Here is a 288,358-nt window from a genome sequence, read left to right as displayed (position 1 = left end):
ATTTCAGAGAGTCCATGAAGACACCCTTGAATCTTGGAGAGACCCACACATCATACTTGGCATTTCTGTGTTGACCGAAAATTCTCAGAGGGACCATAGTTCTTAGACCCAGAACGTCTGGCTCATTCTCTTAACAAAGAATCCAAGTTGGGTCTAGATCAGTAGTTCCATAGTGGAGGCAACCAAATCTTAGCATTAATGTTAAAAAATGAATAATATTAAAAAGTGCAACATTCAACAATTGGTAAAATCAATTAATATAAAGCCACATGATATAATATTATGCAGTCATTGATGTGATTTTATGAAGAGCTAAGAGCATAGGAAAATGACTACCATATGTTTTTAAGTATAAAAAGTAGGATGCAACATTATATGCACAGTTTGAGCCCAGATATTTAAATATATAAAGAATAGGAAGGAAATGTGTTCCAGTATGCTAACTGGTAGGTGTTAGATTTCTAGATGATGTGATAAACAAAACAATAAGAAAAAGGAAAAAAAAGAAAGAACTACTTTTTTTTATTGATTTCATAGGGGAAGGGAGAAGGAAAGAGAGATAGAAAAATCAATGATGAAAGAGAATCATTGATCAGCTGCCTCCTGCCTGCCCCCCTTATAGGGATCAAGCCCACAACCAGGAATCAAACCCAGGACCCTTCAGTCCACAGCCCAATGCTCTATCCACTGAGCCAAACCAGTTAGGGCAGAACTTCTACTTTTTTTAAAAGTCTATACTAAAATAAGGGGAGGCCAGCCAGTGTGGTCAGTGGTTGGGCGTCAACCCATGTGGTCAGGGTTCAATTCCTGGTCAGGGCATATGCCCAATTTCAGGCTCAACCCCCTGTAGGGGGCATGCAGGAGGCAGCCAAGCAATGATTCTCTCTCATCATTGATGTTTTTATCTTTCTCTCCCTCTCCCTTCCTCTCTGAAATCAATAAGAATACATTTTAAAATAATTAAGTATAGGTCTACCATATGACACAGAAATTCTACTTCAGGGTATATATTCAAAAGAATTCGAAATCTTGAAGCAATACCTACACACCTATGTTCATCTCAGCATTATTCCTAAGAGCCAAAAGGTGGAAGCAACCCAAATGTCAGTCAACAGATAAATAGATAAAGAAAGTGCAGTATACACATACAATGGAATATTATGCAGCCTTTAAAATGATGGAAATCCTGTCACATGCTACAATATGAATGACCTTCAAGGACATTTTGCTAAGCAAAATAGGCCAGTCACAAAAGAACAAATATGGTATGATTCCATTCATTTGAAGTATCTAAAGCAGTCAACATCACAGAAAGAGAAAGTAGAAAGGTGGTTGCCAAAGGCTTGAGGGGTGGGAGAAGTAGAATTAGAGTTTAGTGGGTATAGAATTTTGGTATTGCAAGATGAAAAGTTCTAGGGATATGTTGCACTAAATGTGAATATACTTAACACTACTAAAAGTACACTTAAAAATGGTAAATTTATTGCCATGTGTTTTTCACCACAATAAAAATGTTTGCTTAATAGTAACTCTTTATCAAGGGCTTTTGGCATTTCAAAAGCATATGTATTTTTAGAATTCACTGTTAGGAACATTAAAAAATACAGGCAAACATGCTACTTTGCTTGTTCATCTAACAAATATGATTTTAATGTGCTAAGAATCTCAAATGAAATTTTAATTAACTACAAACTGAATTCATTACATAATGACAAATTATGATTTTTTTTTGTTTCTCTTGGACAAGTTTCTCTTTAAATTTTTATTTTTTATTTTTTTAATATATTTCTTTTATTGATTTCAGAGAGGAAGGGAGATGGAGAGAGAGAGAGAAACATCAATGATGAGAGAGAATCATTGATGGGCTGCCTCCTGCACGCCCCCCACTGGGGATGGAGCCCGCAACCCAGGCATGTGCCCTTGGCTGGAATTGAACCTGGGACCCTTCAGTTTGCAGGCCAATGCTCTATCCACTGAGCTAAACTGGCTAGGGATCTTTTTAAATTTTTAATTGTGATCTAAAAAACCATAACACAAGATTTACCATCTTAACCTTTTGGAAGTATACAGTCTAATCATATTAAATAGATTCACATTGATATACAACAATGTACAAATATCTCCAAACCTGGCTGGCATGGTTCAGTGGTTGAGCATCGACCTAAGAACTAGGAGCTCACGGTTCGATTCCCAGTCAGAACACATGCAAGAGGCAGCTGATCAATGACTCTCTCTCATCATTCATGTTTCTATCTCTCTCCCTCTCCCTCTCCCTTCCTCTCTGAAATCAGATCTCGATCTAGCCAGTTTGGCTCAATATATAGAGCACCAACCTGAGGACCAAAGAGTCCTGGGTTCAATTCTGATCAAGGGCATGTTCCTCAGTTGCAGGCTCCTCCCCAGCTCGGGCCCTGGTCAGGGTGCATGCAGGAGGCAACCAATCAATGTTTCTCTCACATTGATATTTCTCTCTGTCTTTTCCTCACTCTTTAATTCTCTCTGAAAAATCAATGGAAAAATACACTCAGGTGAGGATTTAAAAAAAAGATCTACAGAAATATTTTATCTTGCAAAACTAAAATTCGACATCCATTAAACAAATTCTCATTTCTCTCTTGCCCTAGCCCCAGGCTACCACCATCCTACTTTCTATTTCCATGAATTTAACTACTCTAGATAACTTATATAAATGGAATCACAAAATATTTGCATAAATGAAAAAATATATTTTTAAATATATTTTATTGATTTTTTACAGAGAGGAAGGGAGAGGGATAGATAGTTAGAAACATCGATAAGAGAGAAACATTGATCAGCTGCCTCTTGCACACTCCCCACTGGGGATGTGCCTACAACCAAGGTACATGCCCTTGACCGGAATCAAACCTGGGACCCTTGAGTCCACAGGCTGATGCTCTATCCACTGAGCCAAACCGGTTAGGGCACAAAATATATTTTTAAATATGGGGAATGTTGCTTTGCATCAACTTCTAAGGTACTCACATCTTTAGCATTCTGAGAGATACCAAAACAAAATACCATTCAAAGGCCAGAAAATAACCAAGCTTATCACATCCCGAAAATTTTCTAGAGGTTAATTTGTCTCTCTGTGCCTCAATTTCCTCATTTATAAATTGGGGATAATAATAATACATTCTTATTATAGAGTTGGGCCTGTGGACTGAAGGGCCCCAGGCTTGGTTTTGGTTAAGGGCACAAACCTCAGTTGCAGGTTCAATCCCTGGCCCCATTCAGGGCACCTGCAGGAGGCAACCAATCGATGTGTCTCTCTCAGATTGATTGATGTTTCTCTCTCTCTATCTCTCCCCCTCCCTTCCACTTTCTCTAAAAATCAATGGAAAAATATCCTCTGATGAGGATTAACAAATCATAATAATGCATTCTTCAAAACATTGTGGTGAGAATTACATGTGTTAATACATGTAAAGCATTTGAAACAGTGGCTGGCACATGGTAAGCACTCAATAGGAATTCAATATCATTATTTGTACATGTATTTATACATGTGGCTCCTGGTGTCTGGTGACTAGGTTTGCATGTATTCTATCAGCATTGTGAATATACCAGGATAAAGACACATGGCCACTCTCAAGGAGCTCATAGTCTGAAAACGTATATGTTCTGCACAAAACTCAGAACATGGTAGAAACTTGTCAATTGTTATTGTTTAAAAGGAGGCCCGATGTACGAAATTCATGCAAGAGTAGGCCTTCCTTTCCCCAGCTGCTGGCACCAGCTTCCCTCCGTCACCCAGGACCCAGGCTTTCCTCACAGCCCCAGCTTCGTCCAGAAGGACATCTAGAAGGTCGTCCAGAAGGACATCTGGCCCAATTAGCATATTATGCTTTTATTATTATAAATAGGGCATTGTTCAATCGATAAAATTAAGAAAATAAAATATATAAAAGAATAACTTCTACAACTGAAAACTAGCAGAATGGCTATAGCCTAACACAATAACTATTTCCAGACTATAATCTCACCAAGATGTAGCCATTAATATTCTTTTGTAAACATAATTAAAAGCAGTAGCTTTATTTTCACTGGGCAAGAATTTAACAAAACCTTACCTCTGATTTTGAAACACTAGTAGGCACCCAGGAACTTATAATACTGCTACCGGATTTCCCTGTCCTAGAGACAAATTGAAAATGTAAAATTATTGTAATAGCAATAAGAGTGGTCTTTCTCTTCTTAATGAAATTCTAAAGAGCTACAGTCTCCGGTAATGCAAACAAGCATTTCTGCCTTGGCAGATTCATCACACAAACTCAGCCAACCATAGCTGAACAAGGATTGCAGCCAACAATGCTGCCACCTGCTGTATGGAAGTGAAATTGTTCTTCTCAAAGGGAAAGAATTTAAAAAATCAGTGGCATGACAAATTGGTGCTGCTGGGTTTAGGTAAATAACTCTATCCTGCCAGTGGCTCAGCACATTATTGAAGTAAGTTACTCTTTTACCTACCTACACTCACCTACTTGTTGGCTAACTCACCCCTTCGTTCACTAACTTGCCCCATTATAAAACAATTTGGCTTTTTGTTTTCTTTCATTTACTGGAGATGAATTACTTAATGTTGAAACACTGTCTGTAGTGTCGGGATTTATAATGATGAGCCCTGTGGCCTCATGTCTCAAGATAGCCGGTATACAAGGCACCGAGGATAACAAGTGCATAGCAAATTTTTTCTACTGGGAATATAAATATGCACACATCACATATATCCTCTCAAGTCTTACATCTGTACACACCCAGGCATACTGACTAAAAGCGCATTTTTTTAAAGTAGGCACACACAAAGAATTAGCTAAATACAAACATGTCCATACTCTCTACTGCATCCAAAGTGTACACATCTTGACCTAAGCACAATTAAGCAAAAGAGAGATGAACCCAGATTTCAGAAAACATGTGACATAATCAAAGTTGGATCTTCAGCAACCTGTTCACTTCCTGGAGATATATTTTCCCTTTTCTCTTGCTTTCTACAATCACAACATTTTGTTGAGCCTTAGATGCCCAATTTTTCCTTTTTAGATGCAATATTGCGAAATCTGGGACCTCTCAGATGCAAAACCTTTCCTGGTTCCTCCTTGGCCACCACCCACCACCACCCCATATGAACTTACTCTTCCGGTTTTCTACTCTTGAGTACTCTGGTTAAGTACTTCTGGCAAATCACACAAACCAAAAGCCATGTTGCTGTGGCTAATTATTTAATATATTAACTATCCTCGAGTGTTTGCATGTTGACATACAGTAGACTCCTAGTGACCCATAACATAATTAAAATCATGAATAACTGACAAAATTTTAGGCACCATGAATATTGACAGGGCAGGTAGGGGGGATATTTAGATGGTTCAGATGAGGAAAAACTTTCCATGACAGCCTTTAATAATAGTATTGAGATAGCAGCCAGCTGCTCTGCCTGCATCTAGGGGTTCCTATGATGCACACGTGCACGCACACACACCTCTTTCTGCTGTATACCCACACATAGATACACACCTACACCTCTACATCTCTACAAAGATCTCCTCCTGTCCAAGGAGAGAAAATGCCATCTATCTGTAAACATAAGCATCCTAAGTGTCTCTGGACACCATTCACTGAAGAGAAGAAGAGGAGAGGAGAGGAGAGGAGAGGAGAGGAGAGGAGAGGAGAGGAGAGGAGAGGAGAGGAGAGGAGAGGAGAGGAGAGGAGAGGAGAGGAGAGGAGAGGAGAGAAGAGAAGAGAAGAGAAGAGAAGAGAAGAGAAGAGAAGAGAAGAGAAGAGAAGAGAAGAGAAGAGAAGAGAAGAGAAGAGAAGAGAAGAGAAGAGAAGGGAAGAGAAGAGAAGGGAAGAGAAAAGAGAAGAGGACCCAGAGGCTGAGTTCACTTGCTCTTTCCATGACACCGGAGCCACCTTACACCCACACAGTGGCTCGGGGAGTGAAATGGGGGGACTTCAGGGGAAACATAGATCATTGTTGGCATGAAATATCAGGTGAGTGCCTTCATCATTTTGGGTTAATGTTCCATAGCTTTTTCCCTGAGGTTCCATGCAGAAAGCCGCAGGTCGTCCCAATATGTCAACAACTTATCCCATCCAGCTGAAGCAGCCCCTGTCAGGAAGGAAATCCAAACTTGAATAGGAAAACTATGTAGAAGGTCCCTTGTCAGATGGTTTTTCCTTACAGCCATGGAGAAGTCAATTAAATGGTATCTCCTATCAAACTTTTATGATAGTGTGTCCTTTCAAAATTTGCCTTCCTAAATTCAGAGACTGATTTATTGGCATTTTCATGCTTAATATTTTCCCCTGATAAGTAACCACTTGCTCAACAATCTGGGACAGATAAGGATAGGATCCCTATGAGATTTGCTATGCGGTTAAAATATAGTTGTGTGCTCTAGCCCTGGCCAGTTTGGCTCAGTGGATAGAGCATCGGCCTGCGGACTGAAGGGTCCCAGGTTTGATTCCGGTCAAGAGCATGTACCTTGGTTGCAGGCACATCCCCAGTAGGAGGTGTACAGGAGGCAGATGATCAATGTTTCTCTCTCATCGATGTTTCTAACTCTCTATCCCTTCCTTTCTGTAAAAAAAAATCAATTAAATATATATTTTTTTAAAAAGTTGTGTGCTCTAATCTTTAACTGTGGAGTCTCTGGTGCTGCAGAAGAGAGCATCACCAGCAGACAGAAATATTCAGACAACAGCAGCATGAAAATGTAAATGTAAAATATAAAATCCAAGGGTTGGATCTGGGCAACAATCTGTTAACATTTACTTGCTGTTCACACTCTCTTTGGTTTTGTCGCTGAGCTCAATGAGAGCAGGAGAGTCTACATGAGCACTTATAATGTGTGGCATTTATTATACATTGGCATATTGACTTCAAAACACTTGGACTTGGTGTGATAACCTATTTCTCCAGACCCCACCAGGCTAAATGTAAAATTCCAGAATCCCACCGCACAGTCATGGTAAATGGTTGACACATAGCACCCACCAGAGAAATCACTACCCACTGATAACATCTCTCCTTCGGGGGTGCCCCGTATTTTTTAATTCAGTCTTGACTACAAAATATAAGTGAAGCCAAAGGCTACAAAACGTAATTAGCAGTATAATGAGAAAACTTGAAAAGAATTGGAAGACTGTTGAACGGGAGATTTGAGAAGACAGAGTATTCAACTAGACACTCCATCTTGTTAGAATTGAGGAAAAGCTTGGTGAACATTTACATACAACATATCATAAAATTGAAGTTAAATGTAGATTAGTCGGTATCGTGTCAGCATAAAGTTGAATTTCTAAGAATGTTTACTAAGAACGGCAAAGAACTTTTCTGTGATATTAAAAGATTTGTTTTAATAGTCCCAAGGACTGCTGACTTACAATTCATGAATGTTTCTTATAGGAAACCACATTTATCAAAAGATTTGCTGTAATAAACTGATAGATTACTAAGGTTGTAACCTACTTTTATCACAGAAGGCTTATTTTTTAACCACCTACTTTGTGACAATTTACTCAATTTCTATGATCTCACTGTTTTTCTGTTTATATAAGTAAATCGACATGACCTGTTACTCAAAAAACATTGTCTTCTCCTTCAGCCTCTTTGCCCTGCAGTCCTTTTTGAAAAAAAATCTTTGTATTCTAAAACGTTTTATCTCAAAATTTGAACTTGAATTATTTCTATTTTTTAATTTTTATTATTTTTTTCAGCCTGGCCAATATTACTGCTTTGGTAATATTTCCTGTAGTCTTCAAACTAGTGAAAAAAATATCATTCAACCTAAAAGACTGGATAAATCAAGAAATATTTGTTGAGCCAGAACCGGTTTGGCTCAGTGGATAGAGCGTCGGCCTGCCGACTAAAAGGTCCCAGGTTCGATTCCGGTCAAGGGCATGTACCTGGGTTGCGGGCACATCCCCTGTAGGAGATGTGCAGGAGGCAGCTGATCGATGTTTCTCTCTCATCAATGTTTCTAACTATCTCTCTCCCTTCCTCTCTGTAAAAAATCAATAAAATATATTTTTTTTAAAAAAAGAAATATTTGTTGAGCACTGAAAATATAGGGTCTGAACATTTGTAATGATAAAAAATAGTTTTTAAGGTCTATATTCCACATGTCAATAGTTAATTGAATCATGCTCTTCAGTTCATGACCCACTTTTTTAGTTTATGTTTACTTTTACTTTCATCCCCACATAGCAAACATTCTAAAGTACTTGATGTGTGCCTTCTGGCTGAATGTAATCCAGTAAAAACATATTATTGTTGTGTGTGTATTTATAGAGATAGCATTGTGTGTCAGGTCCCAATGCTTCTTCCTTTCTTCACTCAGCACCTGGCTGTTGTTGGGTTTTTTTAGTTGTTTTTTTTAATATTCACCCAAGGATATTTTCTTTGATTTTTTTAGAGAAAAGAAGTGGAAGAGAGAGAGAGAGAGAGAGAGAGAGAGAGAGAGAGATGAGAGAAACATCAATCGGTTGCCTCCCGTACTCACCCCGACTCACCCCGACTGGGGATTGAATCCACAACCTTTTGGTGTACGGGACAATGCTCAACCAACTGAGCCATGCTGCCAGGTTCAGCACCTGATTTTAAATTCTATCCATGTTGCTATGTATATACAGGGTGTCCCCAAAAAATGTATACACACTTTGAATAATTATTAATCCAATGATTTAAATCTGTGAAGAAAGAAACATCAATTGAGCTATCAACTGTTAAAGTATGTATATGTTTTTTGGGACTGTGTGTGTGTGTGTGTGTGTGTGTGTGTGTGTGTGTGTGTGTAAAATCTCTTTTATATATATCATATATTTAAAAAAAACAAGCAAAACTTTAAAGTGAGTGTTTAGTCTTCTGCCCATCTAGCCAAAAATCCCAGGGTAAAGCTGGATGTAGTTAATGTCATCAGAAAATAGTTCCACTCCTTCTCTTATAGCCAGCTCCATCCACAGGTTCCAGGTGGTAATTTCTGGTAACTGCAGGATAATGTCTACCTAAGTCTAAGTTCAACCAAAGAAAACAAAAGAGTATTTCTTTTCTTTAGTTCCTGTATAAATCCTGGGATTAACTATAATTTGACCAACTTGAGATCATTGAGCCAATCACTGTGGCCGGGGAATAAAGTTTGCCAATTGGCCACACAGAGGTCATATATTCTCACTGACCAATCACTGGATCAGGAACTGCGCATAACTGTCAAGCCTTGGTTACACATTCTACTCCTAAAGTGGGGTGGATCCAACGCAAACCATGTGGCCTGAGAATAAAGGTTTGTACTCCTGGAAGCAGAAAAAAAAAATTTAAGGTATTATCGTCATTTTTTTAAAGGTGGGAGGAGATGAAAGCATCCAAACCAACTAAACAATTATCCACTAAAATTGGGTTGTGGGTATAAAGATGAAATTTCTTTTAAGCTGAATAATGCCATTCAAAGCCACAGTTTGACAATCACCATGAGGTTTCTGGGGTTAATGCTTTATTCCGTAATTATCATAATCACCATTTTAGTAATTACCATAATCATATAGAATAGATTACTTTATGATACATGGTCTCGTTTCATTTTTACTTTAAACCTTGTCATACACTAATTTTTGATCCCTCACAGAAATGGACAATCATATTCTCCTCTCCTTTAAAATATTGGTTTTTTGGAGCTTGCTTTGGCAGCACATATACTAAAATAGTCATTTTGGGCTCAAAGTTAGAAGAAAAAAATCTGAATCACTTCTAACACCATAATCAAAGGTGTATTAGGGGCATTTAAAACCTACCTATGAAAGTAAAATTATGTGTAGATAGAAAATATATGGCAGAATATTTTGGGGTAAGAACGGCATCTAAATAATTACACCAAAAAGAGGGTTGATTTTCAATAAAGCACATCATGGACAAAGTTTGCAGATAGAGAAAAGATTGGGAAAAGGTATTTGCAATGTCTAAAGCTGACAAGGGAATATTTTCTAGGATATACAAAGAGCTATGACTCAACAAGAAAACATCTTAACACTAATAAAACCCATGGGCAAGTAGGAAAAGGCAGTTCACAAAGAGGAAACTGGCCCAGTCAGGGCTGGATTCCCAGTCAGGGCACATGCCGGGGTTTCGGGCTTGATCCCAGTAGGGGGCGTGCAGGAGGTAGCCCAACAATGATTCTCTCTCACCATCGATGTTTCTCGCTCTCCCTCTCCCTTCCTCTCTCTGAAATCAATAAAAATATTTTTTTAAAGAACAGGAAACTCTGAAAGGCCAACCAGTGTATGAAGAGACATTAGCAATCAGAGACATGCAATCTAGAAAAGTAATGGACCACTTTGCCATCATTAGACAAACGAAAACCTGAATGCTGGGGAGGCACAGGTTGGTGGTCATGTGGGATGCAAGTACCAGTACGCCCTGCTAGTGAAGGCATAGACCAGAGTAGCTATTTGAATGAACAGTTAGGAGGTACTTTGTTAGTTTAAATATTTATCCTATGATCTAACAAGTATTTTGGGGGGAAATACATGCCCAAATAAAATTTCAAGCCCATAAGGGGATATGTATGAGGACTTTTTTGCACTGCTGTTTAGGGAGGTAGCATATCAATTGGGGTACAATCAGGAGAGAGAACCCATGCAATAATTTGAGTAGGAAATGGAACATAAAGAAGGATAAGTTACCCATGGACATGTGCAATAGGGTGGTGAAGACCTGGACAGGGATAGGGACTAGGAGAAGGGGGGTAAACTCGGGGGTGGGCGGGAGGGAAGGATGAGATGAGAGATATCTGTAATACTATCAACAATAAAAATATTTTTTTTATTTTTTTAAATATATTTTATTGATTTTTTACAGAGAAGGAGGGAGAGGGATAGAGAGTCAGAAACATCAATGAGAGAGAAACATCGATCAGCCGCCTCCTGCACACTCCCCACTGGGTATGTGCCCGCAACCAAGGTACATGCCCTTGACTGGAATCGAACCTGGGACCCTTGAGTCCGCAGGCCAATGCTCTATCCACTGAGCCAAACCAGTCAGGGCAATATATATATATATTTTTTAAAAGAAAGTTCAGGCCCTAACCGGTTTGGCTCAGTGGATAGAGCATCAGCCTGTGGACTCAAGAGTCCCAGGTTTGATTCTGGTCAAGGGCATGTACCTTGGTTGCAGGCACATACCCAGTAGGGAGTGTGCAGGAGACAGCTGATCGAAGTTTCTCTGTCATCGATGTTTCTAACTCTCTATCCCTCTCCCTTCCACTCTGTAAAAAATCAATAAAATATATCTTAAAAAAAGAAGGTTCCGTTATAACAGGGTATTGGAGTAAGGTGGTATTGGTTAGGGAGAAGGAAAGAGAACTCTAACATAGGCAGGAATAGCAGGTATAAGGAGTAGCCATGCCCCTGGCACTGAGATAGATTGCCCAAGGGATGATGGTCTTGCCCTCCTCCAGGGTTAGGGATAGACCTTGTTGAAGAGGGCACAGCTGTGGCTCACTCTGGTGCCACGCGTGTAACTTGCTGGAAATCCACCCTCCAGAGTTTGCCAGAAACTCTCCCTCTCGGTGTGCTGGGGGTGTCTCACTGGAAACCTTGCACCCAAAAACTGCATGAAGGGGGTGCTAGTGAATCCCGTGGGTGTGGCTGAGTGTGGGCACTGCAGGAGAGGAGGCATGCTGTATAAAACTACCTGACGGTAGCAGGCAGTCCTGAGAAGCTGCTGGCCTCGGGGTGCTGCCCACTGCCATGTGCTAACTGCAGAAACCCGGCATCGGAGAAGCTGCCTGTGCCCGGAAGCCTGATGACAGATCACATCAGAGCCAGGAAAGAAACCCCTCTACCCCGAAATGTCTCTCCATCTGCCTCGACTGACAAAGCTTAGCATCACGTCAGCTGGAAAAGAAAACTCTTACAAGGGCCCAAATTCATTATTTCAGAGCTGGCGGTACATTGGGAACAGTCGTGGATCAGGAGTGAGAAGTGATCTGAGTGTCACTGGGAAAGTGGGTACACACTCCACACGAAGCCTGCTGACGGAAGGGCTATCAAGCAAGGAGATGGAGGGCATTACCCAACCCCAGCTTTCCCCTGGGATTCTTCGGCCACTGGAGCTAATAAAGTCTCCCTTCTGTTTAAGTCGGTTTGAGATGGGTTCTGTGTTATCTACAACCTAACCTACCACTTAGAATCAAGTTAGAGCCTTGCCAGTGTGGCTCGGTAGTTGAGCATCCACCCAGGAACCAGGAGGTCACTGGTTTGATGCCTGGTCAGAGCATAGGGCCTATGCCATAGGCCCAGGTTGCTGGCTCGATCCCCAGTAGGGGGCGTGCAGGAGATAGCTATAGATGATGTTCCTCTCTCATCAATGTTTCTATCTCTCCATCCCTTCCTCTCTCTCTAAAAAAATCAATAAAAAATGTATTAAAAAAAAAAAAAAGACTCAAGTAAGAGGCTTGATTTACCAATCTTTCCAAACAAGATACTTCGTATTGAGAATGACTGAGCAGCGAGGGGGGACTGAGCCCTCCCTTGCTGTGCATTCTGACCTAACATATCACCGTACCCCTTCATTCACCATGCATGGGTTTAAGGCAGAGTTTTTCCAGATTTGGATTTAGGAGTATCTAAGCCCTTCACCTTGGAGAAAAGCTAAATATTCACTTTTAAGTTTTTTCTTGGTTTTTAAACTTCTCTTCCTGTTCTCTATCTCCCCTCCCTTTTTTGAAAATCAAGAGTAAAAGAGCCTCTGCCAAGAAGGACATTAAATAAAAGGAAACAGAAAAAGGCAAAGAGAGGGAAATCAAAGGGGAAAATTCCATGCATCCAGCAAAGGCTTCATTAGGCTCACAACAAAGACAAGTTCAATTTCTTTCTTACTGACATTAACGAGTTTGATGTCAGTCCAACATAAAAGCCAGGCAAATCTGCTCACTCTAACTGGGGTCCCAGGATCTCTGCAGCTGCTTGCAAATTGCTTAATTCTACAAAAGGTCATCTTTCTTGATTGGTTTTCATTCCTTTCTATGTCCAACCAATCAAGTGCTGGCCAAGCAGATGGCTCCAAGCGGGTCCTGATCGGCCAGGTCAGCAGCTGCAGCCTCAACCCCGGAACTCATCCTCCCTCCCCATCATGAAAATCTTCCAGCAGCCACTCTCTAGCTAGAAACTATAGGCACCCAGCTGATATTTCTTGAGTAAATAAGCGTTACTGAACAAACTCTATGCATAGCACTATGGCAGAGGCTGGGAGTGAAACAAAGAAATGTAACTCAAGGAGCAAGTGAAAACAGCTTACACAGCTTGAGTCTAAGTCAGTAGCAGGACTGAGATGGAAACTCCCATCCTTATACCCAGAGTTCTACATTCTATTAACATGGTGTCTGTCTGGGGTGGGAAAGAGACAGAAAGAAAGAAAGAAAGAAAGAAAGAAAGAAAGAAAGAAAGAAAGAAAGAAAGAAAGAAAGAAAGAAAGAAGGAAGGAAGGAAGGAAGGAAGGAAGGAAGGAAGGAAGGAAGGAAGGAAGGAAGGAAGGAAGGAAGGAAGAAGAAAGAAAGAAAGAAAGAAAGAAAGAAAGAAAGAAAGAAAGAAAGAAAGAAAGAAAGAAAAGGAAGGAGGGAGGCAGGGAGGAAGGAAGGAATCAAGGAAAGAGATAGAAAGAAAGAAGGGGAAGGGAGGAAGAATTAAGAATAGGATAACTTGTTGGTTTGCTTCCATGTGGCAGACATTAAACCAGACCTCTCATGTAATATTTTATCTTATTCCTTACAACAACCTAAAAGGTAGCCATGATTGACTATATTTACTGATAAGGATTCCAAAATTCAAAAGGGTTAAGAATTATAAGACTTACAGGTGGCAGAGCTAGAATTAAAACATTTCCATCACCCTAGCTGGTTTGGCTCAGTGGATAGTGTGTCAGCCCACAGACTGAAGGGTCCCGGGTTCAATTCCAGTCAAGAGCACATACCTCATACCACGGTTCCAGGCTCAATCCCCAGCCCTGGTTGGGGCATGTGTGAGAGGCAACCAATCTATGTGTCTCTCTCACATTGATGTTTCTCTCTCTATCTCTCTGTCTCTCCCCTTCCCTCCTACTCTCTCTAAAAATCAATGGAAAAAATATCCTTGGATGAGGATTAACAAAAAATTTTAAAAAAGTAAAACACTTCCATTCAATTTGAAAATCCATACCCCATCAATGCTGGGTAAGAGCACCTCTCTTCCCATTCAAGTGCACCGGAGGCCTGGCTGTTGCATTCGCTTTACAATAAAGACCTGACATCATGTCCATTCTCTACTACATCATTTTAAATTTTAGGAATGTTGATGCAAGTGAGATTTAATCAGAGAGAAATAGATCTTCATTTAGGATCTACTTTATTCTGGACATGCATTCAGTAATTCAACAAACATTGACTAAGAGCCAGGCGTTCTGCTAGGTCCTAAAGATGTAAAGACCATTAAAGCATGGCTCATTCCCTCACGGAGCAATCAACAACTAAAAAATAGTGTGCTTACTGCCCTTTAGTTTAGAAGTCCGTACAGGCTGCCAAGGGAGCTTAGAGAGAGGGAAATTAGCCTAAACTAGGTAAAACAGTCAGGAGGTATTTCTTGGAAGAAATGATGTATGAACTGAGTCCAGATGAAGTGGGGGAGTGAGGGATTGGGAAAGTGTTCCAGGCAGAGGGAACAGTGGGTGCTGAAGCTCAGAGACAATAGAGTGCATGCCAAGAAAGTTAGCCTTCAGTATAGTTTGGGGAACTGTCAAGGGAAGATGGATTTGGATGATGTGACAGCCAAGAGCTTTGGGGTTTACTGTGAGTGACACAGGAAACCACAGAAGGAGTTAATCAGGGAACAAGCAGAGTCACATTTGCATATGAGAGGCCACTTGGTGATCACTCACTGTGAAGAAGTGTCTGAAGGGAGCCATACCTGAAAGTGAGCATTGTTTAGGGATTGGATTCATTTCCAGGCTCCAACACTCCTAGCCATGGGAGTTTAAGAAATGTACTTGCCTGGCCAGCATGGCTCAGTGGTTGAGCGTCGACCTATGAACCAGGAGGTTACAGTTCAATTCTGAGAGCAGAGCACATGCCTGGGTTACAGGCTCAGTCCTCAGTGTGGGGCGTGCAGGAGGCAGCACATCAATGATGCTCATCATGGATGTTTCTATCTCTCTCCCTTTTCCTTCCTCTCTGAAATCAATAAAAATATTTTTTAAATAAATATGCTTAATCTCTCTAGGCCTATTTCCTCCACATGGGGATAGAAATACAACAGGGCCAGGGAGACCCTATCCATGTGAAATGTAGCACATGGAAATTCCTAATGCAGAATCCGACACACCAATGAAACCTATTATTGCTCATTTGCATATTTGTCAGATTTTGTCATATTAATAAGTAAACCCTAGATCATTTGTTTCTCGGTGGTGTTACTTTGCCCAGTTCTCCTGTTCTAGACTCCACGTGTGTTCTCGACCCAAGTCAGTGGAGAAGTTCCTGAGACACCCTGTAGCTCATAGCAGAGAGCAGAGTGTGAGGTTTTCACATTGAAAGCAAGGACAGTTCCAGCTTCTCTCTGTGGGTTTCATGCACCCACACTCCCCCGGCCAACTCAGGTGAGAAGGGCAAAACCAAAGCCAGGCGAGTGGGCATGTGAACACTGCTCAGGGAAACACAAACAGGATGGGGAAAGAATAGATCATTTGAACAAATAATACATTCTGTCATCTATTATAATGCAGATATAATATAGGATGAAGCTCTAATCAAAGGCAAAAGTCAGGGGACACTCAGAAGGCAACCTGCCCTCACCAAGAGGGTAAAGGTTTTTTCAGACTCTGGAAACTTAATTACTTTTGTAGCATCCACACGATTGTTATCTCTGATCAATTCCGACAATAATCAGTGTATTGGTTTGCTTTGGCTACTGTAACCAAATCCCGAAACCCAGCTGACTTAAACATGAATGCATCATCTCACACTTCAGGAGGCTGTAAGTTCAAAATCAAGGTGTCAGCAGAGTTGGTTCCTTCTGAAGACTGAGGGAAGGGCCTGTTCCTGGCCTCTCCTTGGCTCATAGACGGCCAGACACCTCATTCTTACATGGGCTTCTCCCTATATGCATGACTGTGCCCAAATTCCTTTTTTTTTTTTAATTAAATCTTTATTGTTCAGATTATTACATTTGTTCCTCTTTTTTTCCCCCCATAACTCCCCTCCTCCCAGCTCCCGCCCCACCCTCCGCCCTCACTCCCCACCCACTGTCCTCTTCCATAGGTGCACCATTTTTGTCCAGTCTCTTCCCGCATCTCCCACACCCCTTTCCCCCCCAAGAATAGTCAGTCCATTCCCTTTCTATGTCCCTGATTCTATTATGATCACCAGATTATTTATTCACTTGATTCTTGGATTCACTTGTTGATAGATGCATATTTGTTGTTCATAATTTGTATCTTTACCTTTTTTTTTCTTCTTCCTCTTCTCAAAGGATACCTTTCAGCATTTCATATAATATTGGTTTGGTGGTGATGAACTCCTTTAGCTTTTCCTTATCTGTGAAGCTCTTTATCTGACCTTCCGTTCTGAATGATAGCTTTGCTGGATAAAGTAATCTTGGCTGTAGGTTCTTGGTATTCATCACTTTGAATATTTCTTGCCATTCCCTTCTGGCCTGCAAAGTTTCTGTTGAGAAATCAGCTGACAGTCGTATGGGTATTCCCTTGTAGGTAACTGGGTTTCTTTCTCTTGCTGCTTTTAAGATTCTCTCTTTGTCTTTTGCTCTTGGCATTTTAATTATGATGTGTCTTGGTGTGGTCCTCTTTGGATTCCTTTTGTTTGGGGTTCTCTGCGCTTCCTGGACCTGTAAGTCTATTTCTTTCACCAGGTGGGGGAAGTTTTCTGTCATTATTTCTTTAAATAGGTTTTCAATATCTTGCTCTCTCTCATCCTCTGGCACCCCTATAATTCTGATGTTGGTGCGCTTGAAGCTGTCCCAGAGGCTCCTTACACTATCTTCATATTTTCGGATTCTTTTTTCATTTTGCTTTTCCAGTTGGGTGTTTTTTGCTTCTTCGCATTTCGAATCTTTGACTTGATTCTTGCGCTCCTCTGGTCTGCTGTTGGGTGTCTGTATAATATTCTTTATTTCAGTCAGTGTATGCTTAATTTCTAGTTGTTTCTTTATCACAACATCGAGGGTCTCATTAGATTTCTTGAGGATCTCACTACATTTATCGGCGGTCTCACCAGTCTTTTCGAGGGCCTTACTAAGTTTATCGGCAGCTTCTAGACAGTTCTTAAGAGACCTTAAAAGTGTGGTTCTGAACTCAATATCCTCCATTGACAGTTTTGTCCTGTTTCTTTGTCTCCGCATTTTTTATGCTTTCTTGGTGCACCCCCTAGTGGTCTTTGTCCGCAGTCTTGTTGCCTTTAAGCCTTGATTGATGTCGGCAATACTGGGGTGATTTGACCTCCAGGCTAACTGGCTATGAGAGTCTGCTGTGTCTGTAGTGGGAGGGCTTCTGTGCTGGATCTCTAGGGCAGTGCTAATCTAGCCTTTGCCTGAGGCTATCCAGCAAATGGCGCTGCGCAGGGCTTGGGCGGGGCGGGTCCCCGGGGATCTACAGGGCTGGCGGAACAAGCAGTTATGGCGACTCTCAGTTCCTTCCCCAGGGGCTCTGCCTCTCAGAGCCCCAGCAATGGCTGCAAACCTCGGAGAGAAAGCTGCCTTCGAGTTCCGACCGAAGCCAGACAGTCCCGTTTCTCCCGTTTGAGTCTCGGTCCCCAGAGACTCGCCCGGATCTGGAGCTCAGAGTCTGAAACTCCCTCCCGATTGAAAACAACAACCGCGCCCTCCGCCGCCAGCCCGCTCCGCGCGCACACTCCGCACCTGAGTATTTCACTTCAGCACTGCGCCTCCTCTGAGTCTGGGTATGATATTCTCTTTCCTCCTAGTTGTAGAATTTCCACTCAGCCAGCCTTCCCGTGGTTCTGGGTGATGTCCGTTCTGTCCTTTAGTTATATCTCTGAAGTGGTTGTTTGAGGCAGCGATCTCCGGCGTTAACCTATGCCGCCATCTTGGTTTCTCCCAAATTCCTTTTTATTAAGGACTTAATAAAAGGTGACCACTCACACACACAAAAAAAAGACCTGGTTCAGTGGATAGAGCATTGGCCCACAGACTGAAGGGTCTTGGGTTCAATTCCAGTCAAAGGCATATACTTGGTTGCAGGCTCGATCCCTTGCCCAGTTTGGGGGGGGGGGGGGACATGCAGGAGGCAACCAATCAATGTGTCTCTCTCACATAGATGTTTCTCTCTTGCTGTCTCTCCCCCTCCCTTCCACTCTCTCTAAAAAATCAATTGGAAAATATCCTCAGGTGAGGATTAACAACAAAAAGGTGACCACGCTACTCCAGTATGACAACATCTTACCTAATTATATCTGCAAGAACCCCATTTTCAAATAAGGTCACATTCTGAGGTACTAGAGGTGGTACTTCAATATATGAATTTAGGGGAATATAATTCAGCTCATAAGAGAAAACAATAAAATGCTTTCAAGATCTGGCTTGTTTTCAAGAAACTGCAAGGAATTAGAGAATTGCTCTCCCAACCTACAGGCTTACCTGTTTAGAAAGAAACTCTAAGTAATGGATTTTAGCAGCTTAGGAAGGAGAGCTATGAACTAAGTCCCCCTTAGCACACTGACCCAGGAACTGACAACCCTGGCCACTGCTATGACCAGTGCACAGAATGCTATTCAAATGGACTGGCTCTGTAGGGACACATTTTACTTAATCTATGAGATTTAAGTAATTTTATATATAAAGAATATTATTTTAGCTCTATGTATCTTAAAGATTGTATTAGGAAGTTTATTTTTAAAAAAGTTTTAAAAAATCTCTTTCAGATATCCTTTAGATTTCCTTGTTTCCAAAATTGATAGGCATACGTCATTTTATTGTGCTTTGCTCTACTGCATTTTGCATATATTGTATTTTTTAAAAATTGAAAGTTTGTGGCAACCTTATGTCAACCAAGTCAACTGGCACCATTTTTCCAAAGTATTTGCTTACTTCTTGTCTCTGTGTCACATTTTGGTAATTCTCTCAACATTTCAAATGTTTTCATTATTTATTATATTTGTTATGATGATCTGTGACCAGTGATCCTTGATGTTATTATTATAATAGTTTTGAGGCACCACAAAATATGCCCAGATAAGACAATAAATTTAATTGATAAAATGTAAGAAAATAAAGCTTATTTTAATATAAATCTAATATATATAGCCAATAAATATGAATTGAGGCCATGATGTTTGCTAGTTACAGTGCTAATTCAAAAAGGCACATCTTGTCCTCAGCAAGTGATACGTTTTTTAATGTATCTTAAACTATTTATGACAAAATATCTTTGTTGTCAAAAGTTCTAAATTGGCATCATATCATTGAAGACTGAATTTACATCAAAACATGTGTTCAAATCACCCTATGTTAAGCCATCAAAGTTTAGGCAAAAAATGTCTTTACTACCTAAACCTGGATTCATTTATTTTGCATTAACATATGAAAGGGTTTAACATGTGGATATTTTGTTTTTAATTGACAAGAGGAGAGGAGAGGACATTTGAGAGCACTTCTCTGCAAATAACACATTTGGGCACGGATAGCATTTATTCCCATTTAATGAAGACGAAAACCAGCAGATAACTACCACTCAATTTCCTCTTTTTAACCTACATTTTAGGCTGGAGACATCAATGTGTCACCAAAACATTTGATAAGCAGAAGATGACTTAAACTGATAAAGACCTACTTGAAGAGAATTTGCAGAAATAGTTTCAATTCTATTAATTTGTCACATTTAAAATCTGTGTTCCTTACACTGCCTTTCTTCAATCAATGACGCATTATAGGGATATATTAAATAATAACTGACAGAGAGTAAAAATCAAAAGCGTATAGAGATTACTATGGTAGGTACTGGTATCAACTGAGTGATGACCCCTTTGCCACTCATTCACAAGCCACTCATTCAAAACAGACTCAAATCTCACATTGTTCCCTTCTTACCAAAAAATATTGTATCTGTGTGTTCATAGTAATTGAAATCTGCTGCTGTTGCCTTTAGTGATGCGGTCAACCTGGAACACCTTTGCAAACTAAGCACCTGGGAGCATTTAGTAGGTGGTAGCTCTCACTGTCAGCCACTCAATAAGTGTTTTGAACACACCCCATCTCCTAAGAGATCATGCATTCCATCCATTCTAAAATCTAAATGTGATACTATTGCTCTTGCTTAAAACCTATCATGAGCTCCCCAGAGATTTGAAGATGAAATCCAAATCCCTTTGCAAGAAATATACAACACCCCACACAACCACAGCACAGGCATCCATCCTTGCTTTTTGTAGATACCATCCTCTTGTGCACTTCTCTCCATTTGCCGGGATGTGTCCCTCACTCCCTGCTGGGATGTTCCCCCTGCTTTTCCACTTAGCTAACACCTTCATATCCTTCTAAAAGTTCCAAGTTCATTCTTCCCAGGAATCTTTGAGACCAAATGACTGCCTTTCCTCCACCCCCAGACATGCTTCATTTTCTGAAAATTCATTCACAACACCACTCTAATTCTTGCCTTAACACTTTAAGGAGTGAGGGATGCCTTTCTCACCTTCCGCTCACCCCTACTTAATTACAGAGTGATGTGGGAACAACCAGACCCAGAATCTCAAAGTCTGAGAACCACAGAAATTGTCCTTCCTGCTTGTCAGTGAAGGGTCAGCCGTAGCTTTGATCTTTGTCTCTAGGGTCTAGGTCAAAGGAACAGTATCCTTGGCAGAAAGAGAGAAGCAGGAGAGCTGAGGAAACATTCTGATGGCTCCTAATGCTCCCACTGGGAACTGGCACACTGCCCTTTCCCATCATATTGCCAAATCAAATCATTGGGCTAAGACTGGGATGGGTGAGCTGCGGAAGTACCCTCCTCTGAAGTCAGGCACAGTAAATCTCCTGACAACAGGCAGAGATGTCTCCTCTTGCAGGGAAAGAGAGAGAAAATAATCAGGAACAGTAATGCCATCTGCTACAGCAACTGGTTTTCCTTTTCAATCTTCACTAATAGAAATTAAGTCTGGATAACTCTAGGAATGTGGTGGCATAGGTAAACACCTGTACTCGCTGCCTCCCACAACCACATCAAAATACAGAACAACCATCATTCTGAATCACTGGAAAGCTGGCTGGATGGGAGTCCTACAACTAGAGAGGTAAAGAAGAAAGCACACTGACTGGTAGGGTGCAGAGGTGTGGAATGGGCTGGCCCGGCACCCACATGGGCCGCTTTTTTTAATCAGGGAAAAGATCATCTCTGCAGAGGCCACCTGGAGGAGCAAGGGGTCCCAGACCCACACCTCTTAAAAAGCTGGCACCATGAACTTAACTTACAAGGTCCTGCTTCCTCTGAGCTCCAACGCCAGGGTGAGGGTCTGGGGAACACATACACATATGAGGAGGAACTGGATTGTCTAGCATCAGGGCAGGAACTCAGGGGTGGCTTTCTCCCAGCCAGAGGTGCTCACAGGGATCATTGTTCCTATGCTGGGACTGACTGGCAGCCATTTCTGTTTGCTCCACCCTGGTGATTCCCTAAAGCCTCACCTCATCCAATTTACAACCCCACCCAAGCTGTGTGAAGCAGCTTTTGCATATGAATGGCCTGTCCTGGCTCAGGCTAAAATCTGTCAAACAAGTTGCAGGTGGGTCAGGGAGCCCTAAACCTATCAATAAAAGGCCCAAGATCAGGAACCAGCACCAGCTGGCCTTGCTTCATAGCTGGGCCTCGTCTGGGCATTTCCAAACCCAATACAAAGAGGAGGAATCTGCAGATCTCTCTGTAGCTCCTGCTGGGTGGCCCCAGGCAGTGGCTGACTTTGCACCTCTCTGGAGACCCAAGAGCCAATGTACCCAGTGGTAAGTGTCAGACCATACCAGTTAACAACTCTACACCTCCATAAGTGACACGCTCAAGGGGCAGACTCAGTGAGCACCAAAGCCCCACTGAAGCAAGTCCTTCTCCATAAGGGTGTCTCCTGCATAGCAGCTCTCCTACTGTAGTCACAGCTGGTCCTGACAGCTAATTGGCCTGGAGGTCAATTCCTCCCAGTGACACCAACAGTAATCAAGTCTCAACTACAACAAGACTGTGCTCAGAACCCACAAAGGGGTGAATCTAGAACTTCCAGCTCAGGTGACTGGGAAGACTGAGCCACTTGGCCCTATAGGACACCTACTACACAAGGCCACTCTAACAACTCGAGATTTAGCAGCTACCCAATACATAGAAACACAGGGAAGCAGCCAAAATGCGGAGACAAAGAAACATGTCACAAATGAAAGAAATGGAAGAAAGAAAACTACTGGGTATAAAGTTCAAAACCACAGTTATAAGGTTACTCAAGAATCTGCTGGAAACCTCAAAAAAAAAATGGAAAAGGACCAGTCGGAAATTAAGCATACAATGACTGAAATAAAGAATAATATACAAGGATTCAACAGTAGAGGATTCTGTGACTCAAATCAATGATTTGAAATATAAGGAAGCAAAAAACACCCAACCAGAAGAGCAAAAAGAAACAAGAATCCAAAAATATGAAGATAGGGTAAGGAGACAACTTCAAGCATACCAACATTTGCATTATGGTGTGCCAGAAGAAGAGAGAGAGCAAGGTATTGAAAACCTATTTGAAGAAATAATGACAGAAAACTTCCCCTACCTGATGAAAGAAATAGACTTATAAGTCCAGGAAGCACAGAGAGTCCCAAACAAGAGGAACCCAAAGAGGACCACACCAAGACACATCATAATTAAAATGCCAAGGGCTAACCACAAAGAGAGAATCTTAAAAGCAGCAAGAGAAAAGCAGTTAGTTACCTACAAGGGAATGCCTAGCTGATTTCTCAACAGAAACTATTCAGGCTAGAGGGAGTGGCAAGAAATATTCAAAGCGATGAATAGTGAGGACCTACAACCAAGATTACTCTATCCAGCAAAGCTATCATTTAGAATTGAAGGTCAGATAAAGAGCTTCACAGACAAGAAAAACCTAAAAGAGTTCATCACCACCAAACCACTATTATATGAAATGCTGAAGGGTATTCTTTAAGAAGAGGAAAAAGATAAAAAAAAAATATGAACAATAAAATGGCAACAAATACATACCTATCAACAATTGAATCTAAAAATCAAAATAAATGAATAAGAGATCTAATGAACAGAATAAACTGGTGAATAAAATAGAATCAGAGGCATGGAAATAGAACAGACTGATGATTACCAGAGGAAAGGGGTTGGGGGCAAGAAGAGATTATACAAACATCTTATATGCAATTATGCATTACACATGGACACAGACAATAGGGTGGTAAAGGCCTGGGGCAGGGCAGGAACTAGCTGGAGGGGAACAATGGGGGAAAAAGAGGGACATCTATAATAATCTCAAAAATAAAGATTTTTTTAAAAAGAAAAAGAAAGAATTAAGTCCATGTTTGCTGTGCCGTGTGATGAGGCAGAGTCCATCAACACACACAGGTTGTATGTGCGATTCTTGGTAAGGGCACAAACCTAGGTTTTGGGTTCAATCTCTGATCAGAGCACTTGCAGGAGGCAAATGATCAATGGTTCTCTCACATCAATGTTTCTCTCTTTCTCCATTCCTCTCTCTCTAAAAATCAATAAAAATATATACTTGGGTGAGGATTTTTTAAAAAAAAAAAAAAAGCTGTAGTACATATGTATACATTAGAATATTACTCAACCATGAAAAAAAGGAAATCTTACCATGAATGGACATAGAGGGTATTGTGTTAAGTGAAGTAAGTCATGCAGAGAAAGACAAATACTATATGATTTCACTTATATGTGAAGTCTAAGGAGCAAAATAAATGGAAAAACAAACAAACATAGAAACAGACTCATAGATACAGAGATGGACTTATCATCTTTTTCTGTTCCCAATCCCTCTTCAAAACAGTCAGCTCTATTTTATTTCATAGGATTATACTCCCTGCTTCTCCCAACTTACTGTGTAAAAGATTTTTGTTCTCTTCTAGCTCCTTCTTTACAGTTATAAAAAACAACAACAACAACAACAAACACACACATACAAGCCCTTCTCCTATTCTTGCTACACAAAAATATAAACAGAGCAGTGACAAAAATGGCCAAATGGCTAAGGCTCAATGAGCCCCTGAAGTCCCCATCGTCATAATCTGCCTTTCTCAGCAGATATGTGGAAGCTCCAAAATACCTGTGTGAAAACAGATTCTCCCACCCTCTTCAACCTCTCACTTCACCAATCTTCTAACAACCTAAAACATAAAAATAGTTAGATTTGGTGTGAAGCTAATAAAACGCAAGCTTCAAAACACACACACACACCCTAAAAACATAAGCTTCAGGGTTATATTATTCTCCTATGCTGCTGTAACAAAGTACCACAAACTTGGTATCTTAAAACAACACATATTTATCTCTCACAGTTCTGGAGACCACAAAACTGAAATCAGCATCCCTGGGCCCAAATCAAGGTGTCTGCAGGGCCCTACTCCCTCCAAAGGGTCTAGGGGGGCGTGTGCCCCTTACCTCTCCCGTTTCTGGTGACTCCCAGCATCCCCGATCTGTAGCTATGTCACTTGGTCATTACCCATCCCACATGGTCATTACCCATCCTCTCTGCCTGTGTCAGATCTCCCTTGGCCTCCCTTCTCTGAAAGCACCTGTGACTGCATTTTGGACCAACCCAGATCAGCCAGGATGATCTCCTCATCTCAAGATTCCATTTGAAAGACAAAGGGATATGGCAGTTCCATACACTCATAACTCCTTCCTTTCCCCAAACCCAAATGTCATGAACATCGAAATGAAAAACATTGTGCTCGCTTCAGCAGCGCATATACTAAAATTGTAACAACACAGAGAAGATTAGCATGGCCCCGGCGCAAGGATGGCACGCAAATTCGTGAAGCGTTCCATATTTTAAAAAAGAAAAAAATCAACAAATAACCAAAAACACTGATTCCTGCCATGTTAGGGTACTGCACTTGCAAGAAGACAGCAATCAGGGGGCTTTGAGCAAGTGCCAGCAAATGTCAAGTTAGAGAAAATGCAGCCTCGTGCTTTCTGATGCTGTCCACCAGGTGGCGTGTGCTCAGCTTTAAAAAAAAAAAAAATCAGAAATGATTTTGGATAAGTGACTTGTATTTCCTTCCAAGTCATATAGAAACTTTGCTTTCCAGGAATGTGAGGCTAAGCTCAAGAAAAGGGAGATCGAACTCAGGTCTAGTATTATTGAAGTATGCTTTTGGCCAGACTTCTGCCTTCTATTTTCTCTCTGGAACTGTCACTGTTGAATGGGAAGCAGAGGTGCTCCCAAACCCTTCCTGATCAATAACTGGCTGTTAATGGTGATTGCCAGAGGGAAAGGGGGTGGAAGGATGGAGGAGAAGGTAAAGTGGGGATAAATGGTGATGGAAGGAGACTTGATTGGGGATGGTGAACACACAATATAATTATACAGATGATGTATTATAGAACTGTACACCTGAAATCTATATAATTTTATTAACCAATGTCACCCTAATAAATTCAATAAATAAATAAATGGCTGTTAGGCTTTTCAGTGATAAGTCACCTGTTTTCTTCATGTCCTTAAGTGTTGGTGGAGGAAACTGCTGTCGACACTAAGAGGTAAAAGTTTACTGCTCTTGCCCTAACCAGTTTGGCGCATTGGGTAGAGCATCGGCCTGCAGACTGAAGGGTCCTAAGTTCAATTCTGACCAAGGGCACATGCCCAGGTTGTGAGTTCGATCTCCAGTAGGGGGTGTGCAGGAGGCAGCCAATCAATGATTCTCATCATTGATGTTTCTATCTCTCTCTCCCTCTACCTTCCTCTCTAAAATCAATAAAAAAAAATTTTTTTTAAAGTTTACTGCTCTTATGAATCTGAAATACGCATGCTTGAAACAGAGGGCTTGCCCAAAACCTTGACTTACACCTAGACTTACACCTTGCCATGTTAAAGTAGCATTAAGGTGCTTAATAATTTAGAAACTATGAAGGGACATTGAAGTCAGAAGTCTTTAATTTCCATCCTGGGTCCAACTCTTAAAACTGTGAACCTCTGGTCAAGTCACAACATGTAAGAGTATAAGAGCCTATTTCAATAGCCACAAAACGATGAGATTATTGATAATTGTTTGGGTAACTAAGTGAGAAAATGTATGTGAAATCTTAAGGCCTGAGATGCTCAGCATCACTCATCCTTAGTCACGTGTAAATCAAAATCACAATGAGATTCCACTGGACACCCATTAGAAAGGCTATTGTCAAAATAAAGAACAAATGTAGGTGAGGATGTGAGAATGTTGGGACCTTTGTGCATTGCTGGTGGGAATGGAAAATCGTGCAGCCACTGTGGAAAACACTTGGACAGTTCCTCAAAAAGCTAAAGTAGAGTTATCATCTGATCCAGCAATTTCACTCCTAGATTCAACTGGAGCTGGAAGATCTACTTCTTAGGTTGCTTATTCACCTCACCTGGCTGTTAGAAGGCCTCAGCTCCTTGCTGGATTTTGGCAGGGAGCCTCAGATCTTTGCCATTTGGGTATCTCTATAGCAGTGGTCCTCAACCTTGGCTGCACATTAGAATCACCTGGGGATCTTTTTAAAATCCTGAGTTCTGGGCCTCCTCCTCTGGAAATTCTGTTTCCTTGTTATGGGGTAGGGCCACAACATTAGTAACAAAGACACAGAATTTCCGGAGGAAGAGGCCCAGAAATCAGGATTTTAAAAAGATCCCCAGGTGATTCTAATGTGCAGCTCTATAGGGTTGCTGGAGCATCTTCACTATGATTCTGACACCAATTCTGACGTTTGGGTTCTTTTCCCACACCAGGCACTTCTCTGACTCCAGTTGGGTGTCCTACCACTCAACTCAATTCAAACATTATCTACCTGGAGATGGCATCAGATCCCACAGGGCAAGGGCTCAGTCCCACAAGATGCCAATCACATTCTGGGTAGACACCTGTGCTTCTGACCATCTGGCAATAAATCAGAGGTCCCCACTTCCCGATCATGACAAAAGATAATAACGGATATGAATCAACAGGGGGGAAAAGATATATAGGATGGGGCATGTGGGGAGGGGAGCAGGGTTTCCATGCTTCTCTGGGTGTTCCACTCTGCCTATGCTGCCACATGCTCACCAACCCAGAAACTCCCTAACCCTTGAACATCTGGGGTTTTTTGAGGCTTCATTGCAGAGGCATGGTTGATTAAATCATTGGTGGCTATTGGTGACTGAACTCAATTTGGTGGCCTGTTGTATTTTTACTGGAAAGGGGACTAGGCCCTTGGTGGGTCTGTGGGAAGCTGCCTATTGTCTTCACTAGCAGAGAGGTGTGGACAAGGAGCCCCGAATGCTGGTGACCCTGGAGCCCTGGCAAAGGTCAGAGCTATGCACCCACTGTTTAGTGAAGACAATGGTAACTGAAGCAACTTCCCCACCAGATAGTCATGTAAATCCTTACTGATAAGACAGTCTGCCTGTTACTGGAAATTGCCTGCCTATGGGCTCTAGGTGTATCTCAAACTGAATAAAAGGATGGCAAGGCCTGAGCCCAAGCAGAGTCCTTCCTCTTGTTTTCAGCTCCCGCCTGGCCCCCCAATTTCCAAATCATTATTTCTTGTCTTGTTTCTGTCATTTGTGTGTGTCCCCTTCTCCAGAGCCTGAACCCTGAACCACGCGGGACATGGGACACTCACAGGGGTCTGCCTAGAGCTGGGCCCGTAGTATGAGTTCTTGACTTCATGCGGGAAAGATTTCACAATACAAGTCTAGGTGAATTTTAGAGGAGATGTATGAAAACAGGGGACAGTAAAACCAGAAAGCACTGGGCAAATGAGCCTAGGCTGGTCTGCTTTGACTCACTAAGAGGTCAAAGAAAAGGGGGCGAAGAAACTAAGATGGCGGCATAGATAAACACCGGGAAATTGCTGCCTCCCACAACAACTTCAAAAAAAACAACATAAAGACAAAACGGACATCATCCAGAACTACAGGAAGGCTGGCTGAGTGGAAATTCTACAACTAGAAGGAAAGAAAAGCACGCTGAGAGCCAGAGGAGCTGCGGAAGTAAAGTGCAGAGGTACGGAGGCTCACACAGGTGGAAAGGGGCTGGCACCTGAGTACGTGGCTGTCTTTTTGAATCGGGAGGGAGTCACAAGCTCCCGACTACTCTGAACTCCGGTTCCGGTCCCGGGAAGTCTCTGGGGACCCAGGACTCATACGGGGAGAAACTGGACTGTCTGGCAGCGGGCAGAACTCGGAACTTGAGGTCGGCTTTCCCTCAGAGGTGCAGCAATTACCCGGACACTGAGAAGCGGGGCCCCTTAGGGCAGGGCTGAGAATCCGCCATAGCGGCTTGCTCCGCCCTTTGATTCCCTGAGACCCCGCCCCACCCAGGCTGCAGCAGAGGCGTTTGCAGATGAATGCCCCGGCCCTTTGCAACCTGAAAATTACCTAACTGCAGCTGGGCCAGACAGACCCAGAACTTCCAAGAGAAGGCCCAAGGCCCCACAGCGGCTTGCATTGCTTCACAGCTGGGCCTCATCTGGGCACCTCCAAACTCCAAAAAAGGAAGGGGAATCTGCAGTTCTCTTTGTAGCTACTGCTGTGTAACCTCAGGCAGAGGCTAAATTAGCACCTCCTTAGATCCAAGAGCCAGTGTACCCAGTGGTCAGAGGGGGACCATCCAGATTACAACTCCTCAGATCCATAAGGGACACACTCAGGGGGCAGACTCAGTGAGCACCAAAACCCCACTGAAGCAAGTCTTGCCCCAGAAGGGTGTCTTCAGCACAGAAGTTCTCCCACTGCAGACACAGCTGATTCTCACTGCCAATTGGCCTGGAGGTCAATTCCTCCCAGTGATCCTACAACAATCAAGGCATAACTACAATAAGACTGTGCAAAAAGCCCACAAGGGGGTACACCAAGAGTGTCCACCTCAGGTAACTGGGGAGGCTGAGCCACTGGGCCCTACAGGACACCTAGCACACAAAACCACTCTACCAACACAGGGAAGCATAAAAAATGCGGAGACAAAAAAACAGGTCACAAATGACAGAAATGGAGAAAAGCAAACGACTGGATATAGAGTTCAAGGCCATATTTATAAGGTTTTTCAAGAATTTTATGGAAACCGCCAACAAATTTAGTGAGATCCTCGATAAATCTAGTGAGACTCTCGAGGATATGAAAAAGGACCAACTAGAAATTAAGCATACACTGACTGAAATAAAGAATAATATACAGAGATCCAATAGCAGAAAAGAGGATCCCAAGAATCAAGTCAAAGATTTGAAATACAAAGAAACAAAAAAGACCCAACCTAAAAAGAAAAAAGATTCCAAAAATATGAAGATAGTGTAAGGAGCCTCTGGGACAACTTCAAGCGTACCAACATCAGAATTATAGGGGTACCAGAAGAAGAGAGAGGGCAAGATATTGAAAACCTATTTGAAGAAATAATGACAGAAAACTTCCTCTACCTGGTCAAAGAAATAGACTTACAAGTCCAGGAAGCGCAGAGAACCCCAAACAAAAGGAACCCAAAGAGGACCACACCAAGACACATCATAATTAAAATGCCAAGAGCAAAAGACAAAGAGAGAATCTTAAAAGCAGCAAGAGAAAGACAGTCAGTTACCTATAAGGGAGTACCCATACGACTGTCAGCTGATTTCTCAACAGAAACCATGCAAGCCAGAAGAGAGTGGCAAGAAATATTCAAAGTGATGAATGCCAAGAACCTACAACCAAGATTACTTTATCCAGCAAAGCTATCATTCAGAATAGAAGGTCAGATAAAGAGCTTCACAGATAAGAAAACGCTAAAGGAGTTCATCACCACCAAACCAGCATTATATGAAATGCTGAAAGGTATTCTTTAAGAAGAGCAAGAAGAAAAAGGAACTCTTACCATTTGTCACAGCATGGATGGAACTGGAGAGTGGATAAATACCTCAGGATCTCACTCATTTGTGAAATATAATGAACAACACAAACTGATGAACAAGGACTGATCCAGAGACAGAGAGGCATTGATTGGACTGTCAGGCCTTGGAGGGAAGGTAGGGGAGAGTGGGGGTAAGGGGGAAAGACCAACCAAAGGACTTATATGCAAGCATATAGGCCTAACCAATGGACACGGACAACGGGGGGGGGGGGGAGTGAGGGCATGAGCGGGGGGTGGGGGGGTAGAGGGTAACGTGGGGATAAGGACACATATGTAATATCTTAATCAATAAAAAATATTAAAAAAATGGAAAAAAAAAGAAAAGGGGGCCTTTGGGACAGGTTCAGGGGGTGTCTGGGGTGAACTGCTGCTGCCCATTGCCACCCTGGTTGCAAGCCTCATGAGGTCCCTTAGAGTTTAGGAGATGCATGCCTGTGGGGAAAGAAGAGGGGGAAGCACAGGTGTGCTCCTGGGAAGGAGAGCATGCACTGGGTCCTTACTCTTGAGGCTTTTCTCTCTCTTGCAGGTGGGAATTAGGGAAGGTCTCAAGGGAGGGTTTCAGTGGAATATTCATCAGTTTTCTAGGTGTTCTCCTTCAGGATCGTGGTCTCTACTGACAGGTCAGTGTCAGGGCAGGGGGTCCTTAGTCACGGCAGCTGACCCTGGTGTTGCCCTCCTGGTTTTTCTGCTCTTCTTGGTCTAGAGCTGAAATATAACTGAGGCCTAGATGTTGTTTCTAGGCAGGTGGCCTTCTCTGTCAGCTTGTTCAGCTCTCTGCCTCAGTTTCCCCATTCCACTTGTCCTGACTTACTGGCCTGTCTTAGTATCAGGTTGAAGAAGAAAAAGAACCAAGGGAGGCTGAGGAGTTTTGGCTTCAGGATTAGGCAACTTGAAGAAAGGGAGCAGCATCCCTAATGAGACAGAAAGCAGAGCAGGTGTGGGGATGTTACCAGAGAATCAAATTCCTCCCTCACTCATGGGAGTACCACTGAAATAAGAATTTTCAGAAGCCCCCACGGGAAGTTGCGTGGAGTTACATTTCTTGGGTTCCAAGGTCCCATTCCCCTTAAGCCAGTCCTGAAAAAGGTACAGTTGGTGTTCCAGGAAAGCCAAAAGCAAGGCCAGTGTCCAGAACTTCTGTTCCATGTTGCAACTGGGTATAGTTCAGCATCCAAGCTAATTAAAATCCACTAGTCCATTGTGGGAGCCCCACATGGTCACGTGGGTGCAGGGAGAGCATCCCCCTGCAACAGGAGTCCCAAGAGGGCTGTGTGTGTGTGTGTGTGTGTGTGTGTGTGTGTGTGTGTGTGAGAGAGAGAGAGAGAGAGAGAGAGAGAGAGAGAGAGAAAGAGAGAGAGAGAGAGAGAGAGAGAGAGAGAGAGAGAGAGAAAGAGAGAGAGAGGCCTTCCTTTGTTTGGAAGCTTACATATTCAGGTTTCACTCTGGCAGTGGCCATGCCCATCACTAATTTGTTTCCAAGTGTGACAGACAGATAGGTACCTTTCCAGGTCACTCAGACCTCACTGGGCATGTGTCTAAACTGCCTTTGTCCAGTCCTTCCGCCCACTGTTCAGCAGGAGCAGACTTGTAGAGTGTTAAATTAGCAAAGCTGTAGAAATGGTATGCCTATATTGTCTGGTCTTCCCTTTCCTTCTTTCCTGTTAAATAACTAGAAGTCCAGCATGCAAAATCGCACGCCCCCTCTCACCCACTCGGCCTCGCCGTGCTTGCAGCCCCACCCACCCACCCCACGCTGGTCTTTGGTCGTTACAGCGTTAGGGCCACAGGCCTTTTATAATATAGATAACCAGGTTATTACATCAGCATCAGGGCTAAGAAAGAAATCAGGTTGGTTTGGAGTGCATTGGGTTTGAGTGCTTGTAGGATAAATACTGGTACTAATACTAAAGCCCTTCATTGGTGGGGCTCATTGGACAGAGACTAATTTGTTAAAAGAAAACTGAATTATAACCTTTGTGTAAAATATGTTTGTATTGCTTTTGTTTATTTTCTTAGTATTATTTTAGCTGTGTTTGATTTTGATTTTTACTGTCTCCTATTTGAACTGCCTTACCGAATCTTCTTTTGTAAACATACCTTATAGTTGTTTGGATCAAAGTGGTTATTTCCAAATGTTTAGAGGTACTAGATGACATTTTCTTCATATTTGTTAAATGTCCCTTTTCTAATTGGTTAACCAATGATTTATTCACATAATGAAATACTTGCAACCATTTAAAATGATTTGTATTTACAAATATTTAATGAATGGGGAAATAGTTATGAAATATTCCTAAGTTAAAAAGAGCCGGTTACAAAGTAGCACATACAATGATTCTAATTTTCATAAAAACATGTGGGAATCTTTATACAGAGGGGAAAAAAATGGAGGGTAAAACAGCAGAATATCATTCTATCTCTGGCTGTTGAGATTTTGGAATAATTTTTTATTTCCTTATTGTGCCTTAATGCATTTGCCAAATTGAAAACAATGTTTAATCTACTAGAGCTTAAAAATTAATATTGTTCTCAAATGTTTTGTCTTATAAACTTATTCTATACCTGCAGTGGCAAATCTTAAAACTGAAAATGAAATCACCAAATCAGCAGAAGTTATCTATGGATTGTGGGAATAAGAGTACTCTGGTATTTTTTACATATTTTGGGGGGTTTTTTTGCATTTTTCCCAGAGTGGAACTGTTTCTAATTAGAAACAGGGTTTTAGAAGGAAATACATTTCTCTTCGTTCTGTGTCCCAGGAAAGTTAGCTGTCAGGACAACACCTCCTGTTAGTCATTTGCACCTCGGTGTGAATTTGACACCTCACCCTCAGAGGCATTTAGGTTCCCATTATGCTCTCTAATGAGGAGGAAGTCTGAGTTCTGTAAAGTTCAGGTGTCTTGTGGCTTAGCCCACCTACTGCCCCACTAGACTTTCATAAAGAACATCCGGTCTGTTCTCAGAGGAGATCGCCTCTTCCTGATCTGTCCCTCTCCTGGCAGGGACTGATGGGATGGCTTTGTGTTTATGGTTTTCTCCTTTCACCACATTTCCTCATATTCTGGATCTGCAGTGTTCAGGGTGAGATTGCCTGGCTGGCAGCGCATGTTGGCTGCAAGGAGCTACTTATAAGAAAAACCAGAGCATCCTCCAGTGGCTGGAGAGGTGAATTCCTCCTAGGTTTCTATTTCTTTCTCCCAGCCCCAAGCCTTTTCTTTTTTCTCTTTTCTCCCACTTCATCTACTCTGACAAAAAAGCCCAGATTGTCTGAGGGAACCCAATTTCAAGTATCTTGTCCCATGATCCCCTAACGTGCACTCATGTTTTTGTCATGCATTCTGATTCTTGGGCCAGAAAATATAGTCACCACAGATGAACTCCTCAAATTATCCCTTATATTTCTCTCACTTTCTTTGTGCCTCCTTACATGTCAAGTAAGACATTATAAACCCACACATAAATATGAACAAAAATAAAGGCATGAATGAACAAATAGGAGGGGTTAGTGTATACCCTACACACTGTGGAGGAATAACAATGGCTATTTGCTGAGAACTTACTTGGAACTGATGCTGTGGAAGTGACTCACATGCTTTTATCTCATCCAATCTTCACGGCAAATCAAATCACAGAATTGATGAGCAGGTTGAGATTTAAGTAACTTGTCCAGATCACTCAGGGAGAAAGCCAGGAGTCTGTAAAAGGCTTTCTATGTTTCACCATTCCACTTGAAAATCACCCCTTCAATTTGCACTGCACTTTAAAGGGTATGTGTTTGTGGTCTATGAGCCTCACAACAGCCTTGTGACGGCAATAGGGCCTGATGGAGATATTCATTTCCTGGCTACAGGTGAGCAACTAAGGCCCAATGAGACTGAGTGATTTGCCATAAGCTGTGAAAAAAAGTCTAAGCCCTAACCAGTTTGGCTCAGTGGATAGAGCATCAGCCTGCAGACTGAAGGGTCCCAGGTTCGATTCCAGTCAAGGGCATGTACCTTGGTTGCGGGCACATCCCCAGTGCGGGGCGTGCAGGAGGCAGCTGATCGATGTTTCTCTCTCATCGATGTTTCTAACTCTCTATCTCTCTCCCTTCCTCTCTGTAAAATATATTTTTTTTAAAAAAAAAGAATAGCACCAGGTGTTAGACCTTTGGAGTTATAGCAGACCTTGGTTTAGCAAACTCGGTACATACAGTGGGGCCTTGACTTACGAGTTTTTCGAGATACAAGCCTTCTCTCGGCCGATTTTTTGCTTTGAGTTGTGAGCTAAAATTCAGGTTACGAGCCAGCTTCAGATACCCCACCGCTAGTTGGCGCAGCGAACGTCACAGTGAACGCCACAACATCAGCCCAGCATCACGTGACTCACTCGTTCACTTTAAGATTTGACATACAAGTAATTTGAGTTACAAGCTCCATCACGGAATGAATTAAACTCGTAAGTGAAGGCCCCACTGTACTTGAGTCCTGGCTAGGAAAGAATACAGAGGTAAGACTCAAACTATAAGAGAAAGTTTATTTAGAAAGTCACAGAGGTAGAAGAAGTGAGTGGTACAAGAAATGGGCTCAGGAAACAAGTTACAGAGGCAAAAGAGTGCTCTTGGAGCTTAGGAGAGGAGAGATAGAGATAGAGATAGAGAGAGAGAGAGATAGAGATAGAGATAGAGATAGAGATAGAGATAGAGATAGAGAGATAGAGATAGAGATGATAGAGATAGAGGTTATAGAAATGGTAGAGATAGAGATAGAGGTAGAGAGAGAGAGAGAGAGAGAGATGATAGAGATAAGGAAAACATGCCTAGGGGAAAGGAGAGGGGGATGGAGACGGGAGAGGCTCAGGTTTGTTCCCAGAAGAGAGCGTGCACTGGGTCCTCTGCCCTACAGGCTTTTAAGAGAAGGGAGGTCACCCTGGCCGGTTTGGCTCAGTGGATAGAGCGTCCGCAGGTCCCCGGGGAGGCTCTCAATAGAATATTCATCAGCTTTCCAGGTATGTTCTTTCAGCAGGCGGGCATTAGTCAATGCAGTTGGTCCTGAAGTCAGCTTGGCATTGCTTGTCTGGTTTTGCTGCTTTCTGGGCCTGGAGCTGAAAGACAACTGAGGCCTAGATGTTATCCCTGGGGATTAATGCTTAAGGGAGTGGTGGTGCAAGGGCTTGTATGGGAGTAGCATGAGAACACTCTCTGGCCGCGTGTTCCTCCTCTAAGGGAGTGTACTGCATGACCAGCAACATGTCAGGAGAGGAAAGGCCAGGGGAGGGTCCAAGCCACATGACCAGCCATGTGCTAGGGGAGGAAAGGTTGCCCTTGGGACAAGGTCCTTGCTTTCCCAGTTTCACCCTGGTGGCCTTCCATACCTGGTCTACAGTCCTTATCTGAACTTGTCTGTCTAACTGCCTCCCACAGACTCAGTGAGAAGTAAAAGTCACAGTGACAGAAGTGAGACAAGGCGGGGCTGCTTTTAGCTCACTATAAAGTCAGAGAAAAGCGGGCCTTGGAGACAGGTTCAGGGGTTAGCCCAGGACCAGCTGCCACTGGCCATTGCTCCCCTGGTTGCAAGTCTCGTAGGGACTCTTAGAGTTTAGGAGATGAACTCCTGAGAGGGAAGAAAGGCATGGGTGTGCTGGCGGCTGGGAGGTGGGAGGGCCTGTGTCCTTTATTTATTCCTGCTTCCCTGTGCCCTGAAGTTCCCTCAGTAGACAAGCCTTCTGTTCCATCATTGGGAAGAAGTCCTAGATGCCAGCTGAACTTGGAGGAAATGACTCATTGTGAATAGCTGAGTTTTCTAGATAGGGAAAGGCTAGCTTTCTTATCACCAATTTCCACTCCTTCCTCTTCCCTTCAACCCTCGTCCTCTCCTCTGCCCCCCTTAGTTGCTTTCAAACCATCTGGGATAGTCTCTATATTACTGGTTTTAAATATGAGCTACAGAGCATCCTCTCTATACACATGGCTACTATTGCCCTGGGGCAAGTTCCCTAGCAAAACATACTACAGAAGTTACAGAGAACCGGTTGAGGAGACGTGGAGGAAAATTAGGTCCATGTTTTCAAGAGCACATGGGAGGCACCAAGGTTTCACTAACCTCCTTCAACAGTTCATCCACCACAATATATTGCAAAGTTTCTTGTCTTCCTAGGAAGAAAAGAGCTGAATTTACCCTGTGTGTGACAACACAAAAATATCATGATAAACCTAATAACTAATATTGATTTAGTGCTCACCAGGTGCCAGACACTGTTCTAATTGCTTCACATATATAAATTCCTTCATCAATATAAACTCATTTACTCAACAATTTTACAATGCTCCAAAACAGCCATGCCCAAGGGGCTATTGAAGTATTTGGGGGCTACTTGTCTCTACATGTTTTAGTACATGGATTTTTCCCTTTTCCTATACCTCCCATTGCTATTAAGTTGCTAAATATCACCACTCTCAAATTTTATTTGCTTCCTTTAATTTCATACAGGTTTAGAAGGATAAACCAATCATGTTGGAATAATATCCAGAGAAAGTTGAATATGCTTTGATAAGGGTATATAAGGAAAATATATTTACAATGTGCATGTGGTACCCAGATAGAAATAGAGTCAATATATTTATTTCATTCATTTTAGGTACCAGAACCTTTATGTTTAATGTTTTATGTTGAAATAATTTCAAATTTACAGAAAAGTTGCAAGAATAATCCAAGAAAATTACCCTCCACCAACCTCTCACTAACTGCAGCTGGAAGTATCCCAGTGAGGTCATAGATATAATTTCTCATTTAATCTGTCATACATTTAATCTCCTAATCATTCCTCCTCCTAATGATAATTAAGATTTGATAAATTAATTTTTGGTACCTATATTGAGCCTGGAATCAGAAATATAGAAAAGCCCTCCCTGACTAGGTGGTTCAGTTGGATAGGCCATCCCATGCACCAAAATGTTGTCCATTCAATTCGCAGTCAGGGCACTACCTAGGTTTCGGGTTCCACTCCTGGTTGAGGCACGTACAGGAGGCAACCAACTGATATCTCCCCACACTGGGGATCAAGCCCACACTTGAACTGTGGAATTGAGCTGTGACCACTGAGCCATGCTGGCTGGGCTGTAGACAACACTTTCTTTCACGCATCCCAGCACTGGACTAAACTGAACTGAAGGCTCCAAACTGAAAGATCCACCTTGAACCAGATTTCAAAACCTCCATTTATCTGACCTCCCTCTTCCCCTTGAGAGCCCCTGTCAGACTCTGTCCAGCAGCATTCTCCCTTATTACAGTTAAGCAATAAATCAAACCTCAACTTATCTACAGGTTGTTGTGGTGATATTTATAACCTGGCAGCTGAGTAGTGAAGGCTCCATGGAGATCTAGTTGAGACCAAGGTGTTCCTTCCACCAAAGTCCCAGACCCTGGACTTGGAAACAGCACATCCCTGGAGCCTCCTACTAGACAGCATGCTGACGGCGATGGTGGGGTAAGTAGGTCCCACATTGGGTACAACTCTGAGTTCTTTTTTTTTTAATATATATTTTTTTTTATTGATTTCAGAGAGGAAGGGAGAGGGAGAGACAGAAACATCAGTGATGAGAGAGAATCATTGATTGGCTGCCTCCTATATGCCCCACACTGGGGCTTGAGCCCACAACCCAGGCATATGTCCTGACTGGAATTGAACCCGGGACCCTTCAGTCCGCAGCCCAACACTCTATCCACTGAGCCAAACCAGCCATGGCTGAGTCCTTTTTTTTTTTGAGCATCCAAAATGCTCAGTTTATTTTGTCTCCTGAGAGTAAGAAACCATTTTAAGGAATCCTTTGGTCATGTGATTTAATATTAAAAAACTTTTCTTTTGGTGGAAATCTACTTTGTTACTTACAACACTAGTATTTGTCTCTGTCATTATTTTGTCTGCATCTTTTACAGGAAACCTCACAGAGAAAGGATGGGCATAAGCCCCCAAGTACACTCATTTATCAAACAAGCCCTGGAGACATAGCTGTTTGTAATCTGTGGACAAACTTTGTCTTGAATCACTCATCAAGCCCTTTTGAGAACTTTCCTGAGTCTTATCTTGTTTTGTACATGAGAGTCTAGTTCTGGAAGAGATTTCCTCTCCAAACCTTCTCTGCTTTACTGGCACTATAGGCCTTGCTGGGGTTTATAACTGGATGGCAGAGCTGTTGGGTTGTCACCCAAAATATAAGGTACAAATGTAACATCATAGACCTACTGCCCCTAGACTCTGATGGGCTTGTCTTGGTCTAAAACTAAGTCTGCACTCCCTCTGGGCCGGGTTTCTGCTACTTTCATGTATATATGCTATAACTCAAATTTGAATACTTATCTTTTAAAATGACATAACATCAAAAAAGATCATTTAGAATTATAATGGCTACTCTGTGGAACGTTTGATGTAAACAAAATTGATTATTTAAGAGGCACATTAGAATTTAAAGAATCAAACTCCACTTTTTTATTGGTATGAAAGAAATTCAGATACAAGATTGCTTTCTTTCTTTTTTTGGAAGGGGTTTAGAACTTGCTTATTTATTAAAAAAAAAAAAAAATTAAAATACATCTCCTAAGGAAGCGAAATTGCATTCTTAAGAGATTCCTAGGCCAACACAAAAAGAAAATGTGAACAACTTAAAATAATTTTTTTTCAATCTCTAGAAATCATAACTCCAAACTTTACAGCCTTTATCCTGCAATTCCTCTTCCCAAAATCTGTTCTTCAACTTTCCTCTGTCTCTTCCTCTGATCTGGTCTCCTTCCCTCCTGGCTGGCCAGAAACCCTCAAAGCTCAATTACCCCTTGAAATTAAACTTCTCTTTGAACAAGGAAATGTTCTTTTGGTTGATTTTAAGCTTTTGTCTTGCTCTAAGAGCCATTGTCCAAAACCTTAGAAAGCTTACACAGGATAGACAAATTTGCCTAGGGGAAAAAAACATTACTTGATATCAGGTGTTTACAGCCTGGAGAATTCTACCCTATCTCTCAAGTGATGAGGCATTTGTTTTACTGGCCTTGTTATTAGTCTGTTATTAAAGAGCTTTGCAAAGTCCTGCCACACTCAGCTACTTCACGTCCATGTCACCCAACATTCAGGAGAGATGGAGAGAAAAAAAGGGAATTCTAAAACTAAAGTTAGCAAAATTATTGAAGACTCTCAAACTTCCATGGCCTCAAGTATTGCCATTGGCTTTATGATGATGAGATAACTACTTCTGGTTCATGAAATTATCCCGGTAGTGGTACAGAACAGGAGCGGGCTTAGACCTGACATTCGTCTCTGATAGGGAATAGGTACTCTTTTAGGGGAAGAATGTTGTGCGTACATCTCTGCAGACCTCTCTGGAATCTTTAATGTTACTAAAACGATCTAAGAAGCAAATAAAAAAAATCAGAAAATTAGGTAATTTGTCTAATGACACCAAATCGGATTTGGAAGGAATCTTCACCTCAGTGATCTGACCTATTGTCTTTTTTACGTATATTTTTATTGATTTCAGAGAGGAAGGGAGAGGGAGAGAGAGAGAGAAAAACATCAATGAAAAGAGAAAATCATTGATTGGCTGCTTCCTACATGCCCCCCACTAGGGATAGAGCCCGCAACCTGGGCATGTGCCCTTGACTGGAATTGAACCAGGACCTTCAGTCTACAGGCTGATGCTCTCTACCACTGAGCCAAACCAGCAAAGGCTGACCTATTGTCTTGATTTATGTGGGCCCTCTCGGCTGTCAGTGAGAAGAGAACGGCAAACTCTGAACACGATCCTTCTCTTAGTATGTTTGTCTATGTTGCAATGCTGCAGGTGGGTGGTCTCCAGAGTCCTAAATGCTAAAGAACAACAGCTGTCCCTTCAAATAATTCAACAAATAATTATCACACCAAAAGAGCAGGAATATCTGATTTTGTGGAAGTTGAAGCAAACACCTTCAGTATCTTGAAGGCTGAACCAACCATTCCCAGAAACTTGATACAGGATGTGATGTCTCAAATACAGTGGGGCCTTGACTTACGAGTTTAATTCGTTCAGAGACGGAGCTCGATAAGGAGCTCGTTAAGGAGCTCGTTAACTCAAATTACTCTATCAACTCAATGCAAAAAATCGGCGGAGAGACACTGGTATCTCAAAAAACTCGTTAGTCGGGACACTCGTATGTTAAGGCCCCACTGTAGTTGCGAAGATCACACTGATCACACACCCAGACACTAAGGGCTTATCTTCAGGCCTGGATGAAAAAGGGCCACAAGGGAGGATGAAAACAGTTTGCTGTCTTCATTAGCATGGCTTTACTATTCCATTGTCCTCATTAGCATAATTTTGCTACCCCAGGAGACTCTCCTCCAGAAGATTAAAAGTTGCAAATAACTTTATAGTTCATCCTAGGAACTTATCAAAAGACCCAGCAACTCAGGAAAGCATCAGTGTAAGAGTTTATATTCCAAGATGCTTTAGACACCTCACTTTGCTGTTCACAGATCCTAAACTCTTATATTATGATAATTACCCAATTCCAATCAAGTCCTTGCATTGAAAGACCCACCTTAAACCAGACTTCAAAATCACAATAATTCAGGCTCTGCGTTTTTTTTCTCTGAGATGCTATGTGTCGAGTTAGCATTCTCCCTTCCTCTAATGAGCAATAAACTCAATGTTGTGTTACCAAGTGGTTACTTGGGTAGTATTTGGGAAGCCAGCAATCTACAAGGACAAAGAGGAAATAATAAAGACAATAAAGAAAAAAGGCAGATTACAATAAAATAATGGCAAGAACACTGAAAGCAAAACAAAACACTTCTCATCAACAAAAATAAATGCTGGAAGACAATGAGCTAATATCTTTGATGCACCGAGGAAACATCATTGGGAACCTACATTTCTAAAGTCAGGCAAAAATATCATTTCCAAGACAGGGAAAATTGGAAACTTTTAGACATGCAAGCACTTGGAAATTTCATACCAATAGTCCCTTACAAAAAGAACTACTAAATAAATGAACTTGAAAGGAAAGAACAGGGTAAAGAATCAAGAGTATGCAAAAAAAAAAAATTGTTAAAATGTACTGATATGTCTAAATAAATATTGAGTGTTTTTAAAAACTTAAAATATCAATTATTTTTGTGTGTTTTCAAAAACCAGCTGGCACTCCAGTTAAAGATAGCATATTTTTTAAAAGCATGCAATTCTGCTTCCTCCTGCAACCCCACAAAAATGACAGTCGAAAGATTTTTTTAAAAAACATTAAACCTACCAGAATGAAAGGATAGGAAATATTCCAGTAGCAACAAAATGTTGACAAATGTTGACGATCAATCTGATTTGTTCCACAGAGCACCCAGAAGGCCAGGGAACTGGCAACAGTAGGTATCTCTGGAAGTGTGAAGATGAGCTGCAAACATAGACTTGATTGGACGTCTGTTTGCATGAAACTCCACAGACCTCCTGTCACTGCACCTGCTCCTTCCCTCCCCAGCATAAGCTTCAAGGCTCATTCTCTGAAGAAGTAAAACAGAGAGTCTCTTGATTGGGGGGATAGCAAGCACATTTGAACATGGTGGTAGCCTACTAAAACGGAGGATGCCCACGGAACAGGGCTTCCAAAGGTAAAGGGAATTCCCAGCATGAGGGTAAGAGAACACTCCAGGGTAACAGCTCTGCATTAGTCTAGACTGGAGACCCACCAGTCCAGATGGGAATCAGGCGGAAGGCTCCCCAAAAGATTTATGGGAAAAATTATACTGAGAAGCCCAGCCAGTGTGGCTCAGTGGTTGAATGTCAACCTATGAGCCAGGAGGTCATGGTTCGATTCCAGGTCAGGCAGGGCACATGCCCAGGTTTGCAGGCTTGATCTCCAGTGTGGGGTGTGCAGGAGGCAGATGACCAATGATTCTCTCTCATCATTGATGTTTCTATCTCTCCCTCTCCCTTCTGTTCTGAAATCAATAAAAAATTTAAAAACTGTTAATAATAATCTAAAAAAAAAGAAACCTGTGAATTTTGTGTATCTAATAATAGAGCCTGGTATCCCAAACAAAAATTTACCGAATTAGATGGAGAATTTAAGAAGCCCACAAACATGTGAAAGATTTTAATTCCTCTCTCAAAAGCTGGTAAAACAAGACCAAAAATTAAGAATTTAGAATATTTTAAAGCCTTATATAGAAGAGAAATAAAGATAGAAATTTGAATCCCAAAACAGAGATTGAATATTCTCTTCAAGCATGTGTGAGGTATTTCCTAAAATTGGCCGCATTCGAAGCCACTAGGGAAATCTGAACCAATTTTATAGAGCTGACGTTTATAATTACTTCATACTGATTGTAGAAAATTTGAGAAATGTAGACAGTTTAAAGCACAAGATAAAAACCATATGCAGTCCCACTCTGACCAGAGTTTACCTCTTTTAATATTTGACATATTTCCTTAAGTCTTTTTCAAAATGTGTATTTATATGCTTTTTCTTTCCTTTTTTAAAAATAAGGAAAGATTTTAGTATATTCCTTTGTATCCTGTTTTATTTGCAAATAATAATTTTGGCTTATTTCTTGTCTAGGTACACTCGCTCTAGAATTCATTTTCATTACAAAGTCAGGCTAATGGGAAGAATATGTGCTACCTGCCACAATGTGTGGTTCTAGGAAGAAAATTAACCATCACCGTGGTAAGATGTGTTCACCCCCAGGTACATCAGGGAGAAAGTGGCCACTGAATGCACTGTGGAGAAGGAAGGTATTATCCCGGCTTAAAGCAAAAACCAGATTCTCACTCGAAGCAAAGGGCCCACTTGCCTTCCTCCCCAAACAAGAGGGGAGCGGGGATCCCCATTAACACCAGCCCAGCACCTGAGAAGACAGCACCCAAAACACTAGCGGGAACCTAGGGAGCCGAAGTGCTAAATAGGGGCCAAGAAAGAAGCTACTAAAGAAGGACAGGGACTCGGGGCACGCAGATATAGAATAAGTCAGTATCTCTACCGGACGCCTCAAAGGACACTGTGTCTTTCTCTCTCTGTGTCCTTCCCTCACTACACTCCCATCACCAAATAAAGTCACATCTGTTGGGCCTCTGCTACTTGATCGTTTAGGTGAAAGAGCTGAGAAAAGACTGGCCTCGGGATACTCTGGGCCTGTGGGTACTTTGGGGTACTCTTTCTGCGCCCCTTTTCCTCGGGGAGTGGGGGAGGATTAGAAAGCAGCAGGGGCACCCCCAGGGAATTGCATCTCCCCCCTCCAGCACTCACTCTGGGTCCTGCCACTGGGGTCATGTCCTCTAGGAGGAGGGAAATTAAGTCCCTGCTGGAACCTCTTCTTTAGCACAGAATTACCTGGGGATCCTGTCACTTTGGCCAGTATCTTCTCTGGCCCAGAGATCAAGCCTGATCTGCCAGCCCTGCTGCCAATGTCAGTCCAGATTTCAGCTGCAGCGGATGCCGTTTCTCATCGGAAACCAGGTTCCGCCTGACCTTATCCACGTCCTGCCTTCCTCCGGCCAGACAGTTCTCCCTGGTCCGCTTGGCTCTCAGCAGCCTCACCTGGTAACATTCATTACCGTCCCACCTCCAGCATCGCACGTGCTAGGCCTGGGGAAAGGCAGCAAGGTCTTCCTTAAAGTGTCTCCCTTCTCAGAGCTGGTCTGTGCGGAATCGATGGACACAGACAACAGTGAGATGAAAGCCTGGCGTGCGCTGGGAACCGGGTGGAGGGAGGCCTGGGGGGAGAAGGGGACATCTCCACAATGAAGGTCAAGCATATGTAAACAGGAAAACAGTCTCGGAGCTGACAGGTGCTTACAGCAGAGGAGGGAGGGAAGGTAAGAAGTTGGCATCACTAAGAGGCAGCACAGGTGAGGCCTCAGCAGGGCGCTCGCTCCTAGCTGAGCTGGGGAAGGGCCCCTGGGAAACCGCTGCGCCTCCCCCTGTGCTGCGCTGCGGCCCCGGCCCCGGCGCAGGAGGCTTGAGAAAGCCACCAAGGACTTGAACTTGGGAGCCAGACGGCCAGGATTTGCAGCTCAGCTCTGGCCCTGACTGGGGTGTGACCTGGGCAAATTCCTAAGCCTCTCCGAGCCTCCGCCTCAGCCTCCTCCTCCCTAGAATGGGGGCAGTCGGGCGGCTTACCCGATAGACCTGGGGGGAGCATACAAGGAGCTGGGATTTGTGAAGCCCGTGGCGGGTAGAGCACACGATTGAGTCCCTGACTGTGATGTATGGGCGGCGTGTTCTCAGAATGAGGAAGGTACAGGTGAGTGTCTACGCGATTAATGAAGGCTGCCCGGGCAGGAGCGTGTGTGTGTTTAAGCCACCATCTGGGCCGACTTGCATAATGTCATCTTTAAGCAAAATGCCTTGTAATTGGCGCAGCTCCGAAAACACACATGCACACGGGCGAGCAGGCATGCGGGGCGGAGCTGCTCGCTGCGTGGCGTGGTCCGGGTGGGTCTGTAAACACGAGCGCGCGGGGTGGGGTGCGGGCCAGCCCGCGCTGCGTGTCCCCCTCCGACCGCTGGGCGTGCGACTGCGTCCCTGTGTGTCACCAGCGCACACTGGTGTGAGCCTGCTCCGACGCGCGGGCCATGGCTTAAAAATAGCTGCTCCTCGCTCCAGCGGTCGTGCCGAGGCGGCCGAGGCGACGGCAACAGCAGGAGAGTCATGGCCCAGGGGCCGCGGGCGCCTGCGATCGGCCTCCGGGACTGAGACCCCCGCTGCTCAGAGAGGTAGAAGGGCGCCTGCAAGGGGAGTGGGGTGGGGGTCGCCTTCCCAGTGAGGCTGTGGGGGAGGGAAGGGGCGGGAGAGGGGGCCTGGGAGCCGCGCAGGCTGCGCCCTCCCGGGCTCCCTCCCGCACCCTCCGCGCCAGGCTGTCTGGGTTGCAAGGGCTGGGCGACAGCCATGAACCTGTTACAACAGCCAGCGGGAGTTGGGGGGATGGGGAGATGGGGGAGGGCGCAGACGGGGCCCCTGGAAGCCTGCAGATGGGATTGCAGAGTGCAGAGGGGTGTACCTGGGACAGGATGGGGCTTCTCCGTTCCCCACCCCCCAGGAGAAAGGGAGTCCCCCGGAGGGGCTTCTTGTTACCACGCAGCATCCCACAGGCAGCAGGGTCTGCTTCCCGGGCGGGTTTGGAGTAAAGGCATGGGCTCCTTAGGCCTGAGGAGACAGGTAGATGGTGGTGGTGGTGGTGGTGGTGGTGGTGGTGGCGGAGGCTATAGGGCTGTGTTTCTGTGCTCTGACTCACACACTGGAAAAATGTCTCCCTGCACACCCCCTATCCAGTCGCCCCTCACCACTCCTTATCCTAATGCTGCCGCTTCTTCCGCCCTGTAAGTGCGTGGTCTCTGCTGGCCCAGGGGAAAGATGAGAGCGTGTGGGATGGGGACACAGCCAGTGGGCAGGACAGAGGTGGCCTGTGCTGCTGGACCTCCTGCTGAAGGCTCTGGGGCTGAAGACAGGAAGAGGGTGGGAGAGGGAGCCTTCACACCCACCTTCCTGCCTTTTCAGACACACACACACACACACACACACACACACACACACACGCAGGCTGCCGTGGGAAAGGAGGGGTAGGGAGGGCTCCTACCACAGCCCCCGCTCTGCCAGAAGGTCCCAAGTGTCCAAGGCTGGCCCTGCCCAGCATTGCAGCTCAGCCTATGGTCCCCCTTTCAAAGGGCCAACTGTCCAGAGCGAGTCAGAGGCAGGGCCTACGAGCCCTAGGGCCCAGCAGGATCTCTCATTCTTCCCTTTCCTCCCCCTTTTCCAGTCTCCCACCCTCATCCCCCCCCCCCCCCCCCCAACACACACACTCTAGTCCTGCTTCAGCTCAGAAATTCTCACATTAGAGATGAGGTTTAACCTTGGATGCTGATCAAAGGAGGGTGGTTTGATTGTTGTGCACGTAGATTGGCGTCTTCTCCCATCGGCTCCTGCATTCAGCAGGTATTCTTCAAACTTACACTCCCCTTTATTGCTATTCCCACTCACCCCATGCCCCCAGCATACACTTCCCATCGCAGGCTTATCTGAGTCAGTGGTCAGTCAGGCTTATTTCTGAGTCATGGGGTAAAGCAGCCCATCTCTGGGCACGGGAGGAGAGTCGGAGGCTTGACATATGTCAGGGCCCCAGCTGCCGCTGTCTTCCTGCTGATTCTCCCTGGATGGAGAGAGCCACCCTCACCTCCCATCCCAGCCTCTCTGGCTGTAGCCCCAGGCAGATGAACCCGGATTCAGGCTGGCAAGAGCTCCAGCGTGGGCACTGCCACCCAAACACCAGATGTTTGTGTGTGTATGTGTATGTATATGTGGGGGCAGTGGGGGTGGGGCGCTGGAGCAGAAACGGGCAGCTGGGCAGCTCCCTCTCCCTGTAAACAAGGACATGTGACTCTCCCACCTCCTTGTGTGGCTGAACCAAAAGAGCAGAGAGATGGGCGGGCGGCGCTGCCGCAGCTGAAGGAGAAGAAAACCCCGGAGCCCTGCCAGGACCGGACTTCCCTCCCCTCCCTGGAGAATCCGCTCCCCAGGGCCCAGCCCTGTTGGCAGGAAGGAAAGCGGCTGCTCGGGACTCACTCAGGTGTGTTTCCCATCCCTTCCTCTTCCAGCAACAGCTACCTGGAGACTGAGCCGGCACCACTGCAGCCTCCCGGGCAGCGCTGCGGTTTCTGCCACCTCTAAGATGTGCCCTGGGAACTGGCTCTGGGCCTCCATGACTTTCATGGCCCGCTTCTCCCGGAGTAGCTCCAGGTCTCCTGTCCGCACCAGAGGGGCCTTGGAGGAGATGCCCGCTGTTCAACATCCCTTCCTCAATGTCTTCGAGTTAGAGAGGCTTCTCTACACAGGCAAGACGGCCTGTAACCACGCCGACGAGGTCTGGCCAGGCCTCTACCTCGGAGACCAGTATGTACCCAGCAAACCGGGGCCAGGGCCGTGTGTGTGTGTGTGTGTGTGTGTGTGTGTGTGTGTGAAGAAAGGGTGCAGACAGGCAGTGAGTTGCATTGTGGGTTCCAGGTTGAGGTTTAAGAGGTCGGAATGTATGGATATGGAGTGGAGGCTCCAGGGTTCGGGGGTGGGCAGGATTATTGATCTACCCAACTCTGGTCAGAAAGACTGTCATTTATTTAGCAAAATTTTTATTTTATTTTTGTTTGTTTGTTTTTGTTTTTAATGCTTATTCTAGTAGTGAGGGTATTTTTTCCATTGATTTTTTAAAAAATATATTTTTATTGATTTCAGAGAAGAAAGTTAGAGATGAAGGGAGAAGGATAGAGAAATAGAAACATCAATGATGAGAGAGAATCATTGATTGGTTGCTTCCTGCACGCCCCACACTGGGGATGGAGCTCACAACCTGAGCATGTGCTCTGACCGGGAATCGAACCATGACTTCCTGGTTCATAGGTCGATGCTCAACCACTGAGCCATGCCGGTTGGGCTCCATTGATTTTTTTTTAGAGAAAGTGGAAGGAAGGGATGGAGGGGGAGAGAGAGAGAAACATCAATGTGAGAGAGGCACATGGATTGGTTGCCTCCCACACATGCCGCAACCCAAGAGTAGGGATTGGACCTACACAACACAGATAGTGCCCTTGACCGGAATCGAACCTGTGACCCTCTGGTGCACAGGCCAATGCTCTACCCCTAAGCCATGCCGGCCAGGGTGCAAGATTTATTATTGGAGGCTCTGTACTGGATATAACAGATGACGTATCTACCTTCCACCTATTGTGCTGCGATGTGGGGCTGTGGAGGGAAGAGCATCAGAGGAAAAGCAGTCCGCTCCTCTCTCCAGGGCTCTGTAGTATACAAGGAGCTTTCACATGCACTTTCTCTCTTAATCTTCACGACAGCCTTGTGAGGTAGGTACCACTATCCCCAGATTACAGATGAGGAAACTGAAGCTCAGAGACATTGTGACTGGCCCAAGGTCACAAGGTCGTAAGTAGCAGAGCCAGGACTTGGAGGTTTAAGTTCAGTGCTCTTTCTACTTGAGGAGTTTGCACTGGACGGGGCCTCTGCCCTAAGATAATGGCCATGTTGCCTGAGAGGCGTCTGCCACAAAGCGGAGCGGTATGGGCCGTATGAACACCTAAAGGTGACGTCATAAAGCCGGGTAAATGTGAGCATGAAATAATTGGCAAGAGAAGATTCTGGTTGTCAAAGAGAAATTAAAGTAACAGGGGAGCCAGGTGTGGGAGAAAGGGTCAGAGTCATATCATCTCAAGGTTAGGGGGGATGTTAAAAGGGAGCTGGTCCAAACTGATGTCCCATCTGATGTCCCAGTCCCCTCTGTTGCATCCATGCCCACACATTGACCTCCTCTCTTGCTTCAATACCCCAGTGACAGGAGAATTACTCTCTCCCAGGGTCTTCACACCTTCCTTCAGCGAGATTCTGCTGTTAGTATGGACTTCTTGCCTGGAGTTCAGATCCAGTAAAACCTACCTCCAGATCAAGTAAAATCCCCCATGCTCAAAGCTCTCCTCAATGTTTTATTATGGCTATTGTTTACCCACCCCCTAGTCTCTTCTTCTCCAGGCAAAACCTCCCCCGGGGAAGACTCCAGGTCATTGCTTATCTTGGTTCCTCCCTGCTGGGCCATCAGTAAGCAGAGTGGAGGCCTCGGGCCAATGACATTAGCTCCACAGTACACAGACAAGGGACTCTCGCCCCACAGCCTGGCTTCCCCACCCTTCCTCTAACCTCTACTCAATGCAGGGACATAGCTAACAACCACCGTGAGCTGCGGCGCCTGGGCATCACCCATGTCCTCAACGCCTCACACAGCAGGTGGCGAGGCACACACGAAGCCTACGAGGGGCTGGGCATCCGCTACCTGGGTGTCGAGGCCCATGACTCGCCAGCCTTTGACATGAGCATCCACTTCCAGACAGCTGCCGACTTCATCCACCGGGCGCTGAGCCTGCCTGGAGGTAGGAGGGAGAGCAGGGCGGGAAGGGACCCTGGACGTTGAGTTGGGGGAAAGCCCGAGGGTTCTGGTGTGGGGAGAGAAAGAGTTTAATGACATGACAAAATTCCCAGGATTTGCTATTAGGGAAAACATGCTGTCAGCCATTTAAGAAAAGAATATATGGTTGCCCTCGCTGGCTTGGCTCAGTGGATAGTGTCTGCCTGTGGACGGAAAGGTCCCAGGTTGGATTCCAGCCAAGGGCACACCCCCAGGTTGCGGGCTCAATCCCCAGTAAGGAGCATGCAGGAGGCAGCTGATCAATGATTCTCATCATTGATGTTTCTACCTCTCTCTCCCTCTCTCTTTCTGAAATCAATAAAATACATGTTTTTAAAAAAATAAAATAAAATAAAAAACACATGGTCTTTGCTTCGGCAGCACATATACTAAAATTGGAAGATACAGAGAAGATTAGCATGGCCCTTGGGCAAGGATGACATGCAAAGTTGTGAAGCGTTCCATATTTGAAATAATAATAATAAAATAAAAAATACATGAAATAATGTAAAGACATAAAAATGAAGAAGGAATGAATCCAAAATGTTCAAAGAGTGGCACCTGGGTGGTAGGATTATAGGTGATATATTTCCATCTTTTGTTCCTTTATATATTTCTCAATTTTCCAATTATTTCTACTTTGAGCATGTCTTGCTTGAGTGGTCAGAAAAAAAAGTGTATGTAAATAAAAATATATCAAACACCCCCCCCCCAAAAAAAAAATGGTTGATAGAAACAGCAAGATGGAAGGTGGGGGAGACGGAGGAGTGGCCACGTCAGACTCAGGGTGTGTCCCATGATGAGCTCAGCAAACATCAGCTGAGGTCTGCTCTGCACAGAGCTCGGGTTTGCATTATTTATGAGAGTCTCTCCCTTGAGCCCCCTCTGGGTTTATGGATGCTGACCTGCTGCCTGTTCTCCATATCATTCGGTCTAGAGAATTTGCTGGGGAATCTGCATTCTTTTTTAAAATATGTTTTTATTGATTTCAGAGAGAGGAAGGGAGAGGGAGAGAGACATCAATAATGAGAGAGAATCATTGATCAGCTGCCTTCTGCATGCCTCCCACTGGGGATTGAGCCCGAAACCCGGGCATGTGCCCTAACTGGGAATCGAACCATGACCTTCTGGTTCATAGGTTGATGCTTAACCACTGGGCCTCACTGGCCAGGCAGGATCTGCATTCTTACCACCCCTCATCTGCACCTCACCCTGTCTCCATGCACCTCTGTCACATCTTCCTCCTCTCTCTCTGCATAGCCCTCTCTCTAGCCCCCTCCAACCCACCGCAAACAGTGCCACAGCCGCCTCTGTGTCTCTCCTCACAGGGAAGATCCTGGTGCACTGTGCCGTGGGAGTGAGCCGATCCGCCACGCTGGTGCTGGCCTACCTCATGCTGTACCACCACCTCACCCTCGTGGAGGCCATCAAGAAAGTCAAGGACCACCGAGGCATCATCCCCAACCGGGGCTTCTTGAGACAGCTCCTGGCCCTGGACCGCAGGCTGCGGCAGGGTCTGGAGGCCTGAGGGGTGGGGAAGGGAGTTCAGGCCAGGCGCGTGGGTCCCTGGCTCCCAGCTGGAGAGAGGAGGCCCAGTGACAGGTATGGGGAGGCCCAGGGAACCCATCCTCTCCTATAGGCAGGAGAGAGAGAGGGCTGGAGCGTGGTCCCACCATTGCTGTGTGTCTAGATGGGATGGGGAGTGAGGGTCGGGGTGTGATGGACACCCAGGAGGGAGCTGACCAGGGAAGGAAGCAGTTAGGCTGTTGGCAGAAGTCAGTCCTGGGATTCAGACCCCATTGGATTCCACACAGGGCGCCCCCGGTGTGACTCAGAGCCCCTTCCCCTCTTTGTGCCCAGGTGTTCCCCTTTCTCCATTGTCAAAACAAAAGGGTCCTCTCTGGCCTGCGCTGGTGCAGGGAATCTGAATGTGATGGCGGAGGGCCTCGTGGAGATGGTAGTGTGGAGACAGCCGGTGAAGAGGTGGCATGAAAAACTGTGAAGCCCGAGGGGAAAACCCACAGACTTGTTACTCTAAGCGCAGGAAGAGGAGGTGTGGGAGGGTTGGCACTGTGCCCACGGGTGCTGACTGTGGCCCAGAACCACAGAGGTGCATGACTGGGAGCCTTTAGATGATCGCTCGCTTACTGTGTCCAGGTGTCTGGAGGAAAAATAAAGATGGTGGACAAGAAGAGAGCCTCCTGAAGTCATTGACAGCTTGTTTGTGTTCTGTGCCTCTCCCCTGAGAACCCAGCCTTGCTGGGGCAGCAACAGTTCTTGACTCCCTCATATTGGTCACCAGACGACCCCCCCCACACACCCCCCCCACACACACACACACACCCGCTAGCCTTTAAGCCTCCACCCCCAGTTCTTAGGGGAGGTTTCTCCCAAGTCCAATTTCACACTTCTGCTTAGTGAAATTTTGAACTGTTATTTCCAGCTGTGTCCACACAGGGGCAGCAGAGGACCAAAAACTTCAGGTTTGAGACCATTTTTACGTAGCAGCTCACACAGACACCCTTCATCTCCACGTTTAGAATACTCTGTTCACAAGCTCGAGTGTGTAGGAAATATAACTTTATTTTCAGAAGTCAACCTGGTTTCTATAGCAGGTCCCCACTATGATAGGATAGCAGGATATGATCTTAAACCAATCCCAGCCTAAATCCTTCCTTCAGATTTTTTGTTTTCCTGTTGCCAAGGAACAGGAGGAGGGGGGAGGAGACGTGATGTAATTGCTTCCTCTTCTCATCTTTCTAGGTTTGCCTAAGAGAAGTTAGAACTTAATTCTAACTTCTAGCAGAAGTTAGTAGTGCAGCTACTAAAGTACATTTGACTGGACAACCAGAGAGAAAAGTATGGTCTCTCTGTTATCCCAAGGGCCAAACTGCCAGCTACCACCTCCCTCCTTTTTAAAAAAAGGCGTGTTCCCAGAACAGAATATCTGCCTAAATGGGAGAAAGGGATGGGGTGGGAGAAGGGGGGGAAATATAGCAAAAACCGTCACAATATATCTAACGTGTATATCCTACCCCAAAGTATAGAAACTCAGAACCTTAAAGCAGGGTGGTGCCTTCATAGCGGTTCCATTTCCACTCTCCAACGAGACAGACAGAAATCGTCTTTTCCGTGTCTTTGATAATAGTCATCCAGCATTTGTTTGGATGTCTCCGATGGTAAGGCGCAACCACCTCATTTCCACATCATTTTACCAGCTCTGAACATTAGGAAGCGCTAACACAACACCCGCGGCACACACAGTCGGAGGCCGGAGGACCTGAGAGCTCCCGGCTGGAGCACATGGCCAGTGGGGCCTTTGCGTGTCACCACCTCTTCCCCACCTGGTTACAGGCAGTAGTTCTGTCGGCCTCCACGGGGTTGCTATTGGTATTTAATTAGCTACGAGACAGGAAGCTCCACGCACAGTCAGCATTTAACACATGTTCTTCCTCTCACTCTGTCTCTCCCGTCAGCCCTTCCGTGGTTTGATGCCACCTCTCATGGCTCTCCTGTGTCCTCCCACCTCCAACCTGATGGCTCTGGTTGTTTCCCAGAGTCTTTTCAAGTCTCAAGGTTCCTCCTCAGCTTGCCCATGTTGGCAGTTCTAATTGTGGCAACAAGACATGGTTGCAATGCTTCAAGCTAGACCTACAGGAGGCCAGCAAGATCTATCAGCTGGGCCTCAAGTGCTGGTTACTCTTGAGGGACAAACTTAGCAAGGTATAGAGTGAGGCCTCTGTTCAGAATGTTGTTGCTAATTAAAATGCATTGGTTCCCTGTTCAGACCATGAGTTAGAGGACTTAAGTATAACCAAAAAGAACCCCCAAAGCACTGTCGGGCCTTGGAGGGAAGGTAGGGGAGGGTGGGGGTAAGGGGGAAAGATCAACCAAAGGACTTATATGCAAGTATATAGGCCTAACCAATGGACATGGACAACGGGGGGGGGGGGGGTGTAGGGGGTAACGTGGGGATAAGGACACATATGTAATACCTTAATCAATAAAAAATATATTTTTAAAAAAATAAAATAAATAAAAAGACAAAAAAAAAAAGAACCCCCAAAGCACTCAGGCTCTTAGAGGGACTGTTACCATGATCTGGCTGGTATAGATGACAAACCTCCTTTGTTCTAGTTTAGTAAGTATGTTTACTCTTCATGTAAACTACAGCAGTCATAACCCTATTTGTGCAGTCTGTGCCTCAGCTCATCCCCTGTTTCCTTCTGGTTGAATCACTTGAGAACTTAATTCTCACTTCTAGCAGAAGTTAGTAGTGTAGCTACTAAAGTACATTTGACCAGAAAACAAACTCCCAGGTTCTCCTCACAGAGCAGATGATCCATGTTTACTACGTACAAGGCCATATTGCAGCTGTGCCCAGGTACTCTTCTGCCTTTATAGGAACTAACTCATTGAATCCTTATAAAAACCATGTGAGGTCAGTGTCATGGTCATTGCTCTGGAACAGAGAAATTGAGGTGACGTCATTTTCCCCAGGACACACAGTCAGTGGAAGAGCCGGGACGCCAGCCTGGGTGCTCTGGCTCCACAACAGTGTGTGTGACCGCGTCACGCTGCAATGCCCTGCCTCACTCTAACTCCACCATTTAAGGTTGTCTGTGTGCGTGTGTGTGTGTGTGTGTGTGTGTGTGTGTGTGTGTGTGTGTATTGGTGACCTATGCGGTTCAAGGGACAGAAGAAGGGTCCACAGCCTAATAATCACACAGAATCAGTCTTATCCTCCCAGGGGGCTGATGGTGACACCTGTCACAGGTGGGTCTCACTCCCCCTGCCGAAACCGAGGTTAAATGTCCAGTCTTCCTCATCCTGTTCTTGAGGGCCGTGGACTGCTTAAACCCAGGCAGAGGACTTGACATTGAACAGAAATAAACGTGCTCTTGGATGCGGCCTATGTTTCCAGCCAGCTGAGCCTCGCCCTTCGGGAGCTGTGGCCCGTGTCAAGGTTGTCATCCTGCCCCGTTCTCCTCCGCTGGGGCCTCCAGCCTCAGCCTCAGACCCTTGTGGCAGGCCCTTGGGGGACTTTGCTGCCTCTGGGGAGAGGGAGGAAGCTTTGCCTTAGGTCAGTCCCCTCTGTAACGAATCCCAGCTGAGAAGTTCCACAGGGAACTACCTGTGATGGAGAGATCACAGTGGAACCAGAGAGGCAGCAAAGAACGTGCTGGCAAGAGAGAGGGCTGGGCAAGGTTGCACCCCAGGGCCCCTCCCCCACCCCTAGAAACCATCCCTTAAAACAAGGGTGGGGAAGGTCAGGCCCATGGGCCAGATAAGGCCCACTGAATCATTTGGTCTGGCCGTCTAGGTGAGGAGACAGAAGAAAGCTAGGTAGCCAGGGATGGGGCCATGAGGGAGTGGGTGGAAATTACTAAGGCAACCCAGCTGGGTGGGGAAAGAAGGGCCCCTGTAGTAGATGTGAACTTTATAATATATAGATGTTACTAGGATAGGAATCTTACAGATAACCAATCACAAGGCAGTGAGGTATATAACCACTCCCAAGGATGTTACTAAGGCAGAATGCTTAGAAAGGACCAATTAGGAGCTAGCAAGCTATGTATCCACCCCTATGCAAAACAGCATGTGCTTCCTCTCTCTCCCCCACTTTAACCCACCCACCCCCGCGTGTGAAATGGGTTCCTGACACTCCTGTGGGGGGGTATGCGTTCCCCTGCACCCACGTGGCTTATGGCTGTTTGACCAAATACAGCAGGCTAATTTTTAAGTTGATAATTCTGTACGGCCCTCAAATGATGTTATAAATATCCAAATGGCCCTTGGCAGAAATTTTAAAGGTTCCCCACCCCTGAAAGAAAAGGAAGGGTGACCGAGGAGCAGTGGGCCAGGTGATCAGGAAAGATAAACCCTTGATCAGAGGTCTCTGTCCTCGGATAGAAGGAGCAAAAGAGCCAAGGGCTCAGGGAAGAGCCCTGCTCACAGCCTCATCCCCGGAATTGGTCAAGACGTGGCCCCAGGGGGTAAAAGGGGGTTTGTGGGTGTCATTAAATTACAACCTTGTGATGGAGAGATCACACTGGATTAGAAGGTGGGTCCGATCACGGGAATCCTTTAATGCAGAGAAACTTTTCAAATTGTGGGGAGAGATCTGACATCTGAGGTGAGGATGGACCCCACTGCTGGCTTTGAGGAATGCAGGTGGCCTCTGAAAGCTGGGAAAGACAAGAACCTGGATTCTTCCTGGGCCCTCCTGACAGGGCTGATTGTAGCCCAGTGAGAACCACGCCAGGCCTCTGATCTACAAGACTGCAGGTCAATAAACTGGCACTGGATAAGCCATTAAGTGTGTGATGATCTGTTACTCTTAGGAGCAGAAATAGAATATTAGGGTCTAGTTATTAGTTACAAGAAATATTAATCATGCTCTGTTCACCGTGATTGTTTTGTGCTCATTAAAGAAAGCACGTTCGAACCTGGCAGGGAGTTGTATGCTCCAGGACCTGGGAGCTATCCTAGAAATGCCAACCATCCTCCACATCTGAGAGCTACCTATTGTCAGGGAAAGATTAACAACTTTGTTGCCCAAACAATGGAGTCCCGCCCCAGCCCACATTGCCTGTGATCTGTAACCATTACACTCATTTTTATTCCTTTTGCTTACTTCCCCATGCCTGTAGTACCCGTGTTGCATACCCATTCTTTTTGTTTGTTTTGTTAATCCTCACTCATAGATATTTTTTTCCATTGATTTTTAGACAGAGTGGAAGGGATGGGGAGAGACAGAGAGAAACATGGGTGTGAGAGAGGCACTCCGATTGGTTGCCTCCTCTACATGCCCCAACCTCGGGGACAGATCGAGCCTGCCCTTGATCGGAATTTTATTATTATTATTATTATTAGTTAAGGTATTACAAATGTGTCCTCATCCCCCCCATAAACCCCCAACCTCCCCCTTCCCCCACCCCCTGCCCCGCACACTCATGCTCCCATCCCCCTGTTGTCCATGTCCATTGGTTTGGCTTATATACATGTATACAAGTCCTTCGGTTGATCTCTTCCCCTTACCCCCGCCCTCCCCTACTTTCCTTCTGGGGATTGATAGCCTGATCGCTGTTTCTCAGTCTTTGGGTCTGTCCCTTTTCATCAGTCTATGTTGTTCTCTATAATCCACAAATGAGTGAGATCATGTGGTATTTATCTTTCTCTGACTGGCTTATTTCACTTAGCATAATGCTCTCCAGTTCCATCCATGCTGTTGCAAAAGGCAAGAGTTCCTTTTTTTTTTTTTTACCGCAGCATAGTATTCCATTGTGTAGATGTACCACAGTTTTCTAATCCATTCATCTGCTGATGGGCACTTAGGCTGTTTCCAAATCTTAGCTATGGTGAATTGTGCTGCTATGAACATAGGGGTGCATATATCCTTTCTGATTGGCATTTCTGGTTTCTTGGGATATATTCCTAGTAGTGGGATCACTGGGTCAAATGGGAGTTCCATTTTTAGTTTTTTGAGGTAGCTCCATACTGTTCTCCACAGTGGCTGCACCAGTCTGCATTCCCACCAGCAGTGCAGAAGAGTTCCTTTTTCTCCACATCCTCTCCAACACTTGTTGTTTGTTCGGAATTGAACCTTTGATGCTCCAACCACTGAGCAAAACAGCTAGGACTGTAGACCCATTCTTACTCCTTTTGCCTACTTCCCCATGGAATATTTGTCCTACCCCATATAAGCTATTGGCTTATGGGGATTGCAGAGCAGATTTTCTTGGATGACCTGCTGCTCTCCCATACTGCCAGCATTATTGGAATAAACGCTCATATATGATTCAACCCTGTCTCTGCTTAATTGTCTCAAGTAGTGACAGGCAGCCTGGATCCACTGGTTGTCCAGTTACACTGCAACAGGAAACTCATAGCAGCCCCTTGACTCACATGAAGATTTTCCCCTGTGAACATCCAGTCATGCCCTAACCGGTTTGGCTCAGTGGATAGAACATCGGCCTGCAGACTCAAAGGCCCCAGGTTCGATTCCGGTCAAGGGCATGTACCTTGGTTGCGGGCACATCCCCAGTGGGGAGTGCGCAGGAGGCAGCTGATCGATGTTTCTCTCTCATCAATGTTTCTAACTCTCTGTCCCTCTCCCTTCCACTCTGTAAAAAATCAATAAAATATATTTAAAAAAACAAACAAACAAAACATCCAGTCACTGGTGAAAAATGCAGGAACTAATCTCTAACACACACACAGGGAGGAAGGTCATTCAACAAGGGTGAAAACTAGCACCTGGCAGCAAACCCCACCAGCCAAGGGTGCTTCATGTTCTGTGCAATGTTTTCAGTAACTGGGAAATGTTACCCAAAATGTGGGTTTCCGGGTCCCCTTACAAAGCTGAAAGGCACCAGGAGCCCTCGGTTGCATGTGACAGTGTCAGTACGGGCTGTCCCATTCTGAGGAGAGAAAGCCTGCTCTCAGCTCATCACTACCCACCGCTACTTGTTCTCTCACACGGAACCTGCTTTACTTCTTTAAGATCATTTGCCACAACCCTTGGTGGTAAGCCACCCCCTACCACTGTGTCCTAATGTCCTGCCCAGATATGTTAAGATACTCCTCACCCTGAGGAGCCCTGAGTAATCCACCTTCCCTCATCTCCCAATCCCCCACCTGCTCCTAGACATTCTGGAATGTTCTGTTTGTGGGCAGTGGTCACCGGCCTTACAAACGGCCTGGGGTTGTTCCTCTGATTGAGCAGACACTGAAGTCGTCTGCCAGATCCCCATTCAGCGTCTGGAGCCGGGGGGAAGGGGGCTGGTACAGCTGTTCTCCGAGGAAGGAACCTCAGAGGCGGAGGTGAGTGGAAAGAGGCCCAGCCTTGCCTTAGGAAGCGGGGAGGGGATCCTGTAGGAGCTGGCTTCCGATGGCCCGCAGACTGGAAGAAAGGAGCTCCTGTTCCCCCCAGGCAGCTTAGCCTGGGGCAGTTTGCATTTTTTAGAATTCCGAGATTAACTGGGGAAGAGAAAAATCGGAGGGGACAGGTCTCTCCCTTCTGGTCCCTGGAGTTCACTCAAACTAGGTCAGGGCTGGGCTAGTCCACATTCTCCATCTATAACCATGACTGAGCCTGAGCTCTTGATCCCAGGTGAGGACAACAGTAGCCATGAAGAGGTCAAGGATGATAAAAATATTAACCTGGGGAGGGAGACAGAGTGTGATCCAAGAACCTGCATGTCCCCCAACCCCAGGGCCAGAGTACTAGGCTAAGTTGTACTGACAACTCAAAAATACTCCTTCTTGCCCGGGAGGCGTGGCTCAGTGGTTGAGCGTCAACCTATGAGCCTAGAGGTCACGGGTTCTATTCCCGGTTAGGGCTTATGCCCTGTTGCAGGCTTGATCCCCAGTGTGGGGCATGCAGGAGGCAGCCGATCAGTGATTCTCTCTCACCATTGATGTTTCTATCTCTCTCTCCCTCTCCCTTCCTGTCTGAAATAAATAAACTCAATAAATATATATTTTTAAAAAATACTCCTTCTTGCCTCCACCGTGGCACTTCGGCCCCAGTCCAGGGATGGGGCGGGGACCCTCACTTGAATTAGGAAAAAGGAGAGGTATGTCACAAGACCAGGAAAGGGGTGAAAGGAAGTGAGGTGAGGCAGGACACCCAGCTTCACTCCATTTTCCTGCCAATGCATGCCAGGAACCACAGCTCCCAGCTGCCAAGCAAGATGAGACGGTGACCAGCCCAGCTCAGGGCACACAGGTGAATGATCACAGCCTCCAACACACCAGGGCTGGAAGGAATCCAGGAGAACTTCTCATTCGGTGATTTTCTGATCGTGCTTCACGGGGCTCCAGTATTGCAAACTAGCTTTCCCTGGGGCCACTGATGTGGAGGGGAACAGGGAGAGAAACCCCACCCCCATGGGATTCCAACAGAGCAGCTCTATTTTTACGTCTTTTATACATGCAGCTTCTGTTCTTCAGTATTATTTAATAAAACAGATTCTGCCCCTCCCCCCCAAAAAAAGAAAAAGGTTTGAAAACCATCAATCTTATCTAATCATTTAGTTTATAAATGAGAAAACTGAGCCCCAAAGAGGTAAATAACTGGAAGTCACAGAGCAGGTGCCAACACCAGGGCTCAGTCATGGAGAGCTGGCTCAGAGTCTGCCAGATTTCATTCTCCACTTCTTCCTGTTATTCATAAAACTGCCCTGAGCTTCAGCTAGGCTCACGACTGTCCGGCTGGAGACCTCGCCCCCCAGTCCCCTTTGCAGATAGATGTGCCATGAGACTAAGCCCTCACCGATGGAATTGGGACAAAAGTAATGCTCAAATTCTTACAAATAAAATGCTGTCCTCCACTTCTTCATACCCTCCCTTGGGGTCAGAACATAGATATATAGTATACCTGGTAAGCCAGCTTCTGCTACATAAACAAGAAACACATCTTAGCACAGGGACAAGCAGCAAGAAAAAAGAAGCTTGGTCTCTGGTGGCTTCATCAAGCAGAACCACATCCTTTCTTTGGAAAATTCATGACACGGAAACAAACTAGATTGCCTGAGTCTCTGCACTTTTCTGTCTCTTTGTTATAGTAGCTGTTATCATTTATCTATTGTTAAATAGTAAATTACCCCAAAACTCGGTAGCTTAAAACAACAAACATTTGTTGTCTCAGAATTTCTTTTTTTTTTTTATTGCTTAAAGTAATACAAAGGGTATTACATATGTGTCCATTTTTGTCCCCCCTGCCCTAGACAGTCCCCTAGCCTCCCCTATCCCCCAGTGCCTTATGTCCATTGGTTATGCTTATATGCATGCATACAAGTCCTTTGGTTGATCTCTTACCCCCCTACCTCCTGTCCCCCAACCCTCCCCGGCCTTCCCGCTGCAGTTTGACAATCTGGTTGAGGCAGCTCTGCCTCTGTATCTATTATTGTTCAAAAGTTTATAATGGTCTCTATTATCCATGAATGAGTGAGATCATGTGCTATTTTTCCTTCATTGACTGGCTTATTTCACTTAGCATAATGCTCTCCAGTTCCATCCATGCCGTTGCAAATGGTAAGAGTTCCTTCCTTTTTAGAGCAGCATAGTATTCCATCGTGTAGATGTACCACAGTTTTCTAATCCATTCATCTACTGATGGGCACTTAGGCTGTTTCCAGATCTTAGCTATGCTGAATTGTGCTGCTATGAACATAGGGGTGCATATATCCTTTCTGACTGGTGTTTCTGGTTTCTTGGGATATATTCCTAGAAGAGGGATCACAGGGTCAAATGGGAGTTCCATTTTCAGTTTTTTGAGGAAACTCCATACTGTCTTCCATAGTGGCTGCACCAGTCTGCATTCCCACCAGCAGTGCACAAGTGTTCCTTTTTCTCCACATCCTCTCCAGCACCTGTCGTTTGTTGATTTGTTGATGATAGCCAGTCTGACAGGTGTGAGATGGTACCTCATTGTTGTTTTGATTTGCATCTCTCGGATGATTAGTTGTTGTCTCAGAATTTCTGTGATCAGGAATTCAGGAGCAGCTCAACTGTGTGTTTGTGATTGGCCCTGAGTACCCTCTTTGGAGCTCTCAGCAATCCATAGTGGCTCCCTCTGCTGGGGCTGGGTGCCTTTGGAAAGGACTAAAATGTGCACCAGCGTCTGCTTTTCCTAGCCCCGGGCCAGATTAGATCAGGCAAAGACTCAAAGCCTCCAGAGACCCACTTCTGCCTGCAGTCCCATTGACATTCATATTTTATTAGCCTCAGTTTATCGACCACAGGATGGGGTGAGAGGTCTTCCAACAGGGTGGGGCAACTGCCTTCCCCCCCAGGAAAAAACTGGATAACAAAGGTTTACTGGAGAAAGATGTTCTCTACAGTGTGAGGGAATGACTCAGCACAGGAACCCAGAGCCCCTAAACCTGGCTTCTGCTCACAGAGCTCCAGTCCACTCTGCCCTCCCTCTGATGGAGCCCAAGGTGAGTGGCCGCACACAAAACTTTGTGTGTTGGCCCTTTAAGAGGGTGCCTGCATTTCCAGCCATCGCTTGCAGGCAGACAGTGACCCTGCTACTTTTCACAGCCAGATGTTCTGTGGGCACCTTTTTCACTACTGGTGCTCTCTGCTGGGGGGTCCAGCTTGGGGATTAGACCCCAGAGTTCTCAGTGGCAACCCCCCAGTGGCAACCCCCTACAACCCCCCATAACTTCAGTTTCTGTCTGTGGGATCCACCAGCCCTTTCCCACCTCTGCCCTTCCTACCAGTCTCTATGTGGTCTCCACTTTCCCTTCTTGGTTATCAGGGTTCTCTCCAGCTAGTCTTCAGTTGATTTTTCAGGGTGTTTTTTCTGTATTTTAGTTACATTTCCAGTTTGCTCCTGGGAGAGTATCAGTGTAGCTTCCACTTACTCTGCTGCCATTGTGGAATCTCTGCAAGGACACGTAAGAGTAAACGGTTTGCACTTCTCCTCCCCGACCAGAGGGTAAATAGCTTAAATCACCACTCTCAGGGAGACAGATATCAGAAATCCAATTAAGTGCCATTTGCCAACCACACCCAAGGATAGACAAATTAAGAGAATAAGTCTCACTTTGGTACATCAGCATAAAGCTGATGAGTATTCTATTGATCTGCCCCTAAGACCTCCGCTAAACGCCCAGCCTTTAAAACCCCTGAAAATGAATGTCTCAGCATGCTCTCCCTCCAGGGAGCTTGCCTATGCCATTCCTTTCCCACCCCTGCTCCACATATCCCCTAACCTCTAAGGGACCCCACAAGGCTTGCAACCAGGGGAGCAATGGGCAGCAGCAGCTCATCCTGGGCTAACCCCCTGAACAAGGCCTGTTTTTCTTTTCTCTGATTTCCAGAGTCAAAGCAGCCCAGCCAAGGCTCTCCTGTTGCTTTTTCTATGCCCTTCCTTGTTTCATTGCCTTAAGTATGTTTTGCTGGGGTCAATAAATTCTTGCTTGCCTTTCTACACTTTGATTCTTGATTGAAATTTTTCCTTCAAGAAGACAAGAATGACCGAAACCGGTTTGGCTCAGTGGATAGAGCGTCGGCCTGCGAACTGAAAGGTCCCAGGTTCGATTCCGGTCAAGGGCATGTACCTGGGTTGCGGACACATCCCCAGTGGGGGATGTGCAGGAGGCGGCTGATCGATGTTTCTCTCTCATCGATGTTTCTGACTCTCTATCTCTCTCCCTTCCTCTCTGTAAAAAAAATCAATAATAAAAAAAAAAAAGAAGACAAGAATGGAGGTCTCCTCATCTCCTCTTCTCCCTGGTAACATCTTTTTGGTTTAAACCATATACCCCACTAGAGGCCCAATTCATGAAATTCGTGCAAGGGGCTCGGCCCTCGCAGTTGCAGTGGCTTGCCTCGGCCCTTGCAGCCATGGCTTCTTCTGGAAGGTTGTCTGGAAGGACGTCCTGAAGGTCATTCGGCTGTCCGGTCTAATTAGCAAATTACGCTTTTATTATTATAGATGAGTTTGGGGCCATTGTCTCTCTCAACTGGCCTCTTCGCTTGGAGTGTATCTTCAACAAATCCCACGTTGTTTTACTTTCATTTTTGTTGACCTTATAAAATCTTTTCTGCATTGATGAGAAAAACCGAGGTCCCAGCTGGTAACCCCAGTCGGTAACAATTGGAGAGAGAGAGTGGCCAAGAAGGAAAGTGCAGGGAATTTTTATGACCCAGTCTCCAAAGTCAAGCACTATCACCTCTACTTCATTCTACTAGTTGAAGAGTCGACAAGTCCAGCCCAATCTCAAAGGAATGGGAACCAGGCTCCACCTCTAGAAGGGAGTATCAAAGAATTTGGGGGCTTATTTTTAAATCCACCACAGGATCTCAGCCTGCAGCCTAATTAATACACTAGATGCACCGGCCCTGGTTAAGTGCTGCCTCAGAGCCATGATGCTTCATGCTGCAGTTTAATAACAATAATAATGAGCATTTTGGGGGGACTTTTTATGTATCAGGCACATGCCAAATATGTTTCAAACACTTTGTTCATTGTATGACCCTCAGTGGTATGATCTACTGGCCCTAATTTCTAGGTGAGGAAACTGAGGGTTAATGTAGTAAGACCATGCCAGATCCCAGAGGCCTCACTCTCAACCACTGCACTCGTGTTGGGGAAAGAGCATATTTTGTGGAGATATACGAAGTGTGGTTGGAATTCTGTCACGTGAATTTCATGATTTTTAGTAAGGCTTAACCTTCCTGGGATTAAGAAAATAATAATACCCTGAGGGTTGTGGTGAGGAATAAATGGAAATGTGTGAAGCACTGAGCACAGGTGTTGGCATGCAACGAAGGTCCAATAATAGAGGGCTCTCTCCTCTCCTCTGCTTTATTCTTGAATCTCCACTTTCATACATGAGATGATTCAGATCTGGCCTAGTGTAATGACTTCATTCCACCGATGAAAAAATATAGCAGGTCTTGCAGAATTCCTGGAACCAGGTTAGCCTGAACCCCATGGCTTCTGTTGCTTTACAACCTTCTGGTTTGTAGGAGGAGCTTCAGGGGATGCTTGAGAGACTCGGGGAAAGCCCAGGCATCATTCCAAAACTGACTCAGCCTCTGGAGAGAGAAAGGAGGATCGGCCTCCTCAGTCACACCAACGCCTTTTTCTCCTGTTGGACTTCCATGTGAGTGGAAGCTGGGGGAGGGGTGGGGAAATTGTTACTTCACTTTCTTTTTTTTTTCTTTTTTCTTTTTAAAATATATTTTATTGATTTTTTACAGAGAGGAATAGAGAGTTAGAAACATCGATCAGCTGCCTCCTGCACACTTTCTACTGGGTGTGTGCCCGCAACCAAGGTACATGCCCTTGACCGGAATCGAACCTGGGACCCTTGAGTCCCCAACTTTCCTTGTTGGCCACTCTCTCTCTCCAATTGTTACTCTATCCACTGAGCTAAACCAGTTAGGGCACTTCACTTTCTTGGAGAACACAGACCAGAATCTGGGGGACATTCCTGGGTAGGTTATGAATACTTTTGGCCAAGAGTGGCATCAGTCCCCTAAAAGCATCCTGGTACTGAGACCAAACCTTTTAAGAATGAAATGAGTGAAGGGCCTCATTTGCTCAAATATACAATAAACAACCCTAAACTCCCTCAAAGAATTGTGTGTTTCTCTCATGAAAACTGGTTTCTTAAGAAATAACACTGTTTTGGCCCTAACCGGTTTGGCTCAGTGAATAGAGCGTCGGCCTGCGGACTGAAAGGTCCCAGGTTCGATTCCGGTCAAGGGCATGTACCTTGGTTTCGGGCACATCCCCAGTAGGAGGTGTGCAGGAGGCAGCTGATCGATGTTTCTCTCTCATCAATTCTAACTCTCTATCCCTCTCCCTTCCTCTCTGTAAAAAAATCAATAAAATATATATTTTTTTAAAAATAACACTGTTTTGGAAAATGTTGTGACAATTTGTCTAACTTTGAAGTATGACACGTTTATTTGCATTTAATTATCACTTTTTACAACTGACCGTGGTTAAGCATGCTCTTCTGCATTTTCGGGCTGCATCTGGAGGCCATGAAAGAGAGAAGAGAGCCTCTTCTAAAGGTAAACTGGTATGCTTACGATGTCTATGCTCCTCCACAGAATTAGCCATCTCTCCCCAAAGTGTTTCTCTAGTCTACTACTTACAGGGCCTTAAATGAGGGGGTTTATGGGCTGAATAAGAGAATGCTGGGATGGGGCAGTGGGAAAGAAGAGAATCCCTGACTTCTTAGAAGTTTTCCATGGAAGAATTAGAAACACAGTTCTACTTCAGATTTTTCAAGTGGCTTTTTTTTTTGTACAGAGATGAAGGGAGAGGGATAGAGAGCCAGAAACATCCATGCGAGAGAAACATCGATCAGCTGCCTCCTGCACACCTCCTACTGGGGATGTACCCGCAACCAAGGTACATGCCCTTGACCAGAATCGAACCTGGGACCCTTCAGTCCGCAGGCTGATGCTCTATCCACTGAGCCAAACCGGTCAGGGCTCAAGTGGCTTTGAATATAATTCATCATCTTCTTTACTGTTTCCGTTTCTTCCTCATTAGATAACCAGCTGTGTCTTCCTGATTCACAAGAAGCTGGTCTATGATGCATCACCTGGTTGGGGTGGGGGTGGGGTGAGTCATCTAAATTGTATTGACATGATGTGAGAAATCAACTTGTTTTGTGATAGAGACTTTCAATCTAGGAAAATGCAGGGACCAAACCAACCTTTTCAAAAATGCCAAGGTCAAAGCCCTTCCTCCAGCCTACATCTCCCAGTCTAAGCTGTCATGAGGCATTGCCTCGTGGCCACAATAACCAGAAGGATTGAGAGTGGTAGACTGGAAAGGTATGCATCAGGTTTTCTAAATTAGAGTCCTTAAGTGTCTCAGAAGACCTTACTGAAAGCTTATAATATCAGGCTTCAGACTTGAATTGTTATAGGGCAGTGATGGCGAACCTTTTGAGTTCGGCGTGTCAGCATTTTGAAAAACCCTAACTTAACTCTGGTGCCTTGTCACATATAGAAATTTTTTGATATTTGCAACCATAGTAAAACTAAGACTTATATTTTTGATATTTATTTTATATATTTAAATGCCATTTAGCAAAGAAAAATCAACCAAAAAAATGAGTTTGCGTGTCACCTCTGACACGCGTGTCATAGGTTTGCCATCACTGTTATAGGGGCTCTCCCTCCCGGAAGCACGCCCAGGCCTTTCTCTTCTCTCTTCCTTTACCCCGAGGCACGTTACTATTATCTTCCTCACTCACAAGCTCCAACGGCCCTTCCTTTACCTCTAACTTGTTTCCTACAGCCATTTCTTCTACAAATTACTTCTTCCTCTGTGATTTTATAAATAGAGGACCGGTGCACATGCACCCGTGGGGTCTCTCGGCCTGGCCTGTGGGGATCAGGCTGAAACCGGCTCTCCGACATCCCCCAAGGGGTCCTGGATTGTGAGAGGGCAGTTCTTGGGTGATGCACCCCAGAATTGGGCTCCCACCTCTCTGGTTTTGGGGTGTGTCACCCGAGAACCACAGCTGCCAAGTCACTGCACCTCAGCAGCTCCTGTGTCGAGCATCTGCCCCCTGGTGGTCATTGCACATCATAGCTACCGGTTGGACAGTCTGACGGTTGCTTAGGCTTTTATATATATAGATGTTCTCTTATAGTTTGTAAAAAAACACACATGAATTGTTATAGAGCATTCTGATGACTGCACTCATGCAGGTGCCACTGCAATATTCACTGTCCTGCGTGACCAGCTCAGTCTGCATGAGAACTCCCATGGTTCCCACCTTCATCTTCCCACATCAGCTCCTTAGTCTAGGTGGGGAGGTGACATTCCTCACTCCTGACAATTTTCCTTCCTCGATGCACCTCGCAATTAGGCTCACCTATAGACACCTTTCCCCTGAGTCAATGAATATAAAGAACTATTGGATAAGTAACAATGACGTTTTTTAATTGCTTTCACTTCACCTAGAATATGGCTTAAATTAAATGTTATACACATGCATGCACATACATACATTCATTCCAAAAATATTTATTGAACCAGACACTGGAACCACCACAAAAATGATTCATGCCCTTGAAAATTCTGTTGTAAGGAAGGCTCATGAAGGGATCAAATTCAGGAAGTCACATCATTATCCTTAAAATTCTATAACATACTACATTGTACATGAAAAGTGCTGAAAGAGATGGAGACAGGGAAGAAATGAGAATGGTGGGCCACGTAGAGATGAATTTTTAGCTGAATCTTACAAAATGTCAGGCACAGAAAGAAAAAGAGCGCATTCCAAACATAAGCCATGCCATGTACAAAATCCGTCAAGAAAGAATATACTGTATTCGAGGAACAACAGCAAAAGCTTCATGGCTGATGAATAGTGTGTGGGAAAGGAGAGCGCCAGGAAACAGGCAAGGCCAGACTGAAGTGATTTGAGTGCCATACTCTAAAGTTCGACTGTATCCTGTGGACACCAGGGACCAATAAAAGTTATTAAGCTCAAGAAATAAATGGTTAGATTTATGTTTTAGAAAGGTAACTCTGCGGCCAGCAGAGAGGATGGATTTCAGAGTAAGATCACAGCATTATTTCTCTCAGCAAAATTGTATGAGAATTTTTGGGGACAAGGGATGTTAAATAAATATTTCTGGGGTTCAACCTTTAACTACTGAATCAAAATCTCTGGGCTGCCGGCCTGGGAGCCTGCATATATAACATCTCTAATATCACGGGCCCTACAAGTCTGAGCCATAGAGTCATAGAGGCCACTTAGAAAGGTTTCACAATTGTCCAATTCAAAGATGAAATTAGGGAGATCTGCACAGGCTGCCCTTCCAGGCTAGCTAATAATTTTTTTAAGGCAATTATATAATTAAGTGCTAAACGTTTGTTGCAGCGTGCTATGTTATCTTGGCCAAGTCATTTGCTACCTTGACACCAGGCATTTATATGACAAAGCACTGATATGCAAATCGTGTTGGAGTGTCACAAATTCCCAGGAGATAAAGTATTTATCACTTTCAACTAAAGGGTTGCAGGAAGATTAGATTAAGCCATTCTTATTTGTTTGCTTGCTTATTTACTGTCTCCTGTAATTCCCAGGTGAGTAGAAACCTTGTTGACACTGATGGGTCTCTGGTGCAAAGGTGCCAACCCAAAGAAAAAGTAAAAACATTCTGAGAAAAGACAAATAGAAGGCGTAGGAAACGCTGCAATGTCTGGTGAAAGAAAGCACATTGGACAGGGAATTAGGAGATTCCGTCTTTTTCCATGTAGTACTTACTATTCATTCAACACCTTCACGGTGCTGGATGCTGAAGATTTTACCCCTAATGCATTGCCAATGTCCATTCCAGGGTTTGATCCCGCTACTCAGGATTAAGGGGCCCTGACAAGTTTACATTGTGGATGAAAAAAGGGGTGCTGTGATAGATCATAAGTTCCTAACTGGGTCATGGTGGGTGGTCAAGACCCAGGCATATAACTTTTTAGTAAAAGGTTTATCTTGGCTTACCTCTGCCCATTGTTTCTGTGGATTTAGGTTCACAAACCTTTGAAATGCTTATTTTCAGACCCCTCCTTCAAGATACAACTTCCCAGGAGAGAGCATATAATCTTAACTATCTTCTAATCCACCACCCACCTTGCTTTCTCCCACCTCCATGTAACCTCCCTTATGTCACCTCAACTTCAAATGCACAAAAGAAACTGTAAAACTGTTACTCTCTGCAGCAGTTTAGATCTGGCTTCCTGGCAATTGTCGTCAGTTTAGGCTCAAATACACTCTTATGAAAATTCCCTACAGGTTTGTACACTTCTTACGTGGACATCATTAAGCTTAAACTTCAAGCCTGAATTCCTTAGTAAAATGAGGGACTGGCCAAAAAGGAGATGATTCCAGATTTCACTTTGTCATTCATTTTCTTTACCTTCTGGCTTCAGTTTCCCCTTTTACCGTGAACAAAGGAACGTGCTGGCCGCCAAATCCTTGCCCTCGGAGCAGAAATGTAACCGCTCCTCCAAGAACTGGCTCCTCAAAGAGCGATAGAAACCGTAATCGATCCGGAGGCGGAAAACAATGTGGCCCTAACTGTTCGGTGTCTCCCCGGCCCCCGGCGGGGGAGGCTGGTCCCGCCAGCTCCGGGCCAACTCGCGGCGGCGCACGCTCCTCTTTCCACTTAAGTTTTCCCGGGGCCGGGAAGGTGATGGGGGTGGGTGGTGGTGGGGGGGCGCCCCACCTTGCGAAGACGCTCCGCCCTGGGAGGGGGCGGGCCTGCAAAGAATACCCGGGGCCCAGAGGAAGACTCCCATTGGCCGGAGGGCGGGTGACGGGAGGGGGCGGGGCTTCCCAGGGTATATATGGGAGGGGGTGTGCACAACCTGTGTCAATTTCGGAGTCTCTGGCCGCGCTTGTCCTCCCCGTGGTGCGACCTGAGCCGTCTCCCTTAAGGCTTTCCCCGCAACGGGCAGAGAGCCTCTGCCGCCTGGGTACCCCTATCCTGCTCGGTGGCGCCCCACATCTCCCCCACCCCCGGGGCCCTTCCTGCATTTCCTCGACGGTGCGTGGATTCGGGAGACTTTCTGTTTGTTTTCTCCTCTTTCCTCTTTGTTGCTCTAAAACCGGCCTCTCCGAAGCCCCTCACTCCGAAGGGAGCTCGACTTCTGGAGAAAGGCGGCTGCGGCGGACTCACCGGCCCCACCTGCGGACCGGCGAGGGCCAGCGAGCCGGTGCGCCCTCCCGCCTGCCTCCCCCGCCGCCTGCGTTCGTCCGTTCGTCCGCCTGGGAAGCCCGCCGCGCGTTCATTGATGCACCCATTCCAGTGGTGTAACGGTGAGTCCGGGGGCGAGGAGGGGGCGCGGGGCTCCCCGGGGACGAGGAGGAGGCGCCAGACTTAAGATCTGAGGCTCGCTCTGCCTCTCGAGCCAAGTTTCTCTTGAAATGGGGCGGGCGAGAAGGCGTCCTGGAGCCCAACTCTGCTCCGCACAGCGCGGAAATGGAAAAACAACCAAACAAACCAACGCAAAGCCCCGACCTCGCTGGCGGGCGGGGAAGGGTCTCCGAAGGGGCGGCGGCGGCGGGGGCGTGGGAGCCGAGGGGTTCGCGGCCTTTGTGTGGCGGCTTCGCTCTCCTACCCCTTCCCCTGCCTTTGTGCGCTCCCAGTCTGTTCTTTGTTGTGATTGTCGGAGGAGCCTGAAATCCGCGCTCCGGCTCGGATCTCCTAGACTAGAGGGAGCTCAAGTTCCCGGGCTGAAACTTTGCAGGCTATTTGAAATGTGCACACAATGCTGCGTGCGGGCCCGGCCGGGGGTGGCTTCCTCGGTGTCTTTGTTGGCTTCGCACTGGCTGCGATGGGGCTCTGTGCCCGGATTAAAGAGCGTGGCTTTATGGAGTTGATAACGCTTCGCAGATACGTATCTCGGAGCTCGGTTACCCCGGGGTGCAGGCTAATCTGGTCCCAGGAGCCTCATGGTGGAGCTTTCACCGCCAGACCCAACCACCCCATTCACTAGCCACCCTCCCAACCCCCGGGTGATGCTAAATTTATCTCATCTGAGGCTTCCTTTGCGGTTCAGGAGATAACAGGTTGGCGTGGGTCTGATTCCTCACCCAAGCTAATTGAACTGGGGGCCTTTCTCAGGGATCCGTTCAAAACCTTGAATACTAATACTCTCTAATGGTCCTGGGATCTTGACCACCTACTTGTAACGCTTGTAGAGTTGGGGTAGGGGGAGAGCTAGTCTTATCTCTGAGTGTGGCAAACTGGCTAGTAAGGAAAAATTCATTCTGCAAGCAGACTCCTTCTTGCCAGGTCTTGGATTAATTATTTCAAGAGGCTTTTGTTTTAAGGCAAGGTTTGGGCAGCATGTGTAAGAATGCCCTCCCCCACCCCCTTCCTCTTGCAAGTAGTATCTAATTTCCTGACAGTGAACCAAGCTCTGTGATAGGCGGGCATTGCGGGAGAGGGGGCGGAAGACGGGGGTGAGGCCGAACTGTGTATCCCGGCATCTGGGAAAGATTCCCTCGGCTGGGAAGGAGGCATTTCCCAGTCTCTGGTCTTTCTTGGCCAGCCCTTCTCTTGACGTCATTCCCACTCCCAGCCCACGGAGATGAAACATTCTGATGTCAGGGCTTGCATAGGTCGGCTGAGACAATGGGGAAGAGACTTCAGGAGAAGAACCCGGGTGTGTGTGTGTGGGGGGGGGGAGGTTGTCAGGCACACTGGCCTTTCTTCTGGTCAGCCCTCTTTCAGAGAGGTTCTTAGGTCAGCAGAGGACATGCTGCTTTCTCTGTTCACTTCTTAGTGACTGAGAGATCCTGTTCTTTGACTCCAATGAGGAAGCAGTCCCTCTCCCCACCGTTTTGTGAAAAACCTCTGAATCCCCTCTTTCCTGGGGTTGGTGTTCTGCCCAACTTTTAGAGGAAAACTTCACCATTCAAACAAATGGACCATCTCTTGGCTATGAAGCTCTTCTCACCTACACCCCTATCCCATAAGAGTCCTAAGCTCAGTGACTCAATCCTGGGTTATCAGACAAGAGAAGATGATGAAGATGGACTGCTGAGGCCAAAGTGCCTGCAGAGTGCATACACAAATCCTCTACAATAGCTACTGTCACCCCACTGCGAGCTCCCAGAATAGGAAACCAAATGCGGTTCTTTGGAACCCCAAAGACACCAGGATCCAACCTATAAAAGAATGCATAGAGAGTCAAGGCAGATTGGCGGTTAGGTCCTCTTATAGCATCAGATAGTGTTGGGGGCAGGGAGGGATGGAGTTGCTCTTGTTGGGAGGAGGGCCTCATTGATATTGTGGACACAGTTTCTTGAAGGGAAGCCCTAAGACCCTTTTCCAGAATAGACTCAGTCCACCATGATGTCTTCAAGAAAATTTGATTTCCTTTGGCCCATCGAGCAAATATTTGAGTGGAGGGGTGGTGAAAACTTTCTAAATCCTGCTGGAGACTAGAAGCAAGGGCTTATTGTTGGGTATAGCAAAGTTTAGTAGCTAATTATTTCATTGTTTTCAGCTTAATAAAAAAATCTTTCAGGATAAGAATTACTTCTTGTTTACCCACAATGTGTAGGTCATTGCGTAAATCAGGCCTTCAACAATACTTGTTCATTGACTGGTCATCCATTCAGCTGAGGGCAGTTTCTAGGCAATTTTCCCAAACATCGGTCTACTTACTTCAGAGTGTGAGTTTCTGCCAAGGTGCCAGGGTTTGAGAAAATTAGGAGTTATTTATCTGTTAACTAGTTTTTGAGAACCAGCCAAACACTAGACTAGGCACTGGAAAATATCCAAATTGCTTTCCTCAGACCTCAGAGCATTCAGGTTGTTAAGGACTTTCATCTCTGATCTTAGGATTATAGTTGCACCTCCTCTGTGCTTCGTTTTGTATGGTGAAAACCTTTTTGTCTGGCCTTTGCTGGTTTGACTCAGTGTGTTGGCTCTCAGACTGAAGGGTCTCAGGTTTGATTCCCAGTCAAGGGCACATACCTTCGTTGCAGGAAGGCAACCAATCAATGTTTCTCTCTGTCTCTCTCCCTCCCTTCCACTGTATCTCTCTTTAAAAAAAAGAAAGAAAGAAATCAATGGGAAACATATCCTTGCATGAGGATTAACAAAAACAAAACAAAAAACACCTTTGTGGCTTTCTTCTTCCCTAGAAGGTAAAACCATCTACTCATTTTTTTTCCTTGATTTTTATCTTCAGTTTTTATCATGGTACTTGTCATATAATCAATGCTTAATGTATGTTTGAATTAAGTTGATGCTAGGAACAACTGGGCAATGTAAGACAATTACTAAGTATTCAAGAGCCAGAACATGTGATAGAGCTGTGAGCACACAGAATTCTGGGAAGAGAGGGTCACTGGAATATCACAAAGACCAAGTCTGGTGGATTTTAGGAAGACAGGGAGTTTCAGGCAGATAAAGCTGATGAACAAAGGCATGGAGGCAGTGAGCACAAAGTTGGGCAAGAAGTAGTGAGGAGACAGGCCCACATGGGGTGGTGCTGGAGAACATTGGTGGGAAGGTTAAGAGGGGACCCAGTGCACACATGGTTAGGAGGAATTTAAGCCAGTCATGAGTTTGGGAAATTCATGATAGAAACAGAGTAGGAGGATATGAGAGCCATGTGGGCTAAATTAGAGGAGAGACTAGACATCAATTAGGTGACTGGATAGGGACTTGGAATAGAATTGGGCCTAACGTCTGTTTGGAATAGGGACTTGGCAATAAAATTGGGCACAAAATAGGAAAGAGGTTTGGAGGGAGGCTCATTATATGGTCACTGGATCGATCTAGGGCAGGGGTGGGCAAACTTTTTGACTCGAGGGCCACAATGGGTTCTTAAACTGGACGGGAGGGCCGGAACAAAAGCATGGATGGAGTGTTTGTGTGAACTAATATAAATTCAAAGTAAACAACATTACATAAAAGGGTACGGTCTTTTTTTTCAATAGTTTTATTCATTTCAAACGGGCCGTATCCGACCCGTGGGCTGTAGTTTGCCCACGGCTGATCTGGGGGATGAAGAGAGGTATGAGAAGTACATCAAAGATGACTTCATCTTTCAAGCCAGACTTCTGCTGAACTGTAGCTCTGGTAATTATAATGCAGAATTCTGAAGTATATATTAATGGGTTCTGGCTCGTAACCAAAATGTCAGGAAAGTTCCTAAAACCGATGTTGAGGGCTCGAGTACAGAGGACTTTGGAGCCAGGCCTTGTTAACTGTTGGAATATAGACAGTTCAATGATTGAGTCTTTTTAAAATTAAACTGGTAGCATGAGAATATGCCTGGGATGTAGCAGATATATGGTAAATTCTCATTTGCTTGTCTCACCACATTCTGAAACAAAAATGTTATGCTTATCTTTTGGATCACTGTGGTATTTTTGCCTGCAAGCATGAATAAACACTCAACCAGCTTATTGCTTATATCCTATCTTTTTTTTTCTCTTTTTCCTTATGGTTAAACATTACAGGCAATGTACTGTCAGAACCAGTAGCCCCAAGATAGAGAATGGCTCCAGCACTGGCTAATCTAGCAACTCAACTGATAAAATCTTTCCTCCTCTTTGTTTCCCCTGCCACAGGCTTTATATTGAACTGCTCTCTTTCCAGCTATAACTTGGCTGCCACCAGGACAGGTGTTTTGAGCAGACATGACCAAAGAGAGAGAGAGAGAGAGAGAGAGAGAGAGAGAGAGAGAGAGAGAGAGAGAAAGCTTCCCTTTTTCAGCAGACATTTCTCTGTGTTTCATTGGCCAGAATCTTGTCACACACCTACCTCAACACAAAACCCTGGCAAGGGGAAGATGACTATCACAGTTGGTGGACCAACCAGGATACCCCTGAGGTCATGTGAGAAGGGAAGCAGCTAGTGTGCTTCCCGCGCTGAATGCGTAGGGCTGAGGACCTTGTTAGTGTGTAGATTCTGATTCATTTCTTCTGGGGTGGGTCCAATACGCTGCATTTCAAATAAGCTCCAGGGAATATCATTGCTACTACGAGACTGCACAGTGAGGCTTTGAGTAGAAACCGGGACAGTAGACAGTAAGAGTAAACTGCAACCCCCACCCACTTTCTGGAACTCAGCCTTGGAATGAATAATTTCTATTCTGGTCCTATTGCAGCTTGTCTCCTGGAGCAGGTGGCTTCATAATGACAAATGACCTTTGGGGTTGCACTTTGCAATTTACAAAGCATATTTCTTTTTAAAAAATATATATTTTTATTGATTTCAGAGATGAGGGGAGAGGGAAGAGAGAGATAGAAACATCAATGATGAGAGAGAATCATTGATCAGCTGCCTCCTGCATGCCTCCCACTGGGGATCAAGCCTGCAACCCAGGCATATGTGCCCTTGACTGGAATCAAACCCACAACCCTTAAATCCACAGGCCGACGCTCTATCCACTGAGCCAAGCCAGCTAGGGCTACAAAGCATATTTCTTAATGCTGGTTCTCTATGTATATATATATTTTTTTTGTCCTCTCTGTATTTTCCTTGTTTTCACATAACAGAGTGAAGCTTAGTGAAGTAACCTCATAAAAGGTCACATAGCTAGGAAGAAACGGAGTTTAGAGCCCAAATATACATTCCCTCACCTAAGGTTCTTCATTTTGCTGCTGCACCGTACGGGCTCTAACTGAAAGAAGTATTTCCATTTTTCTGCCCATTGCCTGAAATCTTGACACCCCGCCTCCGCCCCACCTCCCAAGATGGGGAATGCAGCTTTAAGTACTGTGTGTAGTAGTCCATTTCATAGATTGGTTACTTGACCCATGATCACATAGCTAGTCTTAGAACTAGAACATGAACTTAAGCCCCGGAATCAGAGGTTTAGGAGCCCAGAGTCTGCCAGTTCTCTTTCCGTCTTCGCTGACACAGAGTACATCAGCCCCAGAGGTACATTTCCCACTAGAATAATATTATTTTTCCTCCCCCTTTCCCTGCAGGGTGTTTCTGCGGCCTGGGACTGGTTAGTACTAACAAGTCCTGCTCAATGCCACCCATCAGTTTCCAAGACCTTCCTCTGAACATCTACATGGTCATCTTTGGTACAGGCATCTTTGTCTTCATGCTCAGCCTCATCTTCTGCTGTTACTTCATCAGGTGAGTGACTCACTGGCTGACCTGGAATGGGGGAGTCGGGGAGGAGGCAGCCAGGGGTAGGGTGAGCTGAGCGAGGCTCACAACGGTCACTAGCCTCCAGCGGGTGTCCTGTTTGAAAGACAGGACTTAGCCAGTCCTTTACTGGGCCCCCGAGGCCTAGTGTTTCTGTTTACATCAGCCTATCAAGTTGCCCCAGAGCATATAAGGTCACTATGGGTTGGGCTGCATCCTGCCTCTTGGCCAGTTATGCTAAGGTTGTCAGGCTTACTGTCTGACAAAGTAATGTCATTGATGGTCCTTTAACTGTCTCTCGCCCCACTCACACCCGCTGGGTAGCTGGGGATAAGTAGGCATGAGTTACACCAGTGGCACGTACCTCTGTCCTCCTGGGAAATCTTTCTATGTCCAGCAGATGCTAATATTAGCCAGCTGGTGTCTGGAGATCTGCTTGTTTATTCTGCCTTGGAGCCCTTATTTTTGAGAGTGAAAAAACTAAAAGCCTCCCTTAGTGCACAGGGACCCAGGGAAGGACTGGAGTTTCTCCGGGAACTGTGGCTATTTCCTACCAAAAATGTGGGACATAACCGGAATTTAGACTGGAAATTAGAGCCATTTCTAACAAGAGCACTCTTTTGGTGTTAATCATTCTTTGCTATATATTGGGGAGTGCTGAGCGCCTCTGACTAGCAGAACATGCTAGAGCCATTGTGATAACTAACCCCCACAAATGCTTGAGTAGATGTCAGCTGGAGTCTAGGCTAGTGTCTGATCAAATCATCTAAGAAGATGAAATTAAGACAGAGGAAAAGGAGATCTGGTTCCCTACTGAGGCGTCCTGGTGGATTTGAGTCCTTCACCCAGAAGGAGGCTAGAGAAGGTGCTTGTCCTATTCTTCAGGCTGGAAGATCTCTCTCTAAGAGGAGGAAGTGCCTGCAGGCCTGCTCCCCAGTGCTCTCGGTTCTTTCTCAGAACTTTAAAAAGTCCCTACAACTAGAATTTTCCACTGAAGCCACTATCTTCTGTAAATACTTTTGTTTTTTTCCTCTTGTACAATTGTGTCTAGAATTTGCATCTCACTATTAAGTGGGGGGTGAGGATAGGTTTCTGGTATTGCCCCATTCCCTCGCCTTTCCCCAAGCCTGAGTTTTGTTCCTCAAACTTCCATCTGCCTGACCACCAGCCAGTCCCATCCTCTCATCTCGAGCAAATGTGCAGTTCCCAGAGGCTGAAGGGGACACATTCCAATACCAAAGATTTGTGTATGATGCTGGAGGAGTCTGTAAAGCCAACTCCACTTGGTCCCTTTACACACACACACACACACACACACACACACACACACACACAAGCTCACATATGCCAAGCTGCAAAGGTGACCAAGTGAAGAAATCCTAGAAAATCACTGTGGGCCACTAATGGGTGTAACCTTAGATTTTTAGCTATTCTTTACCAAGTGCCACCTGCATGCCAGACATCATGGTTAGCATTTTGTAAAATACTTAGCTCACTTAATCCTCAGAACATCCCTGCAGTTTAGGTATGAGTCCACTTTATAAATGGCTGATTCTTACTCCTTGACTATGACGTGGAGGGGAACTGTGGCTGTGGCCACCTCTTTACAGCTAAAGATTGGGTGTCTGCAGAAGGAGAGGCTGGGAGCTGGGGATGGCTGATTAATTTTTGTTTGGCTGGCCTGAAGGAACAGAGCAACAGAACCGCACGGTGCCAAAAGCTTTCCTGTGGCAGGGCTGCTCGGCACCACCTGTCCCTTCTGCCGTCATCTGCCCCTGCACCACCCCACTCTGCTCTGCAGCCCGCTCCGAGCCAGCCCACCCCACAGTCTCATGGTTCCAGAGGCTCACTGGTGTGTGGCAGCCTGTGGGCGTCTATATATAGAAAGACACACAAGTGCAGAAGCCACTTCCTCTCCCTGCTTCTTGGTTTCCTCCTCAGCCAAAATAGGCCCATGACCCCTGCTCGTGACCTGGTGAGCTCATTGGCCAACACCAGCCTCCACTCCCAGCTCCCCCACACTCATTCTCCCCCAGCCCCCAAAGGGCTGATCTCTCCCCTCCACAGGATGGAGGGGCCAGTGAAGTACACACAGGCAGGAAAGGAACAATTATTTTCAGGACCTGGCTGCATTGTTTGTTCCAAAAGGGAAAAGAAGCAAAGGGAGAGCTCACTGGCAGTGGCTGGAAATGGTGTCATTGAAATCAGCGTATTTTTAGCTACTTTGCTCACCCAACAGCTGAAAGGGCCACCTGTCCAATGTTGTTGGCACCGTATCCCCTGCTGGGATGGCCCGGCATCTTTGTTTTCTTGTTTTGTTTCCTTTTGCAACCTGTTTGGCCCCATTTCATCACACTCTAAAGCTTCCTGATCCAGAAATCTGCATGCAGGGTGCAGGTGCAGCTTTAAGCCCCTCAGTGTTCTGAGCGTCCTGTGCTCCGAGAGGCAGGCTTCTGGAGTTTCCTCGGATAAGACCATTAAAAGGAGGGCACCCCAGGCATCAGCCCGTACAGCGCGGCGCACACGACATAATAGCCATGTTGCATTGAGGCTCACAATTATGTGTGGCATCCCCTCATTCTCTGGCTAAGAAGCAGGCTCCTCACCGCTTCCCTAGTCACTCTGCTCCTACCTGCTCAGAGTGGCTGTCTCCCTCAGAAGGTAGCTGTAAGCACACCCGACTGAACATTCCTTCTTTCCCCCGTGTCTGTCGGCTGGCAGGTATGTAAGCTTTGGATGCATCCTTCCCACCCTTCTCACTGGGACGCGGGGACAGAGATGCCTGTGAACATATGAAAGTGCAAAGTGAAGGATGGGGCAGTGGGAGCCCTGAGGAGGCCTTTATCCAACCCTCCACTTTAGGAACCCTCCGGAGAGGGGAGAGAAAGGGGACAGATGTGCTGCCCAGGCCTCAGCCCAGTGGCAGGAGCCACTTGGATTGGAGTTTGTTCTTTAGAGGATCCAGGCACCTATGGCCTGGCCAGGCCCCCGACTATGGAGTGCTCACCTAATTGGTGAAACAGGCCACATTTTGTGTTAAAGAGCTCGGGCTCTGTAATCAGATAGACTTTCATTCAAATGCTGCCAACTGGCTCTGAAGTTTGAGCAAGTTACTTCTCTGGACTTCCTTTCCCCTCATCTGTGGACAGGGAAGCCTGTCCCTCTAAAGCTGCTTGGAGTCGATGGGCACGTACTTGAATATGGTAGTGCGGGGATCGGTGCACAGCAAGTCCCCGGTAAGGGTGTGCCGTTGCCTTTAGTAACGCGTGCCAGGTTTTGGCTCCTGAGAGAGGCAGCATGCAGGCCACCAGCTTGAAACAAAAAGGAGCAAACAAAGAAGGGCTCGCCTGTGTTTTCCTGGCACCGTGAGGGGAGAGTGCTCTGTTTCCAGAATACTGTGTTCTCCGGGCAGAACGTCCCGCAGGGCCAACAGACACTTCTTTATCCTGCTCCCCTAGGTTCATGGAAATAGCCCTTTTAAGACTATCTAATTTCTCTACATTCGGTAATTGTTAATCTATAGGGTTTGGGAGCCTGCAGGAATTTACCTCCTGAGAAAAGCAGGAAGAGGGAACCCCCAAGTCAGTGGCACTTGCAGAAAATGTTGAGGCTGTTGAGCCTGAGTCCTTAATTCACTCGGGGTGACCCACATAGGTCCAAACCCTACTCCATGGCATCTATAGGTGAGCCACCCCTGTGAGGAGCACCTGTCCCCACCCCCAGAAGAAGCCAGGCAGCCAGCCTGCCCGCCTGCCTCTCCTACTTTGAATGGCTCTGTTGGTGCCATAGTGACCGCTTCTCTCCTTTTCTTTTTCTCCAGCAAACTGCGGAACCAGGCACAGAGTGAACGATATGGATATAAGGAGGTAACGCACTGCATCTTTCCCTGAGACTTCCTCCTCTGCTCCTTGTCCTGCTAGAGACAGAAGAGGAGAAGCTTGAGCTGTCCTGGCCTGGAATCCCCCTCAGCCTCCCCTCTGGCCTTCTCCAGGGTTAAATCCTTTCACTGTCCTTGGCCTAGGCAGTGCCCAGAGCATCCCCTTAATAGGAGGGAGGGAGGAGGGAGGGAGGGAGTGAGGAGGGAGGGAGAAGGGGAGGAGGATCCTGTGCAGAGCTGGGGACTTTCCTCATTGGTTGATACCACCTGGCCCCGTGATTGGCTTCTTTGGACACCATGCTGCCTCCTTTGTTCCCAGGTGGTGCTTAAAGGGGATGCCAAGAAGTCACAATTATATGGGGTGAGTGTGTTGGGAAGCCAAGTGGGAGGGGCCCCGTGGGTAAAGCACAGGGCACCTTCAGCTTTCAGCCTGGGCCCGTTCGGGAACCTCTGAAAAGAAGGTCCTTTTACCCTTGTATATTCACTCTGCCCTGGCAGACTATGGATCTAACTAGTGTGTCCATGCCTGTGGTTCCTCCCTGTCCCCCCTTCACTCTGCCCACACCCAACAAATCCTGGGTTCCCCTGCACACTGACTCTTTAGGAATAGGCCATTCCTACCCCTTTCCCACCTGTGCCTGGAGGTCACCTAACTCACCGCCCAAAGCTTCCTTCCTAACCAGGACCTCCTGCACACAGTGTTTGTGGTTGTGTGGAGAAGGGAGCATCCCAGATATCACCAGACACAAGATTACTGAGAAATGAACCCATTTTGTCCCTGTTTTTAAATATATTTTTATTTTATTTTATTTTATTTTTTTTCAAATATATATTTTATTGATTTTTTTACAGAGAGGAAGGGAGAGAGAGAGTTAGAAACATCGATGAGAGAGAATCATCGATCAGCTGCCTCCTGCACATCTCCTATTGGGGATATGCCCGCAACCCAGGTACATGCCCTTGACCGGAATCGAACCTGGGACCTCTCAGTCCGCAGGCCGACGCTCTATCCACTGAGCCAAACCGGTTTCGGCTAAATATATTTTTATTGATTTCAAAGAGGAAGGGAGAGAGAGATAGAAGCATTAATGATGAGAATCACTGATCAGCTGCCTCCTGCGTGCCCCCTACTGGGGATCAAGCCTGCCCTTGACCAGAATCGAACCCGGGGCCCTTCAGTCCAAAGGTCGACACTCTATCCACTAAGCCAAACCAACTAGGGCTGCCCCTGTTTTTTATATCTCAACAAGTTCAGATGTTTCCCAAGCCCTCTTCTAGAAGAGTAATTCAGTTGAGATTGAGGGGATTCATATATATGGACAGAAGGCTGGATTTAAAGAAGGTAACTGACCACATACCCTCACCTTACCTCTCGTTATTGAGACATGTCCCCTTGCTAAATGTGCTAGGCTAGAACGCATTAAAAACCATTCTTCTAGAATAGCACTGTCCAACGGAAACCTGTGAAACTGTGGGGTGGCAATAATGTGTGTTCAGGGTGGGGAGTGGGGTTCTTGCCCGATCTCACACTGCCCCTGCCCCCTTGCTCTCCACAGCAGACCTGTGCAGTCTGTCTGGAAGACTTCAAGGGGAAGGATGAGCTAGGTGTGCTCCCATGCCAGCATGCTTTTCATCGGAAGTAAGTGTCTACAGTGGGGATGTGTGCCCGGGGGTGCCTTTTAAAAGAAATAAACAGGAAATGTCTTCTAGAACCTCCGATCCCTACCTCCTCCCACTTCCCCCTTGTCAGCAATCTCCTACAACCTGTCTGGACAGCAGGCAAAAGGGAGAGGTTCGATTGCAGTAAGGATAGGATGGTCTGGGTCTGAGAAACAGCTGGACTCTGATAGCCGGCCAGAGCAGGTTGCGGTATCTCACGTCTTCTGTTGCCCACAGGTGTCTGGTGAAGTGGCTAGAAGTACGCTGCGTCTGCCCCATGTGTAACAAGCCCATTGCTGGCCCCTCCGAGGCCACTCAGAGCATCGGAATCCTATTGGATGAGCTGGTGTGAGGGCTGCCTTTACATCAAGGCCTGGAGAAGACGTCTTGCCTCATGGGTGCCTGGTCCCTCTGCACAGCTGCAGTGAACAAGACTGTTGGGTGATAATGGTCATGCCTACCTGAAGGGGAGGTAGTTCAGGGCTGGTCTCCCACCATCAGTGAGAAGCCAGACTTGCCCCTCCTTCCTGCCTCCTGAAGTCTTCTTCTCTGCTACTCAGTACTGAAAGCATCGCCCATCAAGACCATTGTATCCTGGTACTGGATGATTTCCCTGCCTGACCCTGCTCTGGGGGAAGAATCACCCTTGAAGCATACAGTAGAGATAGAGACCGTATGACCACAAAGCCCTAGAAGGGATGAGATGGGCTCTGTCCTCCCTTGTCCCCCACTCCTTCCATCAGAAGGTTAGAAGGGAAGGAAGAAAAGATCAAGGAACCAAGTGCCTCCAGTGGAAGTGAGGGAGGCTCTGTAGGAAATTAGGAAGAGCAGGGACATATCAAAGCAAAGTCAATGTTTACATGGGACTTATGGGAACAAAGGCTGGCTGGCCAGCCTGGCTACAGGGTGACGGAGGGCCATCCCTCCCCCTGCTAGGGTCTGCGGTGCTATCCATTCGCTCTCTTCCTCCGTCAATCTCGGAGCTTCCTAGTCCACGTTGGAGTCTGAGTGCCCCTCCAGAGGAAGGGCTTGTTCTACACTCACACAGATTTCCAGGGGCTTTTTCTAAAGGAGCAAAGGGGGCCTGGGGAGGGGGGTATCTGAAGGTGAAGGTAGCAACAGACACCTCCTTCCCCTTGTAAATAGTATTTTTATACTTCATCCTCACCATCTCAGGATTTATATATGGAATGGAGGGGGTGGGGGGGAGGGTTCTGTTCCTCCCCAGAGTGGGTGAGGGTGGGAGAAGGTATGTATTTAAAGAAAATTAAATTTAATAACAAGTTTCTCTAACCTTTTGGCTGTGGTTGTGGCCTGTGTCTGTTGGCTTTTTTCCACCAATAAGGAACAAAGCTCTGTAACTGCTGCTTCTCACTTCCCCACATTCAAATCAAACACACGCACACGCACACGCACACACACAGTTTCCTAACCCTTAAAAAGAAAAATTGGCGATAGATTACTGCCTGTACAGCACAGGTTGGGACTAATGTCAATGTACTTTATGACCTGAATAAGCCAGGCTCATTGGATTTCTAGAACATTTTTAAAGAAAGTTGGTGTATGCCACCATACCATTCTGCCAACTAAGACGTAGTAGAATTCTACTTGTATTTAAAGCTGTTGTGCTCTTAAGGCAACCAAAAAGGTCTAGGTTGCTACCATGGGGGCTTGATCTCTTTTCCCTTATACTTTTTTCTTACCGTTAGCTGACAATCACTGACCTACCTTACCCTATGCCACATCTGGAAATAGGACTTAACATTCGATGCCCCTGTGCGCACTCAGATCTTGGACCCCATATCTTGCCATTTTGCTCTCTGTGTCCCAAGGGGGTGATGTGTCAATAATGGATATGCAAGATGGATTGAGAGTGGCAGGAACAATTGGGCTGTGGTCACCCTGCTTGGTGAAAGACATTAGTGCCAATGGTCATCCCAGGGGGCAAGCCCTGGGTATTGTGTACAGGAGAAGCATTTGGAGTGTGGGTCACGGGCATGCAAGAGATGCCCATGTGCCCAGAGGGGCCAGGCCCAGGAGTAGGTGACACCCTCACCACTGCAATTGTACTATGAGGCTCTTGGCACAGTCGGTGCTCAAGCTGGACAGATCTGAGGTGCAGCTGGGGCATCTCAGTGGGGGACCTTTGCCTGAGGATGTGCCTGTTTTTGCCATTTCACACCTTCAGGGGTAATTCTATCTTCCTTAATGCCTCTATACGCCCTGCCTGCTGCTGCCAACCCTATGAGGCCTGGTCTTTCCTTCATCGGGGCACCACTTCTCCCTCTAGTCCTGCCAGCTTGCTTTAGTGTAGGAATAAAATGCATTTCCTATGCAAAGCAAAGCCAAGCCCTCTCTCTAGCTCCTGCTGCAGGCGGGGAAGCCAGTGGTCTGCAGGCTGGCTTCATCTACATGCTCCTCCCTCACCATTTCCCCTTCCTCTCAAGGGAAATCCAGGTTTGGCAGGTTGTCATTAAAATGTTGGCACTAAAATGTCTGAGAACTCAAATAGCATTGTCCTGGAATCAAAATGACAGTGTAAAGATGCCTTGTATTACTCTCAGTGCTTCAATACAGCTAGGTAGGATGGGACTCCAGAGAGGGGGAAACTAGATATGTTTTGCCTGGTCAAATGTAAATTATTAGTAGCCAATCACAAGTGAAATAGTCCCAAATTTAGAGTCATTAGTGTGGTCTTGTTACTCAGGTCAGCATTCCTAGGTCTGCTGCCGTCTGTGCCAGGCACTGTGAGGGAACAGTCCTTACCTTGGGAAAGGGTGCAATCACAGTACTTTGGGTCAGCAAGTTTGTTGTGGTAGAGAGACCCTTAACTCAGTGTGGAAACCCAGGACAGTAGGGGTTTCTGCAGGAAGAGGATACCTGAGCTGAGTCTTGAGAGTGATATGGACAAAAGTATCCCAGGATTCAACGGCCTCTTGTGTGCCAGAGAGTGCAAACAATTCAGTGTGGAGTTGCGCAGGGTGTCCTGTGTGCTGCCAGGAACCTCAGACTTGATAGACGGAGACTCCTAAAGTTTCTTTAGATCAGTCTTCTAAAAGACCTGGGCACCATCTGGGAGCTAAGCCTATATTTTTCTTTGCACGAAATATTCATGGGCATCTACACTACACCTGGTACTGTTCCCATCACTGAAAAGGAGTTTGCATTGCAAACGTGTTTCAAAGGGGAACAGAACTGAAGGAAGCTAGCTGATAATCATGTGTACCAGATAATGAGCACCTAGCCACCAAGTTCTTTCACAAAAATACAATTTGCTTTCCTTTCTGTGTGTACCCCTCTGAGTTCAAGATAGAATGTGGACAAAAGCAAATGAATGGCTTACTCATAATTACACAGATAAGCATCAGCACCAAGGCACAAATCCAGATTGTACAGATCTAAGTTCAGTGTTAGCTTCGACAAACATAGCTTTGGAGGCAGGTTGTGTTCCTTGAAGATAAAGTAACAGGTTCTATAAGTCCTGGGCTGATGCAGTCATAAAGGACAAAGCCCCAGATAATCATCAAATGATTTTTTTGCTTGCCATTATCTAGGACCATGGATTTGTTTTTGTTTTTTTTTAACTCCACAGTGGGTTGTGTCTTTTAAAGAAACTTAAATGGATCAACCATTTACAAAGTTGGTGATTAAAGTGAAGGTGAGAAGCTCAAAGCAGAATTTGCAAATCACTGACTTTGATAGATTGGGACAATGGGTGTCTTGAAGAATTGGCCCCTCTGTTCCCCCTTCTCTCCCTCCCATCAATCTTTCCATTTCAATTCAAAGTCACCCATTTCTCATCTGGCCTTTTTCCATTCTCACTAGGGCCTGTTAGGTCTCCCCAACTTTGCAATGATTGACCCCCCTAAGCTAAACCCAACCTCTGCCCTCCATTCTATCACCCTCTTCTGTCTGGGTGTCATAATATCTTTGATGACCTTGATCATATCCCTCACTCACAGGTGAATCTTCTGTTAAAACCAGGACAAACTGATGACCAGTCGTGCAGGCTTATACAACAAATGTCACTCATGAAAACAAGTTAAACTTGTTTTCCATGCCTCAGACCATCAACAGCACTGGATCCTCTCTATTTTTTTTGAAAACATGCCCATTTGATTCTTCCTGTGATAAACTGGCAAACTATATAGACAGGACGTGAGCAAAGGTCACCTTTGGGCCTTGGCATGGCTTCTGATTCTGTGTCTATGTAACAGTCTCAAAAACAAACTAGGGCATGTGCTCTGTAGATGAAGGGGAACTCCACAGCTCCAGGAGGCACAAGGATACATTTTGATGGGTCTTGTTTGCAGAAAAATAGACAAGCTATAAAAAGTTCCTGGAGTATTTTAAATCTGGATGATTAAGGACCAAGAACTTGGTGGTGGTCTTAATATTATGTTGTAAGCATGAATCTCCACTGCAAACTCAGACTTCCAGAAATGCATTGGTTTCTAACCTTTAAATTGCCCTTGACCTTTGAGCCACCCACTTTCTCCCCATCTGCAGTGCTCTTTCCTCTCAGAATAATTCACGAGTCTCAGTGACACAGATCAACCCTTCCTTCTGTATATGCTCTAACCACTTGGCTGCCTGTTCTCTGAATCCCCAAAGACTCTGCATCTATCATCCTGCCCAGTTTGCTGTGTGAGAAGCTGGTATAGGTGTCAAGGGCCCAGGCGGTCCAGGTCTCACACGGTTGTCTCTACTGATACCATCTCAGAATGCTACCTGGGAGCTAAGTTGCAGGTGCCTACTATCCTTGGGACCCGCCACCTTTATTCTTCTCAGGTTGAAGAGTTGTAGTGTGAACCACCTGCATTCTACATTAAACATTTTGTTATATTTTATCCTATATCATCCATCTAGCTTTAATTAACTTTTTTTAATCCTCACCTGAGGATATGTTTTTTTATTGATTTTTAGAGAGACCTGGATGGAAGAAACATTGATCAGTTACCTCCCGTACCTTCCCCAAGTGGGGATTGAACCCAAAACCTGGGTATATGCCCTGACTGGGAATCGAACCCGCCAACTTTTCGTGTAGGGGATGATGCGCCAACCAACTGAACTGCACCAGCCAGGGCTAGTCAGTGTATTTTTCAATGCATTTCAAAGCAGGCTTCAGATACCAGTACACGCCTTGTATTAAATTTTACGGCTAACATCTTGTTTTGCAAGTGAACTGAGAACAATGAGAAATCTGCCTTGAATATGAAGATATCCATTTTCTGATAACTTGCTGATAAATTCTGAAAAGTAGCTATGACTTCAGGGCGATTTTAGAAAGAACTCAGTTCTATGGCCATAGCACCCTGAACACATCCTATCTCATCTGATCTTGTCAGCCAAGCAGGGTTGGGCCTGGTTAGTATTTGGATGGGAGAAAGAACTCAAATATGAAATCATTTTACATTTAAAATGTGGTGATGGTGCTAAAGGGTTCTTCACTGCCCCTGGTAACTTTTCACTTTGCTAAATGATGTGTTGTGTGTCAAGGGGGAGGGGGCGTGCATCATCAACAGTGTAGGACACCTACCCTTACTACACATATTAACCATGGAATATTGCTTGCACAATTAGCCATGGAATATTTCTGCTTTGGACTTTTTCCACACCCTAAATTCAGCAAGCTAGAATTATCTTTTAAAAACCACTTTAAGCAACCTTTTTGAAAGGAAAAATGCCTACAGAAGGAAATCTGCAATTCTTTGTGGCTAGAATGCAATGTCCTCAACTTAATTATTCTGCAAAGAAGCAAATTTTTCCTTTATTATATGTTGAGAATATGGCAAAGCCAGCAATCCAGCAAATTCATTACAGGTTTGTGAGGTTAAAAACACATATATTCAGGGTGAGAAACAGGCATCCTGCTGTGTGTGATCTGGCAATTGTAAGCCCTGAATTGTGTAATTGCCTTAAATGTGCCAGGCGGGTTTCATTATTTAAAAGAATTATGTTGCCCAGCGGGCGTGGCTCAGTGATTGAGTGTTGACCTATGAACCAGGAGGTCATGGTTTGATTCCCAGTCGGGGCACAAGCCCCGGTTTCGGGCTTGATCCCCAGTGTGAGGAGTGCAGGAGGCAGCCAATCAATGATTCTCTCCCATCATTGATGTTTCTATCTCTTCCTCTCTGAAATCAATGAAATATATTAAAAAATAAAAAAGAATTCTATGTTGAGTCTTTAAATAAGATCTTAGGACTTTTTTACTTTTTTATTTAAATTCGTGTTTCTTAAAGTGAGACGTACCTATAGAATACAACAGAAGTAATTTCTTTAAAGTCTGACTTAAAAAGAGAAATGCATGCCGTTAGCACAGATGAAGAAAGAGCAGTTTTGAGTGATTTCTGTTCATAGTTACTGGTTTGTAAAAGGGGCAAAGCTCAGTATTGAGAAAAGGTTGACTGGCCAGTCAGTATGAACTGCGGCTGTTTTAGGATATCATGGGTACTTTCCCTTCTGCTCCTCATTGTGAGGTTAATTTGTATAGTGGAATAAACAAAACTAGCATTGGAATTCAAAGAATGGGATTTAAGTCCAGCTCTGCCTCTAATTAGCTGCCCCCCCCCCCCCCCCCCCGCTTTGTTCCTTAATCTCTCTGCGCTTCACTGTTCTCCTCTGTAAAGTGGAAATATAGTGACTGCTTCAGAGTGTGGTTAAAAAGAGTACATCAAAGAATGTTTTGAAAAGATTCAAAGTGATACTCAAATATAAGCTATTTTTGTTTCTAGAGTCATAGGGATTAGCCCTCCCCCTGAATAAGGGGGCTAAATGAAAAGTTGATAAGAAAGCTTGTGTATTTCCCCCTAACCATCCTAATACAGCAACCTTTATTGAACATACATTGTCACCGGTGCTGCACTCAGACATTGATTTGCTTTGCTTCGTTGGTCATAGCTGAAAACCCCTGAATATGCCATTTGTATGGAAGTCTGATATGGATAATTGCCCTTACAGTCAAATAGCCATCGTGCCAATGAACAAAAACCAAGATGTTCCCTTTCCCAAGACAGTTACGGTCTAACTGGATAGAGAGATACTAAACAAACACAATGTATATACGTGCCAACCAGGAAATAGTATGCAGTACCCACTTAATTAAACTGGGGGTGCGGGGGTGGGAGGGGGCGAGATAGGCAAGAAAGGCCTTTCTGAGCAAGAGGCATTTAAACTGAGACCAGAATGACAAGAGTTGGGGAAAGACCAGATAAAAGAGCATATGTGAGAACTTTGAGGCAAAATGGAGCTTGGATTGTTGGAAAGCAGCTCCAGTGCGGCCAGAGCTAAGTGATACAGGGGCAAGATGGGGTTGCAGGGACCCAAGGGTCAGGTGAGGTGGAGCCCAGTAGTGACAGTAAGGAGTTTTAATTATGATAATGGGATTTAAGCAGGGAAATGACATTATGTGAGTTAAGGTTTTACTTTTAAAAAATATTTTTTAAATTAATTTTAGAGAGGGAGAGAGAGATAGAAACATCAGTGATAAGACTCATTGAATGGCTGCCCCCTTCACGCCCCCTACTGGGGATCTAGCTCACAACCTGGGCATGTGCCCTTGACTGGAATCTAACCTGGGACCCTTCAGCAGCAGACCGATGCTCTATCAACTGAGCCAAACCAGCCAGGGCACAAGTTAAGTTTTTAATAGAGATGGGATGGTGGACAAGAAGGGAAGGCTATTGGATTGGTCAAATGGAGAGGAATTGGAGTGAGATGGTAACAGTGGCAGCAAATAAAATTGATGAATTCAAGATATTTTTTAGAGTCTGGCTGATGTGGCTCAGTGGTTGAGCATCGACCTATGAGCCAGGAGGTCATGGTTGGATTCCCAGTCAGGGCATATGCCCGGGTTGCAGTTGAGAGCTCAATCCCCAGTGTGGAGCATGCAAGAGGCAGCTGATCAATGATTCTCTCTCATCATTAATGCTTCTATCTCTCCTTCTCCCTTCCTCTCTGAAATCAGTAAAAATATATTTTAAAAAAAATTTTAGAGAGAACATCAATAGAACTTGTTAATAGGTTGCAGGTGGGGAGGGAGGAAACAGCAAGAATGACAGTCATATTTCTGGCGAAATGAGTGGGTAGATGGAATGAAAATATAGAACGAAAAGCTTTGGAAGCTTTCAGAAGATTCAAATTTCAGTTCAGAAATATAAAATTTACTCATAAGACATACAAAAGAAGACACTAGATAGGAATTGGAATGTGTGATTCTGAAGCTCAGCCATGAGTCTGGGCGAGAGGTCCACAGCGGGAGTTGAACACCTTATAGGCTGTGGGGAGCATGAGAGCACCCCCAGAGTCAAGGTTGGCAATGAGAAAAGGGTCAATGGCAAGTCCTGAGGGGCTACAACCTTTCAAGCGCAGGAAAAAGCAGAGGAGAAGGAGTGACAGAGAGGTCAAAGGAGGACCAGGAGGGGCGAGCTCACCACAAGCAAGAGAAGAAGGTTTTAGGGAGAGAAAGATCAAGGGTCAGATGTTCCTTAGAGATCAAATTAGAGGGATACGAAAGTGTCCACTGAATTTAGCAATGAGGGGGCTATTGGTGATCTGGACAAGAGCAGTTTTGCTGATTGGTGGGGTGAAGGCAGAGTTGAGTGTGTTGAAAATGGAATGAGAGCCTGGTGGTGTGGACCCATGAATCAGAGAGTCAGGATTCAATTCCCGGTCAGGGCACATGCCTGGTTTTCAGGCTCAATCCCAAGTGGCGGCGGGGGGGAGGGGGGGGGGCGGGGGCATGCAGGAGGCAACTGATCAATGTTTCTCCCTCATCATTGATGTTTCTCTCTCTTCCTTCCTGTCTCTGAAATCAATAAAAATATATTATTTTGAAAAAGAAAAGGGAATGAGAAAAAAAAAAGCCATTCATAAAAGACTCAAAAGTAACAAAAATAAATGAATCTAATTCTGTATAAAGTTGGCCACAAAGCCATAAAAAGGTTTTTTTCAAGTGACTTGAAACCTAGCATTTGATTGTAATTATTTTCCAGATACATCCTAAAGACAAAAAAGAACAGCCAAGAAATCTTAAGTTGTTTTTTATCTTAATACCTTTATGTGTATATTTAGGTCAAAGTAAGTAACTAATAATATTAATATTATTATTAGGAAATAATATTTTCAGTGAAAAAGAAGAGCTATATGTCTCATATTTTAAAAGTAGAAGCCTGGAATCTTCCATGTGAATTGTGAATATCAATATGAATTCATGATTTATTTTCTCTTTCTAAATAACATATTTCCTAGATGTGTCTGCTGAGCCCGGAAGCCTAAAAGTAATAAAAACTCTGAAGCAATGGCATCCCACTGTTTGGACTGTAGCCTTTAAATAGCATTTTCCCTTAGAAGGAACTAGGGCTCTTTGGGAAAATGGCTGATTCAATTTTGTCATTCTAGAAAGCAAGGAAGAAATCCAGGCTACTGAGTCATGTCAAAATGATACAGGAGCCAAATGAAACTAGATCATCAACTTACACCATACACAAAAACAAACTCAAAATGGCTAAAGGACTTAAATGTAAGACGGGAAACCATAAAAATCCTACAAGAATCCATAGGCAGCAAAATAGCAGACATATGTCATAGCAATAGCTTTACTGACACAGCTCCTAGGGCAATGGAGACTAAGGAGAAAATAAACAAATGGGACTACATCAAAATAAAAAGCTTCTGCACAGCAAAAGAAGCCATCAACAAAACAACAAGAAAGCCCACTGCATGGGAGAACATATTTGCCAATGCTATTTCAGATAAGGGTTTAATCTCCAAAATTTACAGAGAACTCATACAACTTAAGAAAAGGAAGGTAAACAATCCAATCAAAAAATGGGCAAAGGACCTAAATAGACGCTTTTTGAAAGAGGACATTCAGAAAGCCAAGAGACATATGAAAACATGCTCAAAGTCACTAATCATCGGAAAGATGCAAATCAAAACAATAACGAGATACCATCTCACACCTGTCAGAATGGCTATCATCAACAAATCAACAAACACCAAGTGCTGGCAAGGATGTGGAGAAAAAAGAACCCTCGTGCACTGCTGGTGGGAATGCAGACTGGTGCAGCCACTGTGGAAGACAGTATGGAGTTTCCTCAGAAAATTAAAAATGAAACTCCCATTTGACCTAGTAATTCCACTTCTAGGACTATATCCCAAGAAACCAGAAACACCAATCAGAAAGCATATATGCACCCCTATGTTCATAGCAGCACAATTCACCATAGCTAAGATTTTGAAACAACCTTAGTGTCCATCAGCAGATGAGTGAATTAAAAAAATGTGGTACATCTACACAATGGAATACTACATTGCTATAAAAAAGAAGGAACTTTTACCATTTGCAACAGCATGGATGGAATTGGAGAGCATTATGCTAAGCAAAATAAGCCAGTCAGAGAAAGATAAATATCACATGATCTCACTCATATGTGGGATATAATGATCAACATAAACTGATGAACAAAAATAGATCCAGAAACAAATGGCAGGTGAGGTGGGGGAGTTAGAGAGCAACCAAAGGACTTGTATGCATACATATTAGCATAACCAATGGACACAGATACTTGGCAGTGGGGGCTTGCCTGGGGTGGGAATGACTGGAGGGAGGGGGGTCAATTGGGGAAAAAGGAGACATATGTAAAACTTTAGACAATAAAAATAAAATAAAAATAAAATAAAAAATGTGAAAAATTATACAGGAGCCAAAATGAAAAGACTCCTATTGAGTTGCACATGTGTGAGGGCAGGGAATATGTGAAAAACCTCTGTACCCTCCACTAAATTTTGTTCTAAAAAATAAAATGTATGCCTGCCTGGTGTGGCTCAGTGATTGAGCATCAACCTATGAACCAGGAGGTCACAGTTTGATTCCTAGTCAGAGCACATGCAGGCTTGATCCCAAATAGGGGGTGTGCTGGAGACATTCAATTAATGATTCTCTCTCTCATCACTGATGTTTCTATCTCTCTCTCCCTTTCCCTTCCTTTCTCTGAAATCAATAAAAACATACTTAAAAAAATAAAGTTTATTAAAAAATATATTTTTTAGACTCCCTCTTGGAAAAAGATAGGACAATTTGAATATAAAAAGAATAATGACAAGGAAATAAAAGTCATCAAAACTATAAAATTCTTTTTTTTCCATCATAAAATGTATTTTTTATTGTTGACTAGAGGCTCGGTTGCACAAATTCATGCATGGGTGAGGTCTGGCCCACCCACCCCATCAGGCTGGGCCAGCGGGGGGGAGGGGCCGCAGGTGATTGGCTGGCCCCACCCCTGATCGGGGTGTTGGGGGCCAATCGGGGGCCAGGCTGGCTGGGGTGGGAGGCAACCAGGGCCCGGATCAGGCAGGTTGGCTGCCCCAGTGCACATCATAGTCACTGGTCATTCTGGTCATTCCACTGTTCTGGTCGCTGGGCTTTTATATATATACTAGAGGCCCGGTGCACAAAAATTTGTGCCCTTGGGGGGGGCCCTCAGCCTGGCCTGTGCCCTCTCGCAGTCTGGGACCCCTCGGGGGGTGACTACCTGCTGGCTTAGGCCTGCTCCCCAGGGGATTGGGCCTAAGCTGGCAATCAGACATCCCTCTGGCAGTCCAAGAGCCCTCGGGAGATGTCCATTTGCCAGCGGGGAGCAGGCCTAAACTGCAGTCTGGCATTCTTAGTGCTGCTGAGGAGGCGGGAGAGGCTCCCACCACCACCACCGCTGTGCTGGCAGCCGTCAGCCTGGCTTATGCCTGAGCAGAGCTCCTCCTGTGGGAGCGCACTGACCACCAGGGGGCAGCTCCTGCATTGAGCATCTGCCCCCTGGTGGTCAGTGTGCATCATAGTGACCAGTCATTCCCAGTCTTTCTGCTGTTAAGGTCAGTTTGCATATTACCCTTTTACTATATAGGATAGAGGCCTGGTGCATGGGTGGGGGCCGGCTGGTTTTCCCTGAGGGGTGTCCTGGATCAGGGTGGGGGTTCTGCTGGGGTGTCTGGCCAGCCTGTGTGAGGGGGTGATGGCTGTTTGTAGGCTGGTCACACCCCCTTCAGTGTGGGGGTCCCCACTGGGGTGCCTGGCCAGCCTGGGTGAGGGGCTGATGGCTGTTTGAAGGCTGGCCACATCCCCTTTTGGTGGGGGGTCCCCACTGGGGTGCCTGGCCAGTCTGGGTGAGGGGCTGAGGACCATTTTCAGGCTGGCCAAGCCCCCCGGTGATGGAAGCTCCCAGCCTCTCCTTTTTTTCTTTTATTTTTTTTATTCTGGGATTTATTTACCTTCTATAATTGAAACTTTATAGCCTTGAGTGGAGCTCAGAGCCAGCCGCGGCAGGCGGGAAGCTTGGCTTCCTCCATCACTGGAGCAACCAAGCCTCCTGCTCGCTCCAGCTCCGTGACTGCTGACCGCCATCTTGGTTGGGTTAATTTGCATATAGTTGCTCTGATTGGCTGGTGGGAATGGCTTAAGGCAAAGCAAAGGTACGGTTAATTTGCATGTTTGTCTTTTATTAGTGTAGATAGACTAGAGGCCAGGTGGAGTCCAGCTGGCCCACCCCAATCAGGGCCAATAGGGCTGGGCCAGCAGGGGGGGAGGGGATGCAAGAGGTTGGCCGGCCAACTCCACCCCCTGGTTGAACTCCTGGTTGAGGGGACAATTTGCATATTAGGCTTTTATTATATAGGATAGTATTACAGATATCTCCCATTTTCCCCCTACTGCCCCCTCCTCCCAGCCTCTACCCACCCTCTAGGTCCTCACTACCCTCTTGCTCATGTCCATGGGCTGTGTGTATAACTATATAAGTTCTTTGGATTATCTCCTCTCATCCCCCCAACCCCACATCAAGGTATGTCAGTCCGTTCCATGCCTCCATGCTTCTGGTCTTATTTGGTTGGTCAATTCATTTTGTTCATTAGACTCCACAAATAAGTGAGATCATGTGATATTTGTCTTTCTCAGAAACTATAAGTACTTTTTGAGATCTAAGAACAACAAGAAATAGGTATTCATTGAAGGCTGCTAGGGCACTAAATTCATTATTTTAAAACTTGGTGAGGGGAAGGATCAAGCACTTATCCTGTTTTTCCTGTAAAAACTGTATTTCAGGGTGATCAAATAACTAGTTGTTGAGGGAAGGTTCTATTTAAAGCAGAGTTCCAGGTAAAACATGCATAGGAAAATAACAGAATTACAAAATTGCCATTTCGTAACCCTTAATGAACTACAAGAATTAAGCAATGATCACCTATAGCTGCGAAGTCACCAGGGGGAAAATTGATGGGTAAGTTTATATCAGATAACCCTCTTATCATCAATAAAAGTGGGACATTCCGTGCCTCCTGTGTTACAGTCAGAAGTACCCAGCCCCACCCCTATGCAAGATGGGTCCTGAATTTAATGCTGCCTCCGGATCTAAACAGCTATTTACAGGAAATGGGGCACATAGAGGAACAAATTCAGTGACATCACGAAGAAGCATTCTGCCAAGTCCAGAGTTTCAGTCCTTTTGCAGCACAAATGACCTTGTTTCTTCAATGGCATTAAAGAAAAAGGGGCAGAGGGCTCTTATAAAGTTTTAAAAGCTTACAAGATATAACCAGGTGCAAAATTTCCATAATAAAAAACAACTTAGTGAATGAACAACTGAGGACAACATATGTGGGTTTACTGTTTTGTTTTTCATTTGAAGACACTTTGGTGAGCAGAGCAATAGGGTGGTTCCTGAGAAGGAATATGGCAACAGAAGGAACATTTTAATGACGGAACACAGTGAGCATTTTGAGGCACTAATGGGAATAATTGAGTAGAGAGCATAAAAGGGGAATGCCATTGGAATGAGGTCCTCAAGGCAAAACACGGGAGCAGGATCCACACTCCCTGTGGAAGGAACAGTTTTGGGGGAAGATGTACTTAACTCATATACTACCTTAATAAAAAAAAAAAAAAAAACTTGTGGTAAATTAAGCTCATGGCACAGACATGAAAAGGAAACTAGGTGAGCTTAGAATTTTAGGGAGAGAAAGGCATATTGGCAATGCAGGGAACTAAATACCACAGAGAAAGCCAACTCATTACAGTCAAATTTTAAACTTGCTATGACTTAAAAAAAAATTTAAATATATATTGTTGATAGTATTACAGATATCTCCCATTTCCCCCCCTTTCCACTCTCTCGCCAGCCCCTCCCTCCTCCCCCAGGTCTTCATTATCCTATTGTCCCTGTCCATGGGCTATGCATATCTATATCTATCTATCTATCTATCTATCTATCTATCAGACGATCGGGCACGTTCAGGGTGGTATGGCTGTAGACCTATCTATCTATCTATCTATCTATCTATCTATCTATCTATATCTATATCTATATCTATATCTATATCTATATCTATCTATATAAAATAGAGAAATATGCTAATTAACCAGAATGCTGTAACCGAACAGGAAGAGGTTGCGCACAGCATCGGGGCGGGGCAGCAGGGGCCTCCACATGCCTGCGCCAGGGGAGGTCCTGATCAGCAGGCTGCAGGGCCTGGGGAGCGAGGCAGGGCCAGACCAGCAGGCTCCAGGGTCCAGGGAGCAAGGCAGGGCCGGACCAGCAGGCCGCGGGGTGCGGGGAGTGAAGCAGGGCTGGACCGGCAGTGGCTGTAGGGGCTGCTGTGCTGTGGGCCAAGGTCAGGGCTCATGCAGGAGGCAACCAATCAATGTGTCCCTCTCACGTTGATGTTTCTCTTTGTCTTTCCCTCTCTCTTCCATGCTCTCTAAAAATCAATGGGAAAATATCCCTAGGCGACTGGAGGGTGGGCGGTGCTGCGCAATTTCCAATTGTGCGCTGGGCTCCTAGTATATATATAAAAGCCTAAGTGACTGGCCAACTGTTCGACTGTCCAACCGGTAGCTATGACGCTCACTGACCACCAGGGAGCAGATGATCAACACAGGAGTGAAACCACAGGCATGGAAACATGAAACAGACTGATAAATCTCAGAGGGAAGTGGAGAGAGGGGAGGGCGGGAAGAGATTAACAAAAGATCTTATATGCATACTAGAGGCCTGGTGCATGAATTCGTGCACTGGTGGGGTCCCTCAGCCTGGCCTGCTCCCTCTTGAAATCTGGGACCTCTTGGGGGATGTTGGAGAACCAGTTTCAGCCCTATCCCTGCAGGCCAGGCCAAGGGACCCCACCAGTGCATGAATCCGTGCACCAGGCCTCTAGTAAGTATATAAGTTCTTTGGTTTATCTCTTCTCATACCCCCAATACCACATCGGGGTATGTCAGTCTGTTCCATGCCTCCCTGCTTTGGGTCTTATTTTGTTGGTCAATTAATTTTGTTTATTAGACTCCACAAATAAGTGAGATCATGTGATATTTGTCTTTCTCAGTTGCTATGACATTTTTTATTTTGACTGATATTGTATGTTTGTGAGATTCTTTTGTTGATAACTCTCTTTACACCATTTCAAATGATTTGGAGTCATTAAGGACCATGGGTGGTATTCTACACATCTTATAAACATGTGAACCTTCAAAATAAATTAGTGTGCTCTTTAGCTGAAACCAGTCTTCATGATCAATGTTTAAAATGTTGCTGTTTCATATGCAAACGAATGTAGTGGTTGCCTCATTCACCACAGGAATTTAAGGGCTGTAAATATTGTACTATCATTTTTCCATTTGGCCTGTAATCAGAAAAGTAGCTCTGCTGCAAGCAGTAATTATCTTACAGTGTGTTTCAAAATCCTGTTATTAACCACATTTAGACCATCTGAACCTTGAAAGACTAGTTGGCATGCTGTCATGCTGTAATCACATCAGTTGTTATTCTTATTAGGATAAAGGAGAGCAAGCACTTCTCTTTTTTAAAGTTTCTTTTTTTCTGGTGTTAACACTCACCCAAGGATTTTTTTCCATAGATTTTTAGACAGAGTGGAAGGGAGGGGAAGAGAACTCACACACACACACACACACACACACACACACACACACATACACACAGAAATATTGATGTGAGAGGGACACATCCATTGGTAGCCTCCCGCACCTGCCCCAACCTGGGCCAGGGATTGGTTCATGCTCTTGACCAGAATCAACCCCGGGACCCTTCTGTCCGCAGGCTGATGCTCTAACCACTGAACCAAACCAGCTAGGGCAAAGCACTTCTTTTTTTACTTCCTCTCACTTTTGCTTTTCCTTACGAAGAGGTTTTCAGCCTAAATCATTAATCATATGGTCTTTGGGAAACGAAGAGGCATGGCTAAATGTTTAGCCACAAAATCTCTGGAATTTATTGCATTCTTCCATTTCTCTGTAAAGGAAATACTTTACAATTTAATCTCATTATACATAATCACACTCAGACATCATTTTACTGAAGTACATATACTCACTCGCCTATATGCTTTGTAAAGAGGTGTGGCCATTCTTTTCTTTCCATTCCTTTTGTTTGGCTCGGCCCTTCCATCTCCCTCCTCCTCTTCTCCTCTGCATCGGTACCCAAGGTCATCTACACTGAGAACCTGGGATAGTCCCCCATATTTTCTCCCAACTTAAGTGCTCTTAGGCCTACACATATGTATGTATCTACATATGCAGTCATTCATTGTTTCAAAGCATTGTCTTATAAACAGGGGACCACAGCCTCTCTTGCATCTGCCATTCATCAGGGAACAGCCCTTGTGGAAACCCCTCCTAGTCCTCTCGTTTCGTTCCACTTCTTTTAATAAATGGCTGGAGAGTTTCCCCGTGTGGATGTGCCGAGGATGAGCCTTCACTTTGATTGGGTTCTTGCCCTATGAACAGCGAACCTTCTTGTTTATCCTGGTGGACTTGAACCCCTATCCTTAAATATGGATATTCATATTTGATCAATTCTCAGGAGTACAGCTGCCACTAAATGCATTTATTCTTTTAAGAGATGTTGTCGTGGTGCTTTCCAAAAACTGGAGGAAGAGCAAGTCAAGGAGAGAAAGGATAAAATGCTTCCTCCCTGAATTTAAATTGTGTAGATTGAATGAGGGGACAGTGCAGGGTGAAGACCATCTGAGCTGACATTATTAGTTCTTCTCCTACAAACTGCGGACTCCCCTAGGTCACTCCTGGGCCTCTCTGGAGGGGGACTTTCACGGGGTCTGGGAAAAGATAGTTATTTTCCTGTGATGTGCTTATTGTAGATATTTTTCTTTCTTTTTTAAAAAATATATTTTATTGATTTTTTTACAGAGAGAAAGGGAGAGGGATAGAGAGTTAGAAACATCGATGAGAGAGAAACACCGATCAGCTGCCTACTGCACACTCCCACTTGGGATGTGCCCGCAACCAAGGTACACGCCCTTGACCGGAATCGAACCTGTGACCCTTGAGTCCGCAGGCCGACGCTCTATCCGCTGAGCCAAACCGGTTAGGGCTCTTTCTTTTTTAAAAATATATTTTTATTGATTTCAGAGAGAAAGGGAGAGGGGGAGAGAGAGATAGAAACATCAATGATGAGAGAGAATCATTGATTGGCTGCCTCCTACACGCCTCACACTCGGAATCAAGCCTGCAACCGGGGCATGTGCCCTGACCCGGGAATCAAACTGTGACCTCCTGGTTCATGGGTCAATGCTCAACCACTGAGCCACGCCAATCCAGCCTTGTTGGTATTTTTCAAAGAATCAAATCAATATTTTACAAGTTTGTTAGTTTTAATACAGAAAATACCTGAATATCTCACATAAAGCCAAGTTCTTTGAAGTCCTCAATACGTTCTTAAAATAGTTTTTGAATTGAGATTTAATTCATATACCATAGGATTCAACATTTTAAAGTACAAAATTCAGCAGGTTTAGCATATTTACAAGGTTGAGTAGCCATCACCACCAGTTAATACCAGAACACTCATCACCCTAAATGGAAAGTCCATACCTACCCAATTCTCCTTTGTCCCCATCCCCTGCCAACCACTAATCTACTTCCGACTCTACTGATTTATCTATTTTGGACATTTCATATAAATGGGATCTCTTGTGTCTGGCTTATTTCATTTACCCTAATGTCTTTAAAGTTTAGCCATATTATAACATATATCAGGACATTATTTCTTTTTATGGATGAATAATAGTCCATTGTATCTATATGGCCCATTTTGTTTGTCCATTCATTAGCTGATAGACTTTTATGTGGTTTCCACTGTGGGTTGTTATGAATAATGCTGCTATGAACATTTGTGCCCAAGTTTTTGTATGAATACATGTTTTTAGTTCTCTTGGTTATATCCCTAGGAATAGAATTGCTGGGTCATATGTTTAACTCTATGTTACTCTATTTTTAACTTTTTGAGAAACTGTCAAACTGTTTCCCACAGCAGCTGCACCATTTTACATTTGAACCACCAGTGTGTAAGCATTCCAATTTCTCCACATCCCTGCCAAAATTTATTTTCAGTGTTCTTGATTCTAGCCATCCTTGTGAGTATGATTCAGTAATTTTTAAGCGTGTTATAGATTCTGAGACTAAAATTGCTGGGGTCCAGCCCCAGCAGGTCCAGGGGTTCCCAAAGGCGTAGTCCGAGTCGGCGAAGAAGGAATGACATGGAGGCAGCGTTCAGTTGATCAGCAGCCTAGCCAGGATCTCTAGCCAGGATCTCCAGCCAAGTTCTGGTCTGGATCTCCAGAGAGGTTCTGCTTAGGATCTCCTGCCAGGGTCTGTGTCCATGTTCTCTTGCTAGGTTTCCAGGTTCTCCAGCCAGGTTCTGTAGCCATGTTCCCTCGCTAGGTTCTCCAGCCAGGTTCTGTCCAGGTTCTCCAGCCAGGTTCAGATACCAGGTTCTAGTCAGGTTCTCTTGCCAATTTCTGTAGTCAGGTTCAGTCCAGGATCTTTTGCCATGTTCTCTCGCTAGGTTCTGTCTCTAGGTTCTGAGGCCAGTTTCTGTCCAGGATCTTTTGCCATGTTCTCTCCAGCGAAGTTCTTCTGTCTCTAGAGAATGTTCTGTGTAGGTTCTGTGCCTAGGTTCTGTCTCTCCTGGTTCCGTATTCTAAGTTCTGTCTCTTGCTGTCTTATTACATCTGTATTTATACCAGTTGATTCAATCCTATCAATCTCTATTACAAAGGTTAGGGCGTTTCTTATCTCCATTCCAGGGAGTAAAGATTATGTAGCTTAAGCATGATTGTTCATAGTTAAAGTGATTAATTACCCACCTGGCACTTAGTTAAGAGGTTTTATTCCCTCCCTAACTTCAGGGGAAAATCCCTACCTGGGGAAACAACCTTTCTCAGAGAGGAGACCTTGGTTAAAACACAGTGCCAAGAAGGTGAGCAAACATATTAAGAACAGTATGCCATATGTGCCAGGTCCCTTGAAACAGCAAGCATGGACCGGCTCCCGGCATAAAATGTTTGAGAGTTGTTTTCCTAACAAATAGCTTTAAAAACATTTAAGAAAACAGTAAAAAAAAAAGTTCAAACCAAGTTCATAGATACAGAGGGCAGATTGGTGGTTGCCAGAGGTAGGGATGAGGGGGACAGACAAATGGGTAAAGATAATAAAAAGGTACAAATGCCCAATTATAAAACAAATATGTCTCAGGCATATAATGTACAGCCTGGTGAATATAGTTAATAATATTGCATTGTATATTTAAAAGTTCTTATCATAAGAAAAAGAAATTTGCAACTGTGTGGTGAAGGATATTAATTAGACTTACTGTGGTGAACATTTTGCAATATACACATATATTGCATCACTATGTTGTACACCTGAAACTAATATAATGCAAAAAACCTTAAACATAATAACCAACAATAACTCCACAATGTTGTGCAATACCAGGGAAATCAAGTTTGCCTGGGAGAGATCCAAGTTCTACCTTTGTACCAGCACAATTATTCATAGTGTCTCCTTTAACTCTCAACATGCCCTGTTTAGATGGCAAATTATATAAACACCTTAGTTATGAATCTATGTTCACATGTCCCCAATTGATGTAAATATATCTTTTTACAATTCATTTATTGAATATGAGATCCAACATTGCATTTGATTAAGTGAGGTGTCTTCAAAAACTTTTAATCTAAATCAGTTCTTCCTCTGCTCCGGTTCTTTCATGCTAGTTATTTATTGATGAAACCGGGTAATTTGTGGAATTTCCCACATCCTTACCTTGGCTGATTATATTTTCTTGGTATCGTTTAATTTGTTTCTTTGTCCTCCATATTTCTTCCCATTGGGTAATTAGAACTAGATGTTCGATTAGATTTAGGTTCAAATTTGTGCAAGAATATTTCATAGATGGTGTGCACTTCCTATTGCATTGCATTAGGAGGCCCATGGTATCTGGTGGTCTCACTTTTTGTGATAAATCAGTGGGTTCGGGTTTTGTTACCTCAATACAGCCAGCATAAAGTTTCCCATCAACATTCTACCCCATAATTGTAACAACTATAGATGATTGTTGCCTCCTCTCAGTGCTTCATTAGGAGTTGTGATTACTGACTTTCCAATTCTATCAGGCCTGTTGCATTTGTTACCTTTATAAACAACCTGGGCATCTTGAAATATATAGCAGAATAAATGCTTGATCCCCCCTCCCCCACTCTAATTTACCATTTTTAAAAATAAAGAGTTGGTATTTAGCTGATCCAAAGGTGAATGATGAGGGATTCTTTTTTCTTTTTGAGTATTACTATGAACTCATGGATTTTGCCTATAGTTGATATATTTCTTTTTTAAAAATATATTTTTTATTGATTTCAGAGAAGAAGGAAGAGGGAGAGAGAGATAGAAACATCAATGATGAGAGAGAATTATTGATCAGCTACCTCCTGCACACCCTGTACCCTGACCAGGAATCGAACTGTGACCTCCTGGTTCATAGGTTGATGCTCAACCACTGAGCCATGCCGGCCAGGCTATAGTTGATATATATCTATCCAATAGTCATTATTCTTTTTTAAATCCAAATTGTTCCACCTTTGGCCAAATAGTGTCCCATAATCTTTGATCTTGGGGTCTTTTGACATAACCTCAGTAGTGTTTGATAGCTACCTGGCTTTCTGGCATAATAAAATGCCATGCCATCCTTGCCCCAGTCCTGAAATCAATAGTTGCCTAAAGAAGTCCTGGTTCCTCTTAGTGGACAATGGCATTAAATTATGAATTTAAACACAAGGGTTGCTCACAATCATTAGATTGTCATTGCTTCTTGGCTTTTTCAGTGAACACAACTAGGATATATGTATTTTGTAGAAAGATAAAATTTAATCATAAATTCATACTGTAATTGCCAATTCAAAATTTTGATTACAGAACTTATACCTACCTATACTGATTTGATATTTGTGTCTCTTTTATCTCTTACTGAAGACCTTGGTTTCCAACAATATTGATATTTATTTGCTATTTTATATACATGTATGTAAAATGTACATAATGCATAAAGTAGCATCTAAATAACAATACTAGCATTATTACTAACAAATATTATACCTACATGCAGTTTGGTCTGTTTGCTATTCTTTTTTGTCCTTAGGATATGTCACCATAAGGATATATAGTGAATAATGAGTTTTAAAGTCAGCTTCTTATTGTTCTGTGCAGTTATAGGAGTAACCCCATGAATGCAGGGTGGAAAAAGGTAAGTTTACAGTTATCAGTCTGAAAAACACAGATTTTGTTCTTATATTTTTATTTATTATTGTATTATTTTCCATATAAACAACTGTAAACCTACTTTTGCCCCACTCTGTACTTTGACTAATGGCTTTTTTTTTCTTTTTAAAAATTATGTAAAACATGCACACGATTCCAACAAACTATAAAACACAGTATATAAAGTCTAGCTTCCATTCCCATTTCTTTCACCCTCTCTTATGTGTGACCATTTTTACGAGTCTGTAATTTATACTTTCCTTGCTTCTTCTTTAAAATGTAAGCAAATGCACACATCTTTCTAAGAAGAAAGGCAACATATACTGGTGCATGGTCTCAGCCTTGCTTTTTCACTTAATTTGTAGGAGAGTTCCACGGCCTTCCACAGAGATGGTCTTCATTCCTTTGTCCAGCTGCACAGAACTGCATTGTGTGGGTATACGGTGGTCTATTCAACCAGTCCTCTGTGGATGGCCATGTGGGGGTCACAATTGCGTGACTTAAACTGTGCCAGGCGCTGAGGGTAAGTGCAGGGTGTCTGGCCTCAGAAAACTGAGTGTTGGGGGAGACCTCTGCAATACAAGTACTTTCCTCATAAGGGAGTGAGATCTTGGATCCACTTAGCACTAGGGACTCCTGGAACAGGGAAGACAGGCTCCCACACAGGACGGATGCAATAACTGTCTGTGGGTTGGCATCTTGCTGGTCCTTAGTACGGGAGAACCCCCTTGGGAGGAAATGATTTTTATCTCTATTTGAAATTGCTTAGAAAATCACGAGTGCCACCGTTTGGTCAGAAAAGGCAAGACCAAATGAAAGAGGCAGAGAAGGGCCCCTAACCACGAGATTCCCCCGAAAAGAGATGTAACTTAATACAGAAGCTGTGGTTTAACTACAGGCGCTAACATCTGTGCAGTATATCTTAACACTGAGCAGAGTGCTCTAAGCAGTTTGCATATTTATTTAACTCCTTTATTTCTCATAACAAGCTTAAGTAGGGGCTAAATAAAAGTTAAAAAAAGAAAAGGGGACATCTGTAATACTTTCAACAATAAAGCAACAATGCTAAAAAATCAATGCCAAAAATATAAAATAAAGAGAGAAGTAGTGACTATTATTTACCCGAATTTTACAGGTAAAAAAATTAAGGCACAGAGAGGTTAGCGAACTTTTGCCCGAGGTCACACAGCGAGGGAGGGAGGGAACAAGGAAGGAAACATTGGATACTTGCAAGCAGTCCCCTCTCCAAGGATGCTGAAATCTCTCCGCAGCCTCTCCCCTCGCTGGGGGAGAAGAACCTACTCGTGACATCTCCCTCCCGCCCTTCCTCCCCCCGATCCCCCCAGGAAAATGCTTTGGGGCTTTCTATGCACTTCTGGGAGCTCGGAGGCTGGAGGAATCCCAAAGCCAGAAGGCGACTTGCTGGGTGCACCGCCAAGGCTGAGCCGGCCCGCCCGTCTGCGAGGCGGCTGCCGCGCCCCACCCCCACTCCCTGCCCCACGAGCCGGCTCTCCGACCCTCCCGGTGTCCGACGCCCATCTCTCTGCGCTCGGGCCTAGGCACCAATGAAGTTTGCTATCCCGGGCTCCTCCTATAAAAATATATGAAGCCGCGTACGAACTTCCAAAGTTGTTTAGGTACGGGGACCGGCCTTCTACTCTCAGAGAACCCATTGCAGGGGAAAGAAGCACGGCAGACGCCCTGTGAGAATGGCTGGGACGAAAGGGTTGTGGCTCCCTTCCTCATTCAAAACCGGATTAAGGCTAGCTGCATGCAGGGCGCAGCTGCTCGCCCGCCCGCCATCTGCCAACAGCCGCCGCCAGCCGCCCAGCCCCAGCCCCGCAGCCGGCAGCACCTGGCGCCCACTCGCGGCGAGGGTGCCCCCACCTGGACCAGACCACGCGCCTACAGCCCCCCCTAATAACTGCAACCAGAAGTCACGGCTCATTCTATAGACTTGTTTGGGCAACATTAGCTGCTCTAGAGACAACTCTGGGTTATAATGATCCTTCAAGTTCATGTCAGACGGGTCATGTGCCAGAGCGTAACAAGGTTCATGGGCGGCACATCTCACACAGCAGCGTGAACACCCAATCATCACGCTTATGAACTCCGAAAGGATCGGGGTAGGGTTTTGGTTAAGGAACCTCGGATACAGCCCACTGAGTTTACAGAAAGGGTGACCTACATAGTCCGCATGTACTCAGTGTAGACACACAAGATAATGTATATTTTTAAAATATCGCCGACACCCTGTGATTTTATTCTTTTGTTTCTACCTTAACAAATGAAAACAGGAAAAAATTAGAGAGCGGATCATTCTCTATGCAAATTTCTCGCACTAGCCCCACCCTTTATAAAACCCGACTCCGTATTGCTTTACGACAGAATGTCGTGAAATAACGAAGCATTGACGTAGCATTGGAGGAAGCTAGCCTTGTGCTTTACGGCAACGACGTTAGGTACATTCGCGTCCGGATAGGCTCAAGAGGTGCAGGGCAGGCTGCAGGTGTGCAAGGGCTGCAGGTATCGGCATCCGTTTCCGTATCTAGCTTTAGGGTTTGTTTTTGTCTGCTTGTTTTTGAGTCTTCAGGAAGGCGAGAGTAACCCCCCCACTTCTCTGCTGAGAGTCGGAGATTCTGTTACTGGCCCCGGAGAGGTCGCTCTCCCTTCCCTGCGTCGTTTCCTTGACGCACACTTGACTCTTGGGCTGGTTAGACTCGCCCTCCCTTCGCCTAGATGCCTCGTCGTTTGATTTGGTTTTAGTTCTGTTCTTTGGGAGAAGTCCAGCTTCCGGTGCCTCCTGAGCGGATCCCCCTCTCGCCTCCATCTTCGTGCCCCGGGGAGCCCGGCCCCTCGCTCGCCGCGGTCGGGAATGGAGCGGGAGGGCTCTCCGCAGCCTCCACCGCGGGAGGGCTCTTCCCCGCCCGGAGAGCGCCCTGCTTCTGACCTCGGACAGGCCCTGTCCCAGATCCTGCACCGCCTGACCGGCCCGGAGTCCCGACGGGGCAGCGCCAGGAATGCAGCTCTCCAGGACCTCAGCGCTCTCCTGGAGGCCACGGGGTGCGATCGGTTATTTGCGGGGAGTGACACGCCGCTCGGCGGAGCGCCCGGGACGCTGGGGGCGGTGACAGCCGCCCTGGAGAAGCATGCAGCGCCCCGCAAGGAGGAAGGCGGAGCGGATGGGTGCTCTGCGGTGGCCGAGAAGGCGGCGGCGGTTGGGCTGCTGTTCACTAAGCTGCTGAGGAGAGTGGAGTCGGCCAAGGAGTCCCCGGGTTGCCTCGCGTGGAAGAGAGGCCTGCGCCACCTGGCTGGACCCATCTATGTGTTTGCCATCACACACAGTCTGCAGCAGCCGTGGACCAGGCCGGGGGCTCGGGAGGTTGCAAGAGAGGTGCTGGCCTTACTGCTGCGCGTTACTGAGTGTGGTTCTGTGGCAGGCTTCCTCCACGGGGAACACGAAGGCGAGAAAGGGAGGTTTGCTGAGATACTGGGGCTTCTCCAGCCCGATTTGAATAAGTAAGTACCTACCCCTGCAGAAAGGGCCAAGGGGGGAACTGCAGGCTGTTTGAGAATGTGAGAGCGCAAAGGCGGTTAAGGCCCAGAAAGGTTGGGTCTCTATGAATGACATAAGTTGCCCTGGCCGGTTTGGCTCAGTGGGTAGAGCGTCGGCCTGCGGACTGAGGGGTCCCGGGTTCGATTCCCGGTCAAGGGCATGTACCTTGGTTGCGGGCACGTCCCCAGTGGGGGGTGTGCAGGAGGCAGCTGATTGATGTTTCTCTCTCATCGATGTTTCTGACTCTCTATCTCCCTCCCTTCCTCTCTGTAAAAAAATCAATAAAATGTATAAATGACATAAGCAGCTAGTGGTAAATTTGACATTAGCATGCAAGTCTTCAGACTCCACTTTCAAGTGTTCTTGTCGGTTCTCCTGACGACTACCCTGGAAATGGGAAGTTCTGTCTCATTTATTTAGATTGAACTTTCTGAAATAAGACGGAGGTGGGAGCGTGGAGAGGATTTAAACTTGTAGTTTGAACGTAGGGATCTTGAAAGTCATCACTAGTAGATAGGGAGGGATAGTTATTAGATATGGAAGCAGTGTTTGGGATGAAAAATATAGGCTTTAGATTGCTATTAAAGTATTTTTTTAAAAAATAATCTTTATTCTGTCTTTCTCTTTTTTAACACTTGTTTTTTTAAACACTTTATAGAGAGGAAGGGAGAGGGATAGAGAATTATAAATAATGAGAGAGAAACCTCCATCAGCTGCCTCCTGCACGCCCCCAACTGGGGATCAAGCCTGCAACCAAGGTACATGCCCTTGACCGGCATTGAACCCGGGATCCTTCAGTCCAGGGCCGATGCTCTGTCCATTGAGCCAAACCGGTTAGGGCTAGATAAAGTATCATGTTGTGAGTTTCCACTTGCTACTTTGTGTGTTAGTATTTGTGATGAGTGGACATTTGTTCCTGTCCAAGATGACCATGGAGACATTTGATTTAGCCAAAAGGTTCTTGAAATGTGGTCTTTTCCAAAACGTCCACAAGACATTTGGTTCATGCTAGCTCATCTCCCTAACCCCATGTGTTAGGACCAGCAAGGCCGTCTAGTGGAGAAGGGTTATTATTGGCAATACAGGCACAACACAATTATTGGACCAATAAAATGTGATAGTATTTTATGTATGAATCCTGCAAACCAGGAGTATAAATAAATGTTGTGGGTTCTTTGGGCCCAGGGACATTTGCTAAGTGTGGACATTGTTGACAGGACCAAATGTCGGGCTGCTTGGCATGGACCAAAGATGCTCATGGATGTTTGGACCTAATGTGCTGCAAGGGTATCGTAGCACTGCAGTAATAGAAAACTGTGTGCACAGCTGTCATTGTACTAGGAACTTGGAATTAAAAGGCTTAGTTTTGAGGCTGGTGGTGCTTCCTTTTATTGCTTCTGAGTAGGACCAGGTCAAATAATCTCTTGGATCCTCAGTTTTATTATTTGTAACATAAAGGTAATACTGCCTGTTACAGTTATTTTGAAGATTAGTTGAGTAATGTGTGTAAACTCATTACTTGCTGTTCAGATTTACAAACTGCTGTTCAAATTTTGATTCCCTTATAATAATAATAGTAACAACAACAGCAACAAGAATCTGAAGACAGCCCTGACCGGTTTGGCTCAGTGGATAGGGCGTCGGCCTGTGGACTGAAAGATCCCAGGTTCGATTCCGGTCAAGGGCATCCCCAGTAGGAGGTGTGCAGGAGGCAGCTGATTGATGTTTTTTCTCCCATCGATATTTCTAACTCTCTATCCCTCTCCCTTCCTCTCTGTAAAAAAAAAATCAATAAAATATATTAAAAAAAAAGAATCTGAAGACATTTTTATTAGTTATCTCTCCCTTCTCAACATATCCTCACTGTAGCCACTTATCACCATTGCCACAGATCCTTTGCATTGCTGTGCTTATGAATGGCTTCTTCTCATTGGATAAGCTTTAGACTCAGAGCTCTGGGTAAATGTTAAATGTATGTAGTGTAAGTTCTGTAAGTTATTTTGATTTAAGTCTTAAAATGTATGTATGAACATCAGGCGTTACCTTATGTGGGATGTATTTTTTTCATTGACAAGGGCATATTCTGTTTAGCTTAATTTTCTTTGCTAGTTAACACCATGCCACTGTACTTAATTTGGCTTCACATTCCCACTTAGGGAATCCTGGAAGAATAACCCTGCCACCAAACATGTTTTCTCCTGGACTCTGCAACAGGTCACTAGACCCTGGCTGAACCAACATCTAGAAAGGATACTTCCCCCATCCTTGCTCATCTCAGATGACTATCAAATTGAGAACAAAGTCCTGGGTGTCCATTGCCTCCATCACATTGTGCTTAATGTGGTAAGCAGCCTCTGCTCTGATGGACAGACTGAGTCATATGGCTGTTCCCCATCCATGATGTCACTAGTTTATTTTGCCTACTAGTATGTTTGTATCTTATTAACTAACTTTCTATTATTACAGTTATGTGACTAAATTCACTTATTTATGTTTTTTCTCTTTATATTCATTCCATCTGCCAACCTAGTAGAGGTTATATCTCATAGGTAATATATATAAGAAACATGGGCTATTATTGTGCATATAGGCCACTTTCAAACTGAAAGATTTGAGTAATTAACAGTTGACTTTCAAGGATCAAAAAACTGGCAGGGGTTATATTCAGATGTGCAAGCTATAACTCGAGGAAGTTTGTATATTTCTTTCTTAACTGTGTGTCATAGAGCTTTTAAAATACACACAGAAGTAGAGAGAGTGGTATAATGGATCCCATATACCCATAATTCAATTTTTTAAATTATCAACATTTGCCTGCCGTGGCTAACTTTTCTTTTAATTGGGTGATTTGTCTGATTGCAGCCAGCTGCTGATTTGCTCCAGTATAACAGGGCCCAGGTCCTATACCATGCCCTTTTCAACCATCTGTACACACCGGAGCACCACCTCATTCAGGTAATTGTAAGATTTGTTGGTAACTGAGTCTAAGTTCTCAAATTTGAGTGGCAGGTGGCATTATGTGAATAAGAATAGTTGAGAGACATTTTCTTGGAGAGTGAGGATGATAACTAAAAGCCATTGCTAAGCTGAAAATATGAAGGCAGCAGTGACTGGTGAAAAAATCTCCATACCAAGCCACCATCCACATCCTTGAGTACCCACAGAAAAGCCAGTGTTTTTTCTTTATCTGGGTCAATTACATATCACTTGGCAACTTTATGTCTGAAAAAGTTCTATTTTTATTAATTTAAGTGTCTTTTGTGCTGACTTATTATAAACACACACACACACTTGAAATCCCTTGTATGTTGGATGTGTTAGTGTCATTTATTCTTTCCTCCAATAGAAACTGAATACCTACTGTGTGCCAGTAACCATTGTAGGTTCCAAGAGTGAATGAATCAGACAGGATTTCTTAGAGCCAGAGACCCTTTGGGAGATGTTTATGTGAATATAAATGTTTATACATATGTCTACTGCAAGGGTCCTCAAACTACGGCCCGCGGGCCACATGCAAATACAAATATTGTATTTGTTCCCGTTTTGTTTTTTTACTTCGAAATAAGATATGTGCAGTGTGCATAGGAATTTGTTCATAGTTCTTTTTTAAACTATAGTCCGGCCCTCCAGTGGTCTGAGGGACAATGAACTGGCCCCCTGTTTTAAAAGTTTGAGGACCCCTGGTCTACAGTATAAAGTGATAATCTATTAAAGGAGGTTTGTATAAAGTGCAGTGGGTGTCCAGCAATAAGCAGCTAGCCAGGTTTGGTGCTGGTTTTAGGAGGATTCCAGAGGAGGTGGTATTTGCTTATGAAGGATAAATAGGAGTTTTGATGGGGAGGAGGAGGAGAATATTCTCACAACAGAAGGAACAAGTTATAAACAAGTTACATAAAATTAGAGGTCGGCATAACCATATTTCTTTTTTTTTTTTAATTTGTTTTTATTGATTTTTAGAGAGAGAGGAAGGGAGAGAGATAGAGAGATAGAAGCATCAATGAGAGGAAACATCATCGATCAACTGCCTCCTGCATGCCCCCTACTGGGGATTGAGCCTGCAACCCGGGCATGTACCCTGACTGGGAATTGAACTGATGACCTGTTGGTTCCTGGGTCAACATTCAAATGCTGAGCCACACAGGCTGGCACCATGTTTCTTATTTTATGCCTACCCACACTTAACCCCTCACTTTGCCACCTTTCTTTTTTAAATATTATTCTAGGCCAGTGATGGCGAACTTATGACACGCGTGTCAGAGGTGACACGCGAACTCATTTTTTTGGTTGATTTTTCTTTGTTAAATGGCATTTAAATATATAAAGTAAATATCAAAAATATAAGTCTTTGTTTTACTATGGTTGCAAATATCAAAAAATTTCTGTATGTGACACGGCACCGAGTTAAGTTAGGGTTTTTCAAAATGCTGACACGAGCTCAGAAGGTTCGCCATCACTGTTCTAGGCATTGAAAATCCAGGTACTTTACAACTAGAAAAGTTAGGACTCTTGAGATGGTGTTCGAGAGGAAAAAAACACTACCAAAAAACTACAAGAAAACCAAAGAGCCAGAAGAGATAGAAGGGATTGCCTAAACACTGAATCCTCAGATACAGTGGTCCAATTGGACACAAATGAGGACCATCTTAGATTCTATTTAGAAGCAGTTTTGTTTTAAGTACATGTAAGTATTACTTAGACTTAGTAATACAGTGACAATAGACTCAGACTCCTAAAATTTGGGTTAAAGTCCCAGCTGCCTTCCCATTTGATAGCTTAGCAAAGAACAGTCCTGAGGAGAAAGCATTAACTTATTTGGGACTGTCAGATAGAGATAATGTAAAAAAAAAAGAGATTAAAAAATATAAAGTAATATACACTGAATGTATTGTAACGAGTATGTTTTAGAGTTTTATGACATTACATTAATAGATTATTAACGTTGCTAGAAACCTCAGAGAGGGTTGTGAATGCGAATGGATGGCCACAGCTCCTGCCCATTGCTCTCTGCTAGGCTGTGTTGCTGTGTCTGCTGGATCTGTTTCCAGTCCTGGAGAAAGGCCTGCACTGGCAGGGAGGTGCAGCTCGACCCACCACACACTGTGATGAGGTCCTGCAGCTGATCCTGACCCACATGGAGCCAGAGCACCGCATTCTCCTACGCAGGACCTACGCGAGAAATCTGCCAGCTTTTGTGAAGAGGTGAGTGCTCGGGCTGCTGGCTGGCCATCCTCCAGACTTCATTCCTCTGCTGTCACATTTTCTCTTTGTTTGTAGGCTGGGGATCCTGACCGTCCGGCACTGGAAGAGGCTAGAACGAGTCATCCTTGGCTATCTGGAGGTTTATGATGGGCCAGAGGAGGAGGCGAGATTGAAGACATTGGAAACCCTAAAACTTCTCATGCAGTATACTTGGCCCAGGTATACCAGCCAGCAGACATGTGTGGTGAGAGGGGCAAAACTCAGATTTTCTCTTCAGAACTTGACCAGATGTCCATGCAGTGCAGAGTGTTAAGGCTATGCCACGGATACCTCCCATACCTATTGAACTGAGAAAAATGTCATTTAAAAGATAAACTGTACCCATTGTTGCTTCAGGTGTACATCTCTCTAGATTAATAGGCACATTAAATTTAAAAGGCCATGTAGAAGTGCTTCAATAAAGACAGGCCTAGCTTTGTTCATATTAATGTTTTTGACATCCAGTTGGGACCAGAGCACTTCATAGCACAATACTGAACAGTGATCAGGAGAATACCAGGTTAGAATCTGATTGCTTAGAAAGCATTGCAACTCTGGCTTGAAGTAGGTATTGGGAACAGTAAACTGGTATTCAAACATTTTAAGTCAACAGAAGGCTTTCTTTTCTTTTTTTTAAAATCCTCGCCCAAGACTGTTTTTGATTTGAGAGAGAGAGGAAGAGAGAGAGAGAAAGAAAGAGAGAGAGATAAATATGAGAGAGAAACATGGATTGATTTCTCCTGTATGGGCCCAGACTGGGGATTGAATCCAAAATCTAGGTGTATGCCCTGACCGGAAATCAAACCCACAACTTTTTGGTGTATGGGACAACACTCCAACTGAGCCAGGGCAACAAAAGGCTTTCTTGCATGAAATAACAAAGTTTAATTCATCTGGAGTCCAGTGCCTCAACTACATACATCTCTATTCTGAACCATATTATCTCATTTCTTTATAATGTACCCAAGTGTTTCCCTGAGTCACATTTGGAACCAGGTTGCATTTGTTCACTCTTCCTCCCCACTGAGTTATAGGCTCCAGGAGGATGAAGACCACTTTGGTATACTGAGCGTATCAGAGTTTACACAATACCCGGTGTTAGGTGCACGAATATCTAAAGAATGTAATAGATGGACAAATGACACTGAATCATATTCATACTGTCAGGCCTTTAAAGAGCAGAGACCAAGATTCAAAGTAGAGAGATTGGCAAGCAAACTTAAGGGTCAGAAAGTGAATGTGATGTATTGTGGAGGGGGGGGGCTTGGGAAACAGCAGATTACATATTGAATGATGACAGGTAGAAGGCTAAGCAATACACAGATTATAGGAAAACATTTCATTTTTTAGATTAAGGCAGGGGATGCAAACTTTTCCATCATATTTCTGCCCATAATCGTTTATTATGCATATTTTCACACTATGTTAAAATTACTTTCCAGCTGCCATGAAAGCTTTTTAGTTTTTATTGTGGGAAAAAACATACACACAAACATATACTATTTTTAAATGTACAGTTCATTAGGTACATTTCCAATTTTGTGCAACCATCACAATTTTCTTAGAAAGGCTAATAAGCATAAGTGAATAGGGCGGGTTTCACTGGTTGATAGAAAATTCAGATTGACACTTAAGCCCCAGAAGCCAAGCTTATTTCCTCTTTTTAACTTTCTAGCCTGAGACTGCATAAAAGTTAAAAGATAATGGGCTACTTCCTGTTCTCTGGCCGAAAGTGTGGGACCCTGGTAAGGGGAAATCCCAGTTCTCCCTCTTCAGGAGCGGCTGTTTCCTTAGAGTGGAGGCAGGCTTCCAAAGGGGAACAGGCCAGGGTGTGTGTGTGGGCGCTGCTTAGAAAACAGTGGGGCCTGAGGAAATCGAGTCTGGTTTCTGGTTCTGCTTCCAGCTCTTTGTCATTTGACTTTAGTTCCTTCATTTGTGGAGTCTCCAGTTTAACATCCTGATTTAGAGTATGAACAGTTTTTCTTCTCGATTCCAGAGTTTCCTGTAGACTTGTGGTCTTACTGAAGGCTCTCTTGAAACTGATATGTGATGTAGCAAGGGATTCAAGCCTTACACCGGAGACTGTTAAGGGTGCTTTATTAGAGGAGGCCACAGACTGCCTGCTTCTCCTGGACCGCTGCTCTCAAGGACAAGTGAAGGTAAGGGACAGTATGCCACGTGGTTTCAGTTAGGCCTCATTATCCTTAAATCCCGTTTGCTATTCATGTGTCTGGCCAAGTCTGTAAATGAATGTGGAGGGTTCAGGTCTCCATTTCTGGAGCCCTCTAACCTTCTATATATAGACTTTGAGCAAAGGTATTCAGAACTGTTCAGCTCAAAAGGCAGAAGGATTAGAAAATATCTCTGGGGTCTTCTTTCCTGTAACATTTCTCGAGAGCCAAAGCAGAGCACCGCCTAAGCCGTGTTTCTTCTATCCTAATTTCTTCCTTGGTTTCATCGTCCCCAGCATTAATGAACATATTCCCCTCGCCCACCCCCCACCCGGAAAAAAGAAAATACCTCTGGGCCTAGGACAGAAAATGGGCAAAAGGATCATGATCAAGTGTTTATAAATTCTGTTCCAGTTAAAAAAAACAGGTCCAGCCACGTGTGGCTTAGCAGATGAGCAACGACCCAGGAACCAAGAGGTCACCAGTTTGATTCCTGGCCCCGAATCTGGTTTACTGAACACTTGCATTTGTGTTCCACACCCTGTACAACAGCAACTTTGCAGAGGGCCCTCTCGCGCTCCAGGACCCCTCAGGGGATGTCGGAGAGCCAGTTTCAGCCCAATCCCTGCAGGCCAGGCTGAGGGACCCCACTCATTCCACAGACACCCTTCAAGCCACAGTGCAACCCCAGGTGCAGCCGATCATGGAGGGACAGCAGGAGGTTGGCTCCAGGGTGTGTCCAGCCTGTCTTGCCCAGTCCCGCCCCACCAGCCACCTTCTAATTAATTTCCTTTCAATGTGCATGAATCCATGCACCAAGTCACTAGTAGCATATAATAGCTATGTGTGTTTATATATATTTAATAAACTATTGCCTCATTTCTTACTCCATTAGAAGTCTTTATTTGAAAAGGTGTAAGGCAGCATGAAGAAATTCATATCCTAAAAATACTTAGAGATAGCATAGTTTCTTGTTTTATTAGTTTATTCAGATTAAGATTCATCTTTGCTCTTTAATTTCAGGCAGTTTTCAAGTCCTAGATCCCATTTAATTCATCTCAGCTGGTATTAAGCTGCTGCTTCATGAGCCATTTCCAAACATGCCAACAATTCTTAGTTATACTTGTTCTGTGAACTGTCCCCTAGTGTCATCTATTCTTTCCTTCTTTGAGTATGAAACCAAGAAAGAAGAACCAAGGTAAAAGGAAAAAAAAATTACCCCCTCGCCCCCCCCCGCAAAAAAATCAAAACTTGTTTGGTTTCATGTTTCAGGGTCTCCTGGCTAAAATTCCCCAAAGCTGCAAAGACAGCAAGGTGGTGGAGTGTGTCAGAAAGGTGCAGCTGGTTTCTGAAGGCGCTCCTTACAGTGGAACTAAAAACTTTGCAGTACTTTCCTAAAGAGAAGAGGATTTTCTTTTTGTATAAATGGAATTATTTAAAGAAAAAGGTATTTTTGTACTGGACAATATAATTTAGATCTTTTTCCTTCTTGTCTTTTACTTCTAATAGAAGTAGGCACCCTGACCAGTTTGGCTCAGTGGATAGAGCGTCGGCCTGCGGACTGAAGGGTCCCAGGTTCGATTCCAGTCAAGGGCATGTACCTTGGTTGCGGGCACATCCCCAGTAGGGGGTGTGTAGGAGGCAACTGATCGATGTTTCTCTCTCATTGATGTTTCTGGCTCTCTATCCCTCTCCCTTCCTCTCTGTAAAAAATCAATAAAATATATATTTAAAAAAAAAAAAAAGAAGTAGGCAAAGAACAAGAAAAAACTGAAGTCTGGACATTTCTGAATAAAGTTTTTTTGGGGGGGCACCTAAGGTGGCTACCATTTATAAACTAGAGGCCCGGTGCATGAAAATTCATGCACTGGAGGTGTGGGGGAGTGTCCCTCAGCCCGGCCTGCCCCCCTCACAGTCTGGGAGCCCTCAGGGGGCAGGTATCGATGCCCCCATCACACCTCTGCTGCTCCAACTGCCAGCAGCGCAGGCCTCGGCTGGCCCTGGGCAGCTAGGGGAGCAGCCGGCCCCGCCCCCGCTCTGGGCACTGCCTCAGCATGTTGTAAGGGTGTGATGGTCAATTTGCATATTGCCTCTTTATTATATATTTACAATCATAAACTCATCTGTCAAGCTATCACCTCAACACATTCCAAAGCTATAAAAATACTCTGTTTATAACTTTAAGGATTTCCTCCGCTCTCCCCCAGAGTTCTTGCTCTACAGAAGTGGCATAAACATAAAAAACACGAATACTGTGTTACATACAAAACAAAGAGTGAAAACGAGGCATGCATGTGATGGCGATAGGATAAAGCTCAAAGTGTGCAGTCCCGTTAAAAACGTGTGAGCGTGACTCCCGTGGCTGTGGCCTTGGCCTCAGGCTCTGTCCCCGGCTCGTACTCAACCTCCACATAGGCTCGCTTTCCCCGCGAGGGCCCTTTCCAGGGTGTTCTGCCTTTGTGTTTGGCGTCAAGGGCCTTCTCTTCTTCCTCACTGGAGGATTTCTCACCCTCGTCTCCATCGCTGCTGGCATCCAGCTTGTCCATATCCTAGCATGGGGAGTAAAGAAGTAAGAGCAGGGAAGACGCTAGTAGACTCATTCCCCAAACGCCACTGTCCTCTCAATTTTGAACAAACTAGAGCAGCTGTGGGCAAAGTACGGCCCGCGGGCCGGATCCGCCCGTTTGAAATGAATAAAACTATTGAAAAAAAAGACCGTACCCTTTTATGTAATGATGTTTACTTTGAATTTATATTAGTTCACACAAACACTCCATCCATGCTTTTGTTCCGGCCCTCCGGTCCAGTTTAAGAACCCATTGTGGCCCTCGAGTCAAAAAGTTTGCCCACCCCTGAACTAGAGGATTTATCTGCCTCTGTGTGTTTGGAAACCCTTCTTCCTGTCACCCATAAATCTCACCTCAAAGTCACTTATGTCACTCTCATCCACCTCATCAGCTTCCACAAACTCTCTTTTTCCCACATCCTAAAATAAAACATAACTGTTAGGTCAAAATACATGATGAAAATTCAACCTAGACAACTAGTTTTATGTAGTGGTTCTCAACCTTCTGGCCCTTTAAATACAGTTCCTCATGTTGTGACCCAACCATAAAATTATTTTCATTGCTACTTCATAACTGTCATTTTGCTACTGTTATGAATCGTAATGTAAATATCTGATATGCAGGATGGTCTTAGGCAACCACTGTGAAAGGGTCATTCGACCCCCAAAGGGGTTGTGACCCACAGGTTGAGAACCGCTGTTTTATAGTCTTTGATAAGTAAATGCATAAATAACAACCAGAATCAGTATTTACTTGCTAGGCAACCCAAGTCTACCTATTTCCAAGTTTAATACTTCTGAAATCAGTATTTAATATTTACAAACATTCAACTAAAATTATTAATTTCAAATAATCAAAAACTAGTTTAGTAATAGAAAAAGTATGCTTCTGTACCTATGTGAGTTAGTATACTGTGTAGCTTACCATCTACTTGCTAAATCTGCCCTTCTAAAAATAGTATGTTAATAGTAAGATTAAATCCCTGTAACTTTCAGTAGGTTCCTTAATGGTGTATTCTTACAGATGATGAAGGTTCTTCCTTTGTCTTTCACAGGAAAAATATTAGAAAGCCCATCAGTAAAATTAAAATTGTCAATGCACATTTGGTTAGCTGAACCTGGAGAACACAGAAGCCACTGCTGAACCAGAATTAACCTCACGATAGAAAACTAAGATCATTTCATTACTTTTGGTTAAGAGGCTGAAAATGACAGCCTGTCTCTCAAAATAGATCTAGTCCTATAGATTACTGCTGGACAAAACAAAAATACAAACAAGGCTTACTTCCTCATCATCTTCATCTTCTTGTTCCTCAGCATCTGAAGAGTCGCTCCCTGCCTCCTGCTGTTCCAGGGCCTTGTCGAAGGCATGAATGGGGAAGTTGTAGATGTCGCCATACTGAAGAACACACAGATTGGCTTTAACGATATTTGAATCTCACACTTAAAGTCCACTGTCCAACAAGCGTACTTTTTCCTCAGTGAAATGAGAATATTTAATTTGATGAGTAATATTTCTATCTTATTTTCAAGTCTAGAGCTGGCAGTGTCTTTAAAAAGCCCATTTTAACATTTAAATAATCAGTGGTTAATACCAAACTGGTAACTTCTATGAAGGATGGAAGAAAAATCACTTAAAACTTAGTAGTCTATAAAACCCAAGGAGTAGGACAGATGTAAAATTTTGCTGATAAAGGGGAATAAAGAAAATTTTTTTATTCATACTGTCTCTATAAATGACATTAAATCTTTAAAAGAGGAGAATAGACAGGAGGATCAGAACGATGGTTTTTGCACAGAGATCTGGAATTGCTGCGTTTGGGAACAGGAGTTGGGAATAATGGCAAAAGCGAGAGAGGTCTCGTACCGAATGGAGTATCAAGAACCACCAAAGCATCTTATGTGCTGGCATCAATGAACTTAAATGAAGAAGCCAGGACCCATATGTTATTTGTTCCAGGAATAAAATCATGGTGAACATCTAGCACCTTTAAAAATAAGACCCATTTCTCACTAGTCCCACATTTCCTAGCATGACAGTACCACCTAAAACAAAATCCGTACCCCAAGCTCCTAGCTTTCTCACCGTATCTTGTTTAAGTCTCTCCAGCAATTCCTTTTCAATGGCATTATCCAGCTGGGCAGCTATTAATGCCTTTTCCTGTAAGAAAAGAGCAAACCCATTTACCTCACTAGTATTCATTTTCTAGCCTGTACAAGAAGAAGAAACTATTAAGTTTTTATAAGAAAGAAGATGTAATCACTTCTCCCTCTTGCTATTATGGGGCTTCTGCCTCTCCAACAAGATGTATTTCTTTACCTCTCAACCCTTCTTGGTAACCTTTCAATGTAAAAAATTCCTAGAGTTTTTATAAATAGCATTTTAAATTCTAAAAAAGCCTTTGATTGATATACAAAGCAGGTAGATCTACATACATTTAAGTGTCTTAGAAAATAAGCAATCCTGAAGCAGACTCACAGAAAAGGGAACAGAGACCCTCATTCATTTACGTTTTCTAACACCATAGTAGACCCCTTGATACAAAAAAGAAAAAAAAATCTCTTCCTTCAATGATCTCTCACAGGAAATGATACATGGCATCAACCTGTACCACTTACAACCAAAACATACAAATCTCATCTCAACCCTAGCCTAAGATTGTGCATTAATTAGTGAAAATCATAGAGGATTTCAAAGTGTTACACACTGAAGCTGTGTTAGCATGAAGAACAGTGTCAGATAAATCACAATGCAGGAGACTGGGGCACATGGGTTAGTTAAAAGTCTACTGTGGTGGTCTACATCATTCTCTAAAGTAGGTGCTTACACCTCAAAGAGTGATCCAGTGAGATGTAGGAAGAAAATACTCAGAACTTAAATGTTACAAATATTTTTTATGCATACTGACATTGGTGACTTGATCTGTCCACAGAGCAAATAGTTGTGTCAGATACAGTGAACTAGATAAAACAAATAGCTATATGTCCGATAGAGTGAACATTTGCCAACCTTTTTTAAAATGACAAATGGCTGTCCGTATTATGTAATGTAGTAGGAGTTTTAAGAAATATATTTATCTGTTCTTTCAAGAGAAAGGGAATATTTTACCAGTGAGTTTAAAGAAAAAGAATTGTGGACAGACCACCTTAAAAAGAAAAGGACTGCCAAAACCGGTTTGGCCTACGGACTGAGAGGTCCCGGGTTCGATTCCGGTCAAGGGCATGTACCTGGGTTGCGGGCACATCCCCGGTGGGGGATGTGCAAGAGGCAGCTGATCAATGTTTCTCTCTCATTGATGTTTCTAACTCTCTATCTCTCTCCCTTCCTCTCTGTGAAAAATCAATAAAATATATTTAAAAAAAAAGAAAGAAAGAAAGAAAAGGATTACATCTATGTGATATTGCTGAAAACATGTCTCCTACAAAAATTTCAGTCCCACAATTTAAAAATCTGGAGACATAATTTCCCAAACCATTAAAAAATCATCTGCATTTTCCAGAGAGCTTCAAAATTATTTGGCATAAACGGAAAAATTTAATTTCTTCTGAAAGACTTGCATGAACACCTGTTTAACAATTGGGGGTGGAGAATGAAAATAAAGAGCAAACAATCACAATGCACTTCCCTAAGCATCCCTGCCATACCTATCAATTATGAGAGCCCATAAGGACAAATTTATACTCAGCTAAGAACCAGGCCATCACAAACAATTACTTATACCTATGAGTGCAAGTATGCATGTATAACACTTATAAATGATATAATGGGAGCATATGCTAAAAATTTTATTGATGGGGTAAGTGATCAAAAAAGCTTGAAGACCAATGATAAAATGCATTTGAGATACAGAACTCCATGGATTAATGGAAACAAAAGCATCAACATTATTAAAGTTATTTCTTGACAGAACTTGACAAATAATCAGGTAAATGTCTATTGCTAGAAAGGAAGTAAGTAAAGCAAATACCTAGAATGAATGGTTGGACTTGTTGGGAAAAGCTAATTCCTGGGTCTTGAAAAGCCTAAGAAAATTCAGCTCGACCAAAGTATCAGCGAGGTGGAGAGGCTGATTGCTCTCTGTGACAAAGCTGGAGTTTCCCGACTAGATTTTCCATGGACAGCAGGCCATTAACATCGCTAGTCATTACTTTGGTAACAAAGCTGCTCAGTTTATTTCTAAGAAATAATTCCAGTCTGTTCCTTACTAACAATTTCAAAATAATAATGAAAAACACACACCTCAATTTAGTGGCCTAATATGATCTGATGTCACAGGAATCTAATTAAAGCGATTTAAAAAATTCCATCTAATGTGAATGAGCGTTCTTATATTTCACTGCAAAACTACTAGTGTGTTTGATTAGAATGCTCTAACCCTGCTGAGGGCAATATGTAAGATCAGACATACCAAAATTCTGAATTCTGAAACATCTGACCTCCAGAATTTCAGGCAAGGAGCTGTGTCTCTCTAAGGGATTCTATATGTCTTCCCCATCACATATATCCCCAAGTGCCCACATTTTAACCTGCCCTGAAAGTCATAATCTTAGAATATAGAATATCAGATATCTTATGCAACCTTTACTGTTATCCATTAGTGTTATCCAGGGCTTGAAAAGTTTACAGACAATGGTGACTGAATCTTTTTCTACCTATATAGCCCTACCCTCAACGAAAATACAGACACTATGAATATCAGAACAATACGTTACCTCTCTTCTTTTTTCTCTCCGCTCCACCTTCTTACTCAAAGGAACAAGTTTCCTCCTACGGGAAATAAAACACGTTATCAGAAAACTCAAGTACATGTGCTACGTGTTCCTTTAAAAAATGAGAAGAAAAGGATTGGAATTCATTTTGTAGGATTCAGATCAATACAGCAAGATTATATACTTAAAATTTTCTAGATAAATCTAATGCTATAAAAAAAATCAAACATTTTTGTATCTACTTTAATGCGGCTGTTTTTGTTTCCTTGAGGTGTTCTGAGACTTCTAAGGACATTCACTATGCCAACAATACTTCAGTGAACTAAAAGGACTTTGTTGTAGAAGAATGACAGCTTTAATATTCTCCATTAAGTCTGGATTTCATGTCTCTTTTAAAAATGAGTTTGCATTGTACTCAAAGTAAAGTTCTTACATTCCTGTTCATTCACATTTTTAGGTCATTTTAAAATCCCCCAACAGGGGGATGGGAGCATGAGTGTGCGGGGCGAGAAGGGAGGTTGGGGGTTAATGGGGGGGATGAGGACACATTTGTAATACCTTAACTAATAATAATAAATAAATTAAAAAAAAATAAAATAAAATCCCCCCCATTTTAAGGTTCCTGCAGGGAGTTATAAACAGAATGTTCTGAAGCTGGTTTTCAGACAGAGAGGGGATAATCAAGTTGTACTATACTGTTTTTAAATTCCTGCAAAATCGAAGGGCACGCCTTTAACCTGAGGTGAAGCTTATTCTTAGCATACCACAAAAGGCTACCCCGTTGAATTTTATTGTAATATAACAGTATTACTAGAGGTTTCACAACACTGTTTCATATGACCCATGAAAAAATTGATGTAAAAATAAATAAATGATCTAAATACTTACTGTCGCTTTAGTGTAAGTTTTCGAATTCGAATTAGGTACTGGGTGATCTTGGTGAACCTCTGCTTACACTTGTGTCGAATGAAACGGGGCCAGTAAATGAGATTTTCATCTATTTGCTCCAGTGCCTTCTCATAGTTTTTGTGAAGCCGGACCTATCAAACAGATGAAGGAAGCTGAGCCCAGCGGGTGTGGCTCAATGGTTGAGCATCAGCCTATGAACCAGGAGATCATGGTTTGATTCCTAGTCAGGGCATGTGCTTGGGTTGTGGCTGGATCCCCATAGCGGGTGTGCAGGAGGCAGCCAAATCAACGATTCTTTCTCATCATTGATGTTTCCATCTCTCTCTTCCTCTTCCTGAAATCAATAAAAATATATTTAAAAAAGAAAAGAAAAAGGAAGCTTGAAGGGCAAAGATAAATGATTAGGTCTTCACTGTTAACAGCACTATGGGACCTAATAAGGATGGTTTCAAAGTTTAATCTAGAGATGATCATGGAAGAGGGAAAAATGTGACATTTTTGCTCTTGAGCAATGGTCATTGTAAAATTATGTTCCAAGTCTTACCCGTTCCCAGAGCCGCCTAGGAAAAGCTGCTCGTTCTATCACCTTCATGTACAGGAAGCACTGTCCTGCGGGATGAAGTAAATACCTTTAATATTATCTAGAGACTAAAGAACATCCTTTGAAAAGCTGCTGAGTGGTTCTCATGAAAGGTGAACCTGGGCCTTACCTTTCTCTTCTTTGATAGTGGCATACTGACTGTTTGCCAGGGGACAGGACGACCGGTTACACAGGCCAGTCAGGCTGTACTCATTTCTGCAAAAGCCCTGTGTCTTGGTTCTAGAATTCGAGGAACAGCAAGCATTACAAGATGGGTTACCAAGAGGGTAAATAAAGGAATCTTTGTCCAAGCTGCAAATCTAGACTCACCTTATCTTGAAGGAACAAAATTGCTTGTTTCCTAGTGTATCCCAGATAACCTGCAAGACAAAGTATAAATCCATTTCAACTGCTCTGACCCAGTAAGTGGCATATTAATCCAATAAACAATGCCCTAGGGCAGTGCCCTGCTTTATTGAGGAAAGAACTCTGTGAGGAATGAGGAAAAAATGCTTTGTAAAATAGTCTGACTTTTTTCTTTACACATATAACAGATTCTTATAGAAAAAGTAAATACAAATTAGCAATAACCATAACCCATTACCCAGATATTTCATTATTATTTTGTAAATATTTTCAACTTTTTCTGTATGTGTATACATTCCAAGAACTAGTATGCCTATATGTATGTTTTCAACAAAATGAGATCATATTATATATTTTGTAACTTTCCTTTTCTACTCAAAATGTTCACTATCCAGTGCAAAAGGCTACACAGTCTAGACTTTTGGAAATATGTACAATTTTTCATTGAGGGCAAGAAAAACATCCTATTGTTATCCTCTGCTAATGTGTGGTTTTTTGGTTTTGATACTTTTATTTATTTATATTTTTTACTGATTTTTAGAGAGAAAGAGGGAGAGAACATCAATTTGTTTTCCCACTTACTGATACACTCACTGGTTGATTCTTATATGTGCTCTGACCAGGGATTGAACTGGTAACCTTGGAATATCAGGACGATGCTCTAACCCAGCGGTCGCCAACCGATGGTCCGTGAGGTCCAAAAGGTCAGCGACTGCTGCAACCAACCGAGCTACCTGGCCTGGACTAAGGTGTTCTTTATTCATTCAGCATTTATTGTGTACTAATTTATGTAAGGCACCGACATCCCCAAATCCTGACAAACAGGAGGCACTCAAGTACTTGTTGAATGAAGGACGGTCTAGTCCTTAAAGGGTGTTACCTATCTAGTTAGGGAGAAAGACACATACACAATGCAGCAATCCGAGTACCAAAGAGGTGTAGACTGTATGAGAGCCTCTGAGCGAGCTGCCCCGAGGAACTGGGAGAGGCTTTAAAGTAGCTAAAGGGAAAAACTCAAACATAAAAGAAGGGAGCAAACGTTTCTGGAATTTTGTAGGATGCGTTTGGCAGGGGATGGAAGGAAACAGGTTAGAGGAAATGAAACTAGAGAAGTAGCAGCTCAATCAGGCTAGTGGCTTTAAATATCTCTAAATTATGATTCCGCAATTTTTATTTCCTGGTCAAACTTCTCTCCTGAGCACCAGACTCGTATATACAGCCAGCTGCTACCTGACATCTCGGCTTGGCGGTCTAAAAGGCATCGGACACATGAACATGTCCACATGGAGCTCTCGATTCCATTCTCTCTCAAAAGAATACTGTGCTCCTCCCCCAGCCTTCCCCTCTCCAGAAATAAAACCACCACTCAACTGTTGTTCAAATCAAAATATCCTTGATCTCTCTTTTCTTTTTCATTTAACCCCTCGCCAAGTCTTTTCTATTAAACCTCACATTTATCCATTTCTTTTCATATCCGCCATGACTGCCTTAATTGAAGCTTCCTTCGTGATATTCTAGTCCCCTTGCTTCCATCCTTTCTCTCCTTCAAAAACCTTTCACACAACTAGAGAACTTCACACAACTGTAAACCAGATGTCATTTCCCATGAAAGCCCCTAAGAACACTTCTTACAAGACTTCACATGCTCTTGGTGTCCTTGAATATATTCCTTCTCTCTTACCTCCAGATGTTTGTACTTGACGCTCCCACTGCCTGACTGACTGCTTTTAGCTCAGCCCCTCCGTGGCGGGCCATTCTCATCCTCTAGATCTCAGCTCAAAGGTCTTCTATTCACGGACACCTTCCCTATCTGACCTGGTCCCTCCCAACTGCTCTCTACGTCATCACCTCTGGTCTTTCAAAGCCCTGGGAGGCCCCGCAATGGTTCTTTTTTGTTCACTCGTCTCCCCGACAGAGGGCTCCGGGGAAGCAGGTCGTCTGCCTGGCTGATTAACGCCCACACCTCTAGGAATGACCACCATCCTGGCACACCGCAAGCGCGCAGGTATTTCTCCTACACGTTACTCAAGGAATGAATCTAGGATGCTTCCAAAACCGTAACTTGGGCAGACAGTGGGACACACGTAAAGAAAAACCCACACCCAGCAAAAGCAGACTGAAAAGTAGGGTGCACATGCATGAAAAGGATCCTTAAAGTGGATGCCGAGACTTCGCCGTATCGGCCCCCCACCCCCCACCCGCCCCCCAAGTCCCCCAGGCCCAGACGCACAGCCCGTCATTGCTGGGCACAGGGGCTGCAACCGCCGACCCTCTGGACTGAGGGGGGGTGTTCTGGCCCCCTAACCCCGCTGGGGCCACGGGCTGGAGGTCCAGGGCAGACACGTGAGAGCCCCACGCCCGGAAACCGGAAGCCTCGCTTCCGAAGCCACACGAGACAGGGGGCGAGCTGAGTATGCGCCTCTGAGTCGAGACACGCAGACACCCTGCGAGACACCCAGACACCCTGCGTAAACCCCGGGTGGCAGAGCACAGGAGACTCACATCATCGGACTGCATGGTGCCGGCAATTCAGCGTGCGGAGCTGGCCAGATCCCCGGAAGCACTCATGCTTCTTCCGGCGACTCACTTCCGGAACGCCTTAGTCTCACCTACCGCGAGAGCTCCGCCGTCTCAGACTGGCGCACAGCGCCGCCTGGCGGTGGGACGTGCGCGCGCCTTCCCGGCCCCCGCTCGATCCGCCGTCACTGCGCGCTCACGTCGCGCGGGGCTTGCCCGGGCTCGCTGGGGGCGCAGGCGCGGCTCGTGGCGCGGAGCAGCCCGCGGAGGAGGCGCCCAGTCCGGGAGCGCGGAGCCGAGAGCGGCCGGCGCGCCCTGGTCCCCGGCCTCCCGGTGCCTGGCCCTGCAGGCGGGTCAGGGCTACTTTGCTTTCACTCCTTCGCCCAGTGAGTGGGTCTCTAAGTCGGTCCTGGTAACTAGAGACCGTCGCGCCCGCAGACACTTGTTTGGTGGGCATGGGGTCCAGGTTTTAGAAATTCAAACATATTTTCGAAGGACTAACAACTTTTTTCAGCTTTATATTTTGACGGAGGCGGGGAGGGCAAACACCTTTACTAGTTCATATCGTTTTTCAAAAGAAAGGCCATTTTAATACCAAACGAGTAAGAGAGGCGCAATCTCAGAATAAGCATGGGCCCCGGCTTTGCATGTCACATACAGCAGTTCAATGTGTGGTAAGTGATTGTGCTGCAGGCAGGTGAAACCTCTGAATTAGGACCACCCTGCTAGACAGCATGGTTTCATCACGGATTTTTGGAGCCCAGCGTAGGTTATAAAAACCAACTGGCATTACCGAAATATCTTTGGGCAAGTCACTTAACCTTTATCAAACTTTTTCATGTGAATAATGGGGGTATGTGTTAAACCCATGGTTTACATTGATTCATAAAAAAAGTCGTGCCCGGCCGGTTTGCTCAGTGGTTGAGCTTTGACCAGGAGACCACCGTTGGATTCCTGGTCAGGGCACCTGCCCCGGTTGTGGGGTCGAACCCAGTAGGGGGCGTACAGGAGGCAGCCGGTCAATGGTTCTCTCTCATCATTATATTTCTATCACTCTCCCTCGCCCTTCCCCTCTGAAATCAATAAAAATATATATTTTTTAAAAAGTTAAGCATCTTTTCACATACTCATTGGCTCGTCACTTCTTTGTGAAGTGCTGTATAAGTCTTTGGCCCCTTCCTTCCCCCTTCTTCTTTTTTAATATTCTTTTTTTCTTATTTTTTAAATATATATTTTTTATTGATTTTAGAGAGGAAGGGAGAGAGATAGAAACATCAATGATGAGAATCCTTGATTGGCTGCCTCCTGCGCCCCCTACTGGGGGGGATCGAGCTGGGCATGTGCCCTTGGCTGGTATCAGGCCGGTGCTCTATCCACTGAGCCAAACCGGCCTGGGCTCCTTCCCCCTTCTTCCTGGATTCTTCTTTTATTGCATAGTAGGACTCCTTGATGTATTCTGGATACGCACTCTTTGTTAGACAAATATATTGCAAATATCCAACTTATCAATGTTGTCCGTTGTATTTGGGGTTTTCAGGAAGTTGATGCCATGACGATCAACCCATTTTTACAGAGAGGACAATTGAGGAACTTGGCACCAGAGCTCTGTGGGACCAGGGCAGCAGTCACGCTCCGGTTCCTGCCGGCGAGTCCAGCGCTTGCAGTGCCTCCTCGGATGTTGACCCTGGGAGCCTCCCTTGCCCTGAGTCAGTCCCAGCCCTCCCCGGGTCTCGCATTGCTTCCCCAGCGTTATCACCTCGTACTAGACCAGGGCAACGTCACTGTCGTTGGGTTATCTGGATTTGGAACTCAGTAGCTTCAAGTCAGTTTTACTTCCCGAGTAAACAACACCCAAACGATCATCCTGCTCCGGCTACCCAACACTGGTCCCTGACTACCGGCGCTCAGGCCTCTGCTCTGCTTAGCAGATTCTCAGTTTCCCTCCGCAGGTGGCTTTGCATACGCTGCAGTCTTCCTCGAGTTGGAGAAGAAAGTGCTTCCGACTTGGGACTTGCTTTAGAACAGCGGTTCTCAACCTGTGGGTCGAGACCCCTTTGGGGTTCGAACGACCCTTTCACAGGGGTCGCCTAAGACCATTGGAAAACACATACATAATTACATATTGTTTTTGTGATTAATCACTATGCTTTAATTATGTTCAATTTGTAACAATGAAAATACATCCTGCATATCAGATATTTACATTATGATTCATAACAGTAGCAAAATTACAGTGATGAAGTAGCAACGAAAACAATTTTATGGTTGGGGGTCACCACAACATGAGGAACTGTATTAAAGGGTCGCGGCATTAGGAAGGTTGAGAACCACTGTTCTAGAAGAAGGTCTCCGGGGCCTCCCAGGAACTTTGGGGAAAGGCTGTGCGGCAGGGCCCGCCTGGAACCGAGGTCCCACTTGCTTTTAAAGAGGAGGCGTCTGTGAAAACCTGGATCCTGGATCGCTGGGCCTGACCGCGCGGAGAGGTATCTCGCCTTCCCCAAATCTCCTCTCCGAGTCTTCGCCACAGCTCCAGGGGTGCGAACTGAAAGTGGGAAACCCGGGTGCGCAGAGCGAGCCTCCGGCACCAAGAAGAGGTGAGTGTGCGCATCGCTCTGGCTCCCGTGAAAGCCTGGTGGGGGCAGGGTCTTGGTGCCCACGGAGGCTGGGGCGCAGACCGCGGGACTCACGGCAAAAGGAGACCTCTTTGTGCCCAGAGGGAGAGGAAGAGGAAGACGGAGTTGTGTGCTGTTTTTGGAAACCTTGGGCAGCGCTTTCCAGGGACACTGCCCGAGATTGAAACCTCTCTGTCTGCCGAGAAAGTCCGGGTGGGAGGCAGGTGACACGCAGGAGCCCCGCTGGAGCCCAGGGGGGCAAATGGTTCCAACTCCTGGGGAGGAAGGCTTTCTGGTACCTCCCGTCTGCCAGGATCTTCCCAGTCCCACCAACGCCAGAACCTAACTCTGCCAGCGTGTACGGTGAATTGCTGCCCCCTCTCCCCAGGTCTTCCCTGAGAGTCACTTGTTGCTGGGAGTGTGTGCTGAGGCTGCGATTCCCACTGCCCAGCGGTGCAGAGCACAGTGCATTTAATGGAGAAGGTGCCCTGGGAGAGCCCCCAGCACAGCAGGCTTTGGGTACCAATACCTAAGCCATTTCCCGGGTATTTTTGTATGCAGTTCTTGTCCTCAGAACAGACCTCATTTTGTGTAAGATTGAGAAATAGCACGTGTGATTTTAAGACAGTTTCTGGGGATCTTTTAAGGAGTCTTTAATATATAGCGAATACCATGCAAAAGGACTTTTTCTTAAGACCATGGCTTCAACAGGCCGCTCCCTACTCACTGCACCAGCTCCCAAAATAGCTGGGGAGAATGTTCTGTGAGTTGTGGCTTGGATTGTTAATTTCATTTGTGGAATGCATTCAGTACCCTAGGGCTGGGCACAGTTTTGTGTATGGCAAGTTGGTTTTCAGGACCTCATTCCCTTATACGTCCTTCCTTCTCTCAAACTGGGACACCCCAGGAGCTGTGACCCATCTTGGGCTTGCTAGTGACTTCACACTACAAGTAGGAGGTTGTTTCTCCGTGGTCCACCGTGGTCTCTCAGATGGAGGGCTTCAGCTGGCGTCTGGCCACCTGCATTGAATGAGCAGCCCAGGTATTTGCACACCAGAGTGGCAGAGCCACCATCTAGTCAGCACCCTTGCCTCAGTTTTACAACTTTCCGCTCTGTCTGCAAGCCAGAGGCAATGTCTAGCATCAGAGCATCACTCAGGTCCGTTCAGTGTCTGAAATTGCTGTAGTAACTCTTCATTTGCTGGCTTCCTGCTAGATGGCAGTGTCTAATAGTGAATTAAATACACAATCTCAACTGTTACCGTTATTATGGCTCATCTTTTATTCTTCAATTTTAAAACGTAGTATGTTTTCAAGTTTTATCTTACAAACAGAACATTTCTGAAAAAAATTCAAACTGGTTAAATTTAGGAAATTAAAAAAAGTTTGGGAAGCAATATAATATTATTGATATGTAGGCATTTTTAAAACACATTTAAATGCTTCCTAAATTTGAAATCTAAAGAGTTGATTTCAGCAAGAAATGCAATACCTAATTCAATTAACAGCATTCTGCAATGAGCGTTTGTTATAATTCCTGAACATGAGTTTTAAAAATTAAAAACAACTTTTATATACAATGTTTTTTCAGATATTTATTTCTTTGATAATGCAATTTGTGTTTTCAAAAGTTAATGTTGAATTACTAAAAAGGAGAACGGAGATCAAGTAATCCTAAACTTGTGCTATAGAAGTATTTATTGTTTTATATTTCCAGAAATCTTAGTTTATGTTGACACAAATTGTCTTGGTTGGTGTTTCTTTAATTGATCAATCTTTCTTCCTTGGAGAGTTTTGCTCCTGGACACCATTTATGGGATCAGAGAGCTTAATTTCAGGACGAAACCTGAGATCATCTGGGCCAGCCCTTTGTCTGTAGGCGTGTGAAGTGTTAGCCTTGTTAGGTCAGTGTTATTTAATCGGGTCCTCATTCATGATTACTTCAACGATCAAAGCAGATGAGAGCTTTTGATTCAGATGGGCCAAATAGGACAGTTGTAACAGGTAACCATAAGCCCTTATTGGAGAAAGAACAGCAACAAGAAGACCTTCGAAGGACAAAGATGAGAAAGAGCCCTGTTCTTGAGGCGCTGGCTCAGTTCTTCCTGATATGGAATCTTCAGTCTGTGCCCCTGTGACTTTAAAAAACCTAGGCCTCCTGAGTCCTTCTCTTTGGAGCTTTATGTCAGTCATTTTGTTTTGTTTGGGAGTATATTTTTATTTAGTTTCTATATGAAATAGATTCACTAATTGAGGGTGTATTAGCACTACGTGATTTGAGTGCTTTGCTGTGTGTCTAGAATTTAAGAATGACATCACCTTCAGTTCCGTAATAGAAATGTGAAGGTGTTTGGGCTACAACTTCTGTCCCCCCATTAATCACCTGTTTTGTTTGAGTCGTCACCTGGCTGCCAGTACCCCTTTCTCTCTCATTATTCTCTAGTTGTCTTGCCTGAAATGTGTACTTGGCTGAAGAGGATGACCTTGCCAGATGGAAATCTGCAACTCAAAACACTGTTTACATAAAAATGAGTGCTCAGCAAAATATGAAGTCCATTAAAAAAGAGTGAGGAACACATGAACACAAATAAATGGTGATAAAGAAAATTGGGTGAAAGTGGAAATTGTGGAACCATCACACGTTTGTCAGGTGCCCAAGGGACAGTTGCAGCACCAAGGAAGTCTGCAAAGGAACAAAGTCGTCTTTTTAATGTTCGACAATTAATCTGATAGGCACCCAGTAAAGCAGCTTTAATAGTGTCCTAAAATCCCTCAGCTTCCTGCATCTGTCTACTGCTGTAGTAGAAACAAGCACACGAGGATATGGATCTAGATCTCCTGGAATTGGTATTGGGGAGGAGTAAGGCTTCCCAAAGTGTGCAGCCTTGAAAGTCTTGGAGAATGGCTAAGGTAGTGAAAGAGGTATGGATGTAGGTAGAGACCAGAGCACACAACTGGAAACTACATTCCAAGAATAGCAGGAACAAAGGGCATGTGTGGTGGGGAAAGGAAAGGAAGTTAGAGAAGGGAAGAGGGGTCCAGGGAGTGTTGTTTTCTTTGTTTCAAACTATAAGGGAAAGTTTATTTAGAAACTTACAGAGGCAAAAGAAGAGGCCCTGGGGGTTTGGGAGAAAGAAAGGTAAAGGTGAGGAGCCTGGGGAAAGAAGAGGGGGAAGGGAAAGATCTGCTGGGTGGGGAGCTTGCCTGTGTTATTTCCTAAACTGATGAGATTTATTCAAGATGTATCTTGAAATCTTGGGGAAGCCATTGAAGGATTTTAATCAGAGGAGAGAGAGCCAATCTACACTACAGAAACAACTCCAGCTAAATGGAGAGTGCAAGGGGTCAGAGTGGTGGGAACATCAGTTACCAGGCTTTCGGAGTAACCAAGTAGGAATAAATGAGGAGTGTTAATGATGACAAGTAGAGTTGAAGGGCAGTAGTTACAAAGTGCCTGGAGAGTTGTCCAAAGGCCCTTAGACCTTTCCATCAAGCCTACCGCATCACCTGTCTTCTCCCGACGGCCACCATCCCAGGGGTGCTCTGAGGATTTATGCATCATAAATGAAAACATATTTTGGGAGAGTCAAAGCTACTTAAGAAATTATACTTTAGTGTGAATAATTTAAGTCTGGGAGTTAGATACATTCCTTCTAAAGACCACCTGGTAGAACCTTATGCTCAGTTAAGACAGTCTCTTCTTATCACAAGGACTCAGCAGTTACTAGAGGAGAGAGATCAAAGGAGTCTCCTCAGAGCTCTGCCTCCTGCTCTACCTCGTTCCTTTGCCAGACATAGAAACTGCCTGGGGGTGGTTTCTCATCTTAACACCCAGGGGCACAGGACAGAAATCGTCTCTCAGTCCCATTCTGAGACCCTTAACCTACACCTTGGACTAGCCCACATGGCTGAAATTTGAAGCTGGCATCCTCACGTTGCGAATTCACTTTAAGATATTCAGTTGCTCTCTTCTGTGCATTTTAATTCAAAATAAAGTGGAGAAATGTAGAATTATTTTAGGGTGAAAGTGTTGCTGGTTTGGATGGAATAGCACGTGTAAGATAGGAGTAGTCACACTCAGCTCCAGCTCCCTCTCTGGGCAGCAGATGGGCAGCCCCAGGCAGTGCACACCAGCTGCACACACAGTGCATGTCAGGAGCTTAGCTCCAGGTCAAGAGGGTTGGTGACTGAGAACCGTTCACATGTTGTCTACCATGGGTGACTGTCTGAGCAAACACACATCGTTCCATCTGGAAAGGCGTGCTCCGGGGCACCCTCTTGGAGGACTCAGATTCACCCCGCGTGCAGTGAGGAGACAGAAGGGAGCTCTCCTCTCGGGGTCCCATTGCATTGGAGCTTGCTGGCCTTCACGGTGCTCTTTGCAAGCCCATCTGTCTCACCAGTTGGGGGATGGCTGACTTGATGACAAGCTCCTGGGGAATTAATACCATAAATTAGATTGATATGCCTCAAGGCCTGGTTCATGGCTGCATGCTGTCAATCATAATTCCATCTACACTAGCTGGCTGTGTTCTTTAGAAGTGGGCATTTAACCACAGCTTGGTCCCTGAGACCCTGCTGTATTTTCGGATTTGGGTATATAACCGCAATTGAGGGTCTTTGGATGGAAGGGACTTTGTAACCTTAAATTCTTCTGTCATAGTTCATACAGCCATGTAAAGACTTTAAAAGCCCCTAGGCTAGGCCTGAGCTGTGTGGTAGCTGTAAAAATATCCCAGGCTACGTCCTCACATTTTCTCTCCATCTTTTGTTTTCCCGTATTCCTGACTCTTGTGTACTCTTAACAGACCGACACTGTTTTTCCTCTTTCTTTTCCACTGATCTCGCAGTCAGGTGACCTGATTTCTAGACCCTCTTCAACCTTTAAAAGCTATGATCTTGGTCAAATCACTTAAACTCGCCAAGACTTGGTGTCCTTATTTGTGGGAACTGAGAATATACCCACCTTGCCTGCTTTATATGATGGTGATCAGTAAGGTTGTGGGGAGTGATATATCTAAAAATCTTTAAAAAATGATATAGTTTTATACCCACTTATGGTGGTAATGTTATTTCATTACCTAATCTAGGTTATATTAATTATGGCTATAATAAGCTGCTTTTGCATAAAAAATGATAACTTGATATTTCTGCTATGCAAGGGAAATAATGATAGTTAGCTATGAAGAAACAGAGGCTTAGAAAGATTTAGTGACTTGTCCAAATTTATATTATGTAAAATGACAGAGCCAGGATTGGAACCCAAAGGCTAGCTCCATGTTCTATGTAGTTAATAGCTAGTAAGGCCCACTGAGTAGAAGGAGAGGTGCTTTTCAGGTTCTTACAGATTATTACTTTTTTCTCTGGTATACCAACTGACAGAGCTATTCTACGTAGGTTTTTTTGTTTGTTTGTTTTTCCTCTGTGATTCAGGCAGATAATCTGTGAGTGTTGGCATTATCTGGTAGGAATTTTATAGTCTTAGTGTTGAGAACTTCAGAGTCCGACTGATTTCCGGTTGTAGTACTTATAAAGGTTAGTCTTGGGCAAGTTACTTTACTTCCTTCAAATTCCATTTCACCCTTAAAAGTGAGGACAGTCATTGCTTCTTCATTGAGTTGAGAGGATTGAATAAGCTCACCCATGCTGGGTGTCTAGGAAGGGCCTTACTCATAATAGGCCACTCAACAGATAGTTGCAATCTCTTTCTTGGCAAAGTGAGTATTGCTCCTTTGATGTTCCTATTGATTGGGCAGAAACATATTTTATATGAATTCAACTTCATTTTCCACCGTGGGAACCATGCCAGGGTCCCCGGATGGTCAAGGCCAATTGGAGCACAGAGGCCTTGTTATCAGTACATCAGAATGGCCAAAGGCCACTCTGGGCATGAGCCGAATCGGAATGTCCAAGGACTCTGAGCCTGGGAATCCTAATCAGGCCAAGATACCATGAGTGGGTGCAACACATGTTACACTGTGCTCTGCAGTAGCCAGTATGATTGATGTAACTATTGGCAAGCCTTCTTTGTCTAAATGGTGTAAAAGTAGGTTACTGACCAGCTAGTAGGCTGGAGTATGGAGAGACGGCAGCTCGGATGGAGTGTGTGAAGAAGTCTGCTAGAGAGAGCAGCGGGACAGGAGAGACAGGAGAAGCTCCTCAGCCAGAGAGCTCAGGTGCTGCTACAATGTAAGGTGGTGAGTCTCTAGACTCTAGAGGCAGCGTGCGGCTGCTCAAATAATAGCTGTGAGTATAGAGACTGATGTTGCTTTATGGGAAAGATACGTATTTACCAGCCGGTGTCCGGCTGCCTGCCTGTATAGACTTTGCTATAGGGACTGTTCTTGTCTGATGGCTATGTGACCACTGGCTTCTGCAATAAAGACTCATTCTTATATACCCACTACCAATCATGCCTTCTCCGTCTGCCCCGCCGCTGAGAATTGAGCTGTGTCTAGTGAGCAGAAGATAAAGGAGGAACTTGGACTAAGTTCCTAACAGTTGTACACTAGGCAGTGTTCGAGAAGGACCTGCCCTGGCGTAGTCGGATAGGAGAATTGAGAAGAATACATGGAGTCAGAGCCTGTCAGACCAGCAGAGCTGTACAGTGCTCTTGCTGCTGGCTCCAACATCCACTTCAAGATATAATAATAAAAATTATAATAATATTAAAAAATAAGGTAGCGAAGAGTTATTGGACATTTGTGTACCAGACAGTGAAGCAAGTGTTTTAGCAGTCTTATATAAAATGTTATGGGTTGGCTCAACGAGATAGACCACCGACTCAGAATTTAAATTTAAAAGCCTTTTATTAAGCTGGCCAGCTGACCACAGCCCGCACCTTCCCCCTCTGGGAAGGTTTGCAGCATGTGGTAGAGATCAAGGGTGCAGTATGATCCTTTATAGCAAAACAGTGTTACCTTAGAAGTTCACAGAAAGTTCATAAGAACAAAGGGGGGTAAACAGAGTCACACCTGGCTGGAGCGTATCATAACACATTGTTTTTCTAAGACAATCTAGCAATTTTTCTTTCATGGTTCCTAACCCTAATACAATCCTTCTCCATATCCTGACACAATCCCTCTCCATACGTCAGTCCCCCCTCCCAGCACATTCAATTTCTCATGTCCCATTTTCTCCCCTTAGCACATTCTGTAACATTCTGTAACCCTTCCATGGCTCAGTCCCACACCCTGTAACATTAAATTGGCATAGTAACTCTTGGATTAGGTAGCATTATTATCTACATTTTGTAAATTCAGTCATGGAGAGGCTAGGTTAAACTGGCTGGGGAGTTGAGATTTGGATCCCCACAGACTGACTCTTGAGTTCATTTTCTTCATCACTGTGGGTTGCAGGAATTCCATGGATGAAAGAAGAAAAATGTACTTTTCACAATTTCTTAGACTAAGTCATTTTGTTGCTAAGAGGAGAAAAAATATTGGACTTAAAAGTAAATCAAGGTAGATCCACGAGAGGAGAGCATACCTTTAAGACCAAAGTTTTTAACCTGAATTCTACATCATTTTTAGGTTCCTAATTATATGTTTAATTTTATAGCTGAGAAATATACAAGCAAACCTACTTTTTTTTTTTTTTTTTTTCAGCAATGCTCTATAGTTTAGAAGCAGTGGTTCTCAACCTTCTGGCCCTTTAAATACAGTTCCTCATGTTGTGACCCAACCATAAAATTATTTTCGTTGCTACTTCATAACTGTAATATTGCTACTGTTAAGAATCGTAATGTAAATATCTGATATGCAGGATGGTCTTAGGCGACCCCTGTGAAAGGGTCGTTCAACCGCCAAAGGGGTCGCGACCCACAGGTTGAGAACCGCTGGTCTAGAGGAAGAGCGATCCTTGCTCTGTTCTGAACTCCACAGTGTCACTTGCCCTAGGCATTTGACTTACAGACCCCTGGGCGTAAAAGGTGTTCTGTGGGACTTAGTTCATTTCTAAAACTTTTGAAAATATTATCCATTTCAGATAGATGAAAGTCTTATTTCAAAACTTCCAGAGAATCACATTGCCTACATAACCCACTGCTTTATTACATGTACCATTAAAGATGAAACACATAAACCAATAATCATAATTCTTTATGTTGTGGCTGAAGTTATTTTCCTTGGGAGGAGTTGGGGGCCAATGGATCATTATCTATTTTTGATCAAAGCCTGAACTTTTATTTATTTTTTCTTCCTAATTTTTATAGGAGTGGGTGGATAGTCCTTAGGACTGATAATTTCGACTCCACTTCTCTCTTCCTTTGAAACCTAGATAGAAGGAAGGGATTACTTGTAAATGGCTTCTGGAATTCAACCTTCTGGAGGAAGAGAAAATGAAGTGGAAACAGAATTTCAGACTTGAGACCTGTTTGTAGACCTGTCACTGTGCTCCAATGGGCTGTATGACCTTGAGCAAGTCACTTCACCTCTCTGGTTTTGGTCTCCTTATCTATGAGTGAGGACTTCATGATTTCAAAGGTTCCTTTTAAAGTTTTGGGTTTTTACATGATAACCATGAAAGACATTTATTAAGTCTGCACTATGGCTAAAAGATGAATTGTTTATTACAGAGTTTTTTTGATGCCTTCTGGTCTGAAGAATCTCCAGCTGCTCTGATGATAGCTTAAGAAGACTGCATGCTGTTCCCTCTCAATGCCAAGCCAGGCCCACTCGGAACCTCTGATCTCAGTCCGTCATGGAGACCAGGTCCCAGCAGGAATGGCAGTGGAGGAAATTGACACCCAGATGGTTCCTCCACATGAAATGGTCTCAGGCTGTGGGCCGACGAGAGAACACCTGGTAACCAGGCTCGCCCTCTGTCAGCCCACCCAGGGCAGGGCAGCATGGTGCGGATTCAGAGGAGGAAGCTTTTGGCATCTTGCCTGTGCATCACAGCGACCATCTTTCTGCTTGTCACACTCCAGGTACCCAGAATTTGGGTTGTGCAGTGTTGATTCCTGGACCTTCGCCACCATTCCTGCCCCACCTTGTTCTCTCCAAGAACTTTACTTTTTGCTTTATCTCTCAGGATCAGGGTTTCCTGTCTAAGGCACTGGAAATTCTTCTTTAACCGATGAAAGTGAGATTTAGTGAGTGGATGTGTCAGGTGGAAACAAAATCAGTGACTAGGGATCAGTGTGTGACTGTTGTAGGGTATAGTTTTAGAGGAAAGTAGAGCTCAGTCTGTCTTATCGGGTCAAATTGGATGGCTTTCTCAAAGTCCCCTATTGTGATCACGTCTGAAAGATAGCATTTTTGAGGAATCAGTGGCTATTTTGAGAACAAGATAGCTGTTCTGCAGAACACAGACATCTGCATCAATAACTCTGTCATTCTTGATGTATTTACCAGACCAAAGATTTTCAACTTTTTTTAATCTCATGGCACAATAAACCAGTTACTAATATTCTGTGGCACACCAAAAAATATATTTTTTGCCTATCTGAAAAATGAATATTATTATTATTATTCATTTACCAATAATAATAATTACCTACACTTTCTGCTCCAAAGTGACATTAAAAAAATATTTTTATTGGCTTCAGAGACAAAGGAAGAAGGAGAGAGAGATAGTGAGGAGAGAGAATCATTGATCAGCTGCTTCCTGCACTCCCCCTACTGGGGATCGAGCCCACAATCTGAGCATGTGCCCTGACTGGGAATCAAACCATGACCTCCTGGTTCATAGGTCTAAGCTTCCGGAATGCGACAGGAGGTATGGCTACTGGAGCTAAACCTTCATCTGGATCTTGGTTTCAGTTTGCCACCAACAGTGTGCTTTGGGCTGTTTCCCAGTCTTCCCTGATACATTGACTGCTTTGCTATTTTTTTTTAAACACTAAAAATGAATATATGTAATGCCGGTGTATTTAGGACCATTTCTGACATTACTGGTTTGCAGGCTAGGCAGATAATTTGCTATGTTGGTAGGGTAGAGGAAGGATACATTTAAAAAAAAAATCACGTTGTGGGCTCTGTATTAGTTTGCTAGGGCTGCCATCATGAAGTACCACGCTGTGGCATAACCAACAGAAATTTCTTTCTCACTGTGGAGGGTCGCAGTCCAAGAGCAAGGTGTCAGCAAGCAGGGTTGTTTCTCTGAGGCCTCTCTGGTTGTGGATGGCCATCGTCCCCCTGTGCTTCACATGGCCTTCCCTCCGTCCTTGTCTGTGTCCTCATCTCCTCTTTTTATAAGGACACCAGTAGTATTGGATTAGGGCTCACCCTGAGGGCCTTGTTTTGACTTCGTTACCTCTTTAACAAACCTATCTCCTATGGTTTAGGCATGGGGGGTACTGCTTCAACATATGGATTTTGGGAGGGGCACAGTTCAGCCCATAACAGATCTCATAACATAATTAACAAATTACCTAAACATGTAAATGCTGTGCTGACCTATAGTTAAGCCAAACCGTTGTGGTTCTCTGGAGGAGATCATTCATCTGAGACATTGTTTTCCACTCACATTTAACTACTAGTATATTTTGTGTGTACAACCTATAAATTCTTTACACACACACACACACACACCCAAAATGTATACACACTTTAACAGCTGATAACTCAATGTTCACTCCTTTTCACGTTTAGTTGTTTTGAAAGAATGGGTGAAGCCAGACTAAGCTTTGAACAAAGAAAATTTATCCCAAAGTGCCACTAGATTTTTTTTTTTTAATGGGGAATACATAAAAGATAAAGTTTACGGAACAAAACAGCAACAATCGATGAATTGAGGATGCACACAAATACCGAACAAAATGATTCTTGATGTTTGAGGTTCCATTGCTTCGCATTATCAGCAGCACCTGGATCAGAATGGTCATCAGTTTGAAAACAGGCTTTGACAAAAAATATTCATTTCTGTAGATTCTTTTAAATTTTGAAAATGAGCTGTATGTTAATAAACATTGACTTTATAATCATTTAAAGTGTGTATACATTTTTGGGGATATGCTGTATATATATAATCTTTATTTTTTAAATTTTACTTACTTTTTAATTGCAGACATAATTATTGAATACATTTGGAGCATTTTGAAGTGAATCTAGGACATCATATCACTTCCCCTGGATTTACTTTCGTATGATTCCCTAATGATGGTAACTTTTAAAAATTCAGAATAACCATATAACTGTTGTCATACCCAACAAAAATTAATAATTACTCAGTACCATCTGTATCCCATGCTGTGTTAAATCTTTCCTGATTATCTCAAAAAAGTTTTTTTTCTAAATATATTTTTATTGATTTCAGAGAGGAAGGGAGAGGAAGAGAGAGATAGAAACATCAATGATGAGAGAGAATCATTGGTTGGCTGCCTCCTGCATGTCCCATACTGGGGATTGAGCACGCAACGCTGGCATGTGCCTTGAACGGTATCAAACCCGGGACCCTTCAGTCCGCAGGCCGCTGCTCTATCCACGGAGCCAAACTGGCTAGGGCATCAAAAAAGTTTTTTTTTATAATGGGTTAGTTTGAATGTGAGGTAAACAAATCCCACACATGGCATTTAGTTGGCGTGTTGCAAGTTTTGTGTGTATATTTTTTTTCTATAAAAATTTCTTTTGCTCCACCTTTGATGCCATGTCATGGATTTGTTGAAGGAACTGGGTCTTTTGTCCTTTTGAATTTCCCAGATTTTGGATTTGGCTGATTTTCTTCTCATGATTTTCTGTAATATGTTCCTCTATCCCCCATATTTTCTACCACCTGATAGGGATAAAAGCTGTTTGGCAGAAAATCTCTCCTTAAAGCAATCCTTATTATTTGAAAATAAACTTATACTTCACATTATAGACACTGATGAGAAACAGAGAAAAATTTGTCTTAGGAGCTATATTCATGGCTTTCTATAAGTCATTAAGTTGTTGGTTGTACATTCGAAGTGAAGGTTGGGTGAAAATATAGTTTCTGGCTATGAGTCAACTCTGCTCCATCAAGCTCCTGGGGAAGAGGCACATTATTATGTTACTAGGGGCCCAGTGCACAAATTCGTGCACCTTGAAAGGAACTGTGGGCCTAGAGGCTGTGATGGGTACAGGGGCGGGTCTCGGTCCATCCTCCATGTCTCTGCCCAGCCCCTCCCACCATGGCCCCTGGTCCCCTGTCTGCCAGCAGCCCCACTCCTGCCGCTGCTGCTCCCATGTGCTGATGGCTGATGGTGCAGAGTGATTGAGGCTGGCACCATCAGTGGGTGCGAGTGGCGGCTGCTGCCCCAATTGCCCCTCAGGAGCAGGGGGAGGTGGAGAACCCTCATTTTTTATGATTTAATAAATCATAAAAACCCATGATTTATTAAAGCCAGTATCATTTTTTCTCCTTTTGGAATACTACTTCTACTGAACACTACTTGGTGTTCACTCAGTGGCTCTTAACATTTTTTTGGTTATTACATCCCTCAGGGAATCCAGTGGAAGTCATGGACCCTCCCCAGGGAGTTACAAACTCTATATCACATCTGTGGGCATAAAGAAGGTGTTACCCTTGACTGCTGAGAGTGAGAGGACAACACAGGTCATGTCCTCTCTGATATCTATAATAATAAAAGTGTAATATGCTAATTAGACTGGACTACCTTCCGGGCAACCTTCCAGATGAAGCCGCAGCAGCGGGGGCCGAGCTCCTTGCATGAATTTCATGCATTGGGCCTCTAGTATTTTTTTAATGCTCTATCAATATCAATATCACCCCTTAAAGTTTGATGAAACGGCAGCACTTTTGGAGAGCAACTATTCCACTTATTCCACTCTGCCCACCTGCCCTTCACATTACTGTTACTGATGGCCTAGCTTTCCGGTGATCCAGACTATCTGAAATAAACACAAACTTGTTTTTACATAGGAGGGAGCCCAGTGCTCATGGTCCACTTCACCATCCCGATGCCATAGTGGGTATCATTAGACATATAAGACCCAGGTTATGATACATTTAGTTGTGACACATAATAATGAAAAACCATTTGGAAATTCAACTCATGTTCCCTAGAATCTCATCTCATTTCATAGCCAGGTAATAGCCCTGACTCTCATATGATTCTCTTTTGCATTTCCTCTATGAGAGCTGTCAAAACTATTGGTGCTTCTTCACCAATAGTTGCTCTCCAAAAGTGCTGCCGTTTCATCGAACTTTCATCATTGAGACAAAAGTAACTACATATGCCTATGAAACAGAGGAGAAACGTATCTGCTATGTGTTCAGTAGGACTAAGCAGCCTTGTTGGTGGATATTTTAGAGCCTAGGTCCTTGCCCTAATCCCTGGAACCTGAGAATATGTTACCTTGCAAAGTGGACTTTGTGGATGGGATTAAGGTGACACACCTTGAGAGGAGGAGATTATCCGGAATTATCTGTGTGGGCCCAATGAGAACCTTGCTTGGCTGTGCTCAGAGAAAGATGTGACAACAGAAGGAGTGTCAGAGAGATGCAACATTGCTGGCACTGACGGTGGAGAAAGGGGGCTGTGAACCCAGAATTGTGAGTGGCTCTAAAAGATAGGAAAACCAGAAAATGGATCCCTTCTCTCGAGGTCCTAGAAAGGAACATTGTACGTAGCCTTGCTGATGCCTTGGCTAGCCCAGTGAGACTGGTTTTAGACTTCTGACCTCCAGAACGATAGGATAATTATTGTTCATTTTTTTAAATGGCTGTGTTTGTGTAATTTGTTACAGCAGCAATAGAACCCTAATAAAGGGCCTAAATCATCAAGATGGATGGGAGACGTGCAAAAGGCAATTAAATGGTCTAACTCTGGTAATATCTGTCTCCTCTTTTAGGTAGTAGTTGAGCTGGGAAAATTTGAAAGGAAGAAGTTTAAAAGTTCCGATTTGCGAGATGGACATGCAAAAATGGAGGAAGAGCCTACACAACTCTACCCTTTCCCTAAGAAAGATTCTCTGATCCTGAATAGGAAGAAAATGTTGGAAACTGATAGCTACCCCATCATGCTCTGGTGGTCCCCACTGACTGGGGAAACCGGCAGGGTGGGCCAGTGCGGAGAAGATGCTTGCTTCTTCACCATCAACCGGACCTATCTACATCATCCCATGACCAGAGCATTCCTCTTCTATGGTAAGTGGGGCTTTTGCCTTTCTGCCTTTGTTTGTTTCTCTAAAGCTGCATGACTGCTTACTTTCCAAAGAAGAGATGGTGGAATCCCCTAGAAAACACTTCAGCATGCCTGATTTCCTTTGCATTTGCTCCGTGGAAGGCCTGTGCATTTAGCAAATATGATAAATAAGCTTGACCAGCATGGAGGTGATTGGCTGGGCCACAGGTATTGATGGAGGAGAAGAGATGTTTTTTCTCACTTTTCACCGTTGGGTCCTATGCTTACTAGGAAATAGTAAATTTATGCTTACTGAATTTACTATATAGGGAGTTGGGTGGATAATATTGCTGATAGCAATTCAGAATGTCACATGATAATTGCCAAGAGATTTTGATGACCATAACAGATGTTTAATTGGGCATAAGCTAAGCCCAATGTTCTTTATTTCATTGGTCAGATTAATCAAGAATAAAAATAAAAAGGTTGCTCAGCATCAGATTTCAAGTAGGACTAAGATTTCAAGCAGTGTTCACTGCTCTTTAGGCTGGTTATATGTCATGCTGGGATGGAAGGGTAACCACACCCAGCTAGGAGGAGTTAGTAAGATGCCGGCAGCCTTTAGGAACACAGGGCTCCTCGGTGATGAGTGGGAGGGAAAGGCTTTCCAGGACCTCCTTCATAAAAAAGGAAATTTGCAGTGGGCCTTGAGGGATAATGGAATTGGATTATATTGTGGTTGGAGGCTATTTCAGTGTGAAGAATAGCATGAATAGGGGCATGAGGGTAGAAATTTATGGTTGATACATGAAGTACAGTAAGGCTATAGCATAGTTTTGTGTAAGAGAGAGATATAAAGATTGAAGGATAGATTGGGGCCACAGCATGGGGAACCTCAAATGTTGGCTTAAGATTTTGTATCAAATTAGGGGATGGTATCAGGGAGCCACAGAAAGTTGAATGGCTTTTTAAAAACTAACCCAAAATAACATCTGTGAACCATCTGATTCTCCTCCATTAAACGTAGCCTCTCTTCTCTAAATGGCCACAGAGTATTTTATATCTCTCTTATGTCATTAAATTGAACAGCTACAATATGCCAGGCACAATGCCAATCACAAATAAGGTAACTACGGCATTTGGTTTTGCCCTGTATGACCTTTTCTTCCCCAGTAGCATATAAAGTTCTTGAAGGTAGGGAAACATCAATTCATCTTAGTACCTACCCTGCTTCCTATATCTAGCAGAGTGCCTTGTACATGGTAGGTACTCAGGAAGCATTCATAGAGACTTAGAGCCATAAAGAACATGAGAGAGTCTAAACTCCTCTTTGTAAAGGTGAGAAATCCAAGGCTCAGGAAGGTTAGGGATGTGCCAGGACTATGTAGGAGCTAGCAGCAGAGTTGCACAGAGAACCAAGGTTCCCTGACATCTGATAACATATTTGAATGTACACTCATGAGTATAATTAAACCTGGACATTTGGATTTTGGAATTGCTTAGGATGTATGGATTTTTTAAAAAACAGACTGAATTAGAAATTCGGTTCATTAGTAAGATCTGTTGAGCAAAACAGAATGAAGACAACACACTTTTCTGGCTGAGGGTTCCAAATTCTAATTACTGGTAAGTAGGTCACTTAAAACTGCAAATGGGCCTTTGGTGCTGCAGGATTGAAAAAGAAAAGGCAGGGAAAATGATTCAGGTGTCAAAAGCTGACCTAATTAAGGGAAATTGAAACCCCAAAGGATTATGTGACTTTGAAGCTTTTGTAAACCAAAATATATTTTTAGTTTGTTTGTTTTCTTTGCAGCCTACTTTCTTTTCCTTCTTCCTAGAGATGATTCATTTACTCAATAGAAACACATATGGAGGTAATAAGGACTTTCACCAGTGAAATATGATGAATGCTGAGTCTGGTTTGAGCCAGTTGTGAAATGCAAGGCTTTACCTACATTAACAATTCCCTCAAACAAAAATTAAGCAGTCACAAGTGAATAAATTATTTTTTAAACCAAAAGTCCATAGAGTTACCAAAGTTAGTGTTAGTTACGGTCACTGTTGTGATTTCAAAACACAACTCTGTTTTTAAACAGTTCTCTTGAAATGTGTGTACCATGGAGGGGTTGGAGTTTTTTTGATAAGAATGAGTGGTTAGGGCAGGGAACTGCTTATGTTTTAGGTGAGCTTCTAATTAGGAATTTTAGTAAATACTAGAGGCCCAGTGCATGAAATTCGTGCATGGGTAGAGTCCTTAGACCTGGCTGGCGATCAGGACTGATCTGTGGGGTGACTGGCAGGGCGATTGGGGAGGCCCCCACTCGCACCCACCTTGACTGGCCGGGGGCCTGTGGGCTGGGGGCAGCTTCTGCGTTGAGCATCTTGCCCCCTGGTGGTCAGTGCGTGTCATAGTGACTGATCGTTCCACTGGTCATTCCACTGTTCAGTCAGTTTGCATGTTAGACTTTTATTATATAGGATAGGCTCACAGAGAGAAAGAAGTAAAGTAGCTACTGAAATGTGTTACTTCCTTAGGAATATAAATGTTAGCACAGCTTGATAAAGTCTGAAGGTCATGAAGAGGAAGGACATTGGCTGGTCTTTCTCAAGGGACAATTACAAAACAGCCGTACAACTGGATCCTACATAATTGGTGGGAGTCCTAGCAGCCCCACCCATAGGAGCAGCCTCCTTGTTCCCCCTACCCATTGGTTTCCAAGCACTTTCTTGAATGCAATTTCATTTGCTTTTCAAAATAGCTTTTGTAGTTAAGAATTACATCTATTTTTATGAAGAAGAAATTAAGGCATTGAAGTAAAGGGCTTGTTCTAGGTCACTTACTTGGGTGGTAGAAGCCAGAAATTTCTCTTAATGGAAAAGTATGAGCTAATACAGCCCAAATTATATTTTCAACCTTGGAGAAGACTTAGCGTAAAGGAATGATCAGCAATGGGTAGTATCATTCTGGAGGACTACTTGAAGGACATGAGTTATGGGGAAGGTTTTTAGAAAAGAGGTTATGGATACAAGAGGAGTGTGTGGACACAGAAGTGTCATGAGCAGAGCAACAGAAATCAGCATTGTAGCAAATTCTGTGGCCTGACATGTTAATGAACAAGGTACTCTGGTTTTGAAAGGTCTGCTGAGTGATAAAGATGTACACTGTCTATGGATTACCAGTTCTCAGAGACTTGTAATAAAATACATTTAGAACAAGTGATAGCAAACACAATAGACACTTCCTTTGTTTCAGAGGACACTTGGGGATTTCTGTGTTTGAGGGCGATAATGTGTAATTAAAAAGAGAGGGATGTAGGAGTGGGAGCCCAGCTGTTCGGACAGGGCCTCTCAAGGATCAGTCCTCTGGCGGAATCCTCACCCCTCAATGTCTCAGATCACCAAGCATTAGTCAGACTAATGAACTGAATGGTGCCATCTAAATATGAGATTTGTGCTTACGCCAAGAAGCTGACTTACTAGTGCATCTTCACAGTAGCAGGAGTCTTACTGTTCATTATTCAGGGTACCTCTTCCCCAACACCAAGTTGGTTAAAAAACGGAGTGAGAATCATAAGGTTGCTTAGTAACCTTAGAATTATTACAGTAAGTATTTTGATGGTCTTGAGGGTTGGAGGAGATAGCTTGATTAGCTTCCTCTGTCCCCAACAGATTATAATAATGATCATTGTCATTATAGGTACCTACTCTGCCAGGCACCCAGACACTCTCCATGTATTCTCTTATCAAAATAATCACAATTCTGTGTATTACCCTAGAGATGAGGAAACAGGCCCAGATAATAGCATGCACCCAAACCTGATTCTGCAACCCATGGTCTATTTATCACGTCTTACCACACTGTCTACACCAGAGGCTGTAAGCCTGCATCTTTTGGAGATGCTAGATAAACAGTGACTCCTGTTATTCATCTCTCCCTCTTCCAGGCTTCATGCAGGCATTTACTAGTACTCTTTTGTTTACTCATTCATTTTAGACATTTCATTTGTTTGTTCATTCAGTCATCCATTCATTCATGGCCCATATGATGAATAAGCATGATGGATGGGATGAAATAAACACACAGAGGCTTGAAAACAAAACAAAATAAATTTTTGCGAAATAAAATGTGACTCTAATGCACTGTTTTGGTGTAGCAGTAAATAATTATACTTGTAATAATGCAAGTCCTGGCTACTCACTTAATCAAATGGATGAGGAAGGCAGACAAATACGTGTGGGGAGAGGGTGGTAGAGGAGAGTTAAATCTACATCTTCCATAGCAGCAAGACAACAGCTATTATCTAACAGTGAAAAACCAAGAAATAGCATGGTAAGCATGTTATTTAGATATATTTGAAGTGCACGTACAGAAGAAAACACATGAAGGAATGGGAGTAAGTGACTCTGGCATATGGAGATAGGGTGTGGGTGGGCAGGGCACTGCTCTCCTGTGTCATTGGCCAGATAAAATGATTTCACTTTTCAAGCTACAAACAGTATTAACATGATATAAATAACAATTTAATTAACAAAGACATTTTGTCTGAGGAGATAGTTAAGTACAAAGACAGTAAGCACAGTTATTAATAAGTTATCCAATTTCCAGACCTCTTTGCTTTATCAAGATCCCTTTTGGGAGAGTGTTAAGTGTACAAAGACATTAATATTTCTTTTAGCTAAGGTACTCATTTCCTTCTATGAAAAAATTACATATTAATATTACTTGATTTTAAATCATTCCAGGTAAAAAATAAATCAACTGACTTTTACTAGGTTTAGTTTGATATAAGGACAAAGCCTTTATAGTAAGCCTCATAATGTTTGATTTTAAGGGTTGTTCAGTCATGGCTGAGAATTCTCTTAGTTTTGTTTCTTTTCTTTTCTTTTCTTTTCTTTTCCATTACCATTTATCCCCCCTGTAAGCTTTGTTTCTGACTCACCTTCTCCCATCCTTTTTAACCCTCTCTGTTCTTCAATGGCATGTGATTATATAAAGTTTAAATGAAGAGCAAAAGTGGCTGAAAATCTGAAAGCATTTCTCAGGTGAACCTTAAAAATATGAGAGGATCCCAGCCGGTGTGGCTCAGTGATTGAGCATTGACCTATGAACCCAGAAGATCACGGGTTTGATTCCCGGTCAGGGTACATACCCAGGTTGCAGGCTCAATCCCCAGAGTGGGACTTGCAGGAGGTAGCTGATCGATGATTCTTTCTCATCATTGATGTTTCTATCTCCCTCTCCCTCTCCCTTCCTCTCTGAGGTCAATAAAAATATCTGAGAGGAAGTACAGGAGTGACCAGTGCCAGAAGTCAGGCTTTTTCCTTCTGGCGGGCACTGGGAGGCAGTGACAGGCTTCATTACTGTGGTTTCAGCAATCTGGGCCAATGGACCTGCCGGCACCGATCCAATTCTAGGCAGACTCTCCGACACCCAGGAGTCCTTTGACACAAGCTGGCAGCTCCATTCTTCAGCCAAGACAACCACATCTTTTAAAACGATGCAGCTTTAACTGATATGCTTCTCTGTGCTCTTAAAAATTAAAAAAACAAAACAAAATGAAAACAATGTAAAGTGGAGAGTAAGTATAGCAGACCTTTTTTTCTTTTTCTTTTACAGATTTTATATTCAATTCATCTGGCTAGTTCTGGGGCACAGGTTGGAGTCTCCTGGCCTTTAAGAGATGGGGCTGCAAGGGAGAGTCGTGTGAACAGCCAGTGTCCCCCTCCCCACTGGCTTTGTGTTATAGACTTATTGCATGTGCCGGAAATCTCTTGAAATATTAAACATTTTGTTTATTAGTGGGGAAAAAACACCTCTCCAAAGGAAGTAAACTACTAGTAATGATAATGGAAAGGAAGACACAGTCATTGTTCAGAAACAATGGTTATTAGGCAGAAGATAGCTATTTAAATAGAGTAGGATATGGGATGAACTTGTGGTTTGGATCTGTGTGAAATTCCCCATCGCTCCATTTTTGAAAGGAAATCATATGCTACAATATTTGTGATTTGATAGAATCACAATATTTGTGATTTGATACAATATTTGTGAGAATGTCTCTTGCTGATGTCAAGGTCTGTTTTGCATTCATTTATGCAGGTATATGTGTAGCCATATGCTAGTTGCTGGGGCTAGAGTGGTAAACACACAGGCTCTGCCCTCATGGAGCCTATGAAGTATGTCAGTAGGATGGTAATAGATAGGGATAAGCATTTTGGGTTTAGACAGAGTGACCAGGGAGGCCTCCCTTAGAATATAACATTAAGGTTGAGACTTGAAAGGGGGGAGGAGAGTCCTGTGAAGATAGAGGGGATTAATTTTGTGCATAGGGGACAGCTGATGCAAATAAGAGTGCGGTGGAGTTTGATAGGGTCAGAAGGAAGGCCACTGTGGCAGAAAACCTTGGGTGCAAAGGAAGATAGTATGCGATGAGATTTGAATGGGAGGTAGGGGTCAGCTGATAAAGGGCTCCATATGACATGGTAACAGGTTTGGATATAGTCTAAGTGCAGTGGGAAAATAGGAGTTTTAAGCAGGGTTGCTGTGATCTGATTTATGTTCTGTTCTGATTTTTGTTTTGAAAAGACCCCTCTGGCTTCTCCATGGAGAATGACTTGGAATATGAAAGTGAAAACAATCACAGTTTCTAGTAAAGAAGTGGAAGTGATGTACCCTGGATTAGGGAGGGAGACAACGGAGAAAGAAAGAAATGGGCAGATTTGCGATGTGATTTGGAGATAGAATTGATGTCTTGATGTCTTAGTGGTATCTATTTTCATAGATGCAGCTGTCTAAAGAGAAGAATTAACGTGCATATTCATTTAACTTCTTGGCCTCTCTGACACTTTGTCCAACCTCATGTAATCAACTTACCACAACTGTGATGCATAAAAATCATAAATGCACCTATTCATTTCTTTCCTGCTGGGTGAAGAAAAGATGTCAGTAAATTATTGATCACTAGATATTTTGCTTCCACAGGAATATAAATATTTAATCCTTCAGGTTATTGACATCTGCATATTCCGCTTTCCTGAGTACAGACATCTAAATTTGATATCCAAATCATTGGCAACTCTGTATTTCAGTTGCTTGTAAGGAGCAGTGATTAAAATCTTAGTGTGCAAATGGTAGTGATATAATTCACTCTCAGAGGCATTAATGGCTAAAGAAGTAAATACAGATTCCTCAGACTCATCCATTTACTGATGAAGCCATTGGCATTTAATCAGTAAATCTAGGAGAAAAATACCCAGTGTCATTTATATGGATCACCCCTCCCACCCGCCCCAACAGTCTTTTGAGAGTGGGCAGTCCTTTTGTTTGTTTGTTAGTTTTAATAGAATCTCCTTACTTTGTGGGGTAATAGTTATGATAATTCAGTTCACTCTTTGTCTCAGCTAGGGTTCCCTAGAACTAGAACTTTATTAGGGATACAGCCCCAGGGAGAGCAAGAGTGAGGGGAAAAGGGAAGTGATGCCAGGAAGGAAGAAAAGAAATACAAGATGATACAAGTTGATCAGAAAACATAGCTGTGAGAAGTGTCTGTGGGGGCCACGTCGAAACATGGCTTGGAACTGTCTTTCATTGGTAGAGGTACTCCAATCTAAATGTACATCTGAATCACCTGGAAAAATTAAAAGAAAAAGACAGCATTTTGTGTCCCACACTATGACAAATTAACATCTCTGGAAATGAGGTTCAGGGCTCTGCTCTTTATCAAGCTTCCCAGGAAGTAATGATGTGGTCAATCTAAGTGTGTGTGTGTCTGTGTGTGTGTGTGTGTGGGGGGGGGGGGGGGGGGCGGGGCGGTTAATGGGAACAGCTCTCAGATGATCTTTTAGGTGGCTTCCACCACTAATGTTTTATGACTTAATATAAAATCTCCAAGTTCCGTCATGGGAATTTCTAGATGTATCGTTGGTTTTATATCCTGTTGTTTCCCATGTGTGCCTGTGAGCTATGAGATGCTTAGTCTTTGATAACAGAATATCCAATTATAACATAAGCCTTTGGGAAAATAAAATCCTCTTTAGGACATTTGCCTTGTGACGAAGTTTTCAAGGATGTTTTATGTTAAAATTGGAAAACTATTTGTAATTGCAGGTGTGAATTCTGATGATTCGTTCACAGGAATTATGCAGTTAGAGAGTTCTTGCAGCCACATGGGCACAAGTTACTCTTTCAGGAGCACTTGGCCTTTGGACTGATACAGCATCTGGCGATGTCTGAAAGTGTCAGAGCCACAGACCTTCACGTAAAATACAATCCTTGTTACTTAGCTGATGCTGAGCTAAAGCCTGATTCCGGGAGGATAGAGATCCGTCTCAGCTGTCTCCAGCCAGCAGTGCCCAGACCCAGGATGCACATTTTCTGGGGTGAATTGCATGTTACCATAAAATTGTAAACCTGTTGAGGTTAAAGGGGGCTTCAGGGTCATTTGACTTAGCTGTCTGCCATAGTGCGCATTCCTGGATACAGTGCTTCTCAACCTTCCTAATGCCGCGACCCTTTAATACAGTTCCTCATGTTGTGGTGACCCCCAATTTCATTGTTACAAATTGAACATAATTAAAGCATAGTGATTAACCACAAAAACAATATGTAATTATATATGTGTTTTCCGATGGTCTTAGGTGACCCCTATGAAAGGGTCGTTCGACCCCCAAAGGGGTCGCGACCCACAGGTTGAGAACTGCTGCTTTAAAACAATCCCTTTAGTCTCCCTTTGATCAGTAACTATGAAGATTCTAATTTCAGAGACTCATTGGCTTGTGTGGCCCATATTCTCTTTATTCTTAAGGCAACTACAGTTTAACTTTTATTTTCATACATGACATTAAGTAGTTTGCAAACTTCCTAGTTAAATTGTCCCATAATTTTAAATGAAGGCAAATATGCACACTGTATTACCCAAGCTTCCCACTTTAGCCTCTAAATCCAGTTTTCTAAACACTCTCTGGGTCACCAATATATGGAGAGGAGTTGAAGGCATAAAGATGAAATGAGCATTAAAAAAATGTTTTTATTGCTTTTAGAGAGAGAGAGAGGTAGGGAGAGGGATAGAGAGATAAACATTGATGAGAGAGAAATATCGATTGGCTGCCTCCTGCACACCCCCTAATGGGTCTGAACCTGGGGATCTAACAGTGACCTCTTGGTTCATGGTTGATGCTCAACCACTGAGCACACCGGCCAGGCTGAAATGAGCATTTTTGCTTTTCACGGCAACCAAGTCACTTCTGCTTTTGCTCATCTTATAAAACTTACTCAGTGCTCTCTCTTCAAGGGTAATATTGGCGTTTGGTGCTAGTTCACCATTATGCTCATGCAAGTAGTTGGTTTCCTCGGCTGCAGTCAGTGTATTAGATGGCGGTTGGTAATGGCGTCGGTGGTGTAGGGGATGGTGAGTCTTGGTACATGAGAAAAATTTTCACCCCATCATGCTCTATTTTATATCACATTATTCTTTGGAAGAAAGAGGCAAAGTTGTTTTACTTTAGTCAAACTATTATTAGATACTCAGACTGGCAAAAGAATTTCTCTTTTGATGAACAAAGGCAGGTCGAGTTTGATACATTTACATGTATACTTTGCAGAGATAATGGTGGCATTTATGGTAGGGAGAGGGCGGGGTGAGCTATGCCATCATCAAACGATATACCCCTAATTTACTTAAGAAATTCTATGGTTATGGAAAGACCTGGAGTTTGAGAGTCAGTAAGAGAAAGGCTGACTTCATCTTTTTTAAAAAATATACTTTATTGATTTTTTTACAGAGAGGAAAAGAGAGGAACAGAGAGCTAGAAGCATTGATGAGAGAGAAACATCAACCAGCTGCCCCCTGCACACCTCCCGCTGGGGATGTGCCTGCAACCAAGGCACATGCCCTTGACCAGAATTGAACCTGGGACCCTCCAGTCCCCAGGCCGACGCTCTATCCACTGAGCCAAACCGGTCAGGGCAGGCTGACTTTATCTTCACCACTTGTTACATCTGTGATATCATTACTGAATTTCTTTAAGCTTCTTTTCTCATTTTTGATGTGAAGATAACAATTCCATTTTATTTAAGGGTTTTGTTATTTTTAAAGAGAATTCATGTAAAATGCACAACATACTGCCTGGAGCATGGTGGATGGTCAATAAATAATGACAGTTAACATAATATTTTTATGTTGATGGTATTCCTTTGTTATCATTTTGATGTCCGTGAGACCTATCGTGATAGCCCCTCTTTCATCTCAGATATCAATAATTTGTGTCCAGTCTCTTTTTTCTTAGCCTGGCGAGGGGCTTATTGATTCTATTGATCTTTTCTAAGAACCAACTTTTGGTTTCATTGATTTTTCTCACTGATTTCCTATTTTCAATGCATTGATTTCTGCTCTAATTCTTTTTATTTCATTTCTTTTGCTTACTTTGGAGTTCATTTGCTCTTCTTTTTCTAGTTTCCTAAGATGGAGACTTGGTTATTGATTTTAGATCTTTTTTCTTTTCTTTTCATTTTATTTTATTGCTTACAGTATTACAAAGGGTATTACATATGTGTCCCCTTTTTTCCCCCGCCCTTGACAATCCCCTGGCCTCCCCTACCCCCCAGTGTCTTATGTCCATTGGTTATGCTTATATGCATGCATACAAGTCCTTTGGTTGATCTCTTACACCCCTCCCTCCTGCCCCCCACCCCTCCCCGGCCTTCCCGCTACAGTTTGACAATCTGTTTGAGGCTGCTCTGCCTCTTAGATCTTTTTTCTTTTCTAATATATATGCATTCGATGCTATTAATATACCTTTAAGAACAGCTTTCTCTCTATTACATAAATTTTCATAAGTTGTGTTTTAATTTTTATTTAGTTCAAAATATTTTCTTGAGGTTTCTTCTTCAACTTGTGTTATTTAGAAGTGTGATGTTTAATCTCCATATATTTGGGATTTTCCAGTTACTTTTATGTTCTTGATTTCTTGTTTAATCCCATTGTGGTCTAAGAGCAAACATTGTGTGATTTCTAGTCTTTTTCATTTGTTCAAGTGTGTTTTATGACCAGAACGTGGTCTCTCTTGAATGTTTATGTGAGCTTGGGAATAATGTGTATTCTATTGTTGTTGGATGAAGTAGTGTGTAGATGGCAATTATATCCGGTTGATTGATGGTGTTGTTGGGTTCAACTATTTCTTTACTGATTTTCTGCTTGATGGATTTGTCCATTTCCGATAGAGAGCTGTTGGAGTCTGCAACTAAAATAGTGGATTAATCTCTTTCTCCTTGCATTCTATCAGTTTTGCCTCATGTGGTTTGTCTACAGATTTATACATGTTAGGGTTGTTATCATGTTTACATTCAGATGAGCTAATGTAAAGATAAAAAGCAATAATAATGGGATTATCAAGGATTTAAAAGCTAAATTGATAGAGGTATTTTTGGGGGTAAAAAGGATTTCTTTCCTTTTGAGTAGGTTTCGGTCCCCTCTCCTGATCCAGAGTATCCACCTGTTTAGGAGGACTGTTACTGGAGAAAAGTTTGACATTTGTATTCAACTTTGACCTTCATAATAGGATACTTCCTGTAAGATAAGAACAACCTTCTAGAGTCAGACTGCTCTCTTGAGGGGACTGTGTACATTTCCCTAGCTCCTGTTTTAACATAATAGGAGTTAAGGAATTCAGCTCATGGATTTCTCCTGTTGAGAAGAGACTCCCTCCAGCTGTGACAGCTTGGTCACTAGCCTTAGAAGAAGGAAGGGGAGAAAGCCTCATGCTCTCTTGGCCTAAGTGTTGCTGCAAAAAGAATTAAGAGAAAAGAGGAGGCAGGTAGAGACCTGTGTTTTATGTTTTCCCTTGTCAACCCCAAATTCTGCCTGGGGGTCAGATTTTGAAGAGGAGATGTTAGAAATATCTTAATAAATTGGGGAAACCACTAAGACAGGCAGGTCTGGAGGTAAAGTATGCAGTCTAGCATAATTAAATTGGTCAGACTGGCATGGCCAGGCAGGGGGCTTCTGGTCTGCTCTCCAAGCTTCTGTATTCTCAGAAGCTTGGATGTGTCTGTTTAATGTGAAGATGCAGAGTGGCCACCAGCAAAGGCTGGAGGTGAGGCCTGGCTAACATCTGGCAGAATATGTGGCAGAGACTTAGGTACAGGGCGATTGTACACTCCCGTTTGTCCAGGACAACCCTGTTTTCACCTGCGTCGCAGCATCCTCTCCAGTTAATGCCCTCTGTCACTCTTAAAAGTGTCCCAATGTACCATAAATGATGTGGTTTTCCTCAAGAAGTGTACTCCCAGTGAGCAGTGAGGGTGACCCAGTCATCAATGGAGCATCCCCAGGCCCTTGCAGGGCCCCTGGACCAGATCACAAGTTATACCAGGGACTAACTTTAGCTGCAAAAGTAGCAGGATGTGCACTCTGAGGTTAGAGAAATCAGAGGACACTGCCCAGGTTCCAGGACCTCTTTTCCATTAGCAGACACAGTCATGGAGAATAGGTACAGGGGGGAGCAGAATCGGAGAAACCTAACAGACCTTTTTACCTAGAGGGAATGAATAAAGCCATAGGCTTACGATTATTGATTAGCTTTGTGAATTAGTGCATTTCTGTATAATTTTGTAATGACCTCCTTTCTGTCTGGGACAACAGGGGGAGTTAGGGGAGTCTCTCCTACTCCCTTACCTGTTCACTTACTTACAAGAGCTAGAATGTGAGGGGTTAATTCAGAACACACAGAGTTGAACATAATTTCATAAAATCCAATGAGGTGAATTTGATGGGCTCTCTAAAATGTTGCATACAGCAAGAGGGGGACCACTCTGAACTCAGACTCCAGCTCCGGGTGTAGCCTGTGATCCTACCTTCTTCCCCTTTCTGTCTTGCCAACTTCAACCAACTGAAGGTCCTTGAGTGGAGGGAGCCAGCATCGGCTGTTTCCACTGGAGAGACAACGGTCATACTAGCAAATGTATGTACACAAGCCTTTCCCTTAGACACGAGTATACCTCCCTGCTCACCTTCTCATCACCTATCATTGCCCCTTTATAACCTACATCGTCCAAGAAGCATGGCAGAGTCACCTCCATCTTCTCACCCCATCCTTACTCCTCAACTCTCTGCTCTGGCCCCATCTCTCCACTTAAACAGCTTCTGCTAAATTATGAGTGACACCTCTACTGCCAAACCCTCCAGATTGCTAAACAAGTTTGAGCCATTTCCTAGTCCTCATTCTATTTGACTTCTCAGTAACATTTGACATTGTTAACTGTGTATTCATTCCCTAAATATTCTCTTTTTTTTTCTTTGCTTCTCCACCCCAGCATTCTTTGTCTTTCTGAGCTGGGTCACCATTCTATCAGCTTAAATGCTTCCTTCTTCTTCTTTTTTAAAAAAAATATTTTTATTGATGTCAGAGAGGAAGGGAGAGGGAGAGAGAGAGATAGAAACATTATGTTGGGAGAGAATCATTGATGGGCTGCCTCCTGCCTCGCCCCACTGGGGGATCGAGTGCCGGGGTCCAACCCCAGCGGGTCCAGGGGTCCCCAAAGGTGTGGACGGAGTCAGCGAAGAAGGAAGGACACAGAGACAGCGTTCAGTTGATCAGCAGCCTAGCCGGGATCTCTAGCCAGGATCTCCAGCCAAGTTCTGGTCTGGATCTCCAGCGAAGTTCTGCTTAGTATCTCCAGCCAAGTTCTGAGTCCTTGTTCTCTTGCTAGGTTCTCCAGGTTCTCCAGCCAGATTCTGTAGCCATGTTCCCTCGCTAGGTTCTCCAGCCAGGTTCTGTCCAGGTTCTCCAGCCAGGTTCAGTCACCAGGTTCTAGTCAGGTTCTCTTGCCAATTTCTGTAGTCAGGTTCAGTCCAGGATGTTTTGCCATGTTCTCTCAATCTAAGTTCTGTGTTCTAAGTTCTGTGTTCTAAGTTCTGTGTCCTAAGTTCTGTCTCTCTTCGTTCTGTCTTCTTACATCTGTATTTATACCAGTTGATTCCAATCCTATCAATCTCTATTTCAAAGGTTAGGGCGTTTCTTATCTCCATTACAGGGAGTAAAGATTATGTAGCTTAAGCATGATTGTTCATAGTTAAAGTGATTAATTATCCACCTGGCACTTAGTTAAGAGGTTTTATTCCCTCCCTAACTTCAGGAGAAAATCCCTACCTGGGGAAACAACCTTTCTCAGAGAGGTGACCTTGGTTAAAACACATAGTGCCAAGAAGGTGAGCAAACATATTAAGAACAGTATGCCATATATGCCAGGTCCCTTGAAACAGCAAGCATGGACCGGCTCCCGGCAAATTCCCCCTTTTTTATTTTTTAAAAGCAGGCATTAAAAAGAAAAACCCCAAATGCTCTCTTGTATCCATTTTAAGAGTAGGATTGGCGCTTTCCGCTATTACCTGAGTCCTGATCTATCACCCCAGGGAGAGCTTGCCAATCCTGCACTTTCCTGGGGTGGAAAGGCTGCAGTGGGGTTAAGGATAAGGCTCCTTGGGCCTACCTCCTCCCATGCCTTTACATTTACCTTTCCGGCACCTTTCCTTCCTCAGAAAAGCATGGACATACTTCTTGTATAAAACATTTTGTCTGACTGGGCGTAACCTTAACTCCTCTGCTAGCAAGCATATGTGTTAAAATATCAATACAGAGTCTTATGTCTTTAGACTCAGTATGGCACATCTTCTCAATCTAAGTTCTGTACTATCCACCTTCTTACCCTACTTATCCTCTATAGGGGGGTCTGCAGTAACCTGGTGGAGTCCTATCCGTCCCGAGTGTGGGGGTTCTCAATGGAGGGGGCTTACCTAGGGGAATCCTGTTCCAAGGGTTCCCAAAGGTGTGGATGGAGTCGGAGAAGACTATCCACCCTCTCCTACGGTGGAGTCCTATCCATCCCGAGAGTGGGGCGCTTACCTAGGGGTCCCTGTTCGGGCGCCAGATGCCGGGGTCCAACCCCAGCGGGTCCAGGGGTCCCCAAAGGTGTGGACGGAGTCGGCGAAGAAGGAAGGACACAGAGACAGCGTTCAGTTGATCAGCAGCCTAGCCGGGATCTCTAGCCAGGATCTCCAGCCAAGTTCTGGTCTGGATCTCCAGCGAAGTTCTGCTTAGTATCTCCAGCCAAGTTCTGAGTCCTTGTTCTCTTGCTAGGTTCTCCAGGTTCTCCAGCCAGATTCTGTAGCCATGTTCCCTCGCTAGGTTCTCCAGCCAGGTTCTGTCCAGGTTCTCCAGCCAGGTTCAGTCACCAGGTTCTAGTCAGGTTCTCTTGCCAATTTCTGTAGTCAGGTTCAGTCCAGGATGTTTTGCCATGTTCTCTCAATCTAAGTTCTGTGTTCTAAGTTCTGTGTTCTAAGTTCTGTGTCCTAAGTTCTGTCTCTCTTCGTTCTGTCTTCTTACATCTGTATTTATACCAGTTGATTCCAATCCTATCAATCTCTATTTCAAAGGTTAGGGCGTTTCTTATCTCCATTACAGGGAGTAAAGATTATGTAGCTTAAGCATGATTGTTCATAGTTAAAGTGATTAATTATCCACCTGGCACTTAGTTAAGAGGTTTTATTCCCTCCCTAACTTCAGGGGAAAATCCCTACCTGGGGAAACAACCTTTCTCAGAGAGGTGACCTTGGTTAAAACACATAGTGCCAAGAAGGTGAGCAAACATATTAAGAACAGTATGCCATATATGCCAGGTCCCTTGAAACAGCAAGCATGGACCGGCTCCCGGCAATCGAGCTTGCAACCCATGTGCCCTTGACTGGAATCAAACCCAGGACCCCTCAGTCTGCAAGCTGACACTCTGTCCACTTAGCCAAACTGGCTAGGGCTTAAATGCTTCCTTCTTATAACAATATGTAATTAAAAATATATAATGCCCTATTTGTAACATAAAGGAAAATCACTCAGATTTAATGGGTATTTTCATATGTGTGTGCTTGGCCGTATAGAAAGCACAATGAAGTAGCCAAATGCTGTGCCTCTGTGTAGAGTCCTTGACTGTGACCATGGCTGCCCTGTATGGAGAGTCTGCACTGTAGACTGACAGACCGATGGTGTGCTGGCACTCAATGCCATGGGCAGTGGTGCGATTTTCTGAAATGGTCAGAAACTCTGCGTCAATACTAAACAACAGTTCACTCTCCCTTTAATTCACATTCCTGGAAAAGTCAATGTAAATTGAAACTTAGCAAGAAATACAAGCCTGGAATTTGAAGATGAAATTAGTTTCCAGGCACAGATAATTTAAAACAGGTTTTTAACTTTCATGACATGTGGGACCTGGGCCATTTCTCCTCTGTGAACTGTACTGTGCCTTACAAGGTATGTAGCATCCCGGGTCCCCTCCCATTGAATGGCAGTGGCAATCCCACAGTCACTGTAAGATACCTGCCCTCATTTCTCTACCTCTGCAAAATCCCCCAAATTCCCCTGTGGGGTCTGACTCTGTAGTTAAGAACTACTGCTCTAGGTAGTTTCCTCCTCATTGGGGCTGCAGATAACACACTTCCATCTTCACTCCAGACCTCTCTTCTGAGCTCCAAGCCTGAATAATCTACTGTCTGCTTGGTATCCAGTTTATGGGCCACAAAAGCCACCTCCAGCCTCAGCTAGTGGCTGCGATGTCCATCCGTTTCTGCAGGTCAGGAGACTAGGGATAATCCTAGGAGCCCCATGCCCCTTTCTCTCTATGGATATCCAATCCATCATACAGTTCTTTTGATACATTTCCTAAATACTGAAAGTATTTTCTGAAGTTTTTTTGAAATCTCTTCACTCTCCCAGCCTCTACCATAACACGTTTACTCTAAACTGCCATACTCTCTTACTAGGACCACCCCAGGGCCTGCGGCTCACCCAGCTGCACCCCCTCAGCCTCTTCTGAGCCCGTCCTCGGCTCTTCCTCTGGCTGCACTGGTTTTCCTCTGGTCCTTTGTAGTTACCGTGTTTTGTACCACATGCTACGACTCTCTGGAATGTTCCCCCTCCCTCTTCATTCTGTTTATCCCACTCGTCCTTCCATCTCAGCTTGTGTCACTACCTCCAGGAAGCCTTCCTTGACCTCTCTGATAAGCTCAAATCCCCCATCGTTGCATTTCATAACACATGCTTGAGTTCTGGTATTACCCTTACTTACATGATTCATTGATTAACGCCTCTGTTTCCCACTGTGCTGGAAGCTCTTTTCTGAGTTTTCTCACTGTTGTATCTCCAATACCTAGCACGGTGCCTGGCACACAGTAGGCCTTCAATAAATGCTGAGTGTTCCTGAAACCTGAAATGAGATTTTTTTTTGTGGCCAGAGCAGCAGCCTGTTCCATTTTACAACAAGAGGGGGCAGCAGAGAGTTGCCAAAGGAGTGGCCTCTTGTCTTTTAGGTTAGAAAATCCAGTTTGTCAGGCTGTTTAATCAGGAGTGGAGAAAGGGAGAGAAAAAATTCCAAGTGAAAACTGAGAAGCAAAAGAACAGATAATCCAGAAGGAAAATGGAACCTGAATGAGTAACTGGAGTTAGGTAGAGGGGACTAGAAAGGGATCTCCAATGTGATTTGGGGCTGGTATTGCTTCTCATCAGGCCTCTTTAGGGTTGAAAGGAATCCTGCTTCTATATACCAGAAAGCCATTAGTATGAGGACGGGGTAGTAAAGGAAGGGGAAAGCCAGTTTTTTCTTGCTGGCCACAGCTTTGTTTTGAAAGCATAGAGCATGGCCTGCAGTGGTAGTTCTATCTCTTAATGGGGTATGGACATGGGGCACTGGGGAAAAGAAGAAGAAATGAATGTATCCTAAGTACCCTCTGTGTGACAGGCACAAAGTAGTCCTGTACGGTCTACATTTTCCTCATTCGCGAGATGAGGGTGCTGTGGCTCAGACTTAGAGTAATCTGCTCCACGTCACGTGGGCAAGCTGAGTTTTTAGTCCCAACTCCCTTGGCTCAAAAACCCATGTTCTTTCTCAGATACTCTGATAACTTTTTTTTTTAAAAAATATTTTTATTGATTTCAGAGAGGAAGGGAGAGGGAGAAAGAGATGGAAACATCAGTGATGAGAGAGAATCATTAATCAGCTGTCTCCTGCACACCCCACACTGGGGATTGAGTCCATAACCCAGGCATGTGTCCTGACCAGGAATTGAACTGTGACTTCTGGTTCATAGGTTGACACTCAACCAGTCGGGCTACTTTGGTAACTTCCTTTTTTTCCTTTTTCCTGGTAACTTCTTAAAGATTTTGGTAATGACTCTTTTTTTACTTGCTGTGCCTAAAGAGAAATATACCCACATAATTACGTGCCATATTGTTAGATCCAGAACTTATACTGGCAACAATTATCCCTATTTATGGACTTGTTGGCTCTTGGGAAATTAAGTGTGCCATAAACATGAAAGATTGCATTTTAACTGGCAGTTTATAATTTCTGATTGCCTACAGACTCAGAATTCGAAGTGTCCAAGTTCTTATGGCATGTTTGTGAGGGCAAATATTGCAAGAATTGTTATCTTGATTTTATATGGAAGGATGCAAATAACTGTGATGTTTTCTTAGTGTTAACAAGTGAATACTAAAGTAGGAACTAGGATTTCTGCTCACAGATTATGATCCAACATTAGAATGAATTTAAACTTAAAGGATTTCTGACCTTGAATGTAACCACCAGAGAAGGCAAGTTCTTGTGAAATCCTTTGAGAGAGTACTCCTCGGTAGAACACTGTGCACACTATTGGAGGTACTGACTCAGTTTGGCTCAGACACCCCAGTCCAAGCCCATCGCTGTGTGATTAGCAAAGTCAGAGTGGGATGGAAGGCATGGGGCCCCGGGGGGAGGAGAAATGGGAAGCAGCGACGTCCAGGGAAGCACAGGGCACTCTCCCTGTTACCTAATAGCAGAGGACAATCTTGGAGCTGAGCATTATGGAAGTTTTGGCAGGGAAAAATGTATGATTTTATCAAATAGTAAATAATAGTAAATAATAAAATAGTAAATAAATCAAATAGTAAATAATAAAATACATCCTTGTCATTGCAAGGAAAGGAGTGTAGTGCAAAGCAGACATTGTCTATTTTTTTTTCCCCTCTCAGAAGGGGAGAAAGCATCAGGGTGAAACTTTAATTATTTAATCTCTTACAGCCTTTAGCAATTTGATCTTCCAGGAATGATTTAAATCATATCGTCTGTGTTGCCTTGCCTATATTTGTTAAATACTTGGTTTAAGCAGTTATTAATGACAACAGTTATCACTTTCCTATGTGACTCTTCACCACTTAAAAGAACAGGTTAGATTGCCCAATAATGCCGAGTTCTGAAGTCAGTCACTCGCCAGACTCATTATGATTTTTGAGCACCTACCTGTCAATCTTCTACTTAGCACTGTATTTGATTCCGTAGGCATGCATCTTCAAGGAACCGAGGACATGGCAATCAAATGGGTTCTTTGCCTCAATAGAATGAACAGGTGTTTAGATCGCAGAACATATTTCTCTGTTCATCATGACCAGGTTCCAAGGCTGTTCCCGTCAAAACCTTTTGAATCCATAATGAGTCTGTACTCTAATACAAATAGACCTTAATTCTGGGTCCTAGAAGTAGGAGACTGAACCTGGAGAGGATAGAAGACCCAAGACAAAGAAAGAATGTAAAGTTTGGAGATTTTTTTTTTTTTTTTAAACATATTTTATTGATTTTTTACAGAGAGAAAGGGAGAGAGATAGAGAGCCAGAAACATCGATGAGAGAGAAACATCGATCAGCTGCCTCCTGCACATCTCCCACTGGGGATGTGCCCGCAACCCAGGTACATGCCCTTGACCGGAATCGAACCCGGGACCCTTCAGTCCGCAGGCCGACGCTCCATCCACTGAGCCAAACCGGTTTCGGCAAGTTTGGAGATTTAAGTAAATTTCTAGTTTATAAAATTTGAGATGCTTTCTCATAAAGTGACACTAGAGGGCAGTATGTACAGCCAAACCTCATAATAGAACAGGCTATGGAATTCTTGCTATTTCTAGTTATGATTTTTATTCATGTTCAAATATCACCTCTTAATTCTTTTCACTTCATTAAATAAATAAAGGGGAAAAACATTAAAATTATACATCACCATAACAAAAATATCCTAAAAAGATGAAGATTGTTAATTTTTAATAAATTATTTTTGCAAAATAATAAATTTAACTTTAAAAAATCTTGTAGTATTAAACGGTTTCTTCATTAAAAGAACAAGTTCTCTTCACATCTGCTCTATCTTTCCTGTAGCTTCTTCTGGAATTTTTGTTCATATTTCTAAATAATGGGTGCATTACTGTACTTCTTGAGACAAGTGGTTATTTGGTTTATTGTTAATGAATTTCCCCAGACATATATATTTATACTCTCACCAAATCTACCTAATATAATGAAATTTTATGACATCAGAAACCACTGTTTGCTATGTGACTGTTATAATTTTACATTTTCATTATGGTACTTTTCACCCAGCTTCAACTACTATCAATCTTTTCTTGTCTGTGTTTGTCCCTGTGTTCCTCTTCCCACTCCTAATTATTCTAAACAATAATTTATGACTGTGAAATATTGCTCAACATAGAGCCAGTGATTACATTTCCTTTTTTGATATATATTTTTTTTACCTAGAGCTCATAATTGTCTTTTAAAATTTGCTTAGTTTTACTTATCACTAATTTTATTTTAACAGTATCCCATCAGATATATCAAATACTTATATGTGTATGTAGCACTCTTATGTGTGTAAATAACTTTTAGGTTCATAAATAACATTTAAAATTTGGTCACATTGTCTATTTTATTTCTTCTCAGGAAACATTTTTTCTGAGGCCCCCTCCAGCCTTAAACTGGACTTGTTTGCTAATCTCGCTGAGCATTCTAACCCTGGAATTTCAGATATGATAGGGTTTTTGGTTTTTTTTTTTCTGCTTTATGATGGATTTCCTATTTCCTAGGTCTGTTTTCCGCTGTCTCGATTTACTCCCTTGAGTGGCTGCAGCCCGTGTTCAATAGTTTCCTAGGAACAGTCCAAGGGGAGTTTGGGATGTGAGGCTGTGCATCATCTTCCCACAGGATGCTGAAGGGGTGGCTGCACTGTTTGCTAGACGTCTGATGTCATTCTGATTCCTCTTCCATTGTAAGTGAACTTTGTGACCAGCCGGTCACACAGGACAACTTAATTAGGGGAGATTGGATTGCTGATTCTGGTGAGTGCTTGTACAGCTTTGTCTTCGAAGGAAAGGAACCAGAAATATTAACTGAAGAGTGCTGGTATCTGGAACTCGGTTCATCTTTATATCAGGTGACTGTTCTTTGTATCTGGTAGTACTTTGCTTCCTATTTCTTTACAAATGGCCAGTTCTCTAAAAATTCATTGTCTGATGGTAGTGCGAAGATATAGTGGCCACTGAAACCAGAAGGTGTCTTGAGACAGAAAAACAAGGCAGGCAACTCCACAGAATGTAACAGAATGTATTGCAGAGTAAGTTACTTTCAGGGATAGGATCAGAGCCAAAGGCGATTCAGAACTCTCGGCTGTGGAGATAAACTTTGCCATCAAACAGTTCACTAAATATTTTATGGTATAGCTAAGGCACCAGTGACTGACAAGGCAAAGGGACAGAGCATGCCAGGAACCAAACATCCTGGTGATCTTATGATGGGAAATAGCTTAGAATTGAGGCTAACACCAGTTTGATGCTTATCTCGGTGAACAATAAATGCCCTCCTGGCTGCTACTGACAAGAATCTTTATGGTTACATTGTGTATGCTTACAGAACACAGATAATCATTAACTATAAGCTTGTGTGTGCTGGCTGAGAATAGATAGGTTAGTCAGAGTTCACAGCATGAAAAGCTAACAAAAAGAATTCAGGGGCAAAAGATGGAGTCAGTCTTGTTCACATGTACCTCTGTACACCCATGATTCATGATGTGGCTCAGTGTGCATCTTTTTCTTTCATTGGGACAAACACTTAGTAACCTTTCAGTTTGGAGGCTGTGTCATTCAACTCTGACAACGTATCTCATACTTTATACCGGCGATTCTTCTTTGTTTCTGGTAGTATTAATCATGTATTCTTTTCTGATCACTATTTTTTTAAATGCTTTTATTGATTTTGGAGAGAAAGGAAGAAGAGGGAGAGAGAGAAACATCAATGAGAGAGAAACATCCCTCTACTGGGACCGCAACCTGGGCATGTGCCCTGACTGGGAATTGAACTGGTGATCTTTCGTTTCATGGGATGGTGCTCAACCAACTTACCCACACTAGCCAAGGCTGATCTCTATTTTGAAATTACTACTAAGTGTATACTGGACCTCATAGATTAATTTTCTACATTTAAATTTTTTTCCCTTTTCTAATACTTTGCCATTTTATTCTGCTTTTATGAGATTTATTTTATTTCCCAACTCTTCTATTACCATTAACATTTTTGTTATATTGCTTTTAATTTCTTTTCTTTTACTTTTTTGTGTGGCTGGAATAATGTAACAGTTCTTTGATTAACTAAATAATACTGCTTTAAGATTATTTCCCATTTTTTAAGTTTCACTTATTTATTTTATTCTCTGATTTATGTTAGAGGTGTATTATATGTTGTCTGTTGATCTTTGATGGTTTTCATTTTAGAGTCAAGCATGAAAAAGCTGATTGGAAAGTTTGGGAGATGCTTATAAGACACTAAAGGCTCAGTGCATGGATTCGTGCACTGGTGGGGTCCCTCAGCCTGGCCTGCAGGGATTGGGTCAAAACTGGCTCTCCGACATCTCCTGAAGAGTCCTGGGTTGGGAGAGGGTGCAGGCCAGGCTGAGGGACCCCACCAGTGCACGATCGAGCTAGGAAGGGACCACGGGAGGGCTCCAGGGTGCGTCTGGCCCATCTTGCCCAGTCCCGATCAGCTGGACCCCAGCAGCAAGCTAACCTACTGGTCAGAGCATCTGCCCCCTGGTGGTCAGTGTGTGTCATAGTGACTAGTCGAATGGTCGAACAAATGGTTGGACACTTAGCATATTAGGCTTTTATTATATAGGATGAGGGTTTTGTAGGAGGCGGATTGAACCTGCTTTTTCCCTTTGGGGGAACCACTAAATGTTAGTACAGTAAGTGTGGGTCATTTTTCAGGAGCTGCTCAGTTTCTGAAGAGAAGAGTTGAAGAGCATAAACCTGGCTGTCCATGTTCTAGGAGCTGGTGGGGATAGGTCCTGGGCTTCACTTCCCCTGTTTTCCTCTCATTCTCCTATTTATAGTCGTGAATGCCACCCTGCCCTCTGTTGTACTCAGTGAACCAAGTGTGGACACTCATGTTGAAAATACTGTGAGAGCACACCTCCACTCTCCTGGCTGGGAGTGTATCTGTCACAGGTTACCTGTAAGAGGGAGGAGACCTGCCGGGGGGCCAGGGTTCATGTCCCTGTTCGGGCGCCAGATGCCGGGGTCCAGCCCCAGCGGGTCCAGGGGTCCCCAAAGGTGTGGACGGAGTCGACGAAGAAGGAAAGACTCGGAGACAGTGTTCAGTTGATCAGCAGCCTAGCCAGGATCTCCAGCCAGGATCTCCAGCCAAGTTCTGGTCTGGATCTCCAGAGAGGTTCTGCTTAGGATCTCCAGCCAGGTTCTGTGTCCATGTTCTCTTGCTAGGTTCTCCAGGTTCTCCAGCCAGGTTCTGTAGCCATGTTCCCTCGCTAGGTTCTTCAGCCAGGTTCTGTCCAGGTTCTCCAGCCAGGTTCAGTCACCATGTTCTAGTCAGGTTCTCTTGCCATGTTCTATAGTCAGGTTCAGTCCAGGATCTTTTGCCATGTTCTCTCACTAGGTTCTGTCTCTAGATTCTGTGTAGGTTCTGTGTCTAGGTTCTGAGCCTCTTGGTTCTGTCTTCTAAGTTCTGTGTTCTAAGTTCTGTGTCTTGCTGTCTTATTACATCTGTATTTATACCAGTTGATTCAATCCTATCAATCTCTATTACAAAGGTTAGGGTGTTTCTTAACTCCATTCCAGGGAGTAAAGATTATGTAGCTTAAGCATGATTGTTCATAGTTAAAGTGATTAATTACCCGCCTGGCACTTAGTTAAGAGGTTTTATTCCCTCCCTAACTTCAGGGGAAAATCCCTACCTGGGGAAACAACCTTTCTCAGAGAGGTGACCTTGGTTAAAACACATAGTGCCAAGAAGGTGAGCAAACATATTAAGAACAGTATGCCATATATGCCAGGTCCCTTGAAACAGCAAGGATGGACCGGCTCCCGGCAGAGACCTGGCATTTTATGACTTCATAATTAGATTTTTCATTATTCCTAATTTTTTCATCGCTCAGCCTGCCTCCCACAGTCTCTGGCACCTCCTAGCCCTGTGTTTTAAGCCTCCTGTGCTCAGTCGGCTCTTTCCTCCTCCAGAGCACCGTCCTACATAGAGTTCGCCCAGCTCCACATCCTTCAGAAATTCTTCCTGCGACTCAGCTTTTTCCCACTTCTTTGTCCTTGTATGTTTTATCTTTTTTTCTTTTCTTTATGATTTATAATTTATCTAACTATTTTTCCTTTGGTGAAGTTTGAAGATGGGGAAGAGATGAACTGGTGTTTACCATAATGAGCCAGGCACTGAGACCCAAGCTCTACTTACTTTGTCTATGAGGTTAGGTGTTGCTAAAAAAAAAAAAAGAAGAAAAAGAAAAAGTATTCCGGACACTTGCTAAAGATGGTAAAGAAGACTTTAATCAATGGAGGCCTGCTGAGATAGGTGTATGGACTGTGGCATTGGGGTCCCGCCCTGAGGGGGAGAGATTGGAGAGACAGTGCAGGCAAGTGAGAACTTATAGCTGAGGACCAGAGTGGGGGTTGGTGGATGGAAAATTACTAACAGGAAACATCAAGGGTGAGAGGGGCTCTGGCTAAACCTACCTAACAGGATTTTTGCTGAAGGCAGGCCACGCTGACCCTATAGCACCTGGGGGGTGGAGTGGAGGATGAGAAGCTCAGTCAGATACTAAGGGTGATAGATATGGAGAATGGAGAATTCTGGCTCAACTGACTTAGGATTTTTGCTAAAATTGGATAATGCAGAGACAGACATGGAAAATCAAGCATCAGGCCCTAGTTTAAAGAAGAGTTCAGAGGAGCCTCATTAGAGTTTGGTCAAGGAGAGAATCTTTGTTAGCATCCAGGGTCAACTTTTGGGGATTAAAAAATGAACAGAGAAGGAAATAAGGTAATGCATTGTTTAGGAATAAAAGAAGGCAGAATATACCTAAGTTAAGGAAGATTTGTTTGTCAGATTTTAGTTTAATAACTATAGGACTTATGCCCTTTGAAGGAAAGATACTTACAAATGTGTCTTGCTATTCTATGTAGCTCATTTTAGAGGGCGCATCCTACAAGGGTGACCGTGACATTGGAACCTGCGCTATTTTGACGGGGTCTCTGGCAGAGTGTGCCAATGCCTTTATACAGCATCACTGTGACAGTGTTCACTTACATTCTCCCGACTTATTTGACGCAATTAGTACATTTTCCAGAGTGACTAGAGAAGGACTGAGCGATTTCTGAGATATGAGTGTCAGCACTTAAAACATGTAAATGAGTAATCAAATGAATAAATAAAATAAACAAACCCATCATGGTCTTATGTCTCCAGGAAGGAAAATCTTTTTTTGTTTTGAGCTTTTCCGCTCCCTTGTACACAGACCCCTTGCTCCAGTGCTGTGGCACCTCGGTCTCCTAGGACCATGGTCGGCAAACTGCGGCTCGGGAGCCACGTGTGGTTCTTTGGCCCCTTGAGTGTGGCTCTTCCTAAGCCTTAGGAGTACCCTAATTAAGTTAATAACAATGTACCCACCTATATAGTTTAAGTTTAAAAAATTTGGCTCTCAAAAGAAATTTCAATCATTGTACTGTTGATATTTGGCTCAGTTGACTAATGAGTTTGCCGACCACTGTCCTAGGAGATAGGACTAGTGATATGAGAGGAGATGTTCATTTGAGTAGGTTAGCTTGATGGGCTTCAGGCCAGTGGATCTACTCAGACTGGAGCAACAGTATGGCCAGGCAGCTCCCTGTGCTGTGCTGCTGCTGCTGGGCTGATGCCCGTGAATGCTGGCAGGCCCAGTGCTTTCAGAGTCCTGCCTGGCCTGGCCCTGCCGTAGAAGAGTGAGATGACTGGGTCCAACTGCAGGTCCAGTTGTGTAGTCATTGCTGAGCTCAGTTTTTGAGGCCTTTTTAAGTTTTCACACTGGCTTGCAATTTATTTCTAGGGCTTCATTTTTGTTTTCCTTGGCCCTAGACATAATATGTTTGGAGACATTTTGAGGCCTAATTCAAAAAGTAACTCCATAATGATTTCAAAAGTTGTAAGTTTTCTTACCATTGATGATTTTACTGCCCTAGGTCTTTAGACTAAAGATGATAAAAGGTATATCAGTATATACCTTTTGTCATTTATATATATAAATATATATTATTTATATATTTTAAAGCTAAGATTTCCTTATTTTTTTAAATACATTTTTGTTGATTTCAGAGAAGAAGGGAGAGGGAGAGAGAGAGAGAAACATCAATGATGAAAGAGAATCATTAATCCACTGCTTCCTGCATGCCCCACACTGGGGATCGAGCCTACAACCTGGGCTTGTGCCCTGACTGGGAATCGAACCATGACCTCCTGGCTCATAGGTCATTGCTCAACCACTGAGCCATGCCAGCCGGGCTATATCAGTATATTTTAATCGATGCTCCTGTGTTAACTGTTGCCTGTGGGATGTGCTCGAGGAGATGTGACTCTTGGTGTCCAAGCAGTGAATGAGGACCTGGGAATTGTCTGTGCCTGCTCTGAGTGGCAGATGCTGGATGCCTTGGCCAGTACAAAGGGTTTGAGTTTTGAGCTTTCTGATGCTGCCCAGTGATACTCACATATACTTTATTTAGAGCCGGCCCTAAAATGGTGTTCCAGACGACTCCTGCTCAGTTTGGCATATTGTTTTAAATCCAAAATGAGGATTTGGAAGGTTCTTTTTCCTGTTAACTAGTGGTACTGTGCAGTTTTTTATTTTGCGGTAGAGCCATGCAGTCAAGTTGAAACCAGCGCAAGCTCCTCAGCGTATCTGCTAGGGAACGGATGAAAATAAAATAAAAACACTGCTCTGGTTTGTCGTGGCCTCGATCCAGCTGTGCTGTCAATTAAAACCACTTCAGCATTTCCCTGTCCTGCTCCCGTGTCCTGATTCGGTGTTATTGTGTCTTAATTTTCTCATGTACCTTGGATCAGAGAACGTGCTGTTTTTCTCATAACGTCATTCCCCGGTTCTGATCCTCTAATTCCTTTCATGCAAGCTCAAAGATCTCGGAGGTGCCATTACTTTTCCTGAGCACTAGCTCCAAGTTACTGGGGGAGGATTCATTTTCAAGGCTTGGCATCTGAAGGGCCTGGACCATAACACCCAACCGCCATCCACTGCTCATTATTAGACAAAGGGGACCTGATGCTATGGTAGGAAACGTGAGTGAGATGGCTGTTCGGTGGTCATGAGTAACAGGCGGCCTGCCTGGAGGATCCGGCTTGGACAGACGGTGCTGCACGGGGGACCCTGCATGCCAGCTCAGCCCTCGGGTTGCAGAGGATGGACTTGGCTCTGATGTTTCCCTGGGCCAGGACCTCCGCTCTGTGCGAAACTTCATTACAGACCATCAGATGGGAGAGTCAACCCAATAACTTTCCATTTCCCAGTCGGGAAGTGAATCTGTGACGATGTTTGGCTCTACTGGTGCAGTGCAAAGAGCCACGTTCCTGGCTAACAGGAATCAGCAGACATTTGGCACGTGGAAATGTACACGCACGCACACACCCAACGGGTAACGAGTCCTGTCCCTTGCCAGGTCTGTATCACATGGGAGACTCTGGCTTTCACTTGAGAGACTTCCAGTGCAAATACATGGATGCTTCCCTACAGGCCTTTTATTTGTTATATATTTAAAAATTTTTTTGGGGGGGGTTAAATTCAGATTTATTGAGGTATTTTTTTTTAAAGTATATTTTATTGATTTTTTACAGAGAGGAAGGGAGAGGGATAGAAAGTTAGAAACATTGATCAGCTGCCTCCTGCACACCCCCTACTGGGGATGTGCCTGCAACCAAGGTACATGCCCTTGATCGGAATCGAACCCGGGACCCTTGAGTCCGCAGGCCAATGCTGTATCCACTGAGCCAAACCAGTTAGGGCTCCCACAGGCCTTTTAAAGGTTGGATTGCATTCTTCTCCCACAATCACCACCGGTAGGTGGCACCTCCCTCCTGCGGGTACTACGCTCCTCTGTCAGGGCTGTTCAGCAACAAGGCAGATTCCATCCATCCCAGCCTCAGATGCCAACTGCTTGCAGTGCAAACCGTTCCTCTGGGCCGCGTCAGAATCACAGAAGAAGCAGGGAACGGAAAAGGGATGGTTGCCTTGGACCAGGGCAAGAGAACACTCTAAAAATCAAATACTCAAGGACTATTTCTCTGTGCAGTGGTCACATCATGATTCCTTGAAAGACATCTGTATGGGTCTTCTGATCTTCCATCCTGCAAGTCTGTGCCTCTATTTCCTAGTGTCTAGCCAACTCTCAGATGTTACTTATATCGAAGTAAGTAAAGAAGGCCTCAAGGTCAGAAGGGATACCTCCTGAACCAGAGCCACTTCACACGTTTCCATTAGATTAGGTTCCGACAGCTGGGATTATCTCTGTGCTAGAAGCTGCTTATGTTGGGCTGCTCTATGCATTATTTAGAGACACTGAAACCTACACCACCTTTCTTTCTATTGTGCTTCTGGTCTTCTAGTCTTGAAGAATTCATAGTTAGAACAACAACAAAATAATGTAAAGTGGGAGAACACTAGCTATGCTTTTCTTTCTATATTTACAGAGAAAGAATCTGTACAACTTCCTGTGATGAAGGACTATACAAATTCTGAATGAATCTTGAATTTATTGGACACAGGGAAGGGGTAACGTGCTGCTCCCTTGAGTCCCGTAAGTGTAGAGTTGAAAGTGCCCGTCGCCCTCTGATCTGCCCCAGGTTTCACGAATCCCTCTAACAGCATCCCTAAGAGACATTGTTGCAATCTGTCCTGAGTCTTGAGGGTGGCGGAAACCTCTCTTTTCTCTTTTTCCTCTCTTTTTAAAACAAACTTTTGAAAGGTAAAGTTTACATATACCAATGTACACATTGTAAGTCAGCAGTTGGTGACAACTTACCGATCAGGGTATAGAGCATTTGCCCACTCCTTGTGCTCCTCTGTAAGCTAGTCAGTTTCCCCTAACTTCCACCCTCTGCACCACCCCATCCCACCCCTGCCCCGGGAAACCTCTGATTTGATTTTTTATCACTTTAGGTTAGTCTTGCTAGTGTAGAGACTTCATATAAATGGAATTGTATACTATGTACTCATTTGTGTGTGTGTGCCTGGCTCTGTTGCACAGTATGTTTTTGAGATTTCTTTATTTTCTGGTTAAGAAGAGATGAAACTCTGATTTTTAGCCCATATTGTATACGTATATGACCAAGAATAAGATTTAACATAATTCATGCCTTTCTGCCCATACTGAGGCTGTTGAGGGCCCGGACATTTTTTTCTTTGATGAGAATTGACTGTCAGAATTGCCCAGGACTGTGGGAGCTCCTCAGATACAGGGTTTTATTTTTAAAATTTATTTATTTAAAAAAATCTTTATTGTTGAAAGTGTTACATATATCCTCTCCCCCCCCCCTCCCCGCCCCCATTGCCCCCTTCTAGCCCACCCCCACTCCCTGCCCCAGGCCTTCACCACCCTATGGTCTATGTCCTTGGGCTATGCATATATGCATACAAGTTCTTTGCTTGGGTTAAAGCAGGCAAGTCCCAAGCAAATTGGTCACCCTAGGCCCCTCTAGTAGGTACCATAAAGAGCATTAGGACACTAGAGGTGTGAGCTTTAAACATTAGAGGGTGGGCAAGGAAAATGGGCACTTATGCTTCCTCACCTTGAGGCTCTCAGCAGCAACCTCTGGAGAATCCTTCTGGAAGGTCTCCAGCTGGGCTTGCATGCCTCACTTACCTGATTTCAGCTGAGGTTTTCTTTTAAACATTTTGTATAGTTTGGTTTCCTATTTTATTAAGGACATATTATGTTTTATTACTTTTCTGCTTTGCAGAATACTATTTTAAGAGCTCTGACATTGGCAACATTTAATACTTTGAAATGTAATCAAGATTGTGAAGTACATATTTGAAAGCACTAAGATTAACAAATTAATAATTATTATTATTTCAAGGTGTTTGGTTTGATGTGCTCCAGCTTGATTATTTTGATGTGTTTAATTTTAAAAACCAACCGATTTTTTTGATAGAATTACAAAGCTTTGTTCTAACATGGCTTCTCTGAGGATGTGTGCTGATCTCTCATGTTTATCTGAAATAATTCATTACCTGGGTGTTTGCAGAACATGTTCACCTGTTAATGCTCATATAATCTATAACCTGCCAGGTTTCTTTTGGGGCATATGAAATCCCTGGAAGTTAATGGTGTCATATAATTTTCCATATACATTCTGAACTATGATATTTAAAAGCATACATGACTCCAAGGGTCACATTTCCTAAGTAGCAGTGGGATGATACGGCAGTTTGGAGTATATCTGTGAGCCTTTACATACTACACAAAGTTTGTGAGATTTTTAATGCTTCTCTTCAGAGAAGTGTTTCTTTATTTCTTTAATTTTTTTAAAAAAATATTTTTATTGATTTTAGAGAGGAAGGGAGAGGGAGAAAGAGAAACATCAATGATGAGAGAGAATCATTGATAGGCTGCCTCCTGCATGCCCCCTCGTGGGGATCCACCGGGAATCGAACCATGACCTCCTGGCTCATGGGTTGACGCTCCACCACAGAGCCACGCCAGCAGGGCTTAATTTTTTGATTTTTAAAAAAATTATGTAAATAATGTCTGACTATACCACTAAGGAAAATTTAAACAATAAAGTCTAGCAAGCTTAAAAAATGAACTTTTATCTTTTCTTTCTCAGTCCCTGTCCCAGTCAGATTAATGGCTATTTTTCCAGAATTTTTATGTATACTTGAATTCAGCCTATAGTTTTGTATGTTTTTTTCTTAAACTGAATAATGCCATAGGTATAAATTGTGGTTTTTTTTCCATTTAAAAATATGATTTAAATATTTTTTTAAAGGTTAGACTATATAAATTTACTTCATTATTTTATAAGCTACGATGATTCAGTAGTATGGAAGTACCTACATTTATTTAACCACTCCCCTGTCAGCGATTATTTAGGTTAATGCTGTCTTTGTTTTTGTTTTGTTGTTGTTATGAACATACTTGTATGTCTCTGCTCAGATGAGCTATTATTTCACTACATACCTGAGGATGGTGTTGCTGTGTCAATGGATAAATTAAATTAAAATTTTGGTACATACTGCCAAATTGGCCTAGAAAAGGCTGTACTGAGTTCCCCTCAAAGTTTGAATTCTTATTAACATGTGAAAAATTTGAAACAGAATAAAAATGGATAATTAAATTTTGCAAGCTCAGACAGCAAATTCATTTTTTCTGCTTTTAGTAAATCTTTTTTATTGCTTACGTATATATTTGATTTGTATAAAACTTCTCGGAAAAATTTAAGACACTTGGCTTATTGATTTATTTGCTAGTAATAATTTCATAGACTTCACATGAGCTCAGAATTAGCGTGACTGACTGCTAAGATGTGTCTATATAATAAACATTAATGAAAATGTGGTCAGCATGGAATAGTCAAGAAATCACCGACACTTAAAACTCTCCCATACAAAGCTCAGGTTAAGAGTCCAATTTTTTAGCGTTTTCTTAATATCCTATTTTTTATTTTTATAACTCACTAATTCTTTTTCTTTTTTTTTTCCTTCAAATTTCTTTTTTATTTTTTTTTATTTTTATTGCTTAAAGTATTACAAAGGGTATTACATATGTGTCCATTTTATCCCCCCGCCCTAGACAGTCCCCTAGCCTCCCCTATCCCCCAATGTCTTATGTCCACTGGTTATGCTTATATGCATGCATACAAGTCCTTTAGTTGATCTCTTACCCCCCTACCTCCTGCCCCCCAACCCTCCCCGACCTTCCTGCTGCAGTTTGACAATCTGTTTGAGGCAGCTCTGCCTCTGTATCTATTATTGTTCAAAAGTTTATAATGGTCTCTATTATCCATGAATGAGTGAGATCATGTGGTATTTTTCCTTCATTGACTGGCTTATTTCACTTAGCATAATGCTCTCCAGTTCCATCCATGACGTTGCAAATGGTAAGAGTTCCTTCCTTTTTAGAGCAGCATAGTATTCCATCGTGTAGATGTACCACAGTTTTCTAATCCATTCATCTACTGATGGGCACTTAGGCTGTTTCCAGATCTTAGCTATGCTGAATTGTGCTGCTATGAACATAGGGGTGCATATATCCTTTCTGATTGGTGTTTCTGGTTTCTTGGGATATATTCCTAGAAGTGGGATCACAGGGTCAAATGGGAGTTCCATTTTCAGTTTTTTAAGGAAACTCCATACTGTCTTCCATAGTGGCTGCACCAGTCTGCATTCCCACCAGCAGTGCACAAGTGTTCCTTTTTCTCCACATCCTCTCCAGCACTTGTCGTTTGTTGATTTGTTGATGATAGCCAGTCTGACAGGTGTGAGATGGTACCTCATTGTTGTTTTGATTTGCATCTCTCGGATGATTAGTGACTTTGAGCATGTTTTCATATGTCTCTTGGCTTTCTGAATGTCCTCTTTTGAAAGGTGTCTATTTAGGTCCTTTGCCCATTTTTTGATTGGATTGTTTATCTTCCTTTTGTTAAGTTGTATGAGTTCCCTATAAATTTTGGAGATTAGGCCCTTATCAGATATGACATTGGCAAATATGTTTTCCCACACAGTGGGTTTTCTCGTTGTTTTGTTCATGGTTTCTTTTGCTGTGCAGAAGCTTTTTATTTTGATGTAGTCCCATTTGTTCATTTTCTCTTTCGTTTCAAGTGCCCTAGGAGCTGTATCGGTGAAGAAATTGCTTCGGCATATGTCTGAGATTTTGTTGCCTTTGGATTCTTCTAGAATTTTTATGGTTTCCTGTCGTACATTTAAGTCCTTTATCCATTTTGAGTTTATTTTTGTGTATGGTGTAAGTTGGTGGTCTAGTTTCATTTTCTTGCATATATCTGTCCAATTTTCCCAACACCATTTATTGAAGAGACTATCTTGGCTCCATTGTATGTTCTTGCCTCCTTTGTCAAATATTAATTGAGCATATTGGTTCGGGCCAATTTCTGGGCTCTCTATTCTATTCCATTGATCTATATGCCTATTCTTGTGCCAGTACCAGGCAGTTTTGAGAACAGTGGCTTTGTAATATAACTTGATATCTGGTATTGAGATCCCACCTACTTTGGTCTTTTTCAGGATTGCTGCAGCTATTCGGGGTCTTTTTTTATTCCAGATGAATTTTTGGAGAGTTCATTCTAGATCTCTGAAGTATGCTGTTGGTATTTTAATGGGAAGTGCATTGAATTTATAGATTGCTTTGGGTAGTATGGACATTTTAATGATGTTGATTCTACCAATCCATGAACATGGTATGTTCTTCCATCTGTTTATGTCTTCCTCTATATCTTTTTTCAACGTCCTGTAGTTTTCTGAGTAGAGGTCTTTTACCTCTTTAGTTAAGTTTATTCCTAGGTAGCTTAATTTTTTTGGTGCGATGGTAAACGGGATTGTTTTTATAATCTCTCTTTCTGAAAGTTCACTATGGGTGTATAGAAATGCCTTGGATTTCTTGGGGTTAATTTTGTATCCTGCTACATTGCCAAATTCATGTATTAAGTCGAGTAGCTTTTTGATGGAGTCTCTAGTGTTTTGTATGTATAATATCATGTCGTCTGCAAATAAGGACAGTTTTACTTCCTCTTTTCCAATTTGGATGCCTTTTATTTCTTCTTCTTGCCGAATTGCAATGGCTAACACTTCCAGTACTATGTTGAACAGGAGTGGTGAGAGGGGGCATCCCTGTCTTGTTCCTGTTCTTAGGGGAAATGGTGTAAGTTTTTGTCCATTGAGTATGATGTTGGCTGTGGGCCTGTCATATATGGCTTTTATTATGTTGAGGTATGATCCTTCTACTCCCACCTTGCTGAGAGCTTTCATCAAAAATGGGTGTTGAATTTTGTCAAATGCTTTTTCTGCATCAATTGATATGACCATGTGTTTTTTTTCTTTCAATTTGTTTATGTGATGTATCACGTTTATTGATTTGCAGATATTGTACCATCCTTGCATCCCTGGGATAAATCCTACTTGGTCATGGTGTATGATCTTTCTGATGTACTGCTGGATCCGATTTGCTAAGATTTTGTTGAGGATTTTGGCATCTATGTTCATGAGGGATATTGGCCTGTAATTCTCTTTCATTGTGTTGTCTTTACCTGGTTTTGGTATTAGGGTGATGCTGGCTTCATAGAATGAGCTTGGAAGTGTTCCTTCCTCTTGAATTTTCTGTAGTAGTCTGAGGAGGATAGGTTTTAGTTCTTCCTTGAATGTTTGGTAAAACTCCCCTGTGAAGCCGTCTGGTCCTGGGCTTTTGTTTGATGGAAGCTTTTTGATGACTGCTTCAATTTCTTCCATAGTTATTGGCCTGTTGAGATTTTTAGATTCTTCCTGATTGAGTTTTGGAATGTTGTATTTTTCTAGGAATTTGTCCATTTCCTCCAGGTTGTCTAGTTTGTTGGAGTAGAGCTGTCCATAGTATTTTTTAACAATCATTTGTATTTCTGTGGGGTCTGTTGTTATTTTGCCCCTATCGTTTCTGATTTTGTTTATTTGGGTCCTCTCTCTTTGCTCCTTGGTGAGTCTGGCTAGAGGTTTGTCAATCTTGTTTATCCTTTCAAAGAACCAGCTCTTGGTTTCATTGATTTTCTGTATTGTTTTTTTGGTCTCTATGTCATTTATTTCTGCTCTAATCTTTATTATCTCCTTCCTTCTGCTCACTCTGGGGTTTTCTTGTTGCTCTCTTTCTAATTCTTTGAGTTGTAGAGTTAGATGATTTACTACCATTTCTTCTTGTTTTTTGAGATAGGCCTGTAAAGCTATAAACTTCCCTCTCAGTACTGCTTTCATTGTGTCCCATAGGTTTTGGATTGTTGTGTTTTCATTGTCATTATTTTCCAGGATGTTTCGAATTTCTTCTTTGATTTCATTGGTAACCCAATCAATATTTAATAGCATGCTATTCAGCTTCCAGGTGTTTGAGTATTTTGGGTTGTTTTTATTGTAGTTTATTTCTAATATTATGCCATCGTGGTCTGCGAAGACACTTTTTATGATTTCAATTTTCTTGAATTTGGGGATACTTTGCTTGTGACCCAATATATGGTCTATTTTTGAATATGTCTTATGAGCATTTGAGTAGAATGTATATTCCCTGGCTTTCGGGTGAAGTGTTCTGAAGATGTCTATTAAGTCCATCTGCTCTAGTGAGTCATTTAGGATTGCTGTATCTTTGCTGATTGTTTGTCTAGAGGACTTATCCAGTGCTGTCAGTGGTGTATTAAAGTCCCCTACTATGATTGTATTGTTGTCGATCTCTCCTTTGATATCTTCCAGGAGCTTTTTTATGAATTTGGGTGCTCCTGCATTGGGTGCATATATGTTTACCAGGGTTATATCTTCTTGTTGTATTGATCCCTTTAGTATTATGAAGTGGCCTTCCTTATCTCTTGTTATGGCCTTCACTTTGAGGTCTATTTTGTCCGATATAAGTATTGCTACCCCAGCTTTCTTTTCCTTTCCATTTGCCTGAAAGATATTTTTCCATCCTTTCACTTTCAGTCTGTGTGAGTCCCTTCTAATGAGGTGGGTTTCTTGTAGACAGCAGATGTATGGGTCATGTTTTTTTATCCATTCAGCCACTCGATGTCTTTTGTTTGGAGCATTTAGTCCGTTTACGTTTAAAGTTATTATTGAAAGGTATTTGTTTGTAGCCATTTCTGTTTTTGTGTGGCTGTTTTCTTTCTGAGCTTTTTATTTCTTATTTTTATACCAGTCCCTTTAGCATTCCTTGCATTGCTGGCTTGGTGGTGTTAAACTCCCTTAGCCTTTTTTTGTCTGTGAAGCTTCTTATTTCCCCTTCAAGTTTGAATGATAGCCTTGCTGGATAGAGTATTCTTGGATTCAGTCCTTTGCTTTGCATCACTTTGTAAATTTCCGTCCATTCTTTTCTGGCCTGATGTGTTTCTGTTGAGAAATCATTTGACAATCTAATGGGAGATCCCTTGTATGTAACTTTCCGTCTCTCTCTTGCAGCCTGTAAGATTCTCTCTTTGTCATGAACATTTGCCATGGTAATTATGATGTGTCTTGGTGTGGGTCTTTTCGGGTTCACCTTGTTTGGGACTCTCTGGGCTTGTGTGACTTTTTTCTTCCCCACCTCAGGGAAGTTTTCTGATATTATTTCTTCTAATAGGTTTTCTAATCCTTGTTCATCCTTCTGTTGTTCTGGTACCCCTATTATTTGTATGTTGTTTCGTTTCATGTTGTCCCAAAGCTCCCTTAGGCTCTCCTCCTGTCTTTTCATTTTTTTCTCCAATTGCAGTACATTTTGGGTGTGTTTTGCTTCCTTGTCTTCTAATTCACTAATTCGGTCCTCCGCTTCTCCTAGTCTACTGTTGATACTTTCAATGGAGTTTTTCATTGCAGCTATATCACTCTTCATTTCTTCTTGGGTCTTACTTAAGTTGTTGATTTTTTCATCTGTTTCTTCTAGCTTATTCCATATGTTATCGATTTTTTCATCTGTTTCTTCTTGCTTCTTGCAGAGGTTGTCGATTTTTTCCTCCATCCGGTTTATGCACTCTAGGACCCTTATTCTGAATTCTTTATCTGTCATGTTGCATGCCTCTGTATTACTTAGCTGCTTTTCTGGAGAGTCCTCCTTCTCTTTCCTTTGGGGGTTTCTTTGTCTACCCATGTTTGATCTCACTGACATATCTAGACGTTGAGTCGTTCAGTGGCTGCTCCCTTGGTGGCAGTGACTCCTTGGTCTGTGGTTGCTCTTCGGGCGGTTGCGGTAGCAGCTGCTCTTCAGTTGGCAGCAGCTCCTCTGGTGGGTGCTGTTCACAGCTGTGGAGGCTCTTCTGGCTGGTGGGGCGAGGTTTCACATACAGCTGCTGTTCCTCAGCAGAGGGTGTGGTGCTCAGGAGGTTGCTGTTGCTTGGATCTGCTGCGTTGATTTAAAGGCACAAAATACAACACAACAAGGCACCACGTACCAGGCACTATACACAAATATATTCATGATATTAATAACCCCAAATAAAGGTGACCACCTGAATTAAGAGAATTAGGGGATAAGGAAGAAGGAAGAGAAAAAGATAAAAGAGAAAAAAGAAAAGAAAAGTAGGGACCAAAAAAAGGAGTGCAAAAATGAAATTGGGAAAAAGGAGGGGGGAAAATAAAAGCGAGAAAAGAAAAGAAAAGAAAGAAGAAAAAAAGAACGAAAAGAGAGAATGAAGTGGAAGAGGGGAAGAGACTTTTTTATATGAGGAGAATACTCCTATAGAACAGCCATTAATCCCAACAAATTACAGCAACAGCTCCCTGGAGATGAATGCAAACTAGAAACAACCAATAATATAACGATGAAAATAGAATGGAGAACACTAATCCCAAAATAAAATAAAGAGAAAATAAAATGGCACTTAAAAAAAAAAGGTAAAATGGTAGCAGTAATAATACTGGTTAAAAATAAGAAGGTAGTAATTAAAAGGGTAAAATCAGGTGATGGAAAAAAGAAGAAAAAAAAAGAAAAAAAGAAAAAAAAAGGAAAAAAAAAGAAAAAAAAATTGGTTTCTTAGTTAAAAGGTGAAAAAAGAAAAAAAAAAATTGCAGTAGTGAAGGTCCTTCGGTTCTTCTATTCTTCAGTGTGGCTCGCCTTAGACCTGCCAGGTATTCAGGAGAGTGTTGAGTTTCCCTGCGATACACTGTTCCTCTGTGTTGTAAACCACAGTCCTTATTTTAAAGCAAGCCGCATTTGTTTCCCAGACTGCCTTATTTTGTGTTTAGCAAAGAGTCAGTTTGTGGGTCAGCCTCTGAGTGGCAGTGTTCTAGGGTTGGCCTCTGAGGCTATAGGGCCTCTCTGTCCAGTGGAAGTTCACTGCCCAGAGCTGGCTGTGTAATAGTTACCAGCGCTGTGTTGTTGCTGGGATTGAAAATCCCTCTATAGGCCAGACCCTGTTAACTCCCAGGGACTGATCAGGTTATTTTAATCCTTGATCTCCTACATGGTGGAATCTGGGTGTGGCTGTGCTCCTTGCCTGGGGGCTGGGGGGAGGAGTCTCACTTTCCGGAGAGAATGGCTGCCTCAGTCCTGGGCTCAGGGGTGTCTCAGCACTCAATTCGCTGCCACCTCTCCCGGCCCCCCTTCTCTCCTCAGTCTCTCCCCAGATTCCACTCCTCCGCACCCTCTCCCTCTCTTCAGCACAGGTGAGTGTCTGTATCCGAAATGTCCCATTAACAGGATTCAGTGAAAACAAACAAACAAACGCCGGCCGTGGAAACGGGGAAGGCTTGGTTTCTGTAAGCTTCTTCTCTTACCGGGACTGCATGGTCTGGTCAGCTCTTCAGGCTGCTGCCTTTAGGCTCAGTCTTCCGTGATCACAGAACCCAGCTCTCAATTCCCCCGGCGCCAGGAATCCCGCAGTTCTCCTTTCCCCCGTCAGGGGCTGTGCCTGTCCCAAGGGACGCGGCTGTCTGCCACGCGGTCTCCCTCCGACTCTCTGGGCTCAGAGGTCTGGCAAACTTTCCTGCCCAAATCCCTGGTTTTTTTTTTACCTTTCCAGGGGAGTTCTGCTCTTCCCGGCTGCAAACCGTCTCACCAGCTGAGCAATTTCGCCAATTCGGGGTGGATGATACTAGTTTCAGCTGCTCACTCCATTTGCTCCGGGACACGACCTGGGACGCGTCTGCCTATACCGCCGCCATCTTCCGTCCCTTCCTTCAAATTCACTAATTCTTTTTCAAATCATTGACTGTCACACATTTTTTTTTTTTGCAAATAATTAACTGGATTAATAAATGCCACAGTGCTGCTAGGATTTCATTATTTTTTAGGAGGTGGTGGTATTACTTACTAGTCTACCATGAAGTGTTATCATAAGTAATTAAAATAAAACTACTGTACTTGCTGGAGTAAATGAGGCTGGAGAAAGTTCCTAAGATGAAGTAGCAATTTTCTCATCAATGCATTTCACCTATTTCTCCCTGTTATGTTTACAGACACCTAGTTAACCTCATTGGGCGGAGATGCGAGTCATGAAATCAAACAGATGGGGATGTGAACTGAAATTCCTCTTTGCGTATGATGGGGCTTGTATGATTTGCAGATTAACACTTGTGTAAATGGCTTTCGATACGTTGTCTCAATTTTAAGACTCTTTTTTAGAATGCCCAGTGATTCCACATTTGAGCTCTATCCCCTTGACAGATACTTGGTGTTAACACCCCATTTCTGCTTTTTACTTCTTGCTGTCTACCTCTTATTGGCAAAATAAACTAAGGTCTGACTTTGGCAAAATAAAATCTAAAAATGTATTTATTTATTCTCCAAATGTATTTGAGTACTTACCTCATTCCAGGCTCTGGGTTAGGCTCTACAGGCCAGGATGAACAAGTCATGGGTCCTGGAAGGGCTGCCTGCCTGGCGGGCCAGACAGTCCGCACATAATTGCAATTGAGTATGATAAATGCTGTAGTTCAGGCCAATGCAAAAAGCCACACGGTAACTGAGTAGGGAACAACCAAAATGAGAAGTTGGGCAGCTTGGAAAGCTCTTCCTGCAAAAGCATTCACCTCTTAAAGATCCACAGTCAATAGCAATTTAACCTGTTTTAGAAAAAGAGCAGGAAAGGTCTCATCTTCAGCGCTGCTTCTCAAGGCCGCAACATGCAGACTTCTCAGACATTAGGCCACAGACGAATGCCGTCACCACTCAAGTGCATTAGGCTGCAGGTATGAAAAGCCTGACCCAAGTGGCTTAGCAACCCAGGCCTTTGTTTATTGGATCAGCCAGAAGTCTGGGGAAGGCAGACCTGTTTTGTTCAGCAGTTCAACAGTCACTGACGACATCCTTCTACTCCGCCAGTTCTCCACATGGTCCTCTGAGGGCTGTGGCAGCTGAAAGCTCTGTGACCTCCCGTAGCTGAGTATATCCAACCACCCCCAAACTTGGGGTGGTGATATCCCTGTCTGAGCACCCTCACTTTCTCACTGTCTTATGCTTTGCCCCTGTGCACCTGCTCACTTGCTGGCTGGCTGCTTGCTTGAGCTGAGCTTTGGAGGATGGGGATGAACTGAGCCTCAAAGGCGCCTTGCCTGCTAGGCTCCCTGGTCAAGACTGGAGTGTCTGAGGGGATTTTCATTTCCAACTTTGGGGTTCATTCTGTTCTTTCTTTGACCCATAGTCTCTACTGGTGAGGTGTTTTGGGACAAATGTCATCTGTCTTTGAGTATGAGCAATATAACATAAACTGATATCACTATAAATTCTTTTTTAAGACATCAGTAGTGACTGTACTGAAGGGTTACAGTCAGTAACTTATTTGAGTCTTACATACTCACTCTCCCACACTGACATACTGACACACTGATGAACACCTGATGTTAGCATTACTTTGGGAATATGGATGATGTTCCTTCTCTTCCTTCTGCCCTCTGCCCTCTCCTCCCTCTTTTATATTTTTTAGTACAACAGAATTTTTGTGTTGAACATGTATTATACTAGAAATTTGATGAAATATTTAAACGAAATAAAAATTAGCGGGCATTGTTTATGTCCTTTGCTTTATATGTTTACTGCCTCACTTTTTTTGACTGCCAGAGGAGAGCTGGATCTCATATTTTTTATAACATCACACTGAGGCTTATAAAATACAATTTATACATTATATGACTAAGGATTTGGACCTAAAATCCTTGACCAAATTTGTTGTTGTTTTGTTTCTGTGATGAGACATATGAACATTAGAAAATTAAAATGGGGTCTCTTAGACATGGCTGACTGTGGAGGACAGGGCTGTATTCTTCACTGTTTCTCTCTTGGGTAGAGAGACTCTAAGATGATTAAATGGAGCGGGACACAGGAGGTTTTGAGAATAAGAGTTTATTTTTCCAGGTCATAGCTTTCAACGAAGGTCAGATGTGGCCCAGAGACTAAGTGGAATATAATTAATGATTTGGCAGTTCCATACCTACCTGGTGGATAGACTCATTCTGGCAAAAGCACTCATGTGGTGTCTTGCTCCTTCAGAGGACATAATTAGCTTGGAGACCGACTGCTGGACTCAGGATTAACTTCTGTAAAATGTCCCTTCAGCCAAGAGTCTAAGACAGACGCCTGGAGAGTGTGCACTGACGTTTTAGTTGTTGCTGTTTCTTGACCCACTTTCAGAGTTGAGATTTGTCCCACAAAGTGGAAGAATCGGGAGGATAGTAAAGTGACTGCACGCGCTCAATGGGATCGCAGTACCTGATCCCGAGAAGGAACAGGGCAGCTGTATCTGCCCTGCTGAGGATCTCTCCCTCCATGGACATGTCTCTTCACAGACAATGCCAGGCTGACAACAGTAGAGTCGTATGTTCTCATTTACGTGAAACAAATCTCCTGGACCCTAAAAAGCATTTTTCTTTTTCAGATGTTAACATCTCTGAGTCAGCAAGTGTTTGGCTGCGGACAGCCTCCCTGCAATGGCTGCCAGCCGGGCAGCAGCAGGGGTGCAGTTGGGTCGTCCTTCCCTCTGGCACAATTGGACACCTGAGCCTTTGATGTTGCCATCAGCAAACCATTCAAGGATCTTCTGAGGAAAGGATATGAGTCACGTTTTCAAGTCTGAAAATGTTGACACCTGGTAATGCCAAGAAAGCACAGGCATCAAAGCTTGAGGATGGGTGTGAGTGGGTAGGAAGAACATCTCAGAGACACAGAGGAGCACTCTGTTAAGCAATGCTGTATTGCTAACAGTCTTAAGGGCACAGGGAAAAATATTTATGAAAAAACCCTGACATCAGAGATTCAGAAGTGATTCAGAGTTTGGACTCTGAATGTGAAGACATTTTAGATACTTTAACAATTTAACATATTTTTTCCTAAGCGTTCACAAGAGTGATAAATGATAAAAAAAAAAATCTATAAGTAGCCCTAACTGGTTTGGCTCGGTGGGTAGAGCATTGGCCTGTGGACTGAAGGGTCCCAGGTTCGATTCCAGTCAAGGGCATGTACCTTGGCACATCCCCAGTAGAGGGTGTGCAGGAGGGAGCTGATCAATGTTTCTCCCTCATTGATGTTTCTAACTCTCTATCCCTCTCCCTTCCTATCTGTAAAAAATCGATAAAATATATTTTTAAAAAATCTATAAGCAAATCTAAAAGAGCATTTTCAATAAGTATACATAAAAAATTCTAAGTATAGGAAAGCATTATATCATAGTTTAGTTGGAAATACTTTTCTTAGTGACATAAAAAATAATGGTACAAAAAATAGTACATCTTAAAGTTTATTTTTTTCTAGATTTAATTTACGTGTGATTTCCTTCCTTTTCCTTCCTTCCTTCCTTCCTTCCTTCCTTCCTTCCTTCCTTCCTTCCATTAAAAAAAAAAATGGAGAACATACAAGAAACTGTTAACAGAGGGGAAGGACTTGGGTTTCTGGGTGCATGTGACACTTTTCCTCTATAATCTTTTGCTCACTTTATTTTCATTTCTATCAGAGCTACATGCACTATAAGTTTACATAGCAAATAGTTACCTCCCGAGGTTACCACCAGCAGGACTTTTATATTACTATTTCGTGACTTTTCTTTCAGTGGTAGGTGTTATCTATTGACTCAGTCTTGGAAGATGAGCATTTACTCTCTTACCCTGTCCTGCTCAAGACACACTCACCCTCTTGTATCCTCACCTTTCACTTGTATTACCACATTTGATAGATCAATATTTACTCTACATTATTATGACTAAGCAAATGATATTCATAGGTGAACCAGATAGTACACTGATTACTTTTCTTGTTTGCCTTGAATTAATAACTGGGTCGTATTTATTTTCTTTAATTGCTTGGTTTCTTTATGTACTTATCAGAAATTCAGCCCCAGAACGCTTTGACCAGTGAGAAATAATGATTCTTTTCTTTCTCCTGCCAGGGCTAATTGTGTTTGTATTATTCTACTTTGAATTTCAGCTAATGCTTTAACATTTACATTCATAATCATAAGATCCCTGGGGCTTATTTTGTTCATCTTCGAAGTCCCAGAGTTCCTAGCTTAATACTTTCCAAGTAGTAGGACTCAGAAAAAACTTGCTTTTCACTGGTGGCGTCTTCTGTTTCCAGGTACGTTGGCTGCAAGAGAGAGAATCAGAATATGAGATGCAGAAACACCCTAACCGGGCTTTTAATATCAAAGAGTCAGTTTTTTACATGCTTGGGACAGACCAGAAAGCCTAATCCAGGGTTATGGAGCTTTGCCGTGAATGTCAGAGTTCAGCACAACCACGAGGACCCTGAAGCGACTTTGCTAACAAGCCCTTGGTGACATCAGCTCCCATCTCTCTGGGGGAGTGAGTGCCGCAGGTTGCATTGCAAACTGTCACTCCTGCTCTGGTTTCTTCTTGGAGTTCACAGCACTGCATTCTCACTTTTTCTAATTATTACTGTGGAAGCAATGGAATTTCCCTTTGTGTTGAGATTTAGACACTGTCAGAATACTTTAATATGTTGTTAAGCTTATAGCAGGGAGGTAGCCATTGTAATGGTTATCTTGAACACTGGAAGTTGTTTGAGCTTTATGAAACAAATGATTTAATCCAAGACAGGAAATTAAAACAAATTCAGTGAGGTCACCATGAGTTTAGCAACGGCTGGGGTGATTAACAATAGATGTGATTTATGAACTATTGCTGTCCCCTACAATTGTGTTTTGCCCATTGTTTCATAAGCTTTAACATCATCTGGCCTTAGAGGTTTTCATTTCCAATGGGTAAAAGGCTCTGTAGTAAAAGGGTTTAGCAACAAGGAAGTCTTTATCTCTTTTTACGTTAAATGTCAAGAAACACAGTGGAGAGGATTTGTAATTTGTGATAAAACTTAGAATGAGGTCAAATACAGTTATACAGAAGACTTCACCTCCACCTCATCATTCTTTGTAGCTACCTGGGTCATCAGTATTCTGTATATTTTAATTAGCAGCTCAGAGAAGGAATTTATAACATAGTACCTGAATGAGGAATGTGCTATTGGTTTCCAGTAATTTGATGGATCCTTTCTTACAGGGAGTCTCATTTTCTGATTTTATATTTTCCCTTCTTAAATGGGAGACTTGAGTTTTTTTCTGCTCCCACATTCTCACCAGATGGACTAAGAAATAAATAAATCTTTCTGGTGATTCTCTGAGGGGAAAATAGGGACCTGGGATGGTGGTGACAATGGGGAAGAATTGTGAAGAAACAATATTTTTAGAAAAGTCAAGAAGCAAGAGAGCAAGAGAAAACTTGCAACATAATTTGCAATAATAAGTTGCAATCAGATGGAAGTCCCAAGCTTTTGAAATGGACTTCTGTATTAATCAGTCTCATAGGAAAACACATTATTGTAGGAATTTCAAACAGTGGGGATTTATAATGGGAATTGATTCCAAAGGGGTTGAAGGGGGCTAATTGGAGCAGAAGGAAGAGGTGGAAGGTTATGCAAAATGAATAAAAAGGAAACATTTCAGGGGCAAATTACTTTACCCAAAGTACAGGATGGCTGTTCTCCAGGGATCCACCGATGGAAGTGAGCAGGAATCCATGAGCCAGCACTCCCAGGTCACTGCCACGGCTCCTGTGGCTGTCACCACTGTTCACATGACCTGGGTCTCTACCACAGCTGTGCTCAAAGTCCCCAGCTGGGCTCTCTCCACTACACAAGAGGCTTTAGGATGATGCTTCTTCTCCCCCTCTACCTTCCAGTCTCCCGACGGTGCTCCTGCTGGTGGGACCTAATGGCGAGGGATCTTGAGAAATGATATTCACAGGGTCTCAGCCTTGTACAATACAGAACACAGCATACCAAAAAAAAAAAAAAAAAAAAATCTGAATTTGTGTCCTTGGTTTAAGGAATCACAAAAGGTATATCGGGCCCGTTTAATGTAGAACATGAATTTCAGAGGCCAAGTAACCACACTTGGGTAGGATGAGTGGCAACGTTTGAACAATGGAACCCTTAGACCTGGCCAAGAAGGGTCTGTCTTCTTTGGCCTTTCTCCAGCTGCGAGGAGTCAATGGGCCACGGTCACAGGCCCTCCTCACCTTAAACACCACACTCCCAGTACCAGGACCCCCGAATTCCCTGCCCCAAAGGCCAAATTGGAGCCCACTCCAGAACCTGCACTGGCCACTTCCTGGTTTATCCTCCCAAGAGCAAACGGGCTTAAAGGTTGTCCAGGGATGACTGCACTGGAAACTTGTTAAAAATGGCAAGACAGACTTTATTTGAACTGCAGTAATAGAGGAGAGAGGCTTCAGTGTAGAGTTGAGCTCAACTTCCACCCTTATCCCCTGTCCCAGTTATGCCCCAATTAATTAATTATCTGCCTAGATTTAGTGGGACATACACAGGTGACCAGGGGTCAGCAATAATGGCCTATCCCCTGGTACTTTAATGTCTAGACCAGTGGTTCTCAACCTTGGCTGCACATTAGAATCACCTGGGAATCTTTTTAAAATCCTGATTTCTGGGCCTCATCCTCTGGAAATTCTGTTTCTTTGTTATGGGGTGAGACTCTAGACCAGCGGTTCTCAACCTGTGGGTTGTGACCCCGTTGGTGGTCAAACGACCCTTTCACAGGGGCTGCCTAAGACCATCCTGCATATCAGATATTTACATTACGATTCATAACAGTAGCAACATTACAGTTATGAAGTAGCAACGAAAATAATTTTATGGTTGGGTCACAACATGAGGAACTATATTTAAAGGGCCAGAAGGTTGAGAACTACTGCTCTAGACAGTTGAGCCGAACTGGAACACATGAACACAAAAGACAGAATTAGCATGCAATCACACAAGGTTTATTTACCTGTTCCCAGTGGGTCCTAGGCTCCGGCAAAGGCCACCCAGCAATGCACACCGAAAGACGGATGACAAAGACGGAGACAGACAGGCGGCCACAGATGGTTGAGGCTCGCACAGCAGAGCAGTCAGTCAGGGGCTCATCTCATGGAACGTCCTCCTCTTACCAGGCAGGAGACGTTGACTGAAGAAGGTCCGGTGCTTATATTTGCTGGTAGTAAACAACTTGTGTCTTATGGTGTGCCTTAGGCTAGGAGCAGAGCATTTACACTTTAAGGGCTTAGGGCAGCTGTGGGCAAACTACGGCCAGCGGGTCGGATCCAGCCCGTTTGAAATGAATAAAACTAAAAAAAAAAAAAGACCGTACCCTTTTATGTAATGATGTTTACTTTGAATTTATATTAGTTCACACAAACACTCCATCCATGCTTTTGTTCCGGCCCTCCCGTCCAGTTTAAGAACCCATTGTGGCCCTCGAGTCAAAAAGTTTGCCCACCCCTGGCTTAGGGCGTTTACATCAAAATAGTGGGCCATTCACCATGCTCATAACATTTTGGAAGTTACAGAATATTGGGGTCTCCACACAGCAAACATTTCACACAATAATCATTTCACACATTAAAGGGGTTTCCTTATGACCATAACAGTATAACATCTCCTCACCCCCTAGAGCAGTGGTTCTCAACCTTGGCTGCATATTAGAATCACCTGGGAATCTTTTTAAAATCCTGATTTCTGGGCCTCGTCCTCCGGAAATTCTGTTTCTTTGTTATGGGATGAGGCCACAACATTAGTAACAAAGAAACAGAATTTCCGGAGGATGAGGCCCAGAACTCAGGATTTTAACAAGATTCCCAGGTGATTCTAATGTGCAGCCAAGGTTGAGAACCACTGCTCTAGGAAGAGAATATGGGTTTCACCTGTGGCCGACTTAAGTGATTGGAAGGGGAGGTTTGAGAGATTGAGGGAGGATGAGTCAGCAAGTGAAGGAGAATCCTCTCCCTTCTCTTTTTACCCCATGCCAAGCCCCAAAGAAAATTATGGATTGTGATAGGCAAGGATGTTAGTTTTGAATACATGTGTCCCTATTTGGTATGAACCACGGCTTTACACATTGAAATAAAATTCTGATGTTTAAATGTTAAAGTCGAAAGATAAAGCATCTAACAACTTGTTAAATTGATTTATAGCTTTTAAATGTTTAGACATATGGTAGGTGAGACTGTCTTTATACTCTTGCCTCAGGCCCTGCACTGTTAGGAAGGGGCTGCAAAGTTATTGACTGGCCTGCAGCACAGGCTCAATAAGGGGCCTGAGAAGTTCCCAGGCCCAGGGGTAGAATGGACAGATGCCTAATTGCACATGTATAATTGATAGAGGGCTATAACATGGATAATTGAGAGAGGGCTCTGTGACATAGAATTGATTAAGGGGCAGGTAAAAGGATTCATGAAGGGAGATAATGGGAAAGAGGGAAGAACACGGGTCTAGAAGTTGGTATGAGAGTGTTTTGAGTCGCGTGGCCTGCCACAGTCTCTGAACTGGTTACAGCCAGGCTATGTCCTCAGGGGCGCATGTGTGGCAGGAGACGCTAGTGCCCTTGGTTAGAATTTAGCCTGAGATAACAGGATCCTTTCCCAGGTACCAACACCAGTCTTGCACATTTTTAGTTGATCATCTAGAGAACATAAATGGCCTGATGGGATTGTGAGGGAAAGTTGAGAAAATTCATGTGAAATGGCTTTGAAAATAGCAATGAACTATGCAAATGCTGGATGACAGTGTAAGAAGCAGCAACTTGGCTTAAGCTGTTTTTCCTCAAAAGTTTTAGTTCCCTCTATTGGGAGGATATTTTGTGGTACCAAATTTTAAAAAATGTATCTTTAATGTTGAAAGTATTACAGATGCCCCTTTATTTTCCCCATTGACACCCGTACCCATCGCCCCGTCCTGCACCCGCTCCCTGCCCCAGGCCTTCATCACACTATTGTCCGTGTCCATGGGTTATGCAAAATGCATACAAGTTCTTTGGTTAATCTCTCCCCCCTCCCACCTACCCCCATCTTCCCTCTGAGATTCATCAGTCTGTTCCATGCTTCTATGTTTCTGTGTCTACTTTCTTCATCACTTTATTTTGTTCATTAGATTCCACATATGAGTGAGATCATATGAGACTTGTCTTTCTCTGACTGGCTTGCTTTATGGGACACAAAGGGGTTCTGTCTTCTTAAGTGGACTGGGTTTAAGTTGGGTGATATTTTTGTGGGTGCACTCGGGGAGCCAAGGATAAGTCATGCAATAGATTCCATGTTGTAGCAGGGCCAGTGATACCTCTGCTCCTTCACCATTAGCCAGTCTGAATACTCTGGTCCCACCAGGGGTTTTTAGCTCCAGATAAATGACTGAAACTTTGTTAGTCCAGTGGGGTTAATAACATGTGTTGCTTTTTCTGTTTTTACCAGTTTGTGTGGGACTTACAAAAGAAGGAAAGGAACACAGAAACATGTACTTAAAGTATCGCCGCTGCTTATCTGCTTTTTCAAATTCAGTCTCCGTAGTCAGCAATCTGGCAACATTTGCCAGCATTAGTTTTATTCCATTTGTATTCCAAGTCGCAGTTTCCTTTGCGATGCACTTTAGTGCTTAAGATCTATTTGTCAGCTGTTATTTAAAGGAACGAGTAAATTTGTCAGTATTCAGTAAACAAAATAACCCAGAGAGAAGAAAGTTTGAATCTGATTTTGCTAAATGTAAGCTACAATGAAGAGGCCTAGTTAACCAATCACATGTAAGTTAGTCACTTTTACCATAGGTTAGTTGATTTTAATTTCTCTAAAGACCCAGGTTCCAACTCTTGTTATAGTGGGCATTTAAATAACTCACTTGTTTCCTGAGCCACATCCAATACCTTTTAGGAATTGCTCAATATCAATACTCATATTTTATGCCAGGATATCCTCAGTGAAGTATTCTAGATCTGTTAGGGAGCTAATTTTTAATGTGTGTTGTGTATCTTAGGGAAGTAACTGGGAGGCACTTTTAAAAAATACATATTTTTATTGATTTCAGAGAGGAAGGAAGAGGGGGAGAGAGAGAGAGCAACATCAATGATGAAAGAGAATCATTGATTGGCTGCCTCCCGCATGGCCCTTACCAGGGATCGAGCCTGCAACCCAGACATGTGTCCTGACCTGAATCAAACTGTGACCTCCTGGTTCATAGGTCTATGATCAACCACTGAGCAACACTGGCTGGGCTAGGAAGTACTTTTTAAGATAGAAAGAAAAAAAGGGAAATGTTTGTAGAAAGTTAGAGTCTCCTTTTTTAAAAAAATATTTTTTTTTATTGATTTCAGAGAGGAAGAGAGAGGGAGAGAGAGATAGAAACATCAGTGATGAGAGGGAATTATTGATTGGTTGCCTCCTGCACACCCCCTACTGGGGATCGAGCCCACAACCCCTGGCATGTGCCCTTGACTGGAATCGAACCTGGGACCCTTTGGTCCACAGGCTGATGCTCTATCCACTGAGCCAAACTACCTAGGGCTAGATTCCTCTTAAACAGGCCTTTCTTCACAATTAAAGATATAAAGCCACTGCTACAAATTAAACAAAATTCAGATGGACGTATGAGAACCTCAGCCTTCAATTTTAAGAAGCGTGTTGCTTTTTAGCACAGGAATATAAGTCAATGATTCTTGCTTAGATTCGGTAGGCTTTTTTGCTACTGCAGATTGCATATGGGAGCAACTCAATGCTCTTCTCCCCATCCTTCCAACATCAAGGTTTCAATAGCAGCTTGGAAAAGGAATAATGAGTTTGTAAGCCCTCGTCTTCTAGTTGAAGTTAATGAAAGGTTCATTATAACTGCCGCCTATTTCACGTTTGGTTCGTATTATCACACAGTCTGAGTGGACCCACATAGTGGCCATGAAAAGGCCTAGCATAGCCATGTGGTTTCTCCTGTACTTTACCGGTTTAGACAAGCAGAGATGAAACTCAAGTCCTCTCCATTATCCGAAGCACTGGAGGCGGATTTTGTGTCTTTCTGTTTCCCTGCTCTGCATATTGGATCTTTCCTGTGGCACATCCAGGGTGAGCTAGGTGAAGAATCAGTCACGTGCCACATAACTAGTAGCAACAGACAGCCCCTGGTGTTTGAGTCACTTACTCGAGACTTCTGTACCTGATCCCCTCGTTAATTCCAGACCCAGCTTTGTTTTAATCAGTCCCCTCCAGTCTCTAATCTTACAGTTAGATCCTTACTCTGACTTGCATGGATTGGACTGTAGTTCTTCCTCTCCTAGGCAGATGGCCTTGATTCTGTGTTGTGCCATCGGTGGAAACTTTATGTTCTAACTCAAGTTTTATGGGTTCCAGTTCCCATCATTGGTTACTTGACCAGCCTAGAACCTTTTTGAGCAGCAACCACTGCAATGCAGTAAGTTGCCTAAAATCCTCTTCTCTTTCACGTCCTCATGTTTCTCTCTTAACTGTTGCCGACCATCCCAACTCTGTGTGCCATTAGATCTCAGGTGTGTGGATGAGTATTCTTTTTTTATGCTAATGGTCAGATATAGCAAATGCCAAGTAAATAAATATATAACCACATTTAGATGTTAGTCTTTCATTCTTGATCATTGAGAATAAAAGCCTGTTATCAAGACAGTAGTACGTAAGCGCCCCTACGTTCATAGCAGCGCAATTTACAATAGCTAAGACTTGGAAACAGCCTAAGTGTCCATCAGCAGATGAGTGGATAAAAAAACTATGGCACACTTACACAATGGAATACTACACATTAAAAAAGAAAGAACTCTTACCATTTGCAATGGCATGGATGGACCTAGAGAGTATTCTGCTGAGCGAAATAAGCCAGTCAGAGAAAGATAAGTATCACATGATCTCACTCATATGTGGAATCTAATGAAACAAATAAACTGATGATCAAAAATAGACCCAGAGTCATAGAAGCATAAACAGACTGTTGAACCTCAGAGGGAAGGCAGGGGAGGGTGGGTGGGAAGAGATCAACCAATGAACTTGTATGCATATATGCATAACCAGTGGACAGACAATGGGGTGGTGAAGGCCTGGAGGCAGGAGCAGGCTGGAAGAGGTTAATGGGGAAAAAGGAGGACTTATGTAATTCTTTCAGCAATAAAGATTAAAAGAAAAAAAAAAAGACAGTAGTACTTTCTTTAGCAATATCTCTGTGTTCAGTGTATGTCTTCCAACATAATCTTATTTGATTTTTAATTGTTTAAAAGCCTTTTTTGATTAATTGATTTCTTATTTATGTACTGTTGCCACCACGGAGTATATATTTATTTGATAGTGTGCACTGGCATTAAATAATTAATTTTTATGAATTGTACTGGACGATATGTTTTACTTCACTAGAAGCATTTATTTGGTGCTCTTCTTCCCAGTGGGTGCTGGAAGATGGATTTTTTCTCCCCTTTCCTTACACTTAAAAACACAAATCAGGGGCCAGAAAATTATCCATGTCAGGAACACTTTAGAAATTCTGTATTTTATATTGTGATACTGTCTTAATTCTTCTTTCTCAGTTAGAGAAAGAAATTCGTCCTGATTGGGCCTCCACCCATGCAGTCAGGAAACAATTGCTTACCACATCCATCACGTCTGTCTGCACGCGATCATGTTTCAGAGGCTCCCCAGTTAATCCCGTGGAAGCTAGAGTCACTCATAATTATAATCCTGTTATGCCTTCTTTATTTCTTGATGTGCTTGTTAATTCATGTCCATGCTGCAGTGGTCTGTAACATAGTGCTATTATCAGCTCTTTTGTCTTTAAAAGCCTCTTGTCTACCATTTTGACTAAGATTGATTAACTGCACTTTGTTGAAATCGATCATTTGGATTAAAAAATCTATCCTGTATATTTGTTCTGGCTACTTTTGCATGATTTCACCTTTTTTCAGTTAATCAATCTGCCAAGCTGATTGCTTTTCTCTTGTTGGCTTCCTTTCTCTTACTCTTTTCTTTTTTAAGAACTGTCTATATCTTTATTTCTTACGTCCTCTCTTAGGCAGCAACCTCAGGAAGAAAAGGCAATTGTAGGAGGCAGTGAAATGAGTTCTCCCATTAGATCTCGGCTAGACACCACTCCCATTTCCCTTTTCATTACACGAGAAAGAGGGTCCTGTCCTTAGTGATTCTCTCCCGAAGCAGTTTCTGGGGTGAGAGTTGTATGACTGCCTGCCAGGCACTTTGCCAACACTGTAACATGCTTTTTATTTACAGCTTCAGACTTCTCTGTATTCTGATCTTACCAGGTGGACTCAAACTTAGCACCAAGATTCTTTTGGACATACTCATATTTTCTTTTCTTCTTCTAGGTACTGACTTTAACATAGATAGCTTACCTCTGCCCCGGAAAGCCCATCATGACTGGGCCCTTTTTCATGAAGAGTCTCCAAAAAACAATTATAAGCTCTTTCATAAGCCAGTCATCACTTTGTTCAACTACACTGCCACATTCAGTCGGCATTCCCACCTGCCACTCACCACCCAGTACCTGGAGGGCATAGGGGTCCTGAAGTCTCACCGATACCTGGTCCCTTTGCGGTCTAAAAACAACCTTCGGAAAAGACTCGCTCCACTGGTGTATGTGCAGTCAGACTGTGACCCGCCATCGGATAGGGACAGCTATGTTCGAGAGCTGATGACTTACATTGAGGTGGATTCCTATGGCGAGTGTTTACACAACAAAGATCTCCCTCGGCAGCTGAAAAGTCCAGCCTCCATGGATGCCGATGGCTTCTATAGGATCATCGCACAGTACAAGTTCATCCTTGCTTTTGAGAATGCAGTTTGTGATGACTACATCACTGAGAAGTTCTGGAGACCTCTGAAACTGGGGGTAGTCCCTGTGTATTATGGATCCCCCAGCGTCACCGACTGGCTTCCAAGTAATAGAAGTGCTATTCTCGTATCGGAATTTTCTCACCCTAGAGAACTGGCAGCTTACATCCGACAGCTGGACTCTGATGACAGACTGTATGAGGCCTATATGGAATGGAAGCTGAAGGGTGAGATCTCCAACCAGCGACTCCTCACAGCTCTCAGGGAAAGGACATGGGGAGTGCAAGACATCAACCAAGACAACTACATTGATGCATTTGAATGTATGGTGTGCAGCAAGGTGTGGGATAACATTAGGCTTCAGGAAAAGGTAAGTGACTCAAGGTTTGGCAGAGAGGTGCTAGGGGGCCATCTTGATGGTGTCTGCCATTTGGCATCCTTCTGTGGCAGCTGCCTCATTACCGCTCCTCATTCCCGTCAGAGAGGCCAGGCTCTGTAGGCAGGTTGACTTCCTATCCTTTGAGGATTTCCATGAAGTTCATTGTCATATCTTTCTTCCTTCAGGCCTTAGAGTCTCTTTATTGTTTCTTCTGGAGGATACCATGCTGCAGGTGCTGGGCAGTGAGACGGGAGGCTGCAGAAGGAGGAAAGAGGCCAAAAAATTTTAAAAAACTTCAAAGTTTTGAATCTTGTCCTTTAATCTTTCACCTTTCTGTCAATGCTGTGGTTTTGGCCAGACCCCTTATACTCATGCCTCACTTTTCAGTTCACATACACAATAAATTAACCTCTCTCTTTCTTTGATTCCTGTTCTTTCTCCTCATGCTTTTTCATGTATAGAGAATATTCAAAGGATTATGGGAATAATCCTTAAAAATTATTTTTCTTAAATTATCCTATATAATAAAAGGCTAATAAATGGTGGAACAACTGAACAACCAGTCGCTATGACATGTGCTGACCAACAGGGGGCACGCATGGACCATGGTGGGCGTCAATAGCAGGTGGCAGAGCACAGAACATGGTGGGTGTCGACCACAGTGGGATGGTGGAGCAGGTGAGCGGGGCCACCAGACCAAGGCGGGGTGCTGGTCGCTGTCATCGGGAGGAGCCTCTGGTGGTTACTGAAAATTGTTTTCTCCCACGTGCTGTGGTCCCACCTGGTGCTTGCACCTGCTGCCAATGCTGTCCCTGCTCGCACCTGCAGCCAGTGCCGGAGCTGCCACTCTCACCTGCTGCTGACGTCCAGTGCTGGTCCCAATTGTTCTGCACTGTCAGCGGGTGCAAGCGGCAGCTGCTGGCCCTGATCGCCCCTGCGGGCTTCTCCACCTCCTCTTGCTCCTGAGGGACAATGAGGGCAGCAGCCGCCACTTGCACCCACTGCTGGCGCCGGCCCCAATCACTCCATGCTGTCAATGGGTGTGAGCGGGGCCAGTGCCGTCAGCGTGTGGGAGTGGTGGTGGCAGTGGAAGTGGGGCTGCTGGCAGACAGGGGACCGGGGGCTGCAGTGGGAGGGGCCAGACGGGGGTGGGGCGGAGGATGGGCTGAGACCTGCCCCTGTACCCACTGCAGCCTCACGGCCCACAGCTCCTTTCAAGTTGCACGAATTCATGCACTGGACCCCTAGGTATAAATAAAGTTCTTAGTCATGTCTTCAGAGTTCTAGATGCTTTTAACATTTGTTTGTTTAGTCACTTATACCAGGCATGGCCCCACTTTACATATAACTTAATTTTTATAAGGCAATTTATTGAAAGAAAAAGAAAAATTAGTTTCAACTACTACCTTTGAAATCTTTTAAAGATGAGAGGCCCCAACATAGCACTTGGGTATCACCTATCAGTCCTTTGCCTACTCCCATATACACATAATGGTTTAAAAAAATTCTCCAAAGGCAAATGTTTATTTTGACTAGCATATTAGTTTCTGGTCAAACAGAAATCTAAACAGTGTGTGGAATTATTTTTATGTATTTTGTGTATACTATATAAAGCTTTTATATACTAAATATGTATTTAAAATATTATTTTCCTAATTTTAACTATTATGAAATTTTAAATTATTTTATCTGGTTTTATATGAAAAATGTTTGCTCATAAAATAATTTATTTTAAGCTGAGTGCCTTGGTCAGCAACAGGAACACTTAATATTACATCATTCTCCTCAGAGAATGCATCCTGATGTCCAATGACTTCCTTTATGACTTAATTTATAGGGCCACATAACAGCAAAAACAAAATACACATACTACTGCAAAAACACATGAGAAAGTAGAGATCATATTAATTTCCCATGCTATACCAATTATTTATTTTCAAAACATGCCAAGGCAGAAATAGAACTTCTGAGGGTGATGATTTGCCTGCTCTGTATTTAATAGTCCTTTTCAGGTTTGGAAATTATATTCATAGAAAACTGAATGACTCACAAACCCTAACTGTTTTAGCACTTCACAGAAGCCCTTTTGGAAGGATTACTGGGGACTGGAAAAGAAGGGATAACAATATTGGTAAATAGCTTTTTAAAAGATATAGGAGAATCATACATTCCTGTATTTCCAACAAAAACAGCTGATATTTTAGCATGCCTGAGGGTGGTGTGATTCAATGTCCTTCTCTTCGGAGTCTTTGAAGAAACATACATAGAATAGGCTCTCCATCTTGCTCTCAGTCTTCCCACAGTGCTGGTCAGTGAAGATGATAACTAGACTTTGCTTGCATTTCAGTGAACCTGTTATAGTTCTCTAATGCTAATGTGCTCGTTATTGAAAAGCAAACCAAAACATACCATGAAAGTAAATAGGGTATTGGACCAGTTGTTTTCATTTGCATTTATTTTACAAGATTTGTTACAGCTTTTGAAGGCATGCCTTAAAGCAGGGGTGGGGAACCTTTTTTCTGCCAAGAGCCATTTGGATATTTATAACATCATTCTCAGGCCATACAAAATTATCAACTTAACAATTAGCCTGCTATATTTGGTCAAACATTTAAATAACTCATCCCCAATGGCTTAGTAGGGCCAGACCAAATGATTTCTCAGGCCTTATATGGCCCATGGGCCAGATGTTCCCCAGCCCTGCCTTAAAGTAAGCTACTTAAATATGTTTCTTCACATTTTCCTTTTCAGTTGAAAGAAATAATTTGATTTCCTCTGTGGTTATTTTTTATCTTGCAATTGATAGTAGTTTAAATCATTGTACTTGGATGTAGAAAATACTATTAGAATATCAAATATATTCCCCCTTTATTCTGCTTTTGCCATCCTCTCCTTCTCAGATACATACTACCCAGTATGATATCTATTGCTGTGTAAACAATATTACCACCAATATTACCAACAATATTAAGTAGTAACTTAAAACAACATATACTTGTTATATCACAGTTTCTGTGGGTTAGGATTCTGGTCATGGCTTAGCTGGGTGCCCTGGAAGGATTCAGTCAGGGCTGTTAATGAGGGCTGGGTTCTCATCTGGAGGCTCAACTGGGGACAGGTCTGTTTCTAAACTCACAGGCCTGTTGGCAGATTCAATTTCTTGAGTTTGTAGGATTGAGAGCATCTGTTTGGGGCCAGTTGTAGGCTGGAGGCTGCTCTCAGGTTCTCGAGTTTCTTGTGTTGGGAAAAGCCCCCAAAGTCTAAATTTAGGATCAATTCCAAAGAACTGACACATAGCCTTATCCAAATTCATACGAGCTTTTTTTTTTTTTTTTTTTTTTTTTTTTTTAAATATATTTTATTGATTTTTTACAGAGAGGAAGGGAGAGAGATAGAGAGTTAGAAACATCGATGAGAGAGAAACATCGATCAGCTGCCTCCTGCACATCTCCTACTGGGGATTGCCCGCAACCCAGGTACATGCCCTTGACCGGAATCAAACCTGGGACCTCTCAGTCCGCAGGCCGACGCTCTATCCACTGAGCCAAACCGGTTTCGGCTCATACGAGCTTTAATAGAAGAAACTTACGTACACAAGCAAAACAGCTGCTCTCTAGTGGGGGCAGGCCAGGAAAAATCCCATACCCCTCCCAGGACAAGGTCCCCTTTAAAAGGGGGTTAATAGCAAAGGTTAACAGCAAAACCAGTTGACATATAGACCTCCTGGTAGAACAATGAATCACTAAGTTAAAAGATAACATCAGGAAGTTACTATACTCTCTACATTCATTAACCTCCTTCCTGAGAGCATGATGTTTGTCTTTGAGTGGCATTCTGGTTTTTGGGGTAGTCAGCCACGCATGAGGTTCCAGAGAGTTAAATAGTCACAGAGAGTCCAACAGTCACAGAGAGTTCAACATCTCCTAGATGCCTTTGCTGGTGGAGCCATATTGCATCTCTGAAGTGAGTTCCCCTACACTTGTCATGGCTGCTTACTTCCTCTAAGCCAGCTAGGGACTGAGAGATTCTTGCAAGACCAGTACTACAGTCTTAAAAATGTAATCATATACATGTAATTATAGACATCCTCTCATCTTTGTCATATTCTGTTGGTTAGAAGCAAGTGACAAGTGATACCTACACTCAAGGGGAGGGGAATACACTGGGCATGACTACCAGGAGGCAGCAATCAAGGGGCCATCTTGAGTCAGACATCCTGGTGAATCTGAGTAGGCTAATTCTCAGTGTAGTTTGCTTTATTTATGTAGGAGAAAGTCTTCTATTATTGAAGAGGTCACCCATGAGTTAATTTTAGTCAGTTAAAGAACATTTATTGATAAATGCTCCTGTTCTCAAAGAGGCTAAAATAGGAGAGACAAGGTGTAATCATGAGAAATATATCTTCATGGAATTGGGATGAACTTTAAAAAACAGCTTTATTGTAGTGTAATTAACATACAATAATCTGCATATACTAGGATTTAAAGGGTGCAATTTGATTAGTTACAACATATGCATACACCTGTAAAATTATCACCACAATTGAGATGACAAACATTTCTGTCATCCCTCAAAAGTTTCTTCATGTCTCTCACCACCCCTTGCCTCAGGCACCCATCTGCTTTTTGTCACTTTTGACAAAATTCTAGGCAGTTTTCTAGGATTTTATATAAATGCAATCATGTAATATGTACTCTTTTGTGTCTGGCTTCTCTCACTCTGCATGATGATAACGACAGTCATCCACAACATATTAGTATTACATTTCTCTTTATTCTGAAGTTTGGACATACCAAAATTTGCTTATCTATTCACTTGTTGATGGACATTTGACTTGTTTCCAGTTTTTGGCTATTACAAATAAAGCTGCTATGAACATTTATATACGTCTCTGTAAGGATGTATGCTTTCATTTCTCTTCTATAAATACCTAGGAGTGTAATGCCTAGGTCATTTGGAAGAAAGATGTATGTTTAACATTTTGAGAAACTACTAAACTGTTTTCCAAAATTGCTCTATCTTACATTCTTTGAGTTCCATTCATTAACAGTTGGTGTGGTCAGTTTTAAAATTTTTTACCATTCTGATGGGTATATAGTGGTATCTCATGGTGGTTTAATTTATATTTTTCTAGTAACTAATGATGTTGAGTATCTTTTAATACTTTATTGGCATCAATATCTTCTTTGGTGAACTGTCTCTTTAAATATTTTGCTCATTTTCTGAAAATTGAGTTTTCTTATTAATCTTCAGTTGTAAGAATTTTGAATACAACTCATTTGTTAATTTTGTAATTAACAAAAGTTCTCTTCCAGACTGTGGCTTTTCTTTTCATTTAATTTAATTTAATTTTAAAATTACAGTTTACATTCAATATTATCTTTTTATTTTCTTTACAGTGTCTTTTGAAGTGTAAAGTTTTAAAACATTTTTTAAAAAAATACATTTTATTGATTTTTTTACAGACAGGAAGGGAGAGGGATAGAGAGAAACATCTATCAGCTGCCTCTTGCACACCCCCTACTGGGCATGTGCCTGCAACCAAGGTACATGCCCTTGACCAGAATCGAACCTGGGACCCTTGAGTCCGCAGGCCGACGCTCTATCTACTGAGCCAAACTGGTTAGGGAAAGTTTTAAAAATTTTGATGGAAGTCCAGTTCATCAATTTTGTCTTTTTAGAATTTATGCTTTTTCTGACCTGTTTTAAAAAAATTTGTCTAACCTAAGGTCACTAAGATTTTCTTCCTGAAATTTTGTAATTTTAACTTCCACATTTAGGTCTATAATCTACTTGGAGTTCATTTTTATAATGCATTATGATGTAAGAGTTGAGGCTTGTTTACTTGGATATCCAATTATATCCACACCATTTTGTTGGAAAGATTATTCTTTCCTGATTGAATTACCTTGGCTTCTTTTTCAAACATCAATTTTTCAACATATGTATAGGTCAATTTCTGGACTGATTAATGCGCCTGTATTTGGGTACTGTAGCTTTATGATAAGTCTTGCAGATGAGGTAGTGTCAATCTTCCAATGTTGTTCTTTTTCAAAAGACAGGATGATTACTAGACTAAGTGAGGTGGTCACACTGTAAGGCATAGAAATATTGAATCATCTATTATACACCTGAAACTAATATAATATTGTATATAATTATACTTAAATAATTAAAAAAGCATTAAAAAGAGGAGTCTTAAAAAAAAGAGTAGTCTTTTACTTTCCACTTTTTTCCTTTCCTAGAGGCACTCACTTACCTCCCTGATTACCTAAGTATTTTGTTATTTACTCAGTAAATAACATGCTCATACAGTATTTTTAAATATTCAGTGTTTATGGGGTTATGACTGTTATTCAGAGATGAACCTTGTTTTATACTATCATTAGTTTCCCTTGCCTGTATAGCTTTTGTTTCTTTCTAGTTAATAATTGTCTTCTTGTTTATTATTTTTCTACATATTTATCACTAATTTAATTTTTATTGATTGTTGAAATCTCCTTTGAAGAGGTTCAAATATACCAGTCATCCAGTTCGTTTAATCTTGTTGAAGAAATCTCTCACAGAGCATCCCGATTCTTCCAGTATGTACTGACTGCCTTCCACATTCAGTGTAGGGATCTCAGGCTTGAGATCTCCCTTCCACAGCATCTTGGGAATTGCCTTCCGTGTCTTTTTCTTTTGTGTTACCACCTCTTTTTCCTGCATGCTTTTCTCCCCTTTTCTTGGTTTGCTCTCTTGTTTTGGTGATCATATACCCCCAGAAAGCTTACTGAGAAGGGGTACATGGGGGATATCTGAAATGTCTTGATTCTACTCTAACATTTAAGCATAGTTTAGCTGTGTGTAAGCTACTAAAATGGACACCAATTTTTCTCAGAATTTTAAAGGCATTTTTTATTGTCTTTTAAAAATGTTTAATTTTGAAATGATTTTAAATTGACAGAAGAGTTACACATAGAGCACAGAGTTCTTATATCCCCTTCACTTGGCTTTCCCTAAGACTAACATTTTCATAACCACAGCACATTTGTCAACACTAAGAAATTAATATTGGTGCACTACTACTAACTGATCTACAGACTTCAGTCATTTTTCACAGCTTTTCCGCTAATACCCCTTGTGTTCCAGCACTAATTCCAGGATCCCAGATTTAGTCATCTCATCTCCTTGGTCTCTTCCAATCTGTGACAGTTGCTCATTTTTTCCTTATTTTTAATAACTTTGACACTTTTGAAGGGTACTGGTCTCTACATAGGGTTTGCCATAAGAATTAAATGAGGTAACCTGCATAAAATGCTTAGCAAAGTGTCTAGTGCACAGAATATTCTCAAAAAATGTTAGATATCTTCCATCTCTTTCCATTATTCAGCAGTATAACTACTGAGACTCCATGGAGTGAAGTTACTTGCTTTAGGGAAAGTACGTGCTGGGTTCTGTTATTGCGAGGCAGGAACATGGGACTCGGCTTCCTTATCATATGTTTTTCATTCTTTTTTCCCCTTCTCTCAATGCAGGGCTTACCACCCAAAAGATGGAAGGCAGATGCTACGCACCTGAGTTGCCCGGAGCCCACAGTGTTTGCTTTCTCACCCGTGGCTCCGCGTCGGAGCGCTTCTCGAGAGATGTGGATACCCAGCTTCCAACAGTCCGAGAGAGAAGCCCAGGCACTAAGGTGGCTGGTCGATAGGAATCAAAACTTTTCGGCTCAAGAGTTTTGGGGCCTAGTATTCAAGGACTAATTTAAATAAGTATCAGAATGATACAGACTACAGAGTTCCAGAGGCTTACTTTCTAGGTTGCCTTAATATTTGAATATCATAGCCACTCTGTTGACTACCCTTTAGGATGAGAATTGCCGCAACACTCATAATGAGCCCGATGAAATAATAGATATGAACTACCCTCAGGGGTCACCTCTATATTTTTTATACTCAAAAGGTAAATACAGTAGTCCCTCCCCCCTCCACAACCCCCTGACCTGTAGTTTCGCTTGCCATGGTTTAAGTTACCCACAGTCAACTGCAGTCTGAAAACAGTAAATGGAAAATCCAGAAATAAACCATTCATATGTTTTAAATTACGCGCCGTTCTGAGTATCTGATGAAATCTCGCGAGGCCTTCATCCCTGGTGGACGTGAATCATCCCCTTTCCAGCGTCTCTGTTAGGCTGTTTACGCTGCAGACGTGCTCTCGCGTTAGGTCGTCCTGGCCGGGTGATCGGAGGGACTGCCGGGCGCCGCCGGGCTTGCGCTTAAGTCACGTACAGTAATGTCCCCGGAGTGCGGGGTGCCGGTGCTGCCAGCTGGGGCGGGCCACGGGGAAGCCGTGCAGTGCTGCCTTGCAGGGAAAAGCGGAAAGTTCTCAACTTAATACTTTTATGGTCTCACGTCAAAAGAAGAAGGGTGAGTACAGTACGATAAGATATTTTGAGAAAGAGACCACATTCACATAACGTTTCGTACAGTATATTGTTACACTTGCCCTATTCTATCATTAGTTACTGTTGTTCATCTCTTACAATGCCTAAGTTATAAATTAAACGATCATAGTATATATTTATATCTATATCTCTATTTCTCTATATATCTCTATCTCTATCTCTATCTCTATCTCTATCTCTATCTCTATCTCTATCTCTATCTCTATCTCTATGTATCTATAAGGTTTGGTACTGTCTGTGGTTTCAGGCACCCGCTGGGGGCATTGGAAGGCATCCCCCGAGGATAAGGGGAGGTTACTGTATTTTTCATGGGCACTGATCAGCTTCATTGTGCATGTTTGCACCCATGTACCTGCTGCGTTTTGTGGAAGTTCTCGTAATGCAGAGTGAATGTTTTCCTCGCTGAAAGGGAGGGATTCCTGGTTCCTCACTCGTTGCAGTTTATTGGCGTTTGGCAAACTCCCGTGTCCTCATGCTGAGTGGGAACTGAAATGCATGAGAACTTGGCAGTGAGAGATTACGTCTGTTGGTTTCGAGGATGTGAGTGAGTTCTAAAAGCTGTGTGAAGTTGATCCATCTACTCTTCAAGTCGAAAGGACATGGCCCGCCTCTGGCTTCTCCATACTCTCAGTCACCTCTGTTAACTTTCTGATTTTCATTTTGCCCTGTATCCTCCCGATCCCCAGAGCGGCAGAATGTTTTGTGAAGACGGTTCTCCTTCGTGTGTGTGTGTGTGATCAGCGAGATGTTCCCGACAGTCCCTTATACCGCTGAGCAGAATAATAAGTGTATGATTCGGGCTGGACAGCCTGTGCATTTTGATCAATGTGAGGGTGGAAGTGAATGCCCCTGGGAGCTCCAGTTGTGTTGAAGCTGATTTGTCTTTTCTCAGGATGATAGATGGCCTGCCGTGGTGGGCCCATTGGTTTGTGAGCCTTCCCTGTCTTTTCTGATCCTGTCAAAGTTCAGCTGCTTTGTCTAGAGCAGCGGTTCTCAACCTGTGGGTCACCACCCCTTCGGGGGTCGAACGACCCTTTCACAGGGGTCGCCTGAGACCATCGGAAAACATATATAATTACATATTGTTTTGTGATTAATCACTATGCTTTAATTATGTTCAATTTGTAACAATGAAAATATATCCTGCATATCAGATATTTACATTACGATTCATAATAGTAGCAAAATTACAGTTATGAAGTAGCAACGAAAATAATTTTATGGTTGGGGGTCACAACATAAGGAACTGCATTATAAAGGTTGAGAACCACTGGTCTAGAGCATCTGTTGGGGCACCACGGAAGACAAGGAGAAAGCATGGACTCACATTTTCTAGACGATGCTAGAGCCTGGTGCCACCCACTGTGGCATGGCTTCGATACTCTTTACTGTGGAAAGATGTAAGCTCCAGGGGACAGGAAGAGATCTGATACTCATGTCCCTGACGTGGCATAAGGGGGAAGTTTAGGGGCTCCTGCGGCCCCACCCCCCTTTTATCACAGACCAGTGGCTTTCCGTGCTTGGAGGCAAGAAGGGTCACATTGCTGTTGCTCTGTGACTGGGTTCTTTCTCAGTCTTAGCTCTGCCATTAACTAAATATGATTTTGTATGTATCTCTCTTTTTACTTTTTATTTTTTATTAAATATTTATTGTTGAAAGTATTACATATGTCCTCCTTTTTCCCCATTGACCTCTTCTAGTCTGCCTCCCCCTCTCCCCCCCACCCCCAAGCCCTCACTACACTATTGTCTGTGTCCAAGGGTTATGCATATATGTATACAAGTTCTTTGGTTGATCTCTTCCCACCCTGATTTTGTACAAATCTCTTAACCTCCCTGGATCTTACTTAGCTTTTGTACCTAACAGGAAGTGATTGGACTGGTCTTTGAAGTTCTTCTCTGTGTACCATTCTTTGTTCATCAAAATCTAAGAAATTTGATTTTGTAGGTGGTTTTTAGTAAGACATTTCAAAGCCACTGTGTTTTCAAGGAAAGCACACTCTTTGAAGGAGGAAGAACGCTGTTGAGTGGTATTGGGGATAGAAAAGAATTTATTTCTCTGCCATTTTATCTGGTAATATCAAAGGAGAAAGGACTGGCAAGGGGGTTGTCAGTTAAAGGCCATATTGTTAATTATATTACATGAGGTGTTTTTGTTCTACTAGTAAAAGAAAGCCCTAGACATGATTTATGCCTCTGGTGCTGGAGCACTGTGCTGGAGGCTGTCTTGCATAATAGCACTTTGTTATCACAATAACTACTTGAGGTTTCCCCCCTCCCCCCCTTACTTTTATAATACCAAACAAAACTCCATGTAACCATGGCGGAGTGAAATTTTAAACTTTCTTATCTGAATGGAGAGAAGGTTTGCCACTAGCTGCTTTTTGTAGTGGTGGCGATCTCCGGTCTCCTGGGCGGAGATGCCCTGCTCTGGCAGGGACTTCCCCATCAATCCCTTCACATACGGCGATGCAAGGCAAGTGGGTTCCCCTCGTTCTGGAGGAATTTTTTGTGTTTGGAAAGAGTAGCATCTTCACCAAGCACCCTATGTATGGAAAAGTCAAAACCTATTATGGGAAGAAGTAGAAATTTGAGTAGAATAGGAAGGACCATAAAATAATGATGGTATATTTGTGTGAACAACAAAAACTCAGAAAAAATGATGCTGGGATCTTGGAAGTGACACTATAGTAAACCATGATCACAATTATGGAAAACTGGCTTTCAAGTTCAAAGAAAATAGCATGTGATGTCATTTCCTATGCCATAGTTATTATGCCCATCCCCCTCATTCAAGTCCCAGGTCGAAGACCCAGACATCATTAATCAAGTCAGTGATTCCTTCTACTTTGATGCTTTCCCTCAGTTTTGTAATTACAGAGGATAACATAGTTCCCTAAAACTCATATTATAACCCATCTTTTGAAAAAGCAGCACCCCAGAATAAACTTTATAATAGGCCAGTGATGGCGAACCTATGACACGCGAACTCAGTTTTTTGGTTGATTTTTCTTTGCTAAATGGCATTTAAATATATAAAATAAATATAAAAAATATAAGTCTTTGTTTTACTATGGTTGCAAATATCAAAAAATTTCTATATGTGACACGGCACTAGAGTTAAGTTAGGGTTTTTCAAAATGCTGACACTCTGAGCTCAAAAGGTTCGCCATCACTGTAATAGGCTTTTATATTATCAGAAAGTTAGGGGGGAATGACAATGACAAGGAACAGAGAGGTGTGGACAATGAAGAAAAAGAATGAAAAATGCACTTTGTGAGGAGATATAAAAAGAGCAATGAGCCTGGCGGGTATGACTCAGTGGTTGAGTGTCTACCTATGAAACAGGAGGGCATGGTTCCATTCGTGGTCAGTGCACATGCCCAGATTGTGGGTTTGATTCCCAGTAGGGGGCGTGCAAGAGGCAGCTGATCAATGATTCTCTTTCATCATTGATGTTTCTATCTCTCTCTCCCTCTCCCTTCCTCTCTGAAATAAAAATATATAGATTTTTAAAAAAAGTGTTGAGTTGGCAAGGTGAGTTGTACGGTGAAGCCGATGCGCAGTCATAGCTCCAGAGAAGTATTTCTATGGATTTCTTTACAGAGGCCAACATCTCAGTTTCAGTTTCAGGAAATCCCCAAACAGGAAATAAGATGTTGCAAGCTTTGGGCTTTGGGACAGACTTGAGAGATAAATTTAAAAAACCTAAAAATCACGCGGCGACTTCTTGGCTTCTGAGGACTTGTCATTGAGCCAAGGTCAGGCCAGCCTTCCTGCGACTGCAGCCGGCTCAAGTGCCTGGTCTTCCCGCCCATCACCCCAGTGTTTCAGGAACACAGCCACATTCCTCACCTCCACATGGCACCTCCGCTCACGTTGCATAACCCTGCAGCAATCTGGAGGGTCACTCTAGAAGGGCAAGGAAAACAAGGAGAAACAAGCCCTAATCTTGTGTGGAATAGAAAGAATCTGTTTTGGCGGGGAGGGGAGAACCCAGGGTTACAAGAGTCTGATCTCAGTGCTGGCAGCCTCTGATGACCTTGGAAAAGACCTTGTGTCAACTCGATCGGAACCTCTAGACAGATCATGAGCTCAGCCAAACATTTGAATGTTTCCAACATTTGCCTGTTTAACATCATAGAGGGACAGTCTTCATTGTGCTTGGCTTCAGTGTGACTCTCAAAAAAGCCGTTGTGAAGGGGTCCCTCCCCATCCCCACTGCCTCCTTTTCAACACCCCACAAACAAATTATGGGGAAACATTGGACAGTGCAGATGTATCGAGCTCTCAGACTATTCACTTATTACTCAGAATATAAGTGGAGTTGGATTTAGATTAATTTGGACATGGCTGCAAAGGGACTCTAGAGACGGGGAACCTGAATGTGTCCACCAGGATGCATAAATCTTTTATGTTCCCCTCATATGTGCTCGCTGCTTCCCAATTAAGCTGAAAACTTGGTCGCAGGCTGTGCACAGCTTCTCTCGTGTTTACATGTAGCACATATTTCTTCAGGGCACTGCCCACTGGGACAATTGATTAATCTGAGCTTGTCATTAATTGTTTGATGTCTGTTATATAGGCGGATAGGATGGTCCCAGGGTAAATATAATTTGAGAATAGCCAGGGGTGAGTGACAGCATCTCTGTGCTCTCATCTCCCACTGACTCCAGACATTCAAAGGGAGCTTGGCAGTTATCGAACCAAGACAGAAAGGAGCAACATGTGGTTTTTCCCAATGGGGGATTTTATTGTCCATTTGGGTCCCTTTGTTTATTGCATCTCAAAGAAACCATGACAACCATGTTTGTCTCTATTTCCTCTCCCCTAGACGCTTCTGGTTCCATCTGTTCGGTATTTACCAGCGAAGTCAACTTTTTGTCTCTTTTCTCATATTAAGGGCAAGTGTACTTATGTGGGTTCATTTTGTGTGTTTTTTAAAGTAGAAGAAAATAAAAATTGAAAGATGGTGCTTGGCTTGATAGAATGTTAAATACCTTCTCTACACTTTTTCTTAATTGTCAGCGTGACATGTTCATTGATTTGATTGCCAGAAAGTGCCAATCAATGTGTATCATGCCAGGAAAACAAAATAAAACTAGAGACCCTGCTTCGTAAGTGTGTGTTCACGTGATGAAAAATGCCTCTTCTAGTTGCAGTCATGGTGGTGCATATCTAGATCTAACCTTATCCCTTTCTACTTCCAAGATCTCAGGTGGTGACAGCTGGGAGCACCCCTCTCCTTCCTCACTAGACGATTTTGTCTTCCAAGGCTTTTTACAAGCTTGTACGGTCTGGTGGCTCTTTGATGACCCCTGCACACAGAAAGCAGTAATTAAAAGAAATAAATATATGGAATAACTCTAGTGCAGCCGTGGGCAAACTACGGCCTGCGGGCCGGATCCGGCCCGTTTGAAATGAATAAAACTATTGAAAAAAAAGACCGTACCCTTTTATGTAATGATGTTTACTTTGAATTTATATTAGTTCACACAAACACTCCATCCATGCTTTTGTTCCGGCCCTCCGGTCCAGTTTAAGAACCCCTTGTGGCCCTCGAGTCAAAAAGTTTGCCCACCCCTGCTCTAGTGGGACACTGTTGGCACTTCTTGTGATGTAGGGTGTCCTTTTGCAATTGAATCCTACTGATAGAGCAGTTTAGCACAGAACCATCCCAGGCCCAGGAGTCTGGCTAGTTTTGCCTTTGCTATTAACTACTTTGTGACCTTAGCAAAGCATTTCGGCTCAACATGAACCCCAGTTCCTTCATATGTAAGATGAAGCAGAGCTAGATGACATAAAGCCTCAAAGGCCTTTAAAACAGTGTTCTTCTGTTTCATGCCCAAGCACTAAACACCAGCTAACGATTTTGCTAGTTTTCCTCTTCTACCCTTTATATACAGTTCTAGCCTCAATCCTCTTTTTTTTTTTAAAAAAAATGTTTTATTTATTTTAGAGAGAGAGGAAGGGAGAGGAAGAGAGAGAAACATCAATATGAGAGAGAAAAATCGAGCATTGCCTTTCGTCCTGGGGTCAAACCCATAATCTGAGTTTGTGTCCTGACTGGGAATCAAAACGGCAACCTTCCTGTGCATGGAACTATGTTCAACCAACTGAGCCACAGCGCAGGGCTCAATCCTCTTCTTACCTCACTCTGTAATCTTTCTCATCTATATTGTCTGCTTCACACTGTCAACTCTCATTAATATACTTATGAATTGAACCATTTTTAAAATTAACTTTATTGTATTGTAATTACACAAAATACAATACACCCATTTCACGTTCAGTGAGTTTTTTTCAAATGTAGACAGCTCCAACATTTATATCACTCCAATAAGTTCCCTAGTTCCCCTTTGTATCCACTACTCACCATTTCTGGCCCTAGACAATCACTAATCTGCTTTTTGACACCAAATATTTTCCCTCCCTCAAAGCCATGCTTCTAATCATGATAAACTACCCACTGGGAAACTTGATGTACATGCATCACAGGCCCCTTGACCTTAATGAAATGGAAATCAAGATCTTTCCCCATAAATCTGCCAAATCACCAAAACAGCACATCTGAGATTCATCTATATTCCTTCCTTGCCTCCTCTTTCCATATTAATCCATCCCAGTTAGTAATCTACTCCCTTGAGGTATCCACATCTGTCCCTTTCTTCTGCCACTGTTGGTGTAGAACCTCACAGATTACAGTCTAGTCTAGTCCCACCAAGTTCCAGGAGTTCTGTGGTATCTTCCAAGGTCATACCCCACATCCTCCACCTCCCAGCTCAGATGACCTCTGCATAGACTTTTCCCAATATGTTTATTTGGTGTGAGCTACATATTCTGCTCACTTCAGGTCCATTCTCTCAATAAAACCTTTCTCTGGTAAATTAAACACTTCCTAGTGCAATATCTTTTAATGGCCACTCAATCCCTTTGAGGGAGAGTATGTCCTGACAGAACCCTTACCTATGTTTCCAGGCTCACCTCTTTCTTCTCCATCGTTAGCATGCCCCTGTGCTATCCTATACCAAACTATATGTTGCCTGCACACTCCATGCTTTCTTCATACCTCTGTTTTTCATGCACTGTTTTATTTCCTCTGCCTGGAATATCGGTTGGATGAATCCCTATTTATTCTTCAAGACTCAGCTCAAATAATTTCCTCAGTGAAGCCTTCCCTAGTTCTTTAAAAGAGTATTTCTCTCTTCTTGTGCATTACACATTGTATATTTATTCTTTGTAATCACCCAGATAACATTCCAGTGGAAAGGGAGGGAGCAGTACAAGCAACCCATTCCAAAAATGTTCCTAAGAGTTGATAGGTTAAGCTTATGAGAACATTCTCACATGTGTGCACATCCACACACCTACAGGGATGGAGGAAGAAACGATTGAACAGTCTTTGACTTTTGGTTTATGTTTTACATTCTAGCTCAGTTAAGAGTTTTAATGAGGAGTTGGAGTTTTGAGAGTGAATCTTCTGCCACATTTCATTAGTATCTCCTCCAGTTTCTTTCACTGGTCTTGGAGTTAGCATGTTCATTGTCTTTTGTTCCCCACTCCGGGCCCTGCTTCTTCCCTGCAGGGGTATGTCCTTGAGCTCTGTCAAGGCCTCTGCGGATACCACCCGAGGTGGAAGGAGAGAGGCCTCCCAGGTGTTCTGGGCTGAGTAGCATCTGCAATCTTATATGCCTGTTCTGTAGGTTATCTTGATAAGATACCTATTTCCTGTTACCTTCTCTTTTCCGAGTCTAGCACCCTCTTGACATATGGGAAAAATATCTGGAAATGTTTATAAAAGGACTTATTATATTGTAATTTTAATGACCAGTTTACATGTTTGTCTCCTACAGACTAGATTTCTTGAAGATCAACTGGTGTTCCCCTTCCCGCGCCCCCACCCCCATATCCCTAGTGCCCAGCACAGCACCATGAATCTCATCTATGAGTTTGAATCCTGCCTATACTTTGTTACCAAAGTTAATGATTTATGTTAAGTAGCATGTTCTGCCTTAATTAAAAAAACCTGCTCATGAGTAAGTGAAAATATGGTTGAGTATCTACACATAGTGTTTGAATTTGAAATATTTTTCATTTAAAATTAGCTCCCAGCACAGATAATATTTTCCTGGGCTGATGCTTCTCATTCAACGCATCACTCTTTAAAACATAAATTAAAGCCAAGACTGAAAAATTAATTTGTCAAGTCTTATTGCTGGTGATAGACATGTTGATATAATGTACAGGAACGAGCACTATTTGTAGTACCTGGGATACATTAAAAGAGAGAAAATAAATGAGAAGAAAATAAACAACCAGGGAAATTGCAACCAAACAATGCACACTTTTTTAAAAGCACATTTGAAAGAGTAAGCTCCGTGTCAGTTCAGAGTGCTGATTGCAGAGAGCAAGGTGGAGATAGTGGTTTTCCTCAGGGGGTAGGAGAGCCTGGACGGGTTCTTAAGTTTCTGTGCAGATGGTGACAGGCTCAGGAGAAGGAACACCTGGAAATTCGCCGGCTTTTGATACATGTTTGTTGAAGAATAGGTTGTATTGCTGTATCACAAAGTGAGATAAAGCATTCAAGAAGTTCTTTGGAGATATATACGTCTTAGAAATACCAACAGTGTGCTATAATTTCACATATTATGGCAAGATCATACTCCCTAGTCAGGGCTAAAACCTCTTAGAAATGAACCCTAACCCTTTGCTGGCTTTGGATAACTATAATATTCATCTTGGCCGTCTGTGTTTCTATAATGAATGTGTATACGATGCCTTAGGTTGTTTCCAAATTGTATTTCAAACCTACTAGATTATCTTGTCCTGGAATTGATGTCTTTGCATGCTCTCTATAGCTCAGTATGTATTGACCATGTTCCAAGCATTTTTACATATGGCTGTGATGTGGTTGGAGTCTCAAAGCAACTTTGCAAAGTGAAAATATTATCTGATATTTGCAAATGGGAAAACAGATTCAGAGTGCCGAGTAACTTAACTGAATTTACCCAGAAAATAAGTGGCAGAATCCAGATTTAGATCAAAGTTCATGATATTTTGTTCTACAATATACTTTTTAAAGAGACAGATTTATTCCAAAAGACGTACTTATGCTTCATTAAACTGACAAAATAAAATGGATGGCAGCATTTTGTTGTCATGGAATTGGACATTTTTTATATCATATGACTACTATGTCTATTTCATGGTCATTCATGGAGCGTATAATCAAAGGTTCCACTTTAAAAAAATTTAAATATATATTTAAAATTTTATTTTTCAATTACAGTTTATATTCAACTAGGGGCCCAGTGCATGGATTTGTGCACCTTGAAAGGAACTGTGGGCCATGAGGCTGCAGTGGGCACAGGGGCAGGTCTCGGCCCATCCTCCACATCCCCGCCTGGTCCCTCCCACAGCGGCCCCCGGACCCCTGTCTGCCAGCAGCCCTGCTCCCACCACCACCACTCCCATGCACTGACTGCACTGGCCCCACTCTCACCCACTGACTGTGTGGAGTAATTGGGGCTGGCGCCATCAGCGGGTGCGAGCAGCGGCTGCTGCCCCTATTGCCCCTCAGGAGCAGGGGGAGGTGGAGAAGCCCTCAGGGGTGATTGGGGCTGACAGCCGCCGCTTGCACCTGCTGATGTTGCAGAGCTATCTTTGCTGGCCCTGGGCGCCAGCAGCAGGTGCGAGCGCTGGGTGGGATCTCGGCTCGTGAGAGCAAAGAATTTTCAGTAACTACCAGAGGCTTGCCCCGATGACAGCAACCGGCGCCCTGCCTTGGTCTGGTGACCCTGCTCACCTGCTCCATCATCCCGCCATGATCTGTGCTCTACTACCTGCTGCCAATGCCTGCCATGTTCCATGTGCACCCCCTGGTGGTCAGCACACATCATAGCGACTGATTGTTTGGTTGTCCCACTGTCTGGTGTATTTGCATATTGGCCTTTTATTATATAGAACACTATTTTGTATTAGTTTCAGGTATACAGCATAGTGCAGCCGTGGGCAAACTACGGCCCGCGGGCCGGATCCGGCCCGTTCGGCTGTTCTATCCGGCCCGCGGAGCCGAAAGAGCGAGGGTTCTCTTGCTCTCCCCTTCGCTCCTTCACCAGCAGCAGTGTTAACATGTATTACTTCACACAAACACTCCATCCATGCTTTTGTTCCGGCCCTCTGGTCCAGTTTAAGAACCCATTGTGGCCCTTGAGTCAAAAAGCTTGCCCACCCCTGGCATAGTGCTTAGGCAATCATATACTTACTGTACAAAGTGCTCCCCTGATATTTCAGGTACCCACCTGGCACTGTACATTGTTATTACAATATTATTCACTATATCCCCTATCCTGTACTTTACATCCCCATGACTATTTTGTGACTACCAATTTGTACTTCTCACTCCCTTCAACTTTTTCACCTCCCCTGCCCTCACCCCTCTGGCAACCATCAGTTTCAAGGTTCTGCTTTTAATTGGTGCTTAATAGAGATGGCTTAGGTTCCTGACAGTGTGAACCAGGCCTTCAGCTTATAGATGGGCGTCCGTTCATCTAGTTGTCCAAAACAGTAAGGTACGTATTCCAGAAAGGACATTTAGCTCACAATTAGGGTATTTGAGTACCTCTCACAGAGTTTTCTGTTTTCCTTTTCTTTGCACTGATTGGTGGGCCTATTATTTAAAAATGTAATAAATACCAAGTTCTGTAATTGCCTCATTATTATCATCTCTCTTTCCACTCCCTACTGATCCCACTGCCATCATGATGACATTTCCCTCAGGCACTCACACATGTCACTCCTCAAAAACAGAGAATAAAAACATATTAAAATACACCACGCATGGTGATTGTCAGAAGGTCACCCAGCATCTTGATCTCAGACCTCTCTTTTAAATGATGCAAATTCAATTTATCTCACTCTCAAACTTCTTTGAATTTTAGTGTCTCAGTCCCTCTGTGGTCACACGGCTCTTTTCTTCAGGGTAATTTAATAAAATGATGAAATGACTTTGCATACATTTTTAATTGCATCTCTTTAGATAAAATAGGTTGATGTCAAAAGAGTCTTCACTCCTGAAACAACGGCAAATGTGTTTTTAATAAAAACTATGTTAGTCCCTAAGAAATCTACTGGATCAACTGAATGCTCATGAAAAATACGCCCCGTTGGCTAAATCGTGAGTCCCAACTGCATTAGACAATTTCACATTAAATCTTTATTTTGACGCCTCTTATTATTCAGCTCTATTTATTCCTGGAGCCCATATAGGGTGTCACAGTTATAAAAATGTTATAAAACGGGGCCATAAATGAAACTATGTTTAGGTACAAAGTAACTTATTCATATACTTAGGAAGGTAAATTGTAGTGCTAACTCTTGCTGAGCAAGGGATTTGCAGATTGTCTCTGGGCTAATTTGGCAACTGCTATCTTGGGTTGTTTTCTGTCCTTTTGATGTGTGTCTATAGCCTCAAAAGCAGCTTAGATTTTAGCTGGAACATTCATTCACTCTTGTGGCTCCGGAGCACAGCTCCTTTACTTTTCCGCGTCGCAACGTTCATCTGTGTTTTTGTTTTGCTTCAGAGAGTGAAGGAAAAAGATCAGGGCATTAATCTCTCACTCCATTAGAAGGATGCATTTCCGTTTTCATCCAATTAGCTGCAGTAATTTGAAGCGTTTGGTGCCTGCCGATAAGGTGGGAGGCTGGCAGAGGTAAGGGCCATGGAAAGCTTTCAGAAGGTGCACTGTGAGCTGTTATTGTGAGTTTCACTCAAAAGATCAAGTATCAAGCCTGCTCACCCCAGCCTTATCCTCAAATCCTTACATGTTCATTGACCATCGGCTTGTGGTTACTCAGGGAGGTTACAGTGAGGCTTCCGGCAGAGGTTCTGCAAGGTCTCAGGGCACACGGAACCAAAGCAGCCAGCAGGGATTTCAAATCTCCTTACAGCTTGTGCTCAGTGGCTAAGGGCCTAAGAGCTGCCTGCTTCCCCCCTTTTAAAACATGACAGTATCCAAACCTAGAAATTTTAATTTGACTCTCCTTTTATTCATATTTAGTAATCTCTTTGATAGTAACAGGACAAAAATAACGCATAGAAAAAATGAAGCCTGTTATTTCTGGGGTGATGACTTGTGTAGGCAGAAGGGTTTGAAGATCCTACCACCCCATTTTCTATGTCTCTCTGCTCTACCTCTTCCCACAATATACTTCTTAGAATAAGGCCAGATATTCTCTGGAAACCAGCCTGGATATGAAAGTGACTCTGCTCCAAATTTTGGAGTTGGATATTTTCTATAATGAGTTCCCATTTTCCTCCGGACAACCCCAGCTGTTTGTGAGAAGTAACTGCACAAGTAAAATACCCTCTGCACAAAGAGAAAACTGAAGGACTTGAACTATCTAGTCAGTTACTTCCGAGAGAGCAAGGATGGATGGACTTGATACAATGGAGCGGTCAGGCAATAAACTTGGGGTCTGGCTCTCTCATATTTCGCTCCTTTGGTTTCCTCACCATTAGAGTAATTGTTGTACCTCTTTTGGTTTTAACATTTTGTGATTGGTGAGGCAGCATATTTCAATTTGGGAAAATAGTAAGCGTGTTTGTTCTTGCTGGGTTATTCATGGCAGACACCTTTAATTAATTGTGGAAACTTCCTGCTGACCTTGGAACTCCAAGGCCGTAGAATCTTTCTCAGCACAGAATTTCAAGCAGCCGCTACCCATCAGATGAAGACAAAACTTAAATGTCATTTCACATATAACGGACAGGGATGTATAGTGACAAGGTAGAGTACTGGACAGAGGTCTGCTTTTACACTTCTGCGTAACCCTTGGGAAGTCAATAAAATATTTTAAAATTAAATTTGATATAGTGTTTTGTGTGGCAATAAGTTTTCACTTCTCTAGGATAATTGCTCAGAAGTGCAATTTTCTGGTTTATATGGTAGTTTCATATTTAGTTTTTAATGAAATTGGCAAATTTTTTCAGAGTGACTCTAACATTCCCACCAAACATGTATGAGTGATCCAATTTTTCTGCATCTTCCCCAGGATTGAGTGTTCCCACTATTTTTTTTTTTTAACCATCCTTATAGGTGCATAGTAAAATGTCATGGTGATTTTAATTTGCATTTCCCTAGTGGCCATTAATGTTAAACATCTTTTCATGGGCTTTTTTTATTGTCTTTATATCTTCTTCTAGAAAATGTCTCTTCATGTCTTTAGTCCATTTTCTAATTGGATTGTTTCCTTTTTTACCTTCGAGTTTTGAGAGTTCTTTATATATTCTAGATACTAGTCCTTTGTTGGATAAGTAGTTTATAAACATTTTCTCCCACTCAGTAGCTTGCCTTTTCATCATTTTAACAAGGTCTTTTGCAAAACACAAGTTTTTTTTTTAATTTTTATTTTGTCATTTTATGACCTTATTTTTGATCATATCTTATTTAGTGTGTTTGTATTTATTTATGTCTTTACATTCTTTCAGTAGTGTTTTTTAGTTTTCAGTGTATGTCTTTTGCATTCTTGGTTAAATTTTTTACTAAGTATTTTATTATTTTTTATATTATTTTAAATGGATTAATTTTCTTAATTTCCTTTTTAGATTGTTCATTGTTACTGTGTATAATTTTGTGATGAATTTGTATCTTGTTACATTACTGAAGTAGTTTATTACTAAATTCTAACAGTTTTTCTATTTGTGAAATATTTAGGATTTCTACATATAAGATCTATGTCATCTTTGAACATAGATAATTTTACTTCTTCCTTTTTAATTTTTAACTGTTTATTTCTTTTTCTTGCCCAATTGCTCCAAAAAACAGACCGGAATTTCCAATATTATGTTGAATACAGGTGCTAAAAGTGGGTCTTTTTGTCTTGTTCCTCATCTTACAAGAAAAGCTTTCAATCTTTCACCATTGAGTATGATGTTAGCTATGTGTTTTTGTTTTTTTTAAATAAATGGCTTTTATTATATTGTGATGATTTTTCTTCTATTCCTAATTTGTTGGGTGATTTTTTTTTTTTTTTTTATTATGAAAGGTATTGAATTTTGTTAAATGGTTTTTCTGCATCAGTTGGGATTCTCTCCCCTAGTCTTGTTAATGTATTATGTTACCTTGATTTATATTCATGTGTTGAACCATCCTTGCATTCCAGAAATAAATTATTCTTGCTCATGGTATATAATCCCTCCAATGTGTTGTTGAATTCTGTTTACTAGTATATTGTTGGGGATTTTTTTTTAGTATTCACCAGGCATATTAGCCTTCAGTTTATTTTCTTGTTGTGTTTTTCTCTGGCTTGGTATAAGGGTAAGGCTAGTCTTATAGATTGTATTTGAAGTTTATCCTTTTCTTCAAGTTTATGAGCTTAAGAAATATTTGTGTTAACTTAAAGTATTTGGTAGAATTCATCAATGAAGCCCTCTATCTGGTCTAGGGCTTTTATTTTCTTCTTGGTAAGTTTTAATTACTGATTCAATCTCTTTATTTGTTACTAGAGGCCCGGTGCATGAAATTTGTGCACTCGGGGGAGGGGGGAGCAGAGTCCCTCAGCCCGACCTGTGCCCTTTCACAGTCCAGGAACACTCGGGGGATGTCCAACTGATGGCTTAGGCCCACCACCACCACTGCGCTCTCCATCCGTGAGCCTGGCTCCAGCCATGAGCCTGGCTCCTGCATTGAGTGTCTGCCTCCTAGTGGTTAGTGCACATCATAGTGAGCAGTTGAGTGGCCTTAGCATATCATTAGCATATTACACTTTGATTGGTTGAACAGACAACCGGATGACCGGACACTTAGCATGTTAAGCTTTTATTACATAGGACTAGAGGCCCGGTGCATGAAATTCATGCACGGGGAGGGTGTCCCCTCAGCCCAGCCTGCACTCTCTCCAATCTGGGATCCCTTGGGGAATGTTTGACTGCCGGTTTAGGCACAATCCCGGGGATCAGACATCCCTCTCACAATCCTGGACTGCTGACTCCTAATAGATCACTTGCCTGCCTGCATGGTTGCCCCTAACTGTCCCCCCACCCCCCGCCGGCCTGATCGCCCCTCACTGCCTCTGTGTGCTGGCCTGATCGCCCCTCACTGCCTCTGTGTGCTGGCCTGATTGCCCCTAACTGCCCCCCCTGCGGCCTGGTAGCCCCCAACTGCCCCCCCTGCTGGCCTGGTAGCCCCCAACTTCCCCCCCCCTACTGACCTAGTCGCCCCTCACTGTCCCCCCCCTCACCTGCTGGCCTGGTCACCCCTCATGGCCCCCTCACTGGCCTGGTCACCCTACGCAGCCTGCTGTTCAGTCGTTTGGTCGTCCCTCACTAACCCCCCTGCTGGCCTGGTCGCCCTATGTAGCCTGCTTGTTCAGTCATTTGGTCGTCCCTCACTAACCCCCCTGCCGGCCTGGTCGCCCCACACAGCCTGCTTGTTCAATCGTTTGGTCATCCTTCACTAACCTTCCTGCCAGCCTGGTCGTAGGCAGACATCTTTGTGATGGTGTGAGGGTTAATTTGCATATTATGTCTTTATTATATAGGATAGGCTAATATTGGCTGAATTGTATTCCTGCAAAGTCATATGTTGAAGCCCTCACCCTTAATACCTGAGAATGGCTGTATTAGAAGATAGAGCCTTTTTAGGTACTAATTAAGTTCAAAGGGGGTTATTAGGATGGGTCCTAGCCCAATATGACTGTTGTCTTTATAAGAAGAGATCAGGACACACACAAAGACAGTACATATATACATACACAAAGAAAAGACCATGCGAGGACACAGCAAGAAATTGACCATCTGTAAGCCATGGAGAGAGACTTCAGAAATAAAACACCCTGCCAACACCTTGATCTTGGACTTATAGTCTCTGGAACGGTGAGAAAATAAATTTCTGTTGTTTAAGTTACCCAGTCTATGGTATTTTGTTATGGCAGCCTTAGCAAACTAATTCGTAGGTCAATTCAGATTTTCTGTTTCTTTATGATTTAATGTCAGTAGTTTGTATATTTCTGAGACTTCATTTTGTCTAATTTGATTTATTGGTATACAATTTCAATAGTACTCTCTTATACTTTTTATTTCTACAAAATCGGTAGTAATATCTCTTCTCTCATTTTATATTTCAGTTTCTGCGTTTGTTGACAGAGTAGAAGGGTTGTTTTCTAACAGTTTTCTGCCTTGGTGGGCTGTCCCTTTTCTTGTACTTTGGTATTTTCTAGTTGCCTGCTTCTTCAGCTCCAAGTCTGGGATGCATTAGGAAAATAGGAACCCCAGGAACTCTCTGTTGTGTCATTTCTTGGATGTCAAGTTTCCTAACCTTCTCACCATCTTCCAGCATCTTTTTATGTTTGTTTTATATATAGAGTGAAGGGTTTTTAGCTGTACCTTTAAGAAGAAATATGGAAAAGTACTTCTCCATCTTCTTGGGCATAGAAGTCTCAATTCATTTTTATAGTTACTTGTGAAATGTGGGAACTGGACTAGTTTATCTCTAAAATCCTTCCCTGATCAGTTGTTTTTTGGACAGATTTTCTGATTTTAAGCTGACTAAGTCCTAATTAAGCAAAGATAGCCACTCTCTCTTTTAGGTAGGGAACATAGATGAAGACTCATTGCAAGCATCAAACGAAAGGCAGAGTCTTCATCAGCCTCCTGTGCTTTTAGAGAAAACGTACGTTTCTCCAAAACTACATGGTTAGATGTGGAGTTCCGGGGTTAATATCTCCCCTTTTCTTTCTCTTCCTTACTGCTGGGATACAGCGGGCTAAATATTTTTTTGCTGCCTTTTCTAACATCTTGGTTATCCTATTGTCAAACAGGGGCCTAAGTACTAGCTCCAGGGGTTCTGGAGCGAGTGCCTGCACCAGGATCCTCTCCTCACCACCCTCCTTTCCCTTTTGGCAACCTTGTCATTGTCTCCACCCCCTGCCCTGTCCTTTTGATGTCCCTAACAAGGTCCACTGTAGGGTAGGAGGACTTGTTTTTACTTCTCTCAGATCTCTCCTCACTTCAGGAATAGTTCTTTTACATTCCACTGTGACTCTATGACTTCCTCTGCCATTTGTCTACCTGGTCAAGAGCTGGCGTAGACCTTTTTTAGGTCAAAATCCCTAGACTACCTGAATCCCTTTCTGTTATTCTCACCGTCCCGCGCCATGCAGGTCTAGTGGTGTGCTGCCGCAGGCTCCTACTGGTTCATGTGAGACAAATGTTAAATTTTTAAAGAAATTTTTTGAGCTGGTTGTTAAAAACAGCCACTATTAAAAATTAAATTATAGCCCTGGCTGGTTTGGCTGAGTGGCTAGAGCGTTGGCCTGCAGACTGGAAGGCCCCAGGTTCGATTCCGGTCAAGGGCATGTACTTTGGCTGTGGGCACATCCCCAATAGGAGGTATGCAGGAGGCAGCTGATCGATGTTTCTCTCCCATCGATGTTTCTAACTCTCTATCCCTCTCCCTTCCTTACTGTAAAAAATCAATAAAATGTACTAAAAATTAAATTATAGAAATTTACAATTAAGTAAGTTATTTAAAAACAGAAATAAAAGCATTCAAACTGTATCGCTTACTAATTATTTTATTTCAACTTCCTGCTCCCTGTACTCTGGAGGTGATTTCCATCTCTTGTCTGCATGGTAAAAATATAGACGAGTGTGTACAGAATAATGTTCATGTCTTCCCAGCCTCACAGTCAGGGATGGCACATCAGTAGCTTGGAACCATTCATGGTAACATGGAAGTTGGAAAATGCCACAAATCAGGGCTGGGTTTATTGTTTTGTTGACTGTCTAGACTTAAGAATATGATGGGAAAACATTATTATTGCATATTAAACTTAAAAATTGTGTTATGTCTGTAGTTGTTACAATATGCATAGCCCCCAAATTGAAGAAATAGTCTTCCAGAGTTCAAAACAGATTATCCAGTTTCACAAAGAAGTCATTTTCATATGACTAATGAGTGAAGTCCTAACATGTTTGTGCGTTTCACTGTTGTCTTATTCATTAATATAAACAAATACATCAGCCAGCAACTACCCAGGACTACATTTATGCCATCAGTGACATGAATGGCTTTTTGCTAAATTGCCTACTACTCGAACATTTTTCGTAGGCTGATTTTGTCAAAACAGTTGAATTGAAATTATAGGTTAGCCACTGACACAAGAGTTTGGCAAAAGTACTGGTAAGCAAAAGGATTCTGTGAGAATCAATTTCTGTATAGAATTTGCAACAAAATGTTATACACTTTATTATTTATAAAATGTGCTGCACATCCTTTATATCAGCAAAATTTATTTTGTATGTAATTAATGTATCTTTTTTCTAGCAAGATGGTTGTTAAACATTTATCAGCATACCAATGCTCAGATCCTAATTGTTATCAAGGTAGCTCAGACACCTGATTTTAAAAGATTTATTTTCCAACTAGAAGATGCACTTAAGGCCAAGTTACTTACAACTGTGAAAAAGTTTGTTCACTTTATTTTTCTCAGTGTCTCCTTATATAAATGTGCTTAAAATATTCATCAATTTACCAGCAGGTGTCGCTGTGGTGTAGGGCCACAGTCAGAAGGCCTCCAGATTTGAACTTCCCCTAGAATTGTTGGAATTGAAGTGCTTCCAGTTAAGTTACACACTGAACATCTCCTGAAATATCTTTATGGAAAAACATGTCACATCCAGATTCTCGGAAAACGGGCAGCACGATAACAGAGGCGTAATCTGCCGGTTCTGTTTGTTTTCTTGTTTTGTATTTTTAACTCTATTATATACATGTTCAGAAAGCCTGGAATTCCTTTTGTTTAGCTCTAGAACTGTGTATAGCTTTGCTGTTCAAAATGTGGTTCATGGAGCAGCATCATAGGCATTACCGGGGAACATGTTAGAAATGCAGCATCTCAGGCTCTGCCCCAGACCCACTGGATAACAATTGCATTTTAATAAGGTCACCAGCAGATCTTTATGCACATTCAAGTGTGAGAAACACTAGTATAAGTGCCCCGTATGTTGGTAGTTCCCATGAAACTGAAAACAAGATGAAAAAATAACTTTCAACCTCATTGGGCAAAAGAATGAAGTTAGTGGGGAAGAGAGACACTTTTTGAGAGAGAGGTCTGACATTTTCCTTAGTGCCTATTAGATTTCCTATTCATTTTTCTCTCTTTCTTTTTATTTTTTTTTTTCCTGGAAAGAAGAAACTTTCTAGGTCTTTTCTTGCATAACCAGACCCCAGCTAACTTATTTTGCCAGCTCCCTTTCTTCCACACTGTATCCAGCCATACTAAATCATTAGCCAATGTGACCTTAAAACTTCTGTCTGATTATATCACTCCCCTGCTTAAAGTGGCTTCCTCTTGCTCTTAGGACATGGACCAAAATCTCTATAATGTTTTACAAGGGCTTCTAAGATCCAGTCCTCTCTTATTTTGTGATCTCCCTCCTCAGAACCTCTTTCCTCCTTAGACTCAATGCTCAGCTCCACTGGGATTTTTGTCTCAAACGCACTCACTCTCTCGTGATTCTGGGCCTTGGGTTCTGCTGCTTCTCCATGGAATGTTCTTCTCCCTGCCCCAGCTCCTCTATTTCCAGACAGGTACTTTCTTAAAAGAGCTTGATAAGCCTTTTCTAAACCCCTTAGATGCTCTAAGTCCTTCGTTAAATGATTCTCTAATACTTGTGTTTTTATTTCTCATGCTTATCATGTTGGCGATAACTCTGTTTTAGATGTCTCATTTCTGTGGTAGGCTATTTCTTTATGAAGGAAGGGAGTATGTCTGCCTTGTTCATTCAAAAACTCTACCACGGCCTTCAACATCCCAGATTGTCAGGTTCTGTCTCCTATTGCCCTTGATCTCTCTGCTTTTCATCATCTTTTTGCCATTCTTGCTTCCTCTCCTTGCTGTCCCCCCAAAATACCAAGTTCCTGTTGAGGCTGGTCTTTGGACTAGTTGGTCTTTCTGCAAGGGCCTGCTTCCTCACTTTTTTCAGACCTTTAAGTCTTCTGGTCCAACCCTAGCCATACTCTAGCAGCGGTTCTCAACCTGTGGGTCGTGACCCCTTTGGCAGTCGAATGATCCTTTCACAGGGGTCGCCTAAGACCATCCTGCATATCAGTTATTTACATTACGACTCATAACAGTTGCAGCATTACAGTTATGAAGAAGCAACGAAAATAATTTTATGGTTGAGTCACAACATGAGGAACTGTATTTAAAGGGCCAGAAGGTTGAGAACCACTACTCTAGAGCCAGACCTAATGCGGGATTTGGTGATTTGTCTTGGTTTAGGTCTTGTACTGCATCTGCCTTTCAATGGATAACTCTATTGCTCACTGATAAATAGAAAATAGCTGATCTTCTTGTAGATTCAATTTGTTGATAGATATGTAATGTTTGCCAGTTTATTATTCATATTTTTTATCTTATTATTCTTAAAGAAGATCCTTTAACATTACATGTAATACTGGTTTGGTGGCTGTGAATTACTTTAGCTTTTTCTTGTCTGGGAAACTCTTTATCTGTCCTTAGATTCTAAATCAGGGATGGGCAAACTTTTTGACTCGAGGGCCACAATGGGTTCTTAAACTGGACCAGAGGGCCAGAACAAAAGCATGGATGGAGTGTTTGTGTGAACTAATATAAATTCAAAGTAAACATCATTACATAAAAGGGTATGGTCTTTTTTTTTTTTTAGTTTTATTCATTTCAAACGGACCGGATCCAGCCCACGGGCCGTAGTTTGCCCACGGCTGTTCTAAATGATAGTTTTACTGGGTAGTGTAATCTTGGTTGTAGGTCCTTGCTTTTCATCACTTTGAATATTTCTTGCTGCTCCCTTTTGGCCTGCAAAGTTTCTGTTGAGAAATCTGCTGACAATCTTATGGGGGTCTCTTGTAGGTAATTAACTGCTTATCTCTTGCTGCTTTTAAGATTCTCTCTTTGTATTTAATCACTGGCATTTTAAATATGATGTGTCTCGGTGTGGGCCTCTTTGTGTTCATCTTGTTTGGGACTCTCTGTGCTTCTTGGACTTGTATTAAGTGTACTGGTTAATAATGCAGATTTTTTTCAATAGATGGAGTTACACATATGTTGATATATATGTGATTTGATATGTATGCTATTTTTTGTATTGACAACAAGCTTCAAAACTTCATATGTCAAATTTGCTGAAGGTGTTAACATCATAGATATTTTTACACTTAAAAATGTCAAATTTCGTGCCAAAAAGAAGAGCATTTGCAGGAATGTGCTACACCAGCATGGCCAAGGGTGAACCTGAGTGGGGGCAATGAAAAGATTAAGAAAAGGCAGACAAGAGAATGAAAGCTGGGTCTCGCTGGGATGCTGCCCTCTCTGATGAAGAGAGACAGTGCCAACGTCCACAAACTGTGTCTTTATTTTATAGCAGATGCCACGAGGCACAGTAAGGGTGTGATCAAGATGTTTACAACATTCTCGTGGGTTTCAATGCTACTCAACTACATGCACCTGAACTCTATCAAGCCCACATCTCTCAGGCACGTGGGGCCACATGTTCAGACCATAGGTTCAAGCTTACAACCATAGCTGTTGGCTATAATTGTGCTGGGAGGACTCTGCCATCCAAGCTGGAACTTTCACTGTGCCCTCCCATCAGTCCAAGGCTTGAACCTGTCCAAAACACTGTAGCCACGCCCCACATGGGAAGTTTTAATTCATTACTTTATTTTGAAGAAAAGTGCTGCTGAATACTTTGGGAAGCTTATGGTGAACATACTCCATCTCAAGATACTTGTGAACACTGGTTTAAACACTTTAAAAGTTATGATTTCGATGTGAAAGACAGAGAACATCCAGGTCAACCAAAAAAGTTTGAAGACCAACAATTACAAGCATTATTGGATGAAGATGTGTGTCAAACTCAAAAACAACTTGCAGAAAGATTAAACATTGCTCAGCAATTTTCGATCATTTACAAGCAATGGGAAAGATTTTAAAGGAAGGAAAAGGGGTGCCACATAACTGAACAAAAGACAAATGGAAAACCGAAAAGTCATTAGGAAAATGTTGCTTCAACGGCATGAAAGTCTTTTTTGCATCGAATTGTGACTGGCGATGAAAAGTGGATTTATTCTGAGAATCCCAAATGCACAAAGTCATGGGTTGATCCAGGTTAACCATCAACATCGACTGCAAGGCCAAATCACTTAGGAAAGAAGACAATGCTCAGCTTTTGGTGGGAATCAGGAAGGTGTGGTATATTATGAGCTTCTAAACCCAGGTGAAACCATTAATACTGATCACTTCCGACAACAAATAATCAATTTGAACCACGCTTTGATTGTAAAACCATCAGAATGGGCCAGAAGACACAGCAAAGTAATTTTGCTTCATGATAACGCACCATCACACACTTCAAAACCAGTTAAAGACACGTTGAAAGATCTTGCCTGAGAAGTATTAACTCACCCACTGTATTCACCAGACCTTGCTCCTTCAGATTCCCACTTGTTTTGATCGATGGCACATGCACTTTCTGAGCAGCACTTCAAAACATACGAAGAAGTGAAAAATTGGGTCTCTGAATGGTTTGCCTCAAAACAAGAAAAGTTTTATTGGGATGGTATCCACAAATTACCTGAAAGATGGGGGAATTGTGTAGCTAGCAATGGGCATTGCTTTGAATAAAGCACTTTTGATGTTTCTCTTGAAATTATTGTGTTTTCTTTGATTATAAAATATGCATTATTAACTGATACACCTAGTATATCTATTTTCTTCACCAGGTTTGGGAAACATTCTGTCATTATTTTTTCAATCAGGTTTTCGATTTCTTGCTCTCTCTCTTGTCCTTCCAGTACCACCATGATGCAAATGTTGATACACTTGAAGTTGTCCCAGAGGCTTCTTGCAGTATCTTTATTTTTTTGGATTCTTTTTATCCTTCTGTTATGATTAGGCAGTTTTCTCATATTCTAAATCACTAATTTGATTCTCAGCTTCATCTACTGTACTATTGATTCCCGATAAATTATTCTTTATTTCAGTTAATGTATCCTTCATTTTTGACTGGTTCTTTTTTATGGTTTCACGTCCTTTTTTATGTTGAATTTCTCAGAGTTCATTGAGCATTCTTATAACCAATGTTTTGAACTCTGCATCTAGTAGATTGCTGGTCTCCATTTTATTTCATTCTTTTTCTGGAGTTTTGTTCTTTCATTTGAATCATGTTTCTTTGTTTCCTCATTTGGCAGCTCTGTGTTTGTTTCTGTGTATTGGGTAGAGCTGCTATGTCTCCTGGGCTTGGTAGAGTGGCCTTATGTAGTAGGTGTTCTGTAGGGTCCAGTGGCACAGCCTCCCTGATCACCAATGCTGGGCATCCCAGGTTCCCCTCACCCCCATGTGGGCTGTGTACACCCCACTGTTGTAGTTGAGCCTTGATTACTATTGGCACATAAATGGTAGGGATTTGCACGCAGGCTGATTAGCTGCAAGGACTGGCTGAGACAAACCAAACACCGTGGAAGATCAGCTATGCAGGGGCCTATCCTACAGAGCAGGATTTACTTTAATGGGGTATGGTGCCCCCCTGAGTCTTCCTCTTGAGTGTGCCACTTATGGAGGTGGTTGGGTGGTACTTTGATGTAGTCTGAAACTGCTGCACTGCTATGGGGCCCCCTGGGAAGTACAGGGTCAGCCCCCACCTCTGTTCTTCCCAGGCCACCTGAGCTACAAAGTGTTCTGAAGATGGCTATTACTTGTGCTGGGCTTGAAGGTGTCCAGCCACAGCCAAGCTGTGATACAAGACCAGCTTCTGCTAGTGCCAGGCTTGGGGCCACTTAGTGAGAGGTATTGGACACACTGAGGTCAGCTGCTGCTTGTTTGTGAGATTTTAGGAAAGTCTGAAGCATGAGCCAAGACAGGCCATTTGTGTGGAAACAGCTTGAGTGGACCAGAAAGTTGGATGGAGTGGGATCTGAGTAGGTGAATAATGTTAGCTGAGCTTAGCTGATGGAGATTTATATATGGTACCCTCCTGCTTGCTCTGTGGGGGGAGGGCTCAGAAAAGGAACAATGGTCTCAGCCTTCACTTCTGTCTGGAAGAAAGTTGCCCTCAAGCCTTTGCCCTGGTGCCAGATAATTCAGTTCCTCTCTGAATGTCCCTGGTTCCTTTTAAGCTGCTACCCCACCACTGGAGAGTAAGTCTGTGCACAGGCCCATTAAGAGGAACTGCCTGGACTCCACCAGCCCTTCATCTCACTCAACCACAAGCCCCCTGTGTTTTTTTTTAATTGTCTAAAGTTTTACATATATCTCCTTTTTCCCTGATTGACACCCCCCCTCCCCCCCACCAGCCATTCCCACCCGGGCAAGCCCCCACCACCCCAGTGTCTGTATCCATTGGTTATGCTAATATGCATGCATACAAGTCTCTAACACCCCTCTCCCACCCCCATATCCCCTGCCATTTGTCTCTGGATCTATTTTTGTTCATCAGTTTATGTTGATCATTATATCCCACATATGAGTGAGATCATGTGATATTTATCTTTCTCCAACTGGCTTATTTCGCTTAGCAAAATGCTCTCCAGTTCCATCCATGCTGTTGCAAATGGTAAAAGTTCCCTGATCACCCCTAATTGCCCTGCCCTGCCGACCTGATCTTCCTCCCAACTGCCCTTCCCTGCAGGCCTGATCTCGCCCTCCACTGTCCTCCTCTGCTGGCCAATTTGGTTCTGATTGGTCAGTTTCTATGCCAGTCAGCGTCAGAAGCTCCACCTCTTAGGCAGCCATTGGCACCTTATAGTTGACCCAGATTTTGTTCTGATTGGTCAGTTTCTATGCCAGTCAATGTCAAAAGCTCCACCTCCTAGGCAGCCATTGGCTCCTCACAATGGACCCAGATTTTGTTGTGATTGGTCGTTTTCTATGCCAGTCAGCATCAAAAGCTCCACCTCCTAGGCAGCCATTGGCTCCTCACAGTTGACCCAAATTTGGTTCTGATTGGTTAGTTTCTATGCCAGTCAGCGTCAAAAGCTCTACCTCCTGGGCAGTCATTGGCTCTTACATTCACCCAGATTTTGTTCTGATTGGTCAGTTTCTATGCCAGTCAGCATCTCTGGGCCTATCAACGGGGCCTGATCAGAAAGGCAGGGCTGATCTGCAGCCCCCTAGGCAGTCAGATGCCCCAGTGGCCCTAGTCAGTGTGGCAACCCAGCACTGACTTCTAGTCTGATTGAGCCTTCAGTTGTTCCAACCCTGGCTCTTTATTATATAGATAAAAAAGCCATAGATTTCTGGGTGTTAATTTTGTATCCTGCTACATTGCCAAATTCATTTATTAGATCTAGTAGTTTTTTGATGGAGTCTTTGGGGTTTTCTACGTACAGTATCATGTCATCTGTGAATAAGGACAGTTTTTCTTCTTTTCCAATTTGGATGCCTTTTATTTCTTCTTCTTGTCTGATCTCTATGGCTAGCACTTCCAGTACTATATTGAACAGGAGTGGTGAAAGTGGGCATCCCTGTCTTGTTCCGTTCTTAGGGGAAGAGTTTAGTTTTTGCCCATTGAGTATGATGTTGGCTCTAGGTTTGTCATATAAGGCTTTTATTATGTTGAGGTATGATTCCTCTATTCCCACTTTGCTGAGAGTTTTTAAGCCCCCTGGTTTTTGCAGCCAGAAGTTATAGGGACTTCTCTTCTGGCACTGGAACCCTGGGCTGGGGACCTGGTGTATGGTTGGTATTCCTCACTTTTTAGGGGAGGCCTCTGAAGCTGAGATATCCCTCCCAGTTTTCATCAGCTATCCATGGTGTGGGACCAGCCTTGTTCCATACTTCTCCCCTTCCTACCAGTTTTGAGTGTGGCTCCTTCTTTTTAAAAATTTTTTATGTACTGATTGTTTTTAGAGAGAGATAGAGATAAAGATAGATTAGATAGATAGATAGATAGATAGATTGATAGAAAGAAAGAAACATAGAAACATTGATTTGTTGTTCCACTTATTTATGCAATCATTGGTTGATTCTTGTATGTGCCCTGACTGGGAATCGAACCTTAACCTTGGTGTATGGGAATGATGCTCTCACCAACTGAGGTGCTTGGCCAGGGATGACTTCTTCTTTATATCTCTGATTGTAGGACTTCCATTCAACTAGATTTCAGGAGGTTCTGAATGATGGTTGTGCTCTAGTTTGGTTGTCAAAAGTCCCATCTTTCAGAACATCAGGTGGCGAAGGTTTGCTTCTGTACAAGCTCAGACCTGAAGATGAAGTAGAAGTTGGAGAAGAAATCTCTGTTGTCTATGGGAAATATAAGCTGGGGCTAAGTCGACTTGGATAATGGAGGAATTTAATGGTAGTGAGAGTGCTATTTTTTAGCTTATCTATTAAAGCCTGAGAAATGGCTAAGGTCCCTTCCTTCCTCCAGGCCCACGAGTTTACAAAAATAATATTATTGATGCAGGGGAAAAACTAACATGAAGCTGAAAAATCCAAGTAGTGTTTTTTGTTTTTGTTTTCCAAAAGTTTCCAATCACGTTAACCATCCTCCCTTCCTCCCTCCCTCCCTCCCTCCCTCCCTCCCTCCCTCCTCCCTCCCTCCCTTCCTTCCTTCCTTCCTTCCTTCCTTCCTTCCTTCCTTCCTTCCTTCCTTCCTTCCTTCTTCTTCCAAAAAATATATTTAGGAAAGAGAGATAGAAAGATCAATGATGAGAGGGAGTCATTTACCGGTTGCCTCCTGCATGCTCCCCACAGGGAATCGAGCTAGAAAACCGGGCATGTGCTCTGACCGGAAATCCTCCTGGTTCATAGGTCAACACTAAACCACTGAGCTACACCAGCCAGGCAAGTTGTGCTTTCTTTTTTTTTTAATTTTGTTTTATTGCTTAAAATATTACAAAGAGTAGTACATATGTCTCCTTTAAGTTGTGCTTTCTTAATATGAAAAGAATTTGTTGCTTAGAGAACAAAGATGTGTCTCCATTCTTTTCCTCATTCAGCTCCCTGCCCATAGAGCACCTATGCTATGCAATGTCTTGTGTTTTCTTAAGGCAACTATAACAGTTAAACACACCAAACCTCAATCTACTGAAGAATTTATCCTTCAGAGTTTGCAAGTTAAACTGTCTGATCCTGTGGGAAACATTTTATGATTTATTCCATGTGAAGAATTCTTCACTCTTTCCCTACTTTGATGTATATAGTTTTATTCACACTATTTAGTTTAACACATAGTTAATTCAGCTGAACAAGTAGATGTGAAATGTCTTCCCTGTTCCAGGCAGTGTGCTAGGTGATTGAATTAGAAATGTGAAAAACCACAATGCCTTCTCCACAGGCTTCACAACTGGTTTGGGAAATCCACTCTAGATGGATGAAACAGAATGAAAAGCACAAACTTAGTGACTTGAAGTAGCATGATGAGTCTTGGAATCAGCATCTGGTTTGATCTGACCGGAGTGTAAGCTTTAAGGAAGGGAGGAAGAAGGAGCATGTTGGGAGATGAAGGGAGAGGCAGGCAACAATAACAATACAATTAATATAAACTACTATTACATTTATTTGCCAGACACTGAGCAAATACTACAAGCAAAGTAGTTCACAGTAGCATAGAGATATTATATAACCTGTGCAGCAACAACACAGCTTGTTAGTTGTAGGGCTAGAATTTGACAGGTATGGTGTGGCATGAGAATTTGAATTTTATTTTATTATTTTATTTTATTTTTTTTACGGTCAATTACCATGTTTGTCTATTTTATTGTTCAGATTATTACAGTTGTTCCTCTTTTTTCCCCCTATAGCTCCCCTCCACCTGGTTCCCCCCACCCCTGCCCTTACCCTCCCCCCCCGCCACTGTCCTCATCCATAGGTGTGTGATTTTTGTCCAGTCTCTTCCCGCACCTCCCCCCCCCCAGACCTTTCCCCCCAAGAAGAGTCAGTCCACTCCCTTTCTATGACCCTGATTCTATTATATTTACCAGTTTATTCTGTTCATCAGATTATTTATTCACTTGATTTTTAGACTCACTTGTTGATAGATGTGTATTTGTTGTTCATAATTTGTATCTTTACCTTTTTCTTCTTCTTCCTCTTCTTAAAGGATACCTTTCAGCATTTCATGTAATACTGGTTTGGTGGTGATGAACTCCTTTAGCTTTTTCTGATCTGTGAAACTCTTTATCTGACCTTCAGTTCTGAATGACAGCTTTGCTGGGTAAAGTAATCTTGGTTGTAGGTTCTTGGTATTCATCACTCTGAATATTTCTTGCCACTCCCTTCTGGCCTGCATAGTTTCTGTTGAGAAATCAGCTGACAGTCGTATGGGTACTCCCTTGTAGGTAACTGACTGTTTTTCTCTTGCTGCTTTTAAGATTCTCTCTTTGTCTTTTGCTCTTGGCATTTTAATTATGATGTGTCTTGGTGTGGTCCTCTTTGGATTCCTTTTGTTTGGGGTTCTCTGAGCTTTCTGGACTTGTAAGTCTCTTTCTTTCACCAGGTAGGGGAAGTTTTCTGTCATTATTTCTTCAAATAGGTTTTCAATACCTTGTTCTCTCTCTTCTTCTGACACCCCCATAATTCGGATGTTGGTTTGCTTGAAGTTGTCCCAGAGGCTCCTTACACTATCTTCATATTTTTGGATTCTTCTTGTTTTTTAGGTTGGGTGTTTTTTGCTTCTTCGTATTTCAAATCTTTGACTTGATTCTTGCAATCCTCTAGTCTCCTGTTGGAACTCTGTATAATATTCTTTATTTCAGTCAGTGTATGCTTAATTTCTAGTTGGTCCTTTTTCATATCCTCAAGGGTCTCACTAAATTTATTGGCGGTTTCTAGAAAATTCTTGAAAAACCTTAAAAGTGTGGTTTTGAACTCTATATCCAGTAGTTTGCTTTCCTCCATTTCTGTCATTTTTTATCTGTTTCTTTGTCTCCGCATTTTGGCTGCTTCCCTGTGTTGATAGAGTGGCTTTGTGTGCTAGGTGTCCTATAGGGCCCAGTGGCTCAGCCTCCCCAATTACCTGAGGTGGACACTCTTGTGCACCCTTTCGTGGGCTTTGTGCACAATCTTGTTGTAGCCAAGCCTTGATTGTTGTAGGTATCACTGGGAGGAATTGACCTCCAGGCCAATTGGCTGTGAGAATCAGCTGTGTCTGCAGTGGGAGAACTTCTGTGCTGGAGACACCCTTCTGGGGCAAGACTTGCTTCAGTGGGGCTTTGGTGCTCTCTGAGTCTGACCCCTGAGTGTGTCCCTTATGGATCTGAGGAGTTGTAATCTGGATGGTCCACTCTGACCACTAGGTACACTGGCATTTGGGTCTCTAATGAGGTGCTAATTTAGCCTCTGCCTGAGGCTACCCAGCAGGAGCTATGGAGAGATCTGCATATTCCTCTTCTTTGTTTGGGGTTTGGAGTGTCCAGATGAGGCCCAGCTGTGAAGCAGTGCAAGCTTCTGTGGGGCCTTGGGCCTTCTTTTGGAACTTCTGGGTCTCTCTGACCCAGCTGCAGTTTGTTAGGTAATTTTCAGATTGCAAAGGGCCAGGCCTTTCATATTCAAAAGCCTCTGTGCACAGCTTGGGTGGGGCAGGGTCTCAGGGGATCAACAGGGCAGAGCTAGCAGCTATGGCTGCTCCTCAGTCCTACCCTAAGAGGCCCTGTGTCTCAGTTTCCTGGTAGTCACTGCAAGCACCTCTGAAAGAAAGCTGCCCTCGAGTTTTCCCTGCTGCCAGACAGTCCAATTTCTCCCTGTATGAGTCTGGGTCCCCAGAGACTCACCCTCAACTGGAGTTCAGAGCAGTTGGTTGCTTGAGACTCCCTCCCGATTGAAAAAGACAACCGTGTCCTCAGTTGCCAGCCCTTTCCACGTGCGCCTCCGGACCTCAGCACTTTACTTCTGCACCTCCTCTGAGTCTCAGTGTGCTTTTCTCTTTCCTTCTACTTGTAGAATTTCCACTTAGCCAGCCTTCCTGTGGTTCTCGATGATGTCCGTTTTGTCTTTTAGTTGTATTTTTGAAGTGGTTGTGCGAGGCAGCAATTTCTGGTGTTTACCTATGCTGCCATCTTGGTTTCTCCCCGAGAATTTGAATTTTAGTTTAAGTAACTTATCAGGCCAACAGGCATTTAATAGACACCTTCTGTGCTCTTCTAGTTAATGTGCATGTCTGTCATAATTTGTGATTTCTTTGAAGGATGAAATTTTTTGTGTGTTTATTTTTGTCAATCCCATATCTAAGAGAGTGCTTAGAATGAAACAACCATTTAAGGAATTGCAGTTCCTTTTTTCTCCTTTTCCACCCTTGCCTTCCTCAAAGCAATGCTCCTCTATTTAAGGATGAGAGCTCCCTCTAATCACTAAACCCCAGTATCTTCTCATCTTTCCCGTTATTGTTAAGTATTTGCTGTGAGGTGATTTAGAAGGTAAAAAGGATTGTTATTCTTTTATTCTCTCTTCATGCTTTTCTTAAGTGAATCTTTGGCCAGAAAACAACTAAAATGTTATTTGAAGAAGAAAGACCCATTTATAAGAAATACCAAGCAGCTAGTGTTATATCGATGGCAGACTAGAAACATATTAAATCTTACAAGAACACCTCATTATAAACACTCATAATTCTTGGCTGCCCTCATTTTCTTACGAGTGAAATGAAAATGAGGTGGGTGCGTCGGCTCTTGTTTTTCTGTAGCATTGCTTGAAGCATTGGGGACTCCAAATCACATCATGTGAGGAATGGGATAATCAGCCTTATGTTCCCTTTGCAGTATCAAGAATTTGTGTGATAAAAGTAATGGTTATTGGTCCAGTAGCAGAATGGGAATAAGAAGTATTAAGAAGAAGGAAATTCCCAGCTTTCCAGCTCCTACATAAAGATAACAGCCTCTCTTTTAATAGACATTATGAGATTAGATTTTGTCTAATTCTACCATTGTTTTACTTTCTGAAAACATATAAATATAATAATTTATTCTTAGACCCTCTAAATGTCCTATATTCCAAGTTTTTCCATAGATAACTATGACTGATTGATTATAATACATATTCTCCATGTTTTATTCTGAAATATTTATTTCTAAAAATTTTCCATGTGACTCCTCGAGATGGGAAGAGAAGAATTAATTGGGAATGAAAAGACAGGACACTTGACACAGAAATTTAACATGTGGTGCATTGCTGGAAAAGCTCAGTAGGTAGCCAGTGAGTGCAGTTCCTGGGTATTGTATATATAGCCTCACAGTCTTTGAAAAAGTATAATATAGTTACTATTATAGCCAATAGATTCTCTAGACATTACATAAGATACCTAAATGTTAGGTGAAATGTCAAAACGATCTTATGTAATATGTTCATGAGTGAGTTTAAGATTATGAATAAAAAAGTGCGTAGGGCCCCATCAGTGTGGCTCAGTGGTTGAATGTCAGATTATGTACAGAGAGGTATGATGCTCAACCAGTGAGCCACACTGGCAAGGCCCAGTTTGATTTCCTGTTGGGGCACATTCCTGGGTTGCGGGCTTGATGCCCAGCAGGGGGCGTGCAAGAGGCAGCTGATCGATGTGATGTTTCTCTCTCCTTGATGTTTCTACCTCTTTCTCCCTTCTTCTCTCTCTAAAAAATCAATAAAAACATTTTTTAAAAGTGTGTAGAGGTTTCTATTAATGCATAGATATATTCCCAGCATACCTTCCTCAGGGAAATGCCTACCCTCTGCCTTGCTCTCCCATGTCTTGAGTGTCCCTCTGCCATTCACTGAGTTCTCCTTTATTTCATAGACTTGAGTGTGGGTATATGACACGGAGCGGCCAACTGGTGTTCTGGGTCTCCCTGGCCATGGTAATTGAGTCATAGTTAGGCAAAGGACTCACCAGGGACAAAAGGTTGGGTCTTCTATTTCTCTACCAAGGAAGGTTGGGGGTGGGGTTAGATTTTTAGATCAGTCCTTACCCAATGCATGAAGGTGCACAAGACAGGCAGGTACCTGTGCCAAGGGACTGTTGACTCATGAATTGCTCCCTGAAAAGTATGTGCCTAGAGACCACGCTCCATCACAGATTATCCAGAGTTCCTTTTTGGACCCACCCACATCTGGCTTCTGCTCTCCATCTCTCTTGCTTTTCACCTCTATTCTGAGACTTCTGAGTAAGTGAGCAGCTTTTTGTGCTTACAGACAATGCAGAAGAAAAACTTCCCTGGATAATATCTCAGGATCTTTCATAGATGGAGTTAAATGTATACACAACGGGGCTCAGAGGAAACCCTGTCTCAACTCTGAATCTCTGTGAATTCATCAGATGGCAGTGGGGGTGTTGCTCCTTCTCTGGCAGCTGGCCCTGCAAATTCTGTTTCACCAAAACAAACAAAACAAAACACAAACCAAGCAAAACCCAACAACATTTAATGAGGGTCTTGAATGAATTTATCAGCTTTGGATCCGCTGGAGAGATAAGAGAATAAGCCATGACTTTTCCCGGAAGAGAATAAAAGGCGAAATAAGAAGAGTTATTTATACTTCTGGCTGTCACCTTGAGCGGGCAGTTAAGATTGCCCTATTGAGTGGCCTCTGCTTATTAATAGAAGAAGTGAAGAAAGAAAAATGGAGTTAATGTTGCAATGAAGACATGACAGAGCCTCTGGTTTCCAGCATCAGCCTGAAACGAATTAAAGCCAAATTATACCAACAAATCTGTCACGCTGCCCTGAAAACAGGAAGTCTGGGCTGGGCCAACAGGAATTAGTCACGGCACATGCTGGCAAACCTACCAGACCAGGGAAAGAGAAATGTGCTTCATCTGCAAAAATTAACTTTTGGAATTTGTGCAGTGTTTTCCATTACCCACTTTCTTTTCTCCAAAGGCCAGTCATCAAATAGACTTGGCTTGCTTCTGCTTCTGCTGCACCATTAAGTGTATGAATTTGTATGTGAAATGGAATCTGAACTTGCAGTGTGCCCTTGGATAAGTGACCTCATCTTTCTGGACCTAAGGTTTGTCTTCTGAAAAATGAGGTTGGCATTGCATAGTCCTGGGACTTTAGTGTTCATGGGGATTAGGAAATAATGCATCAGATATTTACTGTGTACCCACACAGTACTCAGTGCTGTGCTGAGAAATGGCAAAACAAAATGAGGAAGATCAAGTCTTCTAAAGAGTTCCCAGTGTCTGCAGGGAGATGTACATTTAGAAAAATATATTATAGAAAGAGTGATAAGGCCAACAGAGGTGTACCTACATATTAGGCACTTAACAGTATATGAAAATGCGTTTTCATCTGCCCCAGAATTGTAGCCAAGGCCCAAAGCAGAGAAAGGCCCTACATACAGCACATTCCTCTTGAGCAAGTGAGGCCAGTACTGTCCATAGGACTTACTGGGAGGGACCAGAGCCATGCTGGCGTTGTCTCCCCCTACCCCCTGTTATGAGAGGGGGACAGGAATGTGGGGGAGTCTTGACCAAGTGAGCAGCGCAGTTCCAGGCGAGAGACTACTGTCTCACAGCCCTAAGCCCACTAGGAAAATTTCTTGTGGGAAAGACTGGAAGTAACTTGGAGACTGGAAGACATGAAGATTGGCATCTCATTCCACAACTGGCATGTGCTGAGCTGTCAGCCTTCTAGAAGCACTCGGATGCCCCTGTTCAAGGTGAATGCTTTCAGGGTTCCTGGAGGAGTGTCAGTATCCTAGGGCAACACTTAACAAATGTCCTTTTCAGTCCCAGAATCTCCAAAGGTTTGGGGATGTGCTTGAACAAGAGAGTTTAAATCTAGAAATTTCTGAGGATGAAAGGCCACTGGAGTAGGCCATATGAACATGAAAGGATTGTAGAACCCTGTATAAAGTGTTTGGGGAAGAAATGGGACAAGTTGCCCCTTATCCTAGTTCTTCCTAGGCCTTAGAGCAGCGGTTCTCGCCTGTGGGTCGCGACCCCTTTGGAGGTCGAACGACCCTTTTACAGGGGTCGCCTAAGACTATCAGAAACACATATATAATTACATATGTGATTAATCACTATACTTTTTTTTTTTGTGTGTGTGTGTGTTCTTTTTTTCTTAAATTAAATCTTTATTGTTCAGATTATTACAGTTGTTCCTCTTTTTTCCCCCATAGCTCCCCTCCACCCGGTTCCCCTCCCACCCTCTGCCCTCACCCCACCACCACTGTCCTCATTCATAGGTACATAATTATTGTCCAGTCTCTTCCCGCATCCGCCACACCCCTTTCCCCCCCAAGAATAGTCAGTCCACTCCCTTTCTATGCCCCTGATTCTATTATAATCACCAGTTTATTCTGATCATCAGATTATTTATTCACTTGATTTTTAGATTCACTTGTTGATGGATGTGTATTTGCTGTTCGTAATTTGTATCTTTACCTTTTTCTTCTTCTTCCTCTTCTTAAAAGATACCTTTCAGCATTTCATATAATACTGGTTTAGTGGTGATGAACCCTTTTAGCTTTTCCTTATCTGTGAAGCTCTTTATCTGACCTTCAATTCTGAATGATAGCTTTGCTGGATAAAGTAATCTTGGTTGTAGGTTCTTGGTATTCATCACTTTGAATATTTCTTGCCACTCCCTTCTGGCCTACAAAGTTTCTGTTGAGAAATCAGCTGACAGTCGTATGGGTACTCCCTTGTAGGTAATTGACTGTCTTTCTCTTGCTGCTTTTAAGATTCTCTCTTTGTCTTTTGCTCTTGGCATTTTAATTATGATGTGTCTTGGTGTGGTCCTCTTTGGGTTCCTTTTGTTTGAGGTTCTCTGCGCTTTCTGGACTTGTAAGTCTCTTTCTTTCACCAGGTAGGGGAAGTTTTCTGTCATTATTTCTTCAAATAGGTTTTCAATATCTTGCTCTCTCTCTTCTTCTAGCACCCCTATAATTCGGATGTTGGTACGCTTGAAGCTGTCCCAGAGGCTCCTTACACTATCTTCATATTTTTGGATTCTTTTTTCATTTTGCTTTTCTGGTTGGGTGTTTTTTGCTTCTTCGTATTTCAAATCTTTGACTTGATTCTTGCGCTCCTCTGGTCTGCTGTTGGGAGTCTGTATAATATTCTTTATTTCAGTCAGTGTATGCTTAACTTCTAGTTGGTCCTTTATCACAACATCGAGAGTCTCACTAAATTTCTTGAGGGTCTCATTAAGTTTATCAGCGGTTTCTAGAAAATTCTTGAAAAACCTTAAAAGTGTGGTCTTGAACTCTATATCCAGTAGTTCGCTTTCCTCCATTTCTGTCATTTGTGTCCTGTTTCTTTGTCTCGGCATTTTTTATGCTTCACTGTGTCGATAGAGTGGCTTAGTGTCCTATAGGTCCCAGTGGTTTAGCCTCCCCAATTACCTGAAGTAGACACTCTTGGTGCACCCCCTTGTGGGCTTTGTGCACAGTCTTGTTGTAGTTAAGCCTTGATTGTTGTAGGTAACACTGGGAGGAATTGACCTCCAGGCCAATTGGCTGTGAGAATCAGCTGTGTCTGCAGTGGGAGAACTTCTGTGCTGAAAACACCCTTCTGGGGCAAGACTTGCTTCAGTGGGGCTTTGGTGCTCTCTGAGTCTGACCCCTGAGTGTGTCCCTTATGGATCTGAGGAGTTGTAATTGGATGGTCCCACTCTGACCACTGGGTACACTGGCTCTTGGATCTAAGGAGGTGCTAATCTAGCCTCTGCCTGAGGCTACCCAGCAGAAGCCAGCTGTAAAGCAATGCAAGTTGCCATGGGGTTTTGGGCCAGCTGCAGTTTGTTAACTAATTTTCAGATTACCAAGGGCCGGGCCTTTCATTTGCAAAAGCTCCATGCACGGCTTGGGCGGGGCGGGGTCCCAGGAGATCAACAGGGCGGGCGGAGCGAGCAGTATGGCTGCTCTCAGTCCTGCCCTCAGAGGCCCCAGCAATCGCTGCAAGTGCCTCCGAGAGAAAGCTGCCCTCAAGTTCCGACCGATGCCAGACAGTCTCGCTTCTCCCGTATGAGTCTGGGTCCCCAGAGACTCGCCTGGAACTGGAGCTCAGAGCTTGAGACTCCCTCCCGATTGAAAAAGACAATCGTGTCCTCAGCCGCCAGCCCTCTCCACATGCACCTCTGCACCTTTGTATTTTACTTTCGCACCACACCTCCTCTGAGTCTTGGTATGCTTTTCTCTTTCCTTCTAGTTGTAGAATTTCCACTCAGCCAACCTTCCTGTGGTTCTGGATGATGTCCGTTTTGTCTTTTAGTTGTATTTTTGAAGTGGTTGTGCGAGGCAGCAATCTCTGGTGTTTACCTATGCCGCCATCTTGTTTTCTCCGTCACTATACTTTAATTATGTTCAATTTGTAACAATGAAATTGGGGGTCACCACAACATGAAGAACTGTATTAAAGTGTCGCGGCATTAGGAAGGTTGAGAACCACTGCTTTAGAGGGTGTAGGAGATGACTCTAGCAATGCAGGCAGTTCTACATGAAGAGTACCAGGTTTAATTGAGAAACAGCAGCTGTGGGCTTGCCCAGTGAGCCACTGCAGCAAACATATACACTGCTGTACCCTGAGATGAAGCTGGGGTGTGCAGAGATGGTGGTGGCCTTCTGGGAGAGGACTTCAATTACAGAGGGTGCTGGGCTAAAGCCAAATTCTCTCTAAGAACACCATTCATACCACTTACTTGGAAGCCAGCATTGGCTGGAACTGAACTGAACGTGAGTCCGTGGAGAGACTCTTACCATGCAAGGAGACTTATCCTTCCCTCGTCTTCCCAACACTGGAGGAACAAAAGGCTGGAAAAAGGAGGAGCCAGTGTCTTGGATCCAGATCCCAAGACTTTTTGGTATCTGACTGGTCCTGGAAATTATTGAGCATGCTCTGTGTTGTTAAGGGGCTACTGCCCCAAGGGAAAGAGGGAATCAACACAGCTCATTTGAAGATAGTTAATGGAGTAAAAATTAAAAGGTTCATATTTATATCCCAGTAAGCTGAGAAACTTTAAAAATTAAGTTAAAGTATCATGGGGGTGAGACTGTCTCTGCTTGGGAACATTCAAGGACTCAGAATCCCATAGAGGAAACAGGCCCCATTTACTTTAGGACAAATCACAATTAACAAGTGATAGAGGTATGAATAAAGTGTTAGGGGAAGTGAAGGAAGGCCCAATAAATCAGATGTGGACTGCCATTTTGATGAGGTGATATTTGAATTGGGGCTGAGAAATATGAGGAAAAGAAAATGGGTGGTTTTTCTAAATACAAGGACCAGAATCAACACGACTCAGAGGGTGAAGAGCATGAGTAGTCAGCTGTGGTTGGAACAGAGAAAGGGGGTGAGGAATGTGAGAACTAGGCTAGAATTCAAGACCTTCCCAGTTTGGCTCGACCCACCTTTTCAGCTTTTTGGATTGTGGACTTTATGCTTGTTGACAATAAAAATCCCTTGAAGTGTTTGAGAACATATTTTAGAATATTTTAAGTACATTATCTCACAATGTTATGGAGGGAGAGTAGGGGAAGAAGAGACAACAGAAAGGGTGAGCCTCAGCAGGATTTTGCAATAGTTCAGTTGAGAAGTAATGAGTGCCTGAGACAGAACATGACAATGGGAATGGAGGTCAGGCCCAGCTCTGAGAGTTATTTGAAAATGACTGGATAATGGTCAGAGCTGAGTAAGAAGGAGTCAAATATGACTTCCAGCTTGATGTATTAAGTAGGTGATCCTGTTATGAAACATGAGAAGGAAAATATTTGTGGGAAAAGAAGAAGGGAGAAAAAATAATAAAAATAACCAACATTTACTAAGCATCCACTATGCACCAGCATTTTTCTGAGTGGCCTACACATAGTAAGTCATTTAATCGTTAGCAACCTTATGAATAGATACTATTAGTATCTCTGTTTTATAGATGAGCACAGATAACACATTTGGCTTCATGTGTGTCAAATTTGAAGTGCTCATTTGATAATCAGATAGATGTATAGTGGAGTTTTGGAAATCTCCTTCTTGAATTTAGGAGGTGAGTTTTGGCTGGATATGACAGCATCCCATAGATGGCAATCCTTGTATCCTGGAAGTATCTTATAACACCGAGACAGACCCCGTGAAGCTAGGAACTCCACCACTAAAGGAACAGGGACGAGCCTGGCCGGTGTGGTTCAGTGGTTGAGCATCAATCTATGAACCAGGAGGTCATGGTTTGATTCCCTTTCAGGGCACATGCCCAGGTTTGGCTTGATCCCCAGTGGGGGGGCTGTGGGGGGCAGGCATGCAGGAGGTAGCTGATGGATGATTCTCTCTCATCATTGATGTTTCTATCTCTCATTCTCCCTTCCTCTCTGAAATTAATAAAAATATATATTTTTAAAAAAAGAGCATGGAGGAGAGGAGTATAGCAGAAGTGGCTAGTTTCTGACCATGACCCATATTCTCTTCTTTCTGGGCACCCAGTTAGGTGACATCTCCCAGCCTCCCTGGCAGCCAGGTGTGGCTGGCTGATTTCTAGCTACGCTTGTGTGAGCAGAAGTGATGTGGACAGAGTCCATACAACTTTTTACCTGGTGTTTTCCATGCTTCTTTCCCTTCCAGTGTACTGAGATGGAGAGCTCCAGGGGGACTATCATATGTTGTTGACAAAGCCTCCCTCAGCCTGGGTCTCTGCGTAACTGTGTAATGCAGGGCACGCCTCCCATCACCACCAATCCTGATGACTTGAAATTGCCCCAGGCTGTTAGGTGAGCAAGAAATACATGCTGATTTTACTTGAATCATATACTCGTGAGACTACTTGTTACCACAGTTACCTACCCTAACCAAAGCAGAGAGACCTGCACAGTAAGGAGCATTACAAAGGGCGAGAACTCATCTATGCAGTTGCATCTTATGTAGAATCCATATTTCCTTCATGAGGGAATGTATTCTTAGGTTAGATTTGTGGAATAAGTAAATAAAGTGACTTCACTTTTCATAAAATTTCTTATAAAACAGATGGAGATCTAAATCCTGGGGTGACTTTTTAAAAACTGCTCCCCCCAAATCCATTCTTTTTAATTTTTTTCTTTATTGATTAAGGTATTACATATGTGTCCTTATCTCCCCAGTGCCCCCTCACCCCGCCTCACCCCCCTAGTGTCTGTGTCCATTGGTTATGCTTATATGCATGCATACAAGTCCTTTGGTTGATCTCTCCCCCTTCCTCTCACCCTCTCCAGCGTTCCCTCTGAGGTTTAATGGTCTGATCGATGCTTCTCTGTCGCTGTCCAAATCCATTCTTAAACTTCTGGTTTGGTCTGCTGTACCTTGAATTAGGAGCAAGTCTAGAGTGAAACTCCTATCCCATGCTGCAGGGACAAGCTCTGCTCTGTACCATATATCAGGGTCCCCTTTCTTTGCAGGCACAGCACAAAGTGAAGGTCAATCAGCACATAATTGCAGGAACATTGCTGTGTTGAAAGCAGACTTCATTACCCTTTGTGAGCGCTACCTGATATTGACTGAGGTATCCTAAGGAGGAAAAAGCTTAATGCATCCTGCATATTTTGCAATGCAATGTACTGTGATTACTGTAGAGGATGTATTAGAACTTGGGTTGAAAATAAAGTACCTTTCCAATAGCATCTTGCACAGGAATATTGTAATGGGATTCACAGACACAAAACATACTTTATAAGACATTAGGATACACATTTCAGATACTTCCTAGGGGTAGCTGCTGAGTCATGATTCAGACACATGCCTTACTGCAAATTCCAGCACAAGCACCTGCAACTTTTAACTCTGTGTATGCATGTGTGTGTGTGTGTGTGTGTGTGTGTGTGTGTGTGCATGCATGAACCCCCCTGCGAGCAGGAGAATCACAGTTTGCACAGGGAAATGAAATGCCCAAAGGGACCACTTCCTCACCCACTTGTAAAGTTTCCGTCCTCAGCATTAAGACAAGCTTATGTGGCAGAATGATTAATTGTCATTTAAACAAAACAAAGCCCCACATCTGAAAGTCCCACCTTGGAAACAAGACCTAATTCACCGAGGTCCACAGGAGAAACGAAGGGATTCAATGCACACTCCCTCCACCCCCATCAAACATCTCTGAGAGACAGCCAGTCTCATAAATTTCACATCAACTTAGTTTGGCCTCTAAACCAAATCTGCCTTAATGCTATTTGTAGATATAGATTGCTGTCTTTTTCATTACCGTTATCAAATGATGCATTTGCGGCTCAGATCTGAGCTCCTTGACCCATTAAGTGGATTAGATTGCCTGTTGTCTTTGTCCTTTTGGCTTTTGCTTTATCCTCAAACATTCTATCCTCTGTACTACGTATATAATATACATACATTATTATGTATGGCACACACATACGCATGGCTTCAATCCTAATTAGCCCAATGACCCTTCTGGTTTTTAAAAGGACTGTGTTCAAATCTCTTATTGGAGTCATCAATCCATCCCTGTAGCAACAGTAGCAGCAGTAGCAGTAGCTGAAATCCTCTGAGATATGACATGTCACAAGCCCAGCTCAGGGCTCCTTGTAGAGCTACACTCAGCAAATTGAAGATCATGCTCCCTATTAAGCTCCTGGCTGGTGCATCATGGTAGATTCATTTTCAGGAGCAGTTTATGCCTCCACCCCGTCTCTGTCTTCTGCATGGTAATTACTACTCAAGCCCACAGGAGCTGCTGCTGAAAAAAAAATGGGCTCAGGACTTGATGGTGTTATTAACCTGAAAACATGCTTCTGTATGTTAGGGGAAAAGTTGAAGGGAGGAAAAAATCAAAGAGGGAGACAAAGACCATGGGTTCAGTCTTAACTCTTGAAGTCAAAAGATAGTTTCATTAAGGTTTATTATAGACACAATCAGCCTCCATGGTTGGCTAATATTTATTGAGGCTGGGTATTGGGGATGCAGTTGTGAGCAACACAGGTGCTTTCAACAGCAGTTAATGAAGGAGCCAGACACGTAGTTAAACAAGTAATCTTAGTAAAGGGTAGTAGCAATTGCTATTATATGTGCATTTAAAAAAAATCTTTATTGTTCAGATTATTACAGATGTTCTTCTTTTTCCCCCCATAGCTCCCCTCCATCCAGTTACCACCCCACTCCAGGCCTTCCCCCAACCCCACTGACCTCATTCATAGGTATAAGCTCTTTGTAAAATCGTTTCCTGTACCCCCACAACCCCTTCCCCCAAGAATTGTCAGTCTGCTCCCCTTCCATGCCCCTGATTCTGTTACATTCAGCAGTTTGTTCTGTTCATTAGGTTTTTTATTCATTTGATTTTTAGGTTCACTTGTTATTAGATATGTATTTGTTGTCACTTTGTTGTTCATAATTTTTTATCTTTGCCTTCTTCTTCTTCTTTCTCTTCTGAGAGAATACCCTTCAGGATTTCATATAATACTGGTTTGGTGGTGATAAACCCCTTTAGCTTTTTCTTGTCTGTGAAGCTCTTTATCTGACCTTAAATTCTAAATGATAGCTTTGCTGGGTAGAGTAATCTTGGTTGTAGGTTCTTGCTATTCATCACTTTGTATATTTCTTGCCACTCCCTTCTGGCCTGCATAGTTTCTGTTGAGAAATCAGCTGACAATCGTGTGGGTACTCCCTTGTGGGTAACTAATTGTTTGTCTCTTGCTGCTTTTAAGATTCTCTCTTTGTCTTTTGCCCTTGGCATTTTAATTATGATGTGTCTTGGTGTGGTCCTCTTTGGGTTCCTTTTGTTTGGGATTCTCTGAGCTTTCTGGACTTGTAAGTCTATTTCTTTCACCAGATAGGGGAAGTTTTCTGTCATTATTTCTTCAAATAGGTTTTCAATATCTTGCTCTCTCTCTTCTTCTGGCACCCCCATAATTCGGATGTTGGTTTGCTTGAAGTTGTCCTAGAGGCTCCTTACACTACCTTCATATTTTTGGATTCTTTTTTCATTTTGCTTTTCTGGTTGGGTGTTTGTTGCTTCTTTGTATTTCAAATCTTTGCCTTGATTCTTGGGATCCTCTAGTCTGCTGTTGGATCTCTGTATATTGTTCTTTATTTTAGTCAGTGTATGCTTAATTTCTGATTGGTCCTTTTTCATATCCTAGAGCAGGGGTCCTCAAACTACGGCCTGCGGGCCACATGCAAATACAAATATTGTATTTGTTCCTGTTTTGGTTTTTTTTACTTCAAAATAAGATATGTGCAGTGTGCATAGGAATTTGTTCATAGTTTTTTTTTTTAAACTATAGTCCAGCCCTCCAACAGTCTGAGGGACAGTGAACTGGCCCCCTGTTTAAAAAGTTTGAGGACCCCTGTCCTAGAGGGACTCACTAAATTTCTCGGAGGTTTCTACAAGACTCTTGAGTAACCTTATAACCATGGTTTTGAACTCTATATCCAGTAGTTTGCTTTCATCCATTTCTTTCATTTGTGACTTGTTTCTTTGTCTCCACATTTTGGCTGCTTCCCTGTGTTTGTTTCTATGTACTGGGTAGCTGCTAAGTCTCCTTGAGTCGATAGAGTGGCCTTGTGTGGTAGGTGTCCTATAGGGCCTAGTGGCTCAGCCTCTCTAGTCACCTGAGGTGGACGCTCTTGGTGCACCCCTTTGTGGGCTGTTTGCACAGTCTTGTTGTAGTTAACCCTTGATTGCTGTTGGTATCACTGGGAGGAATTGACCTCCAGGCCAATTGGCTGTGATGACCAGCTGTGTCTAGTCTGGGAGATCTGTTGGGTGGAGACACCCTTATGGGGCAGGACTTGCTTCAGTGAGGCTTTGGTGCTCACTGAGTCTGCCCCTTGAGTGTGTCTCTTATGGATGTGAAGAGTTGTAATCCAGTATGGTCTCACTGTGACCACTGGAAACACTGGCTCTTGGATCTCCAAGGAGGTGCAAGGTCAGCCACTGTGTGGGGTCTCCAGCAGTAGCTACAGAGACATCTTCAGATTCCTCCTCTTTATATGGGGTTTGGAAGTTCCTACACGAGGCCCAGCTGTGAAGCAAGGCAGGCTGCTGTTGCCGGGCCTTGGGCCTTCCTTTGGAAGCTCTGGGGCTCTCTGACCCAGCTGCAGTTTGACAGGTTTTAGGCGGAGAGAGGACAGGCCATTCATATGCGAAAGCTGATGCGCACAGCTTGGGTGGGGTTGTAAATTGGATGGGGCGGGGTCTCTGGGAATTACCAAGGTGGAGCAAACAGCAATGGCTGCCAGTCAGCCCTGCACTGGAGAGGTCCCCGGGTCTCTGCGTCAGGCACCCCCTTGCAGGAACAATGATCACTGTGAGCACCTCTGAGAGAAAGCTGCCCTCACATTCCTGTCCCGATGCCAGACAGTCCAGTTTCTCCCTCTATGTGTCTAAGTCCCCCAGAGTCTCGCCTGGAACTGGAGTTCAGAGCAAGCGGGAGGTTGTATCTCCCTCCCGATTAAAAGAGCAGCACATCCAGGTGCCGGTACTTTCCGCGCCTCCTTACCTCTTACCAGACTCAATGTGCTTTCTTCACCTCTTTAGTTGTGGATCTTTAACTCAGCCAGGTTTCCCACGGTTCTGGGTGGTAGTTGTTCTGCCTTTTAGTTGTTATTTTGATGTGGTTGTGAGGCAACAAGTATAGGTGTTTACCTGTGCCACCATCTTGGTTCCTCCTAAATGTGCATTTTTTATTTGAGCATTCAGGAGTACCTAATGTATTCTAGGCTAAAGGAGGCTCTAGACCAGGGGTGGGCAAACTTTTTGACTCGAGGGCCACAATGGGTTCTTAAACTGGACCGGAGGGCCGGAACAAAAGCATGGATGGAGTGTTTGTGTGAACTAATATAAATTCAAAGTAAACATCATTACATAAAAGGGTGCCGTCTTTTTTTTCCAATAGTTTTATTCATTTCAAATGGGCTGGATCCGGCCCGTGGGCCGTAGTTTGCCCACGGCTGCTCTAGACCCAATTCCAATGTGTGTGTGTGTATTTGTGTATGTGTGTGTGTGTGTGTGTGTGTGTGTGTGCGCGCGCGTGCACGCGTGCAGGGTGTGGGGGAGGTTTCCACACACCACCAAGCAATTCTCAGACACCAGCTAGATCTCCTACAATTCAACTCAATTCTGACACTATCTACTCAGACACAGTATCAGATCCTAAAGTTAAGGGCTCAGTTCCCTGAGACTTACCCCCACTCCCTTCAGTTGCTGATTGCAAGTTCAGGTTGTCACTTGTGCTTCTAACTGATTAGCTATAGATTAGGTGTTCTAAGGTTCCGTTCTAAGCCCTCCTTAGGTTCAGTTAATTTGGTAGTGCTGCTCATGGAACTCAGATAACATTTTACTTACTAGATTATCAGTTTATTATAAAAGGATGTAACTCAGAAATAGCCAGAGGAAAGAGATCCATTGGACAAGTTATGAGGAAAGGAAGTGGGGCTTTCCATGCTCTCTCTGGGCACCATTTCTATCCAAGGTTCACTAATCTGGAAGTTCTCTGAACCTTGTCCTTTTTCTTTTGGGTTTTTATGGAGGCTTCATCACAAAGGCATGATTGATAAAATTTATTGGCCATTGGTGATTCATTTAACTTTAGTCCCTCTTCCCTCCATGGGGGTAAGGGGGATAGGAATGAAAATTCCAACCCCCTAATCAACTGGTTAGCTGTCCTGGAAACCAGTCCCTATGCTTGTGTATGGTCCAGGAGCCACTCATTAACATACAAAAGACACATTGATCTCTCTCATTGGGAATTTTTAAGGGTTTTAGGATCTCTGTACCAGAAACAGTGTGAAAACCAAGTATATATTTCTTATTATAAATAACAATGTCACATAGGACAATCAAGGAAAGCCACTTTGAGGAAATGACGTTTAGGCTGAGATGTGGTGGAGTGGTGGAAGAATTCCAGGAGAGCTCTTTGTTTTTGAAAGGTAGTAAGGAACACTTGTAGCTTTTCTCCGGATGGCCACCTTCAATTCTTTTCCTCATTCACAGGCATTGAGAAGTACAGTCTATTTCCTTCCCCTTGAGTTTGGGCTGGTATTAGTGACTTGGCTTGATAATGTAACATGGCAGGAGTGATATTCTGGAACTTTTAAGAACATCTTTAGGGAAATCCAGTGACCAAGTAAGAAGTCCAGCTATTCTGAGACCACCCTGCTGTGAGAAGCCAAAATCATGTGAAGGTATGCCATGGAGGGAGGGAGGGAGAGAGAGAGAGAAAGAGACAGACAGACAGACCAGGTGGTACCATGACCCCAGATGTGAGTGAAGAAGCCATCTTGGACATGATCCACCAGCCCCAGCTGCTCCAGCTGATGCCAAACATACAATGGCATCTCATTTCTGTCTTTATACAATGAATGGTCAGATTATTATGACCACCTGATGTTTGTAGGCAAGTTAGCTAATTTCGTGCTGAAGTTGCTAGAGGGCCAGACCATTATAAATAGGGAAGCAGGTTGTTCACTACGACAGTAGAAGTGATTTTTTTCTGAAGATATGGGTAAACAACGCGATTTAACAGCCTTTGAATGTGGGATACACACACACACACACACACACACACACACACACATACACACACACACTGAGTGGCCAGATTATTATGACCACCTGACGTTTGTAGGCAAATTAGCCGTACACTGCATCATATGGGATATGGAAGCTGAAGGCCTGTTTGAACACCTTTGCTGTTTGCAGTTACCAAGATAAAACGTCTCCAATTTGCATAGGAACACAAGGATTGGACAGTCGAGCATTGGAAAAAAGTCATGTGGTCCGATGTATCACGTTTCCAGTTGAATCATGCAGATGGCAGTGAGAATTTGGTGGAAACAGCATGAAAGCATGCACCCCACATGCATGAGTACAACCCTTCAAGCTTGTGGGGGCAGTGTTATGGTTTGGGGCATGTCTTCCTGGCATGATTTGGGCCCTTTAATTCATGTGGAACAACGTCTGAATAGCACAACATACCTAAGTATCATTGCTGATCAAGTTCATCCTATCATGTTGATGGCGTATCCCAATGGAGATGGCTTCTTCCAACAAGACAATGCGCCATGCCACAGTGCTCTTATTGTGCAGGAGTGCTTTCAAGAACATGAGGGAGACTTCACCTTGCTTAGGTGGCCCCCATAATCATTAGATCTCAATCCACTTGAGCATTTGTGGGACGAAGTTTAAAGAGCCGTCAGGCAGCTGGTTCCACAACCATCAAATCTCACAGAACTGGACAGTGCTATTCATCAGGCATGGTGTCAGGTTCCTCGCATCACCTTTCAACATCTCATGGAGTCAATGCCAAGAAGAATCACCGCAGTATTGAAGGCAAAAGGTGGCCCAACGAAGTACTGATGGGGTGGTCATAATAATCTGGCTACTCAGTGTATATATAGATATATATCCCACATTCAAAGGCTGTTAAATCGTGTTGTTTACCCATTACTTCAGAAAAAAATCACTTCTACTGTCGTGGTAAACAACCTGCTCCCCTATTTATAATGGGCTGGCCCTCTAGCAACTTCAGCGTGAAATTATAGCTAATTTGCCTACAAACGTCAGGTGGTCATAATAATCTGGCCACTCAGTGTGTGTGTGTGTGTGTGTGTGTGTGTGTGTGTGTGTGTGGCAGGGGATGGTGGAAAAAACATGGAATTCATTGTTATACTTTATTTTTTATTTTTTTTTTAAAATATATTTTATTGATTTTTTACAGAGAGGAAGGGAGAGAGACAGAGAGTTAGAAACATCGATGAGAGAGAAACATCGATCAGCTGCCTCCTGCACATCTCCCACTGGGGATGTGCCCGCAACCCAGGTACATGCCCTTGACCGGAATCGAACCTGGGACCTTTTAGTCTGCAGGCCGACGCTCTATCCACTGAGCCAAACCGGTTTCGGCTCATTGTTATACTTTAATCTTTGTTACCTTTTCTCATATTCACAAACATGTGCTTCAATAAAACAGTTTTCAAGACCCATTACACCGTTCCATATTACTTTCACTTACTGACCATAGCTGTCACCTCAGGGAGGAGATGCTTCCCCTTAGTGGCCACAATCGCTCTGTGCTTACCAAGGCAAAGTAGAGAAGATGGGAACTAGTCATGCATAGGGAAGCTTAGAAATCTCTCCTGATCTCATGATTGCCAGCAGCTTCATAGTAGGCAAAGCGCCCTTTCAAGCTCAGGTCAAAGGTTATCCATTCATAGAGAACCTCTCTGATCCCCATAATGACCCAGATAACACAATAAGTAGTAGGTTGGTGACAGGAGATAGAAGATGAAAAAGCCTGCACTCCTAACATCACCTGCCCATTAGCACTGGCTATGCTGCCACGTAGAGCTGAGTGTTCTTGACATTTGGCAGCAAAGATAATCCACTTCCGCACAACTAGACACTGGAAAAACAAACATTGCAAGAAAACTAATACCTCATCTCTAACTGTAATATATATATATATTGCTTAAAAGGAGAGGCCCTGGACTTAAATGATCCACCTAAAGGCACCATCAAAGGGAAGAAACAAACATATTTGTTGGGATTTTTTTGGTTTGCAGTGACAGGTTCCTAGTTAGCTTAATGGAAAAAAAAAAGAAATTATTTTTCAGATGCCACGGGCTCTCAAGAGTCTAAGGTCAGGGTTGCAGACTTCAGGAACAACTGGAATAAGCAATAAAGATCATGACAACCATCTCTGTCTTCCCTTTTCATTTATTAATCTGTTTCTCTCCAAATTGACTGTCTCCTTTTCCCCTGGAGGCAAGACAGGAAACATAGTCCTGAAGTGCTCTGAGCTTTAGCATGTATGTTTTAGACAATGAAAAGATATTGGCTTTCAGATTTGGCTTCAAGTCCAAAAATTGTATGAAGAGGCTCTGATTGGCTTAGGTCAGATCAGGGTTCACAGCGGGACCAGTCAATCTGGGGCTAGAGTCACACAGTGTAAACTGGCTGCTCCTGAGGGAACTATATGAATGGTGACTGTGGGAGTAGAAGTGAGGGGAAGGGAGGGTACAGCCTCCAGAAAAACCGAAGAGCTGGGCAGACAGGTGATTGAGCCAGTAGAGAAAGGCAGATTTAAATGGTGATGTGGGTACACCATGACTGCTAAGAGACCATTTCTACAAGAACTGTGTCCCCAAATCACGTGTCTCCCTCTATTTAAAGCTTCCCAGCAGAGACCCTCATTTAGCCATGACAGATACTTCACTGAAGTGTTTCCCCACCAGATCTTTCTTTCTTACATGCCCATACTTCATCATTTCACCTGCTGTCTCAGGATGCATCTGAGGAGGGGATGAGAACACTGTCCCCTCACCCTCAGGACTCTTCTTTTCGACCATCATTGTTCTCATGACTTGTCAATCAGCCTCCCCTGGGATTGAGGGGGGAAGTGTGGGAATAGTGGCACAAAGAACTACTCTTGCCATTAGTAAATGCTGCGGATTTGCTCGGATGTTTAATCACCCATGGAAACCATTGTTTCAGCAATTAAGAATTTGGATACAGGGCATTTCTAGGGATTAATGACCAGGTGGTTAAAATGGCCTGCTTACAGCCTTGTCAAGGCTGCTTATCAGCAGGAAGTAACCTGTTTCAAGATGACTGATGGTGTTTACTGGGAAAATTAGATGAACAAGGGCATATGTTCATTTTGAGTGATTCAAGGAAGACAGGATAGTAAAAGCATTTCTTGGGAAAGACTAGTTTCTGGATTAGTTACTAGAAGCATTTTGACCTCGGTTTTACACACTTAAAGTAATTATTTTCTTTGAGTGTACTATAAGGGCCTGAATTTATAAAACAAGAAAAATATCTGCATCACTGTTGTAAAGATATCAAATCCTAAGGATCAGCAGGAATATGAAATTATGCGATGCAGTGGGAAGAATGATAGACCCAAAGTTGGGACCAGGGCTCCATACCTGAGTCCGTCATTCCTTACGTTCGTGACATGGACAAGTCACTGCCCTTCTAAGTTGATTCGTGTACAAAGTGAGGCATGTGGAAGGAGTGATTCTAGCTCTTCCACTTTACAAGTATAGCTGCAGACTACTATCATCAAAGCATCAAGAGAAAAACGGATGTAGTCAGAAACAGGATGTTGCACTTGTGTAGTGCTATTTTTTCTAAGACAGTCAAAGAATTCTGTACACACTAGTTACACGACCTACTTGGCAATGTACTTTCATGGCTGAGTTGTCTGTGAAACATCATGCTTCCCACTCTTGTTAACCCTGTCCCAGTGCCTGATGTGCCCACTCTCTTGATGCTCTTCCACAAAAAAGCCCTTACAGTTGATAAATCAGAAAGGTTAACCCATAAGCCCATCATCATTGGGAAACTTTACTGCATGGATGCCAGATTTGGAAGAGGGTTTAAATAATGGATGGGCTGTTCGTAAAGGGAGTCACCGTGGGTGAGGATATCATAGTATGGAGCTCCAGGGAGCTTACGGGCTAGAAGGGAAAGATAACCTATGTCTCATAAAACCTGGACAGCCAGGGCAAGAGAAATGGCCCCTTGTTAGAAAAGGCGTCAGGAGCCGAGGTCTCCTTGTAGCATTAGGAGGATGAGATTCTCTTCTTCAAAAATAATCCGCCCTGGCCGGGTGGCTGAGTTAACTAGAACATTGTTCTGTACACCAAAAGGTTGTGGGTTTGATTCCCAGTCAGGGCACAAACCTAGGTTGTGGGTTTGTTCTCTGTCAGGGCGCAAATGGGAGGCAACCGATCGATGTTTCTTTCTCACATCTCTCTCTCTCTCCCTCTCTCTCTATAAAAATCAATACAAAAAGTATCCTCAGGTGAAGATTAAAAACACACACAATCTTCTCCAACCAAGTATGCACATTGTATCTTGTGCATCCAAAGCTATAAATTCCGTAGGCATTTTGTGGTGCACTATGAACTTAACTCACCTGGATCCCACAACAACTCCATGAAGAAGGTGTTGTCTTTGTTTGACAGATGAGAACATTGAGGCTTACGTAGAATAAATAACATTGCCAAGGTCACACAATTGAGTTCAGATATTATTCCCTGTCTGTTTGACTCCAGTGCCTGTTATGTCACACTGTTTCTCCTGGGGAAAGCACAAGGCAGATAATCTGCCTCGAAATCATTGGGAGTGAACCATGAATCTGTGTATCTAATTTTAATCCCAAATGGAAGCTAACACTTACATGGCATTCACTCTGTGCCAGTTACTGCCCCAAGTGCCCCGAGTTCCACCTGGAACTCATTTGGTGATTACAATGTGCCTTAGACATAGCTACTATTAATATACCTGTTTCATGGAGGGGAAAGGGAGTCACAGAGCAGTTGAGTAACTTATCCAGATTCCACAGCCAGTGACTGGTTCACTTAAACTCACGTGACAACAATAATAAACTCTATCCTACTGCCTCTTTGGATGATTTATCCTTGTTTATTTTGGAAGGTAAATAATAAAAAAACACACCTTGGGATTGGGTATAAGAGCATTTTATCCTCCACAACACATGGCTGAATTTTCACGAGGGGGTGTGCAATGAGAAGAGAATATGAATTTTCTTCGTGACCCCAGCCTCAGCTGGAGAGTCTGCAGGACAGGAACACAGCCACTCTCTCTCAGAAACAGTGGGACTCACCTCTGGCAAGCGAAGCAAAGGACAGAAACATAAGCTGCCATCAATTGATTTCTTTTTAAACATTAGAGGGGAGAAAATAGGCAGATGATAACTCAGCACTTTCAAGCTTTGCAGATTGGGATGGTGTTAATCAAATCTCTAGGATAAAGTAGGCAGAGTTAGAGGGAGCAGAAGAGGATACCTAGAGGTCAGTACATGTGGTGTGTCCTGATTACACAGTTAATGCACTCATTCCTGTAATTTCCCCCAAAGCTTGAAATGTTGAGGGAGGAGACTTCACAGAATGGAAAGAGCATGGGGCTGAGGAGTTGGGAGACATAAACATTTCTTAGCAATCTTACTGACTCTAGGTACTGTATGAGTCAACAGGGCAGTATGGTTATAAAAAAAAAGTGGGCACAGTTGTGTTTGCGCCATCAGATATAAAGTATGCAGAATAGAGAATGTCAGAGATGATGGACCCATTTTATTATGTCTTGATCGGATTCCACCTGGAATAGGGTATCAGTTCTGGGAACCATATTCAGAGAGAGGACAGCTGATCCAGAGACACCAAGATGCCTATAATCATTAGCCCCAAAGAGAAGGAATTATTAGGACTGAGGAGGGGCTAAGGTTGGAAAAGAAGATATTTCAAGGAGAGGAGAGAAAAGGTATGAATCTTGGGTGCCAGGGAATGATACCTCCTAGAAAATCAAAAGAAAAACCTACTGCCATTCAGAACAACAAATAGAGTTTGTGCAAGCAAGTGCTCTTGGTCGTTGCATCATAATAATAAAAGACCAAGAGGTGTCATGACCAAAACGACCAAACAACCAGTCGCCATGAAGTGGCATTGACCACCTCAGCCCAGGTCCGGTGGATGGCGGTGGTGGCCAGAGTGAAGCAGCCCGGGTCCTGGGTGCCGGAGGGAAGCCAGTGCCAGCAGCGGGGGAAGGAAGGCCTAGTCTTCATGAATCTTCGTGCATCGGGCCTCTAGTGTTGCAATAATAACCAGAAGCTGGTTTTTCCTGATTACCCTTTGAAAATTGCACCTTACCCTTTGCTTTACCCCATTTCCCCACTGAATTTTCCATAGTGGTTCTCAACCTTCCTAATGCTGCGACCCTTTAATACAGTTCCTCATGTTGTGGTGACCCCCAATCATAAAATTATTTTCGTTGCTACTTCATAACTGTAATATTACTACTGTTATGAATCATAATGTAAATATCTGACATGCAGGATGTATTTTCATTGTTCGCGACCCACAGGTTGAGAACCGCTGCATAGTCTTTATCAACACCTGACATGCTTTATTCATTTATTTACTTATGATCTTCACCTATTGGAAATTATACACACAAAGGTATTCACTGTACATTTTCCTCCTGCTCTATTTTCCAGTGCCTAGAATTATACCTGACACAGACTCTGTGGATGAATGGGTGAATGGATGCGATAGCAGCAGCAGAGGTAGTGAGATCCTGGGGAGACAGGGAGATACGTATGTCTCACTGCCTAGAAGCACAGATGACTCCGACCAAGGTAGATTTCGAATGTTCTTGTCAGGTGGGGATTGAGTTAGATGATCATTTCTAAACTAGTAATTTTATGAAACTTTAGGGAGATGGAGGGAAAGGATGGAAATAGCTTTCTGAGAATTTGATATAAGGTCTGGACAGAATGAACTCTAAATGAAAGTTAAAGGTTTTCAATTATGGAGGAGCTAACAATCTGAATGGAAAAGGAGCTCTCTAGACTATTATAAACTTTCCTAGTTTTGGCAGTCTTTGGTGCCAAGAGAGATTTTGAGAAACTTTATTTGGACTATAAAAACCCATGTAGCTGTTCATAGAACTAACCCATCATGGCTGAAGGCGATAGAAAAAAGCAGGTGATGTGAAATAGGATATTTCTGTTCTCTCTCAGTGCTCTTGGGGAGAATCATTCTTTGCTTCTTCCTAGCTTCTGGTGGTTGCAGGCAATCCTTGGCATGTAAACACATCGCTCCAACCTCTCTCTGCCTCTGTAGTCACATGACCTTTTCCTGTGTCATGTGTCTTCTGTCTCTGTCCAAATTTCTCACTTCTTAAGAGGGACACCTATCATTGGATCAGGGCCCAGCCTAATCCTGTATGACCTCATCTTAAGTTGATTATATCTACAAAGACCCTATTTCAAAATAAGTTCACAGGTTCTAGGACTTAGGACATAAATATGTCTTTTTGGCAGGGGGCACAATTCTACTCACTACAAAAATATATCAGAAACACAAGATTGGGCATCTGTGGTCTGAATGAACCAATTTTTCCTGAAAAATTAAACCTTGTCTCCCATCTTAACACTTGCCTTAAGGGTGCCTCCAATCTTTTGGGGATTGTGTATCAGGAATAGAGACACCCTTACTTAATCCCTTCCATGTTTAGAAATTGCAGGAGAGGACATACATTCTCTAAAATTATTTTAATTTTCTTTAAAAATTATTTATTGATTGATTTTAGAGAAGGAGAGGGAAAGAGAGAGGGGGGAGAGAAAAAAAGAGACAAACATTGATTTGTTGTTCCACTCATTTATGCATTCATTGATTGATTCTTGCATGTATAACTGGGGCATATCAGGATGATGCTCTTACCAACTAAGCTACCTAGCCAGAGCTCAGTTTATTTTTATATTACAGTTTACACTCAATATTATTTTGTATTAGTTTTAGGTGTACAGCACAGTGGTTAAACAATCATATACTTTCAGTGTTCCCCCTGAAATTTCCAACTGGCACCATGCATATTACAATATTACTGACTATATTTCCTGTGCTGTACTTTACATCCCCACGACTCTTTTGTAATTACCAACCACTCTCCCAAACTTTGATCTTGTAAGAAAAGAAAACATAAATGAAAAGAAAAACAATTTAATTTCAAAGTTTTTGCTTGGGTCTTTGAGTAGCTAAGGTAAGGCTCTCTATAAGGGAATTGCTGTTAATATTATTGTTGCTTCCCTTTGGATGAGGAACTAATGTTGGTGTTTCCTCTCCCTTGCCAGTGATTGGTTTAAGTTCAAGACAGTTTGAACCAATATGATTTATTTATTCTTCATTCATTCAACATGTATCTGTTTTCTATTACATGCCAGATACCTCTAAACTGTGACTTAAAATGCTCTGTGCATAAGACTATGACCTCTACTATTGACTTTTAAAGTCTATCAGTGATAAAAAAAAAAAAAGTGATGTCTAAAAGAACATGGAGAAAAATGGAAGTTTTCCAGAATATGGGAATATGCAGATAATTTTCCACAGGCCCACAGAAGATCTTCATGGCTACTCCGAAGGTGCTGAGGGTACAGTAGCAAAGGCAGAGAATAGCCCAGTTTGAAATTTCTGCATAGAAAAGCCAGAGTCCCTCTCCCATTGGATCTGAGCAGCGATGTGTTGCTGCAGTTGCTGACTGTGAGGGTAACAGCTCTAAGGTGAAGGTAATGTTTTGTTCAGCAGCAGAGAGAGGGAAAGAGCTCGAGTCTCTGATGACATTGTTGAGTAACTGAACTAACCAAATGTTATATTAGGACATTCCGTTCAATGAGAGAATAAATTTTGAAAATATATATTGAATTTGGATTGAGTTTTAATTCCTGGCTTGCTAAAGTATATAATTGATGCAGATATTATTTCTTTGCCTTTCTTAACTTCTGTAGCGTCTGAAAGCCGTGGGAGAATAAAAGGGTGTGGTACCACTCTACTTAACAATATTTTGCCTTTACTGTGGGTTGTTGTAGGAAATTTAATTGTTGCATTTTTTTCAATATTTAAAGTTTGTTGTTTTTATTTATTTATTTTAAAAAATATATTTTTATTGATTTCAGAGAGGAAGGGAGAAGGAGAGAGAAATAGAAACATCAATGATGAGAGAATCATTTATTGGCTGCCTCCTGCATGCCCCCTATTAGGAGTTGAGCTCACAACCTGGGCATGTGCCCAGACTGGAAATTGAATCATGACCTCCTGGTTCATAGGTTGGCACTCAACCACTAAGCCACACCAGCCGGGCTAATTGTTGCATGTTGAAAAAAGGAGACATTTGGTTAGAGGAGAGCACATCGTGGACAGGGAAGTAACAGTAGGAACTGAGTTGTGGCTTCAAGGAGACCACATGTCAAATGCTTATCTTTTTCTTTTTTCTTTTTTTTTTTTTTTAGCTTTTTCTATAAAACACACAGTTTAAAAGCATCTCCCTTCTTTTATAGTAATCCCTTTCAGTTACCTTCAATGTTGTAAAATCCCAGCAACCTTAACCATGTGGTGCAATCCTGGGGAATAGAGAGAGGGGGGTGTAGGAAGTGTGGCCTGCTCACAGTCACCACTGGCTGGTGCCCATGAGGAGACACCATGTCAGGAAGGTTAGAAGGCCAGGCAGTCACACCAGTGACCAGTGGCTGCTGGTCAATAGAAGTCGATGGTTGTTCAGTCATGAGACCCAGGAGGAAGCAGAGTGTCATGGAGAAGCAGCTGCAGCATAGAACTAACTTAGAGGAAGAAATAAAATAAACCCACCTTTCCTGAAGTATATGAGAGAATGTTCACTTTGGGGTGTTAGATAAATGCTGGCATTTGCATTCTACCAACCAAGAATTTATGTAAGAAAATTGATTTTATTCCAGACACCTTAAATTATTAAAATAAGAATGTCCCTATTAATTTGCATTTATCATCCTCTGTTCTCTGGGTGCTGCAAGACCTCTCTCTCCAGCCGGTTACTTAGATTGCAGGCAAGTGGGCAGTGCTTTGTGGCCTGTGCAATAGGCAGCTCTGCGTTTATGTGAGTGTGAGTAAATGGCCCTCCTTTAGGAATTTATAGCTTGAGAAATTGACTCCTGCCTCCTTTCCCACCTGCCATCTGTTCCCCTTTAAAAAACCTCAGATCCCTTCCCTGAGTGTTGTCACCAGCGTGTGCTTCCAGATCTAGGATACGCTTTCCTTTGTCTTCCTTGTTTTGTCAATTTTAAATCATAAATGTTTTCACTTCTCTGCTATCTGCTTTTCCTCCCCTCTTTTTCTTTTGTACCTCCTCATTCCCCTTTTCCTGTTTATCCTAATCAGATTGACATATACTGGTATTTTAAATGATAGACGTAAACTGGCATTGACATTTTTGCTATTGCTTAAAGGTACACAGAAGCAAATTCCCACAGATCCTTCCATTAGGAGAATCTGTTGTTGGAGAGGGATTATTATAACAAAACAAAAGAAAACAGAAACAAAAAACAATAAAAAAAGAGAAAGAATGGTAGATCTGCTTTTTAAATTTTTTAATATTTATCTTTATTGTTGAAAGTATTATAGATGTCCTCTTTCCCCCCCCCATTAACCCCTTTCACCCTGCCCCCTCCCCAGGCCTTCACTGCAATATTGTCTGTGCCCATGGGTTATGCATATTCCTATATAATAAAAGCATAGTATGCAAATTGTTCGGGGGTTTGACCAGGAGACTGGGCAGGCCGGAGGAAGGGAGGGAGGTCCTGGCCAGCAGTTGCAACAGGCGGCCTGGGCAAGGAGGGAGGCCCCAGCTGGGTGGTGGTGGCGGCCAGGGAAAGGGAGAAAGTACTTGGCAGCTGCTAGGGACCCTGCCAGTGTATGAATTTCCTGCATTGGCCCTCTAGTATACGTATAAATTCTTTGGTTAATCTCTTCTCCTCCCCCCTTGCCTCTGAACTATACCAGTCTGTCACATGCTTCAGTGTCTCTGGACCTATTTTGTTTGTCAATTTATTTTGTTCATTAGATTCCGCATATGAGTGAGATCATGTGATACTTATCTTTTTCTGATTGGCTTATTTTACTTAGTATAATGCATTCCAGGTCCCTTTATGCTGTCTCAAAGGGTAAGCAGTCCTTCTTTTTTTACAGCTGCATAGTATTCCATTGTGTAAATGTACCACAGACTGCTTTTAAAAATTAATTAATTTATTCTTTTTCAAATCTTTAGTCTGTCTTCTCTCCTGATTTCTTGCTTCTTATTTTTGTTTGTTTGTTTTGTTTTTGCTGTTCCGATTTTTTGTTATTTTTCTTTCAGATCCTATCCTATGTCTCTCATTACCAAAATGCTTTCTCAAAACATTTGGGTATTGGCCCTGGCTGGGTAGCTCAGTTGTTTAGAGCATTGTCCTGATACACCAAATTTGTGGGTTCAATCCCCAGTCAAGGCACATATCATATAGAAGCAACCAATAAATGCATAAATAAGTGGAATAACAAGTCAATGTTTCTCTCTCTCTCTTTCTTTCTCTTCTTCTTCTTCTTCTTCTTCTTCTTCTTCTTCTTCTTCTTCTTCTTCTTCTTCTTCTTCTTCTTCTCTCTCTCTCTCTCTCAAATTAATTTTAAGTTTATTTTAAAATTTCCTTAGTTTGCTATGATTTCTGTCACAAAGTACCACAAACTGGGGGGCTTAAACAATGGAAGCGTATTTTTCACAGTTCTGGATGCTAGAAGTTCAAGATGAAGATGTTGGCAGGGTTGGTTCCTTCATGAAACATGAAGAGCCTGTTCCATTCCTCTGTCTAAACTTCTGCAAACTTTGCCGCTCATCTTTGATGTTTGGCTTGCAGTTGTATCACCCCAATCTCTGCCTTCATCTGCACATGGTACTCCTGTGTCCACATTTCCCCTTTTTATAAAAACATCAATTATATTGGATTTGGGCCCACCCTAATGACCTCATCATAACTTGATTATCTGCAAAAATAAGGTCACATTCACAGGTACTTGGGGCTAGGACAGCCGTGGGCAAACTACGGCCCGCGGGCCAGATCCGGCCCATTTGAAATGAATAAAACTAAAAAAAAAAAGACCGTACCCTTTTATGTAATGATGTTTACTTTGAATTTATATTAGTTCACATAAACACTCCATCCATGCTTTTGTTCCTGCCGGTCCAGTTTAAGAACCCATTGTGGCCCTCGAGTCAAAAAGTTTGCCCACCCCTGGGCTAGGATGTCAACATATTTTGGGGAGGGAGGGGAGCGGGATATAATTCAACCCATATCAGGTATCTTAAGATTAGTCACATGACCCAAACAGTGCTGAATATTGTGATTTCTTCTCTGCATGCCAGCAGTATGACAGGGATCAGTTAGGGACCACCAAACTCAAGAATTCTATGATCCTATTTGTCAGAGGTAGAATTCAGATCAAGTCTGGAACCCAGTCATTAGATCCGCATGAAAGTAATATTTATCAAGTGCTCACAGAAATACAGTTTTGGGATAAAACCCCTTCCATGCTTTGATAATTTTAGGACCATCTGATGCTTTATTGTAGGAGAACTGATTTCTGATCTGCGTTGGTAACATTTCAGCTGTCTACTAGGCCTTCTATAGAAGTGTCACTGGCTGGGAAAAGAGGAACAGGAAGAGGATGTTCTGAAAAGGGCTGCAGCAGGGGAGCATGGGTCAGAATTGCTAGACTGAGATCTGCCCGAAACAATAGCATAGGCATTTTGCTCAGAGGTCCCACTTCAATGTGCTTCTATAGCCTCTCAGATTCCTGTGGCTTTCAATCCTGCTGCTCTCTGATAGAAAATGGGCCCCATTCTAGGGAGGGACAACAACATGCTGTCAACATCCATTGAATACCACCCAAGTGGTTACGTCACCCCTCTCACGATCAGCATGAGTCCTGTGGCTGAAGGAGACTTTCTCACCATCTGTATTCAAGCTGCCATCTTCCAACTGTCATTACAAATTCCAGAATGCTAGACAAAAAGAATAGAGCCATCAACACTGGGATTATCAGACTTGTTTTCAGATATTAGCCTTGCAATTTAAACGGCTGAATATTCATGGGCAACTTACCATTTTTCTTTGTCTATAAAATCAATATAATTATAATCTCAACTTTATAGGGTTGTTGTGAGCATTACATGAGGTTATGCATGTAAAGGACTTAGCGGAATGACTGGCATATTGTAAATGGTCTTGAAAAATGAGTTATTATGTTGCTAAGCAACAAAACATTTTAATGACTGAAGAAAAGGGTGGTAAAGCCCTGATCTTCATTACTTCTCTGTTAGAATACCCATGTGGTGCCTTATTCTAGGATTCAGCAGTTTCTCACTTAAGCAGATTTCTCATCAATAAAGACATGAATCTCTCAGAACAATGGCTGTTTGGTCTTCAAGGTGCCCCGTTTTAGGGATTGAATCATGCCATTGGAAATTTTCTCCGTAGCTAGTGAAACATCACACCAGAGGCAGACTATGCCTTGCTGAACCATCACTCTTGCTGGAGAAATTCCAGCAGTGGTGCTCCTCCCAGGCAAATAGGACATCCAGGTGCTATTGCTTTAGAAGGTGTCCCACATTTTCAAAATGGTTCAGATGGAAAGTTAAAGGAATTGATAAAGTAAATTAATCCAGAGAAACCATTTATATGTCATGGAACTGTTTCATATATTCAGCCCTTATGGGTTGAGAATTTAATATGTGTCAGGCATTATACTAGGTATTAGGTATGCAGAGGTGAATGAGATAGACATTGTGCCTGTCCTTCATGAAGCTCATTGTTGAGTGGGTGTGGGGAATGGAGGCATGTAGACTAATAAGTAGGTAATCCATCCTATATAATAAAAGCCTAGGTGGCATCGTGCGACGTCGTCACAAAATGGTCACTGACATCGTCACAAGATGGCCATCAGAAGGTGGCCAGAAGGGGAGGGCAGTTGGGGACAACCAGGCCTACAGGGAAGGGCAGTTGGGGGCGACTGGGCCAGCAGGGGAGGGCAGTTGGGGGTGATCGGGCCAGCAGGTGAGGGCAGTTTCAGGCGATTGGGCCAGCAAGGGAAGGCAGTTGGGAACCATTCGGCCGGCAGGGGAGGGCAGTTTGGGTGATCAGGCTGGCAGGAGAGGGCAGTTGGGGATGATCAGGCTAGCAGGGGAATAGTTAGGCATCTATTGGACCAGCAGGGGAACAGTTAGGGGACGATCAGGCAGGCAGGCAGGCGAATGGTTAGGAGCCAGCGGTCCCGGATAGTGAGAGGGGTGTCCGATCGGGCCTAAACCAGCAGTCGGACATCCCCTGAGGGGTCCCAGATTGGAGAGAGTGCAGGCCAGGCTGAGGGACATCCCCCCCCCGCCCCTGTGCATGAATTTTGTGCACCAGGCCTCTATAAATACATAATTATAAAATGGGAGCATCCAATAAAAGGTAACAAATAGCTGTTTATAAAGAACAATGAATGGCAATAGGGATCAGAGAAGGCCTGTTTTAATCAGTAATATTTAAGATTCAATTTCAAAAATAATGAGACATTCATTAAAGAGCATTCCAGACCTTGAAAATGGCAAATCAATCACTCCAAGGCAGTGGTGATCTCAGCTAGTCCAAGAAGTTAAAAAGAGACAGTTTGGTTGAGTGTAGTGAGGGGTGGGGGTGGAATGAGTCAAATAAGGTAGAAGATATAAGCGGGGGGCAAGATCAAGCATGGTGTTTCGGGTTATACTAGTAGTATTAAGTTTGAGGTATTAACAAAAAGGAAACGAAGAGTGAATTAAAGGAAAACCAAGAGGAAACTTTCTTCTCTCCCTCCCTTCCCTATTTAACCAGTGTTTACTATGTGCCAGTATTATTCTAGTCACTGCAGATAGTGAGCTAAACGAAAAAGGTAACAATTTAGCCCTGAGGTTTCTGACATTCTCATCAGGAGGCTGTTGCCATAGTCCAGGATGAAGGAGTGGCAGTGAAGATGGAAAAAAATGGAAGTATTCATCTTCTTACCTTCTACCACTCCACACATCAATTCTCATACTCCCACCATCAAAACTGTTCCTTAGCTCTCCTTTCTGACCTATCCCTTACCCAGCTGTCATCTGATTCCATATCTCATTTCCAGAAAATGATGATAATGAGAAAAGCAAGAGAAAGAGACTGAAAATAGAAATCAATATATAAATTGAGACATGAATCAAATGCAGGAAAGACACATTTGGGAAGAATGAATGGTGGCAGATTGCCAGATCTGTGTGCTCACTGAAAGAAGAAATGGGTGATGTGTTAGGAGAAGGATGGATTAATCTGGTTCACTCGGAAAGATTAGGTGTAAGATTTTATCAACTCAAGCTCCCCATTAATTTCCTCTTTCTGACACTGATGGTGGGCTGAATCTTGGGACCTCTACCTCAGCTTTAAAGAAAATGGCATGTATTGTAAACAGCTAGTGTCACCTAAAATATAGATTCTGGAAAGACAGAAAGGGGTACTTCCCATGAGTTTCCTCTGTTGTAGCTACCAGTTGCATATGGCTCTGGACCACTTAATAATATGTCTAGTCTGGATTGAGATGTACGGTAGGTATAAAATACTCATTGAAGAATTCATACAAAAACAAAAGTATAGAATATCTCATTAATGATTTTTATATTGATTATATGTTGACATGATATTTTGGATATTGGGGTAAATAAAATATATTATTAAAAGTATCTTTACCTATTTCCATGTACCATTTTTAAGTATGACCACTAAAATTTTTAAATTATATAATATAGCTCTTATAATTTTTCATTGGATAGCACTTCTCTAGATAATAATAGTAACTAATACTTACTGAGCATCCAATGTATTTCCAGACACTTTTCTAAGCATGTTACATGTACCTTCTTGTTTTAATCCTCACAAAAAAAGTTAAGGTAATATAGTTTCATTTTTACAAATAAAGAAACCAAGGCAGAAGGGGCTAAGTAACTTAACAAAGCTCATACAATTGGATAGTGGCAGAGCTGGGATTCAAACCCAACCTGGCAGGCTCCAGAGCTCACAGTCATTCACCCCATTTCCCTACCTCTTGGTGTTGAGTTGAGAGTTGCTTCAGCATTTTACACAGACCAAGGCCAGTATAAAGAGGTCAATACAACTGTGCATTAATTAGCAGTTTTAGGTTATAAGAAACAAAGATACAGTCAGGTTGCCTGAATTGATGGGGATCTACACTAATAAAAGAGAAAGATGCAAATTGACCATACCTTCGCGATGCCCACTAGCCAATCAGGAGTGAGTATGCAAAGTAACCGCATCACCTCAGTGGAGACTGACAGCAGAGAGGAGGCAGCTCCCAGCACGGCTTGGCCTGCTTGGCCATAGCCGCGGCGGCCCAGAAGCAGGCAAGCATGGCCCGCAGGCAGCTCCCAGCATGGCTTGCTTGGCTGTCACCGCCGCAACTCAGGAGTAGGCAAACGCAGCCCGCAGGCAGCTCCCAGCATGGCCCACAGCAACCCGGGAGCAGGCAAGTGCTTCCACAGGCAGCTCCCAACATGGCCTGCTTGGCCATCACTGCGGCGACCCGGGAGCAGGCAAGCGCGCCCGCAGTCAGCTCTCAGGCAGGCAGATCCCAGCACGGCCCGTGGTGACCTGGGAGCAGGGAAGTGGGGCCTGCAGGCAGCTCCCAGCACGGCCTGCTTGGCAGTCGCTGTGGTGTGGAACAGGCAGGCCCCACAGAGAGCAAAGAACCACAGGGAGCGGGCCTAGGCCATCAGTAGGACATCCCCTGAGGACTCCCAGATTGGAGAGGGTGCAGGTCAGGTTGAGGGACACACACACACACACACACACACACACACAAACACAAACACACACGCCGTGCACGGATTTCGTGCACTGGGCCTCTAGTTTATTATAAGGACAGAGAAGCAAGAAAAGAGTCTTACCAATGTCAACATCAAGTTTTGTGAAGAACTGGAAACTTACTCAGAATACCACAGTATTCCAGTGAAAAGACTGAATCTCAGGCTAACATTCTTAGGTCTTGGCTTCTCTCTGCCTCTGTCCAAATCTGTTACTGACTAATTGCCTCCTGGCTTCTATCTACATAAGACTCCTACTATCTGCCTTCTCTTAGCATTTGGTTTCTACACATCTTTATTGTCTGTATGATTAGCATGCTGAATTACAATCCATAGGCAACTGAATTGGCTAGATTGGACACTCTCCAATAAAGACTGGGTCTAGTAGCAGAATTTTCTGCCAGGCCCCCTCATAAGACACTGGCCTTCCTTACGTTTAGCTGTTTTTGGAACAGACTCCATCACTGGTTGGCTGCTTCAGACAATGTTATAAGATCATATGACCCACATAATCATATGATAGCAAGATTTGTTTATGTCACTAAGTGCATTTACACTCATTCATTCACCAAATATTCATTGGTGTGCTAGACAATGTTCTTGGCATTTAGAGTTCATTCGTGAAAAAAAAAAAAAAAAAAAAAAAGATAAAGATTCCTGCTGTCATGGAATTTACATTCTAGCTGAGGAAGGTAGATAATAACTAAGAAGTGTAATAAGTAAAGTATAAAATTTGTTTGAAGGTGATAAGGGCTATGGAGAAGATAGTAAAGTAAAAGGATTGAGAGTGTTGCTAGGCAGAAAAACAACTCACAATTTTACATGGTGTGATGAGCCTCATAAAGAAGGTGAGATTTGCCAAACCGGTTTGGCTCAGTGGATAGAGTGTCGGCCTGTGAACTGAAAGGTCCCAGGTTCAATTCCGGTCAAGGGCATGTACCTTGGTTGCAGGCACATCCCCAGTAGGAGGTGTGCAGGAGGCAGCTGGTTGATGTTTCTCTCTCATTGATGTTTCTAACTCTCTATCCCTCTCCCTTCCTCTCTGTAAAAAAATCAATAAAATATATTTAAAAAAAAATGAAGGTGAGATTTATGCAAAGCTATAAAGGAGGAGAGGGAGTTAGCTAAGAAAGAGCTGGAGGAAGAGCATTCAGGCATATGGAACAGCTAGAGCAAAAGCTATAAGCCTGGCATATTTGAGGAACAAGGAGGTTAGAATGGCTAGAGCAGAATGAGGAAGAGGGAGAGAAGCAGGGAATGCAGCTGAAGGGTCCGATCAGGTTGCAGTTTGTAGGCCTTTGCAAGGATTATGGCTTTTACCCCAAAGAAACAGGAATCATCACAGGGTTTTAGCAAATAAGTCACATGATTTTACTTACCTTCTGAGAATATTCTGGATGTTGGATTGCAAGTAGACTGTTAAGAGCCAAGTGTGGAAACTGGGAGTCCTGTAAGCAGGCTATTGCAATGCTCCAAACAAGAAATGATGGTTATTTGTGACTAGGTAATAGGAGTAGAGGTGGTGAGAAGTGGCTAATTTTGGATATATCTTAAATCTAGAACCAAATCTTGCTCACACATTGGATGTATTGAATGAGAAAGGTTAAAGTCAAAGATAATTCTAAGGTTTTTGGCCTGAGAAATTGGTAGGGTGGAGTTACCATTGATCATGATGAGGAAGGGGTGCTGGGAATATCAAGTTTAGTTTTGGCTAAATTGAGTTTGACATGAATATAAACATTTAAGGGGACATGCTCAGTAGGCAGTTGGATATGTGAGTTTGGTGTTTGCAAGGGAGTTCTGGATTTAAAATAAACATTTGAGAGCTATAGGAATGTAGACAGTATTTAAAGCCATGAGACTCAGTGAGATCATTAAGATAGCAAAGGTAGACAGGGAAGAGAAGAGGGACAAGGACTGAACCCTGGGGTGTTCAACATTAAGGCTTACATAGAAGAGCAAAATCTAGCAAAGGACACAGATGAGTCACTGGTGATCTAGAATAAAAATACGAAGAGTGTGATGTCCTGGTAGGCAAGTGAAGAGAGTAGTTTAAGAAGGAAACACTGAGGAACTATATACAATTTCACTAATAGGTCAAGTAAGAACAGGACTAAGAACTGAACATTGATTAACAATGTGGAGGTCATTGGTGACTGAATAAGAGCAGTTTTGAGCAGTGCACTCGGAGGTCCCGGATCTGTCTCTTGCTTCAACAGTGTTTGGACAAAACAGACCCAGCTACGCCCCTTCTTCCAGCCTCCAACCACTCTCCTGCGTCTCATCCAGTCACCACCTTCAGGACCACCTCCGGGACCAGCCAACACACCAGTTTTTTTTCTACCTTAACTCCTTATTGCCCAACAACCATGAGCTCCCAAATTTGTCAGAATTATTCCATTGAGGTGGAGGCTGCGGTCAATCACCTGGCCAACCTGCATCTTCGGGCCTCCACACCTACCTCTCTCTGGGCTACTATTTCGACCTTGACAATGTGGCTCTCGAGGGTGTGGGCCACTTCTTCCACAAGTTGGCAGACAAGAAGTGTGAGGGCACTGAGCATCTCTTAAAGTTGCAAAACAAGTGTGGCACCCGCATTCTCTTCCAAGACGTGCAGAAACCTTCCCAAGATGACTGGGGCAAAACTCAGGATGCTGCCCTGACTGGTTTGGCTCAGTGAATAGAGCATCAGCCTTTGGACTAAAGGGTCCCAGGTTAGATTCCGGTCAAGGGCATGTACCTTGGTTGCGGGCACATCCCCAGTGGGGAGTGTGCAGGAGGCAGCTGAATCGACGTTTCTCTCTCATCAATGTTTCTAACTCTCTATCCCACTCTACAGGAGTCCATTTATTGTCTTCACTAACTGAGTATAAACAGAGACCCCCAAAAGTTAGTAACCTTGAAGCCCTAGCAAAGGTCAGGGCTGTGTACCACCCAGTTAATCTAGCTACCACCCAGTTAATCTAGGTAATGGTAGCTGAAGCAACCTCCCTACCTTTAATCATGTAAATTGCCTAAGGGTCATGCTATGACCTAGTCTGTGTGTCATTGAAACCTCCTTACCCTAGGGCTACCCCAGACAAACCTCCTTACCTAGGGCTACCCCAGATCAAATAAAAGGTTGGAGCGGCCTGAGCATCAGTGGAAGTTCCTCTCCTTGAGTTGGACTTGCCCGCCTGGCTCCCCAGCATTTCCAAATTGTCTCTTGTCTCTTTTCTCTCTCATTTGTGTGCGGCTCCTCTTTCAGATCCCGAACCCTAATCCACGCGGGATGTGGAGGGAAACATACTCAACACCACTCCCTTCCTTTCTGTAAAAAAATCAATAAAATACATTTAAAAAACAAACAAACAAAAACAAAACCAAACCAAACCTCAGGATGCCTTGGAAGCCACCCTGGCCTTGGAGAAGAACCTGAAAACCAGGCCCCTTTGGAGCTGCATGTCCTGGGTTCTACCTGTGCAGACCCTCATCTCTGTGACTTCCTGGAAAACCACTTCCTGGATGAGGAGGTGAAACTGATCTAGAAGATGGGCGAACCCCTGACTAACATCTGCAGGCTGGCCGTGCCCCAAGCTGGGCTGGGCGAGTATCTCTTCAAAGGCTCACCCTCAAGCACGACTAGGAGCCCTTGGAGCCCAGAGGCCTTTCAGAGGCCCCTCTGCATCCCCCTGGTGTCTCTTTTACCTGAGCCTCTTCCTGAAACTACTAGCCATTCTTTTAACCACCCTGGAGCCCTCTCCCATGCATTGGAGTGGAGTGGTGGTGGATGCTTACTGGAATAGTTTTAAGAGATAGTAAGAAGAGAGGAATGACAGAGAATATAGATAACTCTTTCAAGGAGACTTGCTATAAAGGGGAGCAAAGGACTCAGGTGTAAGTTGGTGGGGGAAGTCAAGTCAAGATAAAGTTTTACTTTTTTCTTTTTTCTAAGATGAGAGAAGGACTTATTACATGTTAACATGCTGATGGGAATGATCTAGTAGAGAGGGAAAATGGATGGTATGGAAAAGAGAATTCAGGAGTGAAGTTCTGGAGAAGACAGAAGGGATGGGATCTGGTACCCATGTGGAGGGCATGCTTTTAGACAGGAACATGAGATGTTGATCCATTAATAGGTGGGAAGGTGGGGGATATGCTGTGGAAGTCTGCAGAAGGTCACTTCTGCGTGAAGTAGGGAGTGATATCATTATCTGGTAGGGAGGGTAGTGAGCATAGGGGTGGAGTTGTGGATTTCAGTAGATAAGAGATTTGGAATAATATTCTGGGAGGATGGGAAAATGAATGGATTCTAGACAGTAAGGGATTCCATATGCAGCAAAGCCAGAACCTCTAAGGATAATAATTTATTATTAGTCGTGTGTGTGTGTGTGTGTGTGTGTGTGTGTGTTTTAATGGGGTGAAATTTGTCTTCTACTTGTTTGAAATGAGTCAAATGCTGGCCAGGTGGGGCAGTTGGCAAAGAAGGAAGGAGATAGTTTCTCAAAAGCTGAGCTAGAGCTGGGCATCAATGATTAAAATAGGCAGGCAATTTATCTCTTTTATTACACTTCTAGTAAATGCTTAACTAGCTTGAGAGAGAGAGAGAGAGAGAGAGAGAGAGAGAGAGAGAGAGAGAGAGAGAGGAAGAGAGAGAGAGAATGGTGCACAGCCATATTAGAATTTGGAGACTTGAAAATATGTCATTCTGCAGAATTTAGTGTCCTGGCTTTGGCCCAGTGGATTATTGAAATAGATGAACAGCTCCTTAACTGATCACAGTATGAAATGTAAAAGCTCTCCAAATGTTCTGCCTAAAGGTTTGTCGTATTAAAATTTATTTCCAAGTTTGGAATCTCTATAGCCTCTAAATAAAAGAGAAAAAGTTAAAAAGAAAAGAGAGCCAGGGTGAAAAATGATGATGACAGAATGATGAGGATGGGACATTTGCTCACTGTCTACCTCTCTTGGCAGAAAACCTGATAAACCAGAACTTCTCCATTATGATCTCCAGAGGGCTTGACTATGAGTATAAGACATAAAATAATATCAGAAAAGTGGATGTTATCAAACAAACCCACTTTCATTCTCTCCAGAGAAAATAGGAGTGATTCTCAAGTTCCATTTACTTTTGGGACTTAGTGAAATCATATTAGCAGGCTTCTGTAATGTATAGGCTTTAGCACATTTACGGAGATGAATGCATCATTATGTATCTCACACCTTGGTCTTCAAGATTTTCTTAAAATATTTTTGTTAAAATGAATGAAAATGGATGCCTTGGGCAACAATTTCTTTAGATTTTTCACACCTGCTCCTATAATCTTGTATTCAACCAAAATCTGGGGAGGACAGCCTTCTGGACTCTATGACGCATCACTCAGGTCTGACAGCCTGGCTCACAACATGTGGAAGGGCTGGCTGTATGCATGCTTAGGAAAGCATCTGCTTTTCCTTCTTCTAGAGCAGTGGTTCTCAACCTGTGGGTCGTGACCCCTTTGGGGGTTGAATGACCCTTTCACAGGGGTCGCCTAAGACCATCGGAAAACACATATATAATTACAGATTGCTTTTACATATTGATTAATCACTATTCTTTAATTATGTTCAACTTGTAACAATGAAATTGGGGGTCACCACAACATGAGGAACTGGGGGTCACGGCATTAGGAAGGTTGAGAACCACTGTTCTAGAGCAAAAACACAAGCTAATCTCTATAGGGTTGAAACTTCGTCTTTGTTATCTGTGTTAAATTAAAAGCAGGGATACTGTTAGCTAATCAGCAGCATAGAGCATCTACCAGTTGGGAACAGGTTAGTGACCTCAGATTTGATCTGCTCATTACACTGTTCCTCTCAAAGGCTTAATGTATCAAGGGGTAAATCAGAAGCACATTCTATTTTTTAAGCATTCATTACACTTTTGGGATTTATCAAGAATTCAAATTAGAGAGAAGGATATGCAAAGGTAGGCATAATTTCCTGACCATTCCCCCTCCTCCCCCGGAATCCACATTTTAATTCAACTGGTATTAATTGAGTACCCACTACGTACCAAGTGCTTGCTATTTTTTCAGTTTAAACTGGCTCTTAGATAAGGGCTAGTGAGAGGACCATCAATTTGATGAAGTTAGGTGTAACTTGATTTAGAGGATTGTCTTTTAGGACTGGAAAGAGATTGACATTCATATACTGATTCGGGTCCTGTGCTGGGGTGCATATCTGGTGCTTCGGCCAGACGGGTCATGCTGTGCTGTCTGTTCCTAAAACACACAGATAGGAAGGTACTGACATCAGGCCAGGCCTTGAGATATGGTCTCATGGCCTCTTCCCAGCACGCAGGCCTTCTTTCTCAGAAGGCCCGGAAGTCTCATTCCAAATTTGGGAGACAAAGGACTGGAAAAGTATAAATAAAGAGAGTTTCCTCCATATTTGGGGGCCCAGAATTTGAAAGACACATTTTTCTCTGGGCCTCCACAGAATTTAATAATAAAATGTAACCCCTGTTGTAGGCGCTGCAGTTCAGCCTCTGCTTCGGCGGGGTGCTGTTAACTGTAGTCAGCTGGCCAGCTTAATAAAGGCTCTTAAATTTAAATTCTGAGTCGGTGGTCTATCTCGCTGAGTGAGCCCATAACAGTCCCTTACCTATAAATGGAACAAGTGGTCATCATTTGATGACAGAAAAAAACCCCAAATCTTCCAAATTACTTATCCAGTGGCTTAAATTTCCACCATTAAGAAAAAAAATCCATGTACTTGAGCTAGTTACTACATATCTACAAATTATGCTAAAGTACAAATGTCTTTGGGATAACAGGCAAGTCTATTTTCATCATTTAAACTTTGGTGATAGGCGAGTTTCTCATAAAATTAGCTGTTGTTCCAGAAGGAAAGAGAAAGATCATGAAGAGATAAAACATTACTTCTGGGTTGATCAAGGTGTAGCATCACAGCACAGGGTTGGGAAAGCCACCTGGCTGCACTAAGGTTGTTTAGGTCTAAGAAGGAATAATGTGTAGGTAGACTGATTGTATATACCCTAAATATCAACTTTTGATTACTCTACAATTTGACTGAGGGCTACTTCTTGCCCTGAATCAGCCTGATTCTTCCTAACAGACTTTCTGGACTGTCAGAGCAATGTTCATCTTAGTGTTGTAAAGCTCAGTGGCTTAGGGGCTTAAGATCAGTGTCAGGTTCAAGCCCTGCCTTCACTATTTAATGTCCACCCTTAGGCAGATCACTGACCTCTTGCAGCCTCAGTTCCCAATCTGTGAAAATGGATAGTACAAGAAATCCTTGACACTGGAACAGGAGGCTTCATGAAGCCTTCGTAAGTCCTCATATTTGGAAATGCTGTTCTGTTGTATTATTTAGTTCTCAAATTTTAATAAATTGGAACAGTAAAATTTTTAATGGGCATATTTTAATATTTAATTGACATGGAGTATAATTTTATGTTTTGATATATGTATCTGCCTGTGAAATCATCACCGCCACAATCAAGATAATGAACACATCCATTATCCCCTAAAGTTTTTGTTTATATCTCTCTGTAATCCCTTCTTCACAAACTTGCCTTTCACCCTCCACCCTATTTACATATCATTAAAATTTAAATTACTCTTCAGATCAGAATTAGTCCATTTTGGCATCAAATAGCCATGAAGTTGCATCAGAATATAGGTGTTGAGCAACTGGTAAGATTCACTTCATTTTTAAGAGCTTCTTTTCTACATTATATTGCATAGCACAAATGATGTAAATAATACAGCTCAGCAAAATTCAAAGTTATCTATGCTATGTATCTTCAGTGCTACTTATGACTATCTCATTGCAACTGACTAAATCTAGAAATGCTGATGGTCTATCTGTTACTCATTTCATGGGTTGTTTTCAGGACAAAATGCAATAATGTATATGAAAGTTTCTCATAAACCCTAATGTGCTGTACCAACAGAAGGTATAATTTTAATTGTGTAAGTCACTACTTTCCCACATAGCCTTAGTGCTGCATGCAGATGAATCTTTGACTCACACACAGCTTCTCTGACTCCACTGTTAGTCATCCTCCTAAGGCCTCACAATATTTATTGACATGATGGACCACTTTGCTTTGGCCTTGGGACAACAAGACTAAAATGACCATGGGGGAATCTTTTAGGGATTTAAAAAATACTTGGCCTAATCATACCTGACTAGGATATATGGTAAACAAAGTCAACCATGAACATTTCTCTATTCTACTCAGTCTCTGTTAATCCTCAGGTAACACATTCAGAATTTTAAAAGCCCAGTGCTCTATAATATTTATGGAGAGAGTGGTGGGCCAAAAACAATTTCACGAACTGAGTACCATGGAGATACCTTGAGTGTCTATCAGCTTCAGTTAGCTATAATATCTCTGGAGTGGCCAGAGTCTGTGCTGACAGAGTGAAGCATTTTCCATTTTGAAGGTAACACAAAGCCCACTTACAACATCAATTGTATTTCAAGGCTTTCTCCCCGACCGGAGAAACTAATACATATAAAGTGCAGAAATTTCTTCTTTTGTCTCACTTTTTTTCTTTTTTTAAAAAAAATATATTTTATTGATTTTTTACAGAAAGGAAGGGAGAGAGAGAGTTAGAAACATTGATGAGAGAGAAACATCGATCAGCTGCCTCCTGCACGCCCCCCACTGGGGATGTGCCCGCAACCAAAGTACATGCCCTTGACCAGAATCGAACCTGGGACCTTTCAGTCCACAAGCCGACGCTCTATCCACCCAGCCAAACCGTCCAGGGCTCACTTTTTTTCTTATTGACCTTGTCATACTTTATATACTGTACTAAGCCTCTGGAACTCATACTTAAAAATTTTATTTTATTACAGTTTAAATTCAGTATTATTTTGTATTAATTTCAGGTGTAGAGCACAGTGATCAGATAATGATACACTTTAGAAAGTGCCCCCCCCCCCTGATATTTCCAGTACCCACCTGGCACTATACATAGTTATTACAATATTCTTGACTGTACTTCCTATGCTGTACTTTACATCCCCGTGACTATTTTAAAAATCAATTTGTACTTCTTTTTTTAAAAATTGATTTTAGAGAGAGGGCGAAACATTTCAGTGTGAGAGAGAGACATTGGTTGGTGGCCTCCCACATGGGCCCCAACTGGGGATTGAACCGGCAACCTGGGTATCTGTTCTGACCGGGAATTGAATCCACCACTTTTTGGTGCATGGAATGATGCTTCAACCAACTGAGCCACACTGCCTAGGGCTGTACTTCTTTGTTTTAAAATAAGTTTTTTATTTTTTAATTACAGTTGATGTACAATATTACATTAGTTTCAGGTGTGCAAACCAGTGCCGGGCTTGTGCTGGGCTTGTGCCTGGGAGAGGCCAAGGTGCGAACCAAGGCTGGCTGTTGATAATCCTGGACCTGAGCCTACTTAGCAAGAGGTGCAGCGCACCAGGGCCAGATGCTGCCCCTCTGAGAGATCTTAGGACCGTCTGAACCATGAACCACGACAGGCCATTTGTATGGAAAAGCCACCAGGAATGGCTTGGGTGGGCCTGCAAGTTGGGTTGGGCAGGGTCTCGGAATCACCAGAGTGGGGTGAAGAGTGTTAACCAGGTTGAGGGAGACTCAGATATGGTGCCTGCCTGAAGGCTCTGTGGGAGGATCCCTGCCCGCTCCCTATGCACAGGGAACAAGACCTCTGACAGCACTTCTGCCTGGGAGAAAGCTGCCCCTCTAGCTCCTGCCCTGATGCCAGGCAATTCAGTTTCTCCCCGTATGTCCCTGTGCCTTTCAAGCTGCTGCTCCATCACTGGAGCTCAGAAGGAGATAAAAGGAAGTGGTAAATGCTATATAAATGCAGTTCATTGTCATTTCTCACCCCACCTCCCTCTAATAGTCTATATTTGTTTAGGTTACAACTACCTGCTACCTTCATTTTTCTGGGCATAAATGTCGATTGTTCTATGGTTTAAACAAATTGTTTTGATTTTGTGTGTGTTCATGTACTTGTTTTCTTGACCTCCCCATTAATATAATATTTTTTTTCTAGAGGTTCTTCCTCCTTTAATCCCTCATCCTATTTTTACTTCCTGGCATAATCTAAGCTATCCTCTGATCTTTCTCATTTTCCTTTCATAAAAGGAGAAAGAGCAGAGCTGTTTGATGGCGTTTTAACCATTCTGTGTCCATTCAGTTACAGAAAAGGAGACATTACTTATTTTCTGTGATCAGAATATAATCACGTTTTCACCCTTTGGCGATTCAGTATTGTTGGGCAGTCATTCTGTTTATGAGTTCTTCACAGGCGAATGTGTTTCAGTCGGTGCAATTTTTTGATAAAAGAACCCCAGAGAACAATATAGGCTGAGAAGGTCCACTCATAGGCACACTTTGCTCTTTATCATTCATGATTTTCCAGGGAAAAGTAACATATTGTGTCATTTTAAGTCTCAAAGGAAATGAACGGAAGGGCTATTTCTCATACAGGCTAAGAAATTGAGGGTACTCTATTATTCCTTTATGGTAAAATGTTTAAAAATGATGAATACTTTAATAATTTTATTTTATATCCTCTTAACAAACATGAGCATACTTCTTAGACAGTATTCCAAGAACTTGAATGGGAACAAATATAGATACTATTAAACAATAATAAAATACAGTATTAATGAGATAAAATATATTTGAATTTAGTAAGAAAGCCAAACTGAGGAGTTTCTAAATGAAACTTTAAAAGATCTAGGAAGTCATGAATTTATTCTCCTGCAATGATTCAAGCATAATCAGACAGGCAGGCAGGAAACAGCAATGCTGGGAATATGCTCAAAACTGTAACGGTGGATACTCCCCAAAGGTAACGAAACTTCATTTTTAGTTGGCAATTTTAAGACTGTGTGTGCTTTTCTCCCAGGCCACAGTCAGTGTTGGTATAAATCTCTTTTTGATGGCATGATAGGAGTCTGGTTCTTAAGTGTTTGAGAGGGTTCACTTTTATCACGTGTTCACATTCACCTAGATTAATGTTTATTTATTTATATTTTTTATTGTAAAAAAAAGTCCAGAGATTGACAATGCAGATGTAAGTGCAGAACAATTCTCATTGGTTCCTGAATCTGCTAGGCCCCTGTGAACCAGGAAGTCTCCATTGGAGTTTCATGGTCCTTTTCAGATATGTTGATTATACGATGCATTGCTTGGAAACAAGAGTCCATCTGATATTAAAACAAACAAACTTACCGTGCCTTTCTTTCACGTTTCCTGCGGGGAGATCTACGTATCTCAGATGCTCTCACAATCTCACAGAAAGTTAGCTCCTTAACCAAACCAAAGAATCCTCCACCACAAGTCAACTGAATCCAACCTCTCATAACATATGCAATATACCCAGATTTGAAGGTTTAAAAACAAAAGAATTTAGAATTTAAAACAATCTTTAGGCTGGTTTTTTATTATTTGAAAGACCCTAGTTATTTGTAGCATATAAATAGAGCGACTAGTACAAAATGCATCAAGTTTTATGTGATAAATATACTTTCAACCTAATGGCTGCCTCAAAGCAGAGTGAAAAAGGACCACTTCTCAAAAGCAATCTAGACTGACTCAGTAAAGTTCACAATTTAGAAAGATCAATTGCTACTCTAGTTCCATACATTGCAAAATGATTTCAGACACAGATTAAACACACAATTGCTTTACAAAAACAGGAATAATGTTTGGGACTTTACAAAACTTTATAAAATATAACACTGTATTTATAAATTCAAGATAGTATCACACTGAAATAGACAATACTTCCATAGCAGTCTAGTCAAACTTAATTGGTTTGTTTTGACCATTCTTGCATATTGTTTCTTCCAAATCTTAGCCTAAGTAGTTCTGTGCTCTATCATAGTATTTCATTTTATTTTATTTTTCTACCATAGGATTTTAATGCATTTCAAAGATTTTATAAGATTTTTTCATTCTAGAAATAATGTTAAAGCAGATGAATTTACCTACAAATATCTTACTAAAAATAGAAACTAATGCAATATGACAATTCTATATTGGATAAGTTTCAAACCAAATTGCTAATAATGATCTATTAATTATATGGGAATTATAATTTGATACATATAAAATTTAAAAATATAATCGTAACTATTTTATGGAAAAATATTTATATGAATAACTTTTAAATTTAGTTACTTGTAGGTGTCAGATGGCAAGTATTTTCTAATTATACCCATTCATAACCACTCATTTTATTACCTCAAAGAGCCCAAGTGTATTTTTAAAACAAACTTAAAAGTGAGAAGAACGGGATTTATTTCGTGTAACAGTGCTATTATGATAAGGCACCACTTGGCATATGTATTTTTGTTGTTGGTGTCTTAACCATTAGATAGAATGGTTAGAAAAAAGCAAATAATATTTGTGACTAACCACACTATACTCCTTTTTCCATCATTCTTTGCTTTTAGTTTTTCCATATAACAGAACATATAATAAACAACAATGTAGTATATGATCTATTAAATGAGCACCTTTTCCCAATCTTCCAAGAAAATAATCTAAAATCAAACATAACTAAGAAACCAAAAATTTATGTGCTATGTTTGCTATAGGCTACCCCTGCAGGAGAGTAGAGAATTGGGATAGGGGGTGGCAGTGGTGGGGTTGAGGGGAATGACAACAGAATATTTTTTCTTTTTTCTAATTGTTATTTATTGGAGGGAGGGAGGGAGAGAGAGAGAGAGAGAGAGAGAGAGAGAAAGAGAGAGAGAATCATCGATTTGTTGTTCCACTTATATATGCATTCATTGGTTGATGAATGTGCCCTGACCTGGAATGGAGCCCGAGACCTTGGCGTATTGAGATGACACTAAGCAACTGACCTACCCTACCAGGGCAACAGGCCTTTTTTTTTTTTTTTTCTATAGAATATATTGAGGCACATAGGTTAAAAGTTTCTCAGACAAATTCATGACTAGAGCAAAAATGAGAGAGAGCTCAGAATTTTCCATTCCCCCCAAAGCTGAATTCTCAGATAGTCACACCCAATGAAATATTTCAACATATGTCCTTAGTCACTGCTATCATCATTGGCATCATCTCTGATACATCATTTAAGGGAGATTTCAATGACTGACTGCAGGAGTCAGATCTAGTAGGGTGGCACGTGGCCATGTCCCCAGGTCATAGCAGAAGTCACAAATCCATCCGGGCTTAGAGGCCTGGCTGGGGAGAAGAAATCTCTCTTCAGAGAAGGGCCCAAGGACAACAAAACCACATCTGTGGCAATGGTGATGAGGATTACCAGGTGTGAATTTTGCTTTCTGACAGCACATCCTTACAGTTGCCTCAGAGTCAGGAACCCAGACAGCAGCAGGCTCATTACTGGGTGCCTTCCCACTTTTGGAGAGTAAATCAGTAGCTCATTTATTCATGTGATTCACCCATTCTGATTTCCCAGTGGCAGTGGCAGTGGCAGCATAGTCTGCAAATAATTTAGTTGGCGATTTGATAAGCCATCCATTCCCCAAGTCTCCCTCATCTTTGACGGAATCAATAGGGACATATTTCCAGGGGACTAATATGATGTTTATTATATTTTTTCTTCTGGATGACAGTATTGCCATATACAAGAATATCATTAAATAAGGAAAACTGTCTTGCGTTGGGCTTTTTTCTGCACAACTTAGTCAATACTTCAATCAGAACCTATCCGGTACAGTTAGGGGTTGACCAGCTGCTCCAAAAGACTTTTCTTCTATATTTATATGTCTAGTATTTGCTTTACTGTTTGCCAAGTAACCCACCATCTTTTGCTAATAGCCCTGTCCCCTGCTCCTGCCCAGGCCTCCCAGGGTGTGCGGCCAGCAGCCAGGTGCAGCCTGGCAGATGGGTGGGCCGGGATCGGCTTAGGGGCTCACAGGTGACTCCCTCCCCGCCAAGTTGAACTCCACTTTGGCCACCCGGGCTGGCCTCTCCTCTGCGCATGCACGGGCACGCCAGCAGAGCACCAGATTCATTACTGTTTAGACACAGCTAATCTTGTGAATAGAATTGTTCATCCTTTGTTAAGCAAGAACACTGAAGACTTGTAAAAGAGGACACTGAAGACTTTGGAGTTAACAGCCCCTGGCCTCTCTAGAAAGCCTCAGTGTGGGGGTGTTCATTACAGAGAGGTGTCTTGCTCCTTCTGCTCTCTCACTCATGTTCTCTCTCTCCCTCTTGAGGTGGTGGGTGGTGAGGGTCACAGGCAGGGAGTGAGGACACATCCATTGCTTGTAGATGGAACCCTAGAGGCACATCTGCCCACTCTCAGGATGCCAGGGAGATGACATTCACAGGCGGGGTTGCAGGTTGTTGGACTAATTTTATGTGCTTTCAGTCTGAGAGCACAGACTGAAAGAAGCTTTCCCCCACCCCCTCCTACGAGCTCTGTGACCCTGCAAGTAATTTGATTTTAAAACTTTTATTTCCTCACCCAGAAAATGCAGATACTAATAGAACCCACTCCTGGGGTTGTGAGGAGTAAGTGAAGGAATTAAATAAGACCCTCAGCAGAATGCCTGGTGTTCAGTAAGAATTCACAAATGGAAGTTGCTATTATTATTATATAATTTGAGCATTCTGTCTTTTTTGTTTCTTTTGGTGTGAGGCCTAGGCTTTCACTAATATAATCCTGTGCTGTTGACTTAAAAATAGATAAAAATGGCTCTTCCCTTGGGGCGGGGGGTAACAGTTCATACCACCAGAATTTTACAGAGCTCTTAAAAAGTATACATACCAACATATACACACACACATATACATGTGTGTGTGATGTGTATAACATATATATCGTATATTTAATATTCTACCTATCATACATATTTTTTAAATATTTTTATTAATTTCAGAGAGGAAGGGAAGAGAGAGATAGAAACATCAATGATGAGAATCATTGATTGGCTGCCTTCTGCACTCCCCCTACTGGGGATCGAGCCTGCAACCCGGGCATGTGCCCTTGACTGGAATCAAACCCGGGACCCTTCAGTCTGCAGGCCAACACTCTCTCCACTGAGCCAAACCGGCTAGGGCCATATTTTTTCCTAATAGTAAAATGTCTGAGCCTGGTCTCTAGTTATTAACTTGGAGAGACACCAATTTGGAACAAAAATGAATCACTGGGCTAGGACTTAGGTATAGGCACTGTGGGCCCCTCCCAGTCTAACTTGTCTCTATATCTTCATTTCTGACAGCGATGCCTCTCACTGCCCCTGCCCCTGCTCCTGCCCCTGGCGTGAGAAGCCTAGAGGAAGTGAGCCAGTTCAGGTATTCATCCAGGGAGAAACCGGTGAGTCATGAGACAAAACTGAGTTCGGACCTGAGATAGAATAGAACAAAGCAAATGGTTCCAAACAGTGCCTGTGGACCCAGAAAGGGGCTGCTGGCTTTCCTCGCTGAGGCGGGCTTGGATGGGGGAGCAGGATAGATTCGCCAGAGCAGACCAGGTGTTCCCCTGTGATGAAACAGTGTCCTGTGATGACTGACTGTGCCCGCCAGGGTGTGTGAATCTAAGAGGCAGGTTGGGGAGTCATAGGTTGGAAATGAATGAAGTTGGCATGAAGAGCACACTCTCTTAGGAGTGGAGGCCAAAGAAGCTCCCTGCTCCCGAAGGTCCCTCAGGGCAGGGAGAGGCAGTCTGTGCCCTTGGTTAGGCCTTGGGAATAGCTCACAGGGGATGGGTCCTGTCTTGCTCAGAGCCTCTGGCAGGCTTCTCAGCAAGGACACAAACATCATTTCCCCTATCTCTCTCTCCCCTTACCCACAGCTCTTTTCCTTATTGGATGGGGTAAACACTATAATCATATTGTCTTTTACTTGTCCCGACCATACGATTGTACATATAATAATAATAAATCCGGCTTTACGTTTATTATGCCCACAGGGTACCTAATTGCCTTAGTAAATTTTTCCACCTCTATTATGTTTTCTGTTTTGTCCTCTAATTTTGGAAGCAAGGTGGCCATATCGAGGACTGCAGTATTAGTTAGAAATTTAATTTTCTTCAAGCATTCAGAAATTACAGCTGATGGCATTTAGTGAATAATTTTTTTCCTGCGAATGAATATCGGCCATAAAATTGAATAATAGATAAGCACTGAGATATTTATAATAAATCGAGTAGAAATCTTATGGGGAGGAAGAGTCATCTAACTGAATGAATGATTGTTCCTTCTCTGTTCACTGTTTCCCCAAATGAAGGACTTGGTTCCCTACTTTGTAAAACATGAACCTGACTCCTCTAAGAAATTGGTTGGAGCAGCAGTGGGCCCTGAGCTGGGACTCAGAGAGGAGTTACTGTCTCCAGGGACTTGCTCACCAGCAGGCTTACTCAGGTAAGAGTGTAGGTGTGCTGGAAAAGCAAATGAAGGTGAGAAGAGAGAACTGACATAAAAATCAGAGCAGACAGGAGGGGAAAAGGTGTCAGGAGGCTTTTCTAGTTTTACGTTCTCATCCTTCTCTAAGGCCATCAGCATTGAAATCTGTCCTGAGGTTCTGTGATACACCACTGAATTCAAATCTATTTTTTTTCTTAAACTGGCTTGAATTATTAATTTTATTTCTGTGATTTGCTGCCAAAGCAGTTTTAATGAAGTGAGCAAATATTCTAGGTGAAATGGCCATGACCACTGGTGTTTGCTTCAGTGGGAGGGAGGGGGGGATCGAGGGGTGGGGACTTGGTTCATGCAGCCTCATTTCAGGTTGTCCCAGTTACCTTACACCTTGTGCTTAAAAGTGTGTTTCCCTTGAAGAGGCTCTTGAAAAGAAAATGCTTTGACATTGAGCTCCCCTAAGGACGTGGCCCTAAGATATGTGAAACCTAAGAAAAACAACAGGTTTCTTTTCAAAATGTTAATGTTCCTTGTGTTGTTAAAGCTGGAGACTTGATTGCACCTTTGGGGGCCAACAGTTCTTTTGTTTTGGAAAAACACCCTGTAGGTTTTGTAAAGTTAAAGCCCAGATCTTAAGTTGGAAAGGAGACAAGGAGAAGCTGAATGGCTCTATGTGATGAGGCTACAGGTTGTCTTCCTCAGGAGTAAAATAGCATCTCTGAGATTATGTGTGAGGGGAGGCTGGTCTGTGATGACAGGGAAAGGGGAAACTTGCTGTGCTTTCGCTGGTGTTTTTCTTTACTTTGACCAGATCCTCTGATGCCAACCTGCGTGAGTTGGAACCTCAGCTCTGCCACTGTATCAGTCAGGGTCCAGTCAGGAGGCAGAACCACAGCAGAAGGGAATTCAATAAGGAGATTATGAATCAGGCTACATGTTAACTAGCTGACCAAAAGGGGTTCACAGAGGTAGCAGCAGAAAGAAATACCTATCCCTCTAGAGCTCAGGGAACAATGAGAAGAGATTGGAATAGTTAACAGTTAAATTGTTGAAGGAGGAGCCCCCTGGAGGTGAAACTCAGAACTCTGCTGAGGGGGCCACTGCTTGGTTCATAGTGGGGTGTCTGAGTTGGAAGGAGTTGTGGTGGGACCCGGTCTCCTAAGGGGAGGTGCTGGTTGCCTAGTGTTGGCATCTTGGAAGGTGGGGGCAAAAGTGGAAGGTGGTCCTGTAAGTGGTGTGGCTGTGTGTGTGTGTGTGTGTGTGTGTACACAAGTGTGCCAGCTAATACTCCCTTATGCCTTCTTCAACTTTCAAAGCCTGTCGTGTGATATGTGACAACCTAATCTCAGCTCTTTTTGGGAGTTAGAGGTTAGACCCTTGTGCATGCGTGGGGCAACAGGGATGGGGATAAACAATCACTTGGGAAGGCTGGTTCTGAGATGGCTAAAGGCGAATTGCAGAGTTGTATAGCTGAGAACCAGGTCTGTAGGCAGACAATGAAGATAGGGACAAATGGGATCCATTAGTGAAAATAAAAGCATGCCATAGGGACTCCAAGGAATATTTTGGGGAGAAGAACTGGGCCAAATGGAATTGGGTGGGGAGAAATTATTCAATAACTCATTAGTCAGTGAAGGAGTCAGATATTATGACCACCTTGAAGAGTATTTAAAAAAAATTAAGGGCGTTTATGCATAATTTAACAAGACAATATTAGAGTAAGATTGCAGAGTTAAAATATAAATCTATTTGATGTCGAGCAAGCCATGAACCTTTTGGATTATCTCTTCTTACCAGACAGAACTTATTTGCATGTCTAACCCATAAAAATCAAAAGCTAACAAGTAATAGTCTGGCAATTTTAATCTATACTAAAAAATGAGATGAACTAAATATATCCCCCTAGGCAATTCTTGGGTATCTTTTGCCCCCATATAATATTGGGAGGATATGCCACCCACTTTTTTTTGCCTTAATTTCAAGCTTTGGGTAAATTTCCTGACATTATTTTGGCATAAAAAGAGATATGGTCTTGAAGGGTTCTCTGGAGGCCTCACATAAGTCTACATAGCAGCTATATTAAAAGCCACCCAAGGCTGCATTCCATCTTGGGTTCTTGGCCTCTTGCCTACCCTGTTATTCGTGGGCTTTTCTGGTTGCCTGGAGTCCACTCAGTCTGTCAGCACTAGTTCCCTGCTTTATGCCTAGTTTTATAAGCTTGACAAGGACTAGCCATCCTGGTTTTGACAAGGACTAGCCCTGAGGGGCAATTATGGCCAGCAGCCACCGGGAGCCATCCTGGTTTTGGTCTTAAATAAACTGACAGGTAATGACTTAAAATTGCTGCCTTTGGGCATTATTCGCTTCCCAAAAACACTTCTTCATTTATTATCTGTAAGTACAATATGTGTGACATACATATTAATATATGTTATATGTCAATATAGTATATAAATAAATAAATTCTATATATTGTGTGAAACTTACACATGTATGTGTGTGTGTGTGTGTGTGTGTGTGTAAAGATCATAAGGGCAAAATTTGGACCTAGATATAACAAATTCCGTTTCTATTCACTAAAATAAGATCAACAACAGTACAGCAGAAAATGTCACTAGATAACCTAACAGCCATCCTAGTATCATTTCCCTTGCTGCCCCTAACTATTCGCATATTGTTGCTGACTGTTTGGCTCCTAAGCCCATCCCTCTAATCCTCATGGAGATTCCACAGGCCCCTTTTAATAGATTCAATTAGTAATAATTTTTCTGCCAAATGAGCTAGAATGGGTTTTGTTTATTAATCAAGAATGCTGATTTCTACTAAAGATAACTGAAGGACTTGATTTTGTGACTATGCAATCACTCTCAGTGATATTTGAGAAAATTCAATAGCAGAAGCTGAGCCAGGAGAATAAACAAAAGAACGAAAAAGAAAGATTTCACAAGTCAAGAGAGAAAATTTCTACAACAGAATATTAAATAGATGGTTTGTAACACTTAGGAAAGAAAGTGGTCATCCTGAGGAGCCTCTATAGACTTATGAAGAAGTAAAGTCAAATGAGTCCTCATGCTTTTATTTATATACTAGGGACCCAGTGCACGAATTTGTGCACCTTGAAAGGAACTGTGGGTGGTGAGGCTGCAGTGGGCACTGGGGCAGGTCTCGGCCCATCCTCCATGCCCCCACCGGCCCATCTCGCCACAGCCCCCAGTTCCCTGTCTGCCAGCAGCCCTGCTCCCGTCGCTGCTGCTCCCATGTGCTGACTGTGCTGGTCCTTCTCACACCTGCTGACAGCATGGAGTGATTGGGGCCAGGGCCAGCAGCAGGTGAGAGCGGGGCCAGCACCATCAATGGGTGTGAGCGGTGGCTGCTGCCCTGATCACCCCTCAGGTGCAGGGGGAGGTGGAGAAGCCCTGAGGGGCGATTATGGCCAGCAGCCACTGCTCGCACCTGCTGTTGGCGCTGAGCAATTGGGGCTGGCACTGGGCGCCAGCAGTGGGTGCAAGTGGGGCTGGTGCCGGCAGCAGGTGTGAGCACTGGGCGGGACCGTGGTGCACGGGAGCAAAGTATTTTCAGTAACCACTTGAGGCTCACCCTGATGACAGTGACCGGCACCCCACCTTGGTCTTCTGCCCCTGCTCACCTGCTCCACCATTTCGCCACTACCAACACCCGCCATGTTCCACACTCTGCCGCCTGCTGCTGATTCCTGCCATTTTCCACGTGTGCCCCCTGGTGGTCAATGCAAATAATGGTGGCTGGTTGTTTGATTGTTCAGTTGTTCCGCCGCTCCACCGTTCCTCCCTTTGGTCCATTTGCATATTAGCCTTTTATTACATAGGATTTTTAACAGTGATTTCTTATTGGCCAGGTTGTTTCTTTATGACTTAAATTAAAAGAAAACTATGTAAGAGGACTTTATGTACTTAAGTTGATTGTAATGGAAATAGAAACCTTTTATAGTTTCTCTCAAGATACCTCTGTGCATAAAGTAGAAAAAATAGGAATAGAATAATAGTTGCAATTAGGAGTTTTCAAAGGCTGCTTTAATTTAGTTTAATTTTAATTTGAAGTCACAACAAAAGATGTCTACAGTAGCAATAAGCCTAGAGAAAGGAGGAAAGGGCATAATGCTCACCATGGAAGCTGATATTGCTGTTTTGACTGTACATTAATTTGGGCTCTGTATTAATGATGACAAATATGAAGCAATTTTGCTAATGATAGGGGGAAATGCTAATATGATTTCAATTGGATAAAAAAATTATCCAGAAGAAAACATGAGGGGCATATATTAAAACATACGTATATTAAAACAAATTTGAGTTGAAGAATTATACATATAATAAAACTATGTTATTGTTATAATTAGAAGTAAAGTAGAAAAAGAAAGAAAAAACAGACTTTGGGTATTCTGGAATTTCAAAGTAAGGAAATAAATACCTTGTGTCTTCTCATGTCATTTACAGATTTATACTAACATTAGAAGTAGAATAATTCATAGAATAATTAAAATTGGAATAATTTATGTTATTATTTCTTGTAATGGTCTTTCATGAAAACCAACAGAATAATATCAAAAGTGAAGGTTAACTTGGGGAGGAACCACACTGTGATAATAGGTAGATTTTGAGTGGCTAAGCTGGTCTAAGAATAGATCCTTGAGAATAATTGACTGAACCAAGGTCACAGAATATATTAATAGTAGAGATAGAATTAGACCTACATCTTGATTTTTCAGCCTGACAATGCTACCTATCCCTCTGTCTGGCCAAAAAGAAGAAATATTTACCCCATTTTAGTTCCTATGATCATCACTCATCAATGACTTGAATCCCTTACCCCAAATGTTCTGCAAATGTATACTCATCCATCTTTATTTTCCCTTGGCATCAAATAACTTTTCAATTTCAAACCCTGCATGTGTTTGGGCGAGTGTGTGTGTGTGTGTGTATGTGTGTGCGTACACATGCATGTTTGTGTATTTGTGTGTCTTAGATCGATGAGGCTTGAAGAGAGTAGGATGCATTCTATACCCAGATTTTAGCCACAATAGACCAAACTACAACCATTTGTCCTTCAATGATTAATGGAGAGAAATTATGTTATAACTGATGGGAAATTTACAATATGCTTTTAATAGAATTAAAAATAATGTCTCTATTGGCTTTTAACTCTTCTCTGAGCCAAGTATTGGCTTCTTTCCAGAACTAACACATTTCATCCAGCAACTGGAGAACACATTTTAAGAAAAAGAAAGACATTTTTTAAATCTTTGAATTTATTCTTGATTGACCAGAATGCAGTTTGTGAAATTTAATATTATGATAGAATCACTGGGTTACTCCTAGTAATATTTTCATAAAATCATGGAATGTTTTTAGAGCAGGAAGAAACATACAGGTTTATTTAAAACTTGTCTCATTTACAAATGAAGACACTGAATCCCGGGCGGTTACTCCTTAGCTAACCACGTATCCTGTGATTGTCCTTTTTTTCTTAATTCTTTCAATTGACAATAATTTTTGATCATCCATTATGTGTCAAATGGTACAGTAGCTCTTCAATAGTTAAAAACCAAAAGCCTTGATTCATAGCCTTAGGAGAACTACAGCATTTATTAATAAACATTAATCTACCATAGCATGTGTTGCATTGTCGTATACTGTAGTTATGTCCCTAGAGTTATAAAAGATGAGGGAATAGTAAAATTTACTTGGATGGTCAGGAAAGCTTTTCCAGAATGGTGGTTGATGTATCTGGACCTTGAAAGTTGAGTAAGAATACACCAACTTTAGAAACAAGGAAAGGGTATTCAAGGCGGAGGGAAAAGAGAGGCACAGATAGAAACATACAGGTTTGAGTTTTTTCGGGGGATACCAAGGATAGGCTTTAGGGAGTGATTGAAGTTAAGATTGAGTAGGTAAGCTCTGATAGAGTTGGGAAAGACTTTATAGAGCCAGCTAAGTTGTATAAGCTTTATTTTACAGGTACATGGGAAGCTATTGCATAATGTTAAGCAAAGAAATTACATCTTACACTTTCATATGGTCTATATTTGGGAGGAATAGCTGGTAGCACTGTGGAGAATGGACTGGAAGATGGATTGGAGGGAGGCAGGTTTAGATGAAAATGATGAGATCGTAAACTAGACCAATGAGGTTATGCCTTACAAAGGTTTCAGATGTAAGGTCTTGGTGATGCCATATTACTAGGCATGTAGTGTTAAAGATATTCAGATTACCCATGATGGAACATTTCACATGAAGATGTACAGGAAATAATTGAAAATCCATGTCTTAAACTCAGAAGAAAAGTCTGGGCTGGTGTTATTGATTTTGGAGTCTTGAAAGTAGCAGGTAAAAGTTGAAGCTAAGGAAAAGGAATAGAGAAAGAAGTCCACGAACAGAGTACTGGAACATAGCATATTTAGGGGATGGATGGGAGAGAGAAACTAAGACATGGTTAGAAAGAATTATTTGTGTGGCAAAAGAGAATGAAGAGAACAGTGTTGTGTAAATCATGTTATTCTGATGCTTTCAGCTACAAT

General features: G+C 43.0%; 5 protein-coding genes, 1 long non-coding RNA gene, 3 other non-coding genes and 1 pseudogene across 19 annotated transcripts; 6 read left to right on the top strand and 4 right to left on the bottom strand.

Annotated features, from left to right (window-relative positions):
* Positions 1 to 24,956: 24,956 nt before the first annotated feature.
* On the top strand, positions 24,957 to 25,063 carry LOC118652218. The gene has a single exon (XR_004966485.1). It is a non-coding gene; the product is annotated as a U6 spliceosomal RNA (small nuclear RNA).
* Positions 25,064 to 44,230: 19,167 nt separating this feature from the next.
* DUSP26 (dual specificity phosphatase 26) lies at positions 44,231 to 51,242 on the top strand. Of its 2 annotated transcripts, none has more exons than XM_036300785.1 (4): positions 44,231 to 44,340; positions 46,688 to 46,982; positions 48,801 to 49,015; positions 50,379 to 51,242. In XM_036300785.1, the coding sequence occupies exons 2-4, from the start codon at positions 46,762 to 46,764 to the stop codon at positions 50,576 to 50,578; spliced, it is 636 nt and encodes a 211-aa protein (XP_036156678.1). In that variant the 5' UTR covers positions 44,231 to 44,340; positions 46,688 to 46,761; the 3' UTR covers positions 50,579 to 51,242. The 2 variants fall into 2 exon arrangements, with proteins under 2 accessions (XP_036156678.1, XP_036156677.1); XM_036300784.1 differs by lacking the exon at positions 44,231 to 44,340 and adding an exon at positions 44,513 to 44,812.
* Positions 49,420 to 49,521, top strand: LOC118652249. The gene has a single exon (XR_004966516.1). It is a non-coding gene; the product is annotated as a U6 spliceosomal RNA (small nuclear RNA).
* A 17,694-nt stretch (positions 51,243 to 68,936) lies between the features above and the next one.
* On the top strand, positions 68,937 to 81,909 carry RNF122 (ring finger protein 122). 6 transcript variants are annotated; one of them, XM_036300537.1, is made up of 7 exons: positions 68,937 to 69,099; positions 75,015 to 75,171; positions 79,004 to 79,049; positions 79,380 to 79,421; positions 80,316 to 80,402; positions 80,617 to 80,699; positions 80,957 to 81,909. In XM_036300537.1, the coding sequence occupies exons 2-7, from the start codon at positions 75,062 to 75,064 to the stop codon at positions 81,069 to 81,071; spliced, it is 483 nt and encodes a 160-aa protein (XP_036156430.1). In that variant the 5' UTR covers positions 68,937 to 69,099; positions 75,015 to 75,061; the 3' UTR covers positions 81,072 to 81,909. The 6 variants fall into 6 exon arrangements, with proteins under 6 accessions (XP_036156430.1, XP_036156429.1, XP_036156433.1 ...); XM_036300536.1 differs by having other exon boundaries at positions 68,937 to 69,371; XM_036300539.1 differs by lacking the exon at positions 68,937 to 69,099 and adding an exon at positions 72,133 to 72,215.
* Positions 81,910 to 104,351: 22,442 nt separating this feature from the next.
* Positions 104,352 to 104,454, bottom strand: LOC118652398. The gene has a single exon (XR_004966628.1). It is a non-coding gene; the product is annotated as a small nucleolar RNA U13 (small nucleolar RNA).
* A 318-nt stretch (positions 104,455 to 104,772) lies between these two features.
* On the top strand, positions 104,773 to 114,937 carry TTI2 (TELO2 interacting protein 2). The gene is made up of 7 exons (XM_036297472.1): positions 104,773 to 105,851; positions 108,045 to 108,231; positions 108,751 to 108,843; positions 110,900 to 111,087; positions 111,163 to 111,306; positions 113,123 to 113,285; positions 114,570 to 114,937. Exons 1-7 carry the CDS (start codon positions 105,208 to 105,210, stop codon positions 114,693 to 114,695), a joined length of 1,545 nt encoding a protein of 514 aa, XP_036153365.1. The 5' UTR covers positions 104,773 to 105,207; the 3' UTR covers positions 114,696 to 114,937.
* A 428-nt stretch (positions 114,938 to 115,365) lies between these two features.
* MAK16 (MAK16 homolog) lies at positions 115,366 to 125,040 on the bottom strand. 2 transcript variants are annotated; one of them, XM_036297479.1, is made up of 10 exons: positions 124,931 to 125,040; positions 122,393 to 122,442; positions 122,193 to 122,302; positions 122,027 to 122,091; positions 121,462 to 121,613; positions 120,577 to 120,631; positions 117,950 to 118,024; positions 117,149 to 117,262; positions 116,218 to 116,283; positions 115,366 to 115,846 (listed from the first exon to the last, which is right to left on the bottom strand). In XM_036297479.1, exons 1-10 carry the CDS (start codon positions 124,943 to 124,945, stop codon positions 115,631 to 115,633), a joined length of 918 nt encoding a protein of 305 aa, XP_036153372.1. In that variant the 5' UTR covers positions 124,946 to 125,040; the 3' UTR covers positions 115,366 to 115,630. The 2 variants fall into 2 exon arrangements, with proteins under 2 accessions (XP_036153372.1, XP_036153371.1); XM_036297478.1 differs by lacking the exon at positions 124,931 to 125,040 and having other exon boundaries at positions 122,393 to 122,481.
* On the top strand, positions 124,311 to 203,002 carry FUT10 (fucosyltransferase 10). Of its 4 annotated transcripts, none has more exons than XM_036297474.1 (6): positions 124,311 to 124,433; positions 127,373 to 127,539; positions 136,133 to 136,486; positions 141,336 to 141,630; positions 194,075 to 194,910; positions 202,437 to 203,002. In XM_036297474.1, the coding sequence occupies exons 3-6, from the start codon at positions 136,406 to 136,408 to the stop codon at positions 202,659 to 202,661; spliced, it is 1,437 nt and encodes a 478-aa protein (XP_036153367.1). In that variant the 5' UTR covers positions 124,311 to 124,433; positions 127,373 to 127,539; positions 136,133 to 136,405; the 3' UTR covers positions 202,662 to 203,002. The 4 variants fall into 4 exon arrangements, with proteins under 4 accessions (XP_036153367.1, XP_036153368.1, XP_036153366.1 ...); XM_036297475.1 differs by lacking the exon at positions 124,311 to 124,433 and adding an exon at positions 128,465 to 128,599 and having other exon boundaries at positions 127,202 to 127,539; XM_036297473.1 differs by lacking the exon at positions 124,311 to 124,433 and having other exon boundaries at positions 127,202 to 127,539.
* Positions 184,684 to 187,859, bottom strand: LOC118649928. The gene is made up of 3 exons (XR_004965800.1): positions 187,718 to 187,859; positions 186,390 to 186,682; positions 184,684 to 185,001 (listed from the first exon to the last, which is right to left on the bottom strand). It is a non-coding gene; the product is annotated as an uncharacterized LOC118649928 (long non-coding RNA).
* Positions 203,003 to 278,504: 75,502 nt separating the features above from the next.
* Positions 278,505 to 279,243, bottom strand: LOC118649981 (annotated as a pseudogene).
* Positions 279,244 to 288,358: the final 9,115 nt, after the last annotated feature.

This window comes from Myotis myotis, unplaced genomic scaffold (genome assembly GCF_014108235.1).
Source record: "Myotis myotis isolate mMyoMyo1 unplaced genomic scaffold, mMyoMyo1.p scaffold_m19_p_3, whole genome shotgun sequence".
Lineage (NCBI taxonomy): Eukaryota > Metazoa > Chordata > Mammalia > Chiroptera > Vespertilionidae > Myotis > Myotis myotis.
The sequence above is the reverse complement of the archived record's forward strand: the minus strand, read 5'-3'. Positions and strand labels throughout refer to the sequence as shown.

Excerpts from the sequence above, each read along its gene's own strand:
- DUSP26 (XM_036300785.1), top strand. The coding sequence starts at position 46,762 with ATGTGCCCTGGGAACTGGCTCTGGGCCTCCATGACTTTCATGGCCCGC. Across the intron at positions 46,983-48,800 it reads GGCCTCTACCTCGGAGACCA|GGACATAGCTAACAACCACC; the intron begins GTATGTACCCAG and ends TACTCAATGCAG. Across the intron at positions 49,016-50,378 it reads GGCGCTGAGCCTGCCTGGAG|GGAAGATCCTGGTGCACTGT; the intron begins GTAGGAGGGAGA and ends CTCTCCTCACAG.
- RNF122 (XM_036300536.1), top strand. The coding sequence starts at position 69,347 with ATGCACCCATTCCAGTGGTGTAACG. Across the intron at positions 79,050-79,379 it reads AACGATATGGATATAAGGAG|GTGGTGCTTAAAGGGGATGC; the intron begins GTAACGCACTGC and ends CTTTGTTCCCAG. Across the intron at positions 80,403-80,616 it reads GAAGGCTGGATTTAAAGAAG|CAGACCTGTGCAGTCTGTCT; the intron begins GTAACTGACCAC and ends TGCTCTCCACAG.
- TTI2 (XM_036297472.1), top strand. The coding sequence starts at position 105,208 with ATGGAGCGGGAGGGCTCTCCGCAGCCTCCACCGCGGGAGGGCTCTTCC. Across the intron at positions 105,852-108,044 it reads CTCCAGCCCGATTTGAATAA|GGAATCCTGGAAGAATAACC; the intron begins GTAAGTACCTAC and ends ATTCCCACTTAG. Across the intron at positions 108,232-108,750 it reads ATCACATTGTGCTTAATGTG|CCAGCTGCTGATTTGCTCCA; the intron begins GTAAGCAGCCTC and ends GTCTGATTGCAG.
- MAK16 (XM_036297478.1), bottom strand. The coding sequence starts at position 122,466 with ATGGATTTATACTTTGTCTTGCAGGTTATCTGGGATACACTAGGAAAC. Across the intron at positions 122,092-122,192 it reads CACTATCAAAGAAGAGAAAG|GACAGTGCTTCCTGTACATG; the intron begins GTAAGGCCCAGG and ends TTCATCCCGCAG. Across the intron at positions 118,025-120,576 it reads GGAGAGAAAAAAGAAGAGAG|GAAAAGGCATTAATAGCTGC; the intron begins GTAACGTATTGT and ends CTTTTCTTACAG.
- FUT10 (XM_036297474.1), top strand. The coding sequence starts at position 136,406 with ATGGTGCGGATTCAGAGGAGGAAGCTTTTGGCATCTTGCCTGTGCATC. Across the intron at positions 136,487-141,335 it reads TTCTGCTTGTCACACTCCAG|GTAGTAGTTGAGCTGGGAAA; the intron begins GTACCCAGAATT and ends CTCCTCTTTTAG. Across the intron at positions 141,631-194,074 it reads CAGAGCATTCCTCTTCTATG|GTACTGACTTTAACATAGAT; the intron begins GTAAGTGGGGCT and ends TTCTTCTTCTAG.